Genomic DNA, 243552 nt, shown 5'->3' on the forward strand with positions numbered 1-243552 from the left:
TTGTAGTGACTTTCTGAGGATCCCAGGTTCTACTGTCTGCAAACAGTATTTCTTGTTTCCCATCGCTGTTACTAAATCGAGCATCAGCAGGCACCAACTTTCTGTAGTCTTTCTCAACCTTAGCAACTATTGTGTGGACTTCAACTTCCAGGCTGGCTGGGGAATTCTGGGAGTTGGAGTCCACGCATTTTAAAGTTGTTAAGGTTGAAAAACACTGCATTGTTCCTTTAATAAGAGCGGTATTCCACCTGATCCACTGTGAAAGGAGACTAGAGTTTTGAGCTTTTATGCCTGAAAATGAAAACACATAACACAATGGGTCCAATATTTTATATTCAAGTTCTGTCTTTCAGTTGATAAACATGTAAGTATTCCCAACTACAGAAGAAAGGAGAAAAAATAGTGAAAGCAGACATTAGCAAGGCTGGCAATTAAAAAAAAAGATAATTATGTATCCTTCACAGAAGGTAATATTCACAGTGTTGCACAAATACATAAAATTGTTCCAACCTCTCCGAAATATAAAACTACAAGCTTTTTTTTGCCACCTAGATAACAGTCCATTGATGTGACAGCAGCTTGACTGGCCAATTAAAAAGCTAATGTTGTTTTTTCTCCCATTATCTCAGTGTCAAGGATGGAGACAAATAAATTACAATTATTCCCAGCGTCTACATCTATTTTAGGAAAATGCAATACTGAGAAAATAAAGGACTTAGTGACAACTGAGAGAGAGGGAGAGAGAGAGAGAGAGAGAGAGAGAGAGAGAGAGAGAGAGAGAGAGAGAGAGAGAGAGAGATAACTTTTTTCTTCTCTTCTTAAAAGGACAAACTGAAAAGAAAAAAAAAAACCCTTAAATTCCAGTAGTTTCTGACTTTCATTCAGACTCTGTTCTGGTTGCAGGATTATTTCAATCAATACTGAGTTTTGTCCTTCAACTTCATGGGTTCCTGATTCACCAGCAATAAAGTCTCAGCAATTACAGCAAAGAGGATAATCTTGTTTGAAGGTCTTAGAAGTTTTAACACCAGTAGAAATGTGAACAACGCACAACTCTGTTTCATCCCAGTATATTCCTTCATGAATGCCATTGTTCCCAGTCCCTAGCCGCATGTACATGTACGGAATCTCCAATTCAGCAATTAAAAATAAGAACTTAACACTGAATGATACAGACCAATACATGAATCAGCATTTACCATTAGCCAGTTTAAATTATAAAAAGAGTCTAAAATATCATATCCAAAACACACATTTCTTCATCTGTTTGCAGAATATAAAGGTCAAGTGATCCTCACAGGGTAAAATTGAATAAAACTGATACCATAGCTGAGAAGGTTCTATATTGTGGCCAACATTACACAATCTGACGCATCTTAGACAATATTGTGACAAGATGAAGCTTTTAAAATAACTTGAGTGAGCAGGGAGGATGCTATGGAAGATATATTTTAGCTTTATCGGTTTCATGTTCTGTACTGTAAGGATTATATTGTGGATTATATTGTCCTAACTAGAATGGATTTCATAACAGAGGTTGTAGCCTACAAGTAAATTGATTTGTCAGAGTCATATTTTCTCTTATCAATTTAACATTTAACAGGATGGAGTTAGGACAGTTCTGATGCTCACCACAGTAAAAGACAATTACTGGAGGAATAGTAGCAAAAAGCATAGCAAAAAAGCCCATTAATGATACCAGCCATATTACAGTTTATGTAATTTTGGTACATAATGTTTCTTGCAGGCCTTATACAAGAGTGAAGACTATGGAGTTTAATGAAGGAACTGCATAATATAATTGTTCTGATAATTTCCTGGGCCTGATAAGAATATAAAAGAATTAGAAAATATATCTTAAAAAGATTTACGTGTGTGTGTGTGTGTGTGTGTGTGTGTATAAGGTTCCAGTTTTGTACAATGTGCATGTATTAATTTATGTGTAGAATTGTATAATTAGAATTATTCTAAAAATGCAAGGCATTTTCCCCATTGTAACAAAGTGATAACCTCCCTAATTTATGGGTGTCAACGATATTCCGTTCATTTTCTACTAGTCAAATAAGGTATTATACATGGTTATATCCAGATCATTTACACATTTGAGAAACCAACTTTAGATCATTTGCATTTCATATAGTAAAAATTTAAGTGTGCACATTTGTTAATATTCTTCTGACACAATGATTTACCAGTCATTCATAGAACAAAATAAACAGTTCTAACAGAATACTTTGAAGCATGATGAAACAAACACGAACTAGACCAGAAATAATTCATGGGCTTTTTACAAGATATACCTAACCAGTTAAATTAAAGACTGGTTCTATTCACACAGCATGCTAAGTTTGGGCAGTTTTTAATTTTGTGGTGTGTGTAGCTTAACACAGTGAAAATCTAGCCTCTTTAATTAATCTGATTTCATGTGCTACACACAAGAAAAAAGTTAAATAAATTAAACATGTTGGGTGAACCAATCATTTTGGGGCAAACATACAAAGTCCCAAATTTGCTTCCCTTCAATCAGGACTACAAGGTGAGTACACACATTGGGCCTGCCATTTCTGCAGCTGGAGAACTTGTAGCCAGATGTTAAATAGATGTTGCTAACTAGTTTCTATCAACCTTATCGATGTTGCAAGGGGCTGCTGATAGTTGGAACCCAATATTTGCAATAGGTCAGATTCCTATGCCAGATTTATAACATTTTATGCAAGAAAAATGTTAAAGTGAAATTCTAACTGAAATGTTGCACATCAGTTAAAGGTGCTTCTTCCAGATTTTCTAGTAAGGGGGCAGGATAGGTGATCCCCAATGTTTACTGCGAAATAATAGAAACAAACTTTTTCTGGGTAATCATATGGCATAGCACTTAAAGGACTGGATATGGACCAGAGAGATTCAGATTTAAATCCACCTTAGGTCATTGAATGACTTTGAGCTAGCCCCTCTTGAGATGGTTACTGTCAAGAAAAAAAACTATAGAAGTGCTATGTATGCTATCTTGAGGTACATGAGAAAAGGTGTATAAATTTAACGAACAATGTACAAAGGACTTTAGAGTTATAAGTATTTAGACAGCTTTTTTCTTTAAAGTTTATGCTGCAAGAAGTATCGAAAGCACAACATAATCTCTCATTTTAAATTATTGTGATCTCCACCCTTATTACTAATTAGCAGCATGAAGCACCAAGCATGCTAACAACTAACAACATGACAAATATTGGTTCTCATTTGCTAGGCACTGTTCTACACCTTATTAAATTGCTTCTGCATTGTGGCCAACAGGTGCATGGAAAGGCCAATTATGTTTTATGGGAAAGACTATAAAACCCTTATCACAATCTTTTAAAAGCCAAGGAGGACAGTATAAAGGAGGGAAATGCTCCAGAGATTGACAAACTAGAACTCCAAGCACCTTGACCATGTTGGTAGGAATTGTAGTTCAGCTCTGAAATGTCACCCATGCTAGAAGATGAAACAAACACAGTGTAGACCAGAAATATGGGCTTTTTACAAGACATATCTAACCAATTAAAGACTGGTTCCATTCACATAGCATGCTAATCTTGGGCAGCTTTAATCTCAGTTAAATATTCTTTGTTGCTCAACACATAGCGAAAAATCCAGCCTCTTTTAATCTATGATTTCATCTGCTATGAAACTAAAAAATAAGTTAAATAAGTTAAGCATGTTACGTTAAAACCAATCACATTTGGGGCAAATATACAAACTCCAAAGACCTTCCAAAGGTTGACAAACTATAACTCCCAGCATCTTGGCCGTGCTGCTAGCCTTTGTAGTTCAATAAGATCTAAAATATCACCCATGCTAGAAGATGAAATGCTGTAATATTTGAGATATTACATAGATCAAAATCTGATTAAACTGAGTCCAGGATTATTGTCCAAGCAAATGGTCCCAGGTTGTTTGCAAGTAGTAGGCAGCTAAGTGGCTGCTGTTGGGTGAGAAGGTTGTATGGGTGGCCAACAAGACATGGTATGAACTCCGCAGGGGTAGCTGCTTCTGGGCAAGTGAGGATGTGCAGATCGCTCATGAGGCACAGCATGAGCGCAGCAAGGCCAAGGGTGGCTGCTATTAAATGGGGGGAGAGTGTGAACTATCTACCTGGGAGAACTAAATCTTCCCTGCCAGTTTCCCCATTGAGGTTGCTGGCAGGGAAGATTGCAAATGGTAATCATATGATTGTGGGATGCTGCAACCGTTGCAAAGCGCAAGATGGTTGCCAATTGCCCAGATGGCAGTCAGGTGACCTTTCAAGGACCAGTTGTAAGCATCACTCATTCAGCATAGTCACTTCAAGCAGTTGTTAACTGAGGACTATCTGTAACCATAGGAAGATAACGCCAGAAGTTAATGTATGGCCCCATATTAGTCAAGATATACAACTGTATGGTCTTGGTATTATGTCACAGTGTAAGGCTTCAGACAACTTTTTGCAAGATAGGATCTGGAAAAAATGGATGAAATTTTACTACAGCTTTCCTGCCTATTTCAAATTCTGATAAGTAGGCCTAATTTATTTACTTTTTATTTATTTATATTTCCTATTTTTAAGCCACTCATCTCCCTCAGAGAGGAGCTCTCTTTACTTAAACACTGCTAGCCTTTTAATACAGCATATGTTCTCATGTACTTTCTACGGCATTTAGAAACAGGAATTAGGAAACAGGACAACAATTTATATCTGTTTGGTCATCTAGCTCAGTTTTGTTTATTTTGATTGGCCATGCTGGTTGGAGATGAAGGGAATATGATTCCTATCCCTCTTTTTTTGCAGTTTTCAAAGTCTTTCCAATCACAATTGCCTAATTAGTGGCATGGATTCCTGCTGTCTGGGGACAGGAACGCACCTAAATTGTAATGTAAGACCCTTGCATCTGTGAAAAAAAACAGAATAAGCCTTGACCCATTGTTGCAGTGCTTAAAAATGTTCCGTAGCCTCTACCATGGATTGTTTGAAAGTAAAAATAGAATAACAGAATAACAGAGTTGGAAGGGTCTTCTGCCCAAACCCCTGCTTATGCAGAAAAACCTAAACCATTTCAGACAAATAGCTGTCCAGTCTTTTTTTTTAAAGTTTCCAGTGATGGAGCACCCACAACTTCTGAAGGCAAGCTGTTCCACTAGTTAATAGTTCTCACTGTTAGGAAATTTCTCCTTAGTTCTAGGTTGCTTCTCTCCTTGATTAGTTTCCATCCATTGTTTCTTGTCTTGCCTTCTGGTGCTTTGGAAAATAATTGTGGCATAATTGTGGCAGCCCCTCAAATGTTGGAACATTGAATGGCAGGCATACAAGGAATTCTTTGGCCATGTGTTTCTTAGCAGGAAGGGAAGAACTAATTGGTCACTCTTGAAGAGAATAAAAAGATTTTTGCTAAATCATTACATAAATACACTTTTTTTCAGCCATCAAGGACACAAAACAAATCTGGTGACTTACCAGTACACCTTCATCACTTATTGTTCCAACAAGACACAGGCAGGACAAATTATTTCTCCTGCTAAATACAGCACACACACAAAAAAAATTCTATGCAAAACTTCTATAACTTACTCCAGAAAGAAAGATCACAGTTAAGCCCAAAGTGGCATCGTGCAGTGTTTCTCAGTAGGTGCTGTACTATTCGCAGAATTTAAAAAGGAATTATAAAGAAATACTCTGTCTAACAAGTTCCAAAGACATAGACAACACTAAGAGCCTACAAAGGAGTCAAGGCATTGTCACTGTTACACGTGGATTTCTTCTAAAGTGGAAATGTAGATGCAGTTCACTTTGTCTGGAAAGATAATTTGTACATGGAGCAACCTTAGTTATCCTTCTGGAAAATCAATTATCCATTTTTGCACAGAATAAAAGATGGCTAGTATAAGCGGATATCTTATCCCTGTTACTTATAACAAAGACTTTGTAGGTTCTGTTTGAGATAACCATACATGTAGGGTAAGCATGCATGGGATATGAAAAGTGTCTTAAAGTATGACTGTAGATGTTTAGAGAAAGTATCTTTCATTCCCCTCTTCCCTCTTTCCAGGTTGCTTGGATGACCTTGCTATCATTGAAGACATAACTTATCAATTATCTGCTATTTCAAACACTGTCTCTGCTGGGCTGTTATTTTCTCTAAAACCCTACCATCAAAAGGCACTTTTGGACTGGTGCATCTTTTCCTTCTTATGGCAAAAGGTTCTTCTGAAACTAGAAGCCAAACCAGATCTGTGTTTTGTTTACTTAAAAACAAAAATTCAAGCTGATTTCTCCTTAAGTCCATGTCTCCATGGGCACTATGGATTCTTTTGTTCCAACAGAGGGAAGCAAATACTCTTCATCCAGGAAACGAAAGGGAAACTGAACTAGAAATCCACGGATCTTCTTCAGTTCTTCAGCTGCTTTAGTGGGATTCTCACAAGCAAGCTTTGGTTTATTGATGAAATCCCGCAGGTGAGTTAAGTTATTGACTTCATCGCTAGGTAGACATCGGAAAACCTAATTGAGAAGAGGAAGAGTGAAGAAAAAGGTGTGAGAACAGATCTCTCCCTAAGTACATGTCTATACTAGAAACTTGCCCAACTGCTTTAGTCATATTACCTCTGTTCATAGAATTTTAGAACTTTAACAAAGGATTTTCATAATCACTGGGTTCCCCCTCCCCCAAGATTTTTTGGAGACAAGTCAAATTAATGTTTATATTTACATTCTGATTGATGTTAGGACCTTAAACTGCTCCAGCCCTCTTTCAATTAAGAAGAAAATTATCACTGGTTTTTCACACGCCCTTGAAAGCAAAGCTGCCAGCTATAAATATATAGGTAGTCCTTGACTTACGACCACAATTGAGCGGAATATTTCCTTTGCTAAGCAAGGCAGTTGTTAAATGAGTTGTGCCTCATGTTATGACCTTTTCGGACACAGTTGTTAAGTGAATCATACAATTGTTCAGTGAATCATTAAGCTGTCAAGCAAATCTGTTTTCCCCCATTGACTTTGCTTGTTGGAAACCAATTGGGAAGGTCATGAATGGTGATAACTTGACTCCAGGTCAGTGCAACTGTCATAAATACATGCGCCCAACTATGGGGAGGCTACAGTGGCTGTAAATCATAAGTCACATTTTTCAGTGCTGTTGTACTTTTGAGTAGTCATTAAACCAGGGGTAGGCAACCTTGGCTCTTTTATGACCGTGGACTTCAACTCCCAGAATTCCTGAGCCAGCTATGCTGGCTTAGGAATTCTGGGAGTTGAAATCCACGAGTCATAAAAGAGCCAAGGTTGCCTACCCCTGCATTAAACAAATGGTTGTAAGTCAACGACTACCTGTATATAGGTGAGAGAGAGCTTCTTTGGATCTATGGTTTAAGGATTGTAATTCTGATCAGGGGGTTTGAGATCATGCTACAGATATAACCCAATTGTTTCACCATATACCTGGGATAAAGGTAGGCATGTTTTCAGGTGTTGGGTTTGTCTACGGAGATTCTCAGTCATCCACGTCATGGTTGTCCCAAAGGTGCTTTTTCAAAGGCAACTGGACTGTCTTTGTTTTTCCTTGAAGATTTTTGCTTCTCATCCAAGAAACGTCTTTAGTTCTGATGAGAAGCGAAACGTCTTCAAGAAAAAACTAAGAAAGTCCAGTTGCCTTTGAAAAAGCACCTTTGGGACAGGTGTTGGGTTGTAAAAGGTAAAAACAACCATGCTTTAAAATGGCCAACCATCTTGCAGATTGCCAAGTTTCATAAATGTCAAGGCTTTCATAACTGAGGCATGTCATACAAGAAAACTAAAACTAAAACCCCATGAGAGCACAAGCATTTTGCAACACTGGGTGATCTTGCAAACTTTCAGTCAGTTGATTTTTTTAAAAAGTTATCTTTAGTTCTAAAGTTCTGGAGTCACCTCCAAGTGTTGCTGTGTGGGCATTCATAGCAATACCACATCACTGATCCCTAAATCAAGACATTCTCTAATATGGATGTAAAATGCTTTTTGGACTTGATTCCAAAAGTTGGCGTGAGGTGAGCAGGAGCACATACATAGCTTAATATTTCCCTCCCTCCCCATGGTTCAGTGTCAGTGCTGCCATCCTACTTCGTCTTTCCACTGCTTTGCTGATGCCAGACTGCCATGAACCCTGGGGGGAAGGAACACTGAAGTGGGGAGGGGAAGAAGAGAAACAAACCACCCCAAGTGGCTGCTAGAGGCATCGGATGACTGACCCCAAGGATAGGCTTGGGAATGAAATGCGAACCATTGCCAAGCGTACCAAACATTAGAACTATTACCAAAACAATATGTTTGAATCTAACTGGATACTAGGGAAATAACGGGGGGGGGGGAGTAAGTTGGCAGCTTTCGTGTGTAAACCTCAGATCTGGCTTTTTATGCTTTGTAACCACTTGTCTTAGTAAAAGTATTCCTTTCACTACAAATGCAGTCAAAGGCTCTTCTTGTATAAATGGCCAAGTTGGGACAAATCCGACGCATAAACACACAAGTCAGGGACTTATTAAAGCAAGGTTGGGTGACTTCTAAGAATTGGACAGCCCTATTCATGAATGCCAGAGTTGGAGGTCTTCTAGTCTAACCCTCTCCTCAAGCAGGAGACCCTATACTGTTCCAGATAAGTGGCTGTCCAGTCTCCTCTTAAAACCTTCCAATGATGGAGCCCCCACAACTTCTGAAGACAAGCCGTACCTTGCATACAGCTTGCCTTCAATACTCATGCCTTTCAATAACAAGTGTGAAACAGAATTCCATACTTCACCTTCTCAAAAATAGTGGCATTGCGTGCTGCTGTTGTAACCCACACTTCTTTAAAGAATTTGTCACTTACGGGGTCCTGGATATCATTCAGCTCTATTGAACTGCCAAGAACAACCCTGAAGAATTGGATAAGGGAAAAGGAAAAAAAAAAAAAAAAGAAAATTGCACACAATTAAACTGGTAGATGTTGTTAATAGTGTGAACAATTTTGAAATTGGGAAGATGAAATACAATCCCACAGGGTGCTAATAAAATATAAGGACATTCTTCCAATAGAAACCAAACCAAGAACGGTCGTGATTATCAACCTAACGTTTGGCTGTTTTGTGTCGAAGCTTCTACACAGGTTTCAGCAGCTAATCTATATGTTGCCAAAGGGGCAAAATGTGCATGATCAGATAAGCTCCATGTCTTGCTTATTTGTGTATTTAATGTTTTAAATCCTGCCTTTATTATTTTTCTAAAGGTGATAAATACTTTTCAAAAAACTGGATTTCCTTGGTTTTTTTCCTTGAGAACATTTCACTACTCATGCAAGAAACTTCTTCACTTCAAGAACTGAACTGAGAACTGAGGAAGCTTCTTGGATGAGTAGTGAAATGTTTTCAAGGAAAACAAACCAAGGAAGTCCAGTTGTCTTTTGAACAGCACATTTGGGACAATCATCATCTGGATGACTGAGAATCTCCATAGATACATAATACTCCTTCCTCCTTCTATTTCCCATCCCTGTGAGATGGGTTGGGCTGAGAGGGAATGACTGGTTCAAGGTCACCCAACTGGCTTTCATATTTAAGGAGGGACTAGAATTCACAGTCTCCCGGTGATTGGCCCAAAGTCACCCAACCAGCTTTCATGCCTAAGGGGCAGTGGTAGGATTCAGCCAGTTCGCACCCATAATGGACTTCCAGAAGCAACATTCACACAGAATTGGTTGTTCACATATTTGAATCCCACCACTGTTAAGGGGAGAGTAGAACTCATAGTCTCTTGGTTTCTAGCCTGACAATAGAGTAGAGTAAAGTAGAGTAGAGTAGAGTAGAGTAGAGTAGAGTAGAGTAGATGCTGGAAGGGACATTAGAGGTCTTATAGCCCAGCCCTGCTCAAGCAGGAGATACTATACCCTTTTTAGACAAGTGACTGTCCAGTCTCTTCTTAAAAATCTCCAGTGATGGAGCACCCACAACGTCTGAAGGCAAGCTTATTATCTTAACCACTTGACTAGACCAAACTGGGTCTTTTGTAGCTCATATGGTGCTATGAGGTAAATTCAATTGAGGTGGAGTTATGTGTTACAATGCACCTTTCAGAATTTGCTTTCCCAACCTGCCTTCTGCAAATGCCTGTGACTTTCTTGATTGACATTCATTGTAGGTGGTGGGAAAGGCCCGGATTTTAGAGTATCTGCAATGTGTGTTCACTTTGTGGGAGCTATTCTGCTGCTTATCTGCCCAGTTAGATAGCAGGGGTAAATTAAGAAGGTCTGTTAATTATATTTCCCACGCTGACAGTGGCAGCTTTAATTCTGAACAATTTTTTGAAGGAAGAACTTTGAACAAGCAGGCAATTATTATAAAGGCAATTAAACCTCTCCCCCTCAAAATAGGGAGAAGGAAGGCACGATTACTGCAAATGACTTTGAAGTTGAATAAAGGATGAGATGTTGTAAAATGAAAAGAGAAAAGATTAAACCATTAATCCAGGTTATGGTTTAATGGGTAGAAGTCTCCCTTTATCAGGACAGACTACTGTACAGCCTATCTTGTCCAATCATTATAGGTATATGCTGAGTGCCAAACCCCAAATTTCGATCAAATGACCATTGAGATGCTGCAATGGTCATAAGTGTGAGGATTAGTGGTAAGTCACTTTTTTCAGCTCTGTTGAAAGCTCGAACAGTTGTTAAACAAATGGTTGCAAGCTGAGGACCACTTAAATACACGTCTATGGAGATGCTTAATCATTCAGGTTATGGTTGTCCCAAAGGTTCAGAACTCAAGAAGCTTCTTGGATAAAAGGTGAAACTTTTTGAAAGAACCCCCCCCCCAAGTCCAGTTGCCTTTTGGAAAAGCACCTTAACACATATACCTACAGCTGGAATCATTTACCATTAAACTGAGAATAGGCCCCACTGAACTAAATAGAAGACCTGGCTGAATAGAAAAGCATAGGATTGTCTATTCTGTGGGTTCTAAGGCAATCAAATGACTGGAAATCCTTTTTAGATTGGCTTTATTCCTACTTTTCTCGAAGCAGTTTTGTCAACTGTGGTACCTAAAACATTGAAGGCGAAGAGACTGGGCAAATCTTCCTGCTTTGTAGTCTTCCCCATCCATCACTGAAGCAACCATGTCGGTATCCTCCACAATGACAGCCATTTCACTGTCTCTTTTCCCCAACATGCTTCTGTCATTGATGTTTGCGGAGCCTGTAACGACACAGCATTGGCAAAGTTGCAAATGTAAGGGATAAATAAATAACTATTTTAAAAATAGCTCAGAGGTCCCTAACTGGATCCAATGTCCTATGTTTCGAACTCTACCGTAATCTACCCAATCATCAAGTTTGATCCACGGTAATAAAAAAAAAGCTCTAAAATAATACAATAAATAAATGTAAGAAAATGTTAGGTCTTATTTCATTAGGTAACCAATAGCTGATCTGGAGGACTGTATTACATTTTATACAAAAATAAATAAAAATATAGTTTTTATGAGCAATTGTCTAGAACAAGTGATGGCTTTCAAATTCGGGATTTGATGAAACCAAATATTTGGGCTTCGCAAGAATTTTGGTCCAATATGGAATCTCGGACAAAAACGGCCATGATAGCATTATGGTAAAAATTAGATGGGGAATATGTTATGGTGGGTTCTGCTGGATCTCTAAGTAGTATAGATAGCACAGGGCAAGAATTAAAAATTTGTGGTCCTCAGTAGTTCCTGAACTTTGATCCTAACCAACATTTCTGGTTAATGGGAGTTGCAGTCCAACATTTGTATGTCGCACTTGTTGTCATAGATCAGGGGTAGGCAACCGTGGCTCTTTTATGACTCGTGGACTTCAGCTCCCAGAATTCCTGAGCCAGCCATGCTGGCTCAGGAATTCTGGGAGTTGAAGTCCATGATTCATAAAAGAGCCACGGTTGCCTACCCCTGTATTAGGTCATGGAATCCTTCTGGGCACCTTGGATCTAAAGCTTATCTATAATCAGATGAATAAATTTTGAGTAAGCAACTGTATTAAGTGCAAGAAAATCTACTGTTCCGTTGCTTAACTGGATCTAAACGCAGTGTGCTTAAGGAAGAGCCAAAAACCAAACTGTTACTTCTTTTTTTGTTGAGAAAAAGTAATTTATTGGATTTTTTGCAGTGCAAATCTAATGATAACACTTTTCTTTCCTTTACAGGATTTTTTTAGTCTTTGCATACTGGAGAAAAAGGGATCTTAATCATGGAAAGACAGCAAATTAACTGCAATGAATCAGGGCAGGAGAGGTGAATAGTTTCTGGCATTTTCTGCTTCAAATGCCAAAATAAATCTGAAAGGTTTGCTTATTACGCATTGAGGAGGAACTGCTCTATGCTATTCTGCATTTGCCAGCCTCAGATGCATTTCTTATGTCTTGTGGGCCACATTTCCTTAATTCAGAGTAGTAGACATACTGGACAATACTTTCTATCTTTTTTTGCTTAGTTAGCTTTCAGCACAGCTATGGATTTAAGATACCCATTAGGGCCTGTTTAAAATCTTCCTTTACTGGCAGATGGGAAAGAGAAGGCTGGATCATCTTGTCAATTTGTGCGTATGTGTGCATATTAATCAATCCATTTCTCTTTCATAAAAAAAAGGAAAGAAAAAAAAGGTGTGACAATAGATAGCAGATTGAAGATGAAGGTTGCTGAAGGGAGGCTTTATGTCAAAGGTACTGCTTAGTATAAAGAGTCAAAGCCATGTAAAGTAATATCCAAGACAATTTGTTTTTTTATTACTCATTTGACCATATTGAAAAGCTATAAAAACAATACAAAGAAAAGGAGGACATATTGATAATATATTGTTTGCCTTGCTTAAAGTCATTAAAATCCAATAACTATTGGGATACCAAGAATAAATTATTACACATATTGCAGGGTACATACTTATATACAGCTAGGGGGGGACTCTGTTTTTATATAAAAAGATTAAGAGAGTGGATTACATAGAACATAACTGCAGGGCAATGATATATTATCAATATATCCTACTTTCCTATTGTTTTTACAACTACTTGATATGGACAAAGGACTAATCAATAAACCAATTGAACTGAATTAGAACAGCAATGTCACAAAAAAGTCCGTGTGTGTATGTGTGTGTGTGCGTGCATGGGTATGTGTAGAAATACCAACAGTTTTATAAATCCCAGCCTACAAAAGAAGGCTGAATAATTCTCAGTTCAAATCAGGAAAAAAAATAAGATTTATTTCTTCAGTAATTCCACAGGATTTCTGCAGAGTAGATTTATACATTATAGTGTCAACAACTCTGCCAGGAAGACTATTTCAGTTGAAAACTGTTGAAACACAGGAAATGCAGGGCCAGTTTTAAGTATGTAAGGGTTGGCTCAATGTTGGAGGCATTTATTCTTCTCCAGAGATTCAGTAAAATAAGAAGATATTTCACCTATTAGGCATTTTGTTTTAAAATGTCAGCTTTCTTTCTTTTTATGTGCTATCCTATGCCTTTAAGCCAGAAGAATCTACTTTGGGGAATACAGTTTGTTCTGGATAAATGTATTGTACAACTATGGCTATTGGATTTTTCTCTTTGTAGAGCAATACCACCATTGTTGCTTGGTATTAATTTTGTCATGTCCCCCTCCTGAACTAATGTGCTTCTAATTTACCTATCTTAGGCTGGCTGCTTCCTAAATTTAATTATGCAATTACTTATTGTAAAAAATTTAAAAAATCCCATGAAAGCAATAATGTAACTAGTTTAACTTAACTACTGAAGCTCAAATATTTTGGCCACCTATTGAAAAGAGAGGACTCATTGGAAAAGACTCTGATGTTGGGAAAGATTGAAGGCAAAAGGAGAAGGGGACGATAGAGGATGAGATGGTTAAATAGTGTCATTGACACAATGTACATGAATTTGGGCAAACTCAGGGAGAAAGTGGAGGATAGTGGGGCCTGGTGTGCTATGGTCCATGGGGTCGCAAAAAGTCAGACATGACTCAGTGACTGAAGAAAACCTAATTACTTGTACAAAAGACAGCTTTAATATCACGGGTGCCCATATTCTGCAGAATTCTCTAATCTTTCTTGAAAATCAGAAGCTGGAGGGCATTCCTCATCTTCGGTGGGTATCCAGAGAGCGCAGGATACTGAAAAATTACACCCGCCATGCTTCATTTCTAACAGGATGGGGAACCAAAGAAATGCATATATCAGGTCAAATCTGGGCAGGAATGATCCTCTTAAAGCTATGTAGGGATTTAAACATGATAGGCAGAACTTTCACTTGGACCCAGAAGCAAACTTGGAACCAGCATAGCAACAGCAGGAAGTATCTGCTGATGTGGAATTCACGTGCTATAAATCCTAAATTCTATGCTTAGGGTGGGGTATGTGACACACCCACGTTCAGATCTGCATCACCTATTCAATTTGGAGAAAGATTGAAATTGACAAATCAATCATCCACTTCAATGACTGATTCAAAGAGTGAGTCATTCAAACTGGCCTCTAAATGAAACTCCGAATTGGCCCCATGGCCCTCTTGAAATCTGCAGAGATATATGGCAGGGATGGTCAACTCCCAAACACTGGTACTTAGCAAATTTCTTCCTTACCCAGTACTTTTTTTGTAAAATAAATAAAATAAAATAAAAAATAAGGTGCCAGAACTCACACACGTCATACAACCCAGCTTGCCTACCGTACAAGGTTCCATCCAAAAAAAGGTGCCGGAACTCCGTTCTGGGCGTTCTATGAGAAAAAAAGCCCTGCCCTTACCAATAATGACTGTGTTGTCATCAGCAACCAGCAGCTTGCTGTGGACATAGATCAGTTCAGTAATGAGTTTCCCTTCCAGCTCAGCATAATTTCGTAGTCCACAGAATGAAATGTAATTAATCCACTGATTTCCAACTGAAGGGTTACCATTAAGAAATGGAGGATGAACAATAGAAGAGAAAAAAAAAGAACAGAAAAACTTTAGGACTTTAAAAAGTAGAAGAAATGAAAACAGGAAGTTTTACAAGTTTTTTTTTTTTTTTTACAGTATGTAAATGACAGAAATGTGGGTTTGGTTTAATTGTTAGAATACATTTCTTGACAGTAATAGCCCGTTAAGCCAAGTACCTAGGGAGACCTGCCTACTGTCTAGAACACTTCAGATATATTATTCTTAATTACTACAATTCCAGGCTATCATGATCTCTAGCAATGATTGTTAGAATTATGGGACATAGCATCAGATTGGTGGAAGATGTCTTGGAGGGCAGGACAGCAATTCTGGATTTTCTGCATCAAGTTATAATACAGAGTTAGATTAGATAACATTCGATCCCACTAATCCTATATTCTGTAACTACAGTAGAAAAAAGAGCGTGTAACATGGGTGCAAACATCTATATCTGAAAAGTGGATTTATGGGCATTTTTATTCTATCATTCATCTAATGTCTACCAAAGGGGGGAAAAAATAAACATTCTCAATTTGACTACCTAGCAGTTTTGGAATAAATCCAAATTTCAACTCCCCAGATCCTTATGACTGAGCCTAGGGAGTTGGCTTGCTGGAATGACATCAAATAAAATCAGGAGAAGCAGCTCATTTAGAATCACATCCAAAGGGATGCATAAGATAGCAGGGTTTTTTTTTTTCTTCCCAGACACCCAGATGTTGTTTTGCTAGTTTGTTTTCATTATTTTTGAAGATTTCCCTGACACAATTGAAGCCTCCTACATTAGCAATTATATAATCCTGAAATTATTCCAGCTATTATGTGCTTTATGGCAGATCAATCAAGGTTTGGTTGGTATCCTCAAGACCCAGTGGTGAGGGGAACACAGAGACCCAAGCAAAGGACTTACTTTCAGCTTTCAGCTGTCCCAAGATTGAATTTTCTCCTCTGCACATGGTCCTACATTTACAAAAGAGCAACATGTGAATGAGTTTATAAGAATGCGTTTAGCTGAAATCATCAGATACATCTCTCTCTATTTCTCTCTCTCTCTTTCTCTCTGTCTCTCTCTCTCATCCATCCATCCATCCATCCATCCATCTATCCATCTATCTATCTATCTGCAGTTCCAAAGATTGCACTGAGATCATGAGGTCCAGAAAATATTGAAAAACCTTAAGTTGCAGAACGCCTAGAAAATGTTTTTGCTTTCTCTGTCTTAAAGGAAGTCAGCAATCTGAAGCCTCAGGCTCTTCTCTGTGCAACCTGAAATCTGAAGCCTTAAGGCTATGTCCTAATGTATATGAATTCAGGTTACAGAGCTCCTTTTGAAAGTCAGGGGAAAAAAGCAAAGAAAACAACAGTGTTGTCCAATACTTGGCTGACTTCAGCTGATCTAGAAAAGCTAAGCAATGGGAGATCATCATCTAATAATGGAGCAGTAGGCTGAACTGGGAAATCAATAAGATATCCTAGAACAGGGGTGTCAAACTCAATTTCACTGAGGGCCGCATCAGCATTGTGGTTGCCCTGGGAGGGTTGGGGGGGGTAGCCAGAGTGGGTGCAGCCTACTTTGTGGGTGTGGCCAGTTCTACATCATTCCCCTCAAGGGTGCCTATGGGGGCCTGGGCAGAAGTGGGACAGATCTGAGGGTCTCTGACAGAAGGGGGTGGGACCAGGGCAAGTGCCAAGGCATGGTCCACCAGGGCAAGTGCCACGATGGCCATCACAAAATTGTACATTGGCTCCCGGCTGGCCTGGGCCAGGGCCAAGGCAGCGGGGGCCGTTCCCTCACTCTTTCCAGGATGGCTTTGTGAGCCACATGAAACCACTTTGCGGGCCGCATCCGGCCCCCGGGCCTTGTGTTTGACATGTCTGTCCTAGAAGAAAGCAAGGTCAGCCATTTCTCTTGCCAAGAAAACTACATGGTTGTGTCTATGACAGAGTTCCCCAACCTTTCCGGGGTTGGAGGCCTGGATGGGAGGGGGAGGAAAAAAAGAGGGGATGGTTTTGTAGGACCGGTAGTGGGCCGTGGCCCACAGGTTGGGGCCCCCTGATCTATGACATTAGCAGGAGTTGAGATCAATCTGATGAAAATGTTACTTTTTATGCAACAGCTCCTGTGACTTGTCAATCATACAGTGAACTTAAGACTTGTCCTCAATAACTTATTCGAAGAAAGCTTTCTGACTGTGTCTCAGAACTGTTGGACATATTTGTATGGAGGAAAATTAAATATGACCATAGGCTATATGTGGATTTCCAGATATAGAACTGGAAAATTCCCATCATGGACAACAGCAATATATGATGGGGACAGTAGTTTGGAAAAAAGACTATAGGTCACTTGGACAAATAGGTGCCTAGACTGGGAAAATAAGGGAGCTTCTTATGCTTCTAAATAAATATACGTATGCCACCCTAAATAGGAATCACTGTACAGATTTTCCAAGCTTGGCATGTTTCCATCTTAGAAGTTCTTCAAGGCAACAAGGTAGACACAAAAGACCCTCTTTGAACACAATTGTAAATGGGCAGTACTAAAGCAAGTCCTATATCAGATCTGGTCTACTGAACAATACCAATATGTAAGACGTAGAACATACAACATGGAACAGGGTTGGAAGGGACTTTGGAGGTCTTCTAGTCCAATCCCCTGCTCAAACAGGAGACCCTAATATCATTCTGGACAAATAATTGTCCAGTGTCTTCTTGAAAACCTCCAGTGATGGAACACCTACAACTTCTGAAAGCAACCTGTTTCACTAATTCATTGTTCCCACTGTCAGGAAATCTCTTTAGTTCTAGGCTGGTCTCTGTTTAATGTATTTTACACCTGTTACTTGTTGTCCTGTCCTCGGGTGCTTTCAAGAATAGGCTGACCCCTTCTTTTCTATAATAGCCCCTCAAATATTGGAAGACTGCTCTCATATCAACCCCAGTTCTTCTCTTTGTTAGACTAGACATACTTGGTTGCCTCAATCATTTTGAAAATCAGTATTAAAAATATACATGCCCCTATGTATCACTTAATTTATTTTGAAGTAGGTATCTGTAAAACAAAGAGGTAGGCTGCCCCACCCACAATCACAATACACAATGGGAAAAGGAAAGAAGAAAGATGAATTAAAAAGGCAGAAAACGCATTCTAGATTTTCTTGGCGAGGCACAACCCCAAACTCAGTGCTCCCTCTGCTGACTCTTTAGCAGAAATACATAATAAAATGAGCTTTGTTCAACTCTGAGAAGGTCTAACACTGACCCTGTTGGATTGCTGGCAAGAGGAAATGGGGTTGAAGATGCTTAAAGTGATTCAAAAACTTATTATAAAATATTGTTTTACAGCGGTTTGCACTAGTTATTTTATAAACTGCATTTCCACTTCAGGGCTTGGACTGGTGAAGACCCTGAGATGTTTGTGTTGTTTCCAATGGTATTGTTGTCCATCATAGCTGCACAGTTCCCTGCCAGCTCTCCATCACCTTTCCTCCCCAACTCGATGGGACATAGCTGGGTTCCTGAGTAGTTTTCTATGAAAGCATCACTCAGACTAACACCTATTTAGCTTCAACTATATTGCTGCTTTATGTGAAGCTACTCCTCACTGCTGCTTCTTATCACTGTGATAATCTTAAAGACGGGATCTTTTTCTTTGAATGCCTGCTCAAAATGCCAGTTTTTGAGTCAAATGAACCCCAATAGCAGCCTCGTTTTGACACACAGAGAATAACACCTGTGTATGATTTGATTACAAGAAATACTTCATGAGCGTATGTTCTCTACTAATTCTGAATATTTAAAGGTTGGGTAGAGGGCCCAATTTTAGTCTGCCATATCAGGGACATGTTTAGCCTTAGTACTACATTAATCCATTTTTACAGCTTCAACAATAAACTGAACCATCAGTAAGCATAACATAATATGCTAAGCCAAATATTTTTTCTTAAGGTTAATGCTACCCAAACTAAACATGCTGCATAAATGAATCTTTTAGATCCTCACCTAACTATTTTATGTGAATGTAACCAGAGTCAGAGAATCGGATATATGTTAATTTTGATATCACTTTTTACTTCCTTTCTCCTTCCTTTTCCTTCCATGTTGCCAATGGAAACTCAGTAGGATAGGGCCCTACTATGAATCTAGAAACTGCCAACATTTACTGTACCTAAACCCTAAACAAATAAAACATGTAACACAATCTATAATTTAAAATTTAAAGACACCCTTCCCTTTAACACAAGCACAAGAGAAGTAGAATTTCCTATAACTTTATCAGCTAGTAAACTGGAAGAAAGGTTATAAAAATGAAATAAATTCTACAGATCTAATCACAGATTCTTGGCTAAAAGTCTACCACTATCTCGGAGAAAAAGGATTACTCCAGCAAATGATTCTTGCTTGCTTTTCCTAGATGTTCCTTGAATCTGACAAATTGAAACTTTAAATCAGAGTCTCTGGAACAATTTTTATCTAAGCTTTTTCCTATCACAGTAGCAGGTTTGTTTTCCCAGAAGATCTAGCTCCCATTTCAAACAACAGAGTAACTTTTCTCTTTAGCAGAAAGGCCTAAGATGAAGAAACTTTTCTTGAAAATCTCAACTACACTTCAGTCTACAGATCCTATGTATTGGATGTGTCCAAGAGCTAGCATCTTTGTTCTAGTCCAAGGTACATTATGGAAGAAGAAAAAGAAATGCCTTGGTAAGACCACGCTTGGAATATTGCATCCAGTTTTGGTTGCCACGATATAAAAAAGATGTTGAGAATCTAGGAAGAGTGCAGATAAGAGCAATAAAGATGATTAGGGGACTGCAGGCTAAAATATATGAAGAATGGTTGCAGAATGGTTTAATGAAAAGAAGGACTAGGAGGTAACCTGATAGCAGTGTTCCAATATTTGAGGGGCTGCCACAAAGAAAAGGGGGGGGGTCAAGCTATTCGTCAAAGCACCTGAAAGCAGGACAAGCAACAATGGATAGAAACTAATCAAGGAGACAACCAGTGGTGGGATTCAGCCAGTTCGCACCAGTTCAGCCGAACCGGTAGCTAATTTTTTGTTGCCCAGAATGGACTTCCAGAAGCGGCATCCACACAGAGAACCGGTTGTTCACATATTTGAATCCCACCACTGGAGACAACCAACCTAGAACTAAAGAGGAATTACAGTATCCAATCTGGGTCGGTCACTTTAGTTTTTCCAAGCTTTCGGATATGCTGGAACCCATCCTCAGGACCCAGATTGGATCCTGCAACATTATCCTGGGACACCTATATTCACTTTCATTGGTAAGGAGAAATTTCCTAATGGAATGAATCAGTGAAATGACTTGCTTCCAGAAGTTTTGGGTGCTCCAACAGTGGAAGATTTTAAGAAAAGATTAGACAACCATTTGTCTGAAATGATATAGGGCAGTGGTGGCAAACCTATGACACGGATGCCAGAGGCAACACTCAGAGCCCTCTCTGTGGGCATGTGCGCCATCGCCCTAGGCCTTCAGCTGGGTTTTATAAAACCTTTTCGTTGTAGGCTTCCACCACTGTGTACAAAAAAAAAAAGTTCAATCAGTCAATTTCAATTTATCAAGGGAAAAAAAAGATTTTGCATTTAGGCAAGAAAAACCAAATGCACAAGTACAGCATAGGTGGCACCATGCTCAATAGTAGTAACTGTGAGAGGGACCTCGGAGTCCTAGTAGACAATCACCTAAATATGAGCCAGCAGTGTGCTGCAGCTGCCAAAAAGGCCAACACAGTGCTAGACTGCATTAACAGAGGGATAGAATCAAGATCACGTGAAGTATTAATGCCACTCTTCAATGCCTTGGTAAGGCCACACTTGGAATACTGCATCCAGTTTTGGTCACCACGATGTAAAAAAGATGTTGAGACTCTAGAAAGAGTACAGAGAAGAGCAACAAAGATGATTAGGGGACTGGAGGCTAAAACATATAAGGAACATGATAGCAGTATTCCAATATCTCAGGGGCTGCCATAAAGAAGAGGGAATTAAGCTATTTTCCAAAGCACCTGAAGGCAGGACAAGAAGCAACGGGTGGAAACTAAAATCAAGGAGAGAAGCAACCTAGAACTAAGGAGAAACTTCCTGACAATGAGAACAATTAATCAGTGGAACAGTCTGTCTCCAGAAGCAGTAAATGCTCCAACACTGGAAGTTTTTAAGAAGAGACTGGACAGCCATTTGTCCGAAATGGTGTAGGGTTTCCTGCCTGAGCAGGGGGTTGGACTAGATGACCTCCAAAGTCCCTTCCAACTTTACTACTATTACTATTACCCAATGGGCCACACCCACCCAATGGGCCACACCCACCTAATGGGCCATGCCCACCCATCACTCGATGATGCATAAGTGGGTTTTGGGTTGCAGTTTGGCCACTCAGTCTCTAAAAGATTCGCCATCACTGATATGGGGTTTCTGCTTGAGCAGGGAGTTGGACTAGAAGATCTCCAAGGTCCCTTCCAACTCTGTTATTCTGTTATTCCTTTAGCCTAGCATTGCAGGCACCATAGTAATAAGTTCTGCTCATCATGAAATCTAGGCAGCAATAAAGATCCACATCTTAAGACTTTGTTTCAGCAGATGGCCCTATGGCCAAGGGCTTCTTTTACTCTGAAGCCTCTCTATTTGTTTTTTTGATTCTGGGCCAAGCATCCATTAGATTCCCTACTAAAATGCTTTACTACATTTTCGAAAATAAAAGGATCCAGGCCGGACCTGTAAAGTTACCTGTAGTTAAAATGCATAATGGCCTGAAGAGCATTGCTTCCTCCCGTTGAAATATCACCTTCAAAACCAGGCAGCAGGGGAATCACCACGTAGACTCGGTACCGTTTGTTTTCCCTAAAAGAAAAAAAAAACCAAGTAATTTAACTTTGTGACAATATTGTATATTTTACATTATTGGCAATTCAGTACAATACAGATAGTCCTCAGCTCAGGACTGCAATTGGGACTGGAATCTTGATTGTTGAGTGAAAAGTCATTAAATGAGAAGTTATGTGACTGTATTGCTCAAGAACCACAAACCCAGCACTCCTGATTACATTCATTAAGCAATCTCCCAGGTTCTTTAAGCAGATGGACCAAGGAGCTGCCTGCTGAAAGATTTCAGCTTCCCGCAAAGCTGAAATCTTCTGGCAGGCAGCCTTTTTGCTCTCAAAGAATTTGAAAAAGGAGTCCTATTGGCAGACAGTAGCAGCTTGCAACCTTCCCTGCCAGATTTCCACTGATTTTCTAAGGAAGGTTGCCAAGCTTTGAGAGTACAATAACGTGAATTCAGGAAAGGGTGGGATGCTTTGCAATGGCTGAAAGTCCATTATGGGCTACAAAGAACCCTTTCCAAGACTATCATAATTTTGAACCAGCATAAAAATAAACAGCCAAAAATTGAGGACTACCTGTAGAAGCACTCATGATGTTACCTAAACTAACTAAATATCTGCACCAAGAACTCCATAGTTCAACTATGAGCTGGAAGTGCTTTACAAGCCATAAAGAGTCCTGTTATAACTGTTATACTGTAATTTCGGATCAGCATTAAACAGTCATAAGTTGAGGACTACCTTGTGGAAAATGAAAATATTGGCTATTGTTCTTTTATGCAAGGTTTAGGCCCAGGTAAATTGAATCAGACCTCATGGACAAAGTATTGAACCAAAGTCTGTGCTATGCTTAATTTTGCAGTTTGCAATTGTATTTTATTTAATACGATTTTGCTAAGCTTGCTTGTTTCTAATATATTTAGAACACCAGGACTTTCTAAGAAATAGGGAATTGAAAGTAGCTGATGGGTGCGGGTTCCAATGTACACAGGCATATGTGAAAAGTTACGTTCAGCACAAGGTCAGCAGGAGGTTCAGTAAAAAGTCAACAAAAGTCAGCGGACCATCTGACTACAGTCTTAGAATGAGAAAGGATATAAAGGGTTGGGACTGGACCTGATTGATTTGCCATTGGCCTATAGCTGTCCTTTTGGAATCTGCTATTCCATATGGTCCTCATTGCAATGGGTTATTAATGTAAGTGATGTTGTGTTATTATGCTTGCTATGCTCCAAATCATTAGCAAAATAAACCTCTGAATCTTAAAATAAGAATTATTGTTTTGTGTTGCTGTCTCTTATCTTTTCCATTGGGTTTTTCCACAACAACCTGTACAGGCACTCATGATGTTATCTTTTTGGTAACTAAATATTTGCCAGAAAATTGCCAAGCTCAAAGAGCATCAAGGATGCCATAGTTCAACCCTGAGCTATAGATATTCTCTTATATTTGAAGAATGTATTTTAAAGATGTATATTGGGGATCGGGGAACTGATGGTTTATTTTAATATATAAACACAGAGAAATGGGGGTGGGTTTTATTTTTGAATTGTCTACATAAAGAACGATGATCTGTGAAACTTGTTAAACATGAAAAAGGGTGGTAGAGCATAAAAATAGCAAATTCTCTCACAGATTATCTTTACTTTACAGTTCTGCTATGCTTCTCACAGCCCTCCCATTTCACATATACCACACCAAATTACTAGACAAACAAGCAAGAACAGACATTGAACAAAGATTGGTAAAGCTTTGTTTGATGAACAAATTACATTTGGCAACACTTGTATTTTATAGATTTCAAATGATTTAATCAAGTTGTTAGCACTGCTAAGATCTTTCCCAACCTGGCACTTTCCAGAAACCCTGGACTATAATGTTGGTTATTATATTTTTAAAGCATCCAACAAAACTGAGTTGTCTCTGGGATAGAGATCTATATAACTCAGTGGTTCTCAACCTGTGATTTGGGGTCGAATGATCATTTCATGGGGGTCGCCAAACAAGGCAGTCCACCATTTTTTCCCCTTTTCCTTAGCTGTGCTACTCCCTTTTATTCTATTGGCTTTTGAAAGCCAATAGAATATACTCTCTTGAATAGAGTCTAATTCTATTGGCTTTCAAAAGCCAATAGGAATTGTCCAGGCTGTCTCTGCCCTGCTGAGCCTGCCAAAAGTCCCATTCTGCAAACGCTGCTGCACCAGTTGAGTAGTCCTCGACTTACGACCGGTTGAGTAGTCCTTGACTTACGACCGGTTGGGGGTCGCGGCATTAAAAAGGTTGAAAACTACTGATATAACTATTAAAACTCTCCTATTTGTATCTTTAACAGGGTGAAATGATGCCTATTAGGGCAACGCTTTTTCAACCAAGGTACTTCAAATGGGTTAACTTAAAGAATGCCCGGACCATTACTCTAATGAGAATGAAATTTTGGAAATTTCAGTGCTGTTGCTGTTTAGAACCGCCTCTGTGTTGCTGCAGTCATGTGATCCTCATTTACAACATTCCCTGACACCTTCTGACAAATCACTGGGGAAGCTTGGGGAGCTTGCAAGGAGGAAGTCAATGGCAATCATGTGACCTTAGCTGACAGTGGGAGCAAGGCAGCGGGTTGGGACTTGCCACTTCCTTCCTGTGAAGCTTTCAGTGAGAGAGTTCAATGGGGAACCATGCAGGGAAGGTTAAAAATTGCTCAGGTAAGGATGACCCAAAGAATGACCCATGGGTTGTCTAGTATCTATTTAAAAGACAATATAAAATATATTGAAAAGCAATCAAACTAATAATAAAAACAACTACGTATATATAAAAATAGCAGCAACATTTAAATAACAACAACAAAAATAAATAAACCAAAATAATATGAGCCACAAATATATAGTGGCTCCAAAATGGTTGATTAAAATGCTCAGAAAAAATTGAAAACACTTAGAAACATGTGCCGGGCAAGTCTCTCTGATATAGTAGAAACTGTAGCCTCACTTTTCAGGAGACTATCAGGCTGGGGAAACTAACTAGCTCCAAATCTACCCAAAATTTAATTCCCAGTATTATTTGAAGGAACTGAAGTTGTATTGAGCAAAAATAATTTTGTAATACAGGTCACACCAAAGAGAAATCCATACTTTCATAAAAAATTCATCTTCTAAGAACAACAACCGAATAAAATCATATGAATATTTCTGAAGCCAAACTAGGAAATACAGCTGCTATCACTCATTCTGATTTGCAAACTGCCTTTCCTTTTTAATCCTAAAGTATTGCTCTTATCTGAATTGACAGATTATTATCATGCTGACCAGCCAATTTCTGGGCTATTTTATTTCCGGAGAAGCCCTTGTGTCTGTTTAGTTAGAAATCTTACATGCATGTACTACACCCATAATGTGTAAGTTGCCAATGTGTAGAATTGACATGGAGACTAGCTTTCCAAATACACACGTTACAATTTGGAATGGTTAAAAAGGATGACTTTGTATTGAGATTTAATCCAAGGAGACAGGCAGTAACCAGTAGGTGGCGAACATCATGTGGCTTGGATAAAATTGACTGGGGAAATGGTAATCCATCAGTAATTAGTTTCTGAGCCTTTAAAAGGCACTTGGGGCTTTTGAAGAAGAAACAGTCAACATCATATTAACTAATTAAAAATAATTTTAGATAATTAATACCAGACATATGAAAAGTTATATGACAATAATGCCAGGCTAATGCAATGAAAAGTCCTTTCACCAAGTCACAAAGGAGGTGAGACTTCTGGGTTGCAAAGAGCGCAATTTTAAATGATATATTCATTTCAACTACAGCAACTATTTCTGCCATCAGAGGTCATGCTGAACAGAATGGGAAATCAATCAATTTTCACACTTCCAAAGTGTAAGATAATATTTGAATATTTCAGTTTTGTAAGGAGTCGATTCTAAGCAAATTTTGCAAATCCCTTATGGATATACATCACTATGAACAGCAGCATCTGCAGAAGATTGTGGAAAAGCTGAATCAAGTAAAACCTCTATTAATGCACTAACGTATTCATGTAGTCATCAGGGATTGAATTTATGCATAGTGAGTTGAAATCTCCCTGCAAACCATACAGAACACTCCGAAGCATAGAATTACACTGTGTAGATCATGGGTGGTGGTGGTGGTCCAAACTTTTGTTTACCTGGGCTGCCCTGAGTGAAGAGGAATTGTCTTGGGACACATGTAAAATATATATTCAGGTAGTCCTTGTGTCAAAGCAAAACATCTGTGGATGAGAGTTTAGCTAGATGTAACAATATTAAGACCTAGTGTGTGAATCAAGGTTATTGAAATAAGAGATGATAAGAATTGGTGGGTTGGAGAATTGGAGGGAAAGCCTGCATTTCAAACTAATTGGAGAATGTGATTTATGACTGTTAATTTGGAGGAGGGAGTTATGCTTTGATACTATGTGCTCAGGGGAGGGGAATTCAATTTTGACTTTGACTGTGTTAGTACCGATGCTATGCTTCTCAAATAAAGATTCTTTAAGGTAAACAATGCCTCGAAGTTCTTTGAAGAATTTCATCTGTTGGAACCATGACACCTTGACTTACAACCATTTGTTTAGTGACCGTGCAAGGTTACAATGACATTGAAAACAGCAACTTATGATTGCTTTTCACACTTCCAACCACTGCAGCACCCCTGTGGTCAAGTAATTAAAATTCGGACGCTTGGCAATTGCCATGTATTTATGACCACAGCTTTATATCAGGGTCATGTGATCACCTTTTATGACCTTCTGACAAGCAAAGTCAATGGGGAAGCCAGATTCACTTAACAACCATGTTACTAACTTAACAACTGCAGTGATTTGCTTAACAACTGTGACAAGAAAGGTTGTAAAATGGGGCAAAAATTACTTAACAACTATCTTGGTTAGCAATAAAAATTTTGGGGTCAATTGTGGTCATAAGTCAAAGATTACCTGTGATATAGTTAATGTATATAAATCGCATACTAGCTTTCCAGGGTTGTGGGTTGGACATACCTGGAGTAGGCAATCAAGAGTAGGCAATCTTTAGCCATAGATATATGGCCTGTGGACCAGCTCCTAGTTCAATGTTTAAATGTTCTCTTAAAGGGATCAGATCATACTGTACTTCTGGCTAAAAAGAACATTTTTTCCAAATCACTTGGGGAAAAAATAAAGTCAGAATAAGAGAGAAAGAAGGATGTAGTCATAACCACGTCAAGCTCTATCTAGCCCAGGGGTGTCAAACTGCTGGCCCGTGGGCCGGATGCGTCACTTGGAAACTGTGCCCACCCCATTGCCAGCAATGGCAAAACTGGCCCGATACGTTGCGCGATGTCATGTGACGTCGCGAGTTTGACATGCCTGATCTAGCCCAAAAAAACCGCTCTCAAGGGAGCATGGTCCAAAACTGTAACAAGAAGACATCTGTATTAATAGCTTCTGAAGCTAGCAGGGAAAAGAAAACCTGATATCTGTTTGAAATGGATTGTTCCTAAAATCCACTGTTTATATAAGTAATAAAAATACATCCTTATTTTTGTAAAGACTAGGGTACTTTGTCTATGTACTTTTTCTTGAAATTAGTTTTCAAGGGTAAACATACATTTGGCTTAAAATTAAAGACTATCATCCGGGTGAGACAGGATAGAAAGCACATATGTGAAGTTAATTAACGAAACTTTTCAAAATTAATTAGACAAATTAATCACCCAGGAGCAACCTACTTCATTAAAAACAGCTACAGCATGCCTGGAAAAACAGAACAGTTGTTATTTATTTATCAGAGAAACTGAAGTTGCAAAGATGTGATCGAATTTATTATATATGTTTCAATTGTCTCAAGGACTGAGAGGTATATATTCAGAGGGTGGGAATTCTCCATCTGATCTTTCTATTAGAGGCAGTCCTTGACTTATGACCACAATTAGGATCAGAATTTCCACTGTAGTCATTGCAGTCAAGATGGACCTTGATCTTATGACAAATTTTACAGCAAAAATACAGCACCAGAGTCATTAAAATCCAGGTTCCCCAATGTTGTTTTTTTTCCTGGAAATTAGCAAAAAAAGTTGCAAATCATGATCACATAATTGCAGGGCACTGCAACTGGTTGTAAATGCAAGTAGTCCTCAAGCACCAAATTACGATCAAGGGCTGTAAGGTGGTACAACAATATAGACTAGACTAGACTAGATTAGACTATAATTCTTTATCGGCCAAGTGTGATTGGACACACAAAGAATTTGTCTCCGGTGCATAAGCTTTCCGTGTACGTACAAACACAAAATGATCAGTCATAGATCATAAATCATAGTTTCAATCATTATTCATAAGATACAACACTCAGTGATGCTCATAGGATGCTAAATAAGCAATCAACATAAATCATACTAGGATACTGAATAAAACAATTAATAATAATTAATAATTAATAAGTGCAAGTACAGGTCATCACTTTTTCCAAGATCTTTGTAACTTTGAAGCATTGTTAAATGAATGGTCATAAGTCAAGGACTACCTGAACCATTTAAATAATTATGGAAGAGCAAAATTTACAGACCAGAAGATGCAAAGGCAAATTATTTTATACAGTATATATCTGTGGTATTTTTGCCACTTACTGACCAACAGGAGGCAGTATATGACTGGTTTCATTGTCATTGGAACTCCAATTTTAGATCTTAATCAGTTCAACTTCTTTTGATAAGAATTGAAACTATAGATTTTATTCACCGTTATGTAGTGCACTCTGCTTTATGAACTATAGTATCCTCACTACAGCCTGTAGGAAGGGAGGTATAAACTAAGCAATGAGCATGTGTCTTTCTTATTTTAAGATCTCAGATTAGAAAGACAAATCACAGAATTGTGGAACTTGAGAGCATGCAACCTCTAGCCTGAGTGTATGACATACTACAATTTGTCTGTCTAGTCTGAGAACTTAATACACTAGAGCAGATATGTCAAACTTGTGACGTCACATGACATCACGCAACGTATTGGGCCGGTTTTGCCACAGTCTTCTGGATGACACGTCCGGCCCACGGGCCAGCAGTTTGACACCCCTGCACTAGGGAACTAGGGTTGATATGTTAGCAGTGTTGCAATATCTCAGAGGTTGCCACAAAGAAGAGGGAGTCAAGCTATTCTACAAAGCATCTGAAGGCAGGATAAGAAGCAATGGATGGAAACTCATCAAGGAGAGAAGCAACCTAGAACTAAGGAGAAATTTAGAATAATTAATCAGTGGAACAACTTGCCTCCAGAAGTTGTGAATGCTCCAATATTGGAAGTTTTTAAGAAGAGATTGGATAACCATTTATCTGAAATGGTATAGGGTTTCCTGCCTGAGCAGGGGCTGGACTAGAAGACCTCCAAGGTCCCTTCCAACTCTGTTATACCATTCCATGGGTCTGGTTAACATGTTTCTTGGATGACCACAGAGTTTCCTTAATGACCACTCAATTATGGATGTAAATCAAGGACTACCTGTATGATCCTACATCAGATCTGTACCACGAAGCCTCCGTAGCAGAACATCCAGGTTCAGCCATAGTTTCATTCCATACAGCATTAACCTTGTGAACTCTCAAGCTTCCTCCTTCTGTTATATATTCAAGATGGACAGTGTTTAATACTAATTTGTTATGTATATGTAGGGGTTTGGGTCTATACATATGTTGTATATAGTATGTTTAAGTGTGTGTCATGTATGTGTTTCACTTTGAGAGCGGGCAATATGTTTCATTTTTTATGTGTGCCGTTGGGCCCACAGTAAAAAAAGTGACAATAAAGGTTATCTTATCTTACCTCAGAAGACATATTTTTCTTGTCTTATATTCCATCCAAATCTATAACTCAGAAATGGGGAAACTGGGCCAATTCAGATGTTGCCAAACTGCAACTCCCAGAAGTCCTAGCTAGCATTGCCAAAGGTGATATATGTCACCCTCATGCTCCTATGGGAAGGATAATATCCCCAGTGCTTAGAGTATCGACACAAAAATTAGGTATCTTTTCTCCAATTCTGTTACTGAGAAACATTTTTGCTTATCTGTATGCAGAACACTTAGTGGAAAAACAGAAAATGTAGCTTGATATTTTGTTTTGCTATCGAATGGAATCCTGGAGATCCAATTTAGTTGAAACACATGGGCTCTTGCAGCATAAATGTTGATCTGGAGGCCAAGCTGCAGGTCTCACTATCAATCAAGTTTCTGCAAATGCTCTGGGGATGGAGAATTGATCACTTGCTTTGATAGAAATACAATTTGTTACAATGCCTATGCCATTACCTGAATCACAATTATACCCAGGGAAGCATATTCTGCCTCTTTAGCAATATTCTATACCATGGAAAAACCAAGGCTCTATTTAGAATGATGTAAACGCACTTTTCATTTGCATAATGTCTTTGGCTAACGAGAGTTGTGGAACCTTTTCATTTGCATAATTTCTTCGGCTAACAAGAGTTGTGGAACCTTTTCATTTGCATAATTTCTTCGGCTAATGAGAGTTGGGGAACAAGAGTTGTGGAACCAGCCTGGAAAGGTTTCAGCCAAGGCCTTCCTAGAAAGGATTTGTGACCCCCCAACAAGTACATTGTTTGTTCTCATGGCTCAATAGTTAAAAAAATAATTGTGGAAACTGACTACAAAATACAAGTAGTCCTCAACTTACAACCATTCATTTAGTGATGGTTGAAAGTTACAATGGCATTGAAAAAAGTGATTTATGACCGTATTTCACACTTATGACCAGTGGTGAGATTCAGATGGTTCACACCACTTTGGCAGAACCGGAAGCTAATTTTTTGTTGCCCAGGCCCAGAATGGACTTCCGGAAGCGGCATCCAACAGAGAACCGGTTGTTCACATATTTGAATCCCACCACTGCTTACAACTTCGGCATCTTTGAGCTCACGTGATCAAAATTTGGATGCTTGGCAACTGACTCGTATTTATGACGCTTGCAGTGTTCTAGGGTCATGTCATCCCCTTTTGTGACCTGAGAAGCAAGAGTCAAGGGGGAAGCCAGATTTACTTAACTGTGTTAACTAAATTAACAGCTGCAGCTTAACCACTGTGGCAAGAAAGGTCGTAAAATGGGGCAAAACTCACTTAACAACTGTCTTACTTAGCAATGGGAATTTTGAGCTCAATTGTGGTCATACGTCGAGGACTACCTGTAATAAGTAATGCCAGCCTAATCACACATAACTCCAAGCAAATCTTCCTGAATTTAGGAAGGCTCGCTTCTGACCAGATGTAAATAATTCACTTACAGGTACATATGAACCAGTTGCCAAGCGTCTGAATTTTGTTTGCGTGACCGGTGTGTGTGTGTGTGTGTGTGCAATAGTCATAAGTGCAAAAAACAGTCATTTAATCACTTTTTTCAGTGCCGTTATGTCTTTGAACGGTCACTAAACGAACTGCTGTAAGTTGAGGACTACCTGTATATCCCATCTGTTTTTTTAAATAATTGTGCCATTTGGTAATTGATTTATATTTGGGCCTGAGGACTCCAGAAAATAATAATAATAATAATAATAATAATAATAATAATAATAATAATAATAATAATAATAAAAAAAAAGCAAGCAAGGGTAGTACCAATAATAATAGGCTCCTTGGGTGCAATCCCAAAACAACTGGAGCACCACTTGAACACCATTGGTATTGACAAATTCGCTATTAGTCAATTGCAAAAGGCGGCCTTACTAGGAACTGCTTCCATCCTGCGACGATACCTGTAATACCATCAAACATCCACATCTGCCTATCCCAGGTCCTGGGTAAGAACTCGATAGATAGACAAAATGCTAAATCCAGTCTGAACATCTGGCTGACTGTGCGATGATCCATAGTAATAATAATAATAATAATAATAATAATAATAATAATAATAATATATAGCCAAGATATTGTAATGGAGTTTGGCTTGGACAAATGTGCCACACTTACTATCAAACAAGGAAAAATAGTGAAAACTGAAGGAATCAAGATGCCCCACGAAAATAACATTAAGAGTCTGGATGAGGAAGAGTACTACAAATACTTGGGTATCCTTCAAGCTGACAACATCAAGCACACTGAAGTCAAGAAAAAGATTAGAGGTGAATACATCAAGAGAGTGAAGAAGATCTTAAAATCCAAACTCAATGGAGGAAATACCATAAAGGCAATCAACACCTGGGCAATCCCAGTCATTAGATACACAGCTGGAATAGTGGACTGGACTCAAGCAGAACTAAAAGCAATGGATAGGCAGACCAGAAAAATAATGACAATGAATCACGCCCTTCATCCACGCAGTGACATTGATAGACTTTATCTACCAAGGCAAATAGGTGGGCGTGGAATGCTACAAGTACATCAGATGGTTGAAGAAGAAAAAATGGCTTTGGAAGAATATCTGAAGAACAATGATGAAGATGCACTGAAATTAGTATATCAGGAAGGCTTACTGACTACTGGAGAGACCAAACTGGCCTACAAGAAAGACCAAATGAAGAACAGAATAGAGGCATGGGAAGACAAAGCACTACATGGCCAATACATGAAAAAAATAGCTGGGAAAGCAGATAATAATAAAACCTGGCAATGGCTAAGAGCAGGAAAATTGAAGAAAGAGACCGAGGGACTAATTCTGGCTGCACAAGACCAAGCCTTAAGGACAAATGCATACAAAGTCAAAATTGAGAAGACAGCAACAGACAGTAAGTGCCGCCTATGCAAAGAAGCTGAAGAAACAGTGGACCACTTGGTAAGCTGTTGCAAGAAGATTGCACAGACTGATTACAAGCAGCGGCATGACAAAGTAGCAACAATGGTGCATTGGAAGATCTGCAAAAAATATCATTGCCTGTAAGCAAAAACTGGTGGGATCATAAAATAGAGAAAGTCATAGAAAATGATAAAATTAAACTGCTCTGGGACTTCAGAATTCAAACAGACAAGCACCTGCAACATAACACCCCAGACTTAACAATTGTCGATAAGAAAGACAAAAAAGTCTGGATAGTGGACGTGGCAGTGCCTGGAGAAGCAGAATAGAAGAGAAAGAACTGGAGAAGATAACAAAATACAAAGACCTACAAATAGAAATAGAAAGACTGTGGCAAAAGCAAGCAAGGGTAGTACCAATAGTCATAGGCTCCTTGGGCGCAATCCCAAAACAACTGGAGCACCACTTGAACACCATTGGCATTGACAAATTTGCTATTAGTCAATTGCAAAAGGCGGCCTTATTAGGAACTGCTTCCATCCTGCGACGATACCTGTAATACCATCAAACATCCACATCTGCCTATCCCAGGTCCTGGGTAAGGACTCGATAGGTAGACAAAATGCCAAATCCAGTCTGAACATCTGGCTGACTGTGCGATGATCGATAATATAATAATAAACACTGTCATAAACTCACTGAAAAGCAGCAGTCTAGGAAGAAAAGCATAAAAAAAAAAGCAGAAGCAGCCAAAGGACGACCAAAAAGGAGAGTTAGAGCCACTTTTGGAAGGAACTGAAAAGGTTATACATGAAAGCTGTTAAATCCAAAGCTGCTGTAACAGTCTCACAGTTCAGAGATGATCCACAGCTACAATGGCTAATGACTGTGCTTCTTGAAATGCAAGCTTTCCTTTTAGAAATTCCAGACAATTGTCAATGTTCTTTCTCGCCCTGACTATGTGAAGCTACAGTGATCTTCAAGCCATTGTTAGATTAGGATATTCCACCCTGCCAAGATCTTTCATTCCTTTTGTATAAAAGATAGTCACTTGCCATTCAGGTAACCAGCAACATTTTACACATCACTTAAATGATTAAACAAAGAGAAGTGCAAAAGACACACACACACACACTTCAGTTCTCATCGAGCATTTAGACAGAGAAGGTCGCAACATCAAGTCAGAAGGTGCAACATGTTATTTGGCCCCTGAGTTTCAACATTCTGCCTATAAATCTAGTCTTATACTGTGGATGTGACAAATCTGCCTTGGACAATGGGCCCATGCTGTTGAAAAGCTGCATCAACCCTGAGATAAAGAAACATACACGACGACAGAAATCTACACAGTAACCTTTTTGGCCATGCGCCACTGATGGATATTTATTGTTTAATTCATTTCAGGAATGGGCTGAGAACTTAATAGTCCGGATGAACATGGACCAGTGATGGCGAACCTTTTAGAGACCGAGTGCCCAAACTGCAACCCAAAACCCACTTATGCATCGTCCAGTGCCGGGTGGCTGTGGCCCATTGGGTGGGCATAGCTGCAGTGGTAACGGCAGACTTGATGGGACTAAAAAGTTCAATCAATCAATTCCAACTTTGAAGATATTTTTTTCCCTGTGAGAAGTTGAAATTGACTGACTGATTGAACCTTTTTTTTTTTTTTTGCACACGGCGGTGGTGGCCTAAAGTGAAAAGGTTTTATAAAACCCAGCTGAAGGCCTAGGACTGGGGCGACGACACACGTGCCCACAGAGGGGGCTCTGAGTGCCGCCTCTGACACCCGTGCCATAGGTTCGCCACCACTGATATGGCCTGTCCATTTCCATCATTGCAAAAAGAAGCAATATTTTTCCCTTGGGGGCCCCTTGGGGATATTAGTTGTTTTCCTGAAGATGTTTCATTACTTGCCTAGGTAAGATCATCAGTGCTAGCTTAGCCTAGCGTATCACCTGGCTGATGGTGTATCCTAGTCAGGTAATGAGGTGGCGCAGCAGTTAGAGTGCAGTACTGCAGGCCACTTTAGCTGACTGTGTTCAGCAGGTCAGCGGTTCAAATCTCACCGGCTCAAGGTTGACTCAGCCTTCCATCCTTCCAGGGTAGGTAAAATGAGGACCCAGATTGTTGGGGGCAATGTAAATATATATATACATTGCTTACTGGTGTGCACCGCTTAGAGAGTGTTTGCACTTAAAGCGGTATATAAGTCTCATAAATAAATAAATAAATAAATAAATAAATAAATAAATAAATAAATGTATGTCTACAAGAAAACAACTAAGCTCTGAGAACACCAAGAACCCCATAGTTCAAGCCTGAGCTACAAATATTCTATTATTCTTTTTTTCATATGATAGCTAAAATATAAAATAATATCAGTGCAGTATTGAGGACTGTTAACTTACGGCTTGAACCCCTCTCATTCCAGCAAATTCTATAAAATCTGCCAATTCTTGAAGATTATCTAACTTTTAATTAGCTCATCATAGAAAATGTATTTGGACAACGCTAGTTCCCTCAGCCAAGAAACAGAGATGAGCATCATGCCCTAGAATTGATACAACTTGATAGGTAAACCTTTACCTTTTTTTACTCTCTAACTTTGAAGGCTTTTAATTGTGCTTCCCCTAGGTGTGCTAGAAAAGTCTAAGCTAATGTTTCTCAATCTTGACAAATTTAAGAGGTCTGGATCTCAATTCCCAGAATTCCTCAGCAAGTTTTTTCCATTGCAAAAATAATTGCAAAACACTTCCGCCCCCCCCCCATTTTTTTGCAGCTAGGTTACCTGTAAGCTTTGAGAATTCTGTGTGCAATGGCATCACCAATTCGGTTCGACACAAGTTTGTCGTCGGCGCAGCTAATAAAAAACTGGTTCTACAATGGGGAAACAAAAACAGAAAGGAATTGCAAATATTTATGCTGCTAACGAAACTGAATTATTGCATGTTTTTAATGTACAATATTTGGAAAGGCAACCGTTTCTGAAGGAGTAGCTCTGGGATTATTTGTAAGATTATTTTGTGAAATCTGACGAGAAGAAGTCAGAGAAGATCAGCTTTTCTAAAAGTGGAATCTATAATTAATGACCTTCTCTCCCAGTTACTACCTTAGCCTCAGGAAAGCACTGAGCAGTGCATTCTATTTACATAGACTTCAACCTGCTGTGCAATAAAATCAGGGCTTTTCAATCTTTTCACAGATTGTACCATTTTTAGGACATGACAATATTCGAGTACCACCAGTGCTTAGCAAGGTGTCGAGAACTTGACGACTAAAAAAAAGGGAGGGGGGATTTGGGGCTTTTCTGGTTAGATTCATTTGTTGTTATAGAAATGGCTAGTTTATAATATGGAAAAATAAAAAGTTGAGGTTCAATGTTAATGCTTCCTTCTACTGCAACAGAGAAAGTCAGAAGTCAATGCCTTTTCTTTTCTTTTTCCCTTCTCCCCCTCACTTTTCCCCTTTTCTCTCACCTTTCCCTTGCAAAAGCCCTCCCTCTCTTACTCTTTGCTTGCAAAAGCCTCTTGCTCACCCTCTCACTCACTCACTCTTTGCTCGCAAATGGCTCTCTCTCTCTCTCTCTCCTCACCGCTTCGCTAACAAAAGCCTCTTCTCTCTCTTTCTCCGTGTGTTTTTTTCTCTCCCTCTCCTGTCAAAACCTGCTCATTTTATAGTTTCTCCTCTCTCCGCCCTCCTCTTCTCTTCTGGGTGTGTCGGAAGCTCCAATCAGCATGTAGCCGCACACGCAGATCCTGGGGCTTCTGCTGAGCCCTGCAGCTCCAGCTGATCTCCTCCAGACCTGTGCGGCACCACTTTAGCTCATTCCCTCCTCCGCTATACTTGGCTAGGGGTCGTGTATCACCTGTCAGGTGCTAAAGTACCACCGATGGTACGCGTACCAGCGGTCGAAAAGCCCTGCTCTAAATGCCCTGGGAAACAACTCCCAGAATTCTTGCTGGCTGCTTGAGAATTCTGGGACATTTATTTCCCAACACTTCTGAAAAACAAAGGTCATGGAAAGTTCTGGCCGGAATACTATTTAATCGAAGAGTGCATCTTGGAATGAATTCCAGAATTCTCAGCCAAGCAGAATGGTTACCAAGCAGGCAGATTAAAGTTTCTTCAATTCTTGGAAGAAAGAAAGTTTCTCAAGAGACCCCTCTTCTGAAGAGGTGCATGGACCATAGAGAAGACAGCAGATCTTTTCAGTGATAGACACCACTTTTTGCAATATTCCTCTCCCACTCTTTGAGGATTTAAAACAATTAAATCTACATTTTTTCAGTGGCCTTTAACTATGGACTATTACCGCAGTGATTTTCATTTATATAATTATTTGCTTTGTTCCTCTCGATTATAACATTATAATCTACCTATGGTAGAGTATAATAATGGTATAGTATAATCTACAAAGACTGGGTGGCTAACAAAGAAACAACATTATAACATTAAGTTATAATATTGTTTCTTTGTAAGTCACCCAGTCTTTGCAGATTGGGCCAGATAAAACTGTAAATCAGTCAATCGACCAATCAATCAAGAATAACATAAAAAAATTGCATTGAAATTATTGGAGCTCTGCAAAGGAATGTTTAATTTATATTTCTCATTGATAGAATTTGAGTATCTTGAGTATCCTTGATCATTCTCATCGAACACCAAAAGTTTATTACAACGATGAACCATAGTTTCTCAAGGCACACTGAACATGACACTTCTGTGTGCATGAAGGAAATAATAAATTGTGACTTATTCTGCACTTTGAAAGCCCACCATTTATACCCAGAAAGTAATAAACAGGCAAAAAATTACACAATAGAATCAGACTCCTATAAACTGCTGGAGTAAATTCATGGTATCTTTCCCCAAACTGAGAACCTTCCAGTTATGTAGACTTCAACTCCCAGGGTCCTCCAGTTAGTGTGAACATTACTGAGAATTCTGGGAAGTGAAGTCCACCCATCTGGAGGGCAATCAAGGTGAGAAAGCCTCATTTATGTTACTGTTGGCCTGATTCCTACAGAAGACAACATATAATGTCCATCCAACTCCAGGGGACAACCCACCTGGCCTTCTAAGGCAGCTGCCTCCAATCATGAAAATACTCCTACTTAGGCACATACAAAGGCAAAGGCAGCAGTATTTATGTCACTGAAGAATTTCAACCTATATGAAAACTATAAATATAGCCTCCCGCTACTTTCACTGAACTGAGCCAGGTCTTCTACACATAGCAACTACTTGCCTCTATATAGATGTAGTGCTTGCTGTTTTCTATCACGCTCACGTAAGCAGAATGGATCGATTCTTCATGGTACTTAATACCAGCAGACCAGTCGGCAGCAGAGCGAAGCACCTGGGAGAGTAAACACCAGCTTTTTTAAAAAAAAATAGGTAGATAATCATATGCAAGGAGTTTCTGTTTCACAGCATCCAACCAGTTTTAACATAAAAGCCTAACTATATGCAATGGTCTGGCTCTGTTAGCGCTGTCTCCTAAGAATCAGTTTCTGGCGGCAAGTCTTAATATTACTTTTTATTGGATTAGCACGGGGGTCTTCAAACTTGGCTCTTTTATGACTTGTGGGCTTCAACTCCCAGAATTCCTCAGCCAGAGTGCCTGTCTGAGGAATTCTGTGAGTTGAAGTCCACAAAAGGGCCAAGTCTGAAGATCCCTGGATTAGCATGTCGTCTGAAGCCCCCATTTATCATCAAGCAAACAATGGTGTTGAGTGAGATGTGAACCCACTCACTGATTGACTGCAGTTGTTTTTCAGCCTTGCCTAAAGATGTTGGGACACTGAACATGGAAGAATTGGCGAGCTGAGAATGAGGTAAACTCTATTGCTGGCCGCTATCCATTTTCCAAACAGGAAGCAACTAAGGGAATATCAGACAATAATCTCAGATTGTCACTAGTTTCATCTGAGGAGGCAAAAGGGAGAGGGAGGAGGAAGGGATTACTGTCAGCAAAAGATGGTTTTCCTAAGAAAAGCAGTAGAAAAACCTCAAACAGCTGCCACCCCTCTTGCCAGTGTTAACACAACAAAGCATTTCGTTTCTCTTGTCTGAAAAGAATGATGTCATCTGCTAAAACTCTTGCAGGTCATGAACTAATGGACTTAAAGCAGAGGAAAGTAGATTCCTAAGAACAGTTTCACAATATGGCAGGAAATTATGAGTCCTGCCTCATTGGATGTGTAGGAAAAGGAAGTGTCTATAACAGTGGGGGTGAACCTATGGTATGCATGCCAGAGGTGGCACTCGGAGCCCTCTCTGTGGGCACACATCCCATTGCCCCAGCCTCGCCTCCCCCATGACCCTCTCACCAGCAGCCCCCCTGGAGGAGAGTCACTGCCGAACATGGCCCATGCAAAGCAGCGCAGCCAAGGACATGGCAGCCAGGCAGTGTAGACAAGACTCTGCTCTCACGCCCCATTGTGCACAGTTGATGCTGCAGGGGACAGGCAGAGGGTGTGGCCGCCATGGCACTGGTGGGCTGCCTGGGTCATCTGCGGCGGGCCCTGGAAGCGGTGAATGGCCCTGCGGGCAGGCGGGGCAGGGGATGGGGGGCGGGGCAGGGGTAGAATGGGGGCAGGGCCAGTTTTTGGGCACTCGGCTCTAAAAGGTTCGCCATCACTGGTCTATAAGATCTACTTTAATTTACATTCTTGCACTCGGTAGCAAATTGGATCCAATGGTCCTATATTGATTATATTCAAAAGGTACATACACATGTTGATAAAATTGCTTAAATTGCAATATATAGTTAACTTTGGATAACTTAAGCAGGTTAGTACAGGTATAGTCCTTGACTTATGACCAAAACTGAGACCAAAATGTCTGTTGCTAAGCAAGCTGACTGTTAAATGAGTTGTGCCTGATTTTACAATCTTTTTTTGCCAAGGTTAAGGGAATCGCCGTGGTTGTTAAGTGAATTACACAATCGTTAAGTGAACCTGGCTTCCTCCATTGATTTTGCTTGTTGGAAGTTGTCTTTTAGTGGCTATTGGTGCCTCCTAGTTAATCAAAAAGAGAAGGACAAGAAATGGCATCTTTAGGGCTATCTAGACTGAGAAATTAAAAAAAATAATAATCCAGAAAACGGAGGTGGCAAGTTACTTCTGTTGTACTGCTACCAAGAAAACTCCATGGTTGTGTACATGACATCCTTAGGAGTCACGCTCAGTTTGAAAAACTTTATCTTCAAATTGCTGCGACTGTCCATGCCTACAATGAGCAAAACAACTCTTTCTTTGTTCCAGCAAAAGTTTCCATCAATCATTCCCATTTTAAAAAATGTTCGATAAACATTTTTGTTTTGTTTTGTTTTGCTTTGAGATGATGATTCTCCTGTTGAAAATAAATTTTATCTAGCCAGGGACCTTGTCTCGGCAAAAGCAAAGGCCAGCAGATCATAAAAGTCAAGGAAGACAAATAATTTTCAATTTCATAGCATTACAAGAGAACAATCAATCCCATCCACAATCACCTCCTTTGAAACTTTTTCTTACCAACTAATTGTGTTTGGACAAGTCATTCCAACTCCTAAGATTTATTTCCTGTGGAACAAGAAACAAGCTTTCCCAATCTAACATTTTTCAAATCATCTTAGACTGCAACTCTCAATCTTGCAAATAATTGAGAAGAGCACAGAGCTTTTCCAGGGAAGAGTATCTGTCTTCTCTTTCTCCCATTCCCATTCTTCATGATTTAAGAGTCCAAAAACATATTTTCCTGCCACACTGTTTAAAGGAGATTTTAATGAAACTGAAGTGGTAAATGGAAGCCTACTTTAGCGATACAACTGGGAAATGTCTTTTGTTGGTAATTCCAGAAGGCTGCTGAACACTGAGTGACTTTACTTCTGAGTAAATATCCCCAGGGGTAGCTTTGTCTCTGTTTTGAAGAATGGAATATTTTATATAGATGTTTTATCAGTGGATAAGAAAAATAAAAGGCTGTGGATCTCTTCCACAACCTCTCCAGACACACCAGGGATATAGAAAGAAGAAAAGTGGGATTTAATCTAGGGTTCAGAACAATTTCAATCTTGGAGTCATTTTTTAAGGCTTCTTATGATGATAGAAGGAATCCAATATCTAATTTGCCAGTTATGGAGCATTATACATTTCATAAATATTACAACATTCCTACCTGCACTTTGGCGTACACAGCCTCGGGGACTTGATACTTCAACTCATCAGCTGTTCGCTGAGATTTTGGCAACAAGAAAGGATATGAAAGGGACCTGTATTTGGATTTCATGATCTTGTATCATAAAAGAAAAAAGAAAAAATGGAAAAAATGTTGTCATGTTAAGATTTTACATGCAGTTATGACCGTGACATCATTTTACTTCTTACAGACTAGGGCAGGGGTAGGCAACCTTGGCTCTTTTATGACTCGTGGACTTCAGCTCCCAGAATTCCTGAGCCAGCTGTGCTGGCTCAGGAATTCTGGGAGTTGAAGTCCACGAGTCATAAAAGAGCCAAGGTTGCCTACCCCTGGATTAGGGATTCAGAAGATTCCAAATACCTGAATAATTGTTCAATTGAATAATTGAAAAACTATATGACACCCACCTTTGTGAAGTTCCAACGTTGAATGAAGTGCCGAGCTACATTCCGTGCAGCTTTGCCATGGACTACAGAGGCAATGTCATGCCATGGCATCCTTGGCATGGTGTAGCGATCAATAAAATCTAAAAGGGAAGCAACAACAACAAATGTCAAGAGCCAAAAGAACCACCAGCTATTCTTGGGTATGCTACCAACACCTGGTTGGCTATTGTGGGAAATAAGATACCCAATCACCTAGACTTTTGCCCTCCGCTAGCGAAATATTGTCACAAATTCATGGGCCCTCACTGACTGTCCAGATATGATTCTAACTTGCAGTGATGCTTACCAGCAAAGGGTTTATCCAGTTGGACCCAATCTTTAAACACAAAGTTGCAATAATCTTTTCCATGCCAGAATCTAGTTTCACCAAGAAGCTCTCCAACCCCTGTCTTCAAACTGCGAACTGAGCCTTTACCTGTTTCAAACAAAACAGATTCAACACAAGTACAAAACAGATTTTTGGAACTTGGTATTAACAGTAATCTCAATTATTATGCAAATATTTAATCTTCTTTAAATTAATACCAGTCATGAAGAAGAGTGCAACCTCAAAGCAGAGCAAGTGGAATATTATTCAATAGATTAAAGGTCTCTTCTCTTCTCTTCTCTTCTTCCCTTCCCTTCCCTTCCCTTCCCTTCCCTTCCCTTCCCTTCCCTGCCTCCAACATGTGTTAATGTCCCAGAGCAAAGAACCTTTTCCTATTTTCTTTCTGTTTCTTCCATCTTACAAAGATAGAATAGAACAATATCTTTATTGTTACTTTAAATGTACACTAGTCAGCATACATTAAAATGAGATTTCGTATCACCAGTAACAGTTAAGTGAAGTGATCACTCTAACAAAGAAGTATGAACAGGAGTTATGTTCATGTTCCTGCACTCTCTGAAGCATCTTTTTAAAAAATATTTCAGAAGCCTGGCACAACCCTTCTTTATATATCCTGGAGATTAGTGTAGCAATAGTTGGTCTTAGGAATGAGGAGACCCAGTTCCAAATTTCCACTAGATTGTAAATCTCATTGATCTGAAGCCATTCAATCATCCCAGCTTCATCATATGGTCCTTGTGAAGATAAGAAGAGATATTATTTTGCTCCCTTAAGTTGGATGTACAGCATATATAATAGCCTGAGTGCCACCTACCTTTATGTTGCTCAACTTTTCCCTGTTTTATGGAGAAATTTAATTAATTGATTTTATTTGAATAAAATCATTAATTCATTTTTATATCATCCTCAAAGTTCTTGAAAGGATTTTGACCCTGAAATATGGCACAGAAATACAATGAATAAGTAAACAAATCACTCACAAGAATCACTGTCTACGCTGCTCACGCTGTCTGCATGATGCATAGTATGTCGATGGAGCTGTCTGTAGATGCTGAATCTGGCAAATTTCTTGGGTCTCCCTACTCCTTTCATTCTTGAAACTTCTGGGGCATCATCACTGCATCCTTGAAGAGGTGTAATTACTGGAGGCTCCATCTGAGGTTGAACAGTTTCAGCTAAAGACTTGGGGCAGAAAAAGGACACATAAGGTTCAATTTAAATATGTGTTTATGTATCTGTCTTGGAGAAGGTGGCTGCTAAAAATTGACACCTGATTTGGTGGTATGTAATCAATTTTAATCAACATGTATCTCTGTGTATTCAGAATATGTAACAGCCCTTATACGCATATACCTATAAATGAGGGTTTATCAAATCTGCCAACATCCGTAAAAGCCATCACAACATATTTTAATGTCCTCATATCTTGATGTCATAATGCGAATAGAGCATTTATGTAATGATATTATGACGTCTAATATAAATGTGCAAATCATGTCATTTTTTTTTAAAAAATCCCATATTTATCATTACTTGCTCTTCTTGCCCACAGATGCTTTTGGACCAAATGAATCAAAGCTGCTCTCCAGGGAAAATGAATGAGCTATGAAGAAGATCCCTCCTATTTTCATTCAGAAGTGACACAGACCCACAAGTACTATATCGCATGACATTTCTGAAAAGATGGACAGGTTTAAAGGGAACGCATAGAATGAACTGCAAGAGAAACGGAAATAAATATCCAAGCCAATTCTTTGGCATGGATATTGCAAAACTAGTTTTGGTTTCATGTGTTTCCCACTGCATGTTATCAAAAACAAATATTAGAAATACTTATGCAATAATTTAAATCACAGTTCTCTTCACAGTTTTGGATTTTGAGCTAAAAGTCAGTGTGTCTGAATATGCCTAACAGTTGTAGCCCCTATAGAATGTTTCCTGGAATCTTTTTTTTTTATTATTGAAATTTTTTTAAAATTTTACAAAAAAAATTCCCTTCCCCAAACCCTCCCAACCCACCCCAACCCTCCCCCAACCTTCCCAGAGCTGAATACAGGCTTAATTAAAATTTAAAAGAAAATTTTTTAAACACAAATAAACCATATACAAATTTGGTTACAATAATTAAACAAATCATAAAATACTTTAACACCAATATTTAAAAAGCAGAAAGAGAAAAAGAAAAGAAACAAGAAGAAGAAGAAGAAAAAAGAAAAGAAAAAAAAGAAATTAGAAAGAAAGAAAAAAAAATATCTATAAAAGTTTCCTGGAATCTTGAAACACCTCCAGCTAGTTCACAACCCCATTAGGTCATCAAGCGATGCTGGTGTATGGACAGATGGTTTCATGCATGTGTGTCCACCACTGAAAGAAAAGAAGAAACTGGCATTCTCCAATTCTGGCAAGATTGCAACTCCTAGCCTTCTCAATCTAACATTGACTAAACCCTTGATACTCTTAAGAAATATACCAGCTAATGTGATCTGAAAAAAGTTGTCTAGACTAAGGACTTTGATGCTAGGGTTGATAGGGTTGATGCTAGGATGTCAAACCACGTAGCAGGGCTGTATCTCATCTTTCCTATTACCTATTCCTTTAGCATCTTATGACTTTGTTGTCTGTATCTTATGATTTATGTTGACTGCTTTTATTGAGTATCCTACGACTATCACTGAGTATCTTATGATTTATGATGATTGTATTTTAGGATTATGATCATGATTTATCATTTGTTGCTTGTACATACAGTGAGAGCTTATGCACCAGAGACAAATTCTTTGTATGTCCAAACACACTTGGGCAATAAAGAATTCAAATTAAATAAAAATAAACAAGACCTGGATGTCCCAACTGATTCTGCAAAAGATATTCAGATAGAAACTGAAGGTAGATAGATATTCAGTTTCTAGAGCATCACAGGGTGTCTGCAATCCACATTAAATTGGCTTGTTAGCAGGGGAAACAGTGTTAGCAGTGCAGGTTAAAAGGCACCAGAAACTGGATGCAGGAAATCTTATTTGATAGATACAGCCCTTTATAAAATGACTTCCCATGAGCTGGGCCCGCTAGAAATCTTAAACCAATTGCCAGGCACCTCCACTGACCCGAGCAGCTGTCTAAATGTCAATCTGAAACAAGGTAGGAGAATTACTTTCTCAATTTCTTGTTGGTTTTCTGAAAGACACAATTTAAAAGGAAAGGAAACTGACCTATACAATATGCATTTATTTCACAGAGAGGCAACACTGAGTTCAGAGGATTTGGAGATCAGTAAAGTGCAAGACACCTGTACAATTTAATTTTGGATGGGGGTATTAGTAAATTAACTTTAGAATCTCTTTAAAAAAAAGCACACGCTTTAACAAGGTGAGCGAAATACAAAATCAACTCTGGGAAAAAAAACAGAATCAAAATCTGATAGAAATCACCCTGTGTTCCTTTGCCTTTTCTTTGTGGCATCTTATCAGTTTAAATCAGGGTAGCAAAGGATCATAAATAAAAAAAATGTTAGAGTTATACATTCCTTGTTGTTTCCTAAATCAAAGTTCTCTGGAATCTGACACAAAGCTTATGAAAGACAACCCTGCAGATATATGAGGTATTTGTGAATATGATTTTATCTAGACAAAGTTATCTTGGAAATGTGTACATTGATACATATATTTGCTTTTTTAAAAACATAATGTTTATTAAGAATTTTAATTAAATATTAAAAAGTAATAAAAGCTCAACATAGAGAAAGAAAACGTAATGGGAGGAAAGAATAGAAAGTGCTGGGAAAAATAAAAAGGAATAAAGAAAAATAAGTTCTAAACAAATAAAAACAAATTTAGCAACTCTTTGCCCCCTATAAGGTTAAATAAACATGTCTTCATTCCATATTCCATCCTTTAGCTATAAGCAAACTCATAATACGTTAATCCTAGTGTGAGCAAAAAGTTCTTAAAGGGTTTCCAGAACATTGCCAAACAAAAAAATCTTATTTTAACTGTGATCAAATAAACTCACTTTATATTCCTTCATTTTACTTTTTAAGTCTTGATCTTTAATTCAATCAAATATTTATTTCTATACCACCTTCATTATTTTTACAAACAACTCAAGCCAGCTATTATATCCAACACATTTTTCTCCTTCTATTTTCTCCACAATACAACCCTGTGATGTAGGTTGGGTTGATGAAGATTGACTAGCCCAAAGTCACCAAGCTGGCTTTCATGGTTAAGGCAGGACTAGAACTCACAGTCTCCTGGTGATTGGTCCAAAGTTGCCTAGCCAGCTTTCATGCATGAGGCAGGACTAGAACTCACAATCTCCTGGTTTCTAGGAACAGATTTGATATTGATGTTTCCTGAACAAGCTGAAGGTAGTACCAATCTCAGAAGTAGCTTCCCTGATTTGTGTAGCCCCACCTCACCAATGTGTGCTCTTCCCAATGTGTGCTCTTCTCAGACTGTAGAAATCATACTTACAGAAAGATTCACTGAAGACTCAGATTTGGCTGCTGTCATACGTTTCACACTGCCCACATCCGTCAGTCGGTGCTCATTGTCATCCCATCTGCCATACGCCAAGTCTATGCCACCAACAAAAGCTACGGATTGGTCAATGATCACCAGCTTTTCATGGTGGGCCCATAAATAAACAGTAGATGACACATGATCAGGGTGCCTCATTACCTGGAAAGGAAACACTGACCTTAAAATCAAGGGAGTTATAGATGAAGATTTTAATCTAAGGTAGAAACCTTAGATGATCAGAAATTCCATATAGGTAAATAAATATGCAAGATTCCCTTTTTGAGTAGGTTTTTCTCCATCGCATTCAACCAGCATGCTGCCCCAATTATGTAATCATTCCTAAATTTAGGAGGACTTTTTCTCTTTGGCTAGGTTTAACACCTTCTTGACACTCAACAATGAAGCAAGGTTCTATGCTCACATGGAAAAGGAGCAACTTTAAGTCATTTTGTATTTTATTGTCCCTGATTTATGTCTGGAGTTGTTATCTCTGTTTCTAGATAAATGCCTTGGTCATTCAGATTCATTTTATCTTTGACCTGTCTGATCATCTTGATACCGTCTCATTGAATGCAGCCAAAGACAGACAGCCCTTGACTTATAACCATTCATTTAGCAACTGTCTGAAGTTACAGCAGCACTGAAAAAAGTGACTTATGACTAGTCCTTGCACTAACGACAGTTGCAGCATCCCCACAGCCATGTGTTCAACCAGCACATATTTATGATAATTGCAGAAACCAGAAACATCTGATCCTAATCTGCTACTTCCCCAGCTGGCTTCCAACAAGGAAATATTCACTTAATGATTGCATGATTCAGTTAACAACTGCAGCAATTCACTTAATAACCATGACAAAACAAAGTTGTAAAATCGGGTGCGGGTCATTTAACAATGGCCTTGGTTAGCAATGGAAATACCAGTTCCAACTGTGGTTATAAATCAAGGATCACCTCTACTTGTCATGCCTATGGAGATTCTCAGTCATCCAGTTCATGGTTGTCCCAAAGGTGCTTTTTCAAAAGGCAACTGGACTTTCTTGTTTTTCCCCTGAAGATGAGTTTCCCTTCTTGGATGAAAAGTGAAATGTTTTCAAGGAACCCCCCCACCCAAAAAATCCAGTTGCCCTTTAAAAAGCACCTTTGAGGCTACTTGTACTCTTTTGCTAGCTCTAGTATTCAATAAGTATCAACAAGAAGGTTTTAGATATCTTTTTGCTCAGATGAGCTGATTATTTAGTTCTACTTTATTACAACTGGCAACATTACATTTTCACAGTTCTATATAGCGTTGTTTATTTGGGAATAGCATGTGTTATGTATATTTCAGTACATTTTATTCTTGGAATTTATTCTGATCTGGTCTATGACTATAATAAAACTGAACCAAAGTTTGTGATTTGCTCTAGAAGAACGAACAGGACTGATTTACTGGCAAGGGCAAAATGACAGAATGGAAACTACTTAGTGTATATCTTTCGGACATGTCCTTGTAAACGTAATAGAACATGTTTTTGAGTATAGCACTAAAGTACTGCTTCTTCCTATGCCAATCTTGAAGTTGTTTTGTGAATAGAGCAACAGTTACTCTATGGAACTCACCACCTCAACGTGGAGAAGCTATTCCTGAAGATAAATAAACAGTGTAATTGTTACAATGGATACAAATACCTTAATATTAGGATGAAGGCGCATTAGAGTCCTCTTGGTATATTCACTGTTGATACCCAGAGCAAGCTCTACCTCTTTGTAGAGCATCACAAAGATTCTTACTCCCTGTTGCTGTTAGAAGAAAAAAAATACCAGTCATATTTGATGCATGCAGAACCAACTAAAAGATTCATGATTGCTTTAGACCAGTGCTTATTTGTTGGGGTTATGCTACAATAGCAAGCTGGGCAATCTTTTGTGGGTCAGGGGTTAGAAGAAGGGATGTTAAGAAGAAGAATGATGCTACTAATGGCCCAAAATGGACTACAATCATTAAATGCAACAAAATACACATTTTACTTATTAGCTATTTGGATTTTATGAGCTACAGCTTGACTTCTGTATCTCCTTCAACTATCCATGAAGGCCTACTTCAGGCTTCCTATCTTTTGAACTGGGAGAAGCTGCTTCCTAGAGAAGTATCTTTTTGGTGGTGACCCTCTGATGTGGAATTCCTTACCAGAGGGATTCTTCATTTCTCATTTTGTAGTGAGAATACTTGAGTGAGATAAGTAAGCTGCAGAGTCCAGATGTTATTCTCCATATATGGTTTTCTGGCTAATAACTTTTATAATTTGAAGATGTTTTGACTGAGATATTTTTAAGTGCTATTGATGACTAATGTAAAGAAAAAAGCTGACATTAGCAAATGAATAAGTTCCAGAATCTGAAACCTTCAATTTATATAACTTCAGATGTTAGTCACATAGCATAGAACTTCAACAACATCTTGAAGAAGAGAATCTTTCTTTTTCTCTTTCTCTTTTTTCTTTCTTTCTTTTCTTTCTTTCTTTCTTTCTTTCTTTCTTTCTTTCTTTCTTTCTTTCTTTCTTTCTTTTTTTCTTTCTCTTTCTTTCTTTCCTTCCTTCCTTCCTTTCTTTCTCCCTTTCCTTTCCTTTCCTTTCCTCCTTTTTCATTATGGATATTCCAGTATTCTAGATTCTATGCCCAATAACAAATGCTATATGTGACTAGCACCCTTTATCTGCAGGATTCTTGCCCTCCTTGAAGAAAAGACATGGGAAAAGAAAGAGATATTTCTGGATAGTTTGAAAAGGCAAAAATAAGGGATCTTCATTCAGAACTAAAGGAGGTATCTGGGAGAACAAGTTTCTCTTTTGATAAATGCATGCCTTGTGAACAGACCAGCAATCCATCCTGCAGCAGGCATTTACTGAGTGTGCCCAGGATGAGGTGTCAAAATTCCAGATGAGCTCACTAAATATTCCAAAATACTAGACAGCTCTGTTCCTGCTCTATGTTCCTTTGATGCTGGTAAACATTATCCTAATCTAAAATAACCATGAAACTTAGCAACCTGCGCATGGTTAAAAAATAATTGCTAAATTCAAAATTAAAACTAAAAATATCACCCAGTTTAAAATCTAAGATCTAGAAGCAGAGCAGCCCAAGGGACTTCAATTGTGACATGACCTTTCCTTTCTTTGCCACAATAAAATTATTTTATGTTTGCCAGAAGTGTATCAATGATTTGAGTGCCATCCTAAGGTGATAGTCTAGGATGGGATCATCCCCTTGACACAAAGGGAATCGTTCTTTCTGACTCACAAGAACTCAAAAAAATACCTTGACCACATTGGCAAAAGTATTTTATGAAGATGACAGGAAGCTTCCATTAAAGTAATGTCACCTCAAGCTCAATAACAAGGCACATGTTAAGCCCTCTGCTAATTAGACCTATATTTTTGGAGAAGATCAATGCCTACCATTAGCAATTTAATGAGTATCCATTTTGAACACAGACAAATATATTCTATCATATCACACTGTGAGATCATCTCTCTGGAAAGTCAATTTATACTATTTCTGCTCATGCCACTGATGTCCCTTGGAACAGGCCAAAAGAGATGATCACACAGGATGCAGCTAGCATTAGACCTAAACTCTCTCTCCAGAGTTTCTTGAGTGCAGAGGCCTTCAAAGGGAACATGGGAAAATGCTCGCAAATTGAACAGTGTTGCTGGAATCACCTACAATCAAGGAGAGGTTTAGGAAGGAGGAATTTTCTATCCCTAACAATATTCAGGGGTTTGGCACAGAGGTTAAGGAAGTTCATTGAAAATGAGACAGGAGGTCATGTGAAAGGGAGATGGACAGAGGTGGGATTCAGTCAGTTCGCACCACTTCAGCAGAACCATAGCTATTTTTTTGTTGCCCAGGCCCAGAATGGGCATCCACACAGAGAACCGGTTGTTCACATATTTAAATCCCGTCACTGGAGATGGACCTAAAAAAGATTAGCCCACTGAAGCAAACTCCTCTACTTCCGAAATCAGTCCAGGAAATGTAATGAAGTTTAAGCAATGAGCACTGAGGCTGTAGTATAAATGCATATAAAGATAAATACTTCAGTTTTATAGAAGCTTAGCACAGCTCAGGAAGGAAGGAAGGAAGGAAGGAAGGAAGGAAGGAAGGAAGGAAGGAAGGAGGGAAGGGAGGGAGGGAGGGAGGGAGGGAGGGAGGAAGGAAGGAAGGAAGGAAGGAAGGAAGGAAGGAAGGAAGGAAGGAAGGAAGGAAGGAAGGAAGGAAGGAAGGAGAAGGGATTATTATTTAGGCAAATGCTGGGTTCATAATGTGCAAACAAAGATAAGCTAAAACATACAATATTCCCCTCCATGTATGTGTATGACTGTCTATCTGTATATATACACACATACACTGAAAAAGCAAACCCACATTTTCTCCATTAATACACAAATGCACCACAATAAGCAGACAACATACTCCTAAGAAAACATGGGGGAAACCTCTATGGCATCTGATATACCATCTGGATACTGGCAGAAAAGAACAGAAGGAAACAAATCTGGAACTTACCATGTAAGCCATAATTATTTTAATTGATCACCAGACTGATTCTGGCTTTTCCAGCAAGCTTAGCATACTAGTGTGAGTCATCATCCAAACAACCTAGAATACTGCATTAACATAGGCCGTAATGTAAGTTCATGGTCCAGCATGTTGGGCAGCTCAAAAAACTGGATTAACCATATTCAGTTATCTGCAGTAGCATCTACCCAAGACACAATATTTGCGTAATGTCAAAGGCTATCTGCTGCATCTTCACCTGACTTAGCTAAGAGTGTTGAGTGAACACAGCTAGTACATCATGAATGCAGCCATATCTTGAGTCCCTGTCTGAAAATTGAGAGATACCTCTATTCTCTTTCGCAGCTTTGTAAGGCTTGAAAAATACTGCACACTTACAGCTTTTCGTCTCAAAATGCAGTCTAATCTCCAGCGATTTCCTTCCACCACAGGCCGCTTCATAAATATTTCGGGGCTCAGCCTGTAAAAAAGGTAGAAAAGCAAATAGGTTTGGTTGAAAAATACACTAGTGAGCTTTTCTCGATGGAACTGTTGTCCACTTTACTACACTTTCTGAAATGAACACGAGCAGATGCCCCAATCCATGCAATTAAGTGGGAGAGTCTGCCAGCAAACCAGACCCTGATCTCTTTCTATTACAATATAAAACAGCAATGCCTCCTTAAAACTGACAGTCATTTTCAAGTGTTGCTGATCCTCCCAATAGGGAATATAACAATTCCGGGTGGAAAAATATTTCTGTTGCCTAGGTTTTAGAGGCTCTTTGTCTTACATATTTTATTTCTCATTCTAAAATTATTTTTTTTCAAAAACAGTTGGAAGGAAAAATACAAACAAATTAAATTTGGAGATAGAAATTGTTTTATTCTCCTTTTTTCTTTTTTTCTCAAAGCCAAAAGGAAAAATAATCATCCTCCCTTAAGGTTGCTTACAAAGTCACAATACAAGCAGCACATCAAATGACAGGGGGCCTGCATGATGGGAAAAAACGGTAGCTAATTTTTTGTTGCCCAGGCCCAGAATGGACTTCCGGAAGCGGCATCCACATAGAGAACTGGCTGTTCACATATTTGAATCCCACCACTGGCCTAAACCCAGTTCTTGCTTTAATCACTCTAAGGTCCTTTTTCCATTCTAGAGCCAATATTGGGAATGAGATATTGGGGAGGAAAATATCTGAATTATATTATATACATTTTTGGACTAGTGCCACTAGTTTCCCCCTCCCCTCTCTCTTGTTTCAAAATGCCATAGCTCTTTGGGGGTCATCTTTTTATACTCAGCATTTCCCACCTCCCAACAAATAGGCCACAACTTTCCTTGATGCTCAGAACATCCATACAGATGGGGAAAATAAGTCATCAAAGGTTTTTCAATGAAGAGCAAAAGTTATGATCTTATGTTTTGAAATACACTAATACTTTCCAGTTCTCTTTGGCAAATTTGATACCTGCCAATACAATGACAAGTTTTGCAGTTTCCATTTATTCAGTAATATAGTCCAGCTTATCTTTTCTTTGTCTGAAGGTAGAAGCTGAGCAGGATTAGGTTTAATCAGTTCTGCGATAGGAAACCACCGAAAAACTCCAGGACTTAAAGATTAGCCTTGAAAGCTACAAAAATTTCCCAGAAAATGGCAATAGCAAATCATTTCTGTACTGTTGTTGATTGAGACATATCCATGATGTCACCAGGAGCTCAGCATTACCTTTCACTTTTTATTGAAAGATTAGAGTGCACATTGTTTATATGTGAAGAAAACCAACAAGTATGACTTGTAAAACTTCATGTTTACATGGGACTTGGCTCGGATCCAAACAGTCAGCTGAACTCAGAATCCAGTTTATAAGCACTGTGGCTATTCATTGTTGAACAAGATAATGTGGGGCCAGATGACTCTATTCCCTACTGCTTCACCCCTCTTTTCCTAATCCTGTAATCCCCTCCAATTATTTGAACACTTTTTTGGTGTCTCAGGTCCCTTAATTTACAGGTAGTCCTCAACCTATGACCACAATTGAGCCCAAAATTTCTGTTGTTAAGTGAGACATTTGTTAAGTGAGTTCTGCCCCATTTTACAACCTTTCTTGCTCAGTTGTTCAGTGAATCACTGCAGTTGATAATTTAGTAACTCTGTTGTTACCAAATCTGGCTTCCCCATTGATTTTGCTTGTCAGAAGGTTGCAAAAGGTGATCATATAACCTTGGGACACAGCAATGGTCGTAGGTATGAACCAGTTGCCAAGCCTCTGGATTTTGATCGCGTGTTCATGGGGATGCTACAAAGGTTGGAACTCTGAAAAATGGTCATAAGTCACTTTTTTTCAGTGCCATTGTAACTTTGAATGGTCACTAAATGAACTGTTGTAAGGCAAGGACTATCTGTACTTGCTAAACGTTCAAGAAACACCAATAGGAGACTTTCCATTTTTATTTTTTTCCCCATGCAAAAGAGACAAGCTGAAAAGGAGTCAGTACATTAATGCAGTGTTTCCCAAACTTGACAATTTTAAGGCATGTGGACTTCAACTCCCAGAATTCCACAGCCAGCGTTGCTGGCTGTGGAATTCTGGGAGCTGAAGTCCTCATGCCTTAAAATTGTCAAGTTTGGGAAACACTGCATTAAAGTAATTTCTGTTAGATTAAAAGTTTTAGTTGGCTCGTTTTGTTTCCTCAGCCAAGTGTCCTGTTTCTCTTATTCTCTGCCTCTTCCTCCAAGATGTTGCCAAACCATCTGGTCCTGCTGTTAAGTTTCCATGTGAAAGGACCCTAACAGTGCCACATTATAATTAAATATACCTTGAGAGGCTAGAAGGAGGCTGAGCAGGAAGGGTGGAATCTGATCATGTCAGTTAAATACTAACCACCAATCTGTGATGAAAATCTTTCCTTGGCAGCTTCCATGGCATTTGCTACATCTTCAAAGTACCCCTTGGCATTTACATACCTAGAAGGAATGACAAGATTACACAAATAGGGGCAGGGCTCCGGAAGCAAAAGATAACAATATAAAGTACTTTTGTTTTGTTTTGAATATTGGGAGAAGCACAGAAAAGGAGGAAACACAGAAAAATGAAAGAAGTGAAAATGATTAGTGGACGAGAACATCTTCATCACCAGGAAAGATTGAAGCAATAATTGTAGGACTTTTTGCAGAAAAGATTGTAACAATAACTGTAGAACTTTCCCCCCTACCCCCGGAGCTATAAAGATGTGTATGTAGAAAACAAACATAATGGAGGTATGTGAAACCATGCATGGTGTAGAAAATGTGGAAAGTTTTTTCTCTCTCTCCTTTCACAGACTTAAACCTTGGGGTCATCCACTGAAACTAAATACTAAAGAAACTCAAAGGCAGAGGAAGGATTGCTTTCTCCATAGATAGTAATACAGGGGAAATTGCTGTCATTAAACATGACAACGACCAGCAGTTTTGGTGTTTTAAAAAGGGATTTGTACAATTCAAGGAAAACAGGGCTGGGTGGCTATATGCCATCAATGAATCCCGGCAGGCTATTTAAGCAGCAATTGCTGAAGAGCGACAGTAGAAGAGATAAAATATATTTAAGCTTCACCTGCTGGAGACCAACAAATAGAAGAGCGCCATTGACCTTGAACCTACTTTTGAGTTTTGTGGCTGCACCCAGTTGACCACACAAAATGCTGCTGTGCTAAATGGGGACCGGATGCAGTTTTTATGTTTTCAACGGGGGCGGGGGTGTGATAAAGAAGTCAATTAGTAACCAATATTCCAATATCAATCAGAACACAATCTTCACAGCTATTTTTATTTTAGTTATTAAATTTAGATACCACCCATCTCATTGTCTAAGTGACTCTGGGCGGTTTATAAATGAAAGCTATAAAGCAGTGTTTCTCAACCTTGATAATTTTAAGGCATGTGGACTTCAACTCCCAGAATTCCACAGCCAGCAATGCTGGCTGTGGAATTCTGGGAGTTGAAGTCCACATGCCTTAAAATTGTCAAGGTTGAGAAACACTGCTATAAAGCCATAAAAAATATCGTTAACACAGGGTCGAAAACAGACTTAAAAACAAAGTTAAAAACAAGTTAAAAGGAGGAGGGAGCACCCTCAAGTCACCAGGCTCCCCCAGGATTGCATGGCTGCTCTTTAATCCTCTAATACCAGTTGGCGGAGCCAGGTCAACTCTTCAGGAAGGCCAGAATGCAGAGGCCAACCTCACCTCATGGGGCAAGTGGTTACGTACAGTGGGGGCAAAGGCAGAGAAGACTCTCTTTTCTTTTGTTTGAACAAACAAAATTACATTGAAACTCTGAATCATCATATGGAGATTTAAGTATGACTCATCCACATTTATTAACATCCTGAGGAGAACAGTTGTCCCTTGGATAACTGTTGCTAAACAAGCACAGAAATGCTGCTGGCGTAGATATGAACACAGATCTCAGGGTTGCTTTCTGCCCCTGCTCCCCCCTCCCCAAAAACCTGTTTCTTACATTATGAGAAGAATTGCCATAGGTGATTCATCACCAACATAGCCATCCGCGTGCATACGACTGTGCGTCTGTCTGTCCGTCCATCCAAACATGTGAATCATAACATTAACTTGCAAACAATGTGACTTATGTATTTGGAACAGATACCATGATACAAATGCGTAATTGCATCATTGGTGCGATGCCCTACATGACACATGTTGTCTTGCTACAGACTAGTCTTTCTCTCAACCCTGACAACTTTAATGTGGACTTCAGCATTCAGAAATCCCCAGCCAGAATGTTGACTGGGAGAATTCTGGGAGTTGAAGTCCATACATCTTAACAGTGGCTAAAGCTGAGGCGCACTGCTGCAGATACCTACAGCCATGTGCTATCAGCAGCTATTAAACAGTGGAACATCTTCTCTTACCACTTGGCTAATGTGTTCTCCTGGATGGCTGCATAGGAACCAAATCTGTGATGTCTGAGGAAGTTCTTGCCATTTTTCTGAATGAATTCTTCTATTCCTTGGCCCCACCAAAGAGCATGTCTGTAGCTGTTGCACTTCAAAATCAGTGACCTGGAGAAGAATCAAAAACATCCATCCATCCATCAGCTTTCCATCATCTTATCTATCTATCTATCTATCACTTGTACACAATCACCATTTGCCATAAGCAAGCAGTAGAAAACTTGCAATTTGGAACACACTGAATCAGAATTGCAGAGGGAGATAGCCATGTGGTACTATAGGAACTTCTTACCTGGAAAGATTATCAATTCGTAACCCATATTTAGTTTCTGTGTCCTTCATTGCCAATCTTTATGCTGAATTCTTTATCAACCAGGAGGACAAAAGAAATAGCTCCACTGTCTGGTTTCATGTACAATAAGAAAGAGTCTTTTACCACTAACCACCTGGGGAAGGAATACAAGTACAAAAAAGCCAGTAGATTATATTGATAACTTAATCATATTAACATTTAACGCATTTAAACCATGTTTGCTATAATCCCAACAATACTTTTTTCCCCCAGTCTGTTCCTAAAGCAACACAATTTGCCTGCTGCACACTTTTTTCTGTATCTTATTTTCTGTGGATTGCTTTATGTTAAGTAAAGCATAGTTACAATTACACTTATTCCTGTTCTGAAGACAAGGCAGGTAGGCAATTTCCAGACTCAGTTCACTGAGGTGTATTAACAGCAGTAAGTACTGTATAGTTAATACCCTCCCAATTTACAGTTGTTAAGTAACCAATGAATCATCTAAACCAGCTTTGTCTTAACCTGACCCTTAAGACTTTATTTATATTTATATACTCGATTCTCACAGAGTTCGACTTACTTTTAGGTTATTAATAATAATAATAATAATAATAATAATAATAATAATAAAGTTGGAAGGGACCTTGGAGATCATCTAGTCCAACTCCCTGCTCAGACAGGAAACCCTATACCATTTCGGACAAATGGCTGTCCATTTGGAGCATTCACCGCTTCTGGAGGCAGGTTGTTCCATTGGTTAATTGTTCTAACTGTCAGGAAGTTTCTCTTTAGTTCTAGGTTGCTTCTCTCCTTGCTTAGTTTCCACTGTTGCTTCTTGTCCTGCCTTCAGGCGCCTTGGAAAATAGCTTGACTCCCTCTTCTTTGGGGCAGCCCCTGAGATATTGGAACACTACTATCATGTCCCCCCTCGTCCTTCTCTTCATTAAACTAGACATACCCAATTCCAGCAGCCGTTCCTTATATGCTTTAACCTCCAGTCCCCTCATCATCTTTGTTGCTCTTCTCTGTACTCTTTCTAGAGTCTCAACATCTTTTTTACATCGTGGTGACCAAAACTGGATGCAGTATTCCAAGTGTGGCCTTACCAAAGCATTGTAAAGTGGTATTAACACTTCACATGATCGTGTTTCTATCTCTCTGTTATTCTTCTGATATATCTGATATACTGATTTCTATTTAACAAAAAATCTAGGAACTACACAGTAAGCAAAGATATTGTTGCCTACACTGTATGTGCAGTATAACGCCACATTAAAGTCATAACTCCCCCCCAAACTTCTCACTGCCTGGATATACTCTCAAATATATGTTAATTAAATATTTAAAAGATGCATTCACAGAACCTACTAAATTTGGTTATTTGCATTCACATACAAATCAGTAATTTGGGTTCATTCATTTTGTTATTTGATTGTGGCTTAATGTACTGTTTAGCTACTTCCTTAATTTATGGTTCCTTGTATAGTCTTTTTTTTTTTGTTTATTTGCTTTCAAGTTACTGTTGACTCCTGGCGATTGCCTGGGCAAATCCCTGCAGTTTATTTGGCAAGATTTTGGAAGTCGTTTGCTGTTGCCTTTTTTCTAGTGCTTGACTAGCCCAAGGTCAGCCAGCTGCCTTTGGGTCTAATGTGGGACTAGAACTCAATATCTCCCAATTTCTACCTGATACCTTAATCATTACACCAAACTGGCTCTTGTATAGCAGAAACTTAGAAAATGAGTTAATTCAGCACCAGGATCTATAGTTCCCCTTTATGTGTGGGAGTCAGCTGAGTCACCTTGGGCTGGTCATTGCTTCTACGTGCTAATTAGCATCTACCACAAAACCCTTCATTGCATCCTCTGTTAATAACTTTGCTACAAGAACTAGGTGTGTGCAAGAAATCATATGGGTCAGACGCAAAGAAAAACAGCTGGCTAGGAATTCCTAAGTTGCTAAAGTTTTGAAATTCCAACATAACAATCAGAGCTGGTAGCATGATGTGGAAGGCTGACTAAGATGATAATTTTATGAATGAATTCTTCAGAAAAACTATTTGGAGGCCACTGTGCTAAGAGGTAGCAATATTCCAAAAGAGAGAGCTTCTAGCCCTGGACCAAATGTCTTACTCAACTAAGGGTAATCCAATTTCCAGTTACAAAGATGTAGTTTTGTAAACATGGCTGCCTTTTGTTACATTGTCTAAAGCAAACCAGAACTGATATTCCAAACCTGAAAGGCTTAGCACATGGATGTCCATCCTTGGCAACTTAAGACTTGTGGACTTCAACTTCAACCTACTGGCTGGGGAATTCTGGGGTTGAAGTCCACAAGTCTTAAAGTTGCCAAGGTTGAACACCCCTGATTTAGCAGCACCTTTTCCCCCTTAAACAATAGGGCAGTTAGAAAGTTGAACTGAATTGAATACTTTATTGGCCAAGTGTGATTAGACATACAAGGAATTTGTCTCTGATAGAAGCATTCAGTGAACTTGCAAGTCAATGGAGAAAATAATTGATAGCTAGACAAAAATGCCAAATTTAGTCTGAACATCTGGCTGATTGTGTGACAAACCATAATACATATCTGTCTATCTCAGGTCCTTAGAAAGGACTTGATAGGTGGACAAAAGTGCTAAATCCAGTCTGAACATAAACCATAATACCAATAAAAGGGGGAAGGAATAAATAATATTAAGAATAAATAATAATACCATTGCCACACTCTAAGGGTTGATATATATACATATTAGACAACTGTGAGAATTAAGTGTTTCAATGTTATATTTCTGTGGCTCTATAGATGTTGTCATTATCCCAATTTAATGTGGGTGCTTTTTTTTACCCTCTGGAGTGGAGTTTTTAATTGGACTAAAGTTTTTATACTTGTTCCTTTCTGCTCTGCATTTGTGATTTTCTCCATGTCTCCGATTTTATAATTCAGAAATGACATCCCCCAGGGCCAAGTAGAGTGGAATATTCCATTCTGGCACTTTTCATATCCATGCAACTCAGGTTGAAATTTTCCTAGGCAATAATTAGTTGCTAAGCTCTTCAGTGACTCACTGGGTCTTCTGAGCCTCAATGCTGGTAGTGACTCAGAAAAGACACATTCACCAATGTGCTCTGCTAACATAAGCCACCTTAAGTCTAGGACTTGATTCAACAAAAATAGTATTCAATGTTTGTTTGGCAAGTGATTCCTGGTCTCCAATTTTTGGAGCACATTGTTTTGAACCGCTTCCACCCATCATTATAGACTCAACACCTTAAAACTCAGCTATTACTGTAAAAGTTGTTTATAAAACACACTAACTTAATTACATTAAAGTTTATAAAAAGGAGACTGCAACTTTAGCTTTGAAAAGATGTATTGCTAAGCAACTGGCTGTGCAGCTGAGAGAGAAAAAGTGTGTGCACATGCATGTACACACACACACACACACACACACAAAACCACTGGGATAGGAGAAGACTGAACAGATTTTGCTATGTTCAGTGTAGACTTCCTAAGTGCTGTGGGAGGAATGGGGAGGAGAAAGTCTCCTATTCAAACTATTTTTATCATCAGGGTATGCACATACATAGTCAGAATACCAAAGTGAATGCTTCACAAAACCAGTTCTCAGAATGGATGCATGTTTTCCACAGGAGAAGGGAGAACTCTTCACTGATCTCAAATCATGACTGGGGTGGAAGGTTTTCTCCAGACTACTTCAGAAGGACTAGTAACACCTTGTTATTTTTATGTTTTGCCTCTTCATCTGTGATGGTGCATTGCTTGACAGTTGTATTTCTTGGTACAGGAAATGACACATGGGGGGGGGGGAAGCATAAGCATACTCTGTCCACATGCTTTCCCTACGTGAAGCTTTTAATTCTTATGAATTCACAATGTGTCGTGGGAGCATTCAAAGTGTTCCTCTTCACAATGGGACCAGAACTGGTATATTTCTCCACTTTGTTGCTACAGAATGATGACTTGTTCCAAATCACCTCATGTGCCAATTCTTCATGCAATTTAGAAGTGCTGTAGCCATGCCATCATTAATAGCAAAGTGTCAAAACTAAGTCTGTTTGCTACTTAGGGAGAAGCATCCATCTGCCAACCATTAACATTTACCCACTTATTGCTGTCTCCTTTTCTGTCTGCCGAATAGCCTGTTCCAAATCATTTCTGTATCACAGCCAAGAAAGTTAGATAACATGTCCATGGAATTGCCCAGAGTTGAACTCAATATAAGCTAGGTGGTACCTGTATACGATTGTAGGAGAATTTGGTGTAATTACACAAGGTTTTGCACAGTGCAGCAGGTGGCCGCCTGAAATTCTGTTACTTTTGTGAGCTTCACTTTAGTATAATTTTATTAAAAGGTTTTTTTTTAAAAAAAGAGTAAAAACTAATACGAATATACAGATAAAAAAGAAAGGAAGAAAGAAATCAAGGAGAGAATTAAAAGTGCAAGGAAAGAAAAAAATAGTAAAGAAAAAAAAACACATACAAAGTAGTTTCTTGTCTATGCAGTTTCTCAATCAGCCAGGTCATGGTTGTCCCAACGGTGATTTTTCAAGAGACAACTGGACATTCTTTGTCAGAAGTGAAGAAGCTTCTTGGATGGGAAGCAAAATGACTTCAAGGAAAAACAAAGGAAGTCCAGTTGCCTCTTGAAAGAGCACCTTTGGGACAAAGTGGTTTCTTATTCTAGGGCTACAACATAACTTATTTCTTTCTTTAATCTAGTCAGTCTAAAACTATAAAACGTTATATTCATGGTTTTTTGTTTCACACATAGAGACAAAAAAAAAAATCTGTGAGAGGGTTTCCAATCAACCATAAATGCAGCTTTTGTGAGCCTCGAGATAGTATTCATTTTAATAATAATAATAATAATAATAATAATAATAATAATAATAATAATAATAATAATAATAATAAAGTTGGAAGGGACCTTGGAGGTCATCTGGTCCAACCCCCTGCTCAGGCAGGAAACCCTATACCATTTCAGACAAATGGCCATCCAGTCTCTTCTTAAAAACTTCCAGGGTTGGAGCATTCACCACTTCTGGAGGCAGGTTGTCCCATTGGTTAATTGTTCTAACTGTCAGGAAGTTTCTCCTTAGTTCTAGGTTGCTTCTCTCTTTGATTAGTTTCCATCCGTTGTTCCTTGTCCTGCCTTCAGACGCTTTGGAAAATAACTTCACTCCTCTTCTTTGTGGCAGCCCCTGAGATACTGGAACACTGCTATCATGTCACCCCTCGTCCTTCTTTTCATTAAACTAGACATACCCAATTCCAACAACCGTTCTTTATATGTTTTAGCCTCCAGTCCCCTAATCATCCTGCTGCTCTTCTCTGTACTCTTTCTAGAGTCTCAACATCTTTTTTACATCGTGGTGACCAAAACTGGATGCAGTATTCCAAGTGTGGCCTTATCAAGGCACTGTAAACTGGTATTAATACTTCACGTGATCTTGATTCTATCCCTCTGTTAATGCAGCCTAGCATCTTAAAAGCTATTTAATTTGAATGGGGTGGTGGTGGAAGAACAGTTCGACCTGCTGACTGTGCATGCAGCAGATTCTGTTATTTTCTGTCTTGGGAAGATCAGCTTTTGTCTCTCTGCTTTGGGAGGCTGTGACTTGATGTTCCATAAAATGCAAATGAGCAACTGCGGACGTCCAGCCTGCTTATTGGCGACAGTGATTGGATGGTGCCATGTACTCCAGGACAAAACCTACATTGTCTTCACGCTGCTAATTGAATTGAGATTTTGTAAATGTTTCAGGACACTCCAGTGCTCTCCAAGGACAACAATTGTCCGGGAACATTGGGCAGCAAATTGGTAGCCAAGGTTGTACTGCATCTTCCTTGAGTCTATAAGGCAAAACGTGTTTCAAAGAAAGAAAGGAAGAAAGCACGAAAAGAAAAAGGCTTAAAGTAGAGTGCTACTAAAAAAGAGAGAGAGAGAAATGCCCAGACAGTTTAGGCATTGCTGTGGTCATATCCTCACCCATTCAGAGAATGCCAACTCTGTCTGATGGGATTTATTTCCCAGTAGGTTTCCTTGGGAAGAGAATCAGGAAGCGAAAGAGGACCAAGAATAAATTGGTACTGAATTTATAGAACTTGAAGAAAAAAGCAAAACAAACACAGAACTCTGACAGCATCTTAGAAACTGTAAGGTTACTTAAATCTGGGAGAATGCTAATAATAATGTTAATATCATTATTGCTACTATTAGGAGTACAGATAGTTCTCAACGTGTCACCATAATGGACCCTAGAATTTCTGCCATTAGCCATGATGGTTATAAATTGGGGCACCTATGTGACAAATCTGATTTTATGATCTTTATTGCAGTGGTTATAAAGCATACACAATGATTGCAAAGCAAATCCATTTGTTCCTATGGGCATGGTTTTTTTTGCTGGAAATTAGTGAAAAGGTCAGAAATCATAAAAAAAAACATCATGAATTGTGGTCATGTGATTACAGAATGCCACAATCAATCAGCTGGTTCCGTAGTGCCCAAAATGTAGTCATGTGACAACGTGTGTATGTGTGTGTACTGCTGTTGGAACCTCAAAGCTGGGTTGTAAGTATCTTTGGGGAAGATCCGTCGTAGCTTCTAATGCCCACTATGCAATTGGGGCAGGGGAAGGCAAGGCACACATTACTATTACATAAAATAATAATAATAGGGTTGGAAGGGAACTTGGAGCTCTTCTAGTCCAACCCCCTGCTCAAGCAGGAGACCCTGTACCACTCTAGACAAATGAATGTCCAGTCTCCTCTTGAAAGCCTCAAGTGATAGAGCACTGACAACTGCTGGAGGTAAGCTGGTTTACTGATTAATTGTTCTCACTGCCAGAAATTTCTCCTTGGTTCCAAGTTGGATCTCTCCTTGATTAGTTTCCACCCATTGCTTCTTGTCCTGCCCTCAGGTGCTTTGAAGAACAGGTCCACCCTCTTCTCTGTGACAGACCCTTAAGTACTGGAATTTATTTATTTATTTATGAGACTTATATACCGCTTTAAGTGCAAGCACTCTCTAAGCAGTGTACACCAGTAAGCAATGTGTGTGTGTGTGTGTGTGTGTGTGTGTGTATGTATATATATATATATATATATATATATATATATATATATATATATATATATATATATATATTACATTGCCCCCAACAATCTGGGTCCTCATTTTACCTACCTCGGAAGGATGGAAGGCTGAGTCAACCTTGAGCTGGTGAGATTTGAACCGCTGACCTGCTGGACACAGTCAGCTAAAGTGGCCTGCAGTACTGCACTCTAACTGCTGCGCCACCTATCATAAATAATAATAATAAATAATAATAATAATAATAATAATAATAATAGTAGTAGTAAAGTTGGAAGGGACCTTGGAGGTCATCTAGTCCAACCCCCTGCTCGGGCAGGAAACCCTACACCATTTCGGACAAATGGCTGTCCAGTCTCTTCTTAAAAACTTCCAGTGTTGGAGCATTTACTGCTTCTGGAGGCAAGCTGTTCCACTGATTAATTGTTCTAACTGTCAGGAAGTTTCTCCTTAGTTCTAGGTTGCTTCTCTCCTTGATTAGTTTCCACCCGTTGCTTCTTGTCCTGCCTTCAGGTGCTTTGGAGAAATAGCTTAATTCCCTCTTCTTTATGGCAGCCCCTGAGATATTGGAATACTGCTATCATGTCCCCCCTTGTCCTTCTCTTCGTTAAACTAGACATATCCAATTCTAGCAACCGTTCCTTATATGTTTAGCCTCCAGTCCCCTAATCATCTTTGTTGCTCTTCTCTGTACTCTTTCTAGAGTCTCAACATCTTTTTACATCGTGGTGACCAAAACTGGATGCAGTATTCCAAGTGTGGCCTTACCAAGGCATTGAAGAGTGGTATTAATACTTCACGTGATCTTGATTCTATCCCTCTGTTAATGCAGCCTAGCACTGTGTTGGCCTTTTTGGCAGCTGCAGCACACTGCTGGCTCATATTTAAGTGATTGTCTACTAGGACTCCGAGGTCCCTCTCACAGTTACTACTATTGAGCATGGTGCCACCTATGCTGTACTTGTGCATTTGGTTTTTCTTGCCTAAATGTAGAACCTTGCTTTTTTCACCATTGAATTTCATTTTGTTAGTTAGTGCCCAGTGTTCAAGTCTGTCCAGATCCTTCTGTATCTGAAGCCTGTCTTCTGGAGTGTTGGCTATTCCTGCCAGCTTGGTGTCGTCTGCAAATTTGATGAGTTCCCCATCTATCCCTTCATCCAAGTCATTGATGAAGATATTGAAGAGTACTGGGCCCAGAACAGAGCCCTGGGGCACCCCACTACACACTTCCCTCCATATAGATCATATCTCCTTACTCCTTCTCTTTGCTAGATTAGACATAATAGTTCCCTCAATCATCCATCATATCATATTAGATGAGACTTAAACCCCAGCCCAACTAGGAAAGTGTCTATATAGGCCAAGGAACAGATTAGCCAGACAATGGTCACAATAACAGTCTTTCCAGATTTCCATGGACCTGCCAGCAAGCCAAAGTGCAAGGCTGCAGCTTAGTCTTTTCTGTATTTCCAGAGATGCCTTTGGGCCTTCCCTAGGCTCCACAGTCATTTCATAAAAATTAAAAAGTGCTGGTGGCTGCCTTGAAGCACTCCTTTGAAGCCGGACCCACTGAGGCTATTTCTACAAAGAGACTGTTTCCAATGAGAGAAACCATCAGGTTTTTTTTAAAAAATATTTTATTTGCATTTAAAATAATGACAGAAAATGAACTAGAGAAGCCATAGTTAATAAGCAGAATGCCATTCCTACCTGAAAACAAGCCTGAAGTAAGGCTGTGGCATATTTTATAAGTATACACTGTCACTTTAAATTTAATTAATAATTTGCTTAGTTAGCTGCTAACCTGAAGTGCAATTTACTCTGTTCCTTTGTAGGAGGGTGTTTTAATTCCTAATCAATGAATCTTTCATTTTAAGAAGAAAAGTATGCATTGATTGTTCATCAAATAGGAATAATAGTAATAGTGTGTGTGTGTGTGTGTGTGTGTGTATGGCACGCCTTCAAGAGAATATCGACTCATGGCAAATGCCTGAAGTTTTCTTGGCAAGATTTTTGAACGTGGTTTGCTATTGTCTTCTTCCTTCTAGGGCTGAGAGAGAGTGACTGGCCCAAGGTCACCCACTTGGCTTTGTGCCTGAATGAGACTAGAACTCATGATCTCCCTCTTTCAGCCTGGTGCCTTAACCATCACACCAGACTGGCTCTCTGTAATAATAAGGACATTAACTGAGGGCATTGTCTTTAAAATTAAAATGTTTTGAATTGATTGATGAATCCCAGTTATCAACTAAACACAGTAGTTTTAATGCATTTGATTCTCATGCTATGCCTGAACACGTCATCCATCTGTGAATCTCTATACTGACTTTTGCACAAAGCATTGGGGTACACCAACTGTTAGCCTTGTAATAAAGGCTAACTAATCTGAACTGTATTTATTTGTTTAATTACATTAAAATTTGTGTTTGTCCTACCTATCTGGACAGTATGTTCTGAAAAAAATATCTGGATTCATTATTCCCTGCCCCCACATTGTGTCCTTGCTGTTTTTAAGGTTAAAAAATTTGATCCCTATTGGTCTTTCTGAAAGGAAAAGGAACAAAGCAGAAAAGTATTAAAAATGGGCTCCTGGTGCTTAAATAAAGGTGAGCTATGAGTTATTGCCAGGTAATTCATGAAACTGAGTGCAAAAGGGGTCCAATTTAATATATACAACTCCATCTGTCACTTGTTTTGCATCTCTGGTTTAGATGAGAGTAATATCATTCAGGTTTTTTCAAAATGTTTCTTCTGCTTAAAACGTACCAGACAGCTGTTAAGAGAGCAAAAATTACTTGTACCACCTGCAGCTTTTTTTCCCCTTTGCTGCTAATATATTCAGCTTAATGTTGGAAAAGAGCATCTAGAAAGAAATTCAGAATTTCTACAAAAGTACCTTTTTGACCATCGGTAGCATAGCCTTCCTTGCCCACAACAATTCAAGCCTGGAATCCTGTGTCCTCCAGATCTTTTCATAATCATACCCTCTCTGGAAACAAAGAAAAGAAAAGGGGGTGCAATGATTTAGCAAATCTTTAGAAGAAAAACCTATTTGTGAGTTTTTTTTTCCTACTACTGCAGTGTTTCTCAACCTTGTTCACTTGAAGATGTGTGGACTTCAACTCCCAGAATTCCCCAACCACCATGAATGGCTGGGGAATCCTGAGAGTTGAAGTCCATACATCTTCAAATGGACAAGGTTGAGAAACACTGCTCTACTGGATATCACTGAACAAAGTCCAATCCTGCAGGGTTTTTTCCCAACCAATTTCAAAGATGAAGAAAGAGACCCCCAATGCATTTCCTTTTTCATATCAGGAACCATTTCTATAATTTGCCTGCAAGGTTTACTTATTTGCGATACTTATATATACTCTTTCCTTACTGAATCCAATATTAAAGCATCAGTAAAATCCATCAAATTTTACAGAGTGAAAACTGAACATAAAATTAACATAAAACTCACTGGCGCCCTGTGCATAGGTTTTCAAACTCCAAAAGGCTGTCTGAATCGTTTCATTGCTAACCTGAATATGCCAAATGTAGTGTTCATATGATTTAGCCCCAGAGGGTTGGGTGGTCACTGCAAAGCTGTGCTTCTGGCTTTCTTCGCCTCTAAACTCAGAAGGCAGGGTACCCACAATATCCCATCCCAGGCTGAATGACTAGGTTGGGCAGAGTCTACCTGGAGAAGAAGTTTGCCAAGATAACCTGGGCCTTTGCCCTGCAGGACTTTAAGTGTCAACACTTGAATTGGGTACATTCAAACAATCACAATTTATGCTTGGTTGACAATAAATGCACCAGATCATGCTCTAACCTAAATCTATTTCTCAGTGGATGGCTTGCTTATTTCTTTGGTTGGTAACAAGTGAAAGCCTTAAACTAAAAGCAAAGCATGTGTCCCTTAAGATTTGTTTCTTGGATTACCAGCCAGAGGCAAATAATACAATAAATATGAAATAAGCCAGCATTGAAAGAACCACGTGGTGAAGCATAGTAGAGCCAGCTAGTACAATCAAGTCTATTCATGGCCGACTATAAAGCTGTGTCTGTTTCAGATTTACAGAACTGTAATGCTAGGGGCAGATGTTTAGGTTATCAAATCCAATCCCCTGTTCAGGACAGGAATCCAATGTTCCTGGATAGAAAGTTGCGTCGTCTCTGCTTGAATATATCCAGCAAATATATCAGCAAAGGAAAGCTTGCCAACGTTCTGCTGAATTCTTTTAATTAGGAATTCCATTTTTTTTTAAAGAACATTCAGCTAGAATCTGCCTTCAACTCTCTGGAATTCACAAGTTGTAATGATTTCATGCACACATTCATAGCTTTTTCTTAATCAGGTTATGTAAATGGTTGCTCTTGATCTGGAGGCATGGCATGTCACCTGTGACATACACGTCATCAGTTCACCCTCACTTTAGGCAATGTTGTAGTTGGCAGGAATTAGAGGGGGGAAATCTTTCACGACAAGTTGTCATTAACTCTAGTTGCTACAGAAATAGAAGCAGGAGGTGGCTGAAAAATTCACAGCTTCTCATCCTGCAAATCTCTTTCTGCATAAAATCTCCTTCAGGTTGAGCATAGCTTCTGGTGATTACATGGACACACACCCAAACACCCATACTGTTTTCTTGCAACAGCATGAATGTAGCTTATCAATACCTTCTTCCAGCTATTGTACAGTTCTAAGATTTCTCAGTGTTCTCCCATACAGTGTTATCCACATGCTACCCTGCTTAGCTTTTTCAAAATTAGTTACATTGATTAAGTGTTGTCACTTGTGTGTCTTTCTGCATACAACTTGAACGTTTAGCCAATTCTCCCTACCAAAGCTTTGAAAGATCAGAAATCTGCATCAGCTGGGCATATGTGTGGTTATACGTACAGCTTCAATGCCCTTGTGCTTGTGTTTTGTGTTGTGCACCAGTTCCTGGACTGCTCACAATTACTTATGCCTTGGTCACCTCCCAAATGGACTACTGTACTATGCTCTACCGGGGACTGCCCTTCAAGAATATCCAGAAGCTTCAGCTGGTGCCTAATGCAGCAGGACAGGCAGCTATGTGTGTCTCCAGACTGGCACATGTTACACTCCTGTCCTATGTCTATGGAGATTCTCAGTCATCTGGATTGTGATTTTCCCAAAGATGTTTTTTCGAGAGGCAACTGGGCTTCCTTTATTTTTCCTTGAGAACATTTCACTTTTCATCCAAGAAGCTTCTTCAGTTCTGACTTGAAATATCTTCAAGGAAAAACAAGAAAGGCCGCTTTCCTTTTTAAAAAAGCACTTTTGAAACACTGCTGTCCTATGAACTGCACTGGTTACCAGTTTGCTTCCAAGTCCAATTCAAAATGCTGGGTTTGACTTTTAAAGTCCTTCTTAGCATGGGGCCAGTTTACCTGAGGGACTGCCTCCACCTGATTATATCTACTTGTCTTGTCAGGTCAGGCAGAAGAAGTATGCTGTGGGTCCTGTCTACAAAAGAAGATGGGCCTTTTTTGCTGTGGCACCTACCCTGTGGAATATTGTCTGCCCCTCTGAGGTGAGATTTGCCCCACCCTTGACATCTTCCTAGAGGTGCCTTAAAATATGGCTGCGTCAGCAGGCCTGAGGATCTCAATGCAATGGTGAGTTAATGAAATGTCTGTATTGTTTTTAACATCAGTTCTGTTCACTATCTTGTTACAGCAATAATATTGCTGGCTGTTTTTTAAATCCTAATTATTTTACATTTGGATTTTTAGGATTGTTTCTGTTGTACAGTAAGCTGCCTAAAATCACTTTGTTGTGAGATGGGCAACTATAGAAATGTGAGAAATTAAGTAAACAAACAAAAGAATGGCACCATACATACATAATTGCCCTACATTCCAGAGCAGTTATATGTTCTACTTAAATGTTCTCTAAACCAGAAGCTGAAAACAGGAAACAGAAATAAATAAACATATTCATAAAGAGGCCAAGACTTACATGCCTTTAGGTCCTAGATCATGGATGAATGACAGCTGACTTACACCAAGGAATTCCATCTGAAAAGTGAAATACAAAGGGAAAGGGAACATTTTCCATTAATTTAATGCAAAAATAGTCTATGTATTGCTTTACGACAATGTTTCTGAGATGCTTAAATCAATTTCCAGCCAAAACAAGATATTTATTTCCTGTGACAGGGGATCTGTAGGAGACAACTAGGCCAAGCCTGAGGGCAGGGTTAAATGTATCATCAGTTTGAAGTCTCTACATTCTCATAAGAGACTTAAATTCAGGCCCCTTTGATGTCACTTGAGTTTTATCTGGGACCAATTCACCTTGATCATTAGTGGTTCAGATTCTTATGTATATGTAGTATGAAATAAAGGTGCAGTACTTTCTATCCTGGTTCCTGACTTCTTTCACCTGATAGGATCCCATATGAAAATAGCAGTGAAACAGGTAGGATTCTACAACATTTAATCTTGCCATAAATGCCAGAGCAAAAGTTATTGAAAAGTTCCATGTTGACCATTATCTTCTGAAGTCGAACTTGTTGTGGGCCAGGAGAATAGAAAAAGTGGCCTTAAGCTAAGTCAGTTTCATCCGGACGCATCTTGTTTATTCTGTGACCTCTACACAAAATGCAGAACCGCAAACAAGCTAAATGCATTCAGTATGTTGTATAAATCCAATCTTTGTAGGGTTGGTCCAAAACCAGAGACCTGGGTTGAGAAAACCATCAGTAGGCATGTTATGGCAACACAGCCTCTGAATAATGGCAGATATCCCAGAATTCATCTAGAAGCTTCTCCAATGTTTATACTCTTGATTATTTCTCCCAGAGAGGAACTGAACCTAGAATCTTCTATAAACAAAGGACCAGTGTGTTTTAGTGGTTAAGCTGAGGACAGAGAAAACCCAAGATTATATTCAACCATTATACCTTATTAGGATACTGAATGACCACCATTTCTCAGCCCAAATTTCTTCCACAAAATTGTTGTTGTGATGCTCTGAAAACTGCAGAGAAGCAAGCTATGGGTTGAGGTCTTACTCAGATTAAGAATGATGCAAGGCTAATAAAAGGGAATATAGCTCAGATTTGAACTGTGGAATTCTTAGTGGTCTCTGAAATCGGTTGTTTACTTCCAGACATTTTATTACCCAGCTAGATAACATCACCAGTTCACTGAGGATGTTACCTGATTAGACAACAAAACATCTGCAAGGAAACAACCAAGATTAGAGAACAGAAAGAACTCCACAATGATACAAAATTCCTTCTTCTTGGGTATTTGTATTGCCTGTAGATGGTAGCATTATAATTTTGTACTGATATATTTTGGAATGTTTGCATTTGTCAAAGGTTGGATAACTTCTGCTGTTGTTGTTGTTGTTGATGAGGTCAGCAGGAAACCTCTATTGGGGACAAGACACATACAGGTGTTGCCATCTCCATAATGGGGGAAAATATACATTATTCCTGGAATTACAAACCATATTTGAGCCAAACCCTGATTCAGATATTTTAATAAATAATGAACTAATTTATTTGGTTTTGGGTTACTGTGATGAACTTAAACCATCACAGTAATCCAAGCTAGACTATATGGCTTTAGTGTTAAATATGAAAAAGGCACTATGGCTTCTCCAACAAACAGTATCCATGTTTACACATTGTGCTAGCTATGTTTTTTGTTGTTAGTTGCGTTGTCGTGTCCGACCCTTTTAGTTTTATAATTATTTGTTGAATAAGGCAAACTGGCTATAATCATATATTGTACTGTCATACATGGTTTGGGGCCAAAATTAAAAAATATATATTAGCCATGTTAGTGGAACATTGTTAAATATGGTTGTCTCTAGATAAGAAAATGTACTGAAACAAACTAGCTGCCTAGATTAGACTTGTCAACATATTAAGCAGAAAGATTTGTTGCAGAATCCAATCTGGGTTAGTTTTGTCTTCCAAGCTTTTGGACTCATGTGAGAGGCCATCCTCAGGAAACTTCTCTCTAGCAGAATGCATACTGTTCTGTGTGTGGCATTTATAGTGCCTGATGTATGTGGCTTTTTAGATGCTGACAGGGGTGTGTTGATGGCTGGCTTTTAAGTTGTTGGCTGTTGTTTGCTTGTGCTGCCCAGCCCTTGCCTTCTAAGTACTGGTGCATGGAGCAGTTCTGGACAGCGGTTCTGCCATCTTTTCATGTCTACAGAGTAATCATTAAGAGAAACAGTACTGCAGAAAAGTACTGTAGAATGCCTTGAGCTTAACAGCTGCAAAATCCCATAAAGGACAGCAAAGTAATATCTTCTATGCCAGAGGTCTGCAACCTTGACAACTTTAAGACTTGTGGACTTCAGCTCCCAGAATCCCAGAATAGCATAGCTGGCTGAGGAATTCTGGGAGCTGAAGTCCACAAATCTTAAAGTTGTCAAGGTTGCAGACCTCTGTTCTATGCCTACATCTGAAGTTAGAAATTCCCTTAGCCATCTCAAGGAATACTCAAGTTCTCAACCAGGTTTTGCAATGAATTTGGTTATAAAGTAAGGCCTGTGAAGGTTTCAGTGTCAATATCCAACATCTCTTGATGGAACAAGAGAAACATGTAGGGAAAATTCCTCTAAGAGGAAGGGAGAATTAAATGTGAATTGGCAACAGCTGTTTGGTGGAGGCAAGTCCCAAAGAATCTTTCGTGCTACCTCTGAAACACACAATTCAGATTCTTTTAAGCTAGAAACAAAGGCAATTATGATTATGACCACATTCTTAGCTTAACATATTGAGGATTTGTGCTCTGACTTAAGACACCCACTTTGGCCTTAATCTTCTGTTAATGGAGTGAATTGCCCTTTGAGGAGAGAGAAGGGCTTAAAGCACTAATTTCTCCCTCCACATGCAAATAGCAGAAAAACTGGGCCAACATTTTTAACCCCACCGACTCACTTTGGCTATAGGAATCCCAAGTGAAGCACCGTATGCAAGACACAGATTGTTTATCTCTTTCTTTACAATGCTTATATGCACGTTTACAGAGATGTAGTGCAATTTTTAAAAATGCAGCAATTACAAAACTACCACCTGGGGTAAACAGCTCACAATTACCAAATCAATAAGCAGTTATTGGTTTCAAATGAGAATTAGTGACCTTGCTGTATAGTGAACAAATGGATGCAGCTGATCATCACTGATGAAAAAAGCACCCAAGAGAAAGTCTTACAAACACACTGTTGACCATCCATCATCATTGAAAACTACAAAAGGCCAACAGATCGGAGGATCTTTGGCATAAACAATGACTATAATCAAAGCATCCAAGAGAATAATATAAAAGATAAGTAAAATGGGATTCAGGATGAATCCTGGATTGTAATTCAGCAATCAATATTGCAACAGAAGGCAGAAAGGCAGAAAAGCCACAAACTATCAAGTACACAAACAGTAATGCTGAAAAGCCACAAACCTATCAAGTACACAAACAGTAATGCTGGAAGACCATAACCTAGACCAGTGATGGTGAACCTTTTAGAGACTGAGTGCCCAAACTGCAACCCAAAACCCACTTATGCATCATCGAGTGCCGGGTGGGTGTGGCCTATTGGGTAGCCATGGCCATTGGATGGGCATGGCTGTGGTGGTAACGGCAGACTGGGTGGGACCAAAAGGTTCAATCAATCAATTCCAACTTTGCAAGATCTTTTTTTTTCTGCGAGAAGTTGAAAGTGACTGATTGAACCTTTTTTTTTTTTTTTGCACACGGTGGTGGAGGCCTAAAGCAAAAAGGTTTTATAAAACCCAGCTGAAGGCCTAGGACTGGGGCGATGGCACGTGTGCTCACAGAGAGGGCTCTGAGTGCCGCCTCTGGTACCTGTGCCATAGGTTCGCCACCATGACCTAGACAGTATCTGGTAATTAAATGTACTCCCTAATACAGGAAGTGACTTTATTCTTCAGGATGTGCAGAACAAAGAAAGATTATTGCTGGGATACGTGTCCAGGCACACCCATGTATTCCTTTCTGTGCATGTATACTGTCCTTTTGAATCCAACACTCTGCCCCTGAAATAATTCTTCAGTGGACTTGAATTATTTCCTGCTACCAGAAATTAATTGTTGAACAAGCAGTAAAATTCCACAAAGTGAACACCTGCCTTGGAGAACCACTGTAAGAGGTGAAAACATGTCAGGAGCGAAATTTTACACTGCAGCACTGTGTACTTAAATCCTCTCCAATGACTCAACATTTCCAAGTGCCAAGTTGGCATAATACTGCATTTATGAACAGAAGGCAATTATGTTATTATACATGTACACTAGTTCAAACCTACATAAACAGGTGACAAATTATAATCACCTCTTGAAAAACAAAGGAGGGGAGCTGTTGGGTTGTTTAGTTCAGCATTCTGTTTCAAGTAATGGAAACTAGACAATTCCAGGAATGCAACATGTCATAAACAGTTGTCTCTTGTTACATCCAACAGTTAGAAGTAGAGATACACAGCCTCTATACCAGGGGTTCTCAACCTTGGCAACTTTAAGATTTGTGGACTTCAACTCCCAGAATTCCTCAGCCAGCAAACCTGGCTGAGGAATTCTGGGAGTTGAAGTCCACAAGTCTTAAAGTTGCCAAGGTTGAGAACCCCTGCTCTATACATAGAAATTCAAGTGTTTCTGACGGCATTGTTCTCTGCCTAATAGACTCTTCACTGTTTCGAGCAGAAATGTCTTTTATGCAACATTCCATAAAACAGGTAGAGAAACTGAAAGAGAAAATTGTGGCTGAGCTTTATCGTATTAAACTTTTGTTAATTCAGATTCCCACATTTGCATGTGATTAGTGAAGTAGAGGTAGCAATAGCAATAAGACTTATATACCGCTTCAAGTGTTTTTTAGCCCTCTCTAAGTGGTTTACAGCATATTGCCCCCAACAGTCTGGGTCCTCATTTTGCCAACCTCGGAAGGATGGAAGGCTGAGTCAACCTTGAACAGGTGAGTCAGCAAAATTAGCCTGCAATACTGCATACTAATCACTGCGTCACCACAACTCTCACCTTGTAGATAGTTGGGTTCTTGGTTATAACATAGAAAAGAGTAGGAATCTCTTCAATAGTATAGGTAGTCCTCATTTAGCAACCACAATTGGGGCCACAACTCCGTTGTTTACTGAAATGACAACCGTGTTTATGATCTTACTTCAGTTTTCCTTTGTTTTATGGACCTGTGAAGGTTATAAATACAAAGATTGGCTGCAAAGTTATTTTTTCATCACTGAAGTAACTATGAATGGTTGGAAAACAAGGCAATCACTAAATGAGGACTACATATAGTTGCCTATGAGTTCTCACAAATTTACTGAATCCTAAACTTTGGTAAACATCTAAGTGATATGCTCCTTAATATACACATATTATGAATGTTATATTTTTGAGGATCATATCACATGCTAAGTCAATGAATGAGAGGGTATCCTTTATAAAAAAAAGCAGTGAAAACAGAGATCAAGAAGATAAGCAGGAAATAAGAAAAATGGGAGCTAATTTCTCCATTACAGCAGTACTTTACAACACAAGATTCAGCCAATAACACCTTGATATCATAAAGAACATTACACATAAATTTCAGATTGGCTGGATTAGCATAGTTCTTTAACCATGATTTGCTGAAAAAGTTGTAACTAGCTAGGTTTATATTGTTCTAAACATAAGTTATGGTTTACAAAATCAAAATGTCTTCTTTCACCTAAAAAAAAACCCCAAATATTTCTGATATGGCAGCCCAAACCCTTTTGGAAACCTCTTAAAGTTATAATTTATACATATTTAAATCAAGTTGTCAATTATAACTCACACCGCTAATTTAATCTTTCTTTACCAAACAATCAGATAATAATCACAGAATAACTTTAACTAGCAAAAGTAAATACCATCTGAAGGTCACTTACTGTTCCATGGTAATTCTTGTACAGGGACATGTTTAAGAGATTTGTGAGATAATCTTCCAGTTGTTTCTGCAAAGGAAACACAGAGATACAATATACAAAGGAAACAAACATACCAGTTAAGGATTGCAACAGCCCTTATTAAGACAGACAGGCAGAAGACTAGCAAAGCACATCATGAATATCAACTACCATTCAGAAGGCATGATTAAAACTTTTTAATCTTACAAACACATGGGCAGACTTAACCACAGTTTCAACTGGGAAACTAAGCATCCTACATTAATCTAAATTTAAAAATGCTAGGCAATTCTTGGAAACTGGACAAATTAGCCATCAACAGGCACATAGAGGTAAACCACATTTACATACCATTCAAAAGCTAAGAAGGAAACAGAAAGGCTGGAATACATCCTTTCTAGCAACCAGCACACAGATAAGCAGGATTTAACACCAGGAAAATAATCAAGTAGAAAACAATCCCTAATCAAGGAACTTCCAAGGAGAAAACCATAACCTCACCAACACTAGCAGGGCAAGTCACTGTATATAAACAGGGAACAAGCCCCATATTCAGTAGCATTGATGATATTACCTAGTCCGATAATGAAATGACTGTAAGTAAACAACCAAGCTCAGAGTTGTTATGAAGAGTCAAACTAAAACAACAAGATCTCTTTTGGAGGGAATGACAACACTGAAATGTTGCATGGGTGATAGAAAGAGAGCAAATGGAGAGGGAGGCAGAGGAAATAGCATATACTGTAAAGATTTAGCAGGAGAATGATTTGTGAAGATAATGATAATGAAAAGATGAGATAATTAACAAAAGGGTAATTGATTTTACTTTGCAGTTGAATCTGAGAAACGCCTCATGATAAAAAGCAATCTGAAATAGCTGGAGATTTACATGAAAAGATAACTGATTTTTTTTTCTCAAGTAATTAACTTTTAAGACAGGAGGATGAATTTAGATTTGCTGAGAATAGGGTAAAAAAAAAATAAGTTTTTTTCCTCCTTTTTTCTCTGCCTACAACTGCTCTCAGAGAGAATCTTTTAAATTCAAGATAATCTTTTTTTCTGGTAAACAGAGTAAAAGATTGGAAAAGAGAAACTAAGCAAAAAATCCAAAACAAAACAAAAGCCTTAAATCTTCATGACAGGAGTTAGCATATAAAGCATGCTTGAAATTTGACTAGGATTTGAATGTCAACATAATCCTTCTTTAGTACTGTACATCTGCATGAATTTTATATACAATGCTTGTGGTCCATTTCTTTCTCTGTTAAACAAGATAATAATCGGGAGTGTTTACAGAAGAGAGGTAGAAAAAATAAAAGAAGGATAGTTGCAATCTTGAGCTCAAAGCTCTATTCCTTTTAATAGGAATTGCATATATGTTAAAAAGTGACAAGGCTTTGATCTCATGAGTCATGACTGCCATCTTGACTTTTTTCTGAGGCCCCACCTACCACAGACATCCCTGGTAAGGAAGTTGTGGAAACACTGTTGTTTGTTCAGTACAGGTAGTCCTCGTCTTACAACAGGTCATTTAGTGACCGTTCAAAGTGACTTATGATCTTTTTTCACCCTTATGACCACTGCAGATCCCTGTGGTCATATGATCAAAATATGGATGCTTAGCAACTGGTTCATATTTATGACGGTTGCAGTGTCCTGGGGTCACATGATCACCTTCTGGCTTCTCCACTGACAAGCAAAGTCAATGGGGAAGCCAGATTCACTTAACAACCGTGTTACAAAGTTAACGATTTCAGTGATTCACTTAACAACTGTGGCAGGAAAGGTCATAAAATGGGGCAAAACTCACTTAACAAATGTTTCACTTAATAACAAAAATGTTGGGCTCAGCTGCTCATTTAAGACAGCCAGTTCTACACCAAGCATCTGAATCCAAGCAGTTTACAAAAGCCATCAAACAGAATCACAGGATCCAAAGAGTAAAAAGTAAATAAATAGAACATATGCAATCGTCCTAAATCTGATAATTAGGTAGTCCTCAATTTACAACTATTCGTTGGTTTAAAGTTAAAATGGCACTGAAAAAGTGACTTACAACTGGGACTCACATTTACAACCATCTCAGCATCCCCATGGTCACGTGACCAAATTTCAGGTGTGTGGCCATTGGCATGTATTGACGGTGGAGGCAGGGTCTCAGGGTCACGTGATCACCATTCATGACCTTAGCAGGGAGCTTCTGACAAGCAAAGTCAATGGGGAAAGCCAGATTTGCTTAACAACCAAGTGATTCACTAAGCTGAATGATTCGCTTAACCGTGCCATAAAAGCTCGGAAAACTGGCTACAACTCACTTAACAAATGCTTTGCTTAATAATGAAAATACTGGTCCCAATTGTGGTCATAAGTTGAGGACTACTTGTAATAATTGCCAGTACCCACTCAAATTTGCTCCGGTCTCCAAATGCAGGCTTATAAACATCAAAACTTGAGGGTACTGCTTGTATTTCAGAGGCTACTCAGAATAACAAGAGTTGGAAGGAAACTTGGAAGTCTTCTAGTTCAGGGGTAGGCAACCTTGGCTCTTTTATGACTTGTGGACTTCAACTCCCAAGGCTTTACTCTCAAGGGTAGACTTCTCACTGCTTCATCTTCTCTTTCCATTTCTCAGAGGAGAGAAGTAACTTTCAAAATTTGTTCTTGGCCCTAATCCATATAGGCTTTACATAATTTAATAAGAAATAAACCAACAACCAGTGCAATGCCACACCGCTGGTACATTATGACTATATCAGATGGCTTACATACAGACAACTGTATTGTCTTCAAAGCCAGTCCCAGCAAAAGTGGGATTTACAAAGCTTCTTAGTTAGGTGTGGTTAAAAAAAACAAGCAATTCAAGGATTTCAGGAATGCTACTATTATTGTAAAAAAGATGGAAAAACAGAACCTTGAAATTCTATTCAAATTTCTCTCTCCCTCTCTCTCTCCCTCCTCCTTCATACTAAACAAAATCAAGGGATATCATTTTCAGGTTTTCCTTCAGTCTCTGGACTGCATAACTGCATCTCCAAGTTCTGTTTAACAATTCAGTTTTTTCTTCCCCAATTTTAATAGTCTTCCATACCTTCCTGAAGGCCATCATTAAATCTCTTTGGAGTCTAAGAGTCTTGTGATGAAGAAGACCACCAGCAGCTTTCCTAGGAATAGCTTCAACTGGTAAGCTATGAGTCTAGAAGGACCACCAATGTTGCAGACTACCTCCTTCTGGGGAAGCCCAGTCAAAAATAGAACTAAGGTCAGTACTGATATTAGATAAGTTAATGATTAGATAATAATGATTGAACTCTATACACTCTACCCCAGGGGTCTTCAAACTTGGCCCTTTTATGACTTGTGGACTTGGCCCTTTTATGACTTGTGGACTTCAACTCCCAGCATGCTGGCTGAGGAATTCTGGGAGTTGAAGTCCACAAGTCATAAAAGGGCCAAATTTGAAGACCTCTGATCTACCCTATACACTAGAATAGTCTACTTAGGAGGTCATAAGTATGGCTCAAAGCTTAGTTATAAGAGATATTCAGCTCTCCAGCTCTCTAGCTTTATCAATTACAAATGTAAAGGGAGCAGTGAAATAGGAACAAACTAATCAAGGAGAGAAGCAACCTAGAACTAAGGAGAAACTTCCTGACAGTGAGAACAATTAATCAGTGGAACAGCCTGCCTCCAGAAGCAGTAAATGCTCCAACACTGGAAGTTTTTAAGAAGAGACTGGACAGCCATTTGTCCAAAATGGTGTAGGGTTTCCTGCCTGAGCAGGGGGTTGGACTAGATGACCTCCAAGGTCCCTTCCAACTTTACTACTATTACTAAATGACATGCTATGCATGAAACATATGGATAACCTCATTTATAGAAAGTATAATTAGATATGTAACCAAAGTCTAAAATTAAAATTAAAAAACAACTTAAAACTGATTTTTCAGATGAATGATCTTACTCTTCTACTGGAGAGATGATCTTCTCTGACCATGTTTTCAGAGGTGCGTGGAAGACTCGGCATTTGTCTTGCTTCTCCCCTTTTGATAGTCTGTCTCTGCACAGTGTGTCTAAAAATGCAACATTGAATGTGTCCCAGATATGAAAGATGAATTTGCCAATAGAAATATCCTCATTGTTAAAAAGAAAACACTTGCAGCTAATGATTCAAATGTCTTTAATTACTGGGAAACATAACATAAAACATACATCGATACATTAATTGCATGTGCACCTTCAGGCTTGTATTTTCATCCAGCACAAAATGTCCAAAATATAACCTTACCACACTTCACTTACATAAACGATTAAGTTCTATCTTAGCCAATAAATATGTCCAAACAATTAAAATCATAAAGCCGATTTGGATTACTGAGTTGTTCTACCTGGAATCACCAAGTTCATTTGGAATTGATTCAACAAAATTCAGGTATCTAAATCAGGCCAGTTTAGATATTCAAATCTATGGGTGAATGGACCACAACATCTCTGAACCAAATCAATCTGGCAATCTCTGATATAGCTTGAAAATTTTGAACAATTACTTTGGTCCGAAAGTGATGATTTCAATCATCTCTAAACTAAACATTCACACCATTAATTTTTCTAGGTCACCTTGTAGATAGTAGGTAATAGTAATATTAGTAGATAACAAAGAGAGAGCAAGTTTGGTGCAGGGGTTAAAGCATCAAACTAGAAACTAGAAGACTATGAATTCTTTGGAAACTGGTTGGATGATGGTGGGAAAGTTGCATGCTCTCATCCCTAACAAGGAGTTATTGGCAAGCCATTTCTGGAATTTTGCCATGAAAATTGCAGGGATTTGTCCAGAACTGACTGAAAAGATCACAAATACAGTAGATAATAAAACCAAGAGTTTAATTTTTTGCATTTACATTGCCCATAAAACTGCTGTCTCAGCAATTTTGCTTCTTTGAAGAGAATCTTCATTAGCTAAGGCAGTCTTCTTCAGGATTTACTGCCAAAGAATTTTCCAGAGTCCTGGTGATCACCTGGTTCTTAACAATAATAAACAAGTATTATAAGAGATGGTTTGATGTAGTTGGACAATATTGGAAGAAGGAATCTTTGCCTACATTGCAGGAATGGTTTCTTAAAGTGTCTTATTTGGCGGAAATGGCAAAGATTTCGGCTTTCTTAAAGCAACAAACGCAAGAGAAATTTCTTGCTGTTTGGGATAAATGGATAAAATTTATACAGTTTAAAATGGATATTAAAAAATATTATATAGCTTTTTCTTAATTTTTATTTTTATATATATACATATATATTTTAAAATATAATTTTTTTGATTGTTTTTTAATTAAGCCTATATTCTGCTCTGGGAAGCTCGGGGTCGGGGAGAAGGGGGGGTGTTTGGGGGAGGTTGGGGAAGGGAGGGTTTGTTGTGTAATGTTTAGTTCTTTTCTTTGTATATGTTTTTTGTCTTTGTATTGTTTTGTTTTTTTCTTTTTCTTTTGTAAAACTTATAAAACTTTTAATAAAAAAAAAAAAGAGATGGTTTGATGTAGTGATTAAGAGTGCTGGCCAGGAAACCAGGAAATTGTGACGATACCTTTTGTCAACGCTGCAAATATTGTATATTCTTGCTTTTGACAATATGCAGAACTGTCTGGTAATTATGGGGTTAATACAGAGCATAATGGGGGTGGGGGTAAAGACCGGGAAAGAAAGAGGAAGAAAACCTATGACCTTCACACTAATTGGATAATGTGGTATATGACTGGCTAATTTAGGGAAGGAACATGCTGATAATTTAACTGCTCAAGAGAAGAAAACTTAGATCCTAACATCCCTTTGTTGTGCCTGTGCCGACATTTTGTAACAATAAAAGACTTTTAGGAAAATAAATGCCTAGAAGTTCTTTGAAGTGTTCATTAGCCGGAACCATAACACCTTTAATGTTATTAAACAACAATATCTGCCTATTGCAGATCCATGGGAAGGACTTGCTAGGTGGACAAAAATGCAAAATGCAGTCTAATCATCTGGCTGACTATGTGACCAGCCATAATAATAGCGCATGATGCTTTGATACAGATGTTCATAACTGCTTTTAAGCCATTGCTTATTTTGACTATCCCATTCCCATGCAATCACAAAGAAACTTAATTTACATGAAGCCAATTCTTGGCCTGCTGAAATTTTGGCAACGGTACCCCCATCCTAAATGTCTATGGAGATTCTCAGTCATCCGGATCATGGTTGTCCCAAATGTGCACTGAAGAAGCTTCTTGGATGAGAAGCGAAACGTCTTCAAGAAAAAATAAAGAAAGTCCAGTTGCCTTTTGAAAAAGCATCTGTGGGTACCCCAACCTTTGGAAACATTATGTTCAATGCCATAAAACTAACCACTGAAAGCCAGCAGTAGTTAAAGGAGGGATAGGGTCAGAACAGTGTTAATAAGATCACAACAGCAACTTCTGGAGAGTGTTTAGGGGCTGAATCAATGTGCTGGGAGACTGCATGGAGACCTACCCATCTTTCTCTGGGTTAGAGCATCAGTGTAGGAGTAATACGGATTCAAAATCTTGTTCGGTGAGGAAGTGTCTTAGATTAGAGCTATTATATTTAAACTACAAAAACCCTGAAGAAAATTAGTGGTGGCAAAGCTTCAGAACCTTCTGTATTTCTTTGATATCAGGTACTCAACAAAGCTAGCCATCTGCATGCTTATAATTCAAATATGACGGCCCTACTTTAGGTAATTCACTATCTTTTAGCTTATCCAACCTCATAGAGTTAAACAATATGTTCCTCTTTTTAAAAAAGAGAAAGAACCAACTATGCCATCTTGGAACTTCTTGGCAAATGGTGGCACAGATATACTAAGACTACTGTAGTGCTAAAGCTGATACAAATCTGAACAATACTGTCTGAGAGAAAAATCACAAAGCCATTACAAATGGCTGAGCTCTCACCAAACCATAGCATACCACTGGAGGAAAATTGGGTAGGTATGAGTGCTTTCCCCACCCTACACGCAAACAAAACCCCCAGTTTAGAAAGATTTGCATGCAATCACCTTCGTGTTGGGATGGGAATTCGGATAAAAGCTTTGTATCGAAGGAGTTCTCTATGCAGCTCCTGAAAATGCTTGTATTTCCTTTTCACTTGCCATATAAACTCCCCATGGGTCAGTTCAATGGTGTAAACACGGGGGCTTGGCACCTTCAAAAAAGAAACCAGCCGTTAAAGGCTCAAAGATTATTTAGTCATTCTCTTCTTCTCTTTCATGTTAGCACATTCTACAAAGAGTCCATTAGTGACCTTCTTGTAGATCAATTAACCAAGGCTCTCATTTAATACAAGTAGCCCTCGACTTACAATCACAACCAAGCCCAAAACTTCTGTTGCTAAGCAAGACGGTTAAGTGAATTTTACTCCATTTTATGACCTCTCTTGCCACAATTAAGAAAATAACTGCGCTTGCTAAGTCGGTATTACAGTTGCTAAGTGAAAATAGGCTTTCCCATTGACTTTGCTTGTCAGAAGGTTGCAAAGGGTGATGATCACATGATCTGGGAGACGGCAACCGTCATAAATATATGCCGTTTGCCAAGTATCTGAATTTTGATGAAGTGACAACGGGTATGCCGCAACGGTTCTAAGTGTGGCAAACAAGTCATTTTTTTCAGTGCCACTGTAATTTCGAACGTTCATTAAACGAATGTCTGAAAGTCGAGGACTACCTGTATTACATTTCAGCAAGATTTATCCTGAATCAATGTCATTGAAAAAGAAACATATTAAGGGGAAAGTAATTAGACATTATTTTCCAACAATAAAAGGTGCATAAAACCCCTCATAAGTATCATTTCAGAGAAAAAATATGTAATTTACCTGCTCTTCCTAAGCAATTGGATGCCACAAATCATAGAGAATTGATCCATGAACTATAACTGGTTCCTAGAACCTCTTTTGTGATTCAAGAACAAAATAGGACCAAGACAGCAATATCACTTAGTCTTATATGCCACTCCATAGTGTTATACTCTCTGGGCAGTTTACAATGTCAGCATATTGCCCCCAACAATCTGGGTCCTTATTTTACTGACTTCAGTAGGATGGAAGGCTGAGTCAACCTCGAGCCGGTAGGATCAAACTCCTGGCTGTGGACAGAGTTTGCCTGCAATACTGCATTCTAACCACTGCACCTTTTTACTTTTGAAGGGTAACTGGGACGTCAGATAAATCTGATTTTTCTGTTTTAATCTGAGGGAAGGGGGAAGTCTGCCAGGGCACAAAATGGGTTCTGTGATCCTCACGTGTACAAAACACCTCTTTTCACTGATGCATGGAACAGCTACAAAGGTCAAATTGGAATTAAATTGGTTCAGAGCGAACTTTGGATAGTGAAACCAGTGGCATATAAATTAAGGAAAAAAATAATTTTCTTCCTTTCCTTTGCCCTCCTATCACATTTGGAGAAAATTCCCCTCGATTAAGGATTATGATTCAGTAGTGAAGATTCCAATGCAAATCATCTGGTGTACCAATTTCTAAAAATGGCACACAGAAACCTTCCCACCCAGTAATTTCTATGGATTAGATTAAAAAGATTTTAAACATGATATCCGATGTTTTTTTTTTTAAAAAAATAATCTTCCATTTAAAAAAAAATATTTCGACCAACTGGGCCTCCTGCAGCCTTGCAAAACATGAAAGTATGACTGAGAGAGTAGATCTGACCTTGGATGTTGATGTAAAACGCTCCACTTCTAGAACCCGTACTCGGATTGGACACCCAGTTAGGTAGAGCTGCACGTCTGGCTCTTTAAATCCTTTAGTGTTATAAATGGCTGAGAATGGAATGCCCACTGCAAATAATGAGATGGCCAGGCATCAGTTATTTATATGGGTTTTAAAGCGCACGTTAAACAGGTTACAGCAAAAGCAGTTAAATGGCAGATTGAGACATGGCAGCACAATGTGGATTCCTTCAGCCAAGTGCTCCATGGGGTGTAGCAGCTCCTTTCAAATAAATAAAAGCTCCGGATTATTTTGTATTAGTCACTACCCCTTTAGATAGGAAACCTGATGCCAAGAGGGTGATTCGAGTGAAATGTAAAAGAAAACAAAAGTAATACATTTTTTTTAGACGAGTTTCACAATAAAAACCTAAAATAATTGATTGTTTGAACTGAAAGATCAGGGACTGAATCTGGGTTGTTCTACTGCAAAACATTATTCACATCCTGGATCAGATCGGGCAGTAACTTATAGTTTGTCTAATCATACTTTGTTGAATAAAACACAGTTGGCACACAATGTCAATCAACTGTGGTTTACAAATCAAGGTTGATTCACACTTTGGGCTGCATTAAAACAAAATCAAGCCATGCGGCATATACATATATGCTCTGATCTATATATGAAATTCTCTCTCTCTCTCTCTCTCTCTCTCTCACACACACACACACACACAAACACACACACGATATAGCTATAGTATATCTCTGCTTGCCTGCCTGCCTGCCTATCTAACCTACCTACCTACCTACCTACCTACCTACCTACCTACCTACCTACCTATCTATCTAAAGTCTCTACCACTTTTGAAGAGAGGTACTAGCAAAAACTGATAGAAAATCATGAACGACATCACTCACAACTACTACAACAATGGATCTCCAGCTTCCTGGAAGTACAGTTGTAGTAGCTGTGGGTGATGTCACTCATAGTTTTCTGATGGAGGCTTCATAGCACAGGGCTCATCAGCAGATTTTGTCAACAACTGTAGCTTCTACTTCCCTTGGCTGGTTGTCACAATAGCAAAGGGTTTCTTTCATAGCATTTTTTGTACTTGCATGATCTCAAGGTCTCTTCCCAGATTCCAGTACACCTGTACAGCAACTGGCAAGTCATACAGTGGTTGTCCATTCTGATGGTATGTCCCACCTACCTCTGATAATCAGGGACTCAATGCTAGTAGACTCAATGCAATCCAAGATAGCCCATAATAATTTTTATAAACAAACAAGCTTTTTTAAAATGATATTTACTGTTAACTACAGTATATTGCATATTACACTAAACCACTGGTTGTTGAATAAAATATAGTTGATTGGGTACCTCTAAGGGAAGCACATCATATTATGGCACAGCACACTGAATGAACCAGGCCACTGAAAACAACAGGACTTAAGTTGTCTATAGTTAACTTGTTACACTGGTTTCAACATGGCCTTTGGACATGAATAACTTCAGCTAGAACAGTGGTTCTCAACCTTTTTAATGCCGCGACCCCCCAACCGGTCGTAAGTCGAGGACTACTCAACCAGTCGTAAGTCGAGGACTACTCAACTGGTGCAGCACCGTTTGCAGAATGGGACTTTTGGCGGGCTCAGCAGGGCAGAGACAGCCTGGACAATTCCTTTTGGCTTTTGAAAGCCAATAGAATTAGACTCTATTCAAGAGAGTCTATTCTATTGGCTTTCAAAAGCCAATAGAATAAAAGGGAGTAGCTCAGCTAAGGAAAAGAGGAAAAAAATGGCGGACTGCATTGTTTGGCGACCCCCGTGAAATGGTCGTTCGACCCCAAATGGGGTCCCAACCCACAGGTTGAGAACCACTGAGCTAGAAGTAGAAACACTGTATTTATGCATGCGTAAGCAGATGCTGGATGAAAAAGTTTGTCCTTCTCAACATGCTGATGTTTATCTATCATTGTGTAATTTATCTAGCACTACCAATCTAAGCCACAGCAATCCCAGCACAGTAATTGCTAAATAATGGTAAAGGCCTGGGGTTTTCTGTATCTCTTTCCTTCCACCTAATCGTCATGTGGATATTATTATTTTTTTGCAATCCGTATCTGGTAGTCCTAATTTATTGCAGTTGTTAGCAAACCTCTTTGAAGAGAAAGCTCAGAAGAGATTAGAAAATTCCAAGTTTTTGTCATCTCTAGTTATGGCCCTGTGCCATTACTGTATTTCTGGGTTTTTTTTCCCAGTTATAAGATGTGTGGACTGGGGAATTTTGATAGTTGAAGTCAACACATCTTAAAATTGGTAAGACTGACAAACACTGAATTAATAGAATAAATGGTACCAGTGCTTTTTTTCTTTAAAAAAAAAAAAGGTGCCGGAACTCACACATGTCATACAACCCACCTTGCCTACCTTACAAGGTTTCATCCAAAAAAGGTGCTGGAACTCCATTCTGGGCGTTCTATGAGAAAAAAAGCCCTGGATGGTACCACTTCAGATTCCATACTGAATTAAAAATAATTAAAAATATTTGGTTCTATTCTCCTACCTTCGCTCTCTCTCTCTCTTCTCTCTCTCTCTCTCTTTCTCACACACACACAAACATAAAAAATCAATACAGCATGAACAATTTAACAATTAAAACAAAACATTATCGAATAAAAATTTTAAAATGTTAAAATTTTAAAATTTTTGCACCCAGTATAGTTCTTTGCTTTCTCATGATCTTTGTAAGACTTGACTCCAAGACGTCTAAAGCAGGAGGATAAAGTCACAGGACATGGCTCTGCCAAACACTTAGCTTTTTGGTTCCCAAAGCAACGCAAGATGTCACCTCTGAAACACAGTGTCAAAAGGACCGGATTTTGGCAGTTTCATATTTAAACTGGAAAATAAGGGAAGGAATGGGACTGCAAGTCTTTTGGACATAAAACACTCCTGTTCCTCTCTTAACCCGGTTACCAAAAATTCCTAAAAAGTTTGAGGAAAAAAACTGGGTCCAAATTTTCAAACTTTTCTTTTCTGGTAACCAAAAGACCTTATATAATCTGTTGGGATTTTGGAGGTTTCATCATTTGAAAAAAAAAAAAAAAAGAAGAAGCTCTTGGAGTTATTAGAGTTTTGGTTTTTAGTTGGTAAAAGAAATAGGGTTAATAGTACGGGAAACAGAGAAATGTTAGTCAGGATGGTTGCTGAAGACTTCACAAAGGGCATCAAAGTTCCTGGAGCTCCGATTCAGTGTAATTCAATCACATTTGATTTCTCTTCCCCCTTGTTCAGTAAGAACTATCAATCTTTTTAAAAAGAACGCTCAGGTTTCAAAAAAGCATTTTATGCGCTTGAGCTATTGACTTACCAGGAGCTTTTGGATCATGTACCACATCACTATCCAATTCTTCCCCTTCAAAATGAAGCTCCCTTGAGTCCAGACTTTCGATTAAGTTACTCATGTCGGCAGCGATTTTCTTAAGTGCTGAAGTGCTCACTTGCTTTCTATTGCTGAGAGACATCTTAAAGGTTTACACTTGCGCACAAGGGGCTGTTTGAGAGAAGGAGCAAGGAAAATGCATTACTGTGGTGGTTATGACTAGAGTTTGTTGCTGCACCAAAGATTGATCTGCGTGCCTGCTTGGCCAAGAAATTCAACAAATTCTATGTTGCAAGATAAAAAGAGTTCAGACAGGATGGAATAACTCAAGAGCCAAAAGTTTGTCTGAAGAGCAGATGAACAGCCAAGTTCCTGTTACCACTCTTGTATCAGAAGAATTATTCTACGTCTTCATGTAAACCATGTATGAGAGATAGACACCCTTCCTTTTTATGGCCCTGTAGTACCTATTCAGGGTAGAGTTGGGGTGACTAGATGGTGCTCAGCCAGGTGCCCTTTCTGACACCACACGGAGTTTGCAGCAGATATTTTTTCTTTGCGCCCTAGGAGATTAACATCTGCCGCTACCTAGGATTGAACTCTCAATCTTCAGAGTGGGAGGCGAGCATCTTCACCACTAGGCCACCACACCACTCATATGAGAAATAGATACAAGATTAATACAGTATTTATTTTCCTTCTTGAGGGAGCTAGAAAGGTGATACAAACTGAACATTAATGGAAAATCCCATAGTCTGCTTGCTAATTTTGCCCATTAAGGAAGCCTCTTTCTCTGGAGAACATAGTGCTGGTTCTCTTTCAACATGTACATCACTGAACATGTGCAGACATCACTACAGCAAATACAAACTTAGCAAGGACCAAAAAAAAAAAAAAAAAACGAGGAGTCCTTGGAGCTCCATGTGATTCAATTTCATGTGGATTGCTGGGATATAAACTATTTTTATTGCTGAAGTATAAACAAAGCATTACATAACATGTGAATGGTCCAGAGAATTCCAAAATTAAAAACTGGAGAATCTATACAAGGTGCCTAGCAGGATCTGAGCATGCTTTTACTTAAGCCATCATCTTTTCTCAACTCTGGCCAATCAGATTTGTACATTTGGCATTTCCGTTGAGAATAAGTCTCAGAACTCAACTTCAGTATTTCATCTATCTGATGATGTGCAGAAGCAAATAGCACAGTCCAGGGTTTCTCAACCTTGGTGACTTAGATGGATGGACTTCAACTCCCAGAATCCCCCAGCCAGTTAAGCAAAAGTTCAAAAAGGAAGCTTATTGACCAAGTGAGAATCAGATGTGTATGGGATACCACTGATTATATGCATCAGATTTCCAATGTTTTAATCACGTACTATGTATAAATTAAGAGACTATTATGTGTTCAGTTTAATAGTCATCAATACTGGTTGTTTTTGAAACGATGAAGACCCACCATATAGGGTATATGGGTTATATATATATAGGATTCTTCCAAGAATCCTCTTCTGTAGAACACACAGGGAGTAATTTCTTAGCAAGAACAGGAAAAAACCAACAGCCACAAACAAGTTTGTTATCTCTCACTAAGCCATAATATGATTTGCTGGCCATGTTGTGGCTGGCCACGTTATGTGAACCAAGCCACTGTAGTTATTATTTCAGGAAAACTTAATAGAATCGATTTCTATGTATTTAAACAAAGCAATGTATAAAGAATTCTCTAAAGTTGGAAGCCTAAAATAAAACAAAATCAGCAATCAAATCCATGTATCAGACTTCCCAAATTGGTGTCCAATGCAAGCCACAATATTGTATTGCATACCATGATGTCACTGAGCAAATGAGCAAATTATACAATTTATATCATCTGACAATTATGTTATGATACACTTATTTATTTATTTCATATGGGGTTCTTTTTAAAATAAACAATTCAAAGTGGCAACATACCTCATAATCCTTCCTCCTCCTATTTTCCCCACATACAGATAGTCCTTGACTTACAACTATTTATTTGGTGACCATTTGAAGTTACAACAGCACTGAAGAAATGACTTATGATCATTTTTCACTCTTACGACCATTGCAGCATTCCCATGGTCACGTGATCAAAATTCAGACAGTTGGCAACTGGCATGTATTTACAATGGTTGCAGTGTCTCGATGTCATGGGATCAGTTTTTATGACCTTCTGACAAGCAAAATCAATGGGAAAACCAGATTCACTTAACAACTGTGTTACTAACTTCATAACTAGTGATTCACTTAACAAGTGTGGCAAGAAAGATAATAAAATGGGTCAAAACCAGTGGTGGGATTCAGCTGGTTCGCACCGGTTCAGGAGAACCGGTAGCTAAATTTTGCTGAGTTCGGAGAACCGGCCGAATACACACTGCTTCCGGAAGTCCAGTCTAGACCACAGAGGTCTCCAAGGCCTAGAACGGCCTGCCAGAAGTGCATGGATGCCACTTCTGGAAGTCTGCTTTGGCTTTGGATCCAATAAGAGAACTGGTTGCTCAGGTATTTGAATCCCACCACTGGTCAAAACTCTCTTAACTATCTTGCTTAACAACAACAATGTTAGGCTCAATTGTGGTCGTATATCAACGACTACTCGTATAATCTCCTTGTTTAGCTGACTCATGAGATTAATCCACACCAGTTTGAGAGGTTTGGTAGCAGATATTAAAAGATAAATAATTCCACATTCCCAACTGTTGCCAAGATGGCCTTTTCTTTTTAATTGTCAGAGACTGGAAAGGCAGAGAGCTGAAGTCCCTTCTGAAATATACTGTGATGGAATGTTTCTGTGAAGGGGGAGGTGGTGTGATGGACTACAGTCAAGCAGCAGGATCCAGGAAGGAGGGAGCACATTCCAACGAGGGGAGTGAGACAAGAGACAGCATAGTTGGAGCTGGATCATGGGAAGAAAAAGAGATTTAAGGTAGCCACTCTTTAGGATATACCCATTAAGGTGATATTAGTAAAGGTTTAGTTGGGCAAGATTCTGCCTATATAGTATATGCAAATAAAGCACTGAGCTTTTGCTGGACTGTTTTACTTTGTTCTTGGGCTAGGTTTGTCATATACCCACTAATGCGCCCATATACTGATTAATTTTTTAAATGATTTACTTCTCTGCCCCATTATCTCTTTTCCTCCCTTTCCTCCTGCCAAGCTGATTCCAGCCATCTTAAATGCAAAAGCCTGGAATTGGCATACATATTTAATTAAGCAAGCAATTTTAGTGTTCTCTTCCTTTAAAATATTCAGCAGCAACAAGGTTACCGCTATACCTGAATTTTTTTAAAAGGGACACAGCTCCAAACAAGAACAGAGTATGTGCCCACTCTTTGCAACCAGTATCAAGCTTGGGTGTTTTTTAAAAAAAAACACACAAGAAAAAAGAACAGTCAAGATGCATCCTTCAGAAAGGGTCCAACAGAACAGAGAGTTGTAATTCAGTTCTTCTTGTACGAATTGTATGAAAAGTCCTGCATTTTTCCCTTGGATATATAATCTTCTGGGTCATTTTCCCTTAAGACAAAGAGATGGGTTACTGGTTTTTCTTGTTTGTGGGTGGTGATGTGTTTTGTTTTGTTTTGCATTGCAACAATAGTGACAATAGAAGAATATGCCATCATCCATTTTGTTCATTGTTCAGAAGGCAGATCAGACAAGGCAATGGGAAATTAAACATTAAATCTCCCTCTTCCTTTATATGCCCTATATATTACCCTATTAATCCACCTGTTTGCTAAGATAAATGTTGAAAAGGAATGTAGAGTTGGTAGCAAGAGCCAAGAAATGAGTTGATTAGTCAACTTTATTACCATACATCCACTGTATCTGGTAGCTGAGTATATTTGGTAACCAAGTAGCCCAAGGAGAAAAAAAATAGGAGTCACATGAAACATACAACATAAGGACTGTAACTGTCATGTGGGACAGACACGCAGAAAACTAGCAGAGTGCATCTATGAATACCAAATAGCAGTCAGAAGACATGATGAAAACTCTTTAATCTCGCAGCACATGGACAGACTCAACCATAGTTTCAAATGGGAAACAGTGAGCATCCTAGACCAAGCTAAATCCAAAAATGCTAAGGAATTTCTGGAAACTTGGCATTCAGACATATGAGCCATAAACCATATTTACACACCGTTCAAAAGAGGCAATAAAAAAGCTAAGCAGGAAACAGAAAGACTAAAACACATCCTTTCCAGAAGCCAACACCCAGATAAGCAGGGATCAATACCAAGCAAACAAGCAGAAAACAATACCCCAATCAAGAAATTACCAAGGAAAAAACCACACCCCACCAACATTGGCAGGGTAAGCTACGGTATATAAATAGGGAGCAAAATCCCAAATCACCAGCACTGGTGATGTCACCTAGTTGGGTAATGAAATGTCTGCAAGCAAACAACAAAGCTCAGAGAGCATCCAGGACTCCACCTCATTCAACCTTGAGCTGCGGATATTCTCTTCTATTTAGCCATTATATCTGGCTACAGAAATTTAGATGTTTAGATGGCAGCAAAAGGATGCAGAAGCTCTGTCTCTTTGCTGCTGTCTACCGGTTGTCTGGTATTTTGCAGCTCAGATAGGATAATCCTATTTATAGGAACACAGGAAACTGCCTTACACTACCAGGTTGTTGATTCAGTGGCACCTGTATGTTCAATACTGACTGGCAACAGCACTCCAGAGTTTCAGGGAAATTTTCTTTCCCAATCCAGTGTGGATATGATATGCATTACCTGCATTTGCACCTCTACTGAGCAGCAAAAATTCTAGTACAAATACTGGTGCTTTCTATTACACTTTGAGTGTTGAAGCAGGTATCAAACATTAGACCAATCTAATTTGAGGCTGCTGTGTGATCTTGTGAAAAGACATGAAAGAGTTGCTGATAGATGCTACAATCATACTTCCCCATGCTCTAAAGCAGATTATGCCTTTGAATCCTAAATATTGTGCAGCTCTGTGCCTGCAGTGGTTGTGTCCATGGACACTGCACATGGCATCCACAATGTTTTGTTTTTTTTTAATTTATGGATACCATTTCTTGGAAGATAGGGAGGTCCTTGGATTGTATTGGTCCTGAAAAGCTTTTTGGGGATTAAAGACAAACTAATTGCAGGAAACCCATTTTTATTAAATTGTCTTATTGCAAGCCAATTCTCAGTACCTTCCACGAAAAGAAACAGACAAGCATGCCAACAAATACATTAATTACTGACAATAATGATTTCTTCTCGTGACAGAAAAAAAATGCTTTGAAAGCAAACATTTAAATATTTCTTTAATCATGGATGCCAAATTGTGAACTCACTCATCTAGTGTCTCTACTGTTTGCAGCTAAAGTAACTCATCCTGTACTATGTAGGTATAAGAAAACAGATACGAAAACTAAATGGAACAAAACATTATAGGAGAGAATTGGAAGTGTTGGTATCAGGCTTATAGGAACAAACTTGACTGGGAGTGGTTAGTCACAAGAATAGTTTTGATCAGAATAAATTATTAGGAAGAAGGTTGAAGCAATGACAGAGAATTCCAGTGAGTATTATACTTTCAAATGAGGAACATATCTAATTTTTTTCTTAAAAAATCCCTTCTCACTTTTATGAATGGTATATGTCTTCCTCAATCTCAGCTGTACAGATACTTGAAGACAGCTCTCATGTCTCTTCTCCAAGTTAATACCAAGTTGAGAATTGTTTTCCAATTCAGTAGAATAACACAGGGGTCCCCAACCCCAGTCCGTGGACCAGTACTGGGCTGCGGCATGCTAGCAATTGGTCTTCACAAACAAGCAAAGTCCCATCTGCAAGATGCAGGCAGCACATAAAACCATGCACCCTCCAGTCCGCTGAAAAATCTCTCTCCACAGAACTGGTCCCTGGTGCCCAAAAGGTTGGGGACCTCTGGAATAACAGAATAACAGAGTTTGAAGGGACCTTGCAGATCATCTAGTCCAACGGTTCTCAACCTGTGGGTCGCGACCCCATTTGGGGTCGAACGACCATTTCACAGGGGTCGCCAAACAATGCAGTCCGCCATTTTTCCCCCTTTTCCTTAGCAGTGCTACTCCCTTTTAATCTATTGGCTTTTGAAAGCCAATAGAATAGACTCTCTTGAATAATCTAATTCTATTGGCTTTCAAAAGCCAATAGGAATTGTCCAGGCTGTCTCTGCCCTGCTGAGCCCGCCAAAAGTCCCATTCTGCAAACGGTGCTGCAAGTTGTCTGCAGCGAAGGCGAGCTGTCTGGAAGTTTCCATCCCTCCCTGCTGAGCAACTACTAAAAATGTAAGTAAAAGAGGGGTGGGAGGTGGGAGGCCGGCGGGCGCAGGGAGGGTTGCTGGCCTGTGTGGGGCCCGGCGGGTGCCTTACCTCTCTTGGGCTGGGCCAGCTGGTGGCCCAGCTGGTGGTCGCCCTGCGCCGTCACTGCCCCTTGCCAGGTACGCCTTGGCCGGCGCAGAGGGCAGCACCACGCATACACAGCGCTCCCGGGCAGGGAAAGTCCTCAACTTATGACCGGGTGGGTAGTCCTCGACTTACAATCGGTTTGGTAGTCCTCGACTTACAACCGGTTGGGTAGTCCTTGACTTACAACCGGTTGAGGGTCGCGGCATTAAAAAGGTTGAGAACCACTGATCTAGTCCAAACCCCTGCTCATGCAAGAGACCCTATACCATTTCTGACAAGCGGCTGTCTCAGTCTCTTCTTGAAAGCCTCCCATGATGGAGCACCTACAACTTCTGAAGGCAAGCTGTTCCATTGGTTGATTGTTCTCACTGCCAGAAAATTCCTCCTTATTTCTCTCTTTGATCAGTTTCTACCCACTGTTTCTTGTCTGACCTTCAGATGCTTTCAAAAATAGGTTCTCCCTCTCCTCTCTGTGACAGTCCCTCAAACATTGGAATACTGCTATCATGTCACCCATGGTCCTTCTCTTCACTAAACTAGCCCTGCCCAGTTCCTGCAACCGTTCTTTAATAACAATATGTTTTATAAGATGTCTACTAATAATAAAATATTTAATAAGATGTCTAGTAGCTAATTTCAAAAGCATCAACAGATGCAGCCTGCCTCCTCTTCCCAAAAGATCATGGGAGTTTGAGGATTTGGGGCAGTTTATCTTAACTGCTCCTACCACTGCCCAGTTCTGGACAGAGAGCTCTGGTGTTGTTCCTCAGATGGTCTGAAAGAAGGCGACTGCCTTAAAGTTGCTCATTAGCTTCCATGGTTGAGGGTGATATAAAATTGCCCTTCTGTGGTTTTCACAAATGTTGATGGAGAGGAGAGGACTCTGGAATTCTTTTGGGAAGAGGAGGCAGATCGCATTTGTTGATTCTTTTGGAATTAGCTACTACAGGTGTCCCCAACCTTGGCAACTTTAAGACCTGTGGGCTTCAACTCCCAGAATGGCTGGGGAACGTCTGGGAGTTGAAGTCCACAGGTCTTAAAGTTGCCAAGGTTGGGGACCCCTGGGCTACTAAACATCTTATTCAACTGGAAAACAACTCCCACCTTTGGTATCTTCAACTTGGAGAAGAGACATGGGAGCTGTCTTCTAGTAGACAAAGAGCTAGAATTTTTCAGGAAACAATGGATTTAAATTACAAGTCGTTAGATCTTCATTGGACATCAGAAGTGTTGATCAAACATCAGGATTTGTTTCCTAAAAATAAGAACTGCTCAACATAGCCACAGATTGCCCCCAGAGTTGGTGGAGTCTTCTTTTTGACCTGGTTTAAATAAGAGGCCGAATAACCATTTGTCAGGAAAGTTGCAGTATTGGATTACTGCATTGGACAGATGGTTAGACTGTAATATTCAAGGCCCCTTCAACTTTTGCATTCTATGTGATTGTGTTTGATGTTTGCCGAATGTTATTTCTGACTATATGGCTAGCTGGAGCCATGAACAGAAGCATTCACCACTGCAACCTTTTGTTACAGTTCATGCTTTAATGATTTTCTTCCTTTCCCCCCCCCCCCTTTTCTTTATTTAATGAGTAACACAGAAGACAAAGAAACCTTACGATCCTTCCAGAGTCATAACTTTCAATCAATAATTGCATCATGTATTCATATTAAATCATGAGACAACACAACAGAAACGGAAATCTTCACCCTTTTATCTATTTTAGCTGTTCTGCCTAAGTCAGGAAACCCCCCTTCAAGGGATTTGTCATTCAAAGGCAAATAGAACTGGCCATCATCAGCTTTTAAGATAGCTTGCTTCTCTCTCTCTCTCTCTCTCTCTCTCTCTCTCTCTCTCTCTCTCTCTCTCTCCATCCTTTCAATTTTTTGAGCACCAGGGACCAGTTCTGTGGAGAGGGGTTTGGTGGGGGACATGGTTTTGCGTGCTGCCTGCATTCCACAAATGGGGCTTCACTTGTTTGCGGGGCCAGGTTGCTGGCATGCTGCAGCCCGGTGTCAGTCCATGGACTGGGGGTTGGGGACTCCTGATCTAAGTGACGCTGGGCAATTTACAGATTAAAAAAAAGCTTGGAGTATTAGCCGCAACAGTTTGCCGTGGCCGCACTACAGGAAGAGCTTGAACATTTCTTTTGCTTCTAGAGGGCACAGTCACCATGCTATGGTGAAGAAATCCTAGTGAAGGCATCTTTTATTCATGTTCTTTTATTTATTTATGAAATGTATTATTCACAGCAGGGCAATATGTCCCAATGGAGGTGGGACTTTCTGTATTGGTTGTTGTAACAGGAGTGGAGAACATTTGGAGACTAAAGATCACACTCACCACTGGGAGGAACAACAGAATGCAGTGAGGGTTTTAGTTTATGGCACTCACCCTCTTCCAGCATGGGCTGTAGGACCGAGTTTAGGAACTTTTCTTCATATTTTTTTTTTTTTTGTAAACCAAGTGAACTCTACTTTAGAAATTGTATTCCATCTTTGTTGAGCAACCAGACTCCAAGTAGCAAGAAATAAATGCTGTTTTTTTTTTTTTAGTAACAATAACTAAGGAGGGGTGAGGGGAAATAAAAAAGGGGCACATGAACTTTTGGACCAAGGATCACCCATTCTGGTTTTCAAAATTAAAACATTAATCACTTTCAAGTAAACAAGCAATACAGAAAAATGCTATTTGCTTGAATAATGGGCCCGATGGAGAGGTCCAAACAAAACTAAGTAAAAACTAACAACAGTTAAATTATACAAAAGCAATATACACCAGTCACAGTACAAGTAATTATGATGTAACTCTAAAATCCTGAATCTATAAACACGGTACCCTTGCTGTCTGGGTATCTTTTCCAACAAATAAGCCCTACTATTCAACTTTAACTTCTATCCAAATTCTCCTATCAATCAATTTATTTTATAAAATACATATGTATTCAAAACTTTCTTTAACCTACCCAAAAATTTGTGGACCTGGCGGGGTGGAGATGGTGAAGTAGAATTTCATAATCAGAGACCAGATTTTAAAATGCAAAAAATGGGGTGGAAAACCTGTGAAATGGGGATGGAAAAAAGTCTATCAATTGAATAAAAACAGGATCATGGCAAGCCAAGTGGTGGGGCAGGGACTGAAGTACAGCCATCCACCACACCAAGAGTTTAAATTGGGCTCTGACTCTAATAGAGAGGCAGTGTAAGGTCTTGTGGTAAAAGTAAACTTGGGCTAAAACAAGAGAAATCCAAAACACTGCATGCTGCACATTTTTGAATCATGGTCAGAAGATGGCCCTGTGCACTTTAGAGGTACTCTGAGGGTTGCGGGGGGGGGGGTGTTAAATGGATTGTATATACAACAGAGTTAGAACTTGTTTTACAACATTCCATCTGTCCAATCTGAACTCTTGTCTCATGAACACCACTGGTTGTTCACCTCTGCTCTAAATTCAAAGCAAAGAAATGCCATGCTACATATCTCACAATAGTATGGACTGAACATAGTTATGGACTTTTCTGTTGTCCATAGCCTCCCACTATGACTGCTGAAAATGGACAGCACTTTTCCTGACTTTTTAAGGTGGAGAACACATGAGGAATGTGTTGTAAGTCTTGAAATGACCATCTCATAGTTAAATAAATATTCCCAGCCACATATGCATGCAGACTATCCCATTTGCAACTCCTGGCCTCCTCCAAAATATCAATGTCTTTGCTGGCTACCAAAAGCTTGTCCAAGATCAGTGTTTCATGCCAAGTGAGCATGCTAGGAAAAGAGGGGTGTCAACCTAAACATTTCAGTCTTTTTTTCTTATTTTGTGCTTCAGCAAAATTCAGAGTTCTTGTTGGCATTTGGATGATGCTGTTTTAGCATTAAGATCTCCAGGAGCAATTAAAATGGAAGTATAACATGATACTTATAATGATCCCAAACCACTCAGAAGATCATTTTAAGACTTTAACATATTAAACTACAGATTAAAAAAGAAACAGACCGCAAATATGTCTACTTTTATATTTGTTTGCGATCTCTGATTCATGCCATTTTATAACTTTGCATTGTCACACAACATGGAAATGTACAGCCACGTTATTGAGAATTTTCCTTCTTTTTACTCTGAAAGAATAATTTATCAAGACTGTTGGTGCTTCCTGTGATAGATAAAAGTAATAAAAGTAAAAATTCCAAATAGCATTGCAACTGAATGCATTAAACTCTGGCTCCCAGAGCTATATGGAAATAATTAAAAGGAAATGAATTGGTAACTTTTTTATTTTCATTTCAGAGACCAGCTGTGAAGGAAAAAAAAAATGGCTGCTGAACTCAGTGGGAAAGGACAAAAGTCAGAAAAGCAATCTCTGTCCTTTTACCCCAAAGATACTGAGGCAGATTGTGCAACACGTAACAATAAATACACCAGTAATAAATGACAAAGAACTTCACCTTACATTTCCAAGGAATCTTCCTTGACTTTCAACCATTCATTTAGTGACAATATAAACTTACAAAGGTACTTTTTAAAAAAATGATTACAACTAGCCCTGATGCAGCATCCCTACAGCCACATGATCAAAAACTAAGTGCTTGGAAAGGGACGTGTATTAAAATGGTTGCAATGTCCCGGAGTCATGTGATCGTCATTTATGAACTTCCCAGCCAGCTTCAAACAAGCAAAGTCAATGGGGGGAATCCAGATTCGCATGAAGGCCATGTGACTCACTTCACAACTGAAGTGATTTGCTTAACAACCAAGACAAAAAAAAGGTTATAAAATCAGGTGTGACTCATGTAACAACTGCTTTGCTTGACAATGGAAATTCTGCTCCCAGCTGTGGTCATAACTCAAGGACTACATGTACACTTACACATACAGATAGTCCTCAACTTACGACCACCATTGATGTCCTCAAATTTTGACCGCAAAATTTATGTTGCCAATGAGAAATTTGCTAGGTGAGCCTTGCCTCATCTTACGACTTTTTTGCCACATTTGTTAAATGAATCACAGCAGTTTTTAAACTAGCAACATGGTTGTTAAATGAATCGGGTTTTTCCACTGACTTTGCTTGTCAAAAAGTCCACAAAATTGGATCACATGACTCTGGGACACTGCAACCGTCATAAATGTGAGTCAGTTATCAAGCATCCAAATGTAAATCGGTGAACCGGTGCGAACCAGCTGAATCCCACCACTGGTTTTGACCCATTTTATTATCTTTCTTGCCACACTTGTTAAGTGAATCACTAGTTATGAAGTTAGTAACACAGTTGTTAAGTGAATCTGGTTTTCCCATTGATTTTGCTTGTCAGAAGGTCATAAAAACTGATCCCATGACATCGAGACACTGCAACCATTGTAAATACATGCCAGTTGCCAACTGTCTGAATTTTGATCACGTGACCATGGGAATGCTGCAATGGTCGTAAGAGTGAAAAATGATCATAAGTCATTTCTTCAGTGCTGTTGTAACTTCAATTGGTCACTAAATGAACTGTTGTAAGTCAAGGACCACCTGTGCTTAAATCCTACTAAACGAATCAAAACAGGATAGGATAGCAATGTCCTTCTATCATCTTACAAGCTGTTCCATTGGAAATCGGTGTTGAACAGGTAACCCTAAACAACGAGTTAATAGCTTACTAATTAAGGGAGAATCCTTATTCATCAGAGAAACAGAACTTGGTTGTGCCAAGCACAAGATGGTACAGCTAACAAGAAGATGGTTCTCAATTCCACCTTTACTGCCTGCTGATAATGAATACCTTAACTAGAACCTTGTGATAAATAATTAAAAGCACAATAGGTAAAGGTTTTATGAACTTTGTGCAAACAAGGCTGTTGTTCACGTAGATAGCACTTGGGAAAGGAATGTGCTCCAAGATAAATGCCAGGCTGGCACTAGAATTAGAACATTATCTGATCTTTAATTCAATGAAGAAGGAAAAAGAATTACAAATGGAATTTGAAACGTAATGTTGCAGAATTAACGCAACAACAATGAACTTTTGTATTCAGGGCTCCAGCCAGCCTCTTGCAGAACAGCAAGTATGGTGTTGTTGTTAGGTAGAATTGTGGAGACATATGTACATGAGGGGTCCTTGGTGCTCTCTGAGCTTGGTTGTTTCCTTGCAGACATTTAATTACTCAAATCAGGTAACATTATCAGCCTATACATAGATTAACACCAACTTTAACATCAGACTAATAATCAAGAAATAAACAATATCTCAATCAAGACACTACCATGCAAGCCAACAGCAAACAGCCCAACCAAAGAATCTCTAAGACCATCTCCATCAACACTGACAGGCAAGCCACTAGAATATAAAGTGGGGTCTCCAAACTTCGTAACTTTAAGGTTTGTGGACTTCAACTTCCAGAATTCCTCAGCCAGCCCAGGCTTGCTGAGGAATTATGGGAGTTGAAGTCCAGAAGTCTTAAAGTTGCCACGTTTGAAGACCAGTGATACAAACTGAGAGCAAACCCCATCCTTACCAGCACTGATGATGTTAACTAGTTTGGGTAATGAAACGTCTGCAAGAAATAACCCAGCTCAGAGAGGAACAAGGACCCCTCATTTCAACCCTGAGCTACAAATATTCTGCTATCAGTACATATGTACATGAATATGACACGTCCATGTCCATCCTTAGTTGTAGAAGATCGTGAATAGGTTTGAACTAGCCGCTTTGTTTCAATAACCCAATTCACTTATGGAGTTGTTGTATACCAATAAAGGAGAGTATTTGTAGCTCAGGGTTGAAATGAAGGGTCTTTGGTTCTCTCTGAACTTGGTCATTTTCTTGCAGAAGTTTCATTACCCACACTATGTGATATCATCAGTACTAGGAGTTGTTGTGGGAAGAAAAGGAAGAGACCATGCTACATATGCTTTTTTGAACTCCTGAAACAAAAGCAGGTTAAACATTCAATTAACTAAATAAATATACAAATATACAATTGGCACAACACTACCCAGAACATTTCACTGTGAATCCTCATTTTAATGGTTACATTGGAAGGTGGATGTTGATATTAAGGAAAATCCATTGAATCAAAGAGTAGTACATTGTGGGGATTCATGTCATTTGCATGATAATACAATTGTATAAATCTCATAAATTCACCCAAATGACATCATTTGCCCAATATTATCATGCACAGCATGACCTCCTTGTTTTAGTGAAAGAGCAATTCTTGGGTAAAATAGAAGGAAATTGGTTTTTAAAATAACTGTATTACAACATGTATGACCTATATTCACTTATATTCACTAAAGTGTCCTTCAAACGTCTTACCCTGTCCATTCCATTTTAAGAACACATTGCAGGCCAGTTTCATTAAACCAGAAATAAATCATTATACTAATATAGATTACAAATGGCAACAGCATCCGCACGTGATAACGAACTGCAAGATATTCATTCAATTTTCAAATGCCCTGCAGAATTCATTCCATCTCCAAATGCCTACATTTCCAGAGTTGATTGCTCAATTAATTAAGCAATTTATATCTTGTTCTTTGAATTCACTGGTACCACTCATGGCATTTCATTGAAAACAATGAAAACCAATGTTACTCTGAACAAAGCTTTTAAAAGCATATAAAAGCCTATTAAGAATTTTCTAATAAGAGCAGGCTGAAGGCAAGTGACATTTTTCAAATCAAATTTTACTCTGTCTCTGGAGCAAATGCCTCCCTAAAGAATTTTAACAGGGAAAGAATATTTTTAACTTTTAACCTGATTAGAAGTCAGAAGGCATCTTGGACAAAGAAAGTGCTTTCATGCTGTTGCCAAGAAAATTACATAGATGTGTCTACAAAAGTCACTGAGTTGAGAACTCTAATTTAGCTGCTTAAAGGACTTGGCACGGGTCTTCTCTTACCTGACTCCCATAATTGCACAATATAACTCTCACGCTGCTGAAAATTGTGGGATTGAAGTCTGCATATCTGGAGAACGAGAAGGCTGTGGATGCTCTGTTTATTTTTTGTCAGAACAGCCATAATCTCCCCTGGACTGGAAGCTTTATAACAAAAAATGTCCCAAAGGTGCTTTTTTCAAAAGGCAACTGGACTTTTTTTGCTTTTCGTTGAACGAGTTTCACTTCTCATCCAAGAAGCTTCTTTAGTTCTGACTGAATGGTGGAGAATGGAAGCATTTATATTCCTTACAGTTAGCTGGTTGTTAGAACTCTTTCTGAGAGTCGTTGAAGCCACTTGGTGGGTTATCTGTGCCCTCAAGGTCATCTGAACAGTGCAAATGGGTTGCCTCTTGTTGTAGTGGCACAGTGGTTAGAATGCAGTATTGCAGGGTAATTCTGCCCACTGCCAGCAGTTCGATTCTCACTGACTCAAGGTTGACTCAGCCTTCCATCCTTCTGAGGTCAGTAAAATAAGGACCCAGATTGTTAGGGGTGATATGCTGACTCTGTAAACCACTGAGAGAGGGCTGTAAAGCACTCTTACAGCCTTAGACAGGCTGCAAAGCTGTGAAGCAGTATATAAGTTTAAGTGCTATTGCTATTGCTAGTGCTTTTGAAAAAGCACACTTGGAACAACCAGGATCTGGATGACTGAGAATCTCCATAGACATATAATAAAAAATGTTCTTGAAATGATAAATGTTCGGGAGAAAAGAAGCAAGCAAGGCAAGAATTCATTACAACTTTGCTAGCTATTTTAAGATACTCACGGACCTGTTTCTCCAAAATGGAAGCTATCATAGGTATTGGACAATCACCCTCTTTGTGAACTTTGCATTATTTAAAAAAGCACAACTACAGTAAACTTTTCAACCGTCTCTCTCCCCACCACTGAAAAATAATTTTAAAAATCCCTTTATATCTCCAGAATATCTGGCTGGAAACCTCAGTTATCTTTCCCATTATCACCCCCTTCTGTGCTCAAAAATAACAAGAAATTATCCAGGGTAAGACTGCAAAAGGGCAGAATTTGCAGAAAGCTCATTAATTGCTAACCTCACTGTAGACATCATCCTTGGATATTACATTTAATAATAATAATAGTAAAGTTGGAATGGACCTTGGAAGTCATCTAATCCAACCCCCTGCTCAGGCAGGAAACCCTATACCATTTTGGACAAATGGCTGTCCAGTCTCTTCTTAAAAACTTCCAGTGTTGGAGCATTCACTGCTTCTGGTTGTTCCACTGGTTAATTGTTCTAACTGCCAGGAAGTTTCTCCTTAGTTCTACGTTGCTTCTCTCCTTGATTAGTTTCCACCTGTTGCTTCTTGTCCTGCCTTTAGGCACTTTGGAGAATAGCTTAACTTCTTCTTCTTTGTGGCAGCCCCTGAGATATTGGAACACTGTTATCATGTTCCTCCTCGTCCTTCTCTTCATTAAACTAGACATACCCAATTCCAGCAACCGTTCTTTATATGTTTTAGCCTCCAGTCCCCCAATCATTTTTGTTGCTCTTCTCTGTACTCTTTCTAGAGTCTCAACATCTTTTTTACATCACGGTGACCAAAACTGGATGCAGTACACTTTACACTTTAATATATACCATCTGGATAAGTGTAGTGGTGTGGGGATGATTGGAGGAGCCAGGAGGAAGAGCCACAGACTAGGCACAACAATAAAATAAGAGGCAGCTGAGCCCACAGAAGGAATGGGGGCATGGCAAAAAAACTCAAAAGGGATGTCTATGGAGATTCTCAGTCATCCAGGCCATAGTTTTCCCAAAGATGCTTTTTCATGAGGCAACTGGGCTTTCTTCTTTTTCTTTGAAGACGTTTCGCTTCTCATCCAAGTAGCTTGTTTAGCTGAAGCTGAAGCTGAAGAAGCTTCTTTGATGAAAAGGGAAATGTCTTCAAAGAAAAAGAAGGAAGGAAGGAAGGAAGGAAGGAAGGAAAGAAAGAAAGAAAGAAAGAAAGAAAGAAAGAAAGAAAGAAAGAAAGAAAGAAAGAAAGAAAGAAAGAAAGAAAGAAAGAGTTGCCTTGTGAAAAAGCATCTTTAGGATCTCAGAAGGGACCCTTCCCAGTTTCTTGGGCTGTAAAAGTGAAGAAGAGAGGTACTTGCGAGATTCTGCTAATGTAACCTGAGAATAAAATTAGAACTAGCACTTCGAGTTGCATTTCGAGCCGAGGTGGCGCAGCAGTTAGAGTGCAGTACTGCAGGCCACTTTAGCTGACTGTGTTCAGCAGGTCAGCGGTTCAAATCTCACCGGCTCAAGGTTGACTCAGTCTTCCATCCTTCCGGGGTAGGTAAAATGAGGACCCAGATTGTTGGGGGGCAATGTAAATATATATATATACATTGCTTACTGGTGTACACCGCTTAGAGAGTGCTTGCACTTAAAGCGGTATATAAGTCTCATAAATAAATAAATAAATAAATTTCTTATCCAGACTGTCTTGCAAGGGTGACAATAAGGTACGGGTTCGTTGTCCAATATCTATGTTAGATTCCAGTTTGAAGAAAAATTCCTTGAACAGCTATAAGAATAGATATTCTATAAGTTACTTAAATGCATAGCAAAATATTTCACAACTTCCTGTAGAATAATATGGAAAAATCTGAAGCACTACATGGGTCTGACTCACAGTCAGTCATCAGACCCGATCTCTACAAATTTCTTTTGTAAACAATATAATGTTTTGGGCCAGATTTGCAGGGTTGGGAATTGCCCTGCATTTCTACATTACGTTCAACATTGCAAACAATAGCAGGAAGGACCTAGTAGGGCACAGCTACCGTATTCAACATTTTTTCTGTTTCTGTAAGACCAGAGTTATGGTCTTTTTATGAGGCTTCAAACAACCAGCATTTACATTATGCCTTATTTTCTCCTCCAACTCAGCTATTTTTCTTTAAAAAAAAAAAAAACCTGTGATCCAATTCATTTCCCAAAGGGTAAATCTAGACACTTGCAATCACAGAAGGTGTCTTATGTGATTAAATGACTTTCCCTAAGAAAATTCCCAAATCAGGTGTTAACACCTCAAGAGAAATAGACTTACCAGACTTTTCCTGATGTGTTAGATTTGCTTAGCTTACAGGTGGCCAGGGAATTCCATGTTTTTTTTTCTGTGAATATTTCTGACTAGCTTATTGCAACAATATCCACACTTCATTTTCATATTTTGTAAAACTCATTTCAGCTTTTCCATATCTTCTTAAAACATGTCAGCTGCTAACCCTTAGGGTCCCTCCACTTATTCCCCCCCCCCGTTTTTATCAGAATAACAGAATAATAGAGTTGGAAGGGATCTTGGAGGTCATCTAGACCAACCCCCTACTCAAGCAGGAAACCTTATGCCATTTCAAACAAATGGTTGTTCAATCTCTTCTTGAAAACCTCCAGTATTGGAGCACCTACAACTTCTGGAGACAAGTCGTTCCACTGATTAATTGTCCTCACTCTCAGGAAATTTCTCCTTAGTTCTAGATTGGTTCTGTCCTTGATTAGTTTCCATCCATTACTTCTTATTCTGCCTTAAGGTGCTTTGGAAAATAGGTTGACCCCCTCTTCTCTGTACAGCCCCTTAGATGTTAAAACACTGCTATCATGTTACCCTTAGTCCTTCTTTTCATTAAACTAGACATACCCAATTGCTTCAACCATTCATCTCTAGTCCCCTTTTTGAAGGGATGTAGACAACCGAACCGATCATCTCTGAATAACATGTAATCTGTGTCCTCACATTTTATATTTGGTTTAAATATAGAGATATGAGTATATATGACTGAAGCCTAAGGCAAGTTCTCATTAAAACTATTCCTAGAGATGAAACTCTTTTGCATGAATGGCTTAAAACTAAATTGAGTGAAAATTTCAATCTGTTTTACTTTTTGGTCTGGAAAGAAGAAACCACAGGTCAGCACAACGGTTAGAAAATGCATCCTGTTTATTTTCAGGAAAAAAAAAAATAAGAAGTATGCCCAGTGTTCATAACTCAGATGAGTGTTTGAGGCCTTCTTTGCCATAAAAAAAAATAGCATTTCACTAGATTGGATGTTGACAGTGTTAAACAAACAGCCATTAAAAAAGTCATGCTTCTCATAAAAGGAGACATTCACAAGGAAACGTAAGCCTGAACACACAAGTGGAAAGGCTGAAAATAAAAAAATAGATAGTTTTGGAACATCCTGAGTTGCTAGCTTGTTACTTGGATGGGGTCCTAACCATGTGTTCAAATCAAATAAGATGGATAATAATTACAAAGATGTCTCAAAAGGTTAACCAAGAGATTTTCTTCTATTCACTTCAGCTTCTAATTAATCTGGAGGAATTTACTAAAAGGCTGACTTCAAGTCCATATCTTGACTCATCCTTTTTTTGGTAACACGATTTATTAACTAATCACTACTGGTTAAGTTCACTTATTGGATAGAACCCTGACAATAAGATATAGCCTAAGTTATAGCTCAATATGTAATGCACAAATTTAGTCAATTTTGGCTTATTTATTAAACTGTGGTAAAACAAATCATGGTGGAACATGAGTTATGAATTCAGTCAATGGCTTAATTTACATATAATGAAAAGCAACACTGTGTTTTGTTTCTACGTGGTTTAGTATTAAATGCATTCTAGGCCATAATGATATTTTGTAAGCATCTCATTTTAAAAAAAACAACCCAAAACCCCTGCTTAGTGACAGATATATTTTGAAAACTGAAGGGATTTTATTATGCTTAAGCTTGATATTAGTAGTTATATTTTATAATCATTTTATAAATATATATTTTTGTTTATGTGCAAGCAGCTTTGTAGGTGCCTTATACTGGGAAATTATTTACATAAAAGCAAATGTTTTATGTTCTATATACAGGTGATTGCTTACATGGGTTGGAAAATTGTTGGAAGAAAAGTCTGCATCCTGGTTCATCCAAGCCAGGGATAAACAACATGGCAACTGCTTTAGAAAGAAGGTTGCAGTTTATTGAAGAGCCAGACAAAAAGATGGTTCTGGCAGGAAAGACCAGAGAAAAAAGGGCTGAGTACATGTGGGGAGTGGGTTTTTATACTCTCTGAAGCTTTTTGTTTGGAGTTGCTTCCTTTTCCTGTTTCAGGCTTTGTATTTCCTGTGTCACGTATTCTGACCTGAGTCTGGGTGTGCCCTTCTGGTATTCTGATGGTGATGGGTTAGTCCTGTTATGACCAAAGGTCACATCCTACTTCCCTGGTGCTGGGGCTAATGACTCTTAGAGTTTGGGTGGGGTACGCAGATTTTAGGTGTCTTTTCTTGATGGTTTACATATGCATTTGTATAGAACTGGCTTCTGCTTGGGACAGACAGACAGACAGACTTGGGGGCAGGGTTGGTTTCTGCTTTTAAAATCCTTTTGAGGAAATATATTTTTCTGCCCTTTTAATATTTCCTTCTCTGGGGGGGGGGGACTGACTTCCCACACATGAAAGAAGTAAGATGAGATTCAGTGGTCCAGGAAATAGGCAAGGGGGAAGGTGAGTTAACCTGGGTTGATGTGTATGAGTCACCACCTTGGAATTTGTTTTTCTGTGCTTTCTTACTCCTGGTACCGAGACTTGAGTCTCTTTGTTCTGAAAGAGTATAAAAAGTGGAAGAAATCTTTTCTGTGTGTGCCTTCATCCCTTTAAGCAGCCACTCTGTTTTGATCAAAATAAAAGTTGTTTTCTTGCTAAAACCTTGGCTCAGGAGTTTCTTTAGCTTTTTAAAATTCCTGATTAACCCAGAGAAGTTTGTGAGGTTAAGAGAACCTTACAGCCTGCACATAAACAAAAATATATATTTATAAAATGATTATAAAATATCACTACTAATATCAATATAAAGTGATTACAAAATAACACTACTAATATCAAGCTTAAGCATAATAAAATCCCTTCAAAACCTCCATTTAAAGGGAGCGAAGAACTATGTATGTTTCTCAATCAATCAAATTTATTCATCTGAATACTACTGTAGCTTACATTGCCCAAATACTGTGCACCATTATCTTCACAGCTATGAAAGCTAGAAATTTTATTTTAGTGTTTTTTTTTAAAAAAGAGGGATGATAAAGAGTGGTGTAATTACATCAGAAGTAGTGAGATCTCTGTTCAATTTCCTCTCTTCGCTGTAAATTAACTGGATAACTTTACAACAGTAGGAAGCTTCTAGCCTCAAAGGATCACATAAGGTGGTTGGAAAGATAAAACTGGGACAATAAAACCATGAAAGTGCTAATCCTTCCGTAAAACCCACCTCAGAAATCCATATTAATAACACAACAAAACTCTTCTTAGGTCTGAGGAATAATGCACCAAAGAGAGCAATAGGAGTTTTAATCAGTAACTTTAATGGAGACAAACTTCCAGCTTTCTGGACCTTTTTTTTTTTTTTTGCAGCTGAATAACTCCACATAAAAACAAAATTCATAGTCACAGCTTGGTCCATCTCTGAACTAAACATAGCTAGTCAGTCCCTTAATTACAAGGTCTCAAAATGTTGTTATAATTATGCCACAGAGAGTTTCTTATTGGCAATCCCTGACTCATCTGGAAACAGCTGTTCTGAGATTCTATCAATTGTCTCTGACAATTCTTATTTATCCATCCATCCATCCATCCATCCATCCATCCATCCATCTATCCATCCATCCATCTTATTGAATATATATAATTTTTCATTGAAAGTTTTAACAACAGTAGTAAGAATACAAATTAAAATAGAACAAAGAAGAAAGGAAGAAAAAAAACTAAGTGCAAAATAAATGAACGTAGAAGAAAATAAAAAGATATAAAGAAAGATTTTAAAAAGTGGCTTCTGATCTTCACAGAAGTTATAAGTACAATTATATTTTAACCTTGCTATCTAATCATCAAAACCAGAAACCACAAGTTCATTTATTTCTTTTTTTTTATGTCAAAAGTCCATAAAGGCTTTCCAGTCACCAGTAACTCTAGAGTCTACACATTGTCTTTTCTCTAACCAGTGACTCTTTTTTAGCTGTTTATCCATCACTCTGACAATTCTTCTAAGCCTTTCGTGTCAATCCCTTCCTCTCAACAAGCTGATATACAACTTTTCCTCAACCTTTGAGCTACAGATTTTAAGACTGACTGATGGCCTCAGAACTGCCTTAGCCAACCTGTTAAGTCTGAATAGACTAGCTGGCTAGTGAGAGCTGTAGACTAATATATCTGAAGTTTCATACTGTAGATTGTAAAAATAAAATCAAAAGGGCTGAGGTCAAATAAAAAAAAATCCAAAGCATAATTCTTTAGTTTGTGGCTCAAATATAGGCTCTATGTTAGTTCAGGCTCTGTGCATTATACAAACTTAGCTATTTGGACTAGTTCAGTCAAGTGGGATTCAATTTACCTGTATTTGTATATACCATAGGTACAATTAAAGTTCGCTAGTTATTCCCTTGGGATGTTGAAAGCAACATACATTCTATAGATTAACCTTTTATCTTTCTCCTCTCACCTGTGACTTTCACGCACACTTTTTTTTCCAAGTTTGCTATCCAAGCAAATAGACGAGTACTATGAACTAACACTGTTTATTACAATACATTACCATCCAAAACCACTTTTCAAAAAAATAGCTACAGATCCAAAAGTAACAATATAAAGCTGGAAATCCAAACTGAGTTAATATTATCCGTTTTTCTGATTACTGATTTCTTACAAGTGGTCCATACAGCACCTGGTTATGTAGTAGCAAAACGTAATAAATGACCAGAAACACCATGGTTTTGTTGATTATTAGAAATTAAGATTAGTTGACTGATATTAAAGTAATTAACCATTTTCCTCAGAGTAGCTCTCTTATTTATTAGTACTCATTTCCAGGTAAATGAGTTGGAGACTAACTTAACAACATATCTATCCATAGAAAGAAGAACTTTGATGGTTTTCACATACAATTAATTATTTAAGAGTCGAGCAGGCTAAAAATGTGACAAATAAATGTGCACAAGATTACAGACTTAAAAAGTTTCCATCCAAGCAATTTATTCAAAAAAATTAAAAGTTTGTTCAAGTCAAGCTTGATTCTAGTGACTTACAGTTTACATAGACATATCCATGCAGTTATCAGATTCCATTTGGGAAATCTGTTGCTGCTTTTTGTTATCATACTAGAACATAGAACAACGGGGTGGGAAAGGACCATGGAAATCTTCTAGTTCAACCCTCTGCTTAAGTAGAAGATCCAAAATCAGATAAACATATAAAATATGGCTATTTTGTTGTCCTGCCATGGTAGCTCATGGGTAACCCTTTCTATTTTACAGTTTCCCAGTTTCTTGCATGTTATGATTTGCCATAACAAAGATGTCTTCATCAAATATGGATGAACTTTCTATTAACTGGACTAATATGTAGCATTCTAATTCTTTTGTTAGAGTTATTATAATGAAGTCATTTCTTCATCTATCAAGATCGCTTATCATCAAGATCTGTTATCTTCTCTTAAATTAATTTGATCATGGATCCACGGGCCAGTGTTACCAGACAAACAGAAGATATTTGGTATGGTAACAGTACCTGGAGTTCAGGTATTTATTATTCCAATTTATAGAGCTACCCATCTCAAAAATATTATTCTCGATTGCTCAAAATAAATTAAATTAAATTATAAAATCATCAAATAATGATTTAAGAACCATAAAAAATGATATAGAAACCATTCAAAATTCATGGCCAAATTAGATCACATCCATCAACTAACTGATGATGCAGCTAATTATATATGCTCTATACAAAGACTAGTGATATTATGGAACTGTTTTGTAAAACCAAATGCAATGGAAATGGAATACAAAAAATTATCCAGACCTTCATTTAGCAGATTTCAGATACAACCTAAATTTATATTTAGACTTTACCCCTGAAATAGCGGACACACTTGTTGTCTCTGAAGTCTTCCAGGGCCATTAATGTTACTTACTTATTTGTATTAATTTGTATAATCTGTGTTATTATGTGTAGAATTTTAGCCTCACTCCTGTTAATTTACATTGCTTGTATAATTACTTAATGTTCAACTGACCTGGATTGACACTAATGATGTAAGAATGTTGATGCACACCTATACAAGTGTAAATTAGATCAATTATGTATATGTGGATTTAACAGACACCCTTTCTCCAAATGGGCCATTACATTGAAGCTTTAAGCTTTGCTTAAAGTGCCTGTTGTCAAATAAGACAACAATTAATGGGTGTTGAAGAACTGTGAAAAGAACTTAAAGGTGAATGAACAGGATGAAAAGAGGTAGGGGTGATCTGATCATCTACAGAGAATGAATGAAAATAATAGTTGAAAAACCAATATAGACTTGAACAATCGGCCCTAACCAACAAAATAAAATTTAATGTGGAGAAAAGCAAGGTTTTACACTTAGGCAGGAAAAACCAAAGGTACAAATGCAGATTAGGTGAAATCTGGCTCAAAAACAGTAACTGTGAGAGGAACCTTAGAGTACTAATGGACTACTACTTAAATATGAGCCAGCAGCGTGTGGCAGCAGCCAAAAAAGCTAACACAATCCTTGGTTGTATAAAGGGAGGCATAAAATCAAAATTATGTGAAGTATTAGTACTGCTTTATAAAGCCTTAGTAAGGCCACACCTGGAATACTGCATCCAGTTTTAGTCACCACATTACAAAAAAGATGTTGGGACTTTGGAAAAAGTGCAAAGAAAAGCAACTAAGATGATTAAAGGTCTGGAGACTAAAACATACAAAGAACGGTTGCAGGATTTGGGTTTGGCTAGTTTAGAGAAAAGAAGGACTAGTGGGGACATGATAGTAGTATTCCAGTATTTGAGAGGTTGCCACAAAGAGAAGGAGGTCAACTTATTTTCCAAAGCACCAGAGGGCAGTACAAGAAAAAATGGATGGAAATGAATCAAGGAGAGAAGCAACCTGGAATTAAGGAGAAACTTCCTAACAGTGAAGACAATTAACCAATGAAACAGCTTGCCTTCAGAGGTTATATATGCTTTATCACTGGAGGTTTTTAGGAAAAGACTGGATATTCAATTGTCCAAAATGGTATAGGGTTTCCTGCTTGAGCAGGGAGTTGGATTGGAAGGCCTCCAAGGTCTCTGTTCTGATTGATTGATTGATTGATTGATTGATGGATTGGTTGGTTCGTTGACTATATGAAGCTAAGTGATAGGTTGAAGGAAGGGGAAGGCCGAGAAAGTTGTGACTAGGTAGGGTTGATGAAAACCTTTAAAAGAACAGTGATAAGATAAAAAAAGATAAAAGGCATTATATAAAATCATTATTGAAGTAGAGGCAGGAAGGAGGATAGACAGCAGGAATAGAAAATTATGGAGAAATACAGAAATACAGCAACTAGTTTACCTATATTTCCTTTCTGGATTTCTTATTCCTTTGCATAATGTTGCCTATCCCGAAAGGGAATAGAGCTATGGGCATATATGTGCATATCAAATTATTCAAGTAAGAAAATTTCATTTACTTCTGATAAGCTCTACGGTTGCTAAGGAAATCTATTTAAAATAAGAATTCTACAAGGTACAAATGTCTGGTTACATTTCAACAATATGAAGCCATAATGTGGTTTGTTTGAGTTTTATTTCATATGATGTGCAACACAGCCATTACGTTTATTCACCAAAGGATGCTTAAGCTGTGGTTTAGCTAGATAAAAACAGAAAGCCCAGAAATCTTTACAATGCATATAAGAGAATATGGAAAACAAAATAGATTTTTGTGCCAAGCTTTCCTTATTAGCTTAATGAAAAAGTCCAAAGCAGCAGTGTTTCACTTTCATTTGCAATCATACATTTTCTTTGGCTATCATAAATATTTCCAAAAGTCTTTTTTTTTAAAGAAAAAAGAAAATTAACTGCATGCTTTTAATTATCTTAATGCTAGCAACATACAGTACCAGTCCCTGCTGTTGCTTTTGTATATCATTCTGAAAGCTATTCTGGGATCCTTATATAATAGACCAGGCAGATAAAATAACCACCTGCCAAATCAGATTCTTGCGCACGATGTTTCTAGTCTGTCAAAATGAATGACAGCATTGGAATTCTATCTGGCATTCATTCTTTCCACTGCACCAAGTGGGCTGAGACAGAGGAGATGATTATGTTTCATATAATAAGAGCTCAACCTAGTCAGTTACACTAGTTTTACTGATGGTGAAAAGAGATGGTCCCTTAATCCTTGGTGGTGGTAGTAGTAGTAGTAGTAGTAGTAGTAGTAGTAGTAGTAGTAGTAACAATAACAATAATAAAGTTGGAAGGGAACTTGGAGGTCTTCTAGTCCAACCCCTACTCAGGCAGGAAACCCTATACCATTTCAGACAAATGGCTGTCCGGTCTCTTCTTAAAAACTTCCAGTGTTGGAGCATTCACAGCTTCTGGAGGCAGGCTGTTCCACTGGTTAATTGTTCTAACTGTCAGGAAATTTCTCCTTAGTTCTAGGTTGCTTCTCTCTTTGATTAGTTTCCTTCTGTTGCTTCTTGTCCTGCCTTCAGGTGCTTTGGAGAATAGCTTGACTCTCTCTTCTCTGTGGCAGCCCCTGAGATATTGGAACATTGCTATCATGTCCCCCCTTGTCCTTCTTTTCGTTAAACTAGACATACCCAATTCCAGCAACCTTTCCTTATATGGTTTTCAGTACTTGAATTGTTAGAAATCCTCTAACTGAGGGCCAAGTCCTCGACTTGCAACAGTTCGATTAGTGACTGTTCAAAGTTACAACAGCACTGAAAAAAAGTGATTTATGACTGCTTTTCACACTTATGAGTGTTGCAGCATCCTCATTGTCCCATGATCAAAATCAGATGATTGGCAACTATTTCATATTTATGACAGTTGCAGTTTCCTGGGGTCATATAAACCCCCTTTGAGACCTTCTGACAAGCCAAGTCAATGGGGATGCCCAATTCACTTAACAACTGTATCACTAATTTAACAACTGATTTACCTAAAGCAAGAAAGGTCATAAAATGGGGCAAAATTCACTTAAATGTCTCACTTAGCAATAGAAATTTTGGGCTCAATTATATACAGTAAATACTTCCACAAGGCCCATCACTCAGTTGACTGGATGCCACGACAGATGTGCAACTGCACAGATTATTTGGTTAATCAACATAATATCTGAAGTTATGACAGACTCCCCCCCCCCAAAGCTAATTACAACCCAGTTCTGAAGTTCTGTTCCACCCTGAGATCACATGACCACATTTTGGTCACTTGCCAGCAAACCCGCATTTATGGTTTCAGTGCCCCATGGCCATGTGACCACAATTTATGACTTTTTTCTGGAAATCAACATTTACCTCCACGGTCAATAAAAAAATGCCTCATAGCAAAAAATGGGCTTGCTTAACCACCATGGTGCTTGCTTAATGATCACTGCAAAGAAGATCGTAAAATTGGATTCAGTCATATGATGACCTGTTTTACAACTGTAAAAACTTTCAATCATAATTGCCAGGCTTAACTATGGTCTTAAGTTGAGGACTACCTGTATAGGATGCATTTATATCTTTAGAATTCTCCCTCTCTGTCTTCTCTTGATGTATCCAACATTTATTTCTTGGATATGTTTCCTCTCCTGTATAACAGTCAAGCACACTCTCAGGTGTTGTGAGAGGCTGAGTGCTTGTTTTCTTTGTTGTTGCAACATAGTTAAATGTACTTTATGTTATCAGATTGGAAACTTTACGAAGACTTCCATATATGTGAACTTGAATTCTTACTTTTTCTTTCTTGTTCATATCTGCTTGGAAGTTAGTACAGATATGTAGCTACCTGCCAATCAATCCAAATAATAATAATAATAATAATAATAATAATAATAATAATAATAATAATAATAACAAAATACAAAGACCTACAAATAGAAATAGAAAAACTGTGGCAAAAGCAAGCAAGGGTAGTACCAATAGTCATAGGCTCCTTGGGCGCAATCCCAAAACAACTGGAGCACCACTTGAACACCATTGGCATTGACAAATTTGCTATTAGTCAATTGCAAAAGGCGGCCTTATTAGGAACTGCTTCCATCCTGCGACGATACCTGTAATACCATCAAACATCTACATCTGCCTATCCCAGGTCCTGGGTAAGGACTCGATAGGTAGACAAAATGCCAAATCCAGTCTGAACATCTGGCTGACTGTGCGATGATTGATAATAATAGTAATAATGATGATGATGATGATGATGGAAGGGACCTTGAAAGTCATCTAGTCCAACCCCTGCTCTAGTTTCCTTCCTTTAAATCGGGGGTCCCCAACCCCTGGTCCGTGGACCAGTACTGGGCCGCGGCATGCCAGCAACAACAAGCAAAATCCCATCTGCAGGATGCAGGCCGCACACAAACAACACTCCTGTGATCTGCAGAAAAGCTCTCTCCACGGAACCGGTCCCTGGTTCCCAAAAGGTTGGGGACTTCTGCTTTAAATCATACTTCTACCTTAATAGTAATCATTATATAATACCTGAGGCTTTAATCAATACTTCCTACATCTATTTTTTTGCCTCAGAATTTTCCCTGAATGCCATTTGATTGGCATCAATTTATAGTCAAGCGTGATCTGATCTTCTGGGTCAACTGGCATTTTTATCCCCCAATTACTAATGAGATGACTTGACATCTTTGTGTGCTGCCATGGAAATTATTACAATAACACATGTTAGCTGATGTAGTTCTGGATGTGTGCTATAAGACTCACCGTAATTATATCTCATTCATAAAAACAAGCACAAAAACTCATTAAATTAAAGATGCCTACCCATTTATTTTATTTTATTTTATTTTTAAAATTTATAAGCCGCCCCACTCCTGAAGGACTCTGGGCGGCTAACATAAAAAACACATAAAACATAACAAAACAAACAGTACAAAGACAGTCATCCAGGGGTCAGGTTTTAAAAACCCCAGGCCTGCCGGAAAAGCCAGGTCTTAAGCAGCTTACGGAAGACCAACAGGGTGGGAGCGGTCCTAATCTCCAGGGGGAGCTGGTTCCAAAGCGTGGGCGCCATCACAGAGAAGGCCCTCCTCCGCAGCCCCACCAAATGGCACTGCTTGGCCGACAGGGCCTGAAGGAGGCCCAGCCTGTGGGATCTAACCGGACGTAGGGAACTATGAGGTAGTAGGCGGTCTCGCAAATAGCCTGGCCCTAAGCCATATTTGATCTCCCTCCCTTACAGACACTTTTAAAAAAAACCTTCATAACAATTTATGCAGCTGTTATACAACAATTTATATTTAAGAATGGCTTATTAAGTAATCCACCACTGGCTGGGTTTGTCCAGGAAATTATTATAAGCCATAAACAACGGGAAAAGAGAACACTGAAAAGCAAACAAACCACATTATGGCATAACATGTAGGTTACTATTGTACAGTATATTGCTGCACTACGCATCACAACCCATAATGAAAAACATCCTCTCCATGGACAGAGAATGAATCTGCTTAATGTAGAATAGTGGCAAATTAATTACATAGGGAAGGCCTCTGCCCAACTCTGATATTCTATGCCATCAAGTGGATGGCATAGAGCAGTGGTGGCGCAGTGGTTAGAATGCAGTATTAAAGGCTAATTCTGCTGACTGCTGGCTGCCAGCAGGTTAGCAGTTCAATTCTCACTGGCTCAAGATTGACTAAGTCAGTGGTGGCAAATCTATGGCACAGGTGCCAGAGGCAGCACTCGGAGCCCTCTCTGTGGACACATGTGCCGTTTCCCCAGACTTGCCTCCCCCTGTGACCCCCTCCTCTCCAGCAGCCACCCTGAAGGAGAGTTGCTCTTGAGCATGGCCCACACGGAGCAGTGTAGCCAAGGACATGGCAGCCAGGCAGCATAGACAAGAATCTGCTCTCACACCCCATCATGCAATTGATGCTGCAGAGCGCAGGCAGAGGGTGTGGCCACCATAGCGCTGCTGGGCTGCCTGGGCAATCTGTGGCGGGCCCTGGAGGTGGTGTGTGGTCCTGTGGGCAGGTGGGGCGGGGGATGGGGGTGGAGCAGGGGCAGGGCAGGGGGGTGGAGTGGGGCAGGGCTAGTTTTTGGCCACTCGGTCTCTAAAAGGTTCACCATCACTGGACTAAGTCTTCCATCCTTCCGAGGTGGGTAAAATGAGGACCCAGATTGTTGTGGGCAATATGCTAACTCTGTAAACCACTTAGAGAGGTTTGTAAAGCACTCCGAAAGCGGTATATAAGTCTAAGTGATATTGCTATTTTCTCAGGAAACCTTCTAAGAACATTTGACTGGAGGAGAGTTCAAGCTTTGATGGACTGGTATTTTCTTCATGCAAAACTTGTACTTTACCAAAGATATATTCCCAGTTAGACATTACTGGGAAAGAACACATTACACAAAATCTTTCCTGAATACAGTCAATATTCTATTGGATTGCTTTGTTTATTGGGACTTTCTGTAATGATTGACCACCTAGTTTTAAAGCAAAAAGACAGATTTCTCTTTTGTGCTGCACATCCCACAGATCCTATTGGGCATCGGTGGTAGTTAAGTCAATCATTTTGGGAGATATCAAATTTTCCCAACTTGCTCTGAGGGGTTAGGAATAGGACCCCACCTGTCCTTCAAAAGGCAATCATATTTAGCTACCGAGAAATATACAAATCTTAAGAGAGCTAGATAATATATAATTGTGTAAAATATGTGTATACCTGTAAGGATGGCAAACTCAATTATAATCCAATTATTCTAATTCATTCTAATCCTAATTGGGTAATTCTGGTTAGGCAAATTGGGCTAAACATCTTCCATCACCTAACACAATTGTGTGTTTGTGAGGTGGGGGGGCAGACATTACAGGCATTCTTAAGAAGCAGGATGGCATTAAAATGTGATAAATAATTCCTGGTGTTTTGCCCAAATTGTGAGAGACAGCAACTAAACAAAGATAATCCAATTAGTTTTACTGCTAAGTATAGATTTGGATGAACACATTTTTTTAAGACATAATGTGGTTTGTTCACTTGTAGTGTTGTGTAATTTTTACCCAGGTTTTAAAGTTTATAAAACATGGTTTATCAATTAACATGAAATGTGAATTTACAAAATTGTAGTTTGTTCAATCAAATATGGTTATTCTGATGAACCAAAATAAAGAATTCTTTATTTACTTACTAAATTATGTTTGTGCATTTTAAATCAGAAATAGTAGCAGCAAAATTAACCAGTGATAAAAAGAATAAAAACTAGATATATATGAAAACACATATAATTGGGGATCTTGGCAAATATTCATAGACAACAATTCTATCCAAAATATATTTTGTCCAAATAGTAATAACTGATTAAGAAAACTAATGAATGATGCCCAGTTTTGAATAAATTTATCCTTTCTAATAGGTTTTCTCAAATCTCCTTTTGTGCTGTGTTCATTTTTGCAGCCAAAACAATTCCCCACATTTTAAAATATCACTGCTCAAATAAAAATGCATTTTACTTTTTCAATATTTTGCAGGAACAGCTTCGTAATATTTTTCATGCTGCATCAGGGCAAATGTCACTGGAAATATATGATGTGACTCACTGTGAAATATTTCTTCAATTTTTTTCACAAGCTTTCAACCAAAAGGACTAACTGAGCATTGTCACTCTCCAATGATGTCTACCTGTCCCATTAGGTCTGGCAGGACAGGTATGCTTTGGTCCCATCTATTAGAGAGGACCATCTGGTGTGGCCAAGAAGCCCCACAAATTTTCGAATATCATACAACCAAAAATTGGATTGGCCCTGACCTAGTGGCCTTTCATGAGGATTTAAAAGACATGGTTGTGTCACCACACTTAGGGATCAGGATGAGTGGCAGAGGTCATGTTAATTTGCTAGTGGTAATTCTGAGGATTTTGTTTTTACCTCAGCTGCTGATTATGTGAGTATTATTTTTATAGTTATTTGTTTTATTATATTTATAACTGACCTGGAGTCATTAGTGGGGGACGTTGTGACTATATGTCTCCTAGTGGAAACACCAAGAGAAGGTCTGTATAAGACCAATATGGTCCACTGATTAAAAAAATAGTCTGAACTACGATCTTGAGTAACTGTAGGGTCATCAATATATCAGTGAACTTCCCAGATGGTCTATAAATACCCTCATAGCTCTTTATTCACATTTATAGCTTGCTTAATGTAATTACAACTGAACTAACTTCACACAATACACTGAATAATAAATTAACTCCAAGGGCTGAACCACTAAAAGAAAACATATCAATAACACTGAGAAAGTTAAGCTTATCTATGAGGGAGATGCGTGATTTCTAAATGTGATAGATAGATAGATAGATAGATAGATAGATAGATAGATAGATAGATAGATAGATAGATAGATAGATAGATAGATAGATAGACACAGATAATTTTGTTTTCAGCTGTATTGTTTAATGATGGTGTGTGAATAAACACACTGAAAACCATTATAGTTTAGTGCACAATTAGCAGTGAGTTACCTTTCATCAGCCTATTGACCTCCATATGAAACTGACATTTATAGAATTCCTAGCCAGTCTATTCATTAAAATTTCTGAGAATTGTATTTCAACACTAGAAAGTAGCAAAATTCTAATGTGAAATGAACCTATAGAAAGGGCATATTGCTGTAAAATGTTCCATTAGTGTAGAATGTTCTAAAGCAACATTGGAATTTTTCTCTGCTGCCCCAAAACCACAAGCAAATAGGCAAGTATTTTTCAAGTTAAACACTAGAAATAACCAGGCAGTCACAAAGCTGAGTTTGCCCTTTCAATTACCTACAGCAGGGGTTCCCAATTGGGGGTGCTCCCACCCCCTGGGGGTGTGAAACAATATTCCAGGGGGTGCAAAAACTTGGGTTTAAAAGTTTCAAAATTATAATGTATATGCATAATTTGTTGCCAACATTTCAAACTTTTGTAAGGGGTACGAGAATATATCAGAAGAGTTCTAGGGGTGCAGGGTACAGAAAAGGTTGGGAACCGCTGATCTACAGGGATAGGTTACATGTTGTGTGGTGTTAGAATATATCCACACTGATATATTCATGCAATTCTCAAAAGTTAATTCCCAGCAGCTCCAGATAAAGCAATCTGGATACTGGAGTAGAAGGAACTCCACTTCTGAAAATCTTGGACAGATCTAGGAGCTGATCTAGAAAGGCCAATTAAGATCAGACTCAACTTTGTAGTATGCAACTCATTTGGAGATACCGTATATTCCGGCGTATAAGGCGACCTGGCGTATAAGACGACCCCCGTCTTTGGCACCGAGTCGCATGCCTAGAAAGTCGTCTTATACACCGGAAACTACCGTAATTTCCGGCGTATAAGACGACTCGGTGTATAAGACAACCCCCGACTTCGGTGCCGATTTTACCGCTTGCAAAAGTCATCTTATACACCAGAAAATACGGTATGTAACTGAAGATCAGATTCTAATATCCATCAAGAAATTTGCCTTTCAGATTAAAATTTGGTGGAACATTCAAAATATTTTTAAAAGAAAGATAAAGTTACTCCTCAACTATTTTTGTTGGGTATTATTGTAGATTTTGATGTTAAGGAAACTAATTTGATGTTGAATTTAATAACAGCTGCAAGGCTGTTGGTAGGGCAATATTGGAAGAAGGATTGTTTGCCTACTATAGAAGAATGGACGCTTAAAGTGTCAAATTTAGTAGAAATGGCTAAGATTTCTGCTTATTTGAAGGATTATTCACAAGCAAGATACATTTCGGTTTGGAGAAAATGGATAGATTATATTCAGAATAAATATGGGACTAAAAAGTTCCATTTATTTTATGAATAAATTTTAGAATATTATTATTGTTATTACTATTATTATTAATAGTTTAGTATAGTGGAAATTTTATGATATTGTGTTGTTTATAAATTGGGATTTTAATTTGTTTATATGATTAAGTTTATTCTCAAATTGTTTACTTTGTGTTAAAAGAGTTAAAGCGCATTATATTTGTTTATCTATATAGTTGGTTAATGTTAGTTAGATTATGATTATTATATTTATTACCCTGTATTCAGCTCTGGGAAGTGGGGTAGGGGGAAGGGGGGGTAGGGGAATGGGTTTGGGGTATATTTTGTAATTTTTTGTAAAACTTTTCAATAAAAAAAGAAAGAAATTTGCCTTTCAGGATGAGAGTGACATTATATATATAACTTTATGACACCCAAATCAAATGAGGCTTCGCTCCCTCCAACAGTGATTTGAGAGGTTGTGTGCTAAGAGTCTGGAGCCAAAATGAAATAACCTGCCAAGAGCCATCGGGAGACCCCGACAGTTCAAATGTTATAAACATGTATTGTAAGCTTAAGCTCTCTACAAGAATTTGAACTACTAGCAGCCAAGGGAAATTAGCAGGAGATAAGAGTAGAAAGACCTCAAGATGGGCTGGAGTTAAATCTCTTGTGGGCATGCAAGGACTCATGACTGATCACATGTTTGACCCTTCCCTCAGGCTCAGCCTGGTCAAATACTACATAACCAAGCTTTGTATGTTAGATGTTTTATAGATGGCACCTTCCCCCTACTAGGCTAGCAAAAATAGACAAAAAAACCTCACCGACATGCTGGAAGTGTAGAAGGCTTCCAGGGACTTACTATCACATGTGGTGGGAATGTTCAAAGGCTCAAAATTTTTGGAATCGGATAAAAAATTGGCTGGAAGAAATATTATTACAAAAAATTGATTTAAAACCAGAAATCTTCTTATTAGGGATAATTAATGATAAACTCAGCAAAGCATCTTTTTATTTACTACTGCATATTTTAACCGCAGCAAGATCGGCATACGCCCAAAAATGGAAAGGAAAGGAAACTCCCACTGAAGAAGAAATAATAAATAAAATTTTATCCTGCGCTGAAATGGATAGGTTAACCCTAGAGATTACAAATAAAACTGAAACAGAGTATTATGAAATTTGGAAAAATTTGTACAATTGGTTAGAGATAAGGAGATTCGCTGAGATGATTATCAATTGACTAGTTGATATTATAAGGACTTTTTATTAGTACTTATATTAGGACATAACTGAATGATATGTAAATACAATGTTGACAATTGAAAAATGGTTTATTAAAAAAATTACAGATGTTATACGCACAGTCTATTATACTCTGTCATGTTATAGAATGTATTTTAAGTTTCTGTCTTTCTTTCTGTAACATAAGGTAATACTAATAGCACTGTTGAAGCCAGGGAAGTTGAAGCATGTCCATTTCTGTTTTTAAAATGTACATTTAATAAAATTTGTAAAAAAAAAACAAAAAAACCCCAAGCTTTGTATGTTTTAGAGAACAGTTTCAAAAATAAAACTTTTATCCAAAGTCCTACACTGAACAGAGAGAGATGGACACAAAGACCCTAATTATTTTTTCCAGTGCAAGATTCCATGATGGATTATTACAATTTTTCCAGAACATCAATCCTGGAAAACAGAATTTGCAGGATATGGCCTATTCTTCGCAGGTAGTTCTTAAATTGTTGCAAATTTTATTTGCTGTAAATATCTAAATTAATTATACTGGTGAAAACAACAACACAGAGAGGTGAATTACAATAATGAAACCTAAGAACAAAGTTATTCATTGCCTTTCTTATTTGTTATTTTGGCACAACACAACTGAGATTGATACAGCAGTCTATGCCCATTAATGCCAAACTATTGTTCATGCTACTACTAAGTTCTTCCAATGAAAAGCTATGGAGAATTTTTGCAGTTGCTATTAAACCATACAAAAACCAAGGTATCATTTTCAATAACTTTTAGCCCTGTAGTACTATTTTAAAATTTATTGTAAAGATTACATCTTGTTAATTTTAAGCACATTTCTAGAAGATTCCAATAGAATAGAATAGAATAGAATAGAATAGAATAGAATAGAATAGAATAGAATAGAATAGAATAGAATAGAATGACAGAGTTGGAAGGGATTCAGGTTTGGAGCTGGATTTGTTATCCCAAAATACTGAATAAGACAGAAACCATTATGTGTTTCTCTGGATCAGAGGTAATTAGGAGACAGCTCTGGAAGAAAAATAAATATATCAGAGATTTTAAAAACTCTACAATTGACAAATTTATCTGTTCAAATTTTCTTGCTATTTCTGATGTCCGCAAAAATATTCTGGCTACAAATAGTGAACATAAATGGTTGTATGTACTGATTCTTTAAAAAAAAACTCCTAGATAATTTTTTTTTTTAATTCTGCGGTTCTTTTGGGTGGAGGCAGAAAAATTTTTCTGCTTCACTTTGCCATAAAAATAAAAAAATAAAATAAAATAATGTACTTTCTGTTACTTTTCTTAATGATTGTTAAACCATCATAATAACCAAAACTGACAGGACTTAGAGGAAGCAAGCTAGTATATAAATAATGAAATAAACCATACATCTCCCTTTACATTTTCCATAAACAAAGATCAATTTTGTTTGTTCGTTTTTCCTTAATCCACGAGGGTATCACCATAGAAATACTGGTTCAAAACAGACCAAATTAATTATGAAGCTTTTCTCCATAATAAATATAAATGCTCAGATCTGCATTTCTTCAGATTAAATGATGCTTGCAAAAATGAGTAAAGAAAACATCTCTTATTTTATCTTGTATTTTATCCTATCTTAGTTTAATATCTTGCTTTTTGTTCTGGTACTCAAGAAATTTCACAGAAAGCTCTGTTTTCATTCTGTTGTAACAATAATCATCCCAGAAATATGGGCTAATTCAAAGTCATTAAATAGGTTTCCATGATAAGAGAGAGACTAGAATGCAGGTATCACCAGTTATAATCTACTCATAACTGCTATCATATAATAGTTTATATAATTTCACCATTCTCTTAATCATACCATAGAAATACTATATAGCTTACTCATGTAAAACAATGTCTGAAGAAAACCCATCTACATATAAAACAAACAAGTGAGATCCTTCTTAGTTGTAGCACCCCAATCTCTTAGGGTGGGACAAACTTTCATGGGTCTTATTAAGTGTGTGTTATTTAACTTATTAGTTGAGTATTCTACTGATACATTTGTTTAGCTAGCATTGTTAACATAATGTATCCTGCACTAAGATAGATGCTATAACAAACAAGTAAGAAAAAAAAATACATGTTCTAATGCAGTGATCCCCAACTTCTCCCCAACTTTTCACAACCCAGCCGGGGAGGAGGGAGAGGGGATAGTTACCTGCAAGTGATAGATGCCGCTGCTTATCTGAGGGAAGATTCACACATGAGCACAAGGGTCCACCTCTCATGTGAAAAGAGCTTAGCACTCGCACGCACGCACATGGCACTACACTGCCCGGATCTGAACAGGCTGCCCAGGGATTGGGGACTCCTGGTCTAATGGTTAAGGTACTCATCAGGAACGTGGAAATGTGAGTTCTCATATTGACTTAAGGAAGGAAGCCAGCTGGATGATCTGAGCCAGTCTCTGTCTCTAAGCCTTAGGAAGAAGGCAAGGACAAACCACTTACAAGACAACTGGATAGACTTTTTCAAGTAGTCACGAGAAGTCAAGATTGACTTGAAGAAACATCTCCCACCCATCCCAAAAGGTGGCACTTTGAGCATTGGAATCTCAGTCTTTAGTACTACATTCAGGGGCTGCCACAAAGAAGAGGGAGTCAAGCTATTCTCCAAGGTGCCTGAAGGTAGAACAAGAAGCAACGGATGGAAATTGATCAAAGAGAGAAGCAACCTAGAACTAAGGAGAAACTTCCTGACAGTTAGAACAATTAACCAATGGAACAACCTGCCTCCAGAAGCGGTGAATGCTCCAACACTGGAAGTTTTTAAGAAGAGACTGGACAGCCATTTGTCCAAAATGGTATAGGGTTTCCTGCCTGAGCAGGGGGTTGGACTCGATGACCTCCAAGGTCCCTTCCAACTTATTATTATTATTATTATTATTATTATTATTATTATTATTATTGATCATCGCACAGTCAGCCAGATGTTCAGACTGGATTTGGTATTTTGTCTACCTATCGAGTCCTTACCCAGGACCTGGGATAGGCAGATGTGGATGTTTGATGGTATTACAGGTATCGTCGCAGGATGGAAGCAGTTCCTAATAAGGCCGCCTTTTGCAATTGACTAATAGCAAATTTGTCAATGCCAATGGTGTTCAAGTGGTGCTCCAGTTGTTTTGGGATTGCGCCCAAGGAGCCTATGACTATTGGTACTACCCTTGCTTGCTTTTGCCACAGTCTTTCTATTTCTATTTGTAGGTCTTTGTATTTTGTTATCTTCTCCAGTTCTTCCTCTTCTATTCTGCTATCACCAGGCACTGCCACGTCCACTATCCAGACTTTTTTGTCTTTCTTATCGACAATTGTTAAGTCTGGGGTGTTATGTTGCAGGTGCTTGTCTGTTTGAATTCTGAAGTCCCAGAGCAGTTTAATTTTATCATTTTCTATGACTTTCTCTATTTTATGATCCCACCAGTTTTTGCTTACAGGCAAATGATATTTTTTGCAGATCTTCCAATGCACCATTGTTGCTACTTTGTCATGCCGCTGCTTGTAATCAGTCTGTGCAATCTTCTTGCAACAGCTTACCAAGTGGTCCACTGTTTCTTCAGCTTCTTTGCATAGGCGGCACTTACTGTCTGTTGCTGTCTTCTCAATTTTGACTTTGTATGCATTTGTCCTTAAGGCTTGGTCTTGTGCAGCCAGAATTAGTCCCTCGGTCTCTTTCTTCAATTTTCCTGCTCTTAGCCATTGCCAGGTTTTATTATTATCTGCTTTCCCAGCTATTTTTTTAATGTATTGGCCATGTAGTGCTTTGTCTTCCCATGCCTCTATTCTGTTCTTCATTTGGTCTTTCTTGTAGGCCAGTTTGGTCTCTCCAGTAGTTAGTAAGCCTTCCTGATATACTAATTTCAGTGCATCTTCATCATTGTTCTTCAGATATTCTTCCAAAGCCATTTTTTCTTCTTCAACCATCTGATGTACTTGTAGCATTCCACGCCCACCTATTTGCCTTGGTAGATAAAGTCTATCAATGTCACTGCGTGGATGAAGGGCATGATTCATTGTCATTATTTTTCTGGTCTGCCTATCCATTGCTTTTAGTTCTGCTTGAGTCCAGTCCACTATTCCAGCTGTGTACTAATGACTGGGATTGCCCAGGTGTTGATTGCCTTTATGGTATTTCCTCCATTGAGTTTGGATTTTAAGATCTTCTTCACTCTCTTGATGTATTCACCTCTAATCTTTTTCTTGACTTCAGTGTGCTTGATGTTGTCAGCTTGAAGGATACCCAAGTATTTGTAGTACTCTTCCTCATCCAGACTCTTAATGTTATTTTCGTGGGGCATCTTGATTCCTTCAGTTTTCACTATTTTTCCTTGTTTGATAGTAAGTGTGGCACATTTGTCCAAGCCAAACTCCATTACAATATCTTGGCTATATATACGGACAGTGTTGAGCAGCGATTCTATTTCAGATGATGTTTTTCCATACAGCTTCAGATCATCCATGTAAAGGAGGTGGGATAGTCTGGCAGATGTTTTTGATGTTTGATAGCCATGTCCTGAGTTATTCAGTATTGTTGACAGAGGAAACAGTGCAATAACAAATAGTAATGGTGATAATGAATCTCCTTGAAATATTCCTCTCTTGATATTAACCTCTCCCAGCTCTCACCATTGATCTGCAACTGTGTCTTCCATTGTGCCATCGATCTTTGCACAAATTTTCTGATGTTTCTACTGACTCCTGTTATTTCTAGGCACTTGATTATCCAATCATGTGGCAGAGAGTCAAATGCCTTTTTGTAGTCAATCCATGCCACATTCAGGTTGGTCTTCCTTCTCTTGCAGTTTTCCAAGATCATTTTGTCTATTAGGAGTTGATCTTTTGTTCCTCTGCTATTGGGGCGGTTTCCTTTCTGCTCAGGTGGAAAGAGATTGTTTTCAACTAGATGCTGTTGTACTGCATCAGCTACCACACCAGTTAGTAATTTGAAAGTTGTTGGTAAGCAGGTAATTGGCCTGTAGTTACCTGGTGTTGCCCCTCTTGCTGGATTTTTCATTATTAGGTAGGTTTTCCCAGTTGTTAGCCACTTTTCAATTTCTCCTCCTTGTAGTATATTGTTGAATTGCTTGGCAATGAGTGGGTGTATAACAGTTAGATGTTTCAACCAAAACCCATGCAGTTCATCTTCACCTGGTGCTGACCAATTTTTGATTTTCTTTGCTCTTTTTTCTACCATTTTTGTTGTTATTACTAGTTCTTTCATTTCAACTTCTGTTTTATTTGCATCCACCTCTTTTAACCAAGCCGCATCCTTGTTGTATTTCTTTGGGTTATCCCATATCTGCTTCCAGAACTGCACTGTTTCTTCCTTGTCAGGTACTGACTGATTCCTTGCAGTTTCTCCATTGATGGATTGGTAGAAACGTTTCTGATTGGATTGAAATTGGAGGTTCTGCCTATAGTTTGCAATTCGAGCTTCATATCTACTGATTTTCCTGGCTATAGCTGTTATTTGTTGCTTTATTATTTCCAGTGCTTCCTTGATCTTCCTTGTTTCTAAGTGGTATTTCTTGATTAGGTATTCTTTGGTCTTCTTGTTCTTCAGCTTCTTTTCTTTCATCTGTTCTAGCTTGCTTGCATGTGATCTTAACTTGCTGATCTTATTTTCTAGTCTAACCTTCCATTTTTCTGGTGCACTGTTTGTTTGTTTTTCTTTTTTGTTGATTTTACATCCCAGGTATTCTGTTATAACTGCAGCTGTGCTGTACATTAATTGGTTTGTTTCTTGCAGTGAATTGGTGCTTATACTTGCTATTGCAGTATTTGCATCTTTTAATGCTTGTGCTAGCTGTTTCTTTGGAACAAGCTTCAATGCAGGCAGCCTTATTCTGTTGTTTTTGTGCTGTTCTAGATGCTCAATTATTCTTTGTTTCAATTCTTTTATTTCTTTAGTTAGAGGGTTTTGTTCTTCCTGAGGAAGAGGTGCCTGGTTTCCAAATGAGAACAGTTGTATATCTCTACTGGATTCTTTCACTGCCAACTCCCCCTGGTTTGCCTCTACATTCTGAATTACTTCTTGTAAGGCTTTGATTTCTTTGCCCTGGGTAAACCTTTGCAGTTCGTCCAATTCTGTTTCTGTAAATACTTTATTTCGTGTTATAAATCGGCGTTGATCTGCTAGTCTCTGTTCTGTTATTTCTGATTCTGGATGTTGTTCTTTCCAGAATGGTGCATTCGTTTTAGATATCCTCTTCTTGTTGGACTTGATCTGTAGTAACAGATCATTATTTCTTTGTTTTCCATCACTGTGTATCTGCGACGGGTAAACACCTTTTCTTCCAGTAGTTCTGCAGCTGCTGGCCCTGGTTGCTCAGCCAACAGTCCTGAGTCCTGTAACCCATTTTTCACCAGATATCCAGGAACTCCAATATCTAGTGCGGACCTTGTTAACCCGGGCGACGTCCGAGCCGGTATGGCATTCTGAAATTTACGTCTCACCATATTTTTTATGGGAGAGACACTCTTTGTCTGACTCCTCTGATGAGACCTGTCCAGTATGGTTGAACCTCTGGCATAGCTCTCATCTTCCTCAGAGTACACAAGCCCCACAACCACGTCAAGGTAGTGCCTCACTGGGGGTTTATTATTATTATTATTATTATTATTATTATTATTATTATTATTATTATTATTCTCCAAACCACCTGAAGGCAGGACAAGTAGCAATGGATTGAAATTAATCAAGGAGAGAACCACTCTAGAAATAAGGAGAAACTTCCTGACAGTTAAAACAATTAATCAATGGAATGGCTTGTCTTCAGAAGTTGTGGGTGCTCTATCCCTCGAGGTTTTAAAGAAAAGATTGGACAACCATTTGTGAAATAGTATAAGATTTCCTGCTTAAGCAGGGGGTTGAACTAAAAAACAGCTTGCCCTCAGACATTGTGGGCGATCCATCACTGGAGGTTTTTAAGAAGAGACTGGACAGCCACTTGCCTGAGATGGTATAGGTTCTCCTGCTTGAGCAAGGGACTGGACTAGAAGACCTCCAAGGTTCTGTTCTATTCTATTCTATTCTATTCTATTCTATTCTATTCTATTCTATTCTATACTCTAAGGTCCCTTCTAATTCTGTTATTCTATTATTCAATCATGCATGTGGAATAGAAGATTGACTGCTTTGTAGCGATGGATTCTGTCCATCTATATCCAGATGTGCTTTCCTTGTATGTTTGTAAATTAACTGAGTCTTCATCCCTCTTCCTTCTGAGCTAATGCTCAGCCTATTGGATAAGTCCCAAAGTTGGAAACAAATAGTCAACTTTTCCACTGTGAGCTTAGTGGTTTCTTGTTCTCACATGTACTCTACCCTTAAGCTCATTTGCTTGCTTAGAAGTCTTCACAACCTCTCTCCTTTTCCATCTGCTTTGGCAGATGGTTCCTGGTGATTACAGTACCTCTAAAATACATCAGAGTGGGTGAATTGTCTGACAAATGAAGAGCAGTGATTATATAATTTTTCACTTATGTTGTTTCATCTGCTTTTAATTGAGAGAAAGGTCCTACAACATTCTGGGGTGGATGGGAGTGGAATAGTGCATTGGGAAAACATCCAAATGACAAGTTATGTGGTCAATATATTGAAATTCATTCTTATGTAATTTAAAATATGTGGGCAGAAATAGTGAAGGCATCTGCCCGCCTTTATATCTTCAATCATTTCAGCAACAAACAATGAAATGGAGGGGGTGGGGGGGGACAGAAAGCTGAAAGTCTTTCTCTTCCCACGCAGCATTTCCCTCTATCCTTTCATTGCAAGGGAAGATATTTTAAAGAGCTTAGAAAAATGAACAGAAAATGGATGCATAAATCAATACTCAGGTTTTGCTGCCTAAGCAATGTGTACTAAAAGGAAGACAGGTCTTACATCAATGTAATTGCTTTACAAATCAAAGTAAGCATATTCAGGCATTGCCATGAAGGTCTCCAAGCTAATTTCATGGGGTACACATTGACAAACTGAGAAGTGGAAACATCATGAGTGCTACCTATTCTGAAACACCATTTGCTCAACAGTTCAATGTGTCCTTCCAATCTTGTGTGTTTCCAAAGGCCTGCAATAAGTGTATATATTCCATAACGTATACAGGGAGTCCTCGACTTACAACAGTTCATTTAGTGACCGTTTAAAGTTACGACAGCACTGAAAAAGGTGTCTTATGACCGCTTTTCACACAAACCTTGCAGCGTCTCATGGTCACATGATCAAAATTAAAATGCTTGGCAAACGACTCATATTTACGATGGTTGCCGTGTCCTGTGGTCATGTGATCACCTTGTGTGAGCTTCTGACAAGCAAAGTCAATGGGAAACCAGATTCACATAACAACCATGTTACTAACTTAACAACTGCGGTGGTTCATTTAACGACTGTGGCAAGAACGGTCGTATCAGGGGCGTTAGACCGGATCGCGCCTTTGCGACCTCTCCGTGATTGTGGATCCCGGAGGGCACCTTGGTTTACCGAGGAGCTACGGTAGATGAAGCATCAGAAGAGACGTCTAGAGCGATGCTGGAGGGCTAGTAACTCCAAACCCGACCGGACACTTTTAAGTGCCTATATTAGGACTTATTTAGTGGCGATACGAGCGGCAAAATGTTCGCATTTTTCCGCACTTATTGCGTCTGCAGAATCTCACCCCGCCGCCCTATTTAGGGTGACCCGTTCCCTACTTAACGTTCGGGAAGCCAGGGAGCCCTTACAGGGTAGGGCGGAAGAATTTGTGCAGTTTCTATCAGACAAAATCGCTTGGATTCGGACGGACCTAGACTCCGATTGGGCAGGGCCTTCTGAGATGACTGGGGCAGGTCTTAGCCCAGTTTTATGGGATGAATTTGAGTCGGTGACCACTGAGGATGTTGACAGAGCGGTGGGATCGATGAGCGCCTCCACTTGTTTATTGGACCCGTATCCTTCCTGGTTGGTCTCGGCTGCCAAGGAGGTGACACAAGGCTGGCTCCAGGTGTTGATCAATGCTTTGTTGAGGGAGGGGTCTTTCCCGCAACCCTTGAAGGAAGCGGTTGTGAGGCCCCTTCTCAAGAAGCCTACCCTGGACCCGGCTGATTTAAATAACTTCCGTCCAGTCTCCAATCTCCCCTTTTTGGGGAAGGTTGTAGAGAGAATGGTGGCGCTCCAGCTCCGACGGTCTCTGGATGAAGCGGATTACCTAGACCCTTTTCAATCTGGCTTCAGGCCCGGCTTCAGAACAGAAACTGCTTTGGTCGCGCTGATGGATGATCTCTGGCGGGCCCGAGACAGGGGTTATTCCTCTGTCTTCGTGCTACTTGACCTCTCAGCGGCTTTTGATACCATCGATCATGGTATCCTTTTGCGATGACTTGGAGGGGTGGGAGTGGGAGGCACCGTTTTACAGTGGTTCTCCTCCTACCTCTCTGGCCGGTCGCAATCGGTACTGGTGGGGGGGCAGAGGTCAACCCCAAGGCCCCTTGAATGCGGGGTGCCGCAGGGGTCGGTCCTCTCCCCCCTCCTATTTAACATTTACATGAAGCCGCTGGGCGAGATCATCAGACAGCACAGGGTGAGGTTTCATCAGTATGCTGATGATACCCAGTTATATATCTCTTCCCCGAGCTCTCTCAGTGAAGCGGCTGATGTGATGGGCCGTTGCCTTGAAGCCGTGAGGGTGGGGGTTAACAGACTCAATCCTGACAAGACCGAGTGGCTTTGGATGTTGCCTCCCAAGGATCATGTTAACTGTCCACTGTTGACTCTAGCAGGGGAAAATATACCTCCTTCGGAGCAGGTTTGCAACTTGGGTGTCCTCCTTGATCCACAGCTGAATTTGGAACATCATTTGACAGCTGTGGCTGGGAGGACCTTTGCACAAGTTCATCTGTTGCACTAGTTGCGACCCTACCTGGACCGGGAGGCTCTCCTTACAGTCACTCATGCCCTTGTCACCTCATGCCTGGACTACTGCAACGCGCTCTACATGGGGCTACCCTTGAAAAGTATTTGGAGACCACAGTTGGTCCAGAATGCAGCCGCGCGAGTGATAGCGGGTGTTCCTTGGTACATCCACGTTACACCTATCCTCCGCGAGCTGCACTGGTTGCCTATTGGTCTCCGGGTCCAATTCAAGGTGTTGGTTATTACCTTTAAAGCTCTATATGGCTCAGGGCCAGGCTATTTGCGAGACCGCCTACTACCTCATAGTTCCCTTCATCCGGTTAGATCCCATAGGCTGGGCCTCCTTCAGGTCCCGTCGGCCAAGCAATGCCATTTGGCGGGGCCGCGGGGAAGGGCTTTCTCTGTGATGGCGCCCATGTCTTGGAACCAGCTCCCCCCGGAGATTAGGACCGTTCCCACCCTGTTGGTTTTCCGCAAGCTGCTTAAGACCTGGCTTTTCCGGCAGGCCTGGGGTTTATAAAATCTGACCCCTGGATGAATGTTACTGTATTGTTTGTCTTGTTAAGTTATATTGTGTTTTTATTGTTAGCCGCCCGGAGTCCTGCGGGAGTGGGGCGGTCTATAAATTTTAATAAATAAATAAATAAATAAGATGGGGCAAAGCTCATTTAACAAATGTCTCGCTTAGCAACATAAAACTTTGGGCTCAATTGTGGTTGTAAGTCAAGGATTACCTGTACAGTGGGGGTGATCAGGAAACATACAAAGCTGTAAGGGGCTTTGTTGAGTTTTGTCTCAATGTGCTGCCCAAATCCATCCTCTGTTTTTTTTTTTTCTAAATCACAATTTATGTATTTAGCATGTTCTGCCAATAGAGACAATTATGCCTTATGTAATAAATGATGGTTATTTAGCACAGAGTATCACAATACTCTTTGCAGCAGTACCCACCTGCCTGTGCTTCACAGGGCACACATCCATATTCCCCAATTGATCTTCTTGTGTTCTATAATGCCTACCCATGGCCTCTGCTGGCCTGCCCATACTCTCTAGTGCAGGAGTCTTCAAACTTGGCCCTTTTATGACTTGTGGACTTCAACTCCCAGAATTCTTCAGCCAGCGTGCCAAGTTTGAAGATCCCTGCTCTAATGCCTGCCCATGGCACCCACAAAACCTAACCTCACTCCTTGCCTAAGATTCCCAACTCTTTCCAACAAATGACTGTAAAGTGGCAACCAGAAATGGTGGGATTGCCAGTGCTAAGTGATGTGGTCACATGACATTGCATTTTATGACTGCATTGTTTAGCAGTAGAAATTCCCCTTTCAATTGCTGTCATAACCCGAGGACTACCTGCAGTATTTGTGTAGGAAACCACAAGAGACTCTCAGGTCTCTGGGGAGCTGCAAAACGTCACAAGGAAGACAATTACAAGTCCCTTCTGCAGGATTGCCAAAAATCTATTTTTGAGGTTGTTAGGTTATGTTTCAGTCCTACATTGTAGGCCATCTGGAATCTCAGGATCTGAGTGTTATATAAATAGATCTACATAAATAGATGTTTTCTGTATGAAGCTGTATTTGTGTAGCCACCAGATGAACTTGACTCAAGCATCTTTACTTTTTGAAGCCATATAAATCGGGCCATTTCCATTCATTTAGCACTGTAACATGCCACGAATGTGGCATCTTTCCAACTCCTCTTGATCCAGAAACTGCATTTCCTCACGGCCTTATTTTGATTGCTGTACAATGTCTCACAGCTTACAGGCTGACATTCCAGGAATTTCAACATTTTGAACCTATGAGCTTCCCCATTTAACTCACCCTTTAACAAGGTAAAAGCAGAAGACCTATCAAGAACCTTCTGCTTTGTTGATTTGCTTGCTAATTAACATCCTGGCTGAACACATTTTAGCGCCCATGATGAAGGACGAGACATTCCTCACACAGAGGAGGATCAGCACAGCAGCTTAACCTGACTTAACCTGTTGATGATAGACAGCACCCACTGAATCTTGAATGAGATTAGATTTAAATTAGAGAAAGCAAAGGGGACTATGTAATAGCAATAGCACTTAGACTTATATTCTGCTTCAGAGTGCTTTACAGCCCTCTCTAAGCAGTTTATAAAGTCAGTATCTTGCCCCCAGCAATCTGAATCCTCATTTTACCGACCTCGGAAGGATGGAAGGCTAAGTCGATACAGGTGAGTCTTTGACTTACAGCCATTCGTTTAGTGACTGTTTGAAGTTATAATGGCAGTGAAAAAAGTGACTTACAACCATTTTTCACATTTACAACCATTGCAGCATCCCCATGGTCGTCTGATCAAAATTCAGATGCTTGACAGCTGATTCATATCTATGATGGTTGCAGTGTCCTGGGGATCCTGTGATCACCTTTTGTAACCTTCTGACAAGCAAAGTCAATGGGGAAGCCAGATTCGCTTAACAACTGTGGTTACTAATTTAACAACTGCAGGTGGTTCACTTAACAACTGTGGCAAGAAAGGACATAAAATGGGGCAAAATTCACTTAATAACTGTTTTGCTGAGCCTCAGAAATTTTGGGGTCAATAGTGGTCGTAAGTCAAGGAATACCTGTACCTATTATTTCAATAGGTACAGCTGAAGGGGTAGCCATTTTAGTCCCTTTACACATCTTAGCAACTCCTAACTCCCCGTTATTTAATAGTAAAGAAAAAAAACAGCATTCTGGTAAAAGGTGTTTAAACCTTTCCTTGCATGCTTTTTCTCCAAATACGTATTACAGACTATGCAATTACCTCTGCGGGGAAGAGGCGGGGCGGGAGGAGAAGGCAGACATAAATGTTGTATCTGAAGTTCCCTCCTTTAAAAAAGCAGTTAGCATATCTTTCCCAAAGGAAAGGCTTTGAATTTAAGTCCACAACCAACCTTAAGAAAGAGCCCATTCCCATATTTTTAGCAGATCTAAAAGGATCCTAAAAAGATAATTGGCTTAAGATACTGCAAATTGTTTTGAATTAAAGAAAAATAATTTTTTTCATGTTAGTACAGTAATAAAAGATTTAGCTTGGAGAAAAGTGTTACAAAAGAATATATCACCTTTACTAATACCTCTTTTCCTGATCTTCAAAGTAGCTCGGCAGAGTTAGCCATTGTTTTTTTTTTAAAAAAAAAAAAAAACACAAGAGATTTTCTTATTTCAGATCTTGCTTAGAGTGCCTCCTTTAACTAGCTAAAGAAGGAAAGATTTTTTTAATTACTAAGGAGGAATAAAAGAAGGAAGCCAATCAATCAATCTGACAACTGACTTGGGATTTTGTCCCTATTATTTATGCCAAAGAGGGCCATCTGGGAGTCTCAAAGAACATTTCAGACACTTTATAATGAAAATTGGACATCAACTGTACAGTATGATTGATCACAAACATCCAATTCTGTTTATTTGAGTATGAACCTTTATATTTTGCAGTGAAAGGTCACTGGATGTGAAATTCAATGGAAATGCATGCTGCATTCCAAAAATAATTAGTTACTTATTAGCTGAAATTTCTCACATCACATCATCTGCTTTAGGCCCCCAAACATCTAAAATAAGAACACCAGCCTTATCATTCACAGTTCTCTGTACTATCCTGGATATTCAAAAGAAGTATCAAAAAATAATCATTATTTCTTAATTTTAATTACTTGAAAGAATGTCTCCTCTTAAGCCTTTTTGCTGATAGTTGGTGGCTATTCAAAGGAGAATTTCCTTTTACAAGAAACACAAATAAATCTTCTCTCCTAACTACTTTTCCCAGTTTGAAGTCTCCTGGCTACTGCCTAAAATGCAATTGAGAAAAGAACATTTAAACTGGTAGTGGAACGATTAAGTTCCTTGCCTCACAATTTTTTCACTGGATATCATGTTCTTCCAGATTCACTTTGCAAGGGTGAAGGAATTACTGAACTCTGAAGAGTTTTTTTTCAGAAACCCCTTTACCACCACTGTTCCTAAATCTAATCCCTGACTAATAAGAACCTGCCCAAACCGTCTCATACATGTGTAGGATAATCTGGAATCCAGCTTTTCCTAACAGATGAAAGTGACATTTTGATTTCTGCTTTGGCTGAAGCTAGGAAGATGTGGTGACGTGGTTCCTTCTGCAACTTTCCACTAAGCAAATAATCATAATAGAAGCTTTTGTGACTTAAGTAAAATATTTGATAATCAGGAAGCCAGAAGTAAGACTGGAAAAAATATTAGACAAGTATTATTAACAGTAAGAATGTATCCAGACTAAGTCTGCTATTGGTGTGCAATGACACCAAAACAGATTAGTACCACTTGAGACCAATTTCAAAGATTTATCTGCTGATGAAGACAAGACATATTTACCCACTATCTTTTTAAAAAGTAAAAAAAAAAATCTATCAATGCCATGGCAACATTTTGAAATTTCACCTTTATTTCAGACGTCGTATGTATGTATGTATGTATGTATGTATGTATGTATGTATGTATGTATGTATGTATTCCACTTTGAAATTTAATAAATTTATTTTGGATTTTTCTAGTCAGAAAAATTGCTTCAAAACAGACAATAAATTCCTCAAAAACAAAAAAACAAAAAACAAATAATGCTGAGTTATAATTTTTCTGCATTAATGCAGCACAAATGTGTGGTGTTGTATTGTCAAGTTTAGAAGAAAAAAAAATCACTATCTATCACAAACCATTCACATACAGTATATGAGTTGTAGCAAGGACACCACAATAACACTTACAAATGTCCCCATTTATTTGTCCAGGTTAGTGTTGAGAAGTGTGAAGATATACTTGAAGAAGGAATGCAAGATCAGTTAAATAAACATCAGCTTAACTCCTGGAAAAGAGGGGAATGAAAAGAACAAATCCCTCAAGATAACCCCATCTTTATTCTCTGTTGTATAAAAGGGAGAGGGTGAATCTCTATCAGGCTTTTTGGGATTCTGTTAATATATCCTACAGCAATAAAGTAGAATTCCAATAATTATCACGGTATCTGTTTCCTGACTAGGCTGAACTTCAAGGACTGTCAGTTGGATTACTTGCTCTCCAAATAATTTATCTTTGACAAAGAAATTTAGAGATCAGGTTATGATAGCAATAGCTAGCCACTTTTTTGTACTTTTTTTGTATTATTCTCTCTCTCTCTCTGTGTGTGTGTGTGTATGCATGCGCTTTTCAGACAATTTTTGACTCCTGGTAATTGTCTGGATTAGTCACTGCAATTTTGGGGGGCAAAATTTCAGAATTAGTTTGACATTGCTTCTTCCTACAGTTGACACAGAATGGCTGGCCTAAGATCACAGTTAGTTTTGTGCCTAAGGCAAGGCTAAAACTCATGGTCTCAGTTTCTAGCCTGGAGCCTTAACCACTACACTAGACCAGCTCTACTTTATACGTGATCTGATGTAATGTTCAGGATGGCTACGGCTGAAGATTTTTTAAAAATGTGCTAACTGTGTGAATGAATATTCTTTTCCCTTATGTACCTGCCTGACATTTAAGGTTGAATTGGGATGCCATCTTAATGGCATTCTTCCCAGATATTTATCCCGTGGCAACTTGGCAGAGGATATATTCTCAATATTGGTAGTTCTTCAATTATGGAATTCCTTCCCCAACTGGTGCTGAATCCTTTGCATCATCAAAGATCCTACCTATTCATTTACTCTTTGGGTTGAACTTCTGCTGCTGATAGGATATGATGTCAAGTTTGGGCTTAAATTTTTGAAATTTGTTCTATTTTATTGCAACCTGCTTGAGCTTACTTTCAGTAAAAAGAAAACCGATGTTTTAGGACAACAAAGCAGATAAAATCATCTCTAATTTAGTTATTTTGGTGTACTAGCTTCTCCAATAGGATGCCTTCCAGATGTTTTGGGACTTGGCCAAAATTACCTTGCTGACTGTTACAATCCCCACACATCAGGGGGAAGTCTGACTGGGCAACCTACCCATCACCATTACCTTCCAACAGGCAACCAGAGAATTTTGCATTCAAAGAACAGTATTTGCTAAACAAATAGCAGTGGGTTCTCAACATAAAGCCCACATCTGAACCACAGAAAGGCCCAAACTGATCCTGAATAGATTCTGCACAAGGATAGCAAAGAAATCAAGATACATTGGTTGGAAAGCCTGCCAGCCCTCGTTTGCAAACTTGCTCCAAGGAGTTCCAAAACTTCAGCAATAAATAAGTGACACACTTAAGCTGGCTCTTGACGTTCCCTTTTAAGAAGTACATTACTATTGAAGGAATGCCATGCAAGTTAATCAATAAACATACTACCCTCCAGATGTATGACATGAAGAAATGCAGGCAGAGCAAAATGGTTTACTGATTTTATATTCTAGTCAATATTAATATGCAATTCAGTTTTTTAAAAATTCTAAGACGATTTCCTGCTAGGTGAATTAATGCTGGTTCAATTCCCAAATGCTTGATGCTTACAAAGAAGCATTCAGGAAGAAGCCCGTAAGCTATTATTCTTGGGCAGATTTTCCTTTATGAAAATACTAATCAAAGCTTCACCTGTAGTGATTTGAACACTCCTCCTTTTTTGTATCCATATTACTGCTTCTTTTCCACTCAAGAAAAGTTCATACGTGGTAAAGTTGCTGAGGTTGAGAAACAATCTCTAGAAAACAGTCCTCCAAAGCTTTGTACTGACAATGCAAAAACCATATCTGCCAAGAATTCATAAGTGGAGGTCCAAATATATTTGAAGAGTTGCCAAATGCACAGGGCAATTTTAGTATGGTCTACTTCAGGGGTGTCAAACTGGTGGCCCATGGGCTGGATGCATCACATGCTGGCCTCACCCACCCCGGCTCCGCAAAGGCAAAAAATGTCGCAATATGTCACGATACACCATGTGACACAATCGAGTTTGACACCCGTGGTCTACTTAGTCTCCTATACCTGAAGTACTGATGCAAAATTTCTGTCAATGAGTCTATCAGCAGAAACTTTTTGTATATTTCTCAGAAGTCTGTCCTTGAATATTGAAAAATAGCTTTCACCAAGCTGACATTTTCCAGAGTGGTTGAAATACAATTTCCAGTGTTTGTCACACAATACGTCCTCTATTATTTTCAAGACTATATCCCCCTACCTAGGTCATCAGATCAGTGCTTCAAAAATCCAAATTACCACAAGATGGCAGCAGGGGCAGCGGTCCTTCAATATTTTTTGCTGTCATCTACTGATGGTTTATATTTTTGCAACACAGATCTCATAGCCCTACCCTAATCCTAATTAGCTGACTTCCATTTCCATCTATATAATGCATGAACATAAATATTAGATATAAATTGATTTCAAATCCTTCATTCTGAGAACAGTACAAATAACATCAAATCTGCTCCCCATGTTTACTTTTGAATCTAGGCAAATCAATTGATGCAAAGGTCATACTGGGAGTCTTGCAGAGAAGACACACAATGCTTCCTGGTTTCCTGAACTCAAATTACTACAAAGGCAAGCATGTTTATCAAGAAATTGGAGAATTGGATGGCACCATTTAAGCTTGCTCTTCAGTTCTGAATTTTGCAGCAAATGTCCTCAGTGATCATTTGGGTGCAGGTGATAGGATATTAAACACCAGACCAGAACCATCCGGGTGATCATAAACTGTCCACTGTCATTTCACCCTCTGGAGGTTCAAATTGAAAAGGCATTTTCAACATCTGCAGTTTTATTTGCATTGACAAATTTACCCTGTCCCCCATTACTTTGGATGGTTTACATAATTCTTCACCCATTTACTTAATTTTCTCTTCACGTGAATAACCCTATAAAGTCTGTTAGATTGGAGCTAATGATGGGTCCAAGGTTACTATTGAGTTTCATAGCTAAATGAAGAACAACTTGAAAGAATATGATCAGTCTGTCCTTCCATGTTCACAAATTACTTCCTTGCCAGATACATTTTTTTTTGTCATCGGTACGGTTTATGGACCCATCCGATGATTGTTAATTACAAGTTCAAGAATGGTTGTCAAATATGTGCATATCTGCATATTATCCAGTTTTAGGATTGCCTGATGCTGACTGGTTTTGTTTGGTAAAGATCCCCGTGGGAATAAAAGGCATGCTGATTTTAAAGCACCCCTGGCAATTTTTCCACTTTCTACCTAGCAAAATAGGCAGAAGTGTCTAGAACACACTTTCAAACCGAAACTTTGAACAGCCCATTCTTTTGTAAAAGTTTAGCTCATTCCCCATTCCCCATTTCAAAAACTTCTCGGCTCCTTTTCCTGAAACACCACCAAAAGCAAACTAAAAACAGGACTCAAAAAATCCAAGCAAAAGAAGCAATTCAGAAGCTTGCACCAAGACAGCAGGGACATTTTTAGCACCCAATTTCCATCAGCCTGCCTTTCCTCCAAAAGCATACACACCATTTCCTTAAATATAAAGTCATTTCCCCCTCTCAGCAGCCATACAGCAGTCTTTTTTTTTTTAAAGACTGTTTTATTCCACTGTCTGCTCCACGGAGTCATGAGGAATGACAGGACATTTGACACAAGGAAGACGAAGTTTGAAGTTTACTAACCTTGTGCCCCAGGAGAGGGAAGTGCCCCATTGTCCTTCTAAAAAGCAACACCTAGCCCTCTCTCCTTGTTAAATATTCATGCTGTGGTTCAGCAAAAGAAAAGAAAGCACAGTGGGACTCTTCGTGTGCAGGGAAGCAAGAGTCGGCAGCAGCGTTTTTGCTACGTCTCTTCAGCACCAAGTAGCTCAGAGCTGGTTCCAGAGGCAGTTTGAGGGAAAACCCAGCCCACGAAATCCTTCAGCCTATGAAGTTGCTCAGCCAGGGAAAACCACTCCCTGGCAAGCCGAATGTTAGAATGGAAGGAAGAAACCCTAAAAGGTAGAGAAAAGAAAAAGAAAACCCATCCGAATATATTAAGTGAACATTCTCAAAGTTCTGTTTTTGTTTTAAAGATATTAAGCACTTTCTGAAAAGCGCTTTCAGAGATCTAAAAAGAACAAACTTCAGTTACTTTGGAGAATTTAAGCCAGGGGGAGTCAACCTTGGCTTAAATCAACAGCTGGCTCAGGAATTCTGGGAGTTGAAGTCCACGAGTCATAAAAGAGCCAAGGTTGACTATCCCTGATTTAAGCCATGACACAAATAAGAATGTCAATGAAGGAATTAAATTCAGAACAGAGCTGGAAGGTACCTTGGAGATCTTCTAGCCTAACCCCCTGCTCACGCAGGAGATCCTATCCCATTTCAGACAAGTGACTGTCCAGTCTTTTATTAAAAACCTCCAGTAATGAAGCACCCACAACATCTGAAGGCAAGCTATTCCATTGGTTAATTGTTCTAACTAATGACCACAATGGAGCCCGAAGTTTCTGTTGCTAAGCAGGACAGTTGTTAAATGAGTTTTGCTCCATTTTATGATCTTTCTTACCACAGTTGTTAACTTATTTGCTACAGTTGTTAAGTTAGTAACACAGTTGTTAAGTGAATCTGATTTCCCCATTGATTTCACTTGTCAGAAGGTCACAGAAGGTGATGACATGAACCTGGGAGACTGACACCATCATAAATACAGTATGAATCAGTTTCCAAGCATGTGAATTTTGATCGTATGGCTTGGGGATCCTGCAACAGTCGTAAGTTTGACAAACGGTCATAAGTCACTTTTTTCAGCTATGTTATAACTTTGAACGGTCATTAAATGAATGGTTGTAAGTCAAGGACTACCTGTAGTGCTTTTTAAAATTATTATACAAATATCCCAGTTATAGGGGTACTTATGAAGAGGATGAACAGGAAGGCCAGTGACATCACCAGTTGTAAATGGACTGGTGCAAATTAAATAATAATTGTGCAATGTTGTTAGGACCACATGGCACTTATGTCTGGTGACATTTATTAAAACAAGCACCAAAATAATAATCTAGGTACATGTGCTTATTCAAAAACCTCTTACAGCAGCCACTGTGGTAGCCATTTAATGAGGAGGGAAGTTTTGAGATATACTCCTTGATCCATACTCAGTGGCAATGTTGCCACGATTAATAATCGAGTTTTGTTATGATCCTCAGTTATATGCCCAACTCAGACGGCAACACCTAATTAATCAAAAAGGTTAAACATAGTTGGATATGGAGAGTACTTAAAAGAGAAACTTCCAGAACCTTCCAGAATTGGAAATTAAAAAAAAAAAACTTATTCCAGAAGAATCCTAAGGCAAATCACTGCCACAATGTTGCCAGGAAAACTGTGTGGATATGTCCATCTAGCCACCAAAAATAAATCTCAACTCAGTGCAGACTTTGCTTCAGCACATATACAGAACATGCCACAAGCATGTTCATTGTGGGATGCTCCAAAGTGCTCTTGAATTGCAGCCAATGCTTATTCAAAAGACTTGTCAACAATAAGTTGCTGAAGCCCTAATTATTAAGTAAATATGAAAAAGAAAAAAAGGTCATCTTCTATATTGTATACGTGGTCATGCTAGATGGGAACGTGTAGAAAACATCTGGGGAAGGCTGGTCTGGTGTCCAAACAGCATATATATACACCAAGGAAACTGATAGACCTTCCTCTTTCACACAGTTTTGTGACTTTTGAGGGGAACTGGAATTTGCAATGGAAACCAAAAGATTAGCATTGTGTAGTAGACAGGATGGGGATATGGAAATCCAGATGCAACTCTACACACGAACATGGGAATTCCCTGGTGACCTTGCACCAGTCACTAAGTCTCATCTCAAATAATCCCACAAGACTGTTGTATCTAGACAACACTGGAGGACAGGGAATTATTTATGATGTCTTGAGTTCCTTAGGAACAAATAAATGAATGAAACTGAAGAGAGCAAAGCCGCATCCTTGTGCATCCTTGAAACACACACATACACACACACACAAACATACATTTTGTCATGAGGAGGAGGAAGAAAGTTGGATTTCTAGCTGTTAATACTATAGTATTATTATTTGATAGAACCTTTCTCCAAATTTAACCCCATTTCTTGCTGCTAGTAGCTTGAGTCCTGCTAGTGGGTTCCCACATATCTGTTGGTGGAACTGAATCCAAATTTCCCCATTCTAATACAACATAATCCCTAGATTATAATGGCTCTGAAGCTGCCAAATTCAAAACTTTTTTTTTTAATGTCTTTGAGTTGGTCTTTTGACTCTTGCCAACTACCTATCATTTTCTTGGCAAGATTTCACAATTTGTCATTACTTTCTTCCTAGGACTGAGAGTGACTGACCCAAGTTTACCTAGCTGGCTTTGTGCCTAAGGCAGGACTAGAACTCAAAGTTTCCCAGTTTCTAGTCTGATGCCTTAACCACTTTACCAAACTGGTTCTAAATTGAGACCTTTCATTTGCTAAGGCAGCAAGAAAACAAAGAAGACATTTTCCTGTTCTCTGCATAAGCTTTGTTGCCAAACGACTGCTCCTGCTCCGTATTGTGGCACATCTACAGCATTTCTCACTTAAAACAGGCTGGATGGTGCAGTGAATGAAATGTTTATAAAACGACCAGCCAGGAAAAGCCACACTTGTCTGTCTATTTCTGTACTAGGATCTCTCCTCTCAGTTAGGGCTGTGCAATATTTTCCAAGTGCAGGAGAACATAATATGTCAGCTATACCTTCAAATACTTGCATACTGACAAGATTGACAGTATACAACACCCTTTGGAGACCGTATCCAAAGTTTTCGCTAGCCCTAGTATTTATATCTCCTTATAAAGCTGTGTGCTTACTAGTTTAGCCTCTTCAAATGCTGGATAGTGCTTTTTGCTGGACTCAGCTACTGTATCAGAATGCTAGATTCTCAAGGCATAAAGCTCCAGAGAATTACAAACACACACCACATACCACACACAGGCATGCCTGGGTGTTCTGCTATGTATTTCCAGTGCATGTATTTGAACACTGGCAGCTTAACTCCTTTTTGATGCCAAAACTAGATAGATAGATAGGTAGGTAGGTAGATAGATAGATAGATAGATAGATAGATAGATAGATAGATAGATAGATAGATAATCTTTATTGTCATTTTTTTACTGTGGGCACACTGGCACACATTAAAAATGAAATTCTCAAAAATGTACACATGCGTAACACACATATAAAAATGTTACATACATATGTATATACCTACACCCATTGATCACTGTCCATCTTGAATATGTAGCAGAAAGAGGAAGCTTGAGAGTTCACAAGATTGATACCGTATGGAACAAAACTGTGACTGAATCTGGATGTTCTACTTCGGATACCACGAAGCCTCCTCCCAGAAGGTAACAAGGAAAACAGGTTGTGAAGAGGACGTGTAGAGTCCCAGACAATACTGCGGATCCTGCTCAAGCAACGCTTATATGCTATGTCTTGGGATAGAACGGAGTGCACTGCCAATTATCTTTTCTGCCATCCTCACCACTCTCTGCACTGCCTTTCTGTGTGAAGCAGTAATGCTTCCAAACCAGACTGGGATGCTATATGATAGGATGCTCTCAATCATCCCTCTATAGAAAGTGTAAGGAGAGGGGAAGGAAGATGTGCTTTTCTCATGCCACGCAGAAAAAGCAAACACTGCTGTGCCCGTTTCACCAGTGTCTCACTGTTGAGCGACCAAGCCAGCCTACTTGTTAGCTGCACACCCAGAAACCATCTGCTAACCATCTCTACAGGTAAATCATTAATACACAGAGGAGTATTTAGTATCAACTTAGTATCAACTAAGTGCAGTGTTGCTCAACAGAAATCTGGAGCAGTGCATCTTTCTAAAAGAAGAAGCATTTTTAGAGAGGTCATAAGGCAGGATAATATTTATGCAACCAAGGGCTGCTGAATTAGTTTTAGGGTTTTTCTTAAATTTATAAACTGAGTACAACCCCCTCCACCAACGATTAATCACTGGCATTTAGAAATTGAATACAAAAAAGAGATTATTCATATCATACTTTATTATGTAAGTAAAGAAATAAACCTAAAATATTTTTTGTATTTATAATGCTACACTTTATTTTCTTCTTCTTCTTCTTGTGCTATATCCGTTATCAGACATTGGCGATCATGTTGGCGATCCTGTTTTTATCAGCAGCTGCATGAAAAAGTGCTGCTGAGTTTTATCCAAACCAGTCCCTTAGATTTTGAAGCCACGATGTTCTTCTTCTGCCTGGACCTTATTTGCCTTCAATCTTTCCCTGGAGGATTAAACGGAGTATGCCGTATTTTTCTGGGTGTCGCATCACATGTCCGAAATATTCTAATTTTTGTTTTTTAATTGTTTTGATGATTTCCCTTGGCTTTCCCAGGCGGCTTATCACCTCCTCATCTCTGATCTTGTCAACCCAGCTTATATGTAACAGCCGCCTGTTTTGAGACTTCTTTCAAAGTTGAAGAGAGTTTCTAAGACATTTTCATGGGTGGCACATGAGACATTTGCTGCACCGCCCTTTGCAATCCTCCACAGTGGACTGCATTTTCCCTGGTATACCGTGGCTCAGTTAAATTATAAGGTAACTTCTTCCATTGAGCTTTGTTGATGGCACCAAATGAGGTATTACCATAAATGGGATGGCTGATGTCACAAATGGGAAATCCTACCCTTGACAAAGAGTTGGAGAATTGATCCTCTGGGAAATCTACGCAATTTCTCTGTCCATCAATTTGACAAATGATTTTGAAAGTTCATTTGTAACAAGTTCTAGCTGAAATTGGTACATTCCACTATTTCATTCTTATACAAACAGTGATCTGCCCACAGATACACTTTTTTTCTCTGTCACTGATGCTCTGATTTTGTCAGTATTGCTCCAAACCAACTTCAAAAATAAAACTAGGAGAGGCATTTCATATCCAAACCTGTTAATATATCCAACTATGGCTTCCTAAAAAAGAATAGCCTTACTTGGACCATTCTGAAGTTAAACCAGAAACAGAAAAAAGCCCAGTAAAACAATTTTTGGAAGGAGGAGAACCACAGAGGAGAAAAGCTAGCATAGAATTATAGAATTAGAAAAATTCTCCAAGGCTAGGGATCAGTAGCATCTTCAATCAAAGCTGAAAGGGTGTTTCAAAGCAGATCCGGGTACCTATACTACACCTGTTGGCACTTCCTTAAAAAAAAAACCATCTTTTTTAAAGCTCACATGATAGCTGCATAATCCTAGGAAATAAGACGTTTGAGGTGCTGATAGTATGCATCCTAAAACTCCAGATGAAAAAGGTCAAAATGGTGGAGATCAAAGCTACAGAGGATCAGCTGTCAGGGTTGGGGGTGAGGGCTTGTAACTCCTGTATCTGCAAAGAGGGCAGGTATTCCCTTTGGTGCCAAGCCTGAAGCAGCTGCTCAAGATCAAAAAGGCTAGGTTTTCACAGAGTTTTATTACAGTAACCAGCTTTATTGAAAAGAAAAATGGGGTTAGGTTATAGAATCTTGGAAGCAGAATGTGTATCCTTTAGAAACCTGTTTAAGTTTGTTAAGATGGGGATTCTTTGATTTTCTTGCTGTCTGCTTCTCAAATCAATGGGGAAGATTCACTCGCTTTCCTGATACAAAAGGGACTTGAAAAAGTTCCAGCTCTAATATTTTGCAATTTTGAATTCTCTTTCACAGACTCTGACAGATTCATTTTATCAGGACTGGAAGAGAGAGGGGTTGTGTTTGTTTTCCCAGCCCATTTATGGCATGCCATCATGGCTGGACACCACAGCTCCTCCTTGTTGTGATTTGCATACATTGTCCTTGCTATCTCACAACTCATTTATGAATGTGCATAAATTCTACATTCAGTTAAAAATCTCTGCAATGGTGTTTTAGAGCACTAACTTTCAAATAAGTATGCAGAGGCTCACAAGCCCAGTCTAGACAAAGTCTACTGCGAGTCATGCATTCAAAAACATCCATAAAGCAAAGAATGGGTAGCTAGCTGAAAGATTTATTAAGGGTCTGTTTCTCCCATGTCACTCCTAATTTATCAACTCCCTTTGGGAGACACAGGAAAGCTTTTATTGCCTTGGCAATCTTCTTGTTCAACATTCAGCACAACAATAATAAAGTATAGCAACAGTAAGAGTCAGTGTTGGGGCTATAATCATCATCACATACTTAAGTATGTATGCATATACAATACATAATAGTTCAAAGCTCATTCTACAAGTCCACAATTAGCAAAGTAGGGCCTTTACACTTACAATCCAAGCCCTAGCCAATTATATTATTCAAAGCAAAGCAGTCTCAGCTTCACCTTACCTGACCTCAGAAGCTAAACATGGTTAGATTTGGTTAGGACTTCAATGGGAGATTATTAGGAAATACCAAAGTTGTAAGTTGGACTGGGAACTTGAAAAACAACCTGGAAGACAGCAATGGCAAACTATTTAGATTCAGCCATGCAAACAAGATTGCATGGCTGAATCTAAATGATCACCAGAAGTTAACTCCAACTGAATATAATATTAATTTTCACTTGTCTTTGAAGCCAAACTATTTATGCCATCCTCAATAAATGTTATTTCCCTAAATTAATCCTGTATGTTATAAGACTAGACAGGGAACAATTTAACTAGGAAAATGATGAGCACAACTTACAATCCTATACCCAACTCTGTTAAAGATGTCTTTGAATGATATTTGAAGATTCAGGTGTTGATTGTCACATTTAAAACCCTACATGGCTTGGGGTCAGGTTATTTGAAGGACTGTCTTTTCCCAGTTACAGCAACTGACCAACAAGAGTTGAGCAGAGCATGTTATGGTTCCTTTCTTTTAAGGAGGTCCATTTAGTGGGACCAAAAAGTAGGGCCTTCCCTGTGGTAGCTCCCTCCCTCTAGATTAGAACATCATTTCTGCAGAGATAATATTGGCCTCCACTTGATTCTCTTTCAAAAAGCCCTGAAGACATGATTTTGCCAGCAGGCCTGGGGACCCCAGGATGATATGAAGCCCATCAGGTATTTTGTTTGAGGAGGGTGGTGTTCACTGGGATATATATTTGGGGTTTTAGTTCTATAAGCCATCCGGAGTCATTGTGAATGAGTTGGGCAGTCATATAAAGGTCTTAATAAAATAAATACCCTGAATCGCAAGCAAAACAACCATGGCTTAGTCTACGGCATTGCATAAACTTACTTGCTCATCACACCTAGCATGCTCTAATGGTATTCTCCAAGTCTCAGGCAGTCTAGGACTTTAGATAATGGTCAAAGTGTCAAACTCAATTCTTGTTCACCTTCAGCACAGAAACTCACAGTTTGACACCAGCAACCCTGCCTGATGTGGATGTGGTTGTGGGAAGAAAAAACAGGAAGGAACATTATATCAGTTTAAGCTGCAGAAAGAAAGGCAGATTGTAAATTATTTGTGTCCATAGGTATGCATATTATGTGTATATATATACACATACAAACACATAATTGAACCTTTAATTTTCACAGCAAAATTTATGCCAAGCTTTAATGCCTCTTCAAAAATGAAAAACCATATTTTCAAAGTCCTTTCTGAGTACCATGATCCTACTTCATATCTCTCCTAGTCTCCTGCGTACTGTGGCTACTTTCAATTTTAAAAAAGGAAAGACAGATTTCCCAAAGCCACCTTATTTATATTTGCCCATGAAATTCTCCTCTTGCTACAAAAGCTACTCAGAATTAAAAAGCCAAAGCAACAAGCACTTAAAAGTTTTTTACCGGATCCTAGCTTCAGTGCATGAGCAAATGATCAATCATCTGTCCCACTTTACAGACAACCATCCTCAACTTGATAGTGTTTTCTGCTTGAAAAACTGTTTTTCTGGTGAGTCACCACAGCCGTTAAGCAAATCACAGGGTTGTTAAGCAAATCCAGTGTGTGCAATGTCTGCTGGAAAACAGGAAAAACCATCAGAAATTGTGGTCATGTGATGTTGCAAACGGACGTAAACATGAGCTGATTGCCAGGCACCAAAATGCAAGTGTGTGACTGGAGGGGGGGGGAGGAGGGGAGTGGCAGTTGTAACTGTGAGGATGGGTCACAAACAACTTTTTAAAAGCTTCTTGTAACTTTGAACGACTGTTAAGTAACTGATCATTAAGAAAGAATTATTTGTGGTTGTTCTGCAGAACAGCCAGTCATAAAGAGAACTGGCAGATCTCTGCGTGTTTTTCTCTCACAAACACGAGACAGACAAGATGGGGATATAGCAGAGAGACAGGAGACATATACCCGGAGACATACAGTATTTAATAAGTGGTTCTGTGAAAAAAATATTAACCCCTCTTTGGATTTTGTAAAGTTTTGAACATCTTTGCCACCAAATGTCATCAGAGTTTCCTATTGGTCAGGGGTAGGCAACCTTGGCTCTTTTATGACTTGTGGACTTCAACTCCCAGAATTCCTGAGCCACCATGGCTCAGCTTGGAAACCTCTCCCTTTTCCCTCAGCCTGGCTGGCTCAGGAATTTTGGGAGTTGAAGTCCACGAATCATAAGAGAGCCAAGGTTGCCTACCCCTGCTATAGGTCCTCATAATGCATGAAACAAATAACCTGAGTATTTTTCAGAAATTCTCAGTCATCCAGGTCATGGTTGTCCCAAAGGTTGGTTTTTTGTTTTTTTTTCAAGAGGCAACTGGACATTTTTGTTTTGCTTTTGAAGATGTCTCGCTTCTCATCCAAGAAGCTTTTTCAGCTCTCCCAAAAGTTTCTACCCATCCAACTTGATCTCTATGGAGATTCTCAGTCATCTAGGTCATGGCTGCCCCAAAGGTGCTTTTTTTCCAAAGGAGCTGAAGAAGCTTCTTGGGTGAGAAGTGAAATGCCTTCAAAAGAAAAACAAGAAACTCCAGTTGCCCCTTGAAAAGAACAACAGCTTTGGGACAACTTCAGTGTTTGGTGTTTACTTCATTTATTTCATAGACACAGTCATCTGCCATGTGAATGGCTGCTGTGAAAAAGCCATTTCCCCCTTAAATTCAGTGATTGGTTGCATCACCTTTGGCTGCAATAATTGTAACCAAGTACAGGTAGTCCTCAAATTAACAACAGTTCATTTAGTGACGTTCAACGTTACATCACTGAAAAAGTGACTTATGTTTGGTTTTCACACTTACAACTGTTGTAGCATCCCCATGCTCAGGTGATTTACATTCAGTGCTTGATAACTGACTCATACATATTTATGACGGTTGCAGTGTCCCAGAGTCATGTGATCACCTTTTGCGACCTTCTCACAAACAAAGAGGAAGCCAGATTCACTTAACAACCGTGTTACTAATTTAACAAGTGCAGTGATTTGCTTAACAAATGTGGCAAGAAAAAGTCGTAAAAACGGGGCAAAACCCAACAAATTTCTCACTCAACAACATACATTTTGGGCTCAATTGTGGTAATAAGTCGAGGACCACCTGTATTTCCTGCAACTGACAATCAACCTCTTCCATTACCCTGGAGGAATTCTGGTCAATCCTTCCACGTCAAACTGCTTCAATATTTCAGGTTTTCTGGCATGTACTGCTCGCTTCAATGCCTGCCAGAACAATGTTATGGGCTTTCAGTTGGTCATTCCAGTAGAAAATATGATGCAACCACCTTCATGCTTGACAGCTAGTAAAAGGTTGTGCAAAATTGTGCAAGGTAGTGTCTGGTTTCTATCAGGCATGCTGTCTAAAAAAATTCAATTTTTAATGTACAGGTAATTCGTTTAGTGACCTTTCAAAGTTAAAATGGCATTGAAAACAGTGACTTATGACCATTTTCCATACGACCGTTGCACCGTCTCCAAAGTCATATGGTCAAAATTCAGATGCTTGGCAACTGACTCGTATTTATGACGGCTGCAATGTCCTGGGATCATGTGATCCCTTTTTGTGACCTTCTGACCAGCAAAGTCAATGGGGAAGCCAGATTCACTTATGTCAACTATGTCATTAACTTAACAACTACAGTGATTTACTTAACAACTGTGACAAGAAAGGTCGTAAAATGGGACAAAAATCAGTTAACAAATGTCTTGCTTATCAATAGACATTTTAGGCTCAATTGATTGTAAATCAAGGATTACCGTACATGCCCATAGAACAGGGGTAGGCAACCTTGGCTCTTTTATAACTTGTGGATTTCAATTCCCAGAATTCCTGAGCCAGCATGGTTGGCTCAGGAATTCTGGGAGCTGAAGTCCACGAGTCATAAAAGAGCCAAGGTTGCCTATCCCTGCCGTAGAATATTCTTCTACAATTCTAGTGTCATCTACGTGCTTTGGGGCAACCTGGAGATGAACATCAGTGCTCTTCATAGAGAGCAATGATTTCTTCCTTGCTGTTCTCTACAAATCCCCCTTTTATAAAGCCTTTCTTTGCAGAGGATAGAAATTAAGAGCTGTGATGGTGCAATGGTTAGAATGCAGTATTGCAGACTAACTCTGCTCACATTGCAAGGAGTTTGATGCTTCCATCCTGACCAGTTTGAGATTGACTCAGCCTTCCATCCTTCAGAGCAGCGGTTCTCAACCTATGGGTCGCGACCCCATTTGGGGTCCATCGACCACTTTTTGGGGGTCGCCAAAGGCGGCGATCCGCCATTTTGTCCCCTCCGGGGGTGGCGCCGTGCATGCACGCCGCTCATGCGCGCTGCGCATGGGGGCGGCGCCGCACCTCCGGGGGCGGCGCCGCACATGCACGCCACGCATGGGGGCGGTGCCGCGCATGCGTGCTGCACGCGGGGGGGCGCCCCCATGCGCGCCGCACATGCGCATAACGTTTGTGTGACGGGGGTCGCCGTCACATAAACGTTGAGAACCGCTGCTTCAGAGGGTGGTAAAATGAGGACCCAGATTATTGGTGGCAATATGCTGACTCTGTAAACTGCTTAAAGAGAGCTATGAAAACAGTATGTACTATTGCTATCCTCTCAATTTAACCCAGAGAGTAACATTTTATACTTCACTCATTCCATATCTGGCTTAATTAAAAAAAAAAATCAGAAAAGGAAGCAACTAGTTTATTTTGGCTCAATTAAAAAAAAAACCTAAGAGTTTGATCTTATTATTACTTGGACAGGAGAAAGCAAGGAAATTTTAGATTTATAGGTTAGATTTTGTTAATTCATATCCGACTCTTTGCAGGACCACGGACCATAGCACACCAGCCCCTCTCCCTCCTCCACTGTCTCTCAGAGTTTGCCCAAATTCATGTTCACTGCATCAATGACACTATCATCAGCTAGTTTAGGAAGAAGTAAAGAAGAAGAAAAAACAACTTGGCATATCAATTGCCAAGAAAACTATATATGGGCTGCATACAGCCCATATATATATGGGCTGCATACAGCTGATTCAGACTGAAGTCTGTTGCATGAACAGCACGTCTTCTTAATAAGAACATGGAAGAGATATGGATTGCAAGAATTTCAGTAATCAAATTATTTCCCATTAGAAACAAGCTACCTTCTAGGACAGCAGGCAGAGTTTTATATAATTTATTTTAACAGCTTTTGCTTGAACTGCCCAGGTGGCAGGTCTCTTTACTGATAATGCAGGAGACTGGAGGTTTTTCTGTAGCCCCAATCATCTCTTGAATCCTTATCAGCTGAGCACCTGACCTTAAAATTACATGGATTTCCAAAGAGTCACTGATCAGCAAGAGTCAAGCTTGACTGGAAAGAGACTACTTTTTACTAAGAAGGAAAAATCTTTGCCTTGATAGTGTCGATCAACAGCACCTTGAGCTGATCAGCTCATTCACTGTGGTTTCCTTTACTAGCAAGAGATGCACTGTTGCTTATTACAAGCATTATCATTTCTTTTCCGTTCTTACTGTATGGACACAAATAGTATGTTGCACTAGCTTTTAAACACTGATTTATCCGACTAGCTTATTGCTTTTTTGGTTGGGTCTCCGCATGTAAAATTGCACAAGGGGATGAAGCTGTTTATTACTTTCTAAATATGTTTTAATGCGTGGGCTGGATTGGGGGATTCACAATCCATAGAGGGTTTTATGAGCCAGAGTTACCCAAACACAAGTTCTGGATCTTGGATACACCAGTTTTGGATGATATGTTTCATAACCCTTGTTAGCAGAAGGTATATGGTGTGAAGTGGGATATAATTCGGTTTGTATCTGTATGACTGATTAGCAATAAACCGTGAAAATTTTCCTAGACCTAACATTATCATTTATGCTGGTTTTGTAATATAGGGTTTGTTTATTTGTTGAGAAACAAAGTACGAGAGAAAAAGAATATGGATTTCTAACAGACTGCAGGTCCAACATCATCAGGGTGATGAGCATCAAATGAAGTGCTAAATGAAGTGAACACCAAACACACTTCAAACTCCCAGTTGGACAAAGTGAGATCTACATGAGACATGATTTCACTTATTTTTCACTCAGCTTCTCTTCGTCTGTGTTCCATCTCTTCTGTTCCTTCCTCATTCCAGACTACGTTGTCCTAGCTCAGTCAGCCATGGTTTGCTTAAGTACGTTTGCTAGGTAAATCGCAAGTATTTGGACTCACACAATACACTAAGTTAAATGCTCAGAATCTGAAATGTATTTGCCAACATGTTTCTTTGTATCCATCAAAGTCCCCAGCCCAGCTTATCTGAATGTTAGTTTTTTTTAAAAAAAATGATTTTTTCATTTTTTTTAAATGAGAAAATTGATTGCTAGAGAGCAAAAGGCCAGCCTGATCTTTATTTTCAACAATATCTTCCAGCCTCACATAGACACCAATTTGTGTCACACAACATATGCAGAGCAAAACATATGGAAATCACTTCAGACTGTTCATAAGAATGCTGATCTCCTAAATCCATAAATAGCATTCCTTGGGGAATATTATGAAGGGATTAGGGAAGACTGGGTGAATTTTCATGAAATTGAAAAAGAATGTACATATTTATCCACCCTTGGTATTGTCTGCCATCTAGAGGATTTGTTCTTTCCTACTCATAAGACATTTGACAATGAGCTGAAAAGTCATACAGAGATGCTGCTCAGTTTCTCTATGACGGCATCACAATGTCCAGAATAAATGTTTAAAATATGTCCTAAGATTAATCTCACTTCATATCAAGATTCAAATTAAACCACAGTTTTCAAAACTGTTTTCCTTTATAATTAATTGTGGAATTAACTGCATACTCTTAATAATTAATTGTGGAATATTACATTCGGTTTTGGTTAGCACATTACAAAAAAGATGTTGAGACTTTGGGAAAAAGTACAAAGAAGAGTAGCTAAGATTATTAAAGGCCTGGAGACTAAAACATACGAAGAATAGTTGCAGGATTTGGATTTGGCTAGTCTAGAGAAAAAAAGGACTAGCAGTATTCCAGTATTTGAGAGGCTGCCACAAAGAAGAGAGGGGGTCAACTTATTTTCCAAAGCACCAGAGGGCGGGATAAAAAACAATGGATGGAAAATAATCAAGGAAAGAAGCAACCTGGAATTAAGGAGAAACTTCCTAACAGTGAGGACAATTAACCAGTAGAACAGCTTGCCTTCAGACATTGTAGGTCTGAGGTGTCAAACTGGCAGCCCATGGGCCAGATGGGTCACATGCAGGCCACGCCCACCTCAGCTCTGCAAAGGCAAAAAACGTCACGATACATTATGATATGTCACATGACATGATTGAGTTTGACACCCGTGTTGTAGATGCTTCATCACTGGAGGTTTTTAAGACGAGACTGGACAGTCATTTGTCTGAAATGGTATAGGATCTCCTGCTTGAGCAGGGGGCTGGACTAGAAGATCTCCAAGGTTCCTTCCAGCTCTACTCTATTCTGATTCTCTTCCCCAATCAATTTCTGCATTCTTTTCTGTTTCTTGCCTCTATGTCTTTCTTTCTTTCTTTCTTTCTTTCTTTCTTTCTTTCTTTCTTTCTTTCTTTCTTTCATTCTTTTTCTCTCTCTCTTTCTTTTTCATTCATTCATTCATTCATTCATTTATGTAATAGATCTATTACATAATAGATATATTGTCTGTACTATTACCTTCTTAAGAGAGGGACCTGCCATCTAATCCATCTACCATTACCTACTCTGCTATAGACCTTAGGTTAACCTCCACAAGTAGACCACAGATCTTGTGGAAATACAAACTTGGGTCTAGGTCTCTTTGTGCCGTCTTCGGTATCATTTATAAATATTATAAATATTTGAATAAAACCTTAAGTTCAGACCACTTCCAGGCTATGTAGCTGATAATGGAATGGAATGGACAGATGAAACCTGCAAGGATAAATGCATATTACGATTGGGCAGAGTTTCAAATCTGAAGGTGAAAAGGTGTTCTGGAGTGTGCAGCAGCAGGAATGTAGCACCTGTTTGCAATTACTTAAAGCAGCCACACCTTTTCCCAAGAACATATGGCAGGCAGCTGTATAATCCTGTGAAAAGTGCAGACACATTTTTCTGATATGTTCCAAAGCACTCGTTCATCTTTGAATCTAAATGGCTGCATAGTCTTAGTGTACATTCATAGCCTTTGACATACGAAGTTTATATGTCAGTTGTGGGGGGGGGGGAGAGACCAGGAATCTTCTGTAATCTTTTGACTCTAATACTTTGGATTTTCTAGCCCAGCTGAATGGAAAGGGTCAAAAAATCCAAAGTTCCTTAAGATAAGTACAGTAACTGCTTGTTCCCTTTTACAAAGGAGAATATTTGTAGCTCAGGATTGAAATGAGGGATCCTTGGTGCTCTCTGAGTGTGGTTGGTTGTTTTTTTTGGGGGGGGCAGACGTTTCATTATCCAAACTAAGTAACATCCTCAGTGCCAGCACTAGTCCCTAGCACTGATGATGTTATCTAGTCTGGGTAATGAAATGTCTGCAAGAAAAAAAACAGAGCACACCAAGGACTCTTTATTCTCTTCTATATGAGATATAGTGGTATAGGAGGCCAGGTTTTCTGATTTTTCCCCCAGGTAACAGATATTCACAAGTCACACAAAGTAAACAAACTGAATAGATGGATGGATGGATGCATGCATGCATGCACGGATGGATAGAAGAAAAAATGGATGGATGATTACCTCCCAGTTTAGACCAGCATTTTTAACAGGTTCAGGTAAAATCTGACCTGAAGGAAGGTAAAAGTTATTTTTTTCAACATACAATTTTAATTTCCACAGCAGCTTGAAAGAGGTTTAAATTCAGACACAAAGCTCCAAGAAATGGTGCATACTGAACATTTCATGGAAATTAACGACTACATGTGAAGCACAGTACAACCAAAAGCAAAGCAGCAAGGCCTCTGGAGACTGTAGAAAAATAAGGCTGTTTCATTCTGTCATATCATATGTGATGCATAATCAACACATGCAATATTTAACTGTAACATCATATGTGTGCATTGCAAAAGTCAGTGGTTTATTCCCACTAATCACCATTCTAATGACAGGGTGTGCCTGAAATGTAGAGAGGAGTGCATATTTACATAATGTTGTCAATAAAGTCAATAAAAAATGGAGGAAGTCCTCATTTGATAAAAATTGTTCTTATCAAGAACATTTCAATGCTGCCTTACTCTGTGGCACACCCTATCTTAGAGGTAGTCCTCGACTTACGACAATTGACCCCAAAATTTTTGTTGCTAAGTAATACAGTTGTTAAGTGAGTTTTGCCCCATTTTACAACCTTTTCTGCCACAGTTGACAAGCGAATCACTGCAGTTGTTAGTAACACGGTTGTTAAGTGAATCTGGCTTCCCCATTGATTTTGCTGGTCAGAAGGTCACAAAAGGTGATCACGTGACCCTGGGACACTGCAATCGTCATAAATATGAATCAGTAGGCAAGCATCCAAATTTTAATCACATGACCTCGGGGATGGTCGTGTGAAAAAATGTGCAAGGGTCGTAAGTGTGAAAAACAGTCATAAGACACTTCTTTCAGGGCTGTTGTAACTAAATGAATGGTCATAAGTCAAGGACTACTTGCATTATAGAATGAACCGCCTATGGATTTGAAGCTGGTCCCCTCCTTTACAATTTAGGGAAGGGTTCAAAGAAACCTATTCACCAAGATCTTCTAGGAGTCTGTATGTGTTTTATGTTACTGGGTATTACGATTATAGCTGTTTTGTGTTTTTCTAAGCCCTTGCAAGTAAGTATTATGCAAATAAGCAAAATAAAACCAATAAAATTGAAGGCTTCCATATTATTGGCCCATTATTAAAAGTTCTTGCTCTCACGCCTACATAGCCTGTTATGCATTTAGGCCAGACATGTGAAACACAAGGCCCGGGGGCCGGATGCAGCCCGCAAAGTGGTTTCATGTGATCCGCGAAGCCATTCTGGAAACAATGAGGGAACAGCCCCCGCTGCCTTGGCCCTGGGAGCCAATGTACAATTTTGTAGTGGACCATACCTTGGCCCTTGCCCCGGTCCCACCCCCTTCTGCCAGAGACCCTCAGATCTGTCCCACTCCTGCCCAGGTCCCCATAAACCTCCTTGACATGAATTATGTAGAACTGGCCACGCCCACCCCATAGGCCAAACCCACTCCATCCATGCCCACCCAGTAGACTGCACCCACTCTGGCCACACCCACCCGCTCCCCCAGGGCAACCACAATGCTGATGCGGCCCTCAGTGAAATTAAATTTGACACCCCTGATTTAGGCACAAGAAGCTGGTTAGCAGCAGGTGGGTATGCTTGTGTGTACATTCAGATTTTTATCAATCAGAATAGAGCTGGAAGGGACCTTGGAGGTCTTCTAGCCCAGGGCTTTTCAACCTTTTTACAAATTGTACCACTTTTAGGACATGACAATATTTGAGTACCACCAGTGCTTAGCAAGGTGTCAAAAACTTGATGACCAAAAATAGGGGGGGGTTGGGTTTTACTGATTAGATTCATTTGTTGTTATAGAAATGGCTAGTTTATAATATTATGGAAAAGTAAAAAGTTGAAGTTCATTGTTAATGCTTCCTTCTACTGCAACAGAGGAAGTATGTTCTTTTTCCCTGGCTGGTTGAGAAATTCTGGGAGTTGAAGTCCATAGGTCTTAAAGTTGCTAAGTTTGCAGACCTCTGAGCTAGCTGGTTGGCCCTTCTTCCTCTCTCCCCTCTGAACTCCTCCACAGTGTAATAATCCCTTCCCTGTACCCTTAAAGACACAGGAATCAAGTGCAAAGGAAGAAAATAAACACAACTCCCTTTTTTTTCTCTTTAAGCTGTTTCAGGCGTATCACGTGTCACAATGTTGCAATCCTAGACTGAAAGACTCTGGCAATTGCGAAAAGCTTTAGCTAATTACAAAACTAATTACATTTGTTTAGGGCAGCGGTTCTCAACCTTTGGGTCGCGACCCCATTTGGGGTCAAACGACCATTTTATGGGGGTCGCCAAACAATGCAATCCGCCATTTTTTCTCTCAGGGGCGCCGCGCATGGGGGTGCCGCCGCGCATGGGGTGCCGCCGCGCATGGGGTGCCGCCGCGCATGGGGTGCCGCCGCGCATGGGGGTGCCGCCGCACATGGGGCGGCGCATGGGGCGGCGGCGCGCATGGGCGTCGCATCACGCATGCATGGCGCATCCTTATGACCGGGATCGCCATATAAAAAGGTTGAGAACCACTGGTTTAGGGATTAAACCTTTCCTGTTTTTCCCCTTCCCCCACCCAAACCATGTTCTTTTATAGCCTCTCCTCTCTCCCCCACCTTTTTGTTCAATTCACCTCCAGCTCCTAACTGCTTCTGGAATCAGCTGGAGCCAATCAGCTGGAGCCCTGCTGGCTCCTGGGGCTTCTACCCAGCCCAGACAGTAATGCCTCTCCCTCAGGCTTGGCTCGCTTCGGCTCATTCCCCTCCCCTGCTGCACTTGGCTAGCAGCTGCCAAGTGGCAAAGTAACACAGGTGGTAGGTACCACCGGTTGAAAAGCCCTGTTCTAGTCCAACCCCCTGCTCAAGCAGGAGATCTTACCATTTCAGACAAGTGTCTGTCCAGTCTCTTCTTAAAAATCTCCAGTGATAAACATCCACAACTTCTGACTGCAATTTCTCACTTATCTCATTTCTCATTTATTATTATTATTTCATTTTTCACTTATTTTTCTCACTCTTGTTCCTGCTTTGGCCTCAAAGTTTTGCTGATCCTATTTTCGGCAGGAAGTTTAAAAGAACTACTATAATGCTTTCTAGCTCTGAAACATCCAGGCATACATTATAGATAGTTCTTGACTTGCAATCACAATCAGGACCAGAATGTCTGTCACTAAGCGATGCAGTCATTAAATGAGTTATATCAAATTTTACAATCTTTTTGCCAGTCATTAAGTGAATCACCAGGATCATTAAACGAATCCAGTTTCCATCGTTGACTTGTCAGAAGCCCCCTGGGAAGGTTGTAAATGGAGATCACATGTGACCCCAGGACAATGGAACCATCATAAATACATGCCAGTTGCCAAGCACTTGAATATTGATCATGTGACCATGGGGATGCTGCAATGATCATATGTGTGAGGACTGGTCATAATTAATTTTTTCAACACTATCATAACTTTGAACAGTTGTTAACAAATGGTTTTAAGCCAAGGACTATCTGTAGGCAGCTTTGGAAGGACGCCTGAAGCTTTGGCAAATGATGACATTATTTCAACACTAAATAGGCCTACATGTCCCATTACTCTATCAGTGTTTCATCTCTAACAATATATGTCATAGAGAAGCAACAAAGTTCATGACAGCACAAATTGCAGTCTGCAGGGTCTATATGGTGCTTCCTAACGTGGATAGAATTCAACCTATGCTGGCTTCAGCAGCAAACAATCAGTAATCTAGATAAAGCTTAGGATAGGCATATGTGAGGACAACAGATTTACATACAGAGATTTTATGCACCCAAATCCCATCCATATTTTGACATAGAACTGACCGATGATAATGTTCTTGATAGCACATTAAGTCCTACAAAGGCGTAGACTTCAACTCCCATACTCTAGGGTGAGTATGGCAAAGATTATGAGACGTGAACTCTTAACATAGTAAGACTGGCTAGAGTAAACTTATTTTCCAATTGATTTAATGATTTATTTTTAGAGGACTTTCATTGCGGCCTAAATGTTTATCCAAGGCACAGAAAAACACTATTCATATAATGCTAGTTATTTAAATATGGGCACACCCCTTTATATAACAGACCCCTCCCTCCCTTAACTTTTTGATAGTTTGACACTGAAGGCATTTCTAGCCAGAGCCTGTTGCTTTAGAAGTTTAAGGCCACACTTGTAATACTGCATAAACTTTGGTTGCCACAATGTAAAAAAGATGTAGAGACTCTAGAACAGGGGTGTCAAACTGCCAGCCCACGGGCTGGTTTCATCGTACCAAAGCTGTGCCCACCCCATTGCCGGCAATGCAAAAAGAGTCACGATACGTCGCGACACGTCATGTGTCATGATGAGTTTCACACCCATGCTCTAGAAAGAGTGCAGAGAAGAGCAACAAAGATTATTAGAGGACTGGAGGCTAAAATATATAAAGAACGGTTGCTGGAATTGGATATGTCTAGTTTAATGAAGAGAAGGATGAGGGGGGACATGATAGCCGTGTTCCAATATCTCAGAGGCTGCCACAAAGAAGAGGGAGTCAAGCTATTCTACAAAGCACCTGAAGACAGGACAAGGAGCAATGGATGGAAACTAATCAAGGAGAGAAGCAACCTAGAACCTGAGGAGAAATGTCCTGACAGTGAGAACAATTAACCAGTGGAACAACTTGGCTCCAGAAGCTGTGAATGCTCCAACACTGGAAGCTTTTAAGAAGAGATTGGACAACCATTTGTCTGAAATGGTATAGGGTTTCCTGCCTGAGCAGGGGGTTGGACTAGATGATCTCCAAGGTCCCTTCCAACTCTGTTATTCTGTATTCACAGGAATCCCATAAAAAATGTAAAAATATGTATAAAAGCAAAGAGGCAGGAAGAAGAGGATGTTTCATGAATAAATAAATTACAGAATCTGCAAAGCTTGTTTATTAACTCACAGTCTTTAAATGGAGTTATTTTGTCTTGTGAATCTTTTTAATAATTTAGAATCCATCATTTGCTATTATTTGTCCTCTAGCATAAAGGTATGCCAAAACTTGCCTTTTTCCAAAAAGGGTACTGAGTTTTTGAGCTTATTTTATCATTGGAGGTAGAACAAAGTATTCTTTAAATATAGCATGATTTATTTCCCAAAATGTATGTAGCCATGCATTAAGTCATGACTAGCCAGCAATTTCCTACTGTGATTTTTTTAGTACTTGCACAGTTGTTAAGTGAATCAGAGTTAAGTGAATCACTGTAATTGTTTAGTAACACGGTTGTTAAGTGAATCAGGCGTTAAGTGAATCACTGTAATTGTTTAGTAACACGGTTGTTAAGTGAATCAGGCTCCCCCATTGACTTCGTTTTTCGGAAGGTCACAAAAAGTGATCACATGACCCTGGGACACTGCAACCGTCGTAAATACATGGAAGTTGCCAAGTGTCCGAATTTTGATCACTTGACCATGGGGATGCTGCATTGGTCATAACTGTGAAGAATGATCATGTCACTTTTTTAAGTGCTGTTGTAATGGTTACTTACAGCCACGCAGTATTGTAAGTCAAGCACTACCTGTATATTAAAATCAAGAAATAGAACACTTTTTTCCATGTTGCCAGCATTTAAATTCCCCAATATCTCAAAATATCTCCTCAACATTATGACAACACAAGGAATCAATCCATGCAACTTCCAACTGATCAAGTGAAGCCTGTTACAAATAGCCTGTAATCTGTTGTCCACTCTCATTCTATGAAAATTTCCTATCTCAGAATCCAAGTAGTTGCCATGAAGGGGAGCTTCACAGCTATTAAAGCACTTGCCCCCTCTGTTTTCTTGAAATGCATGTAAAATAGTAGTATCTCAAAAAGACAGAAAGCTGAGCGTCTATGGCAGTGGTGGCGAACCTATGGCACAAGTGCCAGAGGCGGCACTCAGAGCCCTCTCTGTGGGCACGCGCGCTGTCGCCCCAGTCCTAGGCCTTCAGCTGGGTTTTATAAAACCTTTTCGCTTTAGGCCTCCGCTGCCGTGTGCAAAAAAAAAAAAAAAAAGGTTCAATCAATCAATCAATTTCAACTTCTCGCAGGAAAAAAAAGATCTTGCAAAGTTGGAATTGATTGATTGAACTTTTTAGTCCCACCAGTCTGCCGTTACCACCGCAGCCATGCCCACCCAATGGGCCATGTCCACCCAATGGGCCACACCCATCCGGCACTCGATGATGCATAAGTGGGTTTTGGGTTGCAGTTTGGGCACTCGGTCTCTAAAAGGTTTGCCATCACTGATCTATGGAAAGGGGGAGAGTCCAGAACTGAGCCCACACTGATATAAGAATTCCCATGAATGGAACACTGGCTCATTTGTGGTTCTCCACACCTTCAGAATTTCCAGTGGGAAACAACTTGATTTGAGATGCACTACAGCAGGCTCAGAAATAAATTGTCTTGGCTCAGTGACAGTATCAGCCTATACAACAGTGATGTAAGGTCCCTGCTAGGAGATTCAATAGGTTAAATTCCCTTCTACAATGGGAAAGAGTTGAGAAGTCATGGTTCTCATGAGTGAGAACTGATCTTGCTGAACCACAATCATCCCTGAGCCAAGGGGGCCAACAGCAATGGATGACGAATGACACAGTTTCGGCAATGTACTTGTACTTGTAAATCCAACAAAAATCAGAACAAAGGCATACAAGGCTGACATTGTGTTAGGATTTCAGTGTGCTTGCAAGTGAGCTGATAATAAATTTCTTTGTTTATGACACAACAAGCACACAAAAGTCTAATGAGCTGATAAACATCGGTGAGATACATTGAAACGGAGATGCTCATTCCATGATACTAATTACTGAAATAAATAATGATGCATAGACTTGCATTATAATATACTGGCTGAAATTACTGTTTTTTTCCCACAGATCTGAGCCCTCGCCTTATGGAGGATAATTATAAATCCAGATGGGTTATGACCATTCAACAAAAATTCCAATAACCTCTCCAACGAAGGGCTCCTAATATTAAAGATCAACAAGACCTGTCTGTTCTATCCAAGAACGTTTCTTTAGAGCAGGGGTGGGGAACCTTGGCTCTTTTATGACTTGTGGACTCAGAATTCATGTCCAGCTTAGAAAGACATTAATAAACAATAAATTGCAGAAGGAGGTACCACTCTCCTTTAACTGAACTCAAGAAAGCTGAACAAGTTTATATCTAGTTGGCACTGATAAAAAAGACCACCAGGAAATACCAGGATTGTAACCTATACTTAGAAATTGAAAAAAAATTCCAGAAGATAGCAAGCCACTTCAATATCATTGCCAAGAAATTGACATGGATGTGTCCCTAAAATCACTAGAATTCAACCTTCATTACACTACTACGTGATTCAACAAAAGTGTCAGTGGCAATCTGGGGAATCTGTCAAATCTCTTGGGATCTACTGGTGGTCAATGTGGCAATGTTCCCATTTTGAGATCAGATGGACTACTATCTTCATCATCTCCATCATGACTGAACTGTATGGGGATTAGGGGTGTTGTCTGCAATCCAGAACATTTGGTTTGTAGAAGACTGATCTAACCAACAGTGAGAAAATAAAACGGCTTCCGATGAGTGAGTTTGCAGATCACAAACTTCTCTGTGGTTGTTTAGTTTTATTTATTATTCTATTTATTGATTTACCACATTTTAAAATCACCCATCTCCCTCACTGGGGGAAGGCAGTTTTGGCTTGGAGGGCTATAATAAACCAGCGACTTGCAGTTAATCAACCAATGGCTTAGTGCAATGAATTATAGTGCTATTATAGTGCTATATTCAATAATGCTGTGATTTACTTGTTCCTTTTGAGTAATCCTCATAGAGGCTCCATAATATTTTCAGGATTAAATTGCAACAGACAAAATCCATTCACCATTTAAGGTATGCGTGCATCTATAAAATCTCTTTCACCATTTTATAGACATGCAACAGAGTCTCAAATAATACTGAGAAACCCTAGCAGTTTTTCATTCAATCTTGATGGAAGATGATTTTAATTAGATTTTTTTTTTAAAGAAGAGAGTTTCAAGGAAATTCTTCTGAGTGAAGCCTGATATTCCTCCATATCAGGAAATATAATATTGTTCTGTGTTTGATCAGCCAGTTCTTCAGCTAGTCCTCGTTTTGTGACTGCCTTGTTTAGTGACTGTTTATAGTTACAATAGTGATCAAAAAGCAACTTTACAACCAATTCTCACATTTACAACTATCACAAGTATCAAAGGAAAGCTGAAGTAAGCATGATAAGCACAGTCACTTTTTCATTTACAAACCCCTTCATTTAATGACCAAGTTGCCAGTCCCAACTGCAGTAGCTAAACGAGGATTACCTGTACTTTTATACAAAATTTTCTTCCTACATTTTTAGTAAATCCCTAGGGAAGACATCAACAAGAAACCTCTCCCATCATTCCTTTCCAGTAGAATGGTTAGTGAAGAACAGATTTCTGCTAAAGAATTTCTCCTTGGGAAAAATTTCCAATTTCTCTACTTACAAATTTGGTAGAACATTTCAAAAGAACATTTGTTCCCAATTCTATTCTCAAAACCTTCAAGGCTGTACTCACATATCTTTAGGGCATATTAAGTGCAAAGCCTTAATATTTTTGTGTGTGCGTGTATGTATTCATACAATTTATTAAGTTTCCTTTATTTTAATTTTGGTTAGGCTTTTAAAGACTTAAGGGTGTTACTCTATTTGCTCAGTTGATGGTTTAATGAAATGTGCAAACCTAGATCAAGATCTAATCCAGTAACCATGAAATGAAGCTCAACGCCCCAAGATGGGCTTCTGATGGGAGATCCTTTAAATAAATCTCTTTTTGGGGGGGGGGTCAGTTCCCAGACGTTCTCCAAAGCTGAAAGGTGATCTCTGCATTTTTAAATGTTCACTTTTGTGCAGATTTACATACGGTACAGGAGAAAAAAAAAACTTCCTGGTATGGCGGTGGTGGCAGTTAACAGGAATACGTGCGATTTTAATGGTTCTGCTTTTCGACAGTCGCACGTTTTAGCACAGTGGGAAGATGAATTTTAAACGCGTCAGTCCTGAGTATTATCAAAAACTTTAAGAGGCAGTATAAGAAGAAATCGAGAGACCGCTCAAAAATATTAAGGCTCTAGCAGACAATGCTTACTATTCAACTATTCATTTCAGGCGGGGGGGAGGGAAAGGAGGAAAATATATTTTATGACTTTTAAAAAATATCAGTATTAAAAAAATACTGTACTTTGGGGCAAAAGGAAAAGAGAAAGGAGGAGGGAGGGGGGAAATCTCTCTCCAAGAAAGTTTCATGCGACTCCTGTTACGTGTCATATGTCCCCACAATGCGGACCACCAGAACGATTCGCACACGCGTACGGACGCGCTTTCAACCGGCTCTCTGGTTAGAAAGACGCCCAAGTTTACCTGGACCTGAAGCGGCTGCAAGCGGAGCGTGGCTGGCGTTCGTGGAGAGAAGCCGCAGCGGAGCCATCCGCGAAGAGTTCCTTCTGCAAAACTCCTGCCAGGGGCGGGGAGGCCCGGCCGGGAAGGCGTGGACGGATTTGAACACACTCCCGCCCAGGGGAATTCGCACGAGAAGGCGGTGTGTGTGTGTGTGTGTGTGTGTGTGTGTGTGTGTGTGTGTGTGTGTGTGCGCGCGCTGAGAGGCCGGATCCTTAGAGGTGCCCCTGCGTGAGCGCATGGGAGCTCCCGGGACGAAGAACAAATTGCCTTTTTGGAACAAAATTATGCAAAGCCACTGTGCTCCAGGAAGGACAGCTGGCTCCTAGATGGATTTATGCAGAAGTCCCAAAGATGCTTTTTCATGAGGCAACTGGATTTCCTTTTTTCTTTTTGAAGACGTTTCGCTTCTCATCCAAGAAGCTTCCACAGTTCTTGACTGGATGGTGGAGAATGGAAGGATTTATATTCCTTGCAGACAGCTGGTCATTGCGTTCTTTGAAGAGGAATATAAATCCTTCCACTCCCCGCCATCCAGTCAGAGCTGAAGAAGCTTCTTGGATGAGAAGCGAAACGTCTTCTGTGAGAAAAAAGAAAGTCCAGTTGCCTCATGGAAAAGCACCTTTGGGACAACCGTGGCCTGGATGATTGAGAATCTCCATAGATATTTATGCAGTAGTTTTCTTCAGTGATGGCTTAAGAAGGGCTGGCATCAGGAAGCTCTCCAGAACCCAAGTAGCCAAAGTACTCTCCTTCTCTCCCAGCAGGATCCCTTCGCCCACCTGATGTTTCATTTGGTAGATGGTCTCAACCAGTGGCAGCCCCGGAGCTCAACTCAAGTGCTAAGCAGGTTCTGGGCTGGTTTCTCCTTGTACGACAGGGGTGTCAAACTCACAATGTCACGTGACGTTTGCGATGTATCGTGAATTTTTTTGCCATTGCCGGCAATGGTTTGACACCCCTGTTCTAGGAGGATTTCCAGCGAATCCCAAGGCTAGACGTTAGACTAGGCTGTTTAAAGAATCCCAGAAGGAGGCTAGTAGATCATATCTGCGGTCCAGGGAATCTGCCAGAGAATCTGCTGAGACATGGCCATGAAGTTAATAGGAGCTGGAGTTGGTTCAAATAGACTGTAGAACCATCTGGTTAGATTTGCTTCTACCTTTGCTGCAGACCTTGTACAGGTAGTCCTCGACTTACGATCACAATTAAGCCCCAAATTTCTGTTGTTAAGTAAGATATTTGTTAAGTGAGTTTTGCCCATTTTATGACCTTACTAGTCACAGTTGGTAAGTGAGTCACTGCAGTTGTTAAGTTAGCCACACAGTTGTTAAGTGAACCTGGTTTCACATGACCCCGGGACATTGCAATCGTCATAAAGACAAGTCAGTTGCCAAGCATCTGAATTTTGATCACATGAAAATGGCAATGCTACAAAGATCATAACAGTGAAAAATGGTCATAAGTCACATTTTTCAGTGCTGCTGTAACTTTGAACAGTCACTAAACGAACTGTTGTAAACTGAGGACTACCTTTACATCATATCTGTGTCCGCATCTTGGCAGAGAACCTGCTGCAACATGGCCATGAAATTAATAGAAGCTGAGGTTGCTTCAAACAGAACTGTAGATCTATCTGGTTAGATTTGTTCCTGCCTTTGTTATAGGCATTGAGGTAAAAAATCAGAAGTCTGGTGGCACATTTTCCAACTAATAAATATTATTAAAAGAGATAAGCTAACCTGTCTTCTCAGAATTCTAGGTAGCCCACATAAGATTCCCCTCTCAGTTTCTCTACATCAACAATGCTATGGAGAACACTTGATTGAGAAATAGGGAGTCGCCCAATAATGATGAACACATCTTTCACAATGCCATATCTTAAAAAGCACACAACACAAAGTGAATGGAAATAGCATCTTTACTTCCCAAAACATTTTTGGGCCCAACAAAGGATTCTTAGAAGATCAGAATGGTGGCTGGTTGCAACCTAGGGCGTTAGAAGAAATGGAAGTAGTGAGAAAGCAATTCTGAAGAGCACAGTTCCTAGGAACACAGATGCTTGTTTCATAATAAATGGGTGTATCTTTAAGATGCCACCTGCCTCACCTCACTATGTACTTGCATAGGTCATTGTATGCTTAACTCTTGTTTATTTGATAAATGACAATGGGTGGTGCTCAAATAATACACTAAGTCACTGGAACCCCACGCAATGTCATTTATCAAATAAACTAGAGTTAAAGAGCATTTTAGTTTAGATATTAATCTCCTCCTATTTTGCTTATTTAATTCCTGCCAATTCTTCATAGATTATGGTGTCCTGTTTGGTGATTCTGTTGCCTTTGATTTTCAGATAATCTTGCAGCTGGTGGATTCCCAGGCACAGTGGAATCAAAATGGAATCTTCAGATAAAGAGTTCTCGCACCAAACTTTCCAAGAAATCCAACAGCAATACCAAAAAATTAGGTTTTTTTAAAAAAATAAGAGAAAGGGGGAATGTCCATCCTGGAAACGCACAGTGGCTCTGTAATCTATCTCCTTTAAAATATGTACAGGCAGTCTTTAACTTACCACCACAATTGTGCCCAAAATGTATGTTGCTAAGTGAACTATTTGTTAAGTGAGTTTTGCCCCATTTTATGATGTTTCTAGCCACAGATGTTAAGTGAAGTTAGCAACATAGTTGTTAAATGAATCTGGCTTCCCCATTGACTTTGCTTGTCAGAAGGTCACAAAAGGTGATCATATGATCCTGAGACACTGCATCCATGATAAATATGAATTGGTTGCCAAGCATCTGAATTTTGATCATGTGACCAAAAGGATGTTGGAGTGGTCGTAAGTGTGAAAAACGGTCATAAGTCACTTTTTTCAGTGTCGTAACAGTTACTAAACGAGTTGTTGCAAGTTGAGGACTACCTGTATATACGTATACATATACATTTATGTTTACATTTACGTATACGCATACGTATACTTATGCATTGGAGGCAAACAAGGTCCAGGCAGAAGAAGAACATCGTGGCTTCAAAATCTAAGGGATTGGTTTGGACAAAACTCAGCAGCACTTTTTCGTGAACGCCACAGGAACGCCAACATGATCGCCAACGTCCGATAACGGATATGGCACAAGAAGAAGATACTTATGCATAAACATATACATGGCTTAGATATCTTTCTTGTTCTGCTCATTTGAGTCTCATGTAGGTATAAGCTACAGCATTCCTTCTCCCTTTTCTTTGCTTTTTAAGTAGCAGTTTAAGTTAGTTATACTGCAATGCGATTTTGTTTACAATTTTTATTAGCAACTTTGAACTCCATTGGTTGAAGCGAGGGTATAATTCAAAATAATAAAGATCCCTTCTGCCAAAGAAATAGTACTCAGAATGGCTAACACACACACACAAATATACAAATAAAAATCACCAAAAAATGAAGACACAATGAAAAGCAAACTTGAATACTCTAATACAACAGTTACAAGCAAAAAACTTAAACAACTATCCTAGAATAGAGAGATGATTAGAATGACCCTAATCACAATTTATAAATTTGCCCAGTGCAGCAGGTGGGCCTGTCAAAATAACAGTGCTTGAAGGAAAGGTAAGCACCAGAGTGTAGGCCTATAAGCATGTTAAGCACAGCCAACTCAACCAGTTCTGCAAAAACTGAGGCTAGATCATGATCTTAGCACCAGCAGCTAAGACCAGGAAAAGTTTCTTAACTGTCCCCTACAGCAGTTTTTAATCTCAGCGAGCGACTCAGAAAGTCTCATATTAAGGTGAAGATAATGTTTTTATAGCTTTTCCTTTAGGCAGCTAAAACAGGTAGAGAAGATGAGCCTGTTCTACCATAGAGCTGAAACTGATGGTTACCTCTGAAAGCTAAAATTATGTGTAACTAGTGATAGTGAGGTATTGAAGACCCAAGCTTTGTGTGCCATGTCACCTGTTCTTCTTCATTTAAACTGATGTCCTCCCTTTTCAGAGTTGACAAACAGTTTGGATCAACTCTGATTTGCAAGGCTGATAATTGTTCCTTAGATATTATAAGATAGTCCTTGAAAGCATGATGAAAGGAGAGAAGAATGATGACCAGTGAGAAATTTCCACTGTTGGCTAAGAAAAACATAAAAGGGCCTTGATGGGCCAGACAAAAGCTGACCTTCTCTAGTTTTCTATGTTTCAGTGACCTTCATTGTTGCTGTTAAGAAGCAGCTTTGAAAATGTTGCCATTTAGAGGCCTTTATTCCATGAATTGGCTTTGTCCATCATTTAAAAAAAAGGTGAGCACATTTATATCCAATGGTGGTAAATTCCATATTTTAACTCTGCATAATATATGGACAATACAATATAGGAGATAAGATATTAAGATAAAAGCATAATAAAATCACCATAATATGGAGCCATAGAATTGCAGTGGGATAGATGTTATAATTCAATATCTAAGGAAGATGTATACTTCTGTAGATGCTATATGAGAAAAAAAGAAAGAAAAAAAGAAAGATAAAGAAAAAAAGAAAGAAAAAGAAAAAAGAAGGAAAGAAAGAAAGAAAGAAAAAGGAGAGAGCAAAATTTACTGTAGAGGCAGTGAAAAACCCTGGTTAAAAAAAAAAAATCTCTATTTTTCTGCTTAAAGTTTCTAACAATATGGCAGATGCCACAGAGATGTTATTAATGTAAATGCCAATATGTGTCATGTAAATGTAACATGCAAGGTTGCCCCCACAACTAATCAAGGCTAAAAGTAACTGAGTTTAGCCTATTACACAAATGAATCTGACATTTAGTTGTGAGAAGTTAGCAACAGACATAGCCAGTTTACGTTGTGTGGTTCTGAAGATCTTGTTGTGCTTCTTCGTATAAAAACCACAATAGTAAACAACAATATTAGTAACAGAAACATTAGCAGAAACAAAAGAAGCCAGGTCTTTTTTCCAGGTTGCTACTTGAAATGGCTATTTCATTAAGCATAATGATAAGGCAGACTCTGAAAATTGGAATTCTTTGCTGGCTTATGCAGTTAATTGCATTTGTCTTCAGTGAAAAATTGAACACAGAAAGGGAATTGCAGTTTGCCTCTTTGTAAATGCAAGCTTCTAAACTGTAAACAGCTTAGACTTGTCATATGGACTCATTCATGACTATAATGTTTAATCCGTTTGAATCTGGAATGCTAGACAACCACCACAAAGAAGAAGAAGGAATGATAATAAAAGGCTCCTACTGATTAAGGATTGATTGAATCACAATTGAAATCACCATTGACTTTGCTTGTCAGAATATCGTAAAGTGTGATCACATGACCCCAGGACACTACAACCATCATAAATATGAGTCAGTTGTCAAGGGCCTGAATTTGGATCACATGACCATGGCAATGCCGCAAGGATCGTAAGTGTGAAAAACTGTCTTAAGTTACTTTTTTCAGTGCCGCTGTAACTTTGATTACTTTGAACTGTTGTCAGTTGAAGACTACCTGTATTTCTTTACTTAAACTCCTGTCTAGGTGCTTATTCTTGAGGGCAACCTCAAGTCCATTCCTTTCCATTCTTATAGTATTTTATTTTTAATCAAGAGCCTTTTATTATCATTCCTTCTTCTTCTTTGTGGTGGTTGTCTAGCATTCCAGATTCAAACGGATTAAACATTATAGTCATGAATGAGTCCATATGACAAGTCTAAGCTGTTTACAGTTTAGAAGCTTGCATTTACAAAGAGGCAAACTGCAATTCCCTTTCTGTGTTCAATTTTTCACTGAAGACAAATGCAATTAACTGCATAAGCCAGCAAAGAATTCCAATTTTCAGAGTCTGCCTTATCATTATGCTATTATTATTATTATTATTATTATTATTATTAGGAAGCCAGATTCACTTAACCATCATGTTGCTAACTTAACAACTGCAGCAATTCACTCAACAACTGTGGCAAGAAAAGTCATAAAATAAGCCAAACTCAAATAACAAATGTCTCACTTAGCAACAGAAATTTTGGGCTCAATAACAGTTGTAAGTCGAGGATTACCTGTCTTCTCTGATTAATATAGGAGAAGTACATGGTATTTTTCTACAATGACCAGGGTTTTCCACCGCATCTAGATTTTGCTCTTTAAAATGACCAGATTGAGTATTTGGTCTGTCAACCCTGAAGATTTGCTCACCTTGGAAATGACGCAAAACATCCATCCTTGAAATACAGAAGTGAGATTAAAATGGCTCTGGAGGACAGTAGGTCATAAAAACAAGAACATCAATTCAAGATCCATATCAAAAGTGGCAAAAGGCTGACTGGTTGGTCACCTTGCACAAATAGAAGAAGGAAAAGGATACCAAAAGTACAAAAATTTCCTATATTGGCTCTTTATATTGGCCTCATATGCAAGTGGAGCAGAAAAATTGCCAAGGAAATCTGGGAAGGATCTGCTTTTTGTTCTCACAAATACGGTGAAAGAGACAAAAGGACATACAGACCTGTTTAGAAGACTTTAGAGCAGAGAACTAAGAGCATCTCTTTGTTGTTTGCATAAAACATAATGAGAGGCACAGATGGTCAGTGGCTTAATGATGCTGGAGATGGTCTTTGCTCCAATGGTTTGAATCCTAGCATTGTATGGTGGGATATGCTCCTGTCACTCACCTTGGCTTCTGTCCACCTACTGTGTTTCCCCAAAAATAAGACCCGGTCTTTTTTTTTTTGCCTCCAAAAGAGGCACCAGGTCTTATTTTCAGGGGGTGTCTTTTCCACTTACCTCCGGTGCTGACAATCCTGCCCAGCCGGCCCACTTCTGCAGCTAAAGGAACATCTTCATTCTATAACTGAGAAGGGAGTTCGGGCCTGCATTTTGCAATCCATAGCTCGGTACTCGGCTGCGTAGGCCTTCTGGAATGCAGGCTGTACCTCCATTCTTAGCTGCAGAACGAAGCTGCTCCTTTGGCCGCAGAAGAAGTGGGTCAGTGAGGCAAGCGTCGATCCATGGGAGGCCTGGCTGCAACAATAAGCTCCAATTCCCCACCCCTGCCTTAGCTTGATTTTTAGGCGTGCGCCTCACCCTCAAACTAGGGCTTATTTTGGGGGTAGGGCTTATATTAGCCCCCCAAAATCAAGCTAGGGCTTATTTTCAGGGTAGGCCTTACTTTCGGGGAACGCGATAGCAGTTCGAAAGCATGTTATATGCAGGTAAATAAATGGGTATCACTTTGGTGGGAAGACAAGCCAGCACTTTGTATGGACAGTTAGGATCCTGTTGATGCTGGACCTTCCTGGTTGCGATGCCCGTTTGCAAGATGGCTTTGGTGAAGGGAGAGGGCCCAGGATGACACTGCACGAAGCCATTCATCTTTCTTTCAAGTCTGGAGCTAGCTCGCCCCCTTGGAAAAGCAGGCGAGTGTGAACCCAACAGGATTAACAGTGTTAGCATTTTAGCCTCCTGGCTAATGTAACATCGCCATACACTAAATAAAAATAAATAAATAAAACACAGTAAAACTTTAGCAAATGTCCTTCTCTGCTCCCCATTCCTCTCCATCTCTGGATTAGGCCAATATAAGTAATCCTCGACTTACGACTGGTAACTTAATGACTGTTTAAAGTTCTGACAGATCTATCCGGGATACTTATGACCCTAATTTGAAATTCTGATGGTCGCCCCTCCCCCACGAGCACATGACTGCATTCTGGGTGCTCAGCAACGGGGCTGCATTTACAGCCATTTGCAGCATCGTGTGGTCACATGACCATGTTTTACAATGATTTTGCCAAAAAGCAGCATTTACTTCTGTTTTTTGGCAAAACCGCACCCATAGTGAACCTCTGATCTGCCTGATGACTGACACCAGAAAGATCGTAAAATCAGCTTTACGACTGTCACCAGCTTTACACTGTACAACTCTGGTGGGCAGGCTCCATTATGATTATAATTCCAGGACTACCTGTAGAGCTTATGAAAAACCAGTCAAAATGCCATTTGTCAATCATGTAGTGCAGCTCTTTGCCATACCATGAGCATCCCTCTACCTTTTCAGCCAGGACTCAAGGATTGCATTTGGAAGCCTCCTTGTGAAGATATAATAAAGGTGACTGGGATTTCTGGGAGTTCAGCACATTACAAAGTGCACCAAAGACTAGATTGAGCATTCATTTCTTTAAATTAAACATTCTTAAGGACATTGAAAAGCTTAGGTACATAAGATTTTTTTTAATCTTTGGCATGACTTATATGCAAGATGACTGTGTCTATGTCTGGAAATAGTAATTAGAGCCATAATAATAATAATATTCTCTCTCTCTCTCTCTCTCTCTCTCTCTCTCTCTCTCTCTCTCTCTCTCTCTCTCTCTGTGTGTGTGTGTGTGTATGCATGTGCCTTTGAGTCACTCTTGACTTCTGGGAAATGCCTGATTTCCTTGTCAAGATTTTCAGAAGTGGTTTGCCACTGTCTGCTTCCTTGGTCTATAATAGCAGCAGCAGCAGCAGCAGCAGCAGCAGCAGCAGCAGCAGCAGTAGTAAAGTTGGAAGGTCATCTAGTCTAACCCCCTGCTCAAGCAGGAAACCCTGTCCAGTCTCTTCTTTAAAACTTCCAGTGTTGGAGCATTTACAGTTTCTGGAGGCAGGTTGATTAATTGTTCTAACTGTCAGGAAATTTCTCCTTAGTTCTAGGTTGCTTCTCTCTTTGGGTAATTTCCATCCGTTGCTCCTTGTCCTGCCTTCAGGTGCTTTGGAGAATAGCTTGACTCCCTCTTCTTTGTGGCAGCCTCTGAGACATTGGAGCACTGCTATCATATCCCCCCTCGTCCTTCTCTTCATTAAACTAGACCAGAGGTAGGCAACCCAAAACATTCAAAGAGCCAGTTGGACCTATTTTCCACTGACAACAAAATACTGGGAGCCACAAAACCCTTTTGACATCTAAAATGAAGCTAACACTGCATATATCCTTTTTTTACCTTTGTTATAGGTATATCTATATCATAAAAGTAAAAAAGGATATATGCAATGTTAGCTTCATTTTAGATGTCAAAAGGGTCTGTCTCTCTGTCTCTCCTCTCCCCCCCTCTCTCTTTCTCTCCTTCTCTCTCTCTCCCCCCTCTCTGTCCCTCTCTCCAATCTTCTGCTCACCTGGCAAGCTGGCTTCAAGCTGTTCTCCAACAAGCTCAGGGGTAGGCAACCTCGGCTCTTTTATGACTCATGGACTTCAACTCCCAGAATTCCTGAGTCAGCATAGCTGGGCTAGCTAGCTCTCTCCTGCCCTTCCTGCCTCCTGTTTCCTGCTTCCTGCAGAGACGCAGCAAAGGGAGGAGCTCTGCTCAATAAGCTTTTCAGCTAGTCGGAGAACACCGTGAATCCACTCTCTTTTTTACACACACACACACACACACACACACACACACACACACACACAGAGAGAGAGAGAGAGAGAGAGAGAGAGAGAGAGAGAGAGAGAGAGAGAGAGAGAGAGATGGGAAGGCAAGTGCCTCTTTCTGTCTCTTGTCTCTTTCTGCAAATGGCAGAGGAGGCTGGGAGCCGCAGGGGAAGGCTCAAAGAGCCACATGCAGCTCCGGAGCCGCAGGTTGCTGACCTGTGAACTAGTCATACCCAATTCCAGCAACTGTTCCTTATATGTTTTAGCCTCCAGAGCTGAACTGGAGGCTAAAACATATAACTGGCCCAAGGTCACCCAGTTGTCTTCAAGCCCAAGGCAGTACTATAACTCACTGTCTCCCAGATTTTAGACTAATGCTTTAACTACTACACTACATAGGCTCTCATAATTTATACTGTAAAATAAGAATAATTTACTTTGTGCCTATTTGTTACGCATATGTAGGATAAGATAATTCTTGTAATAATTTATTTATGAGTTAACACATGAATGCAGTCATATCACCAAAGATCACTGGAATAAAAAGTAAAATGAGAATAAAACAATATGGTAAGGAAGGACAGCAGAGCAAAGAACAGGGAGCATTTCTGCTTAAGTGTTTTCTAAGCAGACCCAACTTTCCAGTTACTAACCCTGTTAGATAATCTCAGATTCATTTTTGTGTTATCTGCAGCAACTACCAAGATGCTTCTGGGAAGCCCACCTGCAGAATCTGAAGCCAACAGGTGTCTCCCCTGCTTTCCTCCAGCAGGTGATGTTCAAACAGGCATGCATTACTTCTGGAGTCTAGTTTCAGTTCTCATGACTCAAAACTACTGGAAGACAAGTTCTTCTGTTATTCCCTTTCAATACCAGCTAAAGACTAATTCAGGCACTTGGAAAGTAACATTGTGGGGCCATGTGCAGTAAGTCTATTTCTGCTGCCCACAAACTGCTAATTATGTCCTTTCCGTTCTTTACTTTCTTGCATTTATCTTAAAATCCACACTGAAGAGGAACGATTCCTACAGAACTGAAGTTAACTGAAAATCTCAGTGGAAACTTGATAAAGTTAGGCTCTTGACCACATTGACTTTGTCGACATTCTGAGGTTTCTGTTCAACGTCCAGTGAATATTTCTGCAGCTCTTCCTGTTCAACAGGGGAAAATAAGAGGAACAGGAGCTTTGCCCTGGGTAGGCCTCCTCATCGCTCCCTAATAAAGTGTGAACAAGATTTTGATTAGTATCCTATTTTATAACAACAGATTCTATAATTAAGTCCTGCATGCATGCTAGCTGGTTTGGGGTACGTTTAAAAAAGCTATTTATCAAACAGGATTTATCAGTCTATCCAGAAAGTCTCAATAAAAAACCAATTGGAGCTGAATTTGGCTTGGTGGGTTACCACCAAATCAGCCATGCATTTTTGCAATTACATCTCATTTGTCATGCAGACGCTGTAGCCAAGGAGAACTGCTGACATTTCAGTGCTTAAAGAAAGGAAGAAGAGAGGAAGTTGTTGAATCCCTGCAGATAAAATGTAACTTTAGGAAAGAAGTTAGAGGATCTTGTGGCTGAGCAAGGAAACTAACATGCGAGGCAGGCTGAGCCTCAACCGTTGGCTATTTTGGGGGGACGAGGTTATATAAGACACCGATCTCATGATCATTAAGGAAGTTCTTTTATGCTAAAGAAAAAAGCATGCAGCTAATGCAATTTGGAATAAGGTCCCCAATATTGGGGAAGTGAAAAGAAAGGCTTATACAATTATCAGCCTGTGCACACAGCCACATGGAATAAAATCCTTCTAGATTATGTAGAGATTTATCAGATTAATTTATGTATATATACATACATACATCCTTCTTTTTTTAGTTTTAGATGAACATTCAACAACTAAAAGAAACTGTGTTTGATAGGGTATCGTGGAGAGCACTTGCCTATAAGGTTGTCAAGAGTTGAACACAACTGAATGGTTAAAATTAACTAACTTTATTATTTTCACCAATAACTCAAGGCAGCGAACGCATCCAACACATCCTCCTCCTCCATATTTTCCCCACAACAACTCAATGAAGTGGGGTTGGCTGAGAGAGAACGACTGGCCCATCTTGCTTTCATGACTAAGGCAGAATTTGAACTCACAGTCTCCTGATTTCTAGCCTGGTGCCTTAACCACTAGACTAAATTGGCTCAGATTTCTTCTTTGAGAAGCTCTGGATCATACTTAATCTTCAGATTCAACTGCAAATACTTGGTTAGGAAGGACATTGAGATGAATGTCCCAGGTAGAAGATGCTGGGGAAGATTACTGTACAGATAGTCAAATGATCACTCATTCAGCAGCTGTTCAAAATTACAATAAATAAACCAACAAGCGGTACTTACAGCCAGTCCTCAAAGTTCTAACTGTCCCAGTACCTCCCCTCCACAGTCATGTGATTGCACATTGGGTGCTTGGCAACCATCTCACACTTATGATAATTGCAGGATCACGTGATGATCATTTGCAACCTGCCCTGCCAGGTTCCAACAAACCAAGTCGATGGAGAAGCTAGCAGGGAGGATTGTACTCCAGCAATGTTTTCCTCCAAGGAGCCCAGATCCCTCCCTGTTACACACTTCTCTCCCACCCAGCAGCAGCCATCCCTGGCCCCACCTCACTTGTGCTGCACCTTGATGGTCACACACATCCCTCACGCCTCCTCCTTCACCTGACAGTAGCCACATGCCAGCCTCGCGGCACTCATGCCCCGTGGCCCCTTGGGCACAGCCACCCCTCCCAGCAGCAGCCACTTACCTGCCCCTTAATCTTCTGCAAGCCACCTGGGACTTGTGACTGTAGTCTTCCCCATTGACTTGGCTTGCTGAACCCAGAAGGACGTTGTGAACTGTTAACAACCCAGAATTCCCATTTAAAGATGGTAACAGAAAGTGCCAGGATCGCCAGGGACAACCATCGCTGAGCAATGTGGTCATCACTTACCAATGGAAATTCTGATCTGAAGCGCTGTCATAATCTGAGGACTAAAGTTGTTGGAGCGTGCACATAACCTGTTCAGGTAGTCCTCAACTTACAATAGTGCGTTCGAAGTTATAACGGCACTGACAAAAATGCCGTTACGATCTTTGCAGCATCCCCATGATCATGTGATCAAAATTCAGATGCTTGGCAACTGGTTCATATTTAGGACCGTTGCTGTATCCCAAGGTCACATGATCCCCTTTTGCGACCTTCTGTGAAACAAAATCAATGGGGAAGCCAGATTCACTCAACAATCGTGTTACTAACTTATCAACTGCAGTGATTCATTTAACAACGGTGCCTAGTAAGGTCATAAAATGGGGGCAAACTCACTTAACAACTGTCTCACTTAACAACAGAACTTTGTTCTATAGATTTGGAAGACTGGCAAAAATTATGGGATAGAAATATTAAATTAACTAAAGCAATCTCATATAAAGAACATTTGTATAAAATGTTTTATAGATGGCATATGACACCAGTAAGATTAGTGAAAATGTTTAAAAATACTTCAAATAATTGCTGAAAATGTAAACAAAGGCCAGGTACTTACCATCATATCTGGTGGACATGCCCTAAAACAAAAAAGTTTTGGGTTAAGATACATAACATGGTTGGAAAAGATGATTAAAAGACAAATAGAATTTAAACCAGAACTGTTTTTGTTAGGAATACAAAAGACCTAATTATGAGAAGGAGAATGAATATTTAATATTGCATGTACCGACAGCAGTGAGAGTAGCATTTGCCCAATATTAGATAAATGAAAGCTTACCAACTGAAGAGGTTTTAATTAATTAAAATCTTAGAATGTGCAGAAATGGATAGATTGACCTTAGAGATTAAAGAGAAAGAAGATTCAGTTTACTTTAGAACATGGGATAATTTTTACCAATGGTTAGGAAAACAAACTAGTGAGAAATGAATGTGATATATTATTTTGAATATATATTAGTAAGAAAAATGATATGCATTGATTAACTGATACTGCTTGTGATTATTGTTTATTACATTTACTACAATTATTTATTACTATATCAACTATTGTTAATTGAACATATGTACCCGGACAATAGTCTGTTTGCTGAAGATTGAAAATGTTATTGGGGGATAACTCCAATGTTGTTCCCAACCCTGTCCTCATCCCAGTCCTGATCCTAACCTCATCCTAAACCTTAATCCCTATCCCAATCCTATTCTATCCCTAACCCTATAAAATTCAATAAAATCTTTTTTTAAAAAAACAAAAAACAAAACCAGAAATTTTGGGGTCAGTTGTCATAAGTTGAGGACTACCTATATTACCTAAGTCAAATCATTGCCTTTAGGCATAATGGAGGATTCTGTCCCATCAGTAGCTTTGACTGCTTGTCTAGTGTTCTTTTTTGTATGTAATGGGTAGGAAGGGACTTAACTTTAGCCTCTGCTTTAAGCAATAACACATCTTGGGTTGGCCCTAAATCCAAGTCAGATTTCACGACTTCCATGCATTCTCTCTCCTCCATTCCTTTTCAGACCCTGACATGTGCTGACGGTCTGGTTAAAGCCAGGTGCAGCCCAGCTGCTTCACAGCTACAAGGTCTCAATTTCAGTCCTTGGCGTCTGAAGACTGAAAAAAATGCAGCCTGCAATCCTGGAAAGTTGTTGTCAATCGTGTAGACAATGCTGGAGAGGAGTTGTCAAGGATCTGAGAGTGCAGCTGGCAGATTCCTTCTGTAATCATGATGGTCCCGCATCTGTTGTGAAACATGAAAGGCAATAGAACAGGGCTGATTATGGAAAGAAAATCTCCATCAAATTTCAATTGATGATGATGACAATGGTAAGCTAAAGGTAAAAGTTTCCCATTTCCAGTCATGTCTGGCTTTAGGAGAAAGTGCTCATCTCTGTTTCTTCTAAGGGAGCCAGGGTTGTCCAAAGACATTTCCATGGTCGTGTGGCCAGTATGACTATATGCCAAGCTGCACAGAACACTGTTACCTTCCCACCATTGTGGTACATGTTTATCTACTTGCATTTGCATGCTTTCAAACTGCTAGGTGAACAGAGGCTGGAGCATATAATGGGAGCTCATCCCTCACACAGCACTTGGGTCTTGAACCTGGGCTATCAGCTTTCCAGCTAACAAGCTCAGCGTCTTTAACTGCTGAGCCATTGCACCTGTGTTGATGATAATGATGAGTTGCAAAAACATGAATAATACCCCATTCAACCAATGCTGGACAGTTCCCATAAAAGCGAGAGAGGAGAAAAAAACATTAATAAACTAAAACCATGGGTCACAAAATCAATCATAAATTGATAACAATAACTATACTGAAGGCTCAACAACAGTAGATATAGTTAGCAATTAATGTTATCTTCAAAGAAATGTCTAAAGAGCATTCTTTGCTGTCAGCCTTCTTAATAGTTAGTCAAAGGTAATGGGGATATCAGTGGTTGGATGCATAAGCTGTTTCAAAAAGTCAGAATATTATTGATAGTGGGACCTTTTTAAAAAATGATAATTTTTCAGTTGAGTTCCTCATTTATGGATGAATGGATTGATTGATCGATGGACAGACAGACAGACAGATAGACATTGGTTACCTGCTAATTTATAGGATTGGTGACAATACAGGGTGATGAGAACTTTCCTAGCCCACCTCATTTTATAATCTGGTTGACACTTTGCGGTACTTTATGTCTTTGTGATTGCTTGATTTAGTGGCTCAGAATCAAAAGCTATGCTGGCTCAGGGATTCTGGGAGTTGAAGTCCACGAGTCATAAAAGAGCCAAGGTTGCTTACCCCTGGTCTAATCAAATGAAAGCTTATAAGAAAGAAAATTCCATCCCTTTCTTTTCTCTTTTTGGCTTTGTAGACTATCCAGACAATTGCTGATTCTATCAACTCAATGGGTCCTTCTCCTTTTTTGCCATAATAATAATAATAACAACAACAACATCTGAAATAGAATCGCTGCTCAACACTGTCCATATATATAGCCAAGATATTGTTAAGGAGTTTGGCTTGGACAAATGTGCCACACTTACTATCAAACAAGGAAAAGTAGTAAAAACTGAAGGAATCAAGATGCCCCACGAAAATAACATTAAGAGTCTGGATGAGGAAGATTACTACAAATACTTGGGTATCCTTCAAGCTGACAACATCAAGCACACTGAAGTCAAGAAAAAGATTAGAGGTGAATACATCAAGAGAGTGAAGAAGATCTTAAAGTCCAAACTCAATGGAGGAAATACCATAAAGGCAATCAACACCTGGGCAATTCCAGTCATTAGGTACACAGCTGGAATAGTGGACTGGACTCAAGCAGAACTAAAAGCAATGGATAGGAAGACGAGAAAAATAATGACAATGAATCATGCCCTTCATCCATGCAGTGACATTGACAGACTTTATCTACCAAGGCAAATAGGTGGGCGTGGAATGCTACAAGTACATCAGATGGTTGAAGAAGAAAAAATGGCTTTGGAAGAATATCTGAAGAACAATGATGAAGATGCACTGAAATTAGTATATAAGGAAGGCTTACTGACTACTGGAGAGACCAAACTGGCCTACAAGAAAGACCAAATGAAGAACAGAATAGAGGCATGGGAAAACAAAGCACTACATGGCCATACATTAAAAATATAGCTGGGAAAGCAGATAATAACAAGACCTGGCAAGGGCTAAGAGCAGGAAAATTGAAGAAAGAGACTGAGGGACTAATTCTGGCTGCATAAGACCAAGCCTTGAGGACAAATGCATATAAAGTAAAAATTGAGAAGACAGCAACAGACAGTAAGTGCCGCCTATGCAAAGAAGCTGAAGAAACAGTGGACCACCTGGTAAGCTGCTGCAAGAAGATTGCACAGACTGACTACAAACAGCGGCCTGACAAAGTAGCAACAATGGTGCATTGGAAGATCTGCAAGAAATATCATTTGCCTGTAAGCAAATTGTGGGATCATAAAATAGAGAAAGTCATAGAAAATGATAAAATTAAACTGCTCTGGGACTTCAGAATTCAAACAGACAAGCACCTGCAACATAACACCCCAGACTTAACAATTGTCGATAAGAAAGACAAAAAAGTCTGGATAGTGGACGTGGCAGTGCCTGGAGACAGCAGAATAGACGAGAAAGAACTGGAGAAGATAACAAAATACAAAGACCTACAATAGAAATAGAAAGACTGTGGCAAAAGCAAGCAAGGGTAGTACCAATAGTGATAGGCTCCTTGGGTGCAATCCCAAAACAAATGGAGCACCACTTGAACACCATTGGCATTGACAAATTCGCTATTAGTCAATTGCAAAAGGCGGCCTTACTAGGAACTGCTTCCATCCTGTGATGATATCTGTAATACCATCAAACATCCACATCTGCCTATCCCAGGTCCTGGATAAGGACTCGATAGGTAGACAAAATGCCAAATCCAGTCTGAACATCTGGCTGACTGTGTGATGATCAATAATAATAATAATAATAATAATAATAATAATAATAAGTGGGCACTACCTTGACGTGGTTGTGGGGCTTGTGTACTCTGAGGAAGATGAGAGCTATGCCAGAGGTTCAACCATACTGGACAGGTCTCATCAGAGGAGTCAGACAAAGAGTGTCTCTCCCATAAAAAATATGGTGAGACGTAAATTTCAGAATGCCATACCGGCTCGGACGTCGCCCGGGTTAACAAGGTCCGCACTAGATATTGGAGTTCCTGGATATCTGGTGAAAAATGGTTACAGGACTCAGGACTGTTGGCTGAGCAACCAGGGCCAGCAGCTGCAGAACTACTGGAAGAAAAGGTGTTTACCCGTCGCAGATACACAGTGATGGAAAACAAAGAAATAATGATCTGTTACTACAGATCAAGTCCAACAAGACGAGGATATCTAAAACGAATGCACCAATTCTGGAAAGAACAACATCCAGAATCAGAAATAACAGAACAGAGACTAGCAGATCAACGCCGATTTATAACACGAAATAAAGTATTTACAGAAACAGAATTGGACGAACTGCAAAGGTTTACCCAGGGCAAAGAAATCAAAGCCTTACCAGAAGTAATTCAGAATGTAGAGGCAAACCAGGGGGAGTTGGCAGTGAAAGAATCCAGCAGAGATATACAACTGTTCTCATTTGGAAACCAGGCACCTCTTCCTCAGGAAGAACAAAACCCTCTAACTAAAGAAATAAAAGAATTGAAACAAAGAATAATTGAGCATCTAGAACAGCACAAAAACAACAGAATAAGGCTGCCTGCATTGAAGCTTGTTCCAAAGAAACAGCTAGCACAAGCATTAAAAGATGCAAATACTGCAATAGCAAGTATAAGCACCAATTCACTGCAAGAAACAAACCAATTAATGTACAGCACAGCTGCAGTTATAACAGAATACCTGGGATGTAAAATCAACAAAAAAGAAAAACAAACAAACAGTGCACCAGAAAAATGGAAGGTTAGACTAGAAAATAAGATCAGCAAGTTAAGATCACATGCAAGCAAGCTAGAACAGATGAAAGAAAAGAAGCTGAAGAACAAGAAGACCAAAGAATACCTAATCAAGAAATACCACTTAGAAACAAGGAAGATCAAGGAAGCACTGGAAATAATAAAGCAACAAATAACAGCTATAGCCAGGAAAATCAGTAGATATGAAGCTCGAATTGCAAACTATAGGCAGAACCTCCAATTTCAATCCAATCAGAAACGTTTCTACCAATCCATCAATGGAGAAACTGCAAGGAATCAGTCAGTACCTGACAAGGAAGAAACAGTGCAATTCTGGAAGCAGGTATGGGATAACCCAAAGAAATACAACAAGGATGCAGCTTGGTTAAAAGAAGTGGATGCAAATAAAACAGAAGTTGAAATGAAAGAACTAGTAATAACAACAAAAATGGTAGAAAAAAGAGCAAAGAAAATCAAAAATTGGTCAGCACCAGGTGAAGATGAACTGCATGGGTTTTGGTTGAAACATCTAACTGTTATACACCCACTCATTGCCAAGCAATTCAACAATATACTACAAGGAGGAGAAATTGAAAAGTGGCTAACAACTGGGAAAACCTACCTAATAATGAAAAATCCAACAAGAGGGGCAACACCAGGTAACTACAGGCCAATTACCTGCTTACCAACAACTTTCAAATTACTAACTGGTGTGGTAGCTGATGCAGTACAACAGCATCTAGTTGAAAACAATCTCTTTCCACCTGAGCAGAAAGGAAACCGCCCCAATAGCAGAGGAACAAAAGATCAACTCCTAATAGACAAAATGATCTTGGAAAACTGCAAGAGAAGGAAGACCAACCTGAATGTGGCATGGATTGACTACAAAAAGGCATTTGACTCTCTGCCACATGATTGGATAATAAAGTGCCTAGAAATAACAGGAGTCAGTAGAAACATCAGAAAATTTGTGCAAAGATCGATGGCACAATGGAAGACACAGTTGCAGATCAATGGTGAGAGGCTGGGAGAGGTTAATATCAAGAGAGGAATATTTCAAGGAGATTCATTATCACCATTACTATTTGTTATTGCACTGTTTCCTCTGTCAACAATACTGAATAACTCAGGACATGGCTATCAAACATCAAAAACATCTGCTAGACTATCCCACCTCCTTTACATGGATGATCTGAAGCTGTATGGAAAAACATCATCTGAAATAGAATCGCTGCTCAACACTGTCCGTATATATAGCCAAGATATTGTAATGGAGTTTGGCTTGGACAAATGTGCCACACTTACTATCAAACAAGGAAAAATAGTGAAAACTGAAGGAATCAAGATGCCCCACGAAAATAACATTAAGAGTCTGGATGAGGAAGAGTACTACAAATACTTGGGTATCCTTCAAGCTGACAACATCAAGCACACTGAAGTCAAGAAAAAGATTAGAGGTGAATACATCAAGAGAGTGAAGAAGATCTTAAAATCCAAACTCAATGGAGGAAATACCATAAAGGCAATCAACACCTGGGCAATCCCAGTCATTAGGTACACAGCTGGAATAGTGGACTGGACTCAAGCAGAACTAAAAGCAATGGATAGGCAGACCAGAAAAATAATGACAATGAATCACGCCCTTCATCCACGCAGTGACATTGATAGACTTTATCTACCAAGGCAAATAGGTGGGCGTGGAATGCTACAAGTACATCAGATGGTTGAAGAAGAAAAAATGGCTTTGGAAGAATATCTGAAGAACAATGATGAAGATGCACTGAAATTAGTATATCAGGAAGGCTTACTAACTACTGGAGAGACCAAACTGGCCTACAAGAAAGACCAAATGAAGAACAGAATAGAGGCATGGGAAGACAAAGCACTACATGGCCAATACATTAAAAAAATAGCTGGGAAAGCAGATAATAATAAAACCTGGCAATGGCTAAGAGCAGGAAAATTGAAGAAAGAGACCGAGGGACTAATTCTGGCTGCACAAGACCAAGCCTTAAGGACAAATGCATACAAAGTCAAAATTGAGAAGACAGCAACAGACAGTAAGTGCCGCCTATGCAAAGAAGCTGAAGAAACAGTGGACCACTTGGTAAGCTGTTGCAAGAAGATTGCACAGACTGATTACAAGCAGCGGCATGACAAAGTAGCAACAATGGTGCATTGGAAGATCTGCAAAAAATATCATTTGCCTGTAAGCAAAAACTGGTGGGATCATAAAATAGAGAAAGTCATAGAAAATGATAAAATTAAACTGCTCTGGGACTTCAGAATTCAAACAGACAAGCACCTGCAACATAACACCCCAGACTTAACAATTGTCGATAAGAAAGACAAAAAAGTCTGGATAGTGGACGTGGCAGTGCCTGGAGACAGCAGAATAGAAGAGAAAGAACTGGAGAAGATAACAAAATACAAAGACCTACAAATAGAAATAGAAAGACTGTGGCAAAAGCAAGCAAGGGTAGTACCAATAGTCATAGGCTCCTTGGGTGCAATCCCAAAACAACTGGAGCACCACTTGAACACCATTGGCATTGACAAATTCGCTATTAGTCAATTGCAAAAGGCGGCCTTATTAGGAACTGCTTCCATCCTGCGACGATATCTGTAATACCATCAAACATCCACATCTGCCTATCCCAGGTCCTGGGTAAGGACTCGATAGGTAGACAAAATGCCAAATCCAGTCTGAACATCTGGCTGACTGTGCGATGATCGATAATAATAGTAGTAGTAGTAGTAGTAGTAATAGTAATAATAATCCCAAATCAACCAAATCAAAACTATGAAGCAGAATTGGTTGAACTAAATATTTGCATCAGACAGAAGCATAAAACGTTTTCCTTAATATTATCATTTACATTTCTGAGGAATTGGTGGGCAGCAAATACTTTTCCAGATTGTTGGGTGATCCTTCAAAGCAAACAAAACTCCAACAAAACTAAAACTGTTTTTTTAAAAACCGGAAGTAGATTATGATATAGAAAAAAAAATCAAAAGATTGAGCGCTGGATGAGTTTAAGGCTGGGACATTTCTAAGAACAGCAGATTAGGAAAACCCGAGCGTGCTATAGCTCCAATTGTTGCTGCCTAGCGACACCTAGTGTTCTTTCTCATTATGACAAATTTCACCGTGAGAAATTAATAATTAGCAAAAAAAAAAAAAGGAATGTGAACCAGATATATAGAGAATATCGGAGTAAAATCACACGAATATGATTTTGTTTTGTTCCTTTAAGTGTTTGATGATAGGTTTCCAGTTCTAGCTGAATCGACTACTGCAGGTTTCTGTCTTCATAAAGCTGGCTGTGGAATTCTGGGAGTTGAAGTCCTAATAACTAACCTCTATCTATATCATTGAAGTTACATCTCATTAGTTCTAGTCTTACCCTCTAAGCAAGTGAGGAAAAAGTCCAAAATGCTTTTCAGTGTGGCAGATCTTCCAATATGTGGAGATAACATTCTCTTAAGCCTCTCTTCTGCAAGTAAAACATTTTAGGTCTTTGAACTGTTCCTTATATAGGAACTTTCACCATCTCGGTTGTCCTTCTCTGGCTCTTTTAACCAGAGTATGGAGAATTGAATGCAGTACTTCAAAACGAGGCCTGATCAAGGCAGAGTAGAAAAGGATTGTTACTTCCCTTTATCTGTACTCTAAGCTCCTCTTGATGCTCTTCAAGATATTCTTTGTAATTGCAATACGCTGTTGAGGGCCAATCTTTCTTCTCTAATTCAATAATTCACCCTGGGCCATCCAACATAGTAAGATTTTAACCATTCCTTTTAACTGACGTGCGGGCTTGAGAGACCCTGAAAATCCGTTCTGATTCTGTCTGATTATTTGGATCTTGTTTTCAGCATCACTTTTTTTTTTTTTAAGTGCTGCTTTCATTCCACTAACCATGTGTTTGGCTATACACAAGGCAGTTTTGTAGTGAAAGGAGTATCAGAAACTACCCATCATTTCAGGAATGTATAACTCTTTTCTAAGCAAAAAGTTGTTTTTGGGGTGATTTGCTAGTGATCATATTGCCCAAAAAGAGCCAGATCCAAGAAGAAAAAAAGGGGGATAAGGTCAGTTAAAAATGATATTTGGTTTTCTGTATATGCTTATTCACTTTGAGGGGTACTGATTCCCATTCAATTTGAAGACAAAAGAGCTCAAAAAGAGTTGGCCATTTACCCCAGGACAAGAAATGGATCTGCATGCAGGTTAAAATTTTCCACCCTATGTTAAGATGCACTTGCATTTTTATATAAGTTAGAATAAGGTGACCAACCATCCTCCTTTAGGGAGGACAGTCCTCCTTTTGTAAGTTCTGTCCTCCCTCGAAAAGTGTCCTCCTACATGTCCTCCTTTTCGATATTTGAAGACTAATCTGCAGGGCTTTTTTTTCCCTCATAGAACGCTCAGAACAGCGTTCCGGCACCTTTTTTTCATGGTTTATTTTCAACTTTTGCATGAGCTGTGCTACTCCCACTATTGCAGTGGTTCTCAACCTTTTTAATGCCGTGATCCCCAATCGGTCGTAAGTCGAGGACTACTCAATTGGTGCAGCACCATTTGCAGAATGGGACTTTTGGTGGGCTCAGCAGGGCAGAGACAGCCTGGACAATTTGGGGTCGAACGACCATTTCACGGAGATCGCCAAACAACACAGTCTGCCATTTTTTCCCCCTTTTCCTTAGCTGTGCTACTCCCTTTTATTCTATTGGCTTTTGAAAGCCAATAGAATAGACTCTCTTGAATAGAATCTAATTCTATTGGCTTTCAAAAGCCAATAGGAATTGTCCAGGCTGTCTCTGCCCTGCTCAGCCCGCCAAAAGTCCCATTCTGCAAATGGTGCTGCACTAGTTGAGTAGTGCTCGACTTACAACCAGTTGAGTAGTCCTCGACTTACGACCGGTTAGGGGTCACGGCATTAAAAAGGTTGAGAACCACTGCCCTAGACCATTTCAGATAAATGGCTGTCCAGTGTCTTCTTAAAAATTTCCAGTGTTGGAGCATTCACAGCTTCTGGAGGCAGGGTGTTCCACTGATTAATTGTTTAACTGTCAGAAAATTTCTCCTTAGTTCTAGGTTGCTTCTCTCTTTGGTTAGTTTCCATCCGTTGCTTCTTGTCCTGCCTTCAGGTGCTTTGGAGAATAGCTTGACTCCCTCTTCTTTGTGGCAGGCCCTGAGATATTGGAACACTGCTATCATGTCACCCTCAGTCCTTCTTTTCATTAAACTAGACATTCCCAGTTCCCAAGGTATCTCAGAAACCATCAAAGTTAAAAAGTGTCAGCACCAGTGGTAGGATTCAGCTGGTTCGCACCACTGTGACAGAACTGGTAACTAATTTTTTGTTGCCCAGGCCCAGAATGGACTTCCAGAAGCGGCATCCACACAGAGAACCAGTTGTTCACATATTTGAATCCCATCACTGGTCAGCACTCTTCCTACCCTGCTCTTTTAAAGTCCAACTTTTGCTTCCACATAGTGTCATAGGGAAGATTATCAGATGCATATATTGTTTTTAGAAATTAGCATTTGCAGTGATCATGCAATCCCCTCCATTGTGCAATCCAATCTCTCTAATCCCTGATTCCTTTCTGGTTGCAGTAACCAGTACTGCAGGCCACTTTAGCTGACTGTGTTCAGCAGGTCAGCGGTTCAAATCTCACCGGCTCAAGGTTGACTCAGCCTTCCATCCTTCCGGGGTAGGTAAAATGAGGACCCAGATTGTTGGGGGCACTGTAAATATATATATATATATATATATATATATATATATATATATATATATATATATATACATTGCTTACTGGTGTACACCGCTCAGAGAGTGCTTGCACTTAAAGCGGTATATAAGTCTCATAAATAAATAAATAAATAAATAAATAAATAAACAAACAAACCAAGAATAAATACCTCCCTCAAATGAACAAGGCAGATGATAGCAAATCTTAATCCAAAGCGGGCAGATTTCCCTCTGAGACCCCCCTTTATATTTAATCCTGAAGGGGGACTGTGATTGCAAGACAGAGCCATGTTTAGTTCCTCCTTCTTTGCAGTTGTCAGAGTTTTTTGGATTATTTGGACACACAGGAAGTTCGGTTTTCATTTGAGCTCAGCTGAACGTAATCCAAAACAATGACTCTGACTCAGCCAGAAGGTCAATAACTCTGTGTACACAAGGAAGTGGTTCGTCCTCCTGGGAAATTGGGCAAAAGAGCTGTTTAAACAATAAATCAGGGCACTTAAACAGAACTGTCTTGCTTCATACCAGGAATCTTCATTGTTTATCATTTAAGATTGAACATATGGTACAAACATCCCAATCTTTCTTTGCATTAATATTTTTCTCCCCAACATCTCGGGATTTGTTTAATGCCTGGGCTATTGGAATACCATTGGAATGATTACATTCTTAATGGCAGCCAGCTCTGTGAGGAACTGCTTTGACCCCGCTAATAAATAATTTGTGCTAAACTGTTGCACTAAAAACAAATGGCTTAAATTTTGCAAAACATCTGCTGGGATAGCAAAACAGAGGAAAGCCCAGGAGAGATTCTAAAGATATGGATGCAGAAGTTACAGCTTTCCAGATGTTGCTGAACTACAAAACTCTTCACGCAATAGCTAGGCGTGAGAGATGCTGGAAACAATAATTAAATCCCTTCTGAAAAGCCACCTTTCCCCTGCCTTTGTTTCTGGATATGTACTGAATCTTTTCCTTTTTCTCTGTCTCAATAATGTCAAAGTAGAAGCACGCTATTCCTGATCCATTGTTGTATGACCAGCCCTTACCATAAACTGAAGGTCTTGTGCAGTTCATACTGAGAGGTTTTCATTTGTTTTCCTGCCACATGTCTTTCTTCCACATTCCTGAGATGCCAGCGACTGTATTCCCATTGGATGGAGCCTTTGGCTGCTGGCTTTAGCATTAAGCAGCGTGATCGGATCACTTTAGGCAAGAGAGACGGAGGAGTGTTATTCCTCCTGACTTTCTCAGTCACCCTCCTCTCTTTGAAAACAGAACTGCACCCCAATTGCAGGCTATTACCCTGCAGTAACAGGGAGGCGGGGTCAAATAAGAACAAACTGATGAGTTGACTTCTTTATGTGTAGGTGGTGCTTGTCCTAAGAACAAAATTGCTTAGATCAGCCCCATAATCTTTCTTCTGAAAAGAAAGCAGCCATGGAATCGTTCTGTGAAGTATAAAGGAACTGTTAAAAAAAATGTCTTTTGGCTCAGGAACATTAAAGCCCTTCATGGCATGGGTACAGTCTATTTGAGGGACCATCTCAGCCCAGTCTTGTTGACAGAGGAGGCATGTCGCAGGTCCCATCAATCCGATTATTCTGGATGGCTAGATCCCGGAGGACGGTGTTCTGTGATGTTACTCCTGCCTTCTAGAACAAGGCTTTTCAACCAGTGGTATAGGTACCACCTGTGGTACATTGGCACCTGGCAGGTGGTACACGACCATCCTCGAAAAGTGGTAGCGGGGGAGGGGAATGAGCTGAACCAGTGGTAGCACCGCACAAGAATGGGCAAGAGATGGCTGGAACTACAGGACTGTCAGGGCTCAGTGGAAGTGCCAGGATCAGCGCCAAGCTCCAGCTGGAGCTCGGCACTGATCCTGGCGCTTCTGCTGAGCCCAGAAGAAGCACCAATGAATTGGAATGTTGCAGCATCTCCAGGGTCTTGTGATTTACATTCAGATGCTTGGCAACTGATTCATATTTATGACAGTCACAGTGTCCCAGGGTCATGTGAAGTGACCAAAACCTGCTGCAACCACCCAGCAAATGGGGGGGGGAATAAAAACCAAACACCCCCCCACCCCACCCCCGCTGCCAATCCTCAACAGAAATGCTCACAACAATGAAAACCTTGGACAGGAGGAAGAGCGCGGCTGGGCGGGCAGGCAGGTGTCTTGCTTGGGGGGCACTTTTTCAGTGCCATTGTAACTTCGAACAGTCACTAAGCAAACTGTTGTAAATTGAGGACGACCTGTACTGCATCACTTTTTTCCTTTCCTTTTTTTTTTTTTTTTGATCATCAAGTTTTTGACACCTTGCTAGGCGACTGGTGGTACTCGGATATTGCCATATCCTAAAAGTGGTACAATGAGTGAAAAGGTTGAAAAGCTCTGTTCTAGAACATCTTGCCCCCCAATGTGAGGTTGGCCACAACCCTCCTATCCTTTTGTAAGGGCCTGAAGACCTGGCTCTGCCAATTAGCCTGTGGCAAAGTCTAGGTGGTTGATCGAGTAACAACAGATCCCACCTCCCTCCACTCAATCCCTGCCCTCTCTACCTGTCATTAGATTTTAATGTTGGTTGGTTTTAATTTATGTATGTTTTTAGTTTATATGTCTATGTACATTTTTATGACTGTAAGCCACCCAAAGTTACTCTGTGGTAAGATGGGTGGATAATAAATTTGATAGATAGATAGATACATAATAGATAGATGATAGATAGATAGATAATAGATAGATAGATAGATAGATAGATAGATAGATAGATAGATAGATACATAATAGATAGATAATAGATAGATAGATAATAGATAGATAGATAGGATAGATAATAGATAGATAGATGATAGATAGATAGATAGATAGATAGATAGATAGATAGATAGATAGATAGATAGATAGATAGATGAGAGAGAGAGAGAGAGAGAAAGAGAGAGACTCCTGAAAGGATGCATAAAAGAACTAACTGACAGCCCTACAAGGTAGACCTGATTGAGAAACCAATACTACTAGGTCAGAACTCCTATACAGCTATGGTAACAGGATCTTACAAGTCTGATTGTGCTTCCCCCCTCTTTCAAGTTACCTCTGTGTGAACTAGGGAGGGGCTTGTTCAAGATATTTCGAATAGAACAGAACAGAATAACTAGAGGTTCTTCTAGTCCAACCCCCTGCTCAGGCAGGAAACCCTACACCATTTCAGACAAATGGTTGTCCAGTCTTTTCTTAAAAACTTCCAGTATTGGAACATTCACAACTTCTGGAGGCAAGTTGTTCCACTGGTTAATTGTTCTAACTTTCAGGACATTACTCCTTAGTTCTAGGTTGCTTCTCTCCTTGATTTGTTTCCATCTGTTGCTTCTTGCTTGCCCTCAGGTGCTTTGGAGAATAGCTTGACTCCCTCTTCTTTATGGCAGCCCCTGAGATAATGGAACGCTGCTATAATGTCACCCCTAGTCCTTCCCCCCCCCCCATTAAACTAGATATACCCAGTTCCAGCAACCGTTCTTTATATGTTCCTCTGGTTAGTTTCTTGGCTCATATTCAAGCCCCATTTGTCTGACCATTGCTTTTTAGCAGGAGTTTCTGTTCTCCTTCAAGACCACTCCTTATATCCTCTTCACCAACCTTCTCTCCTTGATAAATCTTGAAATGTGCTGGCGTTGAATTTCAGCTAGGGATTCTGGAAATCCTAACACACTTTGTTATCTAAAACAAAGTGGGGGATGCCATCTTACTGAATTCCCTCCTGAAGAACAGAGCCGTGTATCAGGGTGACACATTTTCTTACATATGCTACAGGTAGTCCTCAAGACCAATCACTTCACGACAAATTGAAGTTATGACCTATCCTGAAAAAAAGGGACTTAAGAACCTGGATTTGAAGTTCTAATGTTCACCTCAGCCTGTAATCATATGACTGTACTTTTGGTGCTTGGCAACCAACCTGCATTTATGGTTGTTTGCAACCTCACATGACCATAATTTTGTCTTCTTTTTTTCTGGAAACTAGTTTCCAGCAATGAATGGATTCACTTAAGACCAAAAAGGCTTAATGGTTGCTTAATGATCTCCCCTTTTTCTTAACAACTGCTGCAAAATGGATGTAAACTGAGGCCTAATCATGTGGTGATCTGTTTCACAACCATCACGGTGTGGGAAGAATCCAGAGAAAGAAATATTTTGGGAAATATTAAAAAGGCAGAATATATTTCACCAAAGGAATAATGGAGAAGATCTTAAAAAAAGACAGAAACCAACCCCCAGAAATCAGACCCAGCCCCTAGGCAGAGGCCAGCTTTTAGAAATGCAAATTCAATAACCCATTCAGGAAGGTTAGGGCCAGGAAGCTATGAGATTAGGAAGACAAAAACCTCTAAAATCTACATACCCCACCCAAACGCTAAAAGATATGACCTTTGGGGACATAATAGGATTAACCCACCAATACCAAAAGGGCACACTCAGACTCAGGTCAAAGTACATGACACAGGAAATACAAAGCCTCAAACAGGAACAGGAAACAACCTCAAGAGTCCCAGAAGGTATAAAAATCCACCACTCCCAACATGTGGTCGGCTTTCCCAGAGCCCTCTATTGGGCTCTCCTCTTCAATAAACTGCAACCTTCTTTCTAAAGCAGTCTCCATTTTGTTTATTCCCAGCTTGGACTGGACCCTGATGAAGATTTTTCTTTCCACAATGGTTTATGGCTGAAATTGTAGGCTCAGTTGTTAAGGACTACCTATAATTGTTCCTAATTCCACTTCAATGCCTTGTATTTCAATTATACAATGAATTGTGATCCACCTGAGCAAGCAAATAATAAGGAAACACCCCTGACAACTGTCTCCAAGATGCTTTGGTGTGTAATGGTATGTGTCAGCCTATTGTACAGTCTTATGCAATTTACAGAAGGAAAGAAGAGAGATTCGAAAATGAACACAAGGAAATTGTTTTTAGTTACTGGAAAAGTGCTCATTTCCTTTGGAATCCTAAGCCTCATTTCGGGAATTATTGCTTTTTTTCCTGTTTTTTCTTATAAACCAGGGTTTCTTGGATGGAGCATTCGCCTTGCTTCTCCCATCTGGAGTGGATATTTGGTAGGCAGAATTAATAGATGTCTCAGAAAGAATGTTGACACGGGTGTTTATTTAAATGACTGGTTTAGAAGATAACTTGGTATCTAAATTATTAGAAGTTTATTACACCAATGTATTTGGAAATACCTTGGTATTTGAGGCTTCAGTATCGTAGTTCCAGAATGCAGTTTTTCTACACTACTAATATGCAACTGGGCTGATTAATTTCTAGTGAAAATAAACAAATGGGCTGTTTAATTTCTAGTGAAAAAGTTACCCTAAGAACAAAAAGGGCTGTGAAAGCTTTTTTTTTTCCTTTCTAAGCCAAAGATGCATAAATTCTTGGTAAGCTTGGTTGTGGATTTCAGGGACTTCAAAAAGCTGTTACTAAACATAATTTGTAATATGATAGTGGAGAGAAACTATGAAATATAAACCCGAAGAGTAACTTCATTAATCATATTTACTTTTCATAATTATAAACATCAAATGAAATCAATTTCCATTTTTACACTGGCTTTATCAAGCCAATGCTTTTAAAAAGTATAGCTCAGATCAATTGCAGCTTAAAGTCAAGACAAAGTCAGGCACTTCTTTGAGATTGGTGTATGGAGATTGGGTAAATATTTGAAATACTGAAACAAAACCCATTATATGAATACATGTTTTTCATACATAAAATTACTAGTTGAATCAGTGTAAACATCTTTAAAAGAGTGCATAGAATGTGATAGAAAGAGAACAGTGAGAATGTGAAATTGGTCAAGTTCTCAGACAAATGTAACTCACTGTAGCTGCCAAACACATAAAGAACTTTAATTTCTGATCCAGAAACTTTAGTATTTTTGTCATTGAACCCAAGATTGCTTGCAAGTTTGTTTACAAGTAGTCCTTGGTTAACGATGGTAATTGGGACCAGAATTTCCATCGTTAAGCAATGCGGTCATAGTGTGATGTCATGTAACTGCATCACTTAATCCCAGCACTTGCCATTGCTGTTGTTAAGCAAGGATTGTGGTTTGTTAAGTGAGTCCTAGGATGGCTCTCAAGCAGGCAGCAGCAGGCAGGTGAATGGATTCACAAAGTGTACAGGATGGATAGTATGAAGCAATGTGAGGACTTCAGGACTGGGGACTTGGTGGCCGCTGGATGGGGGAAAGTGTGAACAGCTTTTACTGGACAGACCTGCAATTCTTTCCTGCCAACTTTCCCATTGAATTTGCTTGTGGGAAGCCTGCAGAGCAGATCATGTATGGCATTACATGACTGCAAGATGCTGCAATCGTTGTAAGTGTGAGATGGTTGCCAAGCATCCAGATCGCAATCAGGTGACCACAGGAGCGCTGGGACAGCTGGAAACTCAAGGACTGATTGTTCAGCAACACTGTAACTTTGAACGATTGTTGAATGAATGGTCGTTAAATGAGGACTACCTGTATATTTTTTTGCCTGGGCTTCTTAGGGCTGTGTAGATATCTGGGTTCAAAGGACATATGTGAATGGACCTATAATATTAATCAAGAACATTTTAAACCAAATGTGTTTTTTCCCCAAGATTGTACATCAGTTGCTGAAGGTGCAAAAGACAGCTATTTAAGCTCAGGATGGATGGGATGCAGCCTGCTTTAAGATAAGGGATTTCATCATGCAACGAGGGCATTCATGCATTTCTCCAAACACATTTTGTCCTTCAGATCTGATTCTCCACATAGCCCTCTTTTGAAGGATTACATGTTCTAAATAGTCCTATGATTAATCATGTATTTAATGTATTTAAATGTTTCAAAATAGGGGCATTGTACACAATTTAAAAGAGGGCTAATTCCAGCCACTTGGTGTGGAAGGGAGGAAAGATATATGTCATTCAGTTTTTAAATCCAGGTTCAGCCTGTTTCATCCTTTGTACTGCAGGTGAATGGCTCAGAAATCAAGAATCAAGGAGAGTTATTTGTACTACATCAGTCTTAGAAACAAGATCTTAGAGAACATGAACATTTCAGATTTCTTTTTCTTAAAATTTCATCATAGAACAGTGATGGCAAACCTTTTAGAGACTGAGTGCCCAAACTGCAACCCAAAACCCACTTATGCATCGTCGAGTGCCAGGTGGGTGTGGCCCATTGGATGGGTGTGGCCCATTGGGTGGGTGTGGCTGCAGTGGTAACAGCAGACTGGGTGGGACTAAAAAGTTCAATCAATTCCAACTTTGCAAGATCTTTTTTTTTCCTGCGAGAAGTTGAAATTGACTGAACCCCCCCCTTTTTTTTTTGCACATGGCGGAGGCCTAAAGCAAAAAAAGTTTTATAAAACCCAGCTGAAGGCCTAGGACTGGGGGGACGGCACACGTGCCCACAGAGAGGGCTCTGAGTGCCACCTCTGGCACCTGTGCCATAGGTTCGCCACCACTGTCATAGAACCTAGCAAGGATACGCACTTCCAAAAGTGCAAAACAATGTACAGTTTGTAAAGCTAGCAATTTAATTCTTCTGGCTTTCATGGTTATCTAGAAGAGGAATCTTACCTTATTGGCCTGTGATTTTTCTATATATCAGGATCAGATAGGCCACCAAGAACTCTTACATGGCTGTGAAAACCATGTGCGATATTGTTTATTAACAGCAGAGATACTAAAGATTAAGCACGTAGCAGAAGAAACCAAGGTAAAGTCAATACTTTGATAGACATTCACTAGGCTTTATGTATATGCAGACCAAGAGTAGTACACCATAGGATGCTCGTGCAAAATATTTTGACTCTGCCTTTTGTAGTCTTATAAAATTTAGCATCTATAGTAGGGGATTCCAACCTGTGATCTTAGGGACAAATACATCCAGCTCCCCAGGGTCTTGAATATGTTTCTCTTTATTTCTATAGATGTTCCTGCTAAAATGTAACTTTCAGGTTGACTGAACAGGAAAGCATTAAACACACAGGGGAGCACCTTAGAGGAAACATATTATTTAGATTTTTTTTCTGGTTTGTTCAGACTGTTTTGGCATTGAGATAGATTTGATAACCCTAATGGATGATATTTAGCAGAGAAATAAGAGATCTTTGTATACCTTTGGATACACTGACCACAGTATTCTTTTAGAGTACTCGATAAATTAGAGATCAGAAGCTCAATTTTGTTGTGTGTCCTTTTACTCTCAGAAGAACCGTTTAAGGATCAAGGGTTGCCCTATACCAGGGGTAGGCATTCTTGTCTCTTTTATGACTCGTGGACTTCAACTCCCAGAATTCCTGAGCGAGGAATTCTGGGAGTTGAAGTCCACAAGTCATAAAAGAGCCAAGGTTGCCTACCCTGCCCTATACCAACTTTTGAATTCATTGAAAAAAAAGATGATAGGGCTCTTCTGTCTATAAGCTCATTTCTGAAGTGTTTTCCTTAATTTCTAGCAATTGGGAAATGTAATTGCTTGGAACCAAATTAATTTGACCTGCTATGAAAGCTCCATAAATAGATCACGAATTAATGATATTGTGCCAATATTTTTAGCAGATTTATGTGTGGATGAAGATTTTTTTTTTTAGGGGAGGGAATGAAGCACTATTTTTTTTAAAATGAGGATGTACCATGGTACTTTAGAAATTACGGCTATTTTTTAACAGAAAAAGCCACTCTGGGAAATATTAAAATGGAACTCCAACATCATGTCTAGTTTGACCTAAGATGGTGAGGGAAGCACAGTATGAGCTTCCAAAGGGTTCTTGAATCTTTCTGATGTTCTGTATAGGTCAAAGTTCAATAATATCATTGTGAGCAGCTTCTAGATAAGCCAAAGGGTTAGTAAAACTGTTGTTGGAATTAGTAATGGCACAAAAAGTGAACAGATGCATTCGCCTGCATTTTCTCTACTAGTTTCCTGAGTAAAATTCCTTCAAGAGTAGAATTTTGGAGACTACTGTACTTTATCTTTAACTTAGGCATATTTAGTGATGAGGTGGCCACAGGCTATGTCAATATCCTGCCTTTAAATTTTCCCCAATGGTCTGCTGTTACCCACATTTACATTAAATTTTGAAGGGAAAAGAAGACATTTTGAAGGAACTCTTCCAAGTCAGCTTTTCCGGAGAAGTATTACTACAATTTTCAAGGAAAATTTCTACCATTAAAAGCCCTTGAGGAAAGAAGAGAAGTAGAAAAGAAATTCAAAGCAGATCTTTCCCAGTTAATGGGTTTTTAATTGTTGTTTTGTTTTTGCTATGAAGACACACAAATTGCACGTGTTTCCTAAGAAATTTTGCTCCCTCAGGCGAAGGAGAATATGTTACCCCATCCCCTATTTTATAATAGCCAGTTGAAATTTAGTTCAGTAGTTCTAACATGTTGGCCGATATCTCCATTATGCTTGAGAAATCTGACTGCTTAGGGGAATAGGACAGACTGTCTGGAAAACACTGGAAAACTTAGAGAAAATAGCCAAATCATATTGATACCTGCTGTCAGGCCTAAGGAACTAAGAAAGACACAAGGAATTACTTTAGAGTAGGGTCTTTATTGTTGCTCACCTATAGACAGAAATCTTGCCAGACCAAAGCATTTATTTGCATAACTCCTAGATATACACTGTGAACTGTGAGGGGACGTCCCCCTTTGCCCCTTTCCTGCATACCAGAGATTCCAAGCTTCTCTGCCTGTTTGCTTCCTGGGAAAGATCCCCACTCTCTTGCGACTATGGATTACATTCCATCCATACCTGTGCCTCTTCTTCACAAGATGCTTGCCTTAGATTGTCTAATGTAGAGATGGGGAACGAATGTCCCCTTTATGACTCGTGGACTTCAACTCCCAGAATTCCTGAGCCAGCATGGCTGGGTCAGGAATTCTGAGAGTTGAAGTCAGTGGTGGGATTCAAATATGTGAACAACGGGTTCTCTGTGTGGATTCCACTTCTGGAAGTCCATTCTGGGCCTGGGCAACAAAAAATTAGCTACCAGTTCTGCCGGACTGGTGCTAACTGGCTGAATCCTGCCACTGGTTGAAGTCCACAAGTCATAAAAGGGCCATCGTTCCCCTCCTGTGGTCTAATGGAATGGAGGCAGGAAATTGAGACAGGAGTGGGATAGGAAGGGGGGGGGGCAGGTGACTGAGAAAAAGAGAAGAATGTCAGAAGGAAAAACAAACCTGGTAAAGCAGGAAGAGGCATGTAAGCAAGAAATCCATCATTTCAACAAGGCTGTATTTTCCATATTACTTTGAAATCTTCAGCCCTACTGCTGACCTGTAGCTTAGAGCATTTTGCAAAAGAAGAAAACTAAAATGGCAGAATCTGTGGAAAAAGGGCACCCAAAAGAACAACAACAAAATCTCTGCAGAACCATACTTTCGCAATGTTTGGGCGGAAAAAGCAAAAGGGATTTCTTGCCATTACATTGAACGCAATGTGGAAACTGATAATCTAATAGCTTAAACTCTCCTCCTGGAGTTGGCCCAGCAGCCATGAAATAATCTCTTCTCTGTTCTGTTTCTCTTTGTTCCCTCCACCACATGTGTAAATGAGGGAGTCTGGGTTGGAAAGGCAGATGGTGAAAAAAAAAGGCTTCCCAAATGTTCTTATTCTGTTGTGTTATTTGTTCTGGCTAGAAACTCTGCAAGCATTTTTTTTTACCTGATATATTTTGCCAACAGTCGCTCATGACTCCAGATGTTTCTGCTTTTGTTCATGGGAACTTTTTCATGGTGTGGAAATGCCAAGATTATAATTTCAGGCTTTTATAAATTATCTACTCAAACTCTTATTTTAATGTTGCTGTAAAGACCACAAATGTGAACATCTAGATTTTTAGACTATTGGAATGGAGCATAGGAAGGAGGGGGGATTGGGCAGGGGCAGGGCGGGGAAGAAGCCTAATCAAAAACTAAAAGCCAAATCTTTATTTATCCCAGTTCAAAAATATTACCGGGTAAATGAATTGAAATTGGAACCAATGAATATTATATGTAAAGGAATGCTATAGAAGGAACGTTAATGAACTTACTAATCACACCCTCACAGTGGTTCAGGGGCCTTGGCTGGAAGGAGTGGTTCTATAAATTTGTTTAATAACGTTCTTCTTGTTCTTCTTGTGTCATATCCGTTATCGGACGTTGGCGATCATGTTGGCGATCCTGTTTTTATCAGCAGCTGCACGAAAAAGTGCTGCTGAGTTTTGTCCAAACCAGTCCCTTAGATTCTGAAGTCATGATGTTCTTCTTCTGGCTGGACCTCGTTTGCCTTCAACCTTTCTCTGGAGGATTAAATGGAGTATGCCATATTTTTCTCGGTGTCGCATCACATATCCGAAATATTCTAATTTTCATTTTTTAATTGTTTTGATGATTTCCCTTGGCTTTCCCAGGTGGCTTATCACCTCCTCATTTCTGATCTTGTCAACCCATCTGATACGTAACAGTTGCCTGTAAATCCACATTTCAAATGCTTCTAGTCTCTTCAGGTGGCCTTCTGTCAGAGACCAACTCTCTACTCCATAGAGCAGGATAGAAAAAATATAGCAACTGACAAGCCTGATTTTCTGTCTTAGGCTTATGTCGTGACTGCAGAAGACCTTTTTCATTTTGAAGAATGCTGTTCGAGCTTTCTCTATCCTTGTCTTTACTTCAGTGGTCATGTCCCAGCTTTCATGTAAATTAGAACTGAGGTGCGTGATCCTTTCAGCTTTTTCTAGTGGTATTCCTTCTGAATTTATTGGTGGTAAATTTACATTAAAAAAATTATAAATGGAACTCATCCCTAGAAGTTTTTGTTTCCTCAGCACTGGAATGCTCAGGGAATCACAATGTTACAAGTCACATGAGGAATCAAGGAAGTGGCCATTCGAAAGAGACTTGGGTTAGGAAGGGCTCTCCTGATGTTGCTGTTACTGCAAAACACTGTGTCAGGTGTAGGAAACCATGAACTGGGATACTGCTTCCTAACCCCTGCAAAACCTCTGGTGGCACAGTGGTTAGAGTGCAGTATTGCAGGCTAACTCTGCCCACAGTCTGGAGTCTTAGGCTGCACTGAGTTAGTACCAATTTATAATGCCTAGATAAGACCACACTTGAAATATTGCATCCAGTTTTGGTTGCCACCATATAAAAAAGAAACAGACTCTAGAAAGAGTGCAGAAAAGAGCAACAAAGATGATTGGGGGACTGGAGGCTGAAACAAATGAAGAACGTTCAGAAATTGTGTATGTCTAGTGTAATGAAAAGAAGGACAGTGGTAGCAGTGTTCGAATATCTAAGGGGCTGCCACAAAGAAAAGGGGGACAACCTATTCTTCAAAGCACCTGAAGGCAGGACAAGAAGAAATGGATGGAAACTGGGTTATATAAGCAGAGGCATAGAATCAAGATCACGTGAAGTATGAGTACTGCTTTATAAAAACCTAGTAAGCCCACACTTGGAGTACTGCAGCCAATTTTGGTCGCCATATCACAAAAAAGATGTTGAGAGTTTGGAAAAAATTCAGAGAAGAGCAACTAAGATGATTAAAGGCCTGGAGACTAAAACATACCAAGAACGCCTGCAGGACTTGGGTTTGGCTAGTCTAAAGAAAAGAAGAAATAGGGGAGACATGATAGCAGTGTTCCAGTATTTGAGAGGCTGTCACCAAGAAGAGGGGATCACGTTAGTCACCAAAGCACCAGAGGGAAGGACGAGAAACCATGGTTGGAAACTGATCAAAGAGAGGAAGCAACCTGGAATTAAGGAGAAACTTCACACTTTTACACTAAAAATTAAAAAAAATTTTCAATTCACCAACAATTTTTTAAAAATAAAGAAATTATTTACCTTTTTCACCTAGTCAATCACTGTACACATACCCACACATGTCAGTTGTGTAATCAAACAACAGTCGCCACACACAGTAAGCACTCAGCATGCGACCACACGACCAATCACAAGCCGAGCAGTGCCACAAGTCGAGCAGCGCCATCACAACCAGCACGGACAAAGTACGCATGCATCGGACTCGACACCCAAGCAGCCTTCATGCACCATTTTAATGATTTTGCCACCGACCTGCTATGCTCGACAGGGCAATTCTTTATTGTTGCTCGCATATTATATCTTGGGGAGAAAACATGTGTGCGTACTGAATCCATCAGAAACTAGAGCAACAGGTGCTCTCTTGAATCCTGACCCCCAAATATGAAAAGATCTTTGAAGCCAAGAGATGGATGCCAGTTTAAAGCTTAACACTCTTTGTAAATTCATGAAAGGGATGAGATTTATATTGAGTGCTTTCAGGCTGTCACTCATAGAAACAATGCAACAACTCCACACCAGCTTTCCTGAGTTCATCTATCATTAAAAAACAAACAAACAAACCACTGTGCTGAACTGAGTTATTTTGTCTTCAGTTATAGATTGCCAACTCTTTATTTCAGAGAAGATGTAAGCAAATATTTCAAGTAGGAGAGCTTGAACTTCAGGGAGAAGGAGATATTCAATACAAGCAACACTTCATCCCTTTGTAATGAAAGGACAATTTAATAAGCCATACCTATCATCCCTGATTACAAAAATAATATCAGCGGTTTGAATAATATCAGCGGCTTCTGGAAAGTGGATAAAAGCAGGGCTTTTTTTTCATAGAACGCCTAGAACGGAGTTCTGGCACCTTTTTTGGATGGCACCTTATAGGGTAGGCAAGGCGGGTTGTATGACGTGTCTGAGTTCGGGCACCTTTTTTTTTTTTTTTTTTTAGAAAAAAAGCACTGGATAAAAGAAAGTTCTTAACAGGTTTTTGGTTTTGGGTATAGAACTGTGGTGGCAGGGTTATTTCCAATCAGCAAGTTATTCGGCATGTCAGTTCCAGGGGGCACTGTCTGTTATAGAAGACTCCTGTACAGTTCATTCTCTTTTTCTGGTAATGTAGATCATTGCTATGAATAAAGAAAACCAATATCTTTTCAGACTTTAGTCCATCTCAGTCAATTTTTTTAGCGCCTAAATACAAACAATGTTGATTCTCTGCTTGTTCCCTTCTGCAAAGGGGGCCATCATTCTTGGTTATTCTTGACATTTCATAAGTTGGACAATGCCAAGTGGTTATCGTGCCAAATTGGTGTGCTGTTGCATAGCTACTTTATCAAAGTAGAAATAAATATGACATTGAGATTGCCCAGAATAGCAAACGTATATCTTCCTCCCTCTTTATTCTTTGAAATATTATAAGAGAAACGGATGACATGATAGATATATTTATATATTATAAGCACTAAGCTTATATTTTATGTACGAAGATGAAAAATTGTGCGCTCCCTTTTCCCAGACTGGCTAATGAACTGAGACTACACTCCCAGAACTCAACAATCTAAAAGGTACTTACTTTAATAAGGTTGCTCTTACTTTAAGAATTATATAAAAAAGAACAGCATTTATCAAAACAATGAGCAAATGCATACTGTATGTCTCTCATTGCATGGAGAAAATGGACAAATATCTTGCTACTATAAATAGCCTATGTAGGTTTTCATTAATGAGTACACATTAAAAGTAGAGAAATTATTATGTTCTATCCCTAACCTTTCTTCTAATAAATAATGGTAATTAGAGCTTTCAAATTCTTGTTCACCAAATTAACTCTTTCCTGTCTGGATCACAAGAAGAGAAATTTAACATATGCAATTAAATTAAATTATAATTTCCCTTATATCATCAATTGTTTTGAACCATACTATAGTGGATAGAGTAGAATAGAGTTGGAAGGGACCTTGGATGTCTTCTAATCCAACCCCCTATACCATTTTAGATAACTGGCTGTCCAGTATCTTCTTAATAACCTCCAGTGATGAAGCAACCACAACTTCTGAAGGCAAGCTGTTCCATTGTTTAATTGTTCTCACTGTTAGAAAGTTTCTCCTTAATTCCAGGCAGCTTCTCTCCTTGATTAGTTTCCATCCATTGTTTCTTGTCTTGCCTGTTGGTGCTTTGTATAATAGGTTGACCCCCTCAACTTCTTCGAGGTAGTCCCTCAAATACTGGAATAGTGCTATCATGTCCCCCCAGTCCTTCTTTTCTCTAGATTATCCAAACCCAAATCCTGCAACCGGTCTTCATATGTTTTAGTCTCCAGGCTTATGCCTTGCAGTCACATTCATCTTCTTGGCAAACTAGTTTGCTAATTATTACCATACCTTTCCATAACCATTGCTTCCAGCTTAACCACCTACAGATGGATGCAAATTTCAGAAAATCCCATTCCTTCATTCTTATTAAACTCGTGATAAAAAGATAAAGTGTTGTCTTTGGAGATGCACCCAAACATTGGCCAGTCATTTTCAAATTTGTCTATATTTAGAAGGACTATAAATTTGTTGTTGTACCCCTAGAGCAAAATTTTCTAAAACTGAGTGGCTGCTGCTCCTGATTTCTTATTTTATTCTTTGTTTATCTTTCCATTTTGGGATCAGTAAATCCCCAAATGTATACTGAACATACTGAAAATTCATTTGCCCTCAATATTTTACACTGATGCCAGGATTTAGAACTCAGACTAATAGTGTTATGAGTCAGGTCTGCAGGAGGTATGTGCTAAAGGGAACAAAATACATGAGTAAGCTATCACATGGTTCCTTACCCCATTGGAATAATCACTGGGAGTCATTATGGACTACAAATATCATTTCTACTTAATTATGGTTTAATAGGAACCTATCTAAATCTCAGTGCCAGATAAAACATATAAGAGTTTAAAAATAAATCTATAGCAAATCCCAAAGGTGCTTTTTCAAAAGGCAACTAGACTTGTCTTGTTTTTACTTGAAGACATTTCGCTTCTCATCCAAGAAAATTCTTCAGTTCTGACTGAAGAAACTGCTTGGATGAGAAGCAAAATATCTTCAAGAAAAACAAAGTCCATTTGCCTTTTGATTATCCCTTTGGGATAACCGTGACCTGCATGGCTGAAAATCACCATAGACATCTATAGCACATCCTTTCTGTGCATGATGTAGAAAGTTTTTCTAATGTTAGTGAATTTGCTTCCTTGTGCTATTTTTTTTAAAGTCTGTTCTGCAAAATACTTCAGAGAGAGCAAAGGGACTGTTAACATTGTTCACTTTATGATACAAATTCATATGTTTTCCCCTCTATCTACAGGCTGTTATTGCAGGTGTCCTTATTATTCTGGCTGAGAAACAGTGGACTTCGGGATACCTGGTAAATTTATGTAGTTATTCCATGTGATGTCACATTCTAGACAGAATTAAACTAGCATAGATACAAACTGGAAACCAATGGGTTTTTTTTTCTGCCTTAGGATATAAAATAAAAATAATGTTAGGTTTTTTGAGTTCTGTATACACAATTTAAACTTGCCCCAATTTACAAAACTGGGCGAGAGCAAGAGAGATTTATTTCCTGACTTGAAAGAACCGATAAAAGCCACATCAAACAAATCAATTCATTTTAAACAAAATAAATGTTTTGATGCTTTTTTGATGCATAGGAAATGAATAAATGAGATATGCATTTGGGGAATATCAAGTAAACATGAAAGTTCATTCTTATAAGTTCCTTAGAATATGGGTTTGAGGGCATCTCTTTGTCCGCCCAAAGACATTTAAGGTTTTTAAAATTTTATTTTGAAGAATATATGTTTGTGTGATGTGCATAGTTTCAATCACGTCATCACCACCAGCTTCACTTTTTCATTGAAACCCTGGGGACATCCCTGTTCCTCTGAAGAGTAGTGCAAAGGAAAATATTTTATATGGATGGACAGTAATAATACTGGTGGTAAAAAGGACTTGGAATGGAGATTTTTGGGGCCCATCCTCCAAAATCTTCAGCCAGTATAACAGGAAAACCATGTCAGACTTGTGAAAATGTTCATGGCTTGATTGTCTGATTCCTGACATACATGAACATTACATAGAAAATAGTTCAATACCACAGATGCTGACAGCATTATTCTAAGGTGACCAACTTTTTTACAATGAAAAGGAGGACACAAATAAATTGAAGAAAAAAAAATATCGTAAATAAAAGAAACATTTTATTCATTGCAACAATAATACAGACAACTTGCATGTGCAAAGTTTGCCAGCCGAGTGTTTTGGCGCGCTCAGCAGCAATTCCTATTTCAATTTCCTGTTGAAAAAAACCCATCAAAAAAAGGTGCCGGAACGCCGTTCTGAGCGTTCTATGAGAAAAAAAAAAGCCCTGCAGATTAGTCTTCAAATATCGAAAAGGAGGACATGTAGGAGGACACTTTTTGAGGGAGGACAGAACTTACAAAAGGAGGACTGTCCTCCTTAAAGGAGGATGGTTGGTCACCTTTATTATTCTGTGAAGACATGAAAAGTGAAATCAAAAGTTAATTTAGTTTTGAATGTCATAGCCCAGTGATAGCGAACCTTTTAGAGACTGAGTGCCCAAAAACTGGGCCCGCCCCTGCTCCACCCCCTGCCCTGTCCTGCCCCCACCCTGCCTCCACCCCACCTGCCCACAGGGCCACTCAACACCTCCAGGGCCCGCCGCAAATCGCCCAGGCAGCCTAGCAGCGCTATGGTGGCCACGCCCTCTCCCCGCGGACTGCAGCATCAACTATGCACGATGGGGTATGAGTGCAGAGTCTTGTCTACGCTGCCTGGCTGCCATGTCCTTGGCTGCACTGCTCCACATGGGCCACCCTTGGGGGTGACTCTCCTCCAGGGGGGTTGCTGGTGAGGGGGTCATGGGGGAGGCAAGGCTGGGGCAGCAGCATGTGTACCCACAGAGAGGGCTCCAAGTGCTGCCTCTGGCACCAGTGCCATAGGTTCGCCACTACTGTCATAGCCTGTGTTTGTCCAAATTTACACAATAGCAGATCTTGTTTCTTGGCAATAGGTGTTTAAAATTGCAATTTACCTTTCCAAGTTCAGTGTGCTTCTTTTGATTTTTGGTAGTGTTTGTGATTCCGAAGGCATCAAAGAACAAAAACAATGTCAAAAGATAGATGAGAACATCACTAGCTGTTAATAGGCAAAAAGATTGCTTAGGAATCAGCAGAAAGAAACACGACTATTTTGTGACTATTTTATGATGGCCAAATGTGACCACAGACTTTTGTTTCTATTGCAGTGGGAGGCTGCTTTTGCCTTTAGCATCTTCAATGTCATCAGCTCTCCTGTTCAAGGCGCTATCACAATGGCATCTCTTCTTCTGGGCCCCTACTGCTATTATTCTTTTGCTGGGGTTTCAGGTACAAACTACCTCAGTTATGCCATTTCATCATTTTTTCCTTATGGCAAGTTTGCTTCTTCATGCAAAGATCCATTGCATTATGAGTGGTATCACCTGGTGCTGCAAATTCTAGACCTCATTTCTGGCCTTGTCATTCTAAGTGCATCTTTGATCACTGTGGTCAAGCTCACAACAAGACTCTTCCAATTTGGACATTTAAATGTGAGTATTAATCCAGAGCTGGGGTAGTTATTGCCAAGCGCATTAAGATCCGTTCATATAGTGAGGGCTTTTGCACCGATCCCATGGATCAATTAAAATCTATCCCATTTTAACATGTCTTTTTGAAAGGTGGCTTTTTGTCCTTTTTCGCATGGCTTTGTTTTAAAATATCTAGAAGATCAGAGGCTGAGGAAATTGAGTTGAATATGTTTACTTAATTGCTCAAAATGGCCTTACTTTTCTTCCTTTTATATTTGGGATGTTGAAGTGTTAGTACCACTTTATAATGCCCTGGTAAGACCACACTTGGACTATTACATCCAGTTTTGGTTGCCATCATATAAAAAAGATGTTGAGACTCTAGAACAGGGGTATCAAACTGCCGGCCTGTGGGCCGGACGCGTCATCGCGAAACCGCGCCCACCCCATTGCCGGCAATGGCAAAAAAGTTCTGATACATAGCGTGACGTCGCGAGTTTGACATGTCTGCTCCAGAAAGAGTGCAGAGAAGAACAACAAAGATGATCAGGGGACTAGAGGCTAAAACATATAAAGAACAGTTGCTGGAATTGGTTTTGTCTAGTTTAATTTTAAAAAAAGGACTAGGGGGTGACATGATAGCAGTGTTCCAATATTTGAGGGCCTGTCACAAAGAAGAGGGGGTCAACCTATTCTCCAAATCATCTGAAGACAGAAGCAAGGGATGGAAACTAATCAAGGAAAGAAGCAACATAAAACTAGGGAGAAATTTCCTGATAGAACAATTAATCAGTGGAACAACATGCCTCCAGAAGTTGTGAATGCTCCAACACTGGAAGTTTTAAAGAAGAGATTGGAGAACCTTTTGTCTGAAATGGTATAAGGTTTCCTGCCTGAGCAGAGGGTTGGACTGGAAGATCTCCAAGATCCCTTCCAACTCTGTTATTTAAAATATCCACCTGTTCCCAATAGCCTGAGGCCATTGTGAATACTATCTCATCATTGCTTCTTAAGGTGCCAAGATGTTTCAGATTAAAAGCTATCAACCCTCCTTGCACCACATGATGTTATACAGGAGGAGTCAATAAGATGTTAGCTTTCTGGATCTACTGGGAGCAAAATTCCCATTTTTTTTCTTTACATTAGGTGGTGGCTGGTGTCTTTTTTTTTTCATATTTAGTAGCCTTGTGTGTTTTTTTCTTTTGCACCTAAAGTTGAACCTGTCTTAGATATCAGGATTTATTTATTTATTTACACTGGAATCTGTCTTCCTGTAACTTAAATCCATCCTGTGTTTGGAACGCAACAATGAGCAACTCCATGCTTTCTTCTACATTAGAGCCTTTAAGACAGTTCTTAAACATGGGTAATTATCTCCAGAGGGCTAATTTGGGCTTATCTTGGGAGTAATGGAGCAGTTTACAATTGATTGTGAGTTAAAAATCCAGTTTGGAAATGATGTTGCTGAAAAGTTGTATTGTCTGTATTTTTCTTTTGGGTGTGTTTGTGTGAAGGCAGTAATGGCATTATTCATGACCAGGAAAAGAGGTCATTGGGCCAAACAGTTTAAGAACCATTACTTTAAGATGTTTGAATGTTACTATTATCCTGCTTCCCATCATACTGAGAAGCTCGACACCATCAACCTCAGTCTCTCTCCCTGGAGAACTTCGCTTCTTCCAGTTTCTTTGAATCAGATACAATATTTAAGACAGAGTCTGCTTGATGAGTGCAAAATACATCTAGTTCCATCTAGTTCTGTGTCATCTGTGTCAGTTTAATAAACTCTGACTCCACTTTTTCATCCAAGTCAGTAATGAAAAGGTTGATGGAAATTGGGCTGAGCAGTTGAAGCCTATCTGATATACCACTCTAATTTGATAAAAAAAACTGCTGATGACTATGCTTTGAGTAGCAGTTTCAAGCTATCTATGGACCTACTTATGCCATCCAGCCTACATTTAACCAGATTGCTAGCCAGAACGTTGTATGATATTCTGTTATTTGCTTTGCTCCCTATTATTTTTTCTGAGGCTTTACTAAATAAGGAAACAGTGCTACTTCAATGAATCCAGGCCTGGAAGTCAAAAATTCAGAATTAAACAGCTGGGTGTTAAAAATAAGAACAAGAAATCTGCAAACCACTAAACTATGCAGTTGTTTATCTCTCTCAAGGGCCTTATTTATAGCATTCCAGAATCGTTGGCCTTCTTCACAGGAGACCTGAAATGACCTTTCACAATTATTGGGAAAATTGATGATTTTCTACCCCACTTTCCTGCTTCTTGATCCAGAAGCAATAAGATCAACCAGTTCCTTTCCTTCTTCTTTGGGTCTGCAATAGAAATATCAGTAGAACTACTCATAGGCTTTAAGCCAAAAGTGGAGTGTAATGCCTTGAAAACCAATATGCACTGAGTATGTGTGTGTATTTAATCATTAAACAGCCTATGAATTTGAATTTGAGAACATAGTTCTGACAGCTGCAGGATTATAGCTCTACTTAATGCACAGCAGTTCCTAAGGCACGTTAGATCCAGATAGGATGATCCAGTACTGTTTCTACCAAATTTAAATCAAGCATGCAGGAACTGGACATGGACATGGAATTTTTATTTCGGTAGAGCTGGGCAGGTAAGAAGAAAATGTTCAATATTTCTTCCCTTCCCTTCCCTCTGCTCCTCCTCTCCAGTCTCTTACTGCTTTTCTCTCAATAGAAATTAGAGCCTCACCAAGGAAAACAACAAAACCCTATAGAGAAGAGCAAGCATTAGTGCATTTGTTTATAGGATTCTGGTTTTAGCTTTGTTCTCATTATGAACTAAGATCTCAAGCTCATCAGTCAGACAGGAATGAGCAGGATAATTATCTTGGAAGCCGATTTATGTTCCACATCACACTAAGAATAAACTATGGACTTCATAAAGCAAAGTAGTTTCTAAATCTACAACAGAAAACCAATCAAGGTTTTCTGATTCACATTGCTCTGTCAGCAGCAACACCTAAAATAGATTTTATTAAATTTATGTATTTATTAAATTTGTTTGCCATCCATCTCACCACAATAATACCTAAATAGGTTGTTAAAAAATCTAGTTTTAGAAAAACCAGAAGTAGGATTGGGATGATCTGCCATATTATAGCCCAGTGATGGCGAACCTTTTCGAGACCGAGTGCCCAAACTGCAACCCAAAACCCACTTATGTATTGTCAGGTGCCAAGTAGGCATGGCCCATTGGGGGGGTGCGGTCCATAGGGTGAGTGTGGTCCATTGGGTGGGTGTGGTCCATTGGGTGGGCGTGGCTGTGGTCGTAACGGCAGACTGGGTGGGACTAAAAAGTTCAATCAATCAATTCCAACTTTGCAAGATCTTTTTTCCCCCGCGAGAAGTTGTAATTGATTGATTGATTGAACCTTTTTTTTTTTTTGCACATGGCAGAGGCCTAAAGCGAAAAGGTTTTATAAAACCCAGGTGAAGGCCTAGGACTGGGGCGACGGTGCATGTGCCCACAAAGAGGGCTCTGCGTGCTACCTGTGGCACACATGCCGTAGGTTCACTACCATGTTTATAGCCTGTTCCTTTAAATCTTAGAAGATGTCTTAGTCCAGTGGTTCTCAACCTTTCTAATGCCGCGATCCCATAATACAGTTCCCCATGTTGTGGTGACCCCCAACCACTTATACATCATCGGGTGCCGGGGCGTGGCCAAAGAAAAGGGGGAAAAATGGCGGACAGCCTTGTTTGGCGACCCCCGTGAAATGGTCATTTGACCCCAAATGGGGTCCCGACTCACAGGTTGAGAACCACTGGACTAGAACATCTTTAAGGTCCCTTCCAGCCCTATGATTCCACGATTCTGATTCTATGAACATTATACTTTATTCTGTGTTGGTCACACCCTACCAAGATCCTGAACCTTCATTTTGGGCCCCACAGTTTAAAAAAGAACTCAGAAAAATTGCAAGAGATCCAGAGAAAGACCAGAGAGGCGATCAAGAGCTTAAAATGGAATCTTAGAATAATAGAGCTGGAAGGGACCATGGAGGTCTTCTAGTCCAACCCCCTGCTCAAGCAGGAAGCCCTGTGTCATTTCAGACAAATGGTTGTCCCATCTCTTTTTAAAAGCCTTCAGTGATAGAGCACCCACAACCTCTGAAGGCAATCCGTTCCATTGGTTGATTGCTCTCACCGTTAGGAAATTTCTCCTTAATTTTAGGTTGCTTCTCTCCTTGGTTAGTTTCTTGTCTTGCCTTTTGGTGCTTTGGAAAATAGTTTACTCCCCTCGTCTTTCTAGGAGCCCCACAAATATTGGAACACTGCTATCAGGTCCCCCCAGCCCTTCTTTTCATTAGACTAGACATTTTACATGGAAAGATTGAGGGAAATGGAGATGTTTAGCTTTGAAAAAAAAAAGTGATGAAGAGGATGTGCATTTGCTCATTTCCAAGCCGATGACACTGGCTGAGGGTGTTTTCATTGGGATTTCCATATTAAGCAAGTGATTGGACTTTATGGCAGTGGTTCTCAACCTTTTTAATGCCGCGACCCCCAACTGGTCGTAAGTCGAGGACTACTCAACCAGTCGTAAGTCAAGGACTACTCAACTGGTGCAGCACCGTTTGCAGAATGGGACTTTTGGCGGGCTCAGCAGGGCAGAGACAGCCTGGACAATTCCTATTGGCTTTTGAAAGCCAATAGAATTAGACTCTATTCAAGAGAGTCTATTCTATTGGCTTTCAAAAGCCAATAGAATAAAAGGGAGTAGCACAGCTAAGGAAAAGGGGGAAAAATGGCGGACTGCGTTGTTTGGCGACCCCCGTGAAATGGTCGTTCGACCCCAAATGGGGTCCCGACCCACAGGTTGAGAACCACTGTCTTAGTCTTTCATATCAGCTAAATGCAATGTGGTTGTGTTTATAATAAACCAGTGGCTTATCCTGGTTATGGGAGCAAAATACTTTTCTAACTGTTTTGAGGGATGTGGCCACATGACAGTGCTTCTATCACATCCATAATCCACTGCTAGGGCAGTTGAGAACCCTTTTTAGTTGCTGTAGCTTGTAAGTGGTGTTTTCCTTGGGGGTTTTTTTTGATATAAAACATCCCATGCTGACAATTTAAGGCATCTTGGGGATGAGTCATGGGATGATATCATCAGGAAAAGCAATCTACTGAGTTCCACTTAGCCTTGTAATTCCACTGTGGAAACGTTCCCTTCCCATTCAGTGACTGAAGATTACATCTTCAGGCTATTTTTACCATCATTGGATTATCAGTCTCCCATAAAACTGACTGATTTATCAGACAGAGTCCTGTTCCTGTTTGTGTGTATCATGTTATGTATGTGAATATTTGTATGGTAGCGAAACTGCATGGGACATATAAAAATAAAGGAGTCCCTGTGGATTTTACTCCGCTAGTCATTGCCAACTATAGGGGGCGGTGTTCATCTCTGTTTCAAGGCCACTGAGCCAAGCGCTGTCCAAAGACGTTTCTGCAGTCATGAGGCCAGCATGATGTCACAGAGTGCTGTTACCTTCCCACCTAAGTGGTACCTATATATCTACTCGCATCTGCATGCTTTCAAAATGCTAGGATGGCAGGAGCTGGGGCATTGATGGGAATTCACCCTGTCGCATGGCGCTTGAGTCTCAAACCTGGGCTGCCAGCTTTCCAGCCAACATATACATATATACACAAAAATATGGAACAGGGGAGAAAAGAAGTGCTCTGCTGGCCAAAAATAATTAATGGAGGAAACTGGTTTTAAGAGAGAGAAAGGAGACAAAAATCCTGAGGCAAAGCAGCACTGAGAGCTCTCTGAGTGGGCCTTTTTCTGCTTTATATTTCAAATCACAGTTCTTGAAATCAGTCATTCAGAATGGCGGGGAGGGGGGGTTGAGATAAATATGGGTATATTGAACTTCTGTAATAAGACTATCAATTTACTGGAAGATCGATACTGTGTCAGAAGAAACACATAATGAATGATGAAAAATTAAGACTAAATAGGTGAATATTAAAAAAAAAATTAAAGCTTGGCACACATGCCAACTTGAGAGAAGGGAAGTGGTTAGTTTTCCTGCTAACCTGGTTCTACCAATCACTGCCCTGAAACTATGCTGCCTTAAATTGTGTGAGTACAGCAACACTGCCCATTGTTGAGACACTATAAAAATTGGGGGTGGGCAATACAACTTATTTCCCAACTCATGAATGGCTAGCAAATATATTATAGTGATTGTGGGGAAAAGCCTGAGGTTTTTGAGTCCTGACATAAAATGCTAAGCATCCTTAGTGTTAACACTGGTGAGCTTTACTTGGCCTAGTGTGTAATGCAATCCAGCCTGTTTGGTTAGAGTATAGATCAAGATATGGTACCTCCCAGAGAGTGTGGTTAGGGGAATTGTGTAATTGCAGCTGTTGCAATGGTAGAAAATTTCTCCGCAAGTTTTCCCCCTTGTTCCGTTGAATAGAAGAAAATATGCTTTCAAAAGTCTTTCAGAGAAGAGAATTTTACGCTTTTGAACAGAGCAGGATGTTCTTGCCTTTATTCAGGGACAAGACAACTGAGAAATGTGTTCGAATGTCCTGACTTCTATTGTGCTATAATCAGCCTAGCAGTCTGCAGCTGCTTTTAGGGTTAAATGGTAAGGGATTTATGCTTCCATTAAATCCCAAGAGAAGACAGCATGATGACACAGCTCTTCCGGGTTTTTTTAAGCACTGGTACGACCAGTAAGTACTAAATCAGATTCCTGTCCTTGAGCAATAATCTGAGAATTTCTCTTTCCCCTGGATAAATTCAGAGAAATGTTCTCTTCCCCAGTCCCTCTGCCCACACATCTGGTGGAGAATTTGGAAAAGCCATTTGGATCCGGCTCTAAATTTGTCTGCATCACTAAGCCAAATTCTAGCTGCATCTTTCCAAAGTCAAGTTTGCAAAGTTGCCTTTGGTTATTATTCAGACCATACAGTCAAATTGAATTAACTCATTTCTGCCCTCTGAAGCCAAAACAGAGAGGACAAAATGCATTTACAGAGCGCTTTACTAAGCCAGATGTTGCGTCAAAATGCAGAAGAAAATCAGCACAGCAAAGAAAGTTTTGTGGAGCACTCACAAAAAAAGTCAGCAAGTGGGTAGGGCCACGTACCAGAAGACAATATAACAGATGGTAGCTGCTAGTAGTGGATCCTGGCTGATCTCAGAACAACTAAGCAGGACCAGATCTTGTTAGCCACTGAATGATGAACATCATTGCAAGAGAGTATCAGGAAATCCTAGGACAGAGAGATAGATTGGAAGATTGAAAGAATCCTAACTTTAAAAAAAATGCTGAGGTTTTTTTTCCTAGACCAGTGGTGGCGAACCTATGGCACGGGTGCCAGAGGCGGCACTCAGAGCCCTCTCTGTGGGCACTTGTGCCATCGCCCTAGTCCTAGGCCTTCAGCTGGGTTTTATAAAACCTTTTCGCTTTAGGCCTCTGCTGCCATGTACAAAAAAAAAAAGGTTCTATCAATCAGTCAATTTCAACTTGTCGCGGGAAAAAAAAGATCTTGCAAAGTTGGAATTGATTGATTGAACTTTTTAGTCCCACCTACTCTGCTGTTACCACCGCAGCCATGTCCACCCAATGGGCCACACCCACCCAATGGGCCACACCCACCCAGCACCTGACAATGCAGAAGTGGGATTTGGTTTGCAGTTTGGGCACTCGGTCTCTAAAAGATTCGCCATCACTGCTCTATAGACTTGTGTCAATCCATCAATGATACATTTGTGATACTAGTTTTGGAACAGTAATGTATTACAAGGTGAATATAAATGAGTAGTGTGAGGTGGCTATATATAAAAGAAAACTATGGTTTTTTTTTAAAGTTTGTGCTGGTATCAAAGAGTTTTCAGTCTCCAGTCCATTTTCTTTTTCACTGGGCAGATCCCTTCTCCAGTATTGGGTTCAGTTCTGGACACCGTACTTTAAGAAAGATTCAGGGAAACTGGAAGAGATTTGAAGAAAGGCACCAAAGATGATCAGAGGCCTGGAAACTAAGATATTAATTAATCTCTTTCAGAGAGGAGCTCTGGGGGGGGGGGGGTGAGAAGAGATGGAAAGACCAAAATATTGAGCCTTGAAACAAGACCAGTGAGAAGAAATTGGACAATACTGTTTAAATACCTAAAACTATATTACAGAAAGGTCAAGACCTCTTCTCCACCATTCCTGGATAATGTACAGAGAGGATCATGGATTTAAGTACAGGAAAGCAGATTCTGACTGAACGTTGGGGGAAACGGTCTTTACAGAAGAGCAGTTCAACAGTGCAACCAGTTACCCCAAATGGTGGATTTCTTTTTTTCCCTGAATGTGTTTAAAGGGTATCTGAACTTGGATTTCAAAGGGCAAAAACAAATCAGCTTCCTTTTAATAAAATTGGTTAGATGCTACCAGACTCCTGATTTTTGACTAATGCAGTTCTTCTCCTACATTTTGATTCTAGATGTCTGCTCAGAACAGGAGTTGGACATGAAGAATTGGAATGGTTCCTTCCAATTCTGTTTCTTTGATTTAAGAATGCAAATGTGAAACAGCCGTTGGTCAAGATCAGTGTTTTCCTTGGCACAGTCTGAATGGGAAATGAAAGGTTCAAAACAGTGTCTCCCAACATTGACAATTTCCAGGAGGGTGAACCTCAATTTCTAGAATACAACAGCCAGCACAGCCATTGAGAATACTAGGAGTAGGTCCACTCACCTAGAACTTGCTAGGATTGGGAATGATTGACCCAGAAATTCTCAGCCAAATATGGCCAACTAACAGGGATCATCATTTCTTTTTCTTCTTCTTCAAAGAACCATTCCTTCCTCCACTAATTGTGATCTTCCAGCTTGTTTTCATTTAATTATTGGAAGCGGGAGATGAGGGAGGGTGAAGACAAGAACAGCTGTGAATAGACACAGAGACAGCAATATTGCAGGAGCTTTTCAGACTTGATCCCAGACAGCTTCTTTAAAATAAAAGAAGAAAAGAACACTTGTTAAAACAAACATCAGTCTCACTTTGAGGGGTAAAAGAGTTCATGAAAAGAGAATGGTTTACTATGCATTAAAAATATCATTTAGTAAAACCATGGATAGAGTCAATAGCAAGAGAGAGAGAGAGAGAGAGAGAGAGAGAGAGAGAGAGAGAGAGAGAGAGAGAGAGGGAGGGAGAGGGAGAGAGAGAGAGAGAGAGAAAGAGAGGAATATATCTATCTCTGTGGGTGATTTGGAAAGTTTCTACCTTTCAGAGTTACCAGGGTATAATGATAAGGATTTAATAAGATTCTGTCCCAGGGTCTTTAGCTTCCCAAGGAAGAGGGAAGCCAAAGGCCCTGGTAAGTGTGATAAGTAAAAAATTTTTTTTAAAAAAAAAACAAAACTATTTATTTGAGGGCAAGCTGACCTTCTGATGGCTTCATGGATACATTTGTATAGTTTTTGGCAATAAAATACAAGTAGTTTGCCATTGTCCATATCTAAGCTCAGCATATTCTGGAGAGGTCAAAAAAGGCAAGATGGCAGCCTCACCTCTTTTGCAGTTGTATTAACATTGACAGTACACATTGATAAAGGGGTGCATTTGCCACTGTCTTGTCTTTTATGATCTCCAACCCCACCATAGCAGACAATGCTGTCCAATAAGCTTTAACAACTTCCTGATCTAACTCAAAGCCTAGAGCAGGGGTCTTCAGACTTGGCCCTTTTATGACTTGTGGACTTCAACTCCCAGAATTCCTCAGCCAGCGTGCCTGGTGGAAGAATTCTGGGAGTTGAAGTCCACAAGTCATAAAAGGGCCAAGTTTGAAGACCCCTGGCCTAAAGTGAGGCCAATAACCTCCCCCCCCCCAAACTGCTTTTGCACAGGCATAGGATTTAGTATTGGCAGCTCAAACACTCAGGCAAACACAAAAAGAGTGCTTGATCTGGCAGAAATTGTATTTAATTCGAAGTAATTATCCCAATGGGGGTGCCCACAGGATACAGTCCAAAGAATCAAGATGGTGTAGCTCTGATTATTATCATCTTGACTTTTTTTAATCATAACCTGTAGACATTTTTCCATCTAAATATGTTGCTGCTTCTGTCCAGTCTGTACAGGTGGTCCTCAACGTATGACCACAATTGACACCAAAATTTCTGTTGTAAAGTGAGACATTTGTTAAGTGAGTTTTGCCCCATTTTATGATCTTTCTTGCCTTAGTTGTTAAGTGTATCACTGCAGTGGATAAATTAGTAACATGGTTGTTAAGTGAATCTGGCTTCCCCATTGACTTTGCTTGTCAGAAGGTCACAAAAGGTGATCACATGATCTTGGGACACAGCAACAGTCTTAAATATGAACCAGTTGTCCAGCATTTGAATTTTGATCAAACAATCATGGGGATGGTACAAAGATTGTAATTGTAAAAAATGGTCATAAGTCACTTTTTTCAGTGCTGTTGTAACTTAGAACAGTCATTAAATGAACTGTTGTAAGTCGAGGACTACCTGTACTTAACTGTATGACTGATCAAATGAAATATTTCATGTAGCCTTTTCTTTATAGGGAGAAAGGAATTCATGGTGATCCGGGACCTCCTTACATCTGGACTGAGCTTCATGGAGGTGCTTGAATGTCAACACCACAACAGGAATAATTGCCAACTAATCTCCAGTTAAATGATACAATAAACATTTTAATTTAGATGCATAATCATCTAGGAACATAGATTCTTAAAAATCCAAATAGCGTTGTAAACCATTGTAAACAATAAGCTTCTGGTACAGAAATCTGCATTTTTTGTCTATTTCAGCTGTATGAAATTTGTTTTCAAAATGGCCACCCACATTCTCTTAAGATTCTCTTAAGAACATCTAACAAAGGAAGATCAACCACCTCCTAAGGCAGGTCTGTTCCATTGTTGAACAGTTCTTATCATTCAGACATTTTTTCCTGATGCCCAGCTGCAATGTACTTCCTTGTAAATAAACCATTGTTTTCTGTCCTGATTTCTGAACAACTATGACTAATTCTATCCCTCTTTTACATGATGGTCTTTCAGATAGAGATAGTTCTCACATTACATCCATTCAATGACCATTCAAAGTTGAAGGGGCACTTATGACAGGCTTCAGAGTTGCATCAGTTGCAACATCTCACGTGATTGTGGTCATGTGATTGTGATTCGGAGTTTGGCAACCAGCTCACAATTGCAACATTGCAGTGTCCCACAATCATGTGATCACCATTTGTGACCTTCCCTGCCAGCATCCCATAAGCAAAATCAATGGGAAAATCTGAGAGAAGTCACACAGTAAGTTGCTCCTGCAAGTTGTTCTTCCCTGGGTGATAGGAGGATACTGCCCTCCATAGCTCCTCTCTACACTCCATAAAACCCACCCAGCCCCTCACCCCCCTTCTTGCATCCACCCGTACTATCCACATGTGACTGGCTATGAAGGCCATCTGCTGAGAAATTAGTGAACTTCCTTGTGCAGTTGTTGGCCACTCTGAAATTAGACTGCAGGACTACATGGGCAATTGATCTGCTTATATTCTTCTGAAGACAGTTCAAGTTTCTGCAGACTTTTGTTCTCCAGACTAAACTCATCTGATGCCTCCAACCATTCTTCATATGGTTTTCCTTTCAGCTCCCTTATCATCTCAATTGCTCTTCTCTAGAAATGCTCTACTTTGTCAATATCTTTATTAAGCTGTGCGCCCAAAACTGGACACATTGTTCTGAATGTAGATTGATTAATGAAGAATGGAGAGGAACAATTATTTCTTTTTGATGAGCATATCAATGACCTCACTTTCACTGTATTCCAACAGTAATCTTCTATACTTCTATTAAAACCCAAGAAATGATGTAATGAGAGAACTCATTTTGGGCTTTTCAATGGTAACTCAACTGCCATTACTAAGGGAAGACCTGTCCTTGAGAAACTCCCTTTTTCCTAGAAAAGTTCAGAATAATTGCCTATTCAATTTCTCTGCTGCTGAATTTGGTGAAGAATTCCAAAAGGCAATTTGCACTCAGCTTTATATGTATTGAGTAGGATTTAGAGACTTCCATGCACAAAGAATGTTTCTAAGTAGAGTTGGACTTAATTTGTTGACTTTTTCTTTAATACCAGCCATTCATGGATTGCAACTCTGAAGAGCCTCTGTTTGATGGACTCTCTTATGCAAAGAGAAATGAACCACACACAGGAGAGATCTGAAAAGCTTCACATGTGCAGGGAGCACAGGATTCAGGACTCTAGATATTGAAATATTGTTGAGATTACAAATCCTACTAACAATTTTCAGTAGTAACTCAGAGAAGAGCTAAATAGAGTTTCCTGCAACTCTCTTAGCTTTCCATGAAGGTATCAGCAGTTCTAGCATTGCAAACTAAGTTTGCAAAAAAAAAAAAAAAAAAAAAAAAGTGAATGAAAGATATAAATCAATGATGTTCAACTACTTGTTGCATGAAGTGATGCACCTGGTATTTGAAAGTTCTTCTAAGGTCTAAATACCAAAGAAGTCAGTCAGGATCACAACAAAATCTAATTTGATTTAATTTTAAATATTATGAAACACAGTTCAAAAGTTCATTCTTAGTAGATTTAATTTTCTCCTCTGTTGCCATATTCAAAATAATAACCTAGCCCCATGAAGATTTTAAAATGGTTGTGTATTATGCGTTTGATCTGTGGTCTCAGGTAGTTCTTTTCAGTAAAAATGAGTTTAGAATCCAAAATACAGACCCAAATTATACATTAAATTTATGTAGGCCTTGTCATATATGGAAAATATTTATGGCCTGATTTGACAAGCTCATTAATATATAATATGATTTCTTTAGATATGACTTAGCAGACATATGAATCCCTCCTTCTTAACAATGATGATGTTACCTAGTTTGGTAATGAAACATTTGCAAGAAAACCACCGAGTTAAAAATGTATCCACAGTTTTTAGTGGCGATTTTTGGCAGGTTTGGGTAACAAAGACTGTAACCACCTAAGATCCTCCCATCAAAATTGACTGGCAAAATTATTAAGTTTAGATGCCACAATGTTGGATTTTTGAGAGTAAGTAGGGATTTTTAAGGATGTGAAAGCGACCCGTTTCTTTCTAAGTGTCCTTTTAGTCTGATTAGGATGGGAATCATAACAAGAGGACTTTGAAAAATGACCAACCTCAAAGAATCTCCTCCCAAAAGAAAAATAGACCAAAAAAAGCAGCCTCGTCCCTTTCCAAGGATGTCATTGTGTGGTCAGGCAGGCATCTGCAACTTTGTGAAAAATCAAGAGGCTGCATTATAGCATATGATTTCTCACAAGGAGTACATCTTTGATTTCTGGCTGAAAACAGTGCATGAACTCAGGGAAACATGGCTAAATAAACACTGAAAAACACAGAAACCAGAGGTTGTTCCTCATCACTCTTCTCCATTCTGGTACCCATGATGTACTGGACTACAATCCCAATATTACTCAACCAGCATAGCTTTGGACATAAACTGATAGGAGGAATTAATTGGAAAAGCTAATTTTCTATGACTTTGAATTAAGAGCTATCATCTGTGGTTTCACCAGTATAGTTCTCCTGGAACTTTTTTTTTCTTTCCAAAATATGATTTATAAAATGAAGCGTATATATGCCTAACATGCATATAGCCCAGGTTCGAATCTCAGAAGAGTAAGTCTGGCTGAAGAGAGTTAAAGGAACTCGAAATAGCTATCCCAGTTCTCTCTTTATTCTTTGTTAGCAACCTAAAAATGCAAAATGATGCCGCAGTTGGCGACTGCTGCTTGTGGATGGCTCTGGATTGAGCTGATACAGGCAAAAGAAAAGAAAAGAAAGAAGATTTCTTTCTCCCATATTTGGGCTGACAGGGTGCACACTTAAGGTATATATATATATATATATATATATATATATATATATATATATATATATGTGTGTGTGTGTGTGTGTGTGTGTGTGTGTGTGTGTGTGTGTGTGTGTTTTCCGAGGTTTTCGCGGGTGTTTGTATGTAGGTCTTTGGTTGTTCGGGTTTTCTCCCACGTAAAATTGGAAGTGTCTTGGCGACGTTTCGACGAAGTCCCATTTGTCATCTTCAGGCTGGTGTTTTCAGCTTTGCTCCTTGAAGCACGAAGCTGAAAACACCAGCCTGAAGATGACGAATGGGACTTCGTCGAAACGTCGCCAAGACACTTCCAATTTTACGTGGGAGAAAACCCGAACAACCAAAGACATATATATATATATATATATATATATATATATATATATATATATATATATATATATATATATATATATATTTTTCTGAGGTTTTCGCGGGTATTTGTATGTAGGTCTTTGGTTGTTTGGGTTTTCTCCCGCGTAAAATTGGAAGTGTCTTGGCGACGTTTCGACAAAGTCCCATTCGTCATCTTCAGGCTGGTGTTTTCATCTTAAACCCCTCTGCAACTCAGACTAACCTGAGCACAACCAAACAGAACACTCCCCCAGCCAATCAGAGCACAGCCAAGCCCCTAACCATTCAGAACACACCTCCACCCAATCAGAACACAGCCAAGCTCCCACCCAATCAGTTCATACCCCCACTGGCAGTTAAAAGGAAGAAACAGCTAAGACCACACATTGCTGCTCAAAGCACGAAGCTGAAAACACCAGCCTGAAGATGACGAATGGGACTTTGTCGAAACGTCGCCAAGACACTTCCAATTTTACGCGGGAGAAAACCCGAACAACCAAAGACCTATATACAAATACCCGCGAAAACCTCAGAAAACATATATATATATATATATATATATATGCATATATGTCTTTCTTAGAGAAAGCCCAAGTCTGAAACTTAACTTTCCTGTGCTAACAGAGTAGTTTGTTGATACCAATAATTAAGAAACCCATTTGCACAGAGTATAGCACCCAAAACGTCTGCTCCTAAAACCTCCATGGTTTCTTTAGCCCTGTTACAGCAAGTGAAGAGTTAATTACAACCTCAAAGATTTCCAGTAAATCCTGTTAATGTAGAGTGCTTGATTTCTGTTCAAATATATACTCTGTTAGGAACATGCTGAGATAAAACTTCAGCCAACCAACCAACCAATAGGGACTGAAGACTCTTCCTTCTTTTTTTTTTTTTTACCTATCAACCACATGTTGCAAGTACAGTTCAGTTTAAATGTACAAGTACGGTCTGACCTTTTCAAGATCACAGGCTGTTGCTCTGCAAAGACAAAGATCAAAGGTCCAAAATGTTTGCAAGGGCAGAGACTCTTCTTTTTATTGTTTGCTCAACCTAACTCATTTCTTTTGGAGCTGGTTGACACCGGCAGGTTAGATTCCATGTGCCTGAATAAAGTTTTCCACAGAGGAATATTCACATGGAGATGCAATCTCTATAAATCACACAGGGGAGTTCTCTTGTATTACTGCAAGAATGTACACAGCAACAAAAAAAATGTATATTAATTATGGCTATGCAGTGTGCTTTTGGCCAGTTCCAGAATAATGCTTAGGAGTGCATGAGAACATGAACTTATCTGCCTGCAACTCTTTACACTGGGGTTGTGCTATTTCTAGGATTGCATGGAGATTGTTTTACAGATGCTCCCAAGCTAGTTTAATGAGCTGCTGATAGATACTATTTCATGATATTTTATGTTCCAAATCTCTTCTTTGGAATACAGTCTTAAATGCTACACAAACCTTAATATTATAAGTCTCCTTAACATATGACCATCTAAAATGTATTTAAGATCACCAAAGATAGGCCAGGGTAGAACAAAATTATAAGGCTTTAGCCAGCCTTCTTCAACCAAGTATTTTCTAGATAAACTGAGAATACATCTCCTCTCGTTTGTAGCCAGTATTGCTTCTTAACTTGGAAGAATAAGAGTTGTGATCCCAGAATTATATCCAACAATATATAATTATTGCCCAGGGTACATTTTGCCAACTCTTGAAAACCTGACCTTCTTTAGGCTGATTCATATGTAACTGAAGTATTGTGCCTCACTAGTAATGGTTTAATATCACAAATCATAGCTTATTCAACTAACTATGGCTTAAAAAACCTTAGTTTAGCATTATGTTTGGTAGTCAACAGACATTGGAATGAGTACTATTTCCACCCCCTATTTTACTTACCGTAGGCTTCAAACTTCATTTTTCCATTTGATCTACTATCACTGTGCTAGGAGGTCAACCCTACTTTCCCTGTGGCAGCTAAATACTGTATTTCTGCCTTCGTTGTTGTTGCTGTTGTCTACTAATTTATTTATTTACAAATATTTATATGCCGCCCAATCCCAAAGGACTCAGGGCGGCGTACAAGGTTAAAAACAGTCATAAAAGAATAAAATAATCCAGTCTTACCGCGAGTCCGATCATATCCCGGCCCCCCGGGGACATCAGCCCCAGGCCTGCCGGAACAGGAGAGTTTTAACGGCTTTCTTAAAGGCAGGCAGGGTGGGAGTAGTTCGAACCTCGGGGGGACGTTGATTCCACCAGGTCGGAGCCACCACAGAAAAGGCCCTTCCCCGAGGGCCCGCCAGCCGACATTGTCTGGCCGACGGGACCTGAAGGAGGCCCAATCTATGGGACCTCACCGGTCTCTGGGAGCTGTGCGGCAGAATGAGGTCCTGTAAGTAACCTGGCCCTATGCCATGAAGGGCTTTGAAGGTGATAACCAACACCTTGAATTGCGTCTGGAGGCCCACAGGAAGCCAGTGCAGCTCGCGGAGGATAGGTGACACGTGGGCGTACCTTGGCGCGCCCACAATCGCTCTCGCGGCTGCGTTTTGAACCAACTGCAGTCTCCGAACGCCCTTCAAGGGTAGCCCCATGTAGAGCGCGTTACAGTAATCCAGTCTTGAGGTGACAAGGGCATGAGTGACTGTGAGTAAAGCCTCCCGGTCCAAATAAGGCCGCAACTGGTGCACTAGGCGAACCTGTGCAAAGATCCCCCTGGCCACAGCCGATAGATGTTGTTCCAAATTTAGCTGTGAGTCCAGGAGGACACCCAAGTTGCGTGCCTGCACTGAGGGAGGCAAATTTGCCCCCCCCCAGGACTAAAGATGGACCATCCAGTTGGCCTTTGGGAGGCAAGACCCAGAGCCACTCGGTCTTGTCAGGTTGAGTCTAAGCCTGTTCACCACCATCCAGACCCTCACATCTTCCAGGCACCGGCACATCACGTCGACTGTTTCACTGAAAGGAAGCAGTCGACGTGATGTCAATCTTTGTCAATCTTTGTCAATCTTTCTCATCCTTGTGGACTTATTAACACCCCATTTTTCTTTCTCTAAATATACTCCCATCCCAAATCTTAACATCTTTTGCAAACTTCAGCTCAGATTGCACTCTTCCTATGAGTCTGACTCTTTTAGGGAATCAACCCATTCACCTTGTTAGGATCTGTATTGGGGCAGCAACACATGGCATTTAGGTATATTTCCAAAATTGTTGGAAAAACAATGCAGAGTAACCCCTGCTGTTTCCTCTATTTATACAGGAAATTAAAAGGGCACACACTTTTAAATACCAGGATGAGTTGGATGGGATCAATAACCATTTATGGATGGAAAGTTCTTATTTTTTTTCTTACATTCAAGAACTGCAGGCTGGTGACAGTAAAGTCAATGGAGGGGATTGACATTTACAGTCTTTTTTTGTGTCAATTTAGAAGGAGATGAAGGAGAAAATGCTTGCATAAGTCTTGCAATGGTTTCACATCTATTTCGTCTCCTATTTTGGTTGAAAAATGAAGGAGAAATGGTGAACATTTGGTAGGTTTCTCACCAAATTTTAACAGTGATGAGGCAAGGTGGAGCACAAAATAGGGCTGGGTTATATTGGATCATTGGCCATACATTACCATCTAAAGAAGGATATACTACAAAGACCATGAGTCTTTTTGTGTCTAATTTCCACTTGGCCCCATGCACTCATCTTTCTTCCATTCTTTCTTTCTATCCACAAGCATAGAGACTTCAGTCTGTTGCTTTCATTTTTGTGGTTCTTGTGCAATCCATAATCCCGTTATAATAAGGGAAACCAGGGGATTTTTTTGCCTCCTGCAATCCCCCTTTCTAGGCCAATGTTTTTCTGTGCAGGAGAATTCTGGGAATTGACATCCATCCACACATGTTAAAGTTACCATGGTTGAAAAACTCTTCTCCAATCAAAATACAATCTCAGTCCATTCCGGCCAATTTCACAATGCCTGAGCTTGGTTTGCAGTGCTTACAGTATCCGTTTTGTATATCTCTCTGAGTAATGTCCACATGTTTAGATAGAGCTTCAGCTTTGACAAAATGTTCCTAAGTAAAGTGGGAAATTGATTTTTGAGGGAAAGTATCATTAGAAGACTGATTGTGTATTCTGATTGCTAAGCCATCAACACACTGATGGGCTATAACACCTCTATAAATCAGCCTTTGAATCTTTTCCTCCTGCAAAAGTCACACCCATATGTTCAGCTTTCCTAAGGCCTATGTTTTTGTAAAAAGAATTCAAAATGTGTGGTCAACTATCATCTGAGGCACTCAGTCTTTTCATTCCATTCACCACTCCAGCTCTGTTGATGAGGTAGAACATAGAACACAGAATAACAGAATTGGAAGGGACTGTGGAGGTCTTCTAGTCCAACCCCCTGTTCAAGCCTGAGACCCTCTACCATGTCAGACAAATGGCTGTCCAGTTTCTTCTTGAAAGCCTCCAGTGATTGGGCACCCATAACTTCTGAAGGCAAGCCATTCCACTGGTTGATTGTTGATTCTCACCATTACGAAATTTCTCCTTAGTTCTAGGTTGCTTCTCTCCCTGATTCTTTCTCTCCATCCATCCATTGTTTCTTGTCTTCCATTGTTTCTTGTTCATCCTTATATGTGAACTTAGGTGAATTACTCAAGGCTCAGTTCAGAATGATCATAAGAAATAACAGATATATGATCATTTCTAAAATATCTTACCTCATTCATTTGTCTCTCTTTTAATACTCCCTAAATAATTATTTTCTTTTTGTCTACAGGCCAGCTTTCACCACTATCCTGTGTTAACAAACATTGTACACAAATGTTCAACACAATCTTAGGCACCAAAACCAAAGCAAATTGCTGCATTAAAAACTCTCATTCAGCCCTTTTTCTCCTTGGGACACCTGCTAATGATTTGTTATAGACAATCTAGTTCCTGTCTTGATTTGACATCAGGTTTTCCCTCTAACTTCCTGTTAGTCCTAAGAATGTATTCTTTCTCTCATCTTTTGCCTGCAGGGCAATTTTTGTAAAAAATAAAATAAAAAAATAAACCAAATGAAAGTTGGTCATGTTCCACTCGATTTCTGATATGTGTGGGTTTTTTTTTTTTAAAAAAAATGAACCAAAAGTAAAGAAAAAAGAAATGAGTATATGGTAGGTAGGAGGAAGAAGGGGGAGATGTGAGCAGCAGCAACAGCTGTCATTAATGCTGGGGGAAAAAAGATTCCTTTCCAATCATCAAAGGTTTTAAAAGCTGCTGTTAATGGCAACACTTTCCTAAAACAAAACAGAAAAATCCCTTTGAAGAAGATGACAGCTGAGGGAAGAAGGCTCAAGTGGGTGCCCTCGTTGTAACATGTAGTAGTGATCAGAGGAAGGGAAGAAGAGAAGGAGAAAGAGGAGGAGGAGGAGGAAACATTAACTACAGCATGCTCTTCAACATATCAAAGCTTTGCCTAGCATTTGGAGTAAACCTGCTCCAATTCCCAAGAAAAAGACTTTGTAGCTACAGTGACTGCATTTCACCCAAAATAGCCTCCAGTCATAGACTTCTTTTGCCAACTGTTTTGCAGATCAAAGGGAAGCCCATTTAAACCACAACTTATCCTCTTGAGATAGATACCTGGGAAAGAAATGGGGGCATTATCTGACCAGCTTTCCAGTGAGCTAAGATATAGCTTTATATTCTATTTTAGTGCTATTATCAGAGCTGCAAAAAATGTGATTAACTGCTTGATGGCAGAACTGGTCAGTTATAACACCTTGCCACCAACCGAGGACGATTTGCAATGCAGAGATTGTGGCCTCAATCCATTTCCTAGGGAAATATCAGTTGTTGTTTTTAAAGAAAGACTTTACCTGTGCTGATCGACAGTTGCAGTAATAACAACCATCTTTTAAGGCAGGTCTATTAGGTAATTATTATTATTTTTTATTCTGGCCCCATGAGATGAAGCTTCATTTCAAGACCCATGATCTGATCCCAGAAGAAAGCAATATTAAACCATGTCTCTTTCTGTTGTGAAGAAAATGATATGCATATGTGCAGATTACTACCAGAAATCAAATTCAGCTTCAGGAATGCTTTGCTTTTAAATATTTTGACCCCCTACAGCAAAAGTGCTTAAATATCACCTAATGTGGACTTGCTTGCTATTGATTTTGTGTGATGTGCCAAATGGGCAATGAATAAATCATGGTTTCTTTAAGAACATTAAGCCATAGTTTTCAGTTCATTTACCAATAACCTTTATACTATTTCAAAAGGTCATGGTTGCTAACTGTTATTTAATCACTAATAAACAAATAGCCTACAAGAGGCATGAATCAAGCCTGTACCTTTTCAATAGATGCAAACAAGGTTGTGTGGTTTGTGATATTCTGACTTATCCCTGCTTGTATTTCTCCCTCCCTCTAATCGACCTACAGTGATATAAGTCAAGTCCAACTTGAAAAACAAGGGATAACCAAGTGATATTTGAAGGGGAAAAACAGCCATTATTCCTCAGCTTGTTTGCAATAATCACTGTCTTGTTTTGGGCTTGAAAATAAACCATGACTAAATATGATGGAAGGGATTTGAATATGAAACTATTTGATCCTTTGTTTGTTCCTGGTTGTTTATTGTAATATGTACTGGCTAAGCGACAATCATTGGTAACTCCTTATCCAGCTTCATTTTAAGATAAGATCATCTTTAATTGTCATATTTTTTTACTCTGGGCACATTGGCACATATTAAAAATGAAATTTCTTCAGCTCATGAGTCTATTCATTCATTGTTTCTCTTGACATTTGGCTTTATATTCGCTTCTTTACCAAATGGTGTAAAACCAGGGCTTTTTTTCTCACAGAACGCCCAGAACAGAGTTCTGGCACCTTTTTTCGATGGAACCTTGTAGGGTAGGCAAGGCTGTATGACGTGTGTGAGTTCTGGCACCTTTTTTTTTTTTTTTAAAGAAAAAAAGCACTGTGTAAAACACATAAATAAGGATAAAGATTTCAGATCATTGCATCATTTTATCCTTGCAGTTGGTCTGATTCTGAATTTTGTTACATGGTCCATTGCTTTCTACTCAATGGTGGGATTCAGCCTGTTCGCACCAGTTTGGCAGAACCAGTAGCTAATTTTTCATTGCCCAGGGCCAGAATGCACTTTGGGAAATGGCATCCACACAGAGAACTGGTTGTTCACATATTTGAATCCCACCAATGTTTCCACCCTGCTGTTTGACTCATCCTGGCTTTATCATTATAGTTTTTTTCTACAATTATCTTACTTTTTTATATTTTTAATTTTATTAACACTCCCAAGAATCTCAGTGGTTGGGCAGGCTAAGCATTCATTCATTCATTCAATCAATCAATAAATAATCAGTTGTACATGGAGCCTTCCTTGTAAAGTGTTTGAGAGTATCAAAAGGTGAAAAATATACCAGCTGGACTGTCCTTCTATCAGTGCTTGAGATTCAGAAAGTGAATCAACTACATTAACATATAATTTGTTTCAGATTCAACTAATGGTATAACTCTGCACTTATCTACCTCTCAAACGGTTTAGGACATTTTATGTAAATTATATAGTATGCATGGAGAGAAAAAGAAAATTGTAGAGAATGTAATTAGAGAAAGCAAGCAATTATTAAGGTTAAAACCAGCAAATAAATGCAGAGCAATTTTGAGGGAAATAAAAATAATGTTTTGGAAATATGTGAAAAGGGATAAATATGGATGTTTCAGCAAAATTCAAAATAAATATGTGAAATCAAGATCATACGAAGTATTAGTACCACTTTTATAAAACCCTAGTTATACCACTTTTATAAAACCTGGAATACTGCAACCAATTTTGGTCACCATACTACAAAAAAGATGTTGAGACTTTGGAAAAAGTTCAGAGAAGAGCAGCTAAGATGAGACTAAAACATATGAAGAATGGCTGCAGGACTTGGGTATGGCTAGTCTAAAGAAAAGAAGAAATAGGGATGACATGATAGCAGTATTCCAGTATTTGAGGGGCTGCCACAAAGAACAGGGGGTCAAGTTACTCACCAAAGCACCAGAGGGCAGGACAAGGAACAATGGTTGGAAATTAATCAAAGAGAGAAGCAACCTGGAATTAAGGAGAAACTTCCTAACAGTGAGGACTATTAACCAATGGAACAGCTTGCCTTAAGAAATCGTAGGTGCTCCATCACTGGAGATTTTTAAGAAGAGACTAGACACTTACTTCTCTGAAATGGTATAGGTTCTCCTGCTTGAGCAGGGGCCTGGACTAGAAGACCTCCAAGGTCCCTTCCAGCTTTATTCAGTTCAAATGACGTGTGATGAAACTAAGATGAGGGGATTTTTAGAGTTTGTTGTAGAGAATTATATAGGAACGATAGCGATGTGTCAAAGATTGGGTCTGAAACTAATGATGTTATGTTCTCTTGCAAATTCATCATTAATGGGAGATTGTTGATATTCATTTGCATTATGAAATTTGTATTGTGAAATTTGTATTGTGAAAAGCAACCGAAGAGAAGAATTCAATGCATTTAAGTAAAGCTGCATCATAATCTCCCTTGCAGTTTTCTTCTTTTCTGAAAGAGGTTTTTTCTCTCTCTCTTCATACTTTCTTCTTCCATCGTTGCATAAGGGTTTCTTTTAAAGACACCTTCGGATCTGAAAGAATTGCTAGAGAGAAGACAAAATTCTGGTCCCGGTGACCTACCCAGATTGATTTCTGATATAATTGGTGGAGACAAAGAATGCTTTATTGTTTTGACATTTCTTGCTCATGTTTTGCAGGGCTTATTTTGAAAATATAATTCTAGGGAACATTATTCAAAATCTTGGAAGATCTGAACCCTAATTTATACATATTGTACCTCTTTGCTACATGGACCTGGTAATGCTACAAAATTTATTGCAATATCTCCATTCAGATTCTGCCAGACTTGTACTCTAGTTATGATGCCACAGTTATGAAGGGGGCTGGAGTTTGCATTAAGATGTCATAAAGCCTGTTTTTGTCTCTGATAAAAATTCTGGATGGCTGTGTTGGCCTTTTGGAACTGAAAAGAATGTGAGAATATGACATTTCTCTGATAAAGCTCTCCAAACTTCTCTTTTTCAACTATGAAAGTAAATGCTTAATCAAACCGAATGAGAGCTGGCAAAGCAAAAGCAGGAGAATTGACAAGAAAATTAATCATTGGACCAGCTTGCCTCCAGAAGTTGTGGGTGCTCCAGCACTGAAGATTTTTAAGAAGAGATTGGACAATCATTTGTCTGAAATGGTATACAGTTTGCTGCTTGAGCAGGGGGTTGGACTAGAAGACCTTCAGGGCCCCTTCCAACTATGTTATTCTGTTAAAATATTACTGATTTATAATTTATTCCATATATTGTCATTCAGAGAGTTGTCAGGTCTGTACATAAAGATGATTTTGGGATCAGCTTCCAAAACCTGGATAAAGTACCCCAAATTGGGCAAAAGTGCTCATATGAACCTATTACCCAGTCACAACAATGACTGAAAATGTTTTATCTACAGTGAGTAAAAAGGACTTTCTGATAAGTGGTTTCGAAAAATGAAGGACAAAATTTGGGAGGCCCTTGGTTTAAACTGTTTTGAAAAGCTCCAAGAGCAAACTATATGAGCTCTGAGTTTGACAGCAAAGTGCGTACATTGGCTAATTTGAACAGTTGTAGGTAAGCAGAAAGGATTAGAGAAAACGGGTGAAGAATTATACAGAGGAGGGAAAATGGAAGGATCCAAAGAAAGTGGAATTCACGAGAAACTTAGCTTCCTTCCTTGAACAGTAAAAGTAAACTTACTCAGGGCAAGGGAAATTGATTTAAAACCTGCTGGTTTAGAGAATTCCTTTTTGTTGTTGCTGTTGCAAAGATTAAAGGGGAAACAAATACTCTTGCAATTATATTGCAAATCATTCAGAGACCTGCCATTATCTAATCCCAAATTAGCCCTTTGAAAAAGAAAGCTGAACCATACTTTCAACTGTCTTTAAAGCAGCATACTGGGGGGGGGGGTCACGCTAAGCCCTCAGGTGTAACTTTTTATCTTGCATTTTGCTGAGGCGCAGAATGGAGTCAGAATTCCACTGGCAATCCTGAATCCAGATTTCATTTCCTAGTTTTGAGCTTTTCTGGTTTTGATAACTTCCTTCCTCACTCTGAAAGCAAAACTTAAAATGAAAAATCCTGAAGGAATTATCTCTTTACCAGTCATCTTCAAACACAAATACACAGCCCTGTAGTTTTAAAGCAGCATGCTGGCTGAGGAATTCTGGGAGTTGAAGTCCACAAGTCATAAAAGGGCCAAGTTTGAAACCCCTGTTTTAAAGGGTTCTTGTAGCTACTCAGTTCTCAGTAAGTTAAAGAACCTAACCTCTTTTTTGGCCTTAAAGACCCCCAAAACATATGCCTTTTAAGCAGATTGTTAATGTTGATTTTATGTATTCTTGTGAACTGCTAAAATATCTTACTGGTCACTTCCATAGTCAGTTGAAAGCATGCATAAATAAGCCAAAGACCATAAAATAGTGCCATTTTGCCCCTGCTGATGTCAGGATCAATATACAGTACGCAAACAAAATGTACTGGTGGATGTCCGGGGGGGAAAAAGGACTAAATGGTAGGAAAGGTCCTTGTTTGTACTGTGAAATCTTACCCTGTGTGTGACCCTACACTGAACATTTTTGTTTTTGAAACTGCAAATTAATTGGACCCCAGTTAGAATTAATCTTCTGCCTTCTGCCCCAAGTCTTGCCTGCTATAAGTTACATAAACAGATATGGAATTAGAACACTTTTAAATGTCTTAATTATGGAAAATTAATTAAGAGACTTTGCCCTGTGGGCTGTCTGAAGTCAAGCAGTATGATTGGCCAGGGGATAATTTCCAACTAATATTGGTTTAACATCCTGTTGGATTGCTTCCTGTGACTCATGATGGTGGCACCAGAGCAATATAAAAGCTGGCACAATGCCTTTCAACATCAATCTGCCTTTATGGGAAAAAGGAAGTCTTAAACTTCTTATTTGTCAATTTGCAACATGAAATCAGAGAGCCTATTTCAAACATTAACACATATAAACAAACACAATGTACTGCTTTAGAATACTGATGGCAGCAAAACCAATGTTTTTGCTTTAAGATTAGCCCGTTACTTAAAATAACACAACAGTTTGGAAACCAACACAGTTTACTTGCAAAATCTTTGTCAGGAAAGCATCAGGCCATAGACCTGGAAGTTATTGACGGTTCTAATGAGAAAAAAAATTGACTACAGATTGCAGAAGAACAATTTCATTTGAAGATTTTTAAGATTTCAGACACATCCTCTATACGTGTTATACAGAGCAATTTCTTGTGTAATCAAGGCAATCGTTTTATAGGAACAAAACATGTAGTTATTCCATGTAGTTATTTAGTGGGGCTGTACTAAGGTGACCAACCATCCTCCTTTTGGGAGGACAGTCCTCCTTTTTTGAGTTCTGTCCTCCCTCAAAAAGTGTCCTCCTAAATGTCCTCCTTTTCCATATACCGTCCTCCTTTTGGGAGGACAGTCTTCCTTTTGTGAGTTCCATCGTCCCTTGAAAATGTCCTCCTAAATGTCCTCTTTTTCTATATTTGAAGACTTATCTGCAGGGCTTTTTTTCCCTCATAGAACGCTCAGAAGGCGTTCCGGGACCTTTTTTTGATGGTTTTTTTCAACTTTTGCCTGAGCTGTGCTACTCCCCCTATTGGCTTTCGAAAGCCAATAGGAATTGCTGCTGAGCGCGCCAAAACACCCAGGTGGCAAACTTTGCACGTGCAAGTTGCAGGAACTTTGCACCCCTCACTGCTACCCAACTACACCATCTCTTACTTAGTTCCACAGATAGCTGCAGGAGACTGGAGCGGTAAGTTTGTCTTGGTCTTCCCTGTTCGGTTCTACACAGGGATGCACAGGGTAGGTGGTGGTGCTGGGGGGTGGCTGCAGGGCCGGAGCCGGTGCGGCTGGTGCTTTGCGAGCCACGGGGCCGGCTCTACGGGGATGTGCAGGGTGGGCAGTGGTGCTGGGGGGAAGGCTGCACGGCCGGAGCTGGCTCAGCTGGTGCTTTGCGAGCCGCGGGGCCAGCTCTCCACGGCAGGGCAGCGGTGCTGGCGGGGCGGCTGTGGGTGGGGGCATGGTGGGCAGTTGACCTTCCATGGGCCGCGTCAGCTGGTGGTCTACGCAGTGCTGATCTGCGCTGCCACCACCTCACCTACGTGGCCATCCTGGAGCACCTGGCTCACAACACCTGCCTCTGCCTCCCACCCCCACGCAGTCCAGCCATGTAGATTTTTGGACAAGTGAGAAATCGAGATTGAATGTTGATACTCTAGCTGCAGCACTTGCCATAAAATTCAATATGAAGGATATTTCTTGTTCAGATATTTCCAATATATTGTTAGAAGATGATACATTGACAAAAAATATTCATTCAATGGAAAAATACTCATTTAAATAATTAATAGGCATGTAAGCATAATTACAATATAAAATGTTATTGTTACAAATGTTTTTATTATGCATTTATCATATTATAGTGTATTCTGTATTATTGTTGCAATAAATACAATGTTTCTTTTATTTACGATATTTTTTTCTTCAATTTATTTGTGTCCTCCTTTTTGTTGTAAAAAAGTTGGTCACCTTAGCTGTACAAAATAATTCTAAGAAAGAGGTCCCCGATCTTCATGGCTCTGTGGACCAGTGGGGATGACGGCAGTGGGAAGGGGAGAAAGGATGGTTTTGCGCAAGCAGTGGGTGCGTGCATTCATGTGTGAAGGTCCATTTGTGCAAGTAGCACTGCTTGTACAAATAGACTTTCATGTGGTCACCCCTCACCCACTGCTTACATGGCTTGGTTCCCAATGGGCCGTGGCCTGGTACCAAGGGGTTGGAGACCCCTGTTATAAGAGACATTGTGTATCTCTAAATCCATTACTCAAGTACACACTTATCACAAGTAACTAAGCCAAGCTTCAGGAAGATCTTGCCCTTTGATACCAGTTCACATGGTTGCTTTGCTCAGATGATACAGCATTTCTCCAAAGTGTCAATGGAGATTCTCAGTCATCCAGGTCATGGTTTTCCCAAAGGTGCTTTTCAAAAGGCAACTTGACTTTCTTGGTTTTTTTCCTTGAAAATGTTTTGCTTCTCATCTAAGAAGCTTCTTCAGCTCTGAGTGAATGGTGAGGAATAGAAGGATATCTATTCAGGCCCAAGAAGGTTCTACACCCATTAGCACTCTGATTCAGGTGACCCTGAGGGTACAGATAAATCCCCAAATGGCCTCAACAACTCTCAGAGAACAAATGACATACCTTCAGAGTGCTAATGGCCAGCGGACTAAAGAATATAAATCCTTCTGTTCCCCAGCAGTCATTCAGAACTGAAGAAACTTTTTGGATGAGAAGTTAATTGTTTTCAAGGAAAAAAAAACAAGAAAGTCCAGTTGCCTTTTGAAAAGCATCTTTGGAATATTTCTCCAAAGAATTTTGCAGACCCCTGGCATCTAACGACCTTAACAGAACGGAACAGAACAACAGATTTGGAAGAGACCTTGGAGGGTCTTCTAATCCAACCCCCTGCTCAGGCAGGAAGCCTTATACCATTTCAGACAAATGATTGTCCAATCTCTTCTTTAAAACTTCCAGTGTTGGAGCATTCACAGCTTCTGGAGGCAGGTTGTTCCACTTATTAATTGTTCTAACTGTCAAGAAATTTCTCCTTACTTCTAGGTTGCTTCTCTCCTTGATTAGTTTCCATCCACTGCTTCTTGTCTCAGGAAGCAAAAGTGACTATCGCTTGTTCTCAAATGGTAGAATTACATACCTTCAAACTCATCTTGTAAGCCAACATTTTAGATGAGCAATACAACCTAGAGTTGGTCTTATGAGCTAATAAGGTAAAAATATTTGCCTATAGGAAATACACAAAACACAAGATCTGCCAATTCAAAGGAAAATACCAGCTTATGTGCAATTTCCAAGAACCTGGAACAGAATCAGAAATAAGTTGACCCAGCTCTCTTAAACAAATGACATCTTCCAGAGCTAATTCTGGGTGGAAGAAGTATTTTTTATTGACTGTTGGCTCTTTCCTTTGTACTGACTCAGCTTCTCCCCGGATTCTGGGATTTGTACTTGGTATTCTAAAAATAGATCCTCCAAGTTCTTCATGTAGTTTACTTTCTCTGCTGTGAAATCAATGAGAATTCTACACTGTACTCTAAGCTGCTGGTCTCTCATGCTGCCATCAGCTGTTTCTTAAGCCAACTTCAGAAATTCCATTCCAGATTGATATACATTAACAACCTGGACAGGCTGTTGCTATGTCTGGATTACAGCGACCATAAAACCTGACTGGTCATCCCCCCTACCTCTTGTTTTCCTCACCCATACTGGAAAAGCAAGTCTCAGTGGGTGACTTTTTTGGGTGGACTGATCTAGCAGCACTTGACTGTATTTTAAAGGATTATTCATTCCCATCCTTCTCACATTACCTCCTTTGACACTGCCATGCCAACTTCTCTTTTTTCCTTCTTCCTTTTTCCTTCATAACTCTGATGAAAGCTATAAAAAACAGGTGGTCCTTTCATCCTTACCTTCCTTTGTAGGTCTTTGGTAACTTTGTATAGTGAAAGAATTGATAGTTTCTAGGAATATTCAAGAATATTCTTATCATACACCATAAAAAAAGTAAAGTCAATGGAAAGGAAGCTTTGCATAACTGTGGGAAGGGAGGAACATGCTTCATCCAGTCTGGTCAAAAAATGGAAAGGGTACCTACTAGATACTAGAAGGTGGAAGGACAGAATGGAGCATCAGTATCAACATCCAGCTCAGGAATCCAAATAAAACTCCAGGCTCATTCCATATCCAAAAATCTTACTGTTTATTGAATACACTGCATGGTACTGTCGAAGCAACACTAACTTTGAGGTTCCAACACCAATTCATAGACTTAAATAATAATATTCCCAGCCAAATCCACAATGTCTGCTTCAAATCCACACATGTTTTGGGTTCCTTGAAAAGGTTTCAGGCTCTCAAGGTCTTCAGCTGAATCATAGAAATTTTATTTTTCCATCTATCTCGCTTGAAAATAACACCTCCCCCTTTTAATCTAAAGGCAAATTGAAACACAGAGGCATGTAGCTGCCAAGGTTTCATTCTTGACAATGAGCTTCTAGGGTTGAAATACAAGTAATCCTTACTTACTGACCATTCAGCAAGCATTTAAAGTTATGACAGTGCTGAAAAAAGGAGACTTATGATCAGTCCTCAAAGTTCCAGCCATTGCACCACCCCCATAGTAACATAATTGTTATCTGGGTGCGTGGCAACGAGCTCACACTTATTTTATTTTTTTTAACCCATCTTTGTTGTTCTTGTAAATAACTCAAGGTGGTGAACATAACTAATACTCCTTCCTTTAAAATTAAAATAGTATCTTTCCTTCATAAATGCTTCTTGGATTTCTTGACTAAGATCATTCTTGGTAGGACTTTCAAAGGTTTTCCAATGAAATTATCTTCTGGATCTTGCCTGTTTAGCTTCAGAGAGGGAATTACAGCAAGTCACTACTAGAGAAATTCCCTGACATTATTTCCAACCAGTTCCTACTTGGTTTAATGGGGTAAAATATATTTGAAAAAGTGAATTGCAATGAAAGTGGAGATTTTGAACTTATTTAGTTACAAAGGTGGTCAAGAGATCTGGCTGACTATCCTCTTTTTCATTGCACCATCATCTTGCCAGCCATCTGTATCCACCCCGGCTTCCCAGGCTTCTGTTTAATCCCAAGAGAAGGGAAGTTGTTATGAAGCTTCCCCTCAGCTAGACTCCTTCTTTTGCCATTTTTCCTTCTTCTAGAAAGCTGCGGTGCCATCATCTAACCACATTATTTGCCAGAGTGTTTAGTGAAAGATTTGCAAAAAATATTGTGCCCAACTTTATATTTTCTGGACCACTGGATTCTCCCCATTCAGGCCATCAACAGGAGATGTGATGGCTCAGTGGTTAAAGATGCTGAGCTTGTCAGCTAGGAAGCTGATAGCCCAGGTTTGAGATTGAACACAATGTGACAGGATGAGCTCCTGTTACTTGCCCCAGCTTCTGCCCACCTAGCAGTTCAGAATCATGCAAATGCAAGTAGATGAATAGGTACCACTTCCGTGGGAAGATAACAGCATTCTATGCGCTTTGGTTATAGTCATGCTGGCCACATGACCGTGGCAATGTCTTTGGACAATGCTGGCTCTCTTGGCCAATAAACAAAGATGAGCAGCACCCCCACCCCCAGGAGCTGGAAACTACTGGACAGGGGAAACCTTTACCTTTAGGCCATCAACTAAGTTTAGATATGGAAGGCCTCATGTCTTGACTAAGCAGTCCTGCTTTCTGCCAGCCAGCATTGCACATTACAAGACTTTAATTGGCTGTTGCTGTATACCACTGAAACATGGATATTTGGTTAGTTAGATGTTTTCTTTTTTAATCCAACTGTGACAGAGTTCTAGTTCAAACAATAATGCGTTTTTGTTTTCCCAACAACCAGACTTTTTTTCCTTTGCCTTTTGCAGAGATTCATACTAACACAGTCCATGACTTGTCCTTGAGGCTTATGTGACGAGCTGTGAGATTGCTCTGTAAACCATCCTCTCATTAATTTCAGCCACAAATAACTGTGCATCATCCAGCCCAACAAGAGAGCAGCTGCCTCTCAGAGTGCCTAGTGTGAAGAACAGAGGCTAGCAAGATGCAAAAATAGGAAGATGAGCTCACAATATTTGCAATTTTTATTATGAACAAAGGACCATTTTCAGGTTCCAGGGAGATCATCTCAAAATAAATCCCCATGTTGAAAGCTAGATAAAATTCATGTTGCCACCCTCATATTACCCAATATTTATGGTATATCTTCTTTGGATCTTGGTTCCTGGATTGCTAGAATTGCCTTTCATTTAGGAGACACCAAGATATTGATGTCAATGATAATGGTTTGAATTCTGTCCAAGTTTTTTTTTTACTCAACTGACTATTTAAGGAAGCTAAAAACAGTTAAAATGCAAAATACAAAATATAATTTAAAAATAATTTAAAATAATACTCACATTAATTAAGATTATATCCAAGTCTTGGCATACTTTACTGCCCCACTGAAATCTTTATTATTCTCTTGATAATTGATTTCATAAATTGTTACAAGCAAATAGAAATGTTCCAGGGCTTGCTTGCTTGCCTGCTTCCTTCCTTCCTTCCTTCCTTCCTTCCTTCCTTCCTTCCTTCCTTCCTTCCTTCCTTCCTTCCTTCCTTCCTTTCTTCCTTCCTTCCTGTCTCAGAAGAAGAAGACTTCTGAGAATACCATGGACAACCTAGAAAACAAATCAGTGGATTGTCAAACAAATCAACTGAAAGTCTATGGATTCACAATCATCCAGATCATGGTTGCTCCAAAGGTGCTTTTCAAAAGGCAACTGGACTTTTCTTGGTTTTTATCTTTGGAAAAGCACCTTTAGCAAATCATCCAAAAGTTCAAAGGCGTCAATATTTTTCCTATTCTCCTTTTTTAATGTGAATATTATTAGTGTTAAAGTATTTGAAATATTAGTCTTTTATGTTACTACTCAGCGGCAACATTAATCTATATCTATATCATTTTTGTTCCGTATGTACTTTGGAAGAGTGTTTTTTTTTTTAAAGTAACTTACATATTTGAATTGCAACATGAATAGGAGGAAGTGTCTGGAATCCAGATCAGGGATCATTCAGTCCTGCAGTGTTTCCTTGCTGGTTTCATTTGTCCATTCTACCCCAGCCTCAAAACCCAGGGGTGTGAACACAAATCCCAATCGGAGCATTATTCACTTGTTGCAGCCTTTGGGTAATTTCCACAGCTGTTTTGACTGGGCTATATGTTCTGTTTTAGCAACAGTAACAACCTTTTTCAGTTGATTAAGAATCATTCTTGCAGATTCTAGGGGAGCTATTATTCTGCCAGTATCAGGAAATGGTATTTCAGAAAATAAATGTCTTTGCCTTGAGGCCACAGCAAAAATGAACTGTTCCTAGGAAGCAAGGAAACAGTTGGCTAAGTCTAAATGCTGACAGATTTATCATTCCTGTCAGTGATGATAATGGGGTGATTATTACCTGAAAAAGGCATCTGCAGATTCTGAAGGGCAGCAGCAATGTCATCTTGTCGAACTACAAATCCCATAATTGGAAACAGGTAGTCTGGGTACCATATATCCAAGTCAGTGCTTGCAAACCAGTCTTTGTGTACCACTCTTACTGTAGTTCCTACAGCACAATCAAAAGGCAAGAGTGTCTTTTCAGCCAACCCAGCCTGTTCTAATCTGGCAATTTCCAAATGTGTTTGACTACAATTCCCATAATAACCATTTGGGAGAAAGCTGAGCTAACCTGATAGCTGATTGAAACTGGAAACTAGGCAGTGATTTATTTCTCTTGTCCTTCTCAGCTTTGTTTTCCGATTTTATTCTCCTGGTGCCTGGAAGTCTTGTTCTATGGAGGTATGAAGGGGTTGGATATATCTCTCTACATATCTAAGTGACTGGATCTATTTTTCTCCCTTTCCTGTAGTAGATTGGGGAGGATGAATTTGAGCAGAATACAGAATAACAGAGTTGGAAGGACTTAGGAGGTCTTCAGCTCCTTGCTTGAGCAGGAATCGCAATCCTAGTGATGGTGAACTTTTTAGAGACCGAGTGCCCAAAAACTGGCCCCGCCTCCGCTCCATCCCCTGCCCGCCCCTGCTTTGCCCCCCATCCCCCACCCCGCCTACCCACAGGACCACTCACCACCTCCAGAGCCCACCGCAGATCACCCAGGCAACCCAGCAGCGCTATGGCAGCCACACCCTCTGCCTGTGCCCTGCAGCATCAACTGCATGATGGGGCATGAGGACAGAGTCTTGTCTATGCTGCCTGGCTGCCATGTTTTTGGTTGCGCTGCTCCGTGTGGGCCATGTTTGAGGGGAACTCTCCTTCAGGGGGGCTGCCGGAGAGGAGAGGTCACAGGGGGAGGCAAGGCTGGTGCAATGACACATATGCCCACAGAGAGGGCTCCGAGTGCCGCCTCTGGCACCCGTGCCATAGGTTCACCACCACTGCTCTATACAATTCAAGATAACATTAATGAGGAATAATAAACAATCATGATGTGTCTGCATAATTACTGGAATAATGCTGTGTTAGTAGTATGTGACTAACCTAATGCGCATTGCACTTGGATACAATGTATGTAGCAAACTCTCCATTGTATACCGTGAGAAACGAACTTAATGTATTACAATGTGTATTTCAATGTGTATTCCTTTGTTCCTGAGAAAAGGAAAGTATAAAACTGAAGTCTGAACCCGCCCTTGAGATTCAGAATTGCTTGTTGCTATTGCTTCTGAACCTGCGCAATAAATCTCTCTGCTAAAACCCTCTGGAATTCGTAAGAGTCCTTTTGTTTTCCACAAGAACATCAGACCCCCCCCCCCAAAAAAGAGCATTGATGCACATCTGGAACTTTTTTTTGGCTCCAATAAAAGGAAAAGGGAACAAAAGGAAAGAGATGATCTTACCTTTAATTTCTAGTCTTAAGTCATTTTATGCTGTGATGGTCCATTATCTGAAAAGTACTATGAAAAGGAAAGATTCAGAAAAACTAGATAATCCTTTCTATGTCTTCTTTCCTCTCTATGTGCCATCAAAAACAAAGGTGAGTTCAGATGTCCTGTATTTCTGGTCAACATTTTGTTTAGCCTACAAAATGAGGATAGAGATAACCAAATTATATAAATAATATAATCCCCTCCTTGTCAGAATGTCCATATAAGCCAAAAGAAAGACAAAATAGACTAAGATACTTGAAAACTAGACTAAGCACTCATCATTGAAGAAATAATCAGGCCTGGGAAGAGTCTGCCTTTATTTATTTTGGTCAGCAGAGACCTTGGCTGAGCATCAAACCAACTCTGAAGAATCTGTGGAGAAATCAGGATAGATCCGCGTTTTCCAGATTGCCAAAAGTGATGATCAAACACCAAAGGTGAATAAGTGCCAAAAACTAATCGCTCAGTAAAGGTTAGCTTTGACAAACCAACAAGTGATTAAGACAGTCCTGGCTTATTTTTGAATTAATCATCATAATTAAGATATGCTCTGCTAAAAATTGGGTGTGTTCTAAAATGCCAATCCAAAACATATTTTTTTTTTTTTTACTAAAAAGGATTAGTGAATGATGCCCCTTTCAAATCAAAATATAGACAGGTAGTCCTTGACTTACAACAGGTTTGTGACTGTTCAAAGTTACATCAACACTGAAAAATGTGAGTTATGACCGTTTTCACAGTTACAACTTTTGCAGCATCCCCATGATCACGTGATCAAAATTCAGATACTTGGCAACTGGTTCATCTTTATGACCGTTGCTGTGTCCCAAGGTCATGTGACCCCCTTTTGCAACCTTATGTCAAGCAAAGTCAATGGGGAAGCCAGATTCAGTTAGCAACCGGGTTACTGACTGATCAACTGCTGTGATTCACTTAACAACTATGGCAAGAAAAATCATAAAATGGGGCAAAACTCACTTAATAAATGTCTCACTTAACAGAAATGTTGGGCTCAGTTGTGGCCGTAAGTCAGGGACTACTTGTAGTATATACTCCCATGCAGCCACATTTTTGGTTTATGAAGTAGAAAACTTCATAAGCGTTTTTTTCATCCCAGCCATAAAAATACACTCAGATTAAGTTTGCTCATTTCAGTAATTAACTATTGGAAAGGTGTGGCTTTCACATGCTAATAGAGCAACCAGGCATATATTGAAGAATACACCAGGCGGTTTGCATAGCACACTTGCCACTGCCGGTTTTGTTTTTAATCTGTGCATTGCCCAAAGTTGCTACTGAACTGGGCAGGTTTAGACACCTAAATTTTAAGTTAAGAAAATCTTTGTGGCTACCTAAACTAATCAGTTAATTAGATGAGGCAAGTCATCCTGGACCAATATTTTTCTGAGTCATATAGGTAAATCCATACTAGAAGCTCAAATCACTTTATCCAGCTAAGCTGACGAAAAGCAACACCAGTTTTAGGCATCCTAATGCAGTCCCTGATAGCCAGTGATTTTTTTAGCCTAGGAAATAAATAAAAAAAACCCCTGCTGCTGAGATTCTTGGTTTGAGTTTCCAGGTACTTATTTATCATAGCTTAAAACTAAACAAATCTATTTAGAACAAAACCTCATTGATACTCAAAAGAGAATTAAACTTGTCAGTAAAATTGACAAGAAATTGCTGGCAATGAAGTCTGTTTAGATACTCACTAAAGAGCTGTCTGTTCGTTCCAACCATTCCTGCGTGTTATTTAACTTAATTTATTTAAATTAATATATATAATTTAATGTATTCTAGTATACTGTACATAATTTAATATGGCAATCCACCCCATTGCAAGTTCTAAATATTGAATGTTTTAACTGTTTATTTATTTTCATGTTGATGTTGGTTTCCTTTCTTGTACAAGGCTGTAAGGTTTATTTATTTAGCCAGTTTGTGTAGCTGCCCACTTGACATGCAACTCAGTGTGCTTTACTGTTAAAACAACGAATAGCACTATGAAAATAAAGCACAATAACATATAAAGTAGATTATTTCAGAATCAATTCAACAGTACAAAGTAATGCACTGGACAGTCCTGCTTAGGACTGAAAACCAGCTGGGTGACCTTGGGCCAGTCACTCTCTCTTGGGCCTAGGAACCTTATAGTGTTAACTTTTCAGTGAAGTGTTTTCTATAAGCTAAGGCAATAAATAAAAAAATGCTGCTACATTCAGCAGTGAAACACCTGACTGTTGGTCATTTAATAAGAACAGCTCAAGTTGCCTCACCATGAATGGTACTTATCAGATTCAAGAGCAGATGTATTAGTTCTGATTGCCAGGGTGAGAACCAGTGGTGGGATTCAGCCAGTTTGCACCAGTTCGGCAGAACCGGTAACTAATTTTTTGTTGCCCAGGCCCAGAATGGACTTCCAGAAGCAGCATCCATACTGAGAACTGGTAGTTCACATATTTGAATCCCACCATTGGTGAGAACCATAGGCACCTAGTTCTCTATGTTTGAACAAACACATACTTAACCATCCAGAAGAAACAGCTGTTTCAAAACACAACAACCCAAGCATAATGGGTGCCTCTTGATGTGCCAAAGTATTACTCCTGCAAGCTGCATTTGCTGCCAGTTGGCTTCCAAGAGCAATTGAAAGTGCTGGTTATTTCCATTAAAGCCCTGTATGATGTAGAGTCTGGATAGCTGAGTCATCTCTTGTCTCCAATTGTTTCTG

At 39.4% G+C, this 243552-nt stretch overlaps 2 protein-coding genes and 2 long non-coding RNA genes across 5 annotated transcripts in view; 1 reads left to right on the plus strand and 3 right to left on the minus strand.

The window, feature by feature from the left end:
• Window positions 1–313: 313 nt before the first annotated feature.
• Window positions 314–164886, minus strand: PLD1 (phospholipase D1). Its single transcript, XM_039338090.1, is given in 28 exon segments — window positions 314–6508; window positions 8784–8898; window positions 11057–11210; window positions 14785–14919; window positions 15867–15916; window positions 21705–21818; window positions 35326–35414; window positions 37786–37896; window positions 40698–40811; window positions 41126–41244; window positions 41451–41579; window positions 42473–42674; window positions 45965–46171; window positions 47684–47794; window positions 50951–51032; window positions 53437–53458; window positions 53461–53519; window positions 55465–55614; window positions 55799–55845; window positions 55847–55952; window positions 65816–65908; window positions 68897–68955; window positions 74843–74908; window positions 78822–78930; window positions 81906–82051; window positions 83573–83700; window positions 86948–87130; window positions 164775–164886. Coding segments are annotated over 27 exon segments (3096 nt in total). The 5' UTR covers window positions 87102–87130; window positions 164775–164886; the 3' UTR covers window positions 314–6283.
• Window positions 164887–174681: 9795 nt separating this feature from the next.
• On the minus strand, window positions 174682–189662 carry LOC120305793. Its single transcript, XR_005556094.1, has 3 exons — window positions 189458–189662; window positions 177755–178937; window positions 174682–175390 (listed from the first exon to the last, which is right to left on the minus strand). It is a non-coding gene; the product is annotated as an uncharacterized LOC120305793 (long non-coding RNA).
• Window positions 189663–193336: 3674 nt separating this feature from the next.
• Window positions 193337–218729, plus strand: TMEM212 (transmembrane protein 212). 2 transcript variants are annotated; one of them, XM_039338104.1, is made up of 4 exons: window positions 193337–193519; window positions 204594–204653; window positions 206559–206882; window positions 217449–218729. In XM_039338104.1, exons 1-4 carry the CDS (start codon window positions 193355–193357, stop codon window positions 217467–217469), a joined length of 570 nt encoding a protein of 189 aa, XP_039194038.1. In that variant the 5' UTR covers window positions 193337–193354; the 3' UTR covers window positions 217470–218729. The 2 variants fall into 2 exon arrangements, with proteins under 2 accessions (XP_039194038.1, XP_039194039.1); XM_039338105.1 differs by having other exon boundaries at window positions 206559–206679.
• Window positions 218730–239380: 20651 nt separating this feature from the next.
• The window catches only part of LOC120305965, a 7594-nt gene continuing 3422 nt past the window's right edge, over window positions 239381–243552 (minus strand). Inside the window, exons 2-3 of the long non-coding RNA XR_005556144.1 lie at window positions 240789–240969; window positions 239381–239497 (exon numbers count right to left, since the gene is read on the minus strand). This is a non-coding gene — a long non-coding RNA (uncharacterized LOC120305965). The remainder of the gene's footprint in view (window positions 239498–240788; window positions 240970–243552) is intronic.

This window comes from Crotalus tigris, unplaced genomic scaffold (genome assembly GCF_016545835.1).
Source record: "Crotalus tigris isolate CLP2741 ecotype Arizona unplaced genomic scaffold, ASM1654583v1 scf7180000017549.6302385, whole genome shotgun sequence".
Lineage (NCBI taxonomy): Eukaryota > Metazoa > Chordata > Lepidosauria > Squamata > Viperidae > Crotalus > Crotalus tigris.

Coding starts and splice junctions, on each gene's coding strand:
- TMEM212 (XM_039338104.1), top strand. CDS start 193,355: ATGAACACAAGGAAATTGTTTTTAGTTACTGGAAAAGTGCTCATTTCC. Junction 204,654..206,558: donor AGTGGACTTCGGGATACCTG/GTAAATTTATGT, acceptor TTTCTATTGCAG/TGGGAGGCTGCTTTTGCCTT. Junction 206,883..217,448: donor TCCAATTTGGACATTTAAAT/GTGAGTATTAAT, acceptor TTTTCTTTATAG/GGAGAAAGGAATTCATGGTG.